At 37.9% G+C, this 229,456-nt stretch overlaps 1 protein-coding gene across 5 annotated transcripts; it reads left to right on the forward strand.

The window, feature by feature from the left end:
* Positions 1–20,359: 20,359 nt before the first annotated feature.
* ASXL3 (ASXL transcriptional regulator 3) lies at positions 20,360–204,716 on the forward strand. Of its 5 annotated transcripts, XM_004752339.3 has the most exons (14): positions 52,365–52,448; positions 69,493–69,701; positions 72,895–72,927; positions 83,997–83,999; positions 87,199–87,307; positions 88,555–88,663; positions 104,018–104,139; positions 117,866–117,983; positions 118,955–119,074; positions 136,760–136,923; positions 185,427–185,523; positions 187,824–187,929; positions 192,124–194,074; positions 196,869–204,716. In XM_004752339.3, the coding sequence occupies exons 5-14, from the start codon at positions 87,230–87,232 to the stop codon at positions 200,589–200,591; spliced, it is 6,588 nt and encodes a 2,195-aa protein (XP_004752396.2). In that variant the 5' UTR covers positions 52,365–52,448; positions 69,493–69,701; positions 72,895–72,927; positions 83,997–83,999; positions 87,199–87,229; the 3' UTR covers positions 200,592–204,716. The 5 variants fall into 5 exon arrangements, with proteins under 5 accessions (XP_044921428.1, XP_012911452.2, XP_004752396.2 ...); XM_045065493.1 differs by lacking the exons at positions 69,493–69,701; positions 72,895–72,927; positions 83,997–83,999 and adding exons at positions 20,360–20,563; positions 63,023–63,025 and having other exon boundaries at positions 52,366–52,448; XM_013055998.2 differs by lacking the exons at positions 69,493–69,701; positions 72,895–72,927; positions 83,997–83,999 and adding exons at positions 50,197–50,322; positions 63,023–63,025 and having other exon boundaries at positions 52,366–52,448.
* Positions 204,717–229,456: the final 24,740 nt, after the last annotated feature.

Consider the following 229,456-nt stretch of genomic DNA (forward strand, 5'->3'; position numbering starts at 1 on the left):
TTTTCTTTCTTTCTTTGTATTTATTTAGAGAGTGAGAACAGGGAAGGGGCAGAAGGAGAGGAGAGAAAGAATCTTAACCTGGACATGGAATCCAACACAGGGCGCTCAATGCCAGGACCTTGAGATCAAGACCTGAGCAGAAATCAGGAGTTGGACATTAAACCAACTGATCACCCAACTTTAATTTAACTTTAAATTAAAGTTATTATATATGTATTTTTTTATTTTTATTTTCCAGTATTTTTGTGAAATATAGGATTCCAGTTTAAGTATTCTTTTCCTCCAGCACTTTAAAAATGTGTCCCTTCCATCCAGCCTCCACCATTCTTGATGAGAAATTTGTTGTTCCTGCAACGTGGTGTTCCCTTATAAGTAAAACATCAGTTCCCTGGCTGCTTTCAAGATTTGTTTTTCTTTTGTCCTTAATTTTCAGAAGTTTGACTAGGATGGGCTTTAGAATTTTTTTTTCTTTGGGTTTGGTGTTCACACAGCTTGAATCTATAGATTTTTTCTTTTGCCAAGGTCTGGGAAGTTTTCAGCGATCATTTCTTTGAGGTTTGCTCCCTCCCTTCCTTCCTCCCTTCTTCCTCCCTCTCTTCCTTCTTTTCTTTTCCCAGCTCTACCGTATTTCTTCTCTCCTGGAACACTGAATACTAAATGTTAGATCTTTTATCAAAATATCACAGATCCTTAGTCTCTGTCCATCTCATTTTAGCAGACTTTCTCTCTGTTCTTTTGATTGTGTGATTTCTTTGGTTCAACCCTCAAGGTCACTGTTTCTTCTCTCCTTTCATTCTGCTGTTGAGCCCATCCCCTAATTTTTTCCCTTAATTTTTAAATTAAAGTTATTATATATGTATTTTTTAATTTTATTATTTTTTTAAAGATTTTATTTATTTATTTGACAGAGAGAAATTACAAGTACACTGAGAGGCAGGCAGAGAGAGAGAGAGAGAGAGAGAGAAGGAAGCAGGCTCCCTGCTGAGCAGAGAGCCCGATGCGGGACTCGATCCCAGGACCCTGAGATCATGACCTGAGCCGAAGGCAGCGGCTTAACCCACTGAGCCACCCAGGCACCCCTATATATTTTTTATCTAACATTTCCATTTTGTTCTGATTTTAATTTCTTCTTTCTTGTTGACACTGTTTTTTCATTTGTTCGTGTGTTTTTAATTGCTCATTGAAGTATTTTTGTGATGACTGATTTAAATTCTTGACCAAAAAATCCTGACATCTCCGCCACCTCAGCATTGGTATCTATTGATAATGTTTTCTTATTCATGTTGAGATATCTTGAGTCTGAATATGAATGATTTTTGTTGCATGCCTGAACATTTTGGGTATTATAAGACTCAAAAATTATTTGAATTTTGTGTTTTATCAGGTCTCCTCTGACACTCCTCCCATCAGGGAAAGGAAGATTTAGCCTCTTCCTCCCAAATGATAGTGGAAGGTCTAGATTTTTCACTCAACCTTCTTTAACACCTGAGTTGGAGGGAAGTGGTTTCTTGTTACTGTTGGACAGGGTGAGAGTTCAGGCTCACTATATAGTCTCTGCATTGAGGGTGTGGCTATTAACTCTGAGCTCTGGTGAAAGTCCTTAGGTCTTCTCTGACACTACGCCAACAGGGAAGGAAGCCATTAATTTGTTACCACCAGTGCAGGATAAAGATCTGGGCTCATTATGTGTTTTTTTTTTACTGATATTGCAGAAGTAAGGATACTCTTTAATATCTGGAATGGATGAAAATCCCAGAGTCCCACTCATCTTTCTGACACAAACATGTCTTGAGGCAGGGGAGATAGACAAGGGGGTTTGGGACACTTTATTATAATTAGCCAAGAATAAGTATAGAGTCCCCATGTGGCCTTTGCTAGCATGGGTGGAGATGCAGCCAGAGTTTTTTCCTTGGGGTATTTGGCTGGAATAGCATAGTAATTCTCTTAAAGTATTCTGTCTTACTAGATTGTCCCTTTCCTGACCTAGATTGGCCCTCTCTTGGTCTTGATGGTTTTGTTTTGTTTTGTTTTTTGTTTCTCTTTTCCCTGTGCCTTTTGGTATTTCTGGGTGGTTTACTTCTCCAACACCCTTTTTAGGATATATGAGGCAAAAACAAAAGTGAGGGAATTCATTGCTTTGGAATTTGGATACCAAAGTTTCTAACAAATCTTGCTCCTTCTCTCTACCTTTCAGTCTTTTTATGTTTGTTTATATGTAATGACCAGGGTTTTTAGGTTTAGTTAGCAGGAGAAATTGGAAAAAGTATATTTTATCTATCTTCCCTGAATCTGCAGTCCCCAGAGCTACTCTTTTTATTTTGTAAATCAGTTTTAGTGTAAACCTAGTTTTAAAAATATGAACATTCGAAATTAGACATACTTGTTCTTTTATTTATCAAACACTGCAATCTTAAAAGTAATAATAATGATAGTTACCAGTTAATGTTTTTAAAGTTCTTAACACAGTGTTCAGAAGAAACCTATGAGATAGGGATTAAGGTAATTGATACTCACAATAGCTATACAACGTCCTTAGTTCACACAGGTTAATATGGTAGGGTTTGGTTTCAAGCCCAGGTCAGATCTGAAGTCCTTTTTATTTAATAGACCCTGTGACAACCTATAAGAAGTCATCTTCCAATAGATAAAGATAAGCATAAAAAGTAACTTGACAATTACATTGAATGTGAAGCTTGACTGTCACCATAGTGCTTTCAATAGCCTCACAAATATTTTAAATAGTATCTTATGACATATTAGTGAATTTATCTTCCATGTTGTAATCAGTCTCTTTCTTGGCTCTTTCTCTAAAGTGCTGGAGGCATAATCTCCTTCAAATTTAGATCCAGTCCTGACTGAGGAAAAAAGTAAATAGCATAGCCTTTATTACAACACCCGATTTGTTTTGGAATAGTCAAACTCACATGTGGGATCTAATGGCGCACCACGGCTGCTGTATTCTTTCATTCCTTCCCACTCCTCTTCCAACAGACTTCCATTATGATCTAAAGAATTTTAGGAATATATTTTTAACCAGTTTGCTAAAATGATTAAAATTCAAATCTTCCAATTAGTTCCCTAAAGCAACTAATTGGCACTGAAGAAAATGGAAATATATTAGGTGAATTTCAGCAAAAACCTTTTCATTATTAACGAATGCAGTTGAAAAATGTATCATCGTTTAGTAAGTGCAGCCAAAGAAATCTTTCTTTTGTTAGTTTTTTTTTTTTCTAAATTTATTTCTTTGACAGACAGAGATCACAAGCAGGCAGAGAGGCAGGCGCGGGGGTGGGGGGGAAGCAGGCTCCCTGCTGAGCAGAGAGCCCAACTTGGGGCTCGATCCCAAGACCCTGGGATCATGACCTGAGCCAAAGGCAGAGGCTTAACCCACTGAGCCACCCAGGCGCCCCTCTTTCGTTAGTTTTACGCACTTTTGTAAAGTACATTTTTCAGTTTTATGGCCATTAGAAACAGGACTTGAAGTTAACCTAATTTAGAACTCAACTAGTTTTATTTCTATTTCAATTAGTTAACTAATAGTTTAGGATTAACCTGTCTTGTAAAAACAATAAAATATTTAAAATTATGCTCTCACTAAAAACTAATATTGATTATTTGACATTTCAGGGACAACAAAAATATTTAATATCATTAATAAGTGAAATGAAAAACGTCTTATTTTATCTTTAGAATATTCTTTAAATTTTATAATTTATGTATGTTTAATGATATATAAACTTGCTACTGTACTAACATTAGATACAGTTTATATAGTGGCGCATATAGTGGATTTTGATTTTTTTTAACTCTAAGGGTGTATGGGTTAGCAAAATATATTGCAAGACCACTGCATTTGACCCTATTAAGTGTCCTGTAGGACTTTCCTGAGGCTAACTGTGCTCTAGGAAACCAAACCAATGTGAACAGGGGACAAAAAGGAGTTCTTCATCACAAACTCACAAATTCATACTTAAAGTTATTTGCACATAAAGACACAAACACATACACACAAGAGTGCAAAAATAACAATATATTTTAATTATTAAATCTACATGGACAATTTTATGTGTATTCATTCTTTTAACTTTTAGCTTTGTTTATACATTTTAAGTTTAAAAATGTGAAGACTAAAGCTCTTTTAAAAAAATTTTTTTTAAGATTTCATTTATTTATTTGACAGAGAGAGAGATCACAAGTAGGCAGAGAGGCAGGCAGAGAGAGCGGGGGAAGCAGGCTCCCTGTTGAGCAGAGAGCCCAATGCGGGGCTTGATCCCAGGACCCAGAGATCAGTAGCAGAGGCTTAACCTACTGAGCCACCCAGGCACCCCAACTAAAGCTCTTTATGTGTAGATCTAGTATGAAAAGATTAATTTTTTAATATTAATTTATCTCCTAAATATCACTTCTACTCTGTAAGTACTTACCAGACTCCTGCTACATGAAGACATGTATTTGAAAGGAAATTTCTCCAACAATTGCCTTAATTTCCCATTTTAATCTGTATTACTCTCTATACATAGATAATCCTAAATTGCAACTACAGCTAGAATGGATTCTTCACTAAGAAATGTCATAAAAATTATTTTTCCCCATAAAACAGTCCTAATACATTAGCAATTCTAACACAGGATTTATTCTTGGCAGGATACATTTTACAGCTGCTATTTATATTCATTCCATTTTAATATTTTCTTTATCAATTTGTAAACAAGAAGCCAGATAAAAAAAGATGAAAAACTCAAGAGGCTTGATGTTGCCTGAAAAAGGTGCTGAATACCCTTCGCCATGGGAACCATCCAGAAGACAAAAATGTACACAGATTTCCAGAACAGGCTTCCAAATCTTCAATAGCATATAGCATTAAAGTTGAGTTTTATAGGTTTTCTCACTTCTGCATATGTATAAACTGAGAATAGAAACTATTCCCTGTAAGGAGGCTTCTATACATATATCAAAGGGTTTTGATGGCATTATAATAACCAATAGAGTGGAGCTGGGGCAGTTTGTGATGATTCTGGAATCTCAAGACATTTACTTTCTGTTATAAAATATTAATGAAACAGCTGACAAGCCAACAAAATTCTAAAGGAGCACATCTCACAGGAGAGAAATTTGTTGACATTGACTTGGACTCGGAAGTGGGTTTTATAAACTCACAGTTATGGATGTACCTATTACCTTTGTGTTAATTGTGTATTCAAGGAAGAGATGCAGCACTTTCAGAGATAGGACATCATCATAACCTCTTTTATTATTCAATGTATTTCAAAGCTATGGGGCAGGACAGAGCTCGAGCTTGTGCTATTTTTATGTGCTTTTAAATAGAAGTGACTTATCTTGCAAAATGAATGTGGATAGATTTTTTTGTTGTTTTGTTTAGGCGTTTGTGGTTCAAATTTTTTTTTTTTTTTTTTTAATTGCTGAAAGAATTCCAAGGCATGGTGTTTTTTATTAGGAGGAAAAAACATACCTGATGATGATCAGAAACATTTTCATCCATGGGACGGGGGGGGCAAGAGTATAAGTTGCTATAGCCATGAAGTTTAGGGCAAGAGGCTAACTCCTAACTCCTGGGAGCTGAAAAGCACTGGGGTAATAGTATGGAGCAGCAGAATATATGAATATTTTCCCTACGGTTCTTCCTGGTACCCTTCTCCCAAGCTTCAGGAACCAGGATGATGAAATGCAGTATCAAAAGTAGCCTGCAATTCTACTGAATACCGGGAAAGAACAACCGACTGCCAAAGTATTCAACATTTATTTGGCTACTAACCCAACACATGCTTTACGTATCCCCTGGGTATTTTTGTTTTGTTTTGTTTTGATTTATTCCAACCAGGCAATAAAAATCCACAACTTTCACAATATATGCTTTGTGGTGGGTTTTACCTGAGTAAACGATTTACAATATTTTCTCTAAAAGCAAGAACGTACATCTGCAAATCAGCAGGCACAGTTAGGAGACCAGAAAACTCACAGCATACAGAGGCACATGTATTCAAAACATTTGTTTGTATGAATCTAAATTGCTTATCTAAGGCTTAACTTCAAATTTGACCTCACTAGCACCATCTTTTAAACAACCAAGTTAATTCCAACACATATTAAATAACTGGGTCTCAAATGATCTTCGACAAAGTTTCCAAGATATTTCAATGGAAAAGAGTCTTTTCAACAAATGATGCTAGAACAATGAATCGTGGAACACTACACCAAAAACTAATGATGTGTTGTATGGTGACTAACATATCATAATAAAAAAAATGAAGATCAACAAGGAAAGGAAAAACAAACAAACCAACAAAAAAACAAAACAAATGATCCTAGAATAACTGAACAGCCATGTGCAAAAAAGAATGAACCTAGCCATAGACTTTATACATTTTGAACAGGATCATACATCTAAATGTAAAATGTAATACTATAAAACTTAAGAAAAAAATATATGTGATCTTAGGTTTGGTGGTATGAATTTTTAGCTACAATGCACACAAAAATACACAACCTATGAAAGAAAAAGAAATTGATTTATAAGACTTAATTGAAAATTTAAACTTCTGCCCTGAGAAAGACTCTTACAGGAATGAAGAAACAAGCCGCAGACTAGGAAAATCTATCTGAGAAATCATATCTGATAAAGGATTGCTATTTAAAACATGCAAAGAACTCTTAAAACATAACAGTAAAAACATCAACAAAAATTAGGCAAAAGGTATGTATAGACAGTTAACCAAAGGAGGCATACAAGTGGCAAATAAGCATATGAAAAAATGCTCCATATCATCTGTCCTTAGAGGAATGCATATTTAAAACAACAATGAGATAGCACTACCCACCTATTAGAATGCCTAAAACCCAGCAAAATAATTGGTGAGGATTTAGAGCAACAAGGAACTTTTATTTCTGTCTGGAGGGAATGTAAAGTTTTACAGCCACTTTGGAAGACAGTTTGGCAGTTTCTTACAAAGTCAAATAATAGTCTCACTGTTTGATTTATCAATTGCACTTCTGGTATTTACCCAAATGTGTTGAGAACTCATGTCCACACAAAAACCAAGTGCTTATAACAGCATTATTCATAATTACCCCAAACTAGAAGCAACCAAGTTATCCTCTGATTGATGACCAAATAAATAAACTGTACTACATCTATATAATGGAATATTATTCAGCAATAAAAAGGATGGGTTCTCAAGTTAATTAAAGTTATGGATGAAGCATAAATGTATATTGTCACTGGAAAGAAACCAGTCTAAATAGGCTATATACTGTATGATTCCCATTACATGACATTCTAGAAAAGGCAAAACTATAGAGATAATAAACTGATCAGTGTTTGCTGGAGATTCAGGGGATAGGTGGGTGGTTTGAATACATGAGGCACAGAGAATTCTTTCAAGGATTTCATGGTATGATGTAGTAATGGTTGATATATGACATTATAGAATGACCAAGTGGAATGCAGAATATGACAAAGGAATCTAGCTTTACTACAAATGTATGAAACAGTGTCATTGAAGGGGTGGACATCTGCCTTCTCATCATTTGTCGAAAAGACTCTTTTCCATTGAAATATCTTGAAACAATGTCATTGGGGTCATGGAAGAGTTCTTAAACATTATTAAGTTTTGTTGAAGTTTTTTCGGCAATGGTAGTTCTGGGTAATTGTTCTAATGTAGCTATGCATGTATAGTGGAATTGAACAATTAGATAAATAGATGGCAGATGGTGGGAACCAGATTTCTTACTGTTGTAGTGGAAAGTTATAACTAACCAAGGAGAGGATCCTAGAATGATCCATGTGGTAATGAACTTGTTGAAGAGTGATTATATGAACTCATGTTTAGCTTAATATACATACAGATGGCTATATTTGGAAATACAGATGGCTATATTCACATAGGCTAGTACTCACACATATATTTCCTTGCTCTCTCAGCTGAGAAGGGCTAGAAAAACACCTCAGGAGCAACAAGCATACTTAGTGCTCAAATCTTGGTTTCTAAAACCATTCTCCAATAAAAGAATGAGGGCTTCCTGGACCAAATGGCTGATTCTATAACCAGGATAGGAAATATACAAGATGAGCCCGGAGCATCTTGTAGTGCCTGAAGGTAGGGATGTGATTTAAAACAAGAATAACAACAACAACAATAAAAAGCAAAAATACAATAATAGGGGTGTATCAAAAGGATATAGGGCCACCTGAAAGAGCCCCTAATGGCCAAATTGGAACAATTTGAGTAAAGACATAAATAATGCTGTATTAGTTTATAACCCATCGTGCTATTAATAATGGTCAAATAAATAAAATGCAGAGAATATACAAATTTGTCATGCAGAAAAATCCAGTAATATACCCACCCGTCCTTAAGTGTGAGTTGTACATAGTAACAGCCTTCCAAAAAGTATAGTATCTGACAAAAACTATCTCAGCTAGATGATCAAGGCCAACATCAACTGTGATAAGTCATGTTGATAGTACATACTATTAGAACAATGTGATGAAAATAGCAGTTTACCTGTGTGGTCTTCCTCACAAAAACCTGTAACTCCAGTCTAATCATAAGAAAAATAGCAAACAAAGTCCAATAAAGGGACATCCTACAATATACCTAAAAAATATATCTGACCAGAAGTCCTCAGAACTGTCAAGCTTAAAAAAACAAGTCTGAAAAACTGTCACAGCCCAAAGGGGTCAAAGGAAACTTGATGGCTATATGGACAATGATATCTTGATGAGATCCTAGAACAGAAAAAGAGTATTATGTAAAAACTATGGAAATATGAAAAAAGTATGGACTTTAGTTACTAACAATGTATCAATATTAATTCATCAATTGTGACAAATGTACATTATAATATAATAATATGGGAAACTGGATGTGGGGTATGGGGAAACTTTATCTTTGCAAATTTTCTATAAATCTAAAACTAAACTAAAATACAAAGTTTATTTAAAAAGTAATTATCACCATAAGAGACTCTTAATCTCACAAAACAAACTGAGGATTGCTGGGGGTCAGGGGGTCGGGAGAGGGTTGTAGGGTTATGGACATTGGGGAGGGTATGTGCTATGGTGAGTGCTGTGAAATGTGTAAACCTGGCGATTCACAGACCTGTACCCCTGGGGATAAAAATACATTATATGTTTATTAAAAAAATTTAAAAATTAATAAAAAAAAGTAATTGTCTCACTGGTGGGGGGTAGAGAGAAGGTGGTTGGGTATGGACATTGGGGAAGGTATGTGTTATGGTGAGTGCTTGACAGTGTGTAAACTGGTGATTCACAGACCTGTACCCCTGAGGCTAATAATACATTTTTTGTTAATAAAAAATAAAAAATTAAAAAAAAAGTAATTGTGTCAAAGGTCCTAAGGAAGTTAAGTACCTGTTTGGTATTTTTAAAAATTTTATGTAGTTTTATGTATTTATTTTTGCCTTGAATACATTTTTACTGTGGATGATTATTAATTAAAACAGTTATTAAATTCCTGAGGAAAGTATTGTGTTTTCCAGTTTTCAAAGTTCTTTCACATATTACCTTCTCTAGTCCTTTATTACAAGTAACAAACTGTTAGTCTCATTTTATATCCAATGAAATTGATACTCAGAAAGGGGAGGAGAGTTACCTGAGATCACACAGCGAGTAGTGGCAGAGCTGGTAATTTTCCATGCCAGTGCAGCAAAGCCCGTGTATATAATAGAAATTTTACATGTGCAAACATTTATATAATTCAGACTTAATAAGAATTGTACTCTTTTCAGCAATTAACCTAATTTTACTTATTAGTATCTATTTATATCTTGTTGCGATCCTGGAAAGTTAGACTACTATAATTTCCTTACATTATGGAATGCATGCTTTTCATTAAGTTACCCATATATATTTTTTAAAAATTTTATTTACTTATTTGACAGTGAGAGAGAGACAGCGAGAGCAGGAACAGGAGCAGGGGGAGTGCGAGAGGGAAAGCAGGATCCCATGGAGAACGGAGCCCGATGCGGGGCTCAATCCCAGGACCCTGGGATCATGACCTGAGCCGAAGGCAGATGCTTAAAAACTGAGCCACCCAGGCACCCCTGCCCTTGTTTTTTTTTTTTTTTTTTTTAATAAACATACATCATAAACACACAAACATGTAGAAAACAGGAAAGCACATGCTTCTTTTACAGATATATGTGGATAAAGTATATAAATAATTTAACTGATTCAGTATCTTTCTTCGTGGCATGTATTGCAGCAAAATCCTAGATATAATAAACTTTGTAGCCTGACTTGCACTTGTTGACAAAAGAGCAAAATATTTTATAGTAGAAAAAATGCACACTATCATGTTGTGGTGTGCTTAATTGGAGGAGGTGACTCATTGCATAAAGTTTCATCTCAGCTCTGTCACTTGCAAGTTGTATGAACTTTTGCAGAATTTACTTAATCTCTCTGAACCTAACTTCCCCATTTGTGAAAGAGGTATAATAATTGTATATTACTCCTAATGTTCTTGCAAATAACAAGACCTTATAATAGCTGTTACAGCATAAGTATTCAATAAGTGGGAGCTATTGTTATAATTGGCATAACCCTAAGGGCCAATCATCTCCACATTCATATTGTTTGACTATATTGATCCCTAAAAATAAGTCAGTAAAAGTCCTCTAAATGTAGCTTTGTAAATATGAAGATCAGAAAATTTCTCATCAGTCATTAAGGCATTGCAAAGGAGAGTCTAAATTCATCTCCTTTCTTCTCTTCCCTGTTCACTCTTTTCTCTCTCACTTTTTCTTTTTCTTTTATTTTCCCCTTGCTTTTTTCAAGTATGAGAATGATAGCACTTACCCCTCTCCCGCCCCTGGCCAAAAAAAAAAAAAAATGACAAGGGGAAATGAAGAGGTCATATTAGAGTGTCCTGGCTGATGTTTGGCCTTAATTGTGCAACCCTAGATGCAACCCCCTCTCTCTCTCTGCCTACTTGTGATCTCTCTCTCTGTGTCAAATAAATAAAATCTTAAAAAAAAATGTGGGAATGTTCAGAGACATACTACTTAATCAAAATAAGTGAGTAGAACAAATGCTGTCCTTGTTGCTTCGCAGCTCAGGCATTAGTTCTTTCAGGTATTGCTTAACAACTGCTATGTACTGGGGCGCCTGGGTGGCTCAGTGGGTTAAGCCGCTGCCTTCGGCTCAGGTCATGATCTCAGGGTCCTGGGATCAAGTCCCGCATCAGGCTCTCTGCTCAGCAGGGAGCCTGCTTCCTCCTCTCTCTCTCTGCCTGCCTCTCTGCCTACTTGTGATCTCTGTCTGTCAAATAAATAAATAAAATCTTTAAAAAAAAAAAAAAAAAAAAAAAAAACAACTGCTATGTACTAAATCCTGGGCTCATCATAGTGCTACAGTGCTGTCAATAAAGACATCATTCCTTTCTTTAGAAAGCACCCAGTTGGTGGGGAGGGTGGTGGAGGTTAAATACTAAATAGAAAAACTATTTGAAGATATAATGGCTAAAACATTTCCAAATTTAGCAAAAATTATGAATTCAGATGCACTCAGGGAACCTCACACAAGAAACAAGAAGCAAACTGCACCAAAAAACTTCTAATAAAATTGCTCAAAGCCACTAATATTTTTAAAACTATTTTTAAATTTTAAAGCAGCCAAAGGGAAAAAAGGACTCATTATGAACAGAGGAACAAAGATGATGCCTACTGCAAATTTCTCACCAAAAATAGTGCAAGGGAGAAAACAGTGGAGGGTTTTGATAGGGACTCCATATCAGCAGCCACCTTCCACCCCTGTTTTGGCAGAAACTGACAAGCTGTTTTTAACATTTAAGTGAAATGTGAGGAATTTTAAATAAGTTAAACAACTTCAAAAAAGGGGAAGAAAGTTGAAGATTTTCACAAGCTGATTTCAAAATTTATAATGCTACAAAAATCAAAATGGTGTGATATTGGTATTTGAAAACATATATTATTTTAAATATATATAAAATATCTAGATCTATCTATAGAAAGATATATATAGATAATGTATATATATACATAAATAAAAAATATATATGTACAACACATGTGTACATACATATATATATAGGCAACCTAATGGGCAGCCCAGAAAATTATCTATATAATTATGGTCATTTGACTTTCAACAAATGTGCCAAGACACTTTAATGAAGGAAAGGATTTTTTTTTTCAACAAATGGTACTGAAATAATTGGATAACCATATGCCACAATGAATAAACTGGTATCTTTACTTCACACCATACACAAAATCCACAATATAACTCATAATCAATCATATACAAATATTTACAAGCTGAAATTAGAAAACTTCTAGAAGAACACATATGAAAAATATTTGTGATCTTAAGTTAGGCAAAGATATGACGCCATAGGCTACATAGATTAGATATGATGCCATAGGCTACTACATACAAGAAAAAACTGATTAACTGAGTTTCATAAAGATCAAAATCCTTTGTTCTTCAAAAGATACAATTAAGCAAATAAGAAAAATCATAGACTGGAATAAAAATATCTGTAAATCACGTAGTTGGTAAAGGAATCACGTGATGAATACATGAAGAACTCTTAAAACTAAACTCAGTAATAACGTAAGTGACAATAAAAAATGGGGAACATATTTGAATGTGTGTTAAACAATATAATGCCACTTTGGAAAGCAGTTCGACAGTTTCTTAAAAATGTAAACATATTTAAAATAAGATACAGCAATTTAAAAGCTTATCTACTTAAGATACAGTAATCCCATTGTTGGTGTTTATAAAGAAAAATGAAAATTTATGTACACACATAAAGATGTGTATACAAATATTCATAGGAGTATTATTTATAATAGTCAAAAATGGAAACTTTGCAGATGTCCTTTCACTGGTGAATGGATATGTTGTATATTCATGCAGTGGAATACTATGTAGAAATAAAAGGAAACAAAATATGATACGTGCAACAAAATGAACACATGTAAAGTAGATTATGCTAGGTGAAAGAAGCCAGACATAAAACACTACACATTGTGTGATTATATGTCCTGGAGGTAGGAGCAGAGTTTGAGTTCGTCTGGGCATAAGGGCACCTTTTGAGGGTGATCAAAAGTTTCTAAAATTAAGACTCTGGATGAATAAACATATACATTTACAAAAATAAAAATATCAATCTGTATAATTATATTTGAACATATTTGTGGTATATAAATTATACCTCAATAAAATTGATAAAACTTAAACAAAATAGAATTCAGAGAAACAGTAGAGTGAATTAATAGCTTTGCTTATATTACAGAAAGCAAGGAAAAGAAATAAAATGCATTAAATCAGAAAAGCAGTGTAACTTCTATTATTTGTAAACAACGTAATTATAGACATAGAAAATTTCCTTGAATTTATGGTAACACCAGTAAGTGAATTTAGCAATGTGACAGTATGTGAGGCCAATATTTAAAAGCCAGTTTTATTTCTATAAATCATCAACAAAAACCCCTTAAATAAAATTAAAATACTATTTCCTAAAGTATAGAAAGTATAAAAAACCTGGGAAAGAAAATAGAAGAATATTTAAAGTTGTAGTAGGCAAAGATTTCTTTGACAACATTCAAAAGCCCTAATCATAGAAGAAAAATCAGGAATTGGACTTCATTAAATACCAAACCCATTACAAAAATGCATAGACAAGCTACAGTGAGTGGAAAATATTAACAGTCCATTCACAGGCCAAACTCATCTATGGTGATTGAAGTCAGAAAGTGGTTATTTCTCTGAGGTATGGGGAATGATTGGAAATAGCATAAGGAAACATTCTGGAGGTAATGAAAATGTTCTGCATTTGCTGTGAATGATAGTTCCTGAGGTGTATACAATTATCAAAAGTCATTGAACAAAACACTTAAGAGCTATGCATTTTATTATAAGTTTATTATACCTCAAGTTAAAAAAAAAAAGAAGAAGAAGAAGAAGAACAGGAATAAAAAGACTAAAAAAAAAAAAAAAAATTACCAGAGCCAAAACATTATTCCTTGTCTGCTTAAAAAACTCAGCAATGAACCCACAAATAGAAGGGAGGAAGAAATTGATTTTATGAAATGGGAATTAAGTAAATGAGTATGGGTTAGGCAGAAGAGTTGTGATCTAGACTTTTTGGATCTTTACTACAGAGCTAATCACCTCTTGGTCTAAAAAGAAAGAGTCTCCAGAGAAAAGAATTTTCTGCTAAAAAATGCGCATTGATCAAAGTTCTTACCAGCAACTCAACCCAGATATTGTTCAAATGCATGATTCATTATTTTGACATCTAAATGTCATAACTATCTTTGATCCTTTTCCTTGGGGATAACTTGCTAAATGTGATAGAGTGGTAGAAAGTCAGGGGGAGTGGGTGAACAAGAATCTCTTTTTCTGGATCTCTCTATTCTCACACAAAAGGCAAATATGTTTAGCTCCACCCCCAGCCAAGCCTTACTGGGACAATGAAAATCCTGGACAGATTTCAGACACTGCAGGGTCATTGTTGTCTCTTCTGAAATACCTTCCTGCTGCCTTTCCTCACTGCTAGGTGACACTGTGAGGTGGACATGGCAATTTCTGCACACACACCCCCAACTTCTTGTCTCTCATCACATAAACCAGTAGACAATCGGATGGTATTTCCTTGGCTACAATGGACTCCTAAGAGATCTTCCAGTTATTCCTGCTATTTAGCTAATCAATCATGTCACCCCATGGTTACTGGAAGTGTGTTGGCTAAGATGACCAGCCATGTCCTCTGCAATAAAACTCAACAGGAAAGCAATAAGAATTCTTCAGTTACAAAAGGAGCCCTATCTCCTCACCACTTCAATCCATCGTTGTAAAAGTTGTAGAATGGCCTTCTGTCTTCCTTTGAGCTTTGGGTGCTAGGCATGAAACGAAGAGGAAGTTCCACTCCTAGATTAATACCTACAGTGTATACTTTATATATCTTACGGTACAACTTACGATAGCAGGTCGGTGAAAAATTACTGGAACAAATTCCTTGTGAGTGATTCCTCCCAAGCCCTTTTTTGGGGGTCTTAACCACAGACATTACCCTTGGGTAAACATGGAAACTGAGGCAAGCAGAGTATCAGTTAGCATGGCCAAGATTTCCTTTGAATTACAGAGCCTGAGACAACAGTTGTCATCAGAATTCTAGTCTTTTCCTTTGTGAACTAAGAACATTCTTTCCACACAAAGATGAATTTAGCAGCATGTAATTTTCCTTCTTATCTACTAAATGTGGGATTGAATTAGAGTTTACCTAGAGAGATCTAATTTGTAGTTTTGAAAATAAGCAAAAAGCTGTTAGACCGTAATGTTGATATTCTGATCACGTTACATATGCATAAGAAGAGTATCAAGCAAAGCTTTATTTACATTTCCTAAGTGTTTTTTTCATTTTGTATAAACTAATGAGTGGTGCTGTTAGGGAATATGTGTATCCCTCTTTGTGTAATGGATTAAGCGTGAGTCCTGTTAAACACTAGGCCATAAATCAGGCTGTGTTCTCTATGCCTAATTAAGGGTTTAAAGGGGGAAAGGTAAATTCTTGAATGAAGGGCTCTACTCAGAAGCAGAGTGTGTTATTTCACAAAGGAAGTAGATAAAGCAGAAAAAACGAGAACAATTTAAGAAAATAAAAAGGAGGAAAACTATGAAAGTATTTTAGCCGCTTTATGCTGTTTCTCCTCAGCTTTGAGAATGCCTAAGTGTCCAGATATAATGTGAAAATTATTATTTTTTAATTAGTGCACTGAAATGTAGTAATAATACAGATTGACTGGAGAATTTAAAATGAGCGTCAAAGTAGCTCTAATCAACTAAAAGAGAAAATTATATGCATTGACAATGCAAATAAAATCAGCTACAGAACAGTTTTGAAGAAAATTCACAAGTTTTTTTTTTTTTCTTTTTAGCTACACATATTACAGTGCACTAAAACCTCAGCATATTAAAACTGTTATAGATTTGGAGTAAAAACCAAAATAATCACAGTTAATCCACTCATTTCCTAGTGGAAGAATTGTCATGAGTTTTGTTAAAATTAGTTTCAGATAATAGTATTAAAACACTTCTGTATGTTCCTGGAGTTAGGCTAATGTTTATATTCATAGTATAAACTGACTTTAAATGAATATATTGAGTGACTTGAAAAGTGCATTACATAGCATATATAGGATTAGAATAAGGGAGACAAGGTCATAATTCATTAGCCCTTAGGAGCTCCACTCAGTAATATCTGACTATACATAATTAATAATGCTGATATTTGGCTTTATTTCACCTTGCTTTGTATTACTCCTGAACTGCACAGTGAAATATAGGAGAGAGATCTAAAAAGCAAACATTTTACTGTTAGGAGAAAAAGAAATAGATCTTGATTAGACTTTTATTTACAATAAAAGGGACCAATTTACTAAATTTCCAATCATTTATTTTTTATTCAGTAAATATTATTGGGGCCTAAATTATGACAAGTAATTTGCTTTGTGGTAGAAATTCAGTGAATTGGGTAGGGGGCAAAGCAGGCAAGGTGACCCCCTTTATGGAATTTCCAGACAAGTGAGATCCTAATTGGTCATGGACAAAAGATGTTCAGGGAAAATAAGATTGTTCTTATTTGTTCTTATCTGTAGAATTCAGAGTCTCAGCTTATACAGAATAAAGATACTTCAGAAATAAAACTCATGTTACATGGTCCTCAAGACCACTGAAGAAGACCTCTTCCATATTCCTGGCAACTTACCTCCTTCTCTCCTCTCAACTTTTATTATTCCTTCCCCACCCCACCTTCTGCTCTGTGTTTCGGCTGCTGGCAGGCACATGTGGGGGAAGGGTGGAAGAGATTTGCATTAATTCTAGACTTCCACATGCCACGGATATGTGGAATGGCAGGAAAGCATCCCCTTTCCTGTAACTGGAACACCTAAACCTGCATATATTTGGTCAACACTCTGATTGGTATTTCTGTCCCCAAATTCTTAAGTCTCTCTTCTCATAGTATCGGAGCCTCATACCAATGTTAACCCTTGTCCAGCACAGCATCACCTCTATTTCGTGTTATGTAAATCGATATTTATGTTACCATTTGGGTTTGGTTTGTATTGAGTGTTTATCAGTTGTTGAACGTCTTGTAAAATAAAATGAAATAACATTCCTGGAGATGAAAAGGAAAGGTCTGCTGGAATTGACAAAGGCACACATGTGCAACAGCAGTTTGAATTGTTGAATTTTGAACTTAGAAGCAGGAATGGCAATAAAAAAAAAGCAGGGTAAGTCAGAGAAGGTGCTGTTACATGCCAAATGAACTTGGGAGTTACCCCTATTCTGTCTAATTGGATGGGGATCTTGGAAAAGGAAGAATTTATAGGGCAGTTCTAACTGGAACCTCTGCTCTTTGAGTTATTCCTCCTCATTTAAAGGAAAGATTCTTGAAATACAAGTGATTTCATATGTAATTTAAATGAATGCCAACAGCACTTGGTAGATGTCATCTATCCATTTGAGTCTTTTTCTAATTCTAAATTGTCCTGACTTCCACTGCACTTTATTTGGAAAAGCGTCTCTCCATTCTTACAAATTAGAATGTTCAAATCCTTCCCATCCTTCAAATCTCATTTTAAAGGACAGCTCTTTTCTAAAGCCTTCTTTAGCCTTCACAGTAGAGAGTTCTTTTTTTTTTTTAATATTAGTTTTCACATACATAATTTTACTTGTAGATTTGGGACATTCATTATTTTCTGCCTCTATTAAAAAGATACTCATATCACTTACAAAACTATTAAAGAACTATCACCGATTCATATTTTCCTTCCTTCCACTACCTTTATTGAGTTCTAAGGAAAAGTATGGCCGAGCATCCATAGGTGAATGTGGAAGGGAAGAGAGTGCAACAGCAACAACTGCTTCCCTGCAGTGGTGGCCTACTTCTGTTCTGGTGCTCTGTGAAGTATGTTATTTTGGCATAAAACACAAGTCTTTAACTAGACTTACCTATTATGGACTATTTATATTCAAATATCCAAAAGTAGAGGTAGAATCTAAGAAGCTTCAGAATATTGATTATTTATACTCGCCTCACTATCAAAGAACCAGTACATAAATAACTGCGTTTAGTTTTAGGTTTTCTTTTTGTTTTTAATGTACAATCAGTTTACATCCACTTAAGCAGGATGATATATTTTCTCTTCTGTAATAACCAGAATTGCTTATTAAAGAATAATAAGTTACAGCTAAGCAACTGAATAAGTATGTTTTCCTTTCACTGGCTCTAAAACTTATTAAGTACCATTTCACAAAAAAAAAAAAATTATATGTTGTGGTCTGATTGCTTAAAAATAGGTATTTCTGAATAGAAGAGAAAACATTAGAATGAGAATACTTTGAAATAAATCAATTGCTTTAGTTATAAAGAGAGTTGTCGAAAATAAAAGCAGATGTGAACGTGATTCAAATTTAATATATTTGAAATATAAAATAAAAATGTAATACACCTGGATAGAGTTATGCAAATTGCATGGGTAAATTTTTTCCCCTAGGGATAACTTCAGCGTGTTCTCTAAATCTATTAAAAAAAGAAAGTAGGAAACTGGAAATAATTTTTAAATGTTTCCTTAAACTGATGCATAGCTTTTTCTTATTATATTGAATTAATAAAGTAAATATTTTTAAAGAATTAACATAATCAGCTCTTTATGGCTGTGAACTGCCTCTACTTAATTTTAGGTAATCAAACATTTTTATTACTTCCGTCATTTGACACTATTCTCAAAGGAATCACCTTACTAGTATTGTTCTCATTCTTAGGCATATGTCTTTCCATTAGATGTAAATGTTCATTTCTAGTTAGGGAAAAAAATATATATATATATTTATATAAAATTTATTTTAGTATTGTATTTTAGGATAATAGAAACAACATGGGGATAGGGTCAGAACACTTGGGTTAGGTTCCTAAAACTGATTTAGCAAGAGACCTCGCATACAATGTAATGTTTTTAAGTCTCATTTCCTCATTTGTGCAGTAGACATAAAAATCTGTTTGCGTGTCTTGTTTTGAAAGGGTCAAATGAGATAATGTATATGAAAAAACTCCCAAGTACTATTTACATACCATTATTATTACATTTAGGAAGTAACCTTACATAAATAATCCAGTAGGAGTGCCCTTTTTGTTTTTTAGATACTCCAATACACACATAATTAATGTGTAGGTCATAAAGCCACTTCTTTCTTTGCTTAACAATAACTTTCTTGACCTAAACAATTTACCAGTGATCTAAGAAGTTGGAAAGGTTACAATAAACTTTCAAGTCTTAACATATCATTTTGTAGTTCGCTAACAAGGTTAACAATCCAACTTTCCATGCATGCCAAACCTGGCAATTATAAATAATTTAAAAATACGCAAGTGTTAACTGTGCAGTTGTTTACAGATGCGTCACGTTTTACGCTACGGAATGATGAACCTACGATGTTGAAAAATAATTAGTGCTAAGGCACAGCGTGGCACTGATCCACGCCACGGCCACCAATCTTCGGTCTTGCATTGTTTAAGATGATGTAGGTGGCTCAACGTTGGGTCAAGTTGCACGTTCAGTATTAGTTCTGTGAGAAGTTGGTTTTGTACACTTTCAGCAAAGCTCTGGGAATCCGCCCAGCCAAGCAGAAAAGGGTTAAAGGAGTCCAGCAGAGGGAGAGGGAAGTAGTGCTGAGTGAGTGTGTGTGTGTGTGTGAGAGAGAGAGAGAGAGAGAGAGAGCGCGAGAGAGGCAGAGGGAGTGTGTGTAAGAGAGTGTGAGCGCACAGGACAGAAGCATCGAGTTGCGGAGTGGACTCGTACACAAGTTCCAAAGGCCACAGTGTCCGCAGTTTTCGGCCCTAGCGGGCCCGGGGGGCACGGCCTGCACCCAGCGGGCAGCGTCCCGTGGGTTTGGGGGGCTGGGTGGGAGGGAGAGGGGTCTCGCGAGGGTTTCGGGGCGTGGCTGGAGTGGGGGGCGCGCGGCGAGTGTGCGCGGGTGTGCGCGCGCGAGAGAGTGAGTGTGAGCGCGGCGAGTGTGCGGCCGCGTCGCCATTCCCCGTGACGTCAGAGTGTATTGTTGTGAGCGGGGCCGAGCGAGCATCCCCGGAGCTGTCACCGCGGCGGCCGCGGCGGCGGCGCAGCGCGAGCCCCGCACGAGCGAGCCCGGCCGGCGCCGCCCCCGCCCCTGTCCCCAGCCCCGCCGCCGCCGCCGCCCCAGCCCCCGCCCCCGGCCCGCCCGCCGCGCGCCGCCGCCGCCGCCCGCGCGCCCCCACCCACCCCACCCCACCCCCTCGCTCCATCCCTCCCACCCGCCGCCGCCGCCGCCGCCGCCCGCGCGCCTCCCCCCGCGGAGCGAGTGCGGGTCACCGGGTCACTGGGTCATTGTCTCCGCGCCCGAACCCCGAGCACCCCGTGGAATCCCCCACGTCATCATCAGAACCATCAATGAGATGCAAACATGAAAGACAAGAGGAAGAAGAAGGACCGCACCTGGGCCGAGGCTGCCCGCCTGGTACGTACCGCCCCCCGCCCGCCGCCCGCGCGTCCCGCCGGCCCCGCCGCTCGCCCCGCGCCGGCCCGCGGCGGCGGAGACGGCCACTTCCAGCCCCAGCCGCCGCCCGCTCGCCGGGCTCCTGCTCTTTGTTATTCTGCGGGAGTGGGCTCGCCCAGGGGCCCCTGTGTGTGTGCGTGCGCGCGCGGAGGGGCGCAGCGATTATCTCGGGGAGCCCCGCGCCCGCCGCGCCCGGGACCGCCCGGGACACTTCTCCCGGTACTTCGCTGTCGGGGCTCGGCTGTGCCTTCGCCACGGGTGAATCTCCGAGCGCTCGGCCCCGCTCGACTTCCCTCTCTGCCGCTCCGGAGACCTTTGTGTGGCAATTACCACTCCCTCCCGGCCCCTCCACCTCCCGGAATTTCATCAATAACTCTCTGTGCACGGTCTGTGTGTCCGTTCGGCGTTTGTGAGTTCATACATTTTACACGTGCATGCACGGTGTGTGTCCGACACGGACTTGTGGGGCGTGTGCATGTGGGCTAGGTCGTGCGTGTCTGTGTGCCGTGTCGTGTGCATTATGTATGCACACCGATACGTGCATGTTTCGTGTGGATCAAGTTCGTTTGTGTTTTGTAGGTATTGTGTTCTGCTCGATGTTTGATGTTTGTGTGTACATTCTGTGCACGTGTGTGCAATTTTTGAGTGTGTGTGTCGGGGCGTGTGTGTGTTTGGTGAAGTTGGGTCAGTGTCATTTGTAGTGGGAGGTTATTAAGAGTGTACAGCTAGGTGTGTTTTAATGCTGGCTTCCTGGGCGGTGTTATTCGGCTGCTTTTCTTTAACCTTTCGGAGCTTACGTTTTAATCATCGAAAGAATGTCTCTATAGAAATGCTGGTTGGCAAAGGGGCGTCGGCGTCTTTGGTTTGATGCATGTGTATGTGTGGTTTTCTTCTTCTCCTTCTTCTTCTTCTTCTTCTTCTTCTTTTTCTTCTTTTAAAGGACAGCTGTAAACGGATTTTTTTAAAAGGATATTTCTGTACAGTGTGCCTCACGGGAATGCAAGGCATTACATTTGAAGCTCAGCCTTTCAGGGTTTCGGCAGCATAAATTAAATATTTATTTAGCAACTTACTGTCTTTAATAATTGGCCAAAAGAAAGCAGACTGCATGCAGTAGAGGGCGGGGTGCAGGGTGGAAGACCACAGAACATGTTATTGGGTTGACTTTGTAAAGATTGTTTTACTATAACTGTTTTTTTTTTTTTTTTCTTCTTCTTCTTCTTAAAAGCTTTTGAGTAACTACATCATGCTCAAGGAGAACATTTGTCAAAAGTGATTATCTGAGTTTGGTTGAAGGGCCTTGCTGGTATGTTTCTGGATTGGAGCAAAGGGTTTTAAATAATTGACCCTATTGCCCTATGAAGGAGTGACAAAAGTCCCTTTTAATTGCGGTTTAATTATTGGAAGCTGAAGTGGCTAGGCCTCTTTACTTCATCTCTTAATTTGTAGTAGTGTATATTATGATTTCTCCTCTTATCTGTGATTGTGTTAATTGCTAAATCACTCACTGTCTGTGGATGAATGGGCAGGTGATAGTCATTCTCTAATGAACTGCATCTGGGAGAGGAAACTTATCTGTGAGAATATGTGAAAAGTAAGCAGTAAGTGTAAAGTAGATGCCAGGTTGATGTTATCACTGAATTTTTGCTAGAGCATAGTACATTACTTATTGTTTGCTTAGCCATTAATTCAGAATTGTGTGGGGGTGTGCAAGGCTTCTGAAAATGCATTATTCAGGTTCCTTGGAGTGGCAATCAAGTGTTATAAAGCTTCAGTGTATGTGTTTTAAACAAGTGAGTGAGTTGACTTATAAATATTTTAAAATAATGATTCATGAATTACCTGTATCTGCCTACAGAGAATTATTTAACAAATAATATTATTCTGATGGATTTAAAGCTAATCATTTGTATTCAACTAGTATTTGTTACTATTCTTGAAAATACTGTGCTCTCTTTGATCTAATTATAATGGATCTGTATTGATAAATCCTGAAATAGATTTCTGAATCACAGCTTTTTGTTAAAAGTTGCCTTTTTCTCTTACAAAGTTCATTGATGGGAAAAGACACACTAGGAGTCATCAACACAAAAGAATTAATGATAGACCAGATGTCTCTATTTTAACCAGACATATTGAACTAGTAGTTATGGTAATTTTTCAATTTGGTTCAAGTTATTTTTCCCCTGGTAGTTGTACAAATGTGTATGTATTCAAAATGTGACAGTTGAAACAAAATACTGAGCAAAATAACAAGTAATTATACTGGAAATATCTTTCTCAGGAATTTGTGATTTGTAATTGAGACATGATCATTCTTAACTTACTATGTGAATAAAAAAGGATCCATTTGAGTGATATTGATTTTTTTCATGTTTTCTTTATGATTACATGAATACATATAGACTTAAACTCTCTTACAAACTTGTATGAAAAAATTTTTACTTTTATAACTGTATTAATTTACACTCAATTAATAAGGAATGCTGTTTTGGGGGGCATTTCTGTGCTATAAATACTATCATTACATATTTCACACTGTCCCTGATGATCTCACTGTGGTTGTTGCTGTTAAGGACTTTTAGCCTTTTCTCCATCAAATGTTAAACTAAATGTCTGATTTTAAAAGTAAAGACTATGGATGGACAGAAAATATGCATGTGGTTCTTGCCATATATGAACTAAAGAGAGTATCCAAATTAACATTAAGAATAACCTTCCCATCAGACCATGTATACTATATATCTCCTCCTGGAGCATGTGTGTGAGCGAGATTATCTTGGAAGAGAGGGTATCAGGGGAGAGGAAATGCAAAATACATTTTTTGAACTGTGACCAAAAGCTTCTGTTTCCATGTAGCTTTGCATTCATTTTTAAGAAAAATATAGATGGAAGAAGAACAGTTCTTTGTAGAGTAAGAACTTCCAGTCGACAACAGAATTTGTGCTTGCTTTCTTTGTGAGAAAAGTATATGGTCTGTAAATCTACAAACTCTGAGTGCCAACTCTAGGGATTTTGCTTTAGATAGAGATGCAGCTCTCAAGCCCTACCATTTTCTCGTAGAAGTATGTCATGTTTGTATGTGGTGAGCTTGCTTAGCTTAGGCAAGAAGGAACGGTAGTATGATTTTTCTGTATTTTCAGGAATGTCATGATTATTAACAGGCTGCCATTTTAAAACAGTAAGATCACATCTTTTTTTTTTTCTTCCTCTCTCTCTCTCTCTCTCCCTCTCTCTCTCTCTCTCTCTCTCTCTGTCTTTTCTTGTCTTTTTGCCCTGCATCAGTTGGAGAAATTTCAGCCTTCAGCCTCCTCCACTCCCCCTCAGCCTTCTGCAGTTGTGGTTGTCACTTTGCGCATTGCCATTTAATATGGAGGCTTCTCCTAAACCAGATGCATTTTCATCTGTTTTATCTGCTCTTCTAAGGTTATAAAGTCTCAGAGGATCCCACAATCACATGGAAGTGTCTTCTGTCTTAATATTTGTAGAGCACAATAAGAATAAAAATCAAAACCATAACTCATGTCGAGCTGGGGCTTTGACTTTAATCCTTTTGACTTTTATCTGAAGTCTTCACTCTGTTACTATAAATACAGTTTAAACCATTGTGAAAGGATCTTCATGCTTCTTTTGTTAAAAAAAAAAATGGGGATTTGACAGGACTTTGTTTTACTGCACTAAGGGGTTTCTTTGTTACTGGCTTAACACAAAACATACTGTTATTTATATATTTATTCTAGGTTAATTCTTTTTTTTTCTTCCTGACATGCAAAAATGTTGTTGCTTTGAGAAGTGCTTTTTGATAGTTCCATCACTTTGTTCTATAGGGAATGCTGCTGGTAAGATAATGATTCAGTGTATTAATTTGTTCCCTGAGTTTCTTCTGTTTGTTTCATTCCTTACAATCTTTGTTTAGTCTCACTGGCACCTGAAAATAAATCTTAACAATCTTCAATAGCTTTGTGCTTGGTAACATGGCTGATTTATTTGCTTGTAGTTTAGGTACATTCACAAAGGTAATGACTATTAGTAGGGTTTTTGTGGGGGATTTTTTTGTTTTTTTTTTTTTGTTTTGTTTTTTTTGGTAGTTCAAGGTGACCTTTGGGGAAAATTTTTTTAAATGACAAATTTGTCTCATTGTTGGGAGAAAACACATATATATATATATATCTTTATACTATAGCGAGAGTTACTGAAGGTTTTAGTAAATTGAAATTCTGTAAATCATATTCTATTAAAAATTAAGTGGGGTTTTATGAATTAAAAGGAAATCTGTGTGAATCTTTTGCATGGAGAAGATTCTTTTGCATAATGCATTATATGCTGAATAAACTCTTAGGGTTCCTATGAAATAAAGCCGGATGGTATTGGTAGATGTTAAAATAGAATACAATTCATAATTGTTAATTTACTGGTTGCCGTGTCTTTTGTGTTTGTATTTTAGAAATATATACAGCTGTTCAGGAACAGTGAACATGGGGATGGAGTGGGGAGCACTCGTAACTGCTTTTGGCATTTTCTCAGTGGGCTTGGATTTCAGGTTATGAGCAGGCCTTGATAGTTGAGAACATTTTGACTTGTGATTTGGGGTAAGCCCCAAAAGAGCACATGAGCATAATTGTGACAGTGCTTATTGGCGTAGGAGCCTGGCTAACTAACGTATATGGCAAGTGCTTTATTTTCAATCGCTTACATTTCAAGTGGTTTGATTCAGCTCTTTTCTGTGATCTACACGTAACATCATCTTTATGTCTGTGTCTCATCATCTCTTCTTTCAGATGGGGAACCTAAATTTTCATTGCAATTTGAAAGATGGGAAAGAGTTTAGCAATCCCTCTGCCTCTTTTGAATCTCAAGTTAGGAAAAACGTGTTTGAAATAAATGAGAAATGTGAACTTAGGCCTAGTGTTTAGGTTGTTAATTTTTTATTTCCAGCTGACATTAAAGGGAATTTTAAGAGTTGATCCTTTCTTAAGTTTTTCCCTCCTTTGAGAAAGTCTTTGGTAGCAGAAGATTCCTCGGCTGTCAGAAATGGACCCTTGGTGTGCTCTGGCTTTTAGACTTGTAGAGTTGTACCTGTAAAGGAATTTCACCACAGAGAAGTGAACTTATAAAGTAATGAAATTTATTATTTAAGAATATAGTTTCAACCTTCACTGAAATGCACGGGAAATGTGAAGTATGGTCCCTAACCATTTTGAGGGTTCCTACACATACAGCTCAAATGCTGGGGAAGATACAAAGATACATCCTCAAGGAGTGTTGAGTTCAGCAGAGGAGATGAGGAAAACTGGAGGAAGACTGAGCAGACACCATCTGCAGGTGTTCCGTGAATGATCAAGCAGGTGCTAGTTCATGGATTCACAGAAGGGAGAAGCTGTGTGGTATGTGGAGATCACAGAAGGCTTAATGGATTAGGTGAAACTTGGTTTGTCCTTGAAATATGAATAAGATTGAACTGGTGACGAGAGGGGAACATTCTAAGAAGAGAGCCCTGCATGAGCAAAGGTGTCATGTCAGGCACGAGGATGGGTTCAGGAGGCCATGAGTGGACAAGTCCAGAGATACCCAAAGACTTGAGGGGGTTGGCCTAGCAATAAAGTTGAAAATTACATTGTGAGCAGATTAGGGAGCGATTTGCAAGTTATTTCAAGAAAGTTGGGCCTTGTAAATTGTAGCGTGGGGCTGGTGGGATGGATGGTAATAGAAATAGGGTTTCTTTAAAAACACACAAAACAAAATGACTATCTCTCATAGAGAGAGGAGACATCAGTGCTCTGGGGATGTCTCTGAATGCTTTCATTATTGGGTAATAGAGTCCGAAAACAAAATTGATGTTAGAAACATTTTAAAGGATGCAGCTTTATTCTGTCCCATAGCCTTTGCCAAATGAAGTAAAGTTAACATCAGTGAGTAATATACATTACATTTGTGGAAAACATACACAGGGCACTTTGTTACCTAAAATACTCTCTTGAGATCAGTAGGTAGCTAGGGTTATTTCAGGAACTCAGTCGCCAAATGTGCGGTTGAATGATATGCCCAATATCATCACCATGTCTGTAAGGAGCAAAACGGGCACAGGATTTAAAAAAAAAAAAAATCTGTGTCGTGTCTTTCTAATTTTAATGAACACAGGCATTTAAACTGATGTGAATTTAACTGATTTGTTGCATGGGGGCATAGGGAGGATCCAAGCCTACAGCAGACTTATGTCCTGCTTTTCAGATGGCCTGCTTTTCATTTCTCTCTTTTTCATCGAAAGTCTGCATAAAATTATTATGATTATTAATTTATAACTTAAGCCCCCCACCCCCACCTCTCCTGCAAGGCTCATCTGTAGCAGGTTCTGGCTCCTTCCTGATAGGGCCCGGAGGAGGGGCATCAGTGTGGAACCACTTTCAGCTACTTGCTGGCCACTCAGTGGCTTGATTGTTCTGCTTTTGTCCCTGCACAGTTGGTAGCTGTGGAAATCTAGCCGGATTGAAACTTTCCCTGAAGAGCCCTTGGGGAACAAATAGAAACATTATATGATTAGCCACATTGTTTTCATTATTAAACAAATCTACATAAAAGGGTAGCAATTAACAGCTTTATCAGCCTGAATTTAGGCACCTACCTCTCTGCTCCCCTCAATATTCCCACTTGAAGTGGGAACAATTAACTGTTGCTGGTTTTAATGTCAGCAACTGACAACATTAAATTGGGAATAGGCACTTCTCCTGGTTGATTGACATATAGCCCTCTGACACATTCTTAGGTGTTTTAAGGCAAACTGATGCCCTGGGGTTAGAGCCAAAGGGCTTGTCAGAACATTGGCTTTAATAGCTGAAATGTATAACCTAAATGACATCCAAGACCTTAGCCTTTGGTGGAACTTTTAGAATCTGAGGAATCCTCTAACGCAGTGCAATCTACACTTAGTGGACACACTTAGAACATTTTTTTTCCCTAAGTATATATATGTATCTTTTATTTTACAATAGTTGTTTACCATGGACTTATTTGGCATATATTTATCATAAATTAGTCCATGAAAAATTACATAATGATATTTAAAATAATTCCACAATTGCTATTTTTTTGGCAAGTGTTGTCACCAGTTATGCAGTTGTTGATTTCCAAATATATTATTTATGACTTAAAGGGGGGGAATAGGATGGACCCTCTACACCTTATTCAGAAGACAGATGGCATTTCTGAGATTTCATTAACTATAAGGTATTAGAACCCATTTTAAAAATTTCATGGAGTTAGAAATTGAGGTCGGATCTTTGGACTTCTTTTCCAGATCAGTTATAGAGAAAACATGATATAATGAAGATGTTGGCTATTTTTAGTTTTTATTTTTTAATTTTTAATGTCAAAAATAAGTGACTGTATATATAATTTGTACATATATCTGAACCTTGTTGACTGAAGAACTGAGTTGCTGTTTGGACCATCAGGATTCTGTATGATGCTCTTTTAGTGCTCTGAGACTCTGTTTTGGTGTGGAGGAAAGGGTCCCCACACATATAACAGGCAACACCAGTGGTATCCAAGTATTCAACTCAGTTCTGCCACTATCTACCCAGAGATGACATCAGATTCAACAGGTTAAGGGTTCAGTTCTATAGTAGTCACCCTCCACCCCCTTCAGAAGCCAATGGCAAGTCCAGATGGTTATTACTTATGCTTCTGATTGACCTACCAGTTATAGCCTGGAAGTTCCAGTGACATCTCCATGGACTTAAGAGGCCAGTTGCAAGTCCAAGTTTTTACCTGTATTTCTGACTGTAAATCAGAGCTTTCGAAGACTTCTTCCTCAGGCTTAATTAATTTGCTACACAGTTCACAGAACTCTGAGAAATGTACTGCTTGTACTTTTAGTGATTACTCGATCACTTGTTTATTATAAAAGATATGACTCAGGAACAGCCAGAGGGAAAAAAAAGCACAGGGCAAGACATGGCGTTAGGGCATGGAGCTTCCATGCCTCTCCAGGTGAGCCACTCTCCCAAAGTCTCCACGTGTTCATCAACCCAGAATTGATCTGAACTCTGTCCCTTTGGGTTTTCATGGAGGCTTCATTACATAATCATGATTGATCAAATCACTGGCCATTATCCAGCTTCTCTTCCACCCACAAGGTCAGGAAGTAGGAATGAAAGTTCAAACCTAATCATATGGTTGGCTCCTTGTCAACCAGCCCCCATCCTTAGGTACTTTCCAGAAGTCATCTTATTAACATAATGAAAGACACTCTTAATCTTCTCAACACTTAGGAAATTCCAAGGGTTTGGGAGCTCTCTGCCAGAAAAAGGACAAAGAGCAACTACATATCATTATAATTCACAGCATCACCCCTTCCATTCTCCCTTCCCCCCACCATGCACACACAACAGATACTATCTTATCTCCTTCCTTTAAAATATTGTCTTCAAATTCTTGCAACCAAAAGTTGTCTTTCCTAAATCCTTTCTGTTTAATCTCTTTTAAAATAAGCTGAGAAATTAAATTATTTTGCATCAAACTTTTGTGATATTCTTCTTGTTCCCTTTCCATCACTGTCCTTGCTCTTTCCTGCTTGATTGAGGGTCTCCTCCTCTTGGTTTCTCCTTTAGTGTCCGTGTATCTTAGAATGCTGCTTCTCCCTTCCATTTTATTCTCATTTTCCTCCTGTGCCTTGACCTTCCCACCTGCCTCAGTGGCCATTCTCTCATGATAAAGACTCTAGCCTTGATATTTTCCCTAAACTTCAGACTTATATGAATAATTCCTTTTGTATCTCTCTGTACTCTGAGTATTTCAAATGAAATTTATCCAGTTCTGTCAAACATTTATTGGATATCTCCCATAAAAGTGTTGTACATTGGGTACAAAAAGAGAAATGTGACAATATTCTTGTCTGTGTGGGTTTACCTATCTGTGTGTACCTAAACACTGGTATCTGAGGAGAGTGGTAAATTCCATCTTAAATATAGCTCCCATTCAGCTCCTCCTCTTTTCATTAACTGTATTTTGTATAGTCCCGACCTTTCAACTAATTTTGTCTTTAATCTCTTTTTAAAAATCTTACAGAAGCTGTGTTTCTCTTTCTAGAGTAGATCTGATCTTACTGAATCTTTTCTCTGCTTAAAAAGTCTTGCAATTATCTTCAAGTTAAAGTCAAACAGGTCATGGGAAACCCTTTTCTGTATTGGAAACACGTTTTAAAGGGGTATGTCATGATTGTTTTTCCTAATAATATGGAGAATTTTGCAGTTTTTGTTACTTGTCACACCAGTGTCCCATTTTCTACAGCCTTCTACAGATTTATTTTATATTCTTTTAAAACACAGTGAAGATAGTTAAAAGTGGGTAGTTACACTTATCAATATTTTACCATCTTCTATGCTCAAATATATTTCTTGTATCATACTCTCCCTTCTTTGTAAATTACTTCCTTTAACAGGTTTTGTTTTGTTTTATTTTGTTTTTAATGAGGGGGCTCTGGGTTCAGGAACAGTCTTCAAATATCTAAAATGTTTTTATATTGCCCACCCTTAAATCTTTTTTTAATCAAACTTCAATATTTTGAAAGAATTATAAACTCATATGAAGTTCTGAGAATTAAAAAAGAGAACTGTGGGCAAATGACAACATGATCCACCTGTTATCCACACTCTTTCCCTAAGTGCTTCCTATCCTCATAAATTGAATCTGAACACATTCCACAAAAGTGGCCAAGAGAAGATTTAGGAAGATTATCCCCCAAATATGTAGATTATAATTCAAATAAGAGCTGTCGTCACAAAGTATCACATCTTTCATTTAAAAAAAAAAAAAAGTGGAGAGACTTGATAGGGGAAAACTGAAAGATCAATGTTGTTCTCACCTTTGAGTGATAATTTAGCTAGTTATAAAAGTTTTAATTGACAATTTTTTACTCTTTATACTTTGGAAATATTTCTTCATTATGTTCTTATACGGGTGGTTGCAACACTGCGACACTGTGTCTGAGCTGAGTTTATTACCTTTTAAGAGGTAATATGCTTTTGTATTTGAGAGTTGTTATGTGTTCTGTTTACCCTTGAGATTCTGCACTTTTAATACTCTGTCTTAAGTGTTTATGGGTGGATTTGTCTTTATTCTGCTTGGTATCGTGTGTGTGTGTGTGTGTGTGTGTGTGTGTGTGTGTATTTTAGAGTATACTTTATTGTTGTCTCCTTTATGCCTTATACTTTTAGTCACATTGCAGTGTAGAACTTACCTTTGGCATTGTATCCCCACCTGACCATGAATTCTTTGAAATCTTCTAAGAGGTCCCTCAATGTATAGTACTTTAATATATTCAGCTTATGGTTTAGAAATGATTTAAGAGCAATGCAGAAAGAACCCCACTCATACTGAACAAGATACTGCCATGAATGTGTTAGCTTTGTCAGTCAGAATTATGGGTTGCAAGCAACAGAAAGCAAGTCTTGATAACTTAAGTAGAAAAGGATATTTTGGAGTCTATAAAGTAAATCATATAATTATCAGGAAGGATCCAAAAAAACCCCACAAAAACAGGCTGGAAAAATAGACAAGGATCAATAGAGCCTGGGCAGTAGACACACACAAAGTCATGCTATAAGAATAGTTGGGATATTGCTATGGGCACCACTAATGGTCACCACTGTGACTTAGTGTTGATGTAGGACACTGCCCTTGCTGCCAGTGTAGCATATGAGTGTATCACCATCTGTTTTGTCTTTGCATCCCAGTTTTAAGATTCAAACTCACAGACCGATGCATTTAATTGTCAGACTTTAGTGCCCATATCTATATCTTAGTTGTTAGGGACTGATGAAAAGGTGTATATGGCTCTTCAGTATCACAGTGGAAATCTCTGCATCTGCATTTTCATAGCACCGATAAAGTAAAAAAGATTAAAACCAAATGCCTCATTTCTTCCCCACCTCCTGCTCCCAGCAAGTCTTCTCTTCCTCTCTTTCATCTCTTGGTGAAAGCCACCACCGTCTTCACAGTTGTTTAAGCCAGAAACCTTTTTGTCATCATTAACGTCTTTTTGTATTTTTCCCCTTTTATCCAGTAATCACTGAGTTCCACTAGTTTTATCTCCTTTGCTTCAAATCTTCAAATCATTATCCTTACATCCTACACTTATATCCATTTCCACTGTAATTTACTTTGACACAGGCAGTATATAGGTTAGGAAAAGAATAAAGAGTAATGACGGGCCTAAAAGTCAGGCAGATAATGTTTGAGTCTCAATTCTGCCACTTACTGTGTATTTGACCTTGGACAGATTATATAACATTTCTCAATTTTAGTTCATTGTGTATTAGCAGGGAATAACATAAAAGAGTGGTTGGAATATTTAAATAAGGTAATGTGTATAATGTACTTAGCACAGCGTCTCACATTAGAAGATGCCAGTTAATGTTCATGTCTGCTGGTTTTCCTTTTCTCCTTAAGTTCCTGCAACAACCTTGTAATGATTTCACTGACAACAGACTTGCCTCCACTCAGAATTATTCTTCTTATTGCATCCATAATCATGTCTTTAAAGGTGAAACTGGTTTATAATACCCCTTGAGGCTGACTTAGTTTCTGTAGGAGACAGATGGCAATATTGCCATCTTAAAGGGGTGATTAAGTGAAGTTAGGACACCAGTTAAAGAACAAGGGTTAGTGAGGCAAATCAGGGATGTAACCAGTAAGAGGCTGTCACTCCCCTTAGACTTGAGGGGCCAAGAAGAGTAGGGAATGGTTACTGCAGTGATGTGGTCTTATAGGAGGAGGGTGCCTGACACAAACTGTCACCACAGACAGTGGGATACAGCCACTGCTGGCCCTCCCCCACTCCTGGAGGTGGACAGGGAGACACATCACCTCAATACACTGATGCCTTTGCCTTCTATTCACTCATCTTTCCTTGGCTTCCTGTTAGCTGAACCCATCCAGAAGCTAGAGGATGAGGGGGTCTCTGTTGAGAAAATTCACAGATGTCAGCCTCCTGGGTCGGAGAGCTGTGTGAAGGACAGAGAGTGAACCTGGAGCTGCTGATGAGGAATATACAAAATGCCTGTTATTAGCTTTGTGTTATTCTAAAAGTATAGTCCTCGGGGTGCCTGGGTGGCCCAGTAGGTTAAAGCCTCTGCCTTTGGCTCAGATCATGATTCCAGGGTCCTGGAATCGAGCCCCACATTGGGCTCTCTGCTCTGTGGGGAGCCTGCTTCCCACTCACCTCCCTCCCTGCCCCTCCTGCCTCTCTGCCTACTTGTGATCTCTGTCAAATAAATAAATAAAATCTTAAAAAAAAAAATGTTTAGAAGTATAGTCCACTTGTTGCAAAATCTTTTAGGCTTATCTTATTTGTACTTCTCCAGTTTCATTGTTTGAGTCCCTTCTCCAGTCATATAAAAGTTGTGTGAGATCTCCGAATTTATCATACTTTCCCTTAACTTTGTACACATTGTTTCTTCACTTTGTGATGTCCTACCTCTCCCCCTCCTTTTTATCTGGCAGATTCCTATGCTTTCTTCAGATTTCAGTCTCCCTTGGGAAGCTTTTATATGTTCTCAAAGCACTATGTAGTTGTGACAATATGCTTTCTTGTTTATAATTGTTTCCTGAGTGCCTAATGCCCCACCTCATTTTAAGTTGTTGCTGATTACAGTCGTGTAAAGTGAAGAAGTCAAAAAGAGTTTTTCAGGGGAGCTGTTAGAGCTAAGTCTAAAAGTTTTCAGCATATTTGTAGAACTATAAAACGTATGTCTCCTTGATTTATTTCTGTGCCATGCTGAGTTGTCACTGTACAGTCTAGAGAAGGGATCAGATTTCTCAAGAATCAACTGGACAACTGACGATTTTGAAAGCCTGTGTCTACTTCCAGCTCACTAGCACCTTTTATTACTTTGGGATAATAATTTGATAGTCATCATGCTTAATGGCACTGGAAAATATTCAGTTCCTGCCATTAATATGTTAGGTGACTTGGGAATGTAATAAGATATGGACCTTGGCCTTTGGGAAATTAACTTAAAAAAAAAAAAAAAACTTCTTAGGACCCAAGAGATACTTTGCTGTAAATTTGAAATTATGTACAGTAGTGGGAATTCAATAGCCTAAAAGTAATCTCCTTCTTTATTTGGTTTTAATAAGACACAATGATGATTTATAAAGGTTTGCTATGACTTTCAGAGCAAGCGAATTATCTAGTACATTGACTACAATGCAGATTGGAACTGTTTGCCGAGTAAATAATCTCCTTTTTATAAATAAGTAAAATATTTATAAGCTTGGTGTCGTAGCCATAGAGTATAGGAATCTTATATAACAACAGAATAATCTTCTTGTGTCACTTATCATAACATATTACTATTACTAAAGTAACACTAATTAATAATAATGGACTCTAAGAACTAATATTATTGGGTACTTACATGCCTGACACTGCATTAACTTGTTATATGTGTTATATTGTTTAATCCTGAGAGCAAACCTAGAAGAGATATTGTAATATTATCCACATTTTTTAAAAGATTATTTATTTATTTATTTATTTGATGGGGAGAGTGGGCACACAAGCAGGGCGAGAAGCAGGCTCCCTGCTAAGCAGGGAGCCTGATGTAGGGCTCCATCCCAGGGCCCTGGGATCATGACCTGAGCAAAGAGCAGAAGCTTAACTGAGTGAGCCACGCAGGCACTCCCTATCCATTTTTTTTTTAATGAAGAAATTTAGGTTTAGAATGTCTTTTAGTTGAATTTCTTTCAGTTGAAAGTGAAATAAATTTAACTCAAACTGGTTTAAGTCAAAGGGCTCACATAGCTGAGAAACCCAAGGGTAGACTTTAGTTCTAAATAGATGTTGAGATTTAGAGAATGCCGTCAAGGTATTTGCTTTTTTTTATACTTGTCTTTGACTTTGCTTGCCTTCAGGCAGGGTTCAAGCAGAGCTTTGGACAGAGAAGGTGGTCACTGGCACCCCATACCTGCATCCTCTAAACTTAGCACACCAATATAAAAGGAATCAATCTTTTAAAATTATTATTTATTGTTATTAATTATTACTTTAATACTAATCCCAGGGAAGTCTTCATTCTGCCCTACTTGGCTGATATACTCATCCCTCACAGCAATGGCTAGGATCAGATAACATGATTGATTGCCACAGAAGGATCACATAGAGCAGAGGGAAATTACACTGAAGCACCAATAGAAAGCAGATGGAAGGCATGTTGGGAAAACAAATTATGAATGCCCTCGCCTTTACTATGCTGAGGGTGAATTAACTTGCTGTGCTAGTGAGTAGTGGAACAATGATTCAAATCCATGTCTGTCCAACTTTTGGGCTCTAGTCTTTGAGTATATTAATGTAGACACTTCCTCATACATTCTTTCTGGTTTTTTTTATGATATTCATTTTACATTTAAAAAGTGTTAAAGCAAAGGCAGCTATTGCAAAGGTTCTAAAGATTTATTTGGTCTGTTTTCTCTGAAATTTACTTTCTTGATTTAGAGACTAAAAGTTACAATGGATGGTTTCTGTTCTATTTTCCTTCACAGACCAGTTTCTGAGTTCTGTATGAACAGTCTATATATAACATTTACAACATAGTCTAACACAATTTAGGATCTGAATTTACAAAATCTGTAATTCTGGATGAAGCTTCCAGGTACTTTCTGAATACAAGTAAATATTTTTATTGACCAACTAAATGCCAAGTTTTCTTTACGGGGTTGACCATGATCCTTAGAGGATCTGAACTTAGCAAAAGAGAGCAAACATTTCTGTAGTGTAAATCTTCATTTATTCCTCTAAGTATTGAGATAAGATCAGCATAATGACTCCTTGTTTCATTATAGAATCGTATGGACAGTCTTATTGCTGTTACTTTTTGTTTATTCATCTAATAGTATTTCTCTTCTCCTAGAGATTAAATGAAACAAAGATAGTACTTCAGGAAATTTCTTCTTCTCCATTGCCTCCACACACACACCCCCCCCAGTCTTATGGAAATTTGACCATACTTTCTCAGTTTGGATAAAGGTATGAGATACTAAAAGTTGATGTTTATGTGTGGTCTGCTCTAGGCAGAGATGCTACTTGTAGCAAGAGAAGAACTCCTTTAATCCACCAGGATCTTTGATGAGGGAATGAGAAAAAGATACTCTTAACCGTACATAAAGATGTTCTCATCATTTCTCCAAGTTTTTATGTCTATCTTATCACTTTGTGACTAATGCTATCTTTACAGGCCAACTTCCAGTAACTAAATAAGAAAGACTGTCAGCAGGGAGAAAAAACAAAAAACAAAACAAAACAAAACAAAAAAACCCAAAACCAATAACAGCAAATACAGATATTTCATTTTTAAAAATATTTTAATGACTCTGCCCACCCTTTTTTCCAGAACTATTTACTCACTTCATAGTGGGAAATGCAAGATGCTTGAAAGTTAAACATTTTTTCTATTGTTAAAAGCTGCAGTGAAGAATGAGTTTTGTCTTTAATTAGTCCAGTCTTCCCACTCCATCTTTTCATGACATTTTGTCTCATTCTCTTGGTGTTAGGTGATAGTGCGAGGCAGCTTTAGGGAAAAAAGGCAACTTTAAGCACATGAAAGATGTCATCTAGAAAAATGATGTAGAAACAAACAGTAGGACCTTAATAAACTTTAGCATTTTGTTATAGTCTTTTCCCTATGTGTTTGTTCATATATCTTTGTTTTGGATAGAGTCAACAGGGAAAAAAAGAGATTGTCTTCTGAGTTATTTAAAAAAATCTTTCTCTGTCTTTAACGAATGGTTGACTGGATATTTTGTTAGTCAGTAGGCTGGTGCACAGTTCTTTCATTTTCCCTCCTTAGGGACAAATGGTGGGGCTGTACTTCTCTGCCCCCTTGAAGTTAGGCATTAACCCTGTGAGTTGTTTTGTCCCCTCTAGCCAGCGTTTGATGCTCCTTATTTCTTTCTCAGTTGTGTTGATCACAGAAGCTGGTGACAAGATGGAATTTCAGTCATCCTACTTCTAGAGATGTGGACATAGAGATGTGAGTGAGAAATAAGCATTTGTTTTAAGCCACTGAGATTTCAGGGTTTTTTGTGTGTTTTTTTTTTTTTTACTATTTTCTATCCCTCCCCATCCTGTCAGATGCAGCCCTTGCAGCAAAACAGGTGTTTTTGTTCTAGGACGCCTTCTGCCTTCTACCTTTGTTTATGAGACACTAAATGCATAATTACATGCTTAAGAGGTAAGGAAGGCAAACAAGGTTAGGTCCCTCTTTTTTCTTCTCCATTACATTAAATTGCTCCGTAAAATCAGCCTGTCTCATATTTATTCTTTGATATTTTCAAACCAGTAAACAATAGGGAATTTTCATTGCCAGGAAAATTCTCTCATATTCCATCTTAAGATAATTCTGTTTATATTTTGGCTTTTTAAAATACTTGCTTTTCATTCAGCCTACCGAGGAGGAAAGCTTTCTCACCAGAAGGAGTAGAACAATTATGGCTCATAGGGAATTGAATTCCAAGATAGCTGGAGAGATAGAAAAAGGGCACCTGGACATTTTCAATGAGTTCAAGTTCCCTCGTGCAGACAAATTGTGCTTCATTGAAAAGGTATGACCAGATTTCCACACCATTGAGAGGAGGAAAGCAGACACTGTAATAACACCTCTTTCTTTCTCTCTTTCTCTCTCTTTTGGCCTAGGGGAATGTGCGTAGAGGAAGCACCCCCGCTAAGGGATTGGGTTTCCCAGTCTGTCTCAGAGATTCCTGTCTCCATTTCCCTTCCATTGAGGGCTCAGTCACCCTCCGGCTGTTTCCCACCAGTGTCCACTCTCCTCTAGATAGAGCCTACAGAAACTCCTGACAGCTGACAGACTCCCCTTTGAGGCCTACTCCTTCGTGGAGCAAAAGGGATAAAAAGGGGGAAGAAAACTTGTCTTGAAAGCCTGCAGACTTTCACACCACAAGGAATGTGTTGACCATATGCATCTTAAAACCAGATGAACCATGTTTGTCCAGCCCTTCAGCTCAGCCGTGTGCAGCCCTATTTGTCTCATGCTCCAAAACTCAAAACTCAAAACCAGATTTCTTACCAATTTCCTACCAATCTTTCGCTCAAATAAGGACGGAGTCGTTAATACATACTCAGGTACATGTTAAATTATATTGTTCATCATGACATAATTTATCTGCAGGGGACGTTGATTTTCTCAGTGAATTCCTTAAAAAAATTTTTTTTTGCCTTTATATGGGGGCATGTTAGTTATAATTATCATAGGCAAGGCCACCTCTGAGATGTTAGGGTCACAAAACAGACTTTCATTTTCCTGTTTTAATTTCCAGTAATATGGAGATAATGTGTTTCATGTTTATTTCCCCTTTGCACCAGGATACCTATGGAGTATCCCAGCGTTTATCCCAGGTAAAAAGTGTTCTTTATACCTGATGGCAGACATAGTTACCTCTTAAAACCTGAACATCAGAAGAGTTAACAGAACTCTCAAAGCTTTTCCTAGAGATAGCTTCTGCAGAGAGGATCTGATTCCTGTGGGCCTACTGCCTACTGCCTGCATTTCAGTGAATCTAAGAGAAAAACATCTGGCCTAATTTATCTTCAGGCATAATTTAATAATGCTGAATGGCAACCTCTGGGAAAAATCTAAGTAAGACTTTATGTAACCACTAATTTAGAGTTGGTTAATAGGTAATTCTTACTTGTATTTCTTTTGAAGGAATAGATATTTTGATCACATCAGAGCTAATCATTTTTCTTCATCCTGACATCTAAATGTGGTATTATAGTATAATGAGCTCCCAGCCTGGTTGTAGGCAGAACTCAACTGGTAGAATCGGGACTGAAGAAGGCTCGAAAGCAGTAGGGACTATCTGATTTCATAAAGAGTCTTTTGTTGGCAAAGGTAAGTTTTAATGCTCCATTGCCTCCTTAAAGAGACTCAGCCCATATTTCATATCAACAAATATCGGCTGATTGAAACCAGTTCTGTTTGTTTTGTGCCCTGATAAATATAGCCTTTATTCCTCCACATAGTCTAAGAAATGGGATAGAAAGGGGGATAGACTGGGGAGGGTTGGAAAACTTGGCTAATATTAAGGTGGGTAGTACATCAAGCAGAAAAAAGTCCTTGCCCCAGAATGTATTTAGCATAAATCTATATGCCAATACTTAAATTATATCTTAATTCCTTGAGTATAATAAATCTGGTGGGACATGTTTGACTTGGTTTTTAGTATAAACACTTATGCTAGATTCTTACCTTATGACTCCAATTAGAAACAAGGATGACATAACACATAAGCCTTTTGGCTTTCAGAAGGCCTCTAGGACATATTATGAAAATATTGAGGTACCTGCTTCGTATTTTTAAAATGTTGGCCTTCTTTCTGAAGCCTGGAATTCAGAAATTCTTTTAGCTGGTGCTCATCAAAGTTGTGTTCTAGGTAAAGACCTCTTACTGCTAAAATTATTTATAGTTTTGCCTGGTGAGTTCCCAATTTTATACAGTTTTTGAAATTTTTTAATTATCTGTCTGGATGGATCAAAGTGTATATTTGACAAAGGACTAACACTCTGCGTTCCCAAGTTTTATCTTATTAAGAATTTGAGTTGCCAGTGATGAAGTAAGTGTTAGCAATAGCTACTCTTTTATTTACTTCTAAAGGAGTAAAACATTAACATAAGGCTTAGAAACATGTCTTTTGTATTTTTTAAAAATAGCCTGTGGAAAGAACCAACTAAGGGCTTAGTAATTAGTCTAATGCACACATTGGTCATGAACATTTGGTCATGGACAGTGACTAAAATCGAACTCTAACCAATTAAGCGAGAAGTTGAATTTACTGGACGACTTGTATAAGCCTAAAGCAGCATAGGAGAACACAGGTCCTTAGCAACACCTGGAAAGAAGGAGTGAATGTGTCCAGGCCTCCTCCATCTCTGCTTCTGTCCATACAGAAGACTTATTTTCTGGATCGGGCTACTTCCACATGGCTGAAGACTCAGCTTTTAGCTAATTTCAGGCTCTCATCACGTGGGGTTATTTTCAGAAAGCAACTGAGATTTATTTTCTTGAGATTTAGGCCAATGTGTGCTGGGGAAGATCGATGATTGGCCCTCCTGTGTACCCAACAGGGACCATCCCACCACCTGTCGTTTGTAGAGAACCCTTACGTATCTACAGGAATATGCTAGCTCCCATTCACATCCAAGCAGGGAGGGATTTTTCAGAAGAGAATAGGGACTTGTGTACACAAGACAGTAAATTCAGCACATCAGTTCTTCCTTGTCTTCATTCCTCTTGTTTTCATTCATTAGCCAGGTTTCTATTCAGTGCCTACCTTGTGCCAGGTACTAGCAATAAAGGAATGGCCAAATAAAATAACATAAAATAATACCACAATGATTATCACTACTTGCCTAGAATCTGAATTATAAGAAAACTGTCAGAAATGGGGTAAGCAAAGGTTATTTCTATACAGCCCAATTAGCATTTTGAATGAATATGAACAAGGCATATGGCCTGGTCTTCTTTCTTTTATTTTAAATCCATTTCTAAGTAAATTAGCTGTTTGCCACCTTCCCCTCCCTGACTATAGTAAACCAGGGGATAAGTGTCTCTAGAGATGGTGATGACATGTTTTATTGCATTTCATTTTGGTGTGTGTGTGTGCTTGGTAAATATTTGTTAAATCAATGAATTATTGAGGAGGTGATGTTGTTGTCTAACTATAGTCCAGAGAAAAGGGTGACTATTAACTGTGACAAAGCAAGCATCATTGTCTTTGTCATTCTTCAACATTTAAGTGGTCAGGATCAAATAATTCCATATAACAAAGTCATTTTCCACAATTATCTCAAGATATATTTTGCAACTAATTCCTTCTGGCAGCTACAGCTGGATGCTGTGTCATTTCAGACGAGTCTGGGAGAATAACACTGAAGAATTTTCTTGACTCAGATTGAATGATGAGTAATCCTTGCTTTGGAAAAAATTCAATATATCTCTATTTTGTTTTCTCCACTGTGCTGTACAGTATGAGGTATATAACTGCTTCTGTTGCTGCTTGAGTATTCATTTTTATTTTGTTTGAAACGGATTTTTAAATTATTTATTAAATACTATGTAATTTAAATAATGCAGGCATAAATTATATAAATGGCATAATGTAGAGATTAATATACAATTTAAAGAGGATGAAAGTAATTTGTGCTTCTAAATATGCAAATATTTAAAAAGTATAACATTTCCTTTTTCAACTTTTGCTTTTCTATCCCTCTCCAGGGTAACAATTGGTAATTGTTGCAATATTTTTATGTGGGTATGGACAACACATACATTTGAATACATGCTTTTCCTATACATACTGTTCTTTAGCCTGCTTATTTTTACTTGTCACTTTATGGACATCTTCCTCTGTCAGTGCATATTTTCTTTGAGATGGTGGTGTATTTTATGATATGTGTGTGTCTTCATTTATTTAACTATCCCCCTCTTAGATTAGCTTTTTTTAAAAAAAAAATTTTCAAATAATACTTCATTGAACCTGTGGGATAAGCTGTAGATTTCTGTAAGAAAAATTCCTAAAGGTGAACAAATGGGACCTCCTACTTTTTACATTTTAATAGTACTGCCAAATTACCCTCCAAGTAAGTTGGCACCATTTACTACAAGATGGTATATTGGGACAGTGAAGCAGTTGGAGACTGAAGGCATGGGTTTGGGTCCCAGGTTGGCTTCTTACTTAGGGATCGCCTAGTAGAGGGGAAGTAATGTGTCTGTGTCTCAGTCCTCTCTATAACATTAGTACCTACCTTGACAGGTGGTTGTAAGAATTAAATATGTCAGCATAATTCAAGTTCTTGCAAAATGAACTAGCATGTTTCTATTACAGAGTGCTTTCTAGTGTTATGCACATACTACCTTCTATTATTAACACAAGCACCTTGTAAAAATTCCCAAGATACAGAAATTTGGGTTCTCAACCGATTGCTGCTTCAGAATGTTATCTTGAGGAGAATGCTGGCTTTGTCCATAGGTCTCCATGTAGACAGGTTTTTAGTTTCCCATGTGTGGACAAAAATACACATGAAGATCTTTAATTTTCATAATACTGTATTTTGCCATCTACAAGCCTGGTTTTTAGAATTACTATATCCGTAATAATATAATATAAATAAACTTTAAGTTGTTAGAGTATATAATCCTAATTTAATTATATTGGAACTTGGGAAGACTATCTACTTGGATTATTTTACATAATTATTCTCAGTTTTTATGTTTATATTTTTATGAGAGGTTCCATGACAAAATTTTATAACTGTCCTTTGCTTGCTTTTGTGACACTGTCATTGAAGATCTTGTTCATAACCCCAATGCCACTGTATGAATTTCCATAGGAGAAAATTCTCTTACTTAAGAAATACGAAAATCTTTATCAGCTCTGATAAGCTACTATTTCCTTCATTCAGTCCAAAGGAGTTTTCCCCTGCATTTTAGCTGCCATGAAATTAGTGTGATATAATAGATCAGCGTGGTAGCACCTTTATTACTGGGCATGATTTTTCAGTTTTCTCAGTTTTGAAATATTTCATTACATTTTTCTCCTTTAAAATACAGAAAGGGGCACCTGGGTGGCTAAGTGGGTTAAAGCCTCTGCCTTCTACTCAGGTCATGATCTCAGGGTCCTGGCATCGAGTCCCTCATCGGGCTCTCTGCTCAGCAGGGAGCCTGCTTCCCCCTCTCTCTCTGCCTACTTGTGATCTCTGTCTGTCAAGTAAATAAATAACATCTTTTAAAAAAATAGTACAGAAAAAAAAGTGCAGATTTTCTTAAGAAGGTGTGATAAAATAACACAGAAGTTATCTCCACTGTATTTTAAATGGAACATGAAATGATGAGATGTGACTTTGATGACAAGACACTGAAAGAACCTGCAGATATGAGGAGAAGGGCTGCTGATAATCGTGTGGAAGATCACAGGGACAGGGGAGTAATTGTCTAAGGATCTGACTACCGAGGTTCTAATCTTGGCTTTACTACTTTGTAGCTGTGTGACTTTGGGAGAATTAAATAAACCCCTTTGCACCTTAGTTACCTCATCTTGTCATAAAATGAGGGTGACAATAGTCCCTAAATGATAAGGAGGTTGCTGTGAGGATTAAGTGAGTTTATATACATGTTAGAATAATGCCTGATGCAGAGTCACTGCTGTGTGTTGGCTGTTGTTATTATAGAAAGAGATAGAAGAAAGTGTTTGAAATCACAGATTATTGAGCTTTATCTCCACTCTCAGGGAAATTCTAGAGCGTACTATTAAGCAGATGACTCTAAGCATTTAGATATGGAAGTAGTGATCCCTAGAAGGCATTATGGATTCTCTAAGTTAATTCCTGTCAAACTAAATTAATTTATTTTTGATAGGATTATTAGAGTTACATATCAGGAGGATGCTCCTGTTGGAGCTAAATTTCAGCCAGTCATTTGAAGTATAATTAAATGAATTTTTAGAAGATTGAAGATCTATAGCTGAGCGCATTGATTGGCTAATCGGGATGCATCTGAAGGAAGACTCTAGCAGCAGTCACACTGTTGGGGCTTTGTTTTCCATGGCTTTGTTCAGCTCTGTCCTGAGTAACTTGAAGGAAACATCAAATGTCAAATGTGCGGGTATCACAAAGTACAAAGGGAAACTGGACAGTCGAACAAGAGAATGATGATTCCAAAAGAACTTTATAAAGTAGGACAAACAACCTTCATTGAAAAAGGTGAAATTTGACTGAGATAAGTATTTTTCATATTTGCGGATACCACAAAGTTTACCTGGTACCTGGAATAAAAAGATACTTGGAAATGATAAGATTTCAGAGCCCATAAAAATGGACTGAAACAAACCCTAGTTGCATTGAACAAACATCCATTTACATCCAGTAAGTTTGGAAATCTATACCACAGAACTATGCATGTGATTTCAGAAATAAACGTTGAAAGTTCTGGAAGTTTTAGTTGGTTGACGGCCTGAGGACTGCTAAGAAAGAACGAGTGTCATACTAGTTTGTATTAACATAATTATATGAGTTAGAAAAGGGAGGTAATAGTTTTACTATATTATGTTTCATTCAAATTACGTTTAGAGTAATTATTAATGGTATTTAGCTAAATTCATTCAATTATCATAATCCTGAAAGCATGTATTTTACAAGTGATGTTGGCAAACTCAAGAATGTTCAAGGGGTGTTTTGTGAGACAGTGTCTGCAAACCATTTTATGTGAGGATTGATGGAAGCAACTGAGGATCCGTTAGCCTCGAGATGAAAGAAGACTAAGACCTTAATGGTGTATTCAAACAAGTGGCAGCATATCATGTGAATAAATGATTGGTCCCCATTTTGTAAATTCATATAACACAATCACTTTACCTTAAGCTTTCATGTTAGGAAAGTGCTTGTAATTTAATATTAAATAATTGTCACATTCAAAGGCAAAAACTAGGACTACATAGTAGAAATCATAGGAAAGCAAAATTTTTACTTGATGCACAGAGAAAGCTTTTTAATAATTAGTGGGTTTTAAATATAGTACACTGCCTGCAGATTTCTGTGGGAGAAGTATTTTTTCATTAAAGATATGTTTTACTTTCTAAAACAGTTTCATCTGTATCATCGTTTAAGTAGGTATTAATATTTTTCTTTTACCCTTTTTAGAATGTTGTAGAAATTCTGGATTTCTCTCACATTGTTTTTGCTTTCTGTTTTATATGTAATGACAAACTGTTTCAAAAGATTAGAAACTTAATGAGGTAGAACAAAATCCACAGGAAATTAGCAGTCACCTCTCAGTCCCATAGAACTTTATCTACAAATTCAGGTAATGATCACTCTGAACTGTTCTAGGCCTCACAAAGCCATTTTTCTATTCTCAGCTGTGCTCTGTTTTATGAGGCTGTGCAATTAAATTAATCTTATGGACAGATTTTTTTTGATGGGTATTCAATAATCCTCTATTATAATTGTTTGAAAGTTTGTCTTGAAGTGTATGTGGCTGGAAACAAGTTGTTACTGTTAATATTCTATATTTTTACTTGAATTGTAACACAAGTATAGCAGGATAATTTGTCCCTGTACTGTGCTTTTCTTTCTTGGTAACACAGCAGTGTCTAGAATAGTGCCATATGGTCTAACCCTCCTTGTTAAACACAGATAAAAAGACTGTTGGATGCTGAAACTAGGCACAGTGTGTGCGGGTTTACCTGTGAACCCTGAGTAGAAGTCTGGCCATGCTCAGGTGATGAGGGGTGGCAGGAGGAGACTCGCCGTATTCATACAAGCTGGAGTGCAGTTTACACAGGAAATTTCAGAGAGAGACTACATCTAATGCCCATCTTTCTTTCTTTCTTTCTTCTTTCTTTCTTTTTTTTTTTTTTTTTAAATAGCTCTCCTCATTTTCTAGGATGTGCTCAGAGGGGTCCCCGCCCCCAAGCCAACAGTGTTAACTAATGTTTATTAGCACATACTGCTCCAGGCAGTCATTTGGCGAATTGGAATAATAAGCACTTCACATTCATTATCTCATTTTGTCCTCACAGCATTTTTATAAACGAGGAAATGAGGAAACTGAGATCCAGGGAGGTTAAATATCTGAGCTAAGACAGCTAGTGAGTAGGGGCTCTTGGTTCATCTGATTGCAGCTCCCATAACCTCAGAGAGTGACTGGACACATCTCTTCAAATTAACTTGGCCTCTGTATTAGTCTGCTTGGTCATGCTGCAGCCTGGGGATGTGGACATGAATGGGGACCAAAGCCTTCAGTGTAGCAAGAATAGCATTAAGCAGATACTGCTAATTATCTATTTGACAGGTGCTACCAAGGGAAGGTACAGTTTAAACCATTATCTGAGAGTTCAAAGAAATATTTGATTGTTCTTAAGTGATAGATTGCTGAAGTGGGGATTATGAGGTAGATACTGTGTATAATATCTTGATTATAGACCTTTCATTTCTGCACAACCCCTGTGCTCAGGAGGAGAAGCAATTTAAAGCTAAATAGAAGAAGCAGAGTTCAGTGTCAGAAGGGCCAGACCCCCTCACTTACTGGCTGCTGGACCTCAGGGGCACTTGATCTTCCTGGAGGCTGCTGTTTCGGGGTGAAATAGTTTGATACCCTGATTCTCAAGGGTATCAAAACAAAATCCACATCTTTTAAGTCACACATTCATAAATACTATGGCAAAATATAATTTCCCCCATAAAATACATGCAGGTAGAATAGAAAAATTGTATTATGTTTAGACCCTTAACTAGCAGCCACATATTTTAGGAGCAGAGAACAGCCTAACTGAGCTGTAGATACCGGGCAGTCAGCAAAGTGCTGTCACTTTCTATGTGGTTGATTTCCTCGTCTGAATCCTGTCAGTGATCCCAATTCATGTTCCATCAGAATGACATGGACATTTGAGGTTTCTCAAGAATAGTGGAAGTAGTGAATGTTTAATATATGAATCCCTGAGTCTACTGTAATATGTGGAAAGCTCCTACAGACTTAGCACAGAATTGCCTAGCAAGTAGGAGCTATTCTTATTACATTTAAATTATCATCACCTATATTATCATGTATACAAGTCCTGTCCTTCCACATACTAGCTTTTGATCTTGAAACAATTACTTCAACTTTGTGCATCGCTGAGAAAGTTAATCCTGCCTCCTCAGTGCATCTCACCACATTGTTGTAAGGGTCAAATAAAATAATACATGTTGTATGAGAGCAAATAAACTGTGTTATGTGAAAGCACCCTTTAACCGTCCATAGCTATGTGATGGTTTATTGTTATAACCCTTAAGCCATTTGCCTAAGGCCTGAGACCTTAAAGAGGTAAGTATTTCAACAAACTGCCAGCCAGGACTAAGGGAAGACAAGCTGGTGTTAGAAAAAGGGAGGGAGCTGGGTGCTCACTTAGGATTCCACAAATGTAATCATATACCAGAGACGCGTTTTCAAATTGTGGAAATCTCTTCCTTTTGCATTCTAAGAAGTAAGCTCAGAAAATTTTGTTTAGGACCTGAAGGACCAAGATTTTACCCATTAGGTGAACATTGGTCCAGTATGTTTATCTTAGGGATACTGGAGATGACTTTTGTGTTTGAGAGACACCAGGGAAATCTGGAATGAGCCTTAAGGTGTTCGGAACCTTTTATTTATTAGATTAAAATGTTTGAACCTAAAACATAGAGGAATACATTCTTAGCTTGGCCGGTGCCCTAAATGATATGGCAAACCATCTCTGTTCTTAACTACATTACCATCCTTTCTTTGAAAGGCTTTTTGTTTTGTTTTGTTTTGTTATGTTATGTTTTTTTCCCCCGCCTTCTATTGGGACTTGTAGAAGTCTGGAGGAGGAGGTTTCTGGAATGAGTCTGTCTTGTCTCAAAGTAGCATAGTATGAGTCTAGATGTTTTTGAGATTGGTTCTGCGATAGTCTTATAAGTAGAGAAGGTGAAAGAAATCCAGTGGTGTATTTGGCAATTCTATACACGTGTTGAGGTCTTGTGAAAAATACAGGGGGCTCCATTGCTTAGGAAGGTGGCTGATTGTACACAAACGTTGTATCCCTTGCCATGGAAATCCCCCTTTTTGGAGAGCCACGTTAAATCTGAAACCTCCTGGGGAGTAGCACTGCAGAAGAAAGGAGGGAAAGGAAGATTGAAGGGACTTTAGTGCATCAGGCGGAAGCATGAAAGGTGCAAAACACAGCTCTTAGAGAGTGAGAGTAAAGTGGACTCACAAATAGGGCTTGAACACAGGAGGGTGATTTGTTTTTACAAAGAAAGGAAGGGCATTTTATGTAAAGATTAAGCACTGTGACAGACCGATTTGTGTAGAAGAGACATTGATATCTGGCCAGTGGTTCTAATTATAGTCTTCCCTTGGCAAGGCAGTGCTGATCCTTGTAGCTGTGGATACTCTTGGCGAAACTCGGCAGTTTTGGGGACTTGTTTTTGAGGAAATAAGTGACAAAGCAGCTTAATTTTTGGCAAATGATTTTTTTGAAAGGTACTAGATCAGTTTTTATCCAAAGTAAATAATATAGGAACGAGAAAGCACAGAAGTGTGGGAAAGGAGACCCAATTCACATTATTTGTAGAAAATATGATTCTGCATTTCTATACTGTTAGAACTATTAAGAATTCAATTAGCTGTTCATATAGAGAGTAATTATCACAATTCAATGCCTGTGTATGTCTTAGCAATAAAATGTGAAAATATTATATGAGAAAGTGTATTCATAGTTGCAACTGAAAATATAAACAACAAAATGCTTATTACTGTTTATGAAACAAAACTTAAACACATGGAACACTGTGTAAATTGCTTAAAAATTTAATTAGATGTCTCATTTAATTCCAATCTAAATTTCATCTGGAAATATAAAGTAGTGAACAATTAAAAATTTAAGAAGGAATAATGAGAGCAGTGGTCGATCCAGATAGTGAAGTGTATTATAATATTAGAGCAATTTAAAACAGTGTGGTGCCATTTCAGCAGTTGAATGAAAGATCAGGGGATCTTTCAGGACCCTGGATGAGCCCCAGGGACAGTGGTTTACAGTTCAATTTTTAGACACCCTGAAAATTCCCAGAAGTGCCTTTGGCGATTAGAGGGAAGAAGTATGGAGGCTCTACGCAGTCTCCTCTCCACCTTAACAAGGATAGCACTGTTTTTGTGCATTTTATATATTGGTTCCCACATTTATTTGGTTTCACATCCCAAAGAGTTTTCATTGCCCTAATATTAATATAGGGTAGAGAATGACTCACTAACCGTGACTGGCTTGTGAAACGAATTATAGTGGGGAATCTGGACTTATTTATAGGTGGTGAGGCTTAAGTCAGTGTTTCACCTTGCTACAGAATGATGAGTTATAGATGAATTAAGAAGTAAAACCATAAAAAATACTTGAAAAATATTTCTACAAATATTTTACTTTTATTATATTTTATTGTTTTATTTTATTATTAATTTTATTATAATCAAATAATTATTTGCCTGATAAAAGGAATCTCTAAACCTAGCACAGAAGTCAGAATGGAAAAAACTGATGGAGTTGTTCATGTGAAAATAGAAAACTTTACCTAAAATACCACCAAAAGAGCAACAAAAAATAAATAAATATCTACTGTTTATTTACAAAATAATAAATATTGTTTTACTATATGCAGAGATTTTTATACATTAATAAGGAAAACAGAAATATCCTGTGATAGCCCATTTGATATTCACTTGGAAAAAAAAACCAAACTTTGTCCTCATTAGTATTTACAGAAGTATGATTAGAATAACAAATGAGCCATTACTTTCAGACCTAATAAGGTGGCAAATACTACTAAAAGATAAGCTGAATCTTGACAAAATTGTGGTAAGAGAGGCAGGTGGATATAAATTGTTAAAATGGTTTTGGAAGCAGTTGGCAAGAGACGTGACAGAGTTCATATCCTCTGAGTAAATAACACTCTAAGAAAGTTAACGTTCAATATATTCTTTGTTCAATTTTAAAAACAATATAATGTCTATCTTCAGTGAAGTGTCAATCAGATGTCCATTTTGAAGAATTCATATTGCATAGAGAAAATTAAGATAGCTAACAATATATGCATATACTTTATATAATTATATTAACTGATATGTATGGATAGGAAAAACTAGAGGCAAAACACAAAGATTAGCAGTGGTTAATATTCTTGTTTTTAGGTTTATGGGTACATTTTGTTTTCTATGACATAGGTATGAGTTTGTGTTTTTCCAATTTTTACTCTCCAAAAATAAAGTCATTTTAAATGGTTATTATCCATGGAAAACTTTAGAATTTCATTTTTCATTTTGTTGCAATTAACATCATAATTGCCCAAGCCTGTTTCAACATGTTTTGATTTTCTGAAATATTTATTGGACCTATAAAATCTTACTGTGATAAAGAGTCTTAAAAATTGGGAGTTATCTTACTCTCTTCTGTGCTCTAATGCATCCTTGACCCCAGTTTCTAAAGAGGTAGGTACAAGATGGGAAACAAATCAGAGGAATGTGTTAAGATCAAAACAGGTATTACCTAACCATGAAAACATATCCGAATATTATTTGCATTGAAAATGTCAAGAAGGACCATTCGGAAAGTTTAATTTTGCAGGGCGTGTGGAACCGGTAACACCTCCTAGCCAAGAGAGTGTTGGGGCAAAGGGCAGTTCCTCAGTCCGGGGTTTGGGCCTGGTAGCATAGTGTGCTGTCTCACTCTGACTGTGGTTCGTGCCCGCTGTGGTGCTTGAGTATGGCTGCCCGTGCGTCTGATTCATGTCTACGCCATGTGTCGCATTATTTTGACGGTAATCAATGTTTTGTTCTGTGAAGGTAATCTCTCTCTCTTTTGTTCTGTTCATGTTCACACAGCTAGTTCAGTGAAGCTTGTTCACAACCAGGAACCTCTCCTTCTCTGTCTCCTTTCTCTGTCTTGCAGGAACTGAGGGTGGCTTCTGGTGTTTTGTGTGGCTTCATTTCCTTCCTGCCTCTCATCCACTTCATGATGTAATTCTTGGCACTTTTACTTCCTTTGTAGAGTAGGATGTGATGTCATAGAGAAGGGGACAGGGCTATCCAAATTCTCTCAATTGCTGGGAGGAGCTGCCCAGGTGTGCTGAGGGGCCTGTACTCAGGAAGAGAAACAGGGAATCCTCCACAGTGAGTAACCCCACTTTTGAGTGCACCCAAATTTCCGTTAAAACGTTGCCCAGTACGCTGGAGTTTCCTCTTCGGCCCTTTCTAGATTTAATCAGTTTGCCTTTTGGACATTCCCAGTTCAGCTCAATTTTCTTCCTTTCTCTCCCTTGCCCCCGCTCCCCCTCATTCTGCCATCCTGTGCCTCTCCCTGCCAGATTCCCTCTTCCTTGCTTGCTTACTTGTGTCTGTCTGTGTCTTTTGACCTTCTGCCCATATCTCTTATGAGAGACCATGAGTGTCCCCAGCATTGCCTGTCATTTGGGGTGATGCCCACCCTTTATATGGTCCATGCGCCCACAGCATCTCCTTTCAGTAATTCATAAGTACGCACCGTTCTACTTACAGTTCTCGCCTTTTTGTTTTCATGTCTATATCTTTCCCGCCTTTCTCTGTGATCTAATCTTCCCCCTTTTCAGCTCTAAGATGCAGTTTCCTTCTTGCCTTTTTTTTTTTTAGCCAATATTTTTACACATTAGTCCTCTTCCCTATACAGCTGTGCCTATGTTTCTTTCTCCCCCTTCCCAGTTTTCAGGTGAGCTCTCCAGTGGCCTCCTCTGTGAGGACCGCTTTCCTTCTTTCCTGTGGGCATACTTGTGCCATACCCTCTTTCTAGCGTAGCTCATATTGCTGGATGCTTTAAAGAACTTACCAACTATGGCTAAGGGACTGATCTGGACTGGGAAGAATGGGAACATTTTCTGGGAACTAGAGAGAGGGGAGAACAGGAAATGGGCCCCGATGGTGAAGGCTGGAATGGGGCAGGCTGTAAGTCACTGGAGAACCTTGACAAATAGAACCTTTGCCAGTGCTGGCTGCGATTTGACCATGAAAGTTAGGTGGGATCGCAGAACTATTTTGAACAGATTCAGAATCCTTTTCAATTTCTAGTTTTTTAAAATGACCCTGTTAATAATTATGATTGTTCTAGTAAATAATCATAAGTTAGAACTCTATAATGTGCAGAAGCTCTGTACAGCATCTTCAAGTAGGTGTTGTCTACCCTTGGAGGAAGTCATTGTAAGGATGCGTGTAGACTTGGGTCTCATACCTGGAGGTAGCCCCTGTCTATAGTCCGTGATGGTGAGCAGAGTGGACACTGTTGTTGATTGCCTTCCCTACATCCAATGAAATTCCTGGATAAATAAAGGAACTTGATTTCCAGGTCTGATGGTCTCATGCCTGTGGAAATAATGAGCCACGTCCCTTGCATTCCCCACACTTTGTTTAAAACAACTCCCTTGCACTCAAAAATAAGCAGGCCAGAAGGGGAGATAAAGAAAAATGGGACTCAGTTCATAAAACTGAGATGGGCTGAATGGGAAGAGGAAGGGGTTTACTTGAAATTAATTGAAAAAGGCAGAAGAAAGGAAACTGAGCTGAACTGGAACACACACTGTAATAACTTACTTGGGTTTTTGTATGCTTTTTTCTCCATTTTGGCCATGAAGGAATTTTTTCCCTCTCTCTCTCTCTCTCTCTCTCTCTCTCTCTTTTTTTTTTTTTTTTTAATACAAAAGAGGTTGATCAAATGTGAATCCAATGAAGGTATTTCTAACCAGCACTTTGTTCCCTGCTGTTGGTAGTGTCCAGGCTCAATGTTTCCAAGGTCCTGGAGATTTAGGAAACATTTTAATAGCCTGAAAATCTGTCTTTAACCATAAAATATTCACAATTTTTAATAAAGGAAATTACAAACATTTATTAACTTTGTTTTCAGGTTTGACATTTTTTCTTTTTTTCTTTTGTTTTTTTTTGTTTTGGTGTGTATGCCTTTGTGACCTTTTTTTGAAGAATGACCCCATGTTGCAGAAATTGCCATAAATGTCCAGAAAAGAATTGCATTCTCACTTTGGAAACCCAAACTGTGTGATGAAACCTTGTTTTGATATAACAGCCCCTTCCCCTTAAAAATTTTAAGGAAGCCTTGCATGATTCACACACATTTTTATTTTGTATGCTTCCATACAATAATCTAGGAATTTTATGTTTATTTTTATTTTTTAGGCACTAGAAAAACACCCCAATTCACCAATGACAGCGAAGCAGATATTGGAAGTCATTCAGAAAGAAGGGTTAAAAGAAACAAGGTCAGTATTCATATTTACATTTTCTGTTTTCATTGCCACTAATTGCAAAGCAGTAGATGTATCTAGATTTTGATATTGTAGTTGATTGTGGATTCAGTAATTACCTGCAAATTCTTCTGTGATTGCCAAATATTTGGATGACCCAAGATTTCCTTGTAACTGCTGTTGGCTTAATAAAATATATTAGACAGGTTAATATAGAATGTACTTTGTTAACAAAGAGCCTTGCTGCATGAATTAGCCCTTCATTGGAGTTACTCCTCTTTCTCTGTGTCTTGTAAGAGGAGCTTTTGTTTCTGAAAGTAAAGAGGAACACTTTTACAGGCTTAATAGATAGATCCCAGGTTATAAAGATTAGGTCACTCTGATAAAACTCAAAGTGCTAATAAACGTGGTTGAAAATTTAGTCGTCTTACATTTAGAAGTCCTCTGCTTGGAGTGTCATTACTCAGCTATTGAGCCTTTAAAAAATAACAATTTTATTGAGATATAATTCATATACCATAAAAGTCAAGCCTTTAAAAGGTATAATTCAGTGGTTTTTAGTATATTCACAGAGTTGTGCAGTCAACACCACTATCTAATTTCAGAACATTTTCATCACCCTGAACGAAAGTCCATCCCCCTTAAGCTGTCATTCCCCTTTCCCAACTCCTTCTACCCCCTGGTAACCATGATTCGACTTTTTGTGTCTGTGGATTTGACTGTTCTGGACATTTCATATAAGTGGAATTATACAATATGTAGCCTTTTGTGTCTAGCTTCTTTCACTTAGCAAAATGTTTTCAAGGTCCATCCTTGTTGTAGCATGAATCAGTATTTCATTCTTTTTTTTTTTTTGTTGTTGTTGCCAAATAATATTCCATTTTATGGATATGTACCCCATTTTGTTTATCTATGATGAGCCTTTATTTAGTAATTAATTTTACAGTTTTGGCTTAAGCCACCAGTTGAGTGCCATATTGATATTACACAGGGAGAAAAAAGTTTGTTACGAAATAAAATACATAGAGCTGTCACATGAGTGTGTAATCATCCATGTTACATAGAGCGAATTACTTTTGTAAGAAGTTATCTACCTGTAAGCCATTTGAACATACAGTAGTTGCAGCTTTGTGAAAATCAGAGCTGCAGAGCTATCTTTTGGGTGTTTTTACTGAGATAGAACTGCTGAGAGAAAGGAAAATCCTCCTGAGGCCAACTTGTCCTAAAAAAATCAGTATCATCTGTAACCCCTCTTACTGTAAAGGGTAGATAACATCAGCTTCTCGCTGTTTAAAATGCATCCTTTGTAAGTCTCATCCACAAACATCACGATTTAGAGGGGTGTAAGACATCTGGCTCAAATTTTCATCTATGTGTTGGAGGCTTTTTCTCCCTGTTCTGAAGACACAGCTTAAGATAATGTAGCTACACCATTTGGAAGAGTCGTGTCCCCAGCAAACTGGAGGCCACAATGGGGAGAGAAGCCACTGACAGAGCCTAACAGCTCTGGTAAGGGTGATCTTGTTCTCTGAAGCTAGATGTCAGCATGAAAAGTTAGGGAGCAAAATGGGAACCCCTGAAATTAATTTTCTCCTTGCTGCCTGTCGAAAACCCTGAAAATATTTATGCCATTTAGAAAGCACTGGAAATGTTTGTGCAGCAGCCAAAAGAAAAGAGGAGGTAAAAAAAAAAAAACAAAATCTAAGGATATCAACTCCTGTTGAATGTGGGCTCTGTGCCAGTGGAATCTGCCAATGTAGACATAAAAAGCATCTCCTGGAAGCAGACATTTGAAATTTGTTCATTACGATATTCTTCTCAACAAGAGTGACTGTGCTGCCATCACTTATGTACTCTGAGATATAAAATTCCTGTACCATGCCTCTGAACAGCATTTTAATTACACTTATTATTGTAACAGCATTATTTCCTATTTTTCAAAATGCTGGTCTTCCCGGAACGGTATATTAAAGGGCTTTACGCATATGTAGTTAACAAAACAAAACAAAACATGAAACAGCTTCTTTAAAGAATACTGAAGTGGAAAGAATTAACCTGCTATTTCTTGAATATAACCCTCTCTCTCTACCCCCTCCACCCAATTATTGTGTCCTTCCATAAGGAAAAAAACATGTTTGTTGTTACAAATACCGATGAGCCAGTATGGTAATATTGGATGTACCTGTGAGGAATTCACAAGTGGGATAAGAAAGGGAGCAGGCAAAGAAAGAGACCCTGGTTCTCCCTAAGTTCTATTCGGTAAAATCAGCTCTGCATCGAAGGACCTCAGACTACACATTTTCGTTTGTATTTCTTTCTGCTTTCTTTGAGTCCTCTCTCTCTTGCCAGTTGTGATCTGTTATTTATGGCCAGTGTGTCTGTGACCACTCTTCCCTTGCTTCCTGGTTTGCTTATGAGAATCATCTCTAAAACAGGAGTACACGCTTTGAGTGAGTTTTGGGCTTTGCTACCTGTCATGTAGGGTGTTACATTTTGCCACTTAATGTACTCTTTTGCTACCTTCCAAGTTCCTAAATGTTTTCCAAATATTTATGGTAGCAGAGTAAATGAAGTGTAACTGTATCCATTTTTCTTAAGTTACATTTAGAAATTCCACCATCATAAAGTCACACATGGCTGCTTAATTTCTAGGTATTTATTAATGATGTGTTTTCTAAGAAATTTGGGTTTTATGATATGCCTGATTGAATGGAGGGGGAGGGGAGTGCTTGTGAAAGCTGCTAAGGTGGCTGTCACCTGCTGGTGGTCTTGGTGGATGAGAGGTTATGGTAGTGGTCATCCCCCAAACAGTCCACCACTGTACCTAGCATTTCTAGAAAAGAGAAGATTGGGTCTTAATCCATCATCATTCTGAACCTGGATTTGAAGTTATACCATTTGTTTCAAGTTTCATTGGTGGAGGGTGGTCCTTCATTCTGTGTGGTGCTGACCTCACTGTCCTGTAATTTTGTCCTTGTTTGTCTACCTGCATCCGCCTGTGGGCTCTTTAAGAGCAGGGTATCTAAGACTCCTGGCACTCAGCAGATAGTTAATCAATATTTGTTGAGTAAATAATCTTCTTTCTCAAGATGTTAATTTTCTGGTGCTTAGTATTCTATTTGATGTTGGAATTTTCTTTTTAACATTATATGTTGTATTTTTCCATCCTATTTAATATTTTGTATGTTTTAAGCAAAAAGAACCTAACAGTTTTGTAGGAATCCCATTAAATATATGCAAGCTGATAATCTCTGGCAGATACCATGTGAGAAATTAAGGCTATTGTGCTATTGCCTGTTTTCAAACGCTCTAAGTGCCTCTGGTTTAAACTTGTAATTTGTAATAGAAAGCACACCAATAATTTTGGCAAAGCTGATACGAGTATTTGAAAGAGTTCAGTATATGTGATATTAATTTATTTGACTTTGATGAAATTCTTGACATTTTATGCTTTTTCTCTTTTCAAGTGACACTTTAAATTGCATACTTTTTATGTAGACATGATAAAAAGAGGACAGCTTTTCTATATCATGTTCTTTGTATCTTTTTCATGTTATCAATAAAAATGTGTAGTGTGTGATTAATTTCTATTTGGAAAAGATAGACTGAAAAAAGTACTTTCCATATGGTTTTTAAAAAGGTCAGAAGGACGTATGATTTTTGTTGAAAAAATAGTATCATGGCATGATTTCCTAGAGTTTTTAATGAAAACCTATTGGGCAGGTTTTTATTCCCTTCTGTATAATAACATAGAAGATTTTTATCAATATAATCTAAGTATTTGCTTTTCTGATTCTGAGTATTCGCAGGATTCGGTTACTTAGTGTTGATGAGTTGTGAACAATCGGTAAGACATAGCTGTTTGGGATGCTTTTCATATGATCAGGATCTTATCGTTCATCAAATAGCCATGCTGCTCGTATAGAGGGGATAAAAATATGTGTATTCCAGTCTGCTGCTTTTGTGGATGGATATTTGATATGCCTGTTTGGACTGCTTGACTAAATATTCCCCCTTCCTCAGGGAGTTAGGGTGCCACTGCAGAATATGGTCTTGTCCGCAGTAATTTCAGTACATGTACTGCCAAAGTGAGCACTTGTCTCCAGTAATTAGAAAGATGTTCATAGACAAAGAGAAGTAACTCCAGTTACCATGTTGGTTTGGATAACATTTGGGGTTGTCCTAATTCTGCCTTTCTGTTTTTGGTTTGCTTATTCAGAAGTTCTAATTCCTTTACAAAGAGAGGGATTTTTGATGCCCAAGGATACGTTTTTCTCTGCTCATGTAATTTTTAAAGAGATGCTTCCAAAGAAGTATGTGCTCTCACATAGGGACACCTCCAGGGGCAGCAAGGGCAAGCAAGCAGGCTTGCAGCACTTCCCGAGTGAGAGCAGAGCAGTCATTCCTCAGCGAGGGTAAAGTCTTTTGTGCTGGGCGTTATCATTACAAGATACCTGTCATTAAGGTAACATGAACCTTGATTTAGTTTTCACATTATTTGCTAATAGGCAAATAGTTCTATAGTAGAGATAAGGCAGTGGCAACCCCCCCCCCAACACCCCCCATACACAAAGCAATTTAAAAAACCTCTGTTGGCTTGGGGGCAGGGCAATATTTATGAGGTACATTTTTACAAGATTATAGATGTCTTACTTTACAAAAAATCTGTTAGATTTCATCAACTGTTTGCAGAGCAACAGCCTATAATTACGTATCACAGTAGGGACATTTGAAAAGATTTATAAACAGTCTCTGGCATGTTCAGTGTTACTCAGAATATGGATGTATTTTTGATTTTGCAGTGTGGTACATGCAATTGACAGCCCAAGATTTTGTAATTATTCTGGTATCAATGAGAACTTTTTTTTTTTTACCCCCACTGATAATTCTTAGAATAAATTTGTTTTTAGCTACTTGCCTTAAGGTTCTGCATGTTTTCTGTTTTGCAGTCCATGTTATGATATGCTGAAATTAGGATCTCTGCTTCTTACTGTGGTTTGTTAAAGATGTTGCATTTTTCTAGGGGGATAAATGTCAGAAAATTCTATTACCATGTATAGTGACAAACAATAAAATTTCTTGGCATTTCTCTTGGTGAGATTTACGTTTCTAATTAGTACTCTAGGAGATGATTCTTTCTCGCTGCTGAAATGTTTTGTCTAGAGATAAGAAAGAAACACAAATAATCTCTACTGCAAAATCAATTCTTATCTCCAGACTCCATGTTGGCATCCCTCCTTTCACACTGAAATGGTGGTCTCGTTTGTGCTGAGGCATTTTAGAATTACAGTGTGAACTTGCACTGCCACCCCTGCCATTGGCTAACATCTAATCCTCTCATTGTGTAAATGGTGGGCATGGTCAGCTACTTAGAAGGGGCAGATGAGGCAGTGGGGTTATTAAACAGAAAGACAGGACAATCTGCATTTATTTAGGCATGTGTGTAGCTGTGTGAATGTGAGTGTGTAAGCGAGCCTTGAGAATAATTTACCTCTTTGTTGATATAAAATTTTACTTGTCGTCATTACTTAGGTTAGAAGTCATTCCCAACTCCCCCCTCTGATGTCCCTGTGGCCAGTTGGTTCTTGGGTCGTGTTAGTTCTACTTCTTAATTACATCTTTCTTTGTATTCCTACTTCTTGCCATTCAGTCTTTGCATTTACAATTTTTTAACTAGATTACTGTAGTGTCTTCTTATCTGTTCTCTTTAAACCCAGTCTCCCCCATTTTAAATAAAGTTCTTTTCCCCCAAACAAACACTACCAGCTGTAGTAGGATTTCTTAACTGATAATCCACAATATTCCAGGGAATATATTGCACCTAGCGAACTATGAATCAATAGGTATTGTCCATTGTCTGTCTGGTGATAATTAGTTGAAACTGGGTGTGGAACTTTTTTCCTAGTCACATGATAACTTAAATAAATGCGTGCTATTCTGATAATGTAGGGTTTATGATGTAAATGATGAATGCATACATTATATCTTAAAGTTAGAAGGGATTTTGAATTTGCAGTCTGGTCATTTATGCATATATTTTGTTCTTCCCCAAAATCATCACTTAAAATGTCATTCATTGGCATTGTACATAATTAACTTGCTTTAAATTAAATGGTATAAAACTGGTTAAATAAGAATTCAGAAGTTATACGTGGATATCTCTAATTGTTTAAAAGTAACTTTGCAGTCTGTCACAAATCAAACTTTTTAAGCTGTATTTATTTATTTATTTATTTATTTTAGTTTCAGGTGTACAGCGTAGTGATTTGACAGTTCTGTACATTACTCATTGCTCACCATAAATGTAGTCACCATCTGTCACCATATGTTATTACAGTAATATTGACTGGATTCTCTATGCTGTACTTGTAATCTCCATGACTTATTTAGTTTAAAATGGCAAGTTTGTAACTCTAAATCCCATTCTCCCATTTCATCTGTACTTTTATTTTCCTAATTATGGTTATTTTTCTTTTTGTGAAAAAGTAATTCAGGATAATAAGATTATATATTCCTTTGGCAGCATTTCCTCAGTTAAAAAGTAATCATGTGAAACATTGCCCTACAAGGTAGGGTCCCAACTGCTGGCACCTCCTGATGAAACCGGATGTGGGCAGATTTGAAGCCTTAGTAGCCAAGCATCTGCTGTTGTAGTCACAGGTAGCTACTTGCCTTCTACTGTGACTTTTCCTGAGTTATCTTTTCATGATTTAGGAAAGTAGAAGTGGAGCCCCATGAGGCATTCATGAACTGTGTCATGGGTGTGCATGCAAACTCACACACGCAGCGTGTAATTACTACAGTGTTCCATAAGAGGCTAGAAGATTGGGTTGCCAGAAGAAGTAGCACTTGTCTGCTGGAATGCCTCATAACGATGTCATAATCTGGACTGGGACTTTTCCTAGTTCGCTGAGTGAACTCGTATTAATAGTGATTGGCTTAGTCTGCTCAGGCTGTCATAACCAACATAACCAAACACTGTAGACTGGGTGGCTTAGACAATAGAAATTTACTGTTGACCATTCTGTAGGCTAGTAGAAGTCCTAGGTCAAGGTCCAGCACAGTAGGTTTCTGGTGACAGCTCTCTGACTGCTTTGCAGATGGCCCCCTTTGCACTGTCTTCACATGTCCTCTCCTGGGTGTGTGCGTGCAGAGAGACAGAGGGTGGACTCTTTGCCATTTCTTCTTATAAGGACACTACTCCTATCAGATGGGGCCCCATCCTTATTAGACCTCATTCAACATTAATCACTTCCTTAGAGTCCCCATCTTCAAATACAGCCACGCTGGGGCCTATGCTTCATCATAGGAATTTGGGGGGCACAAAAATTCAGTTCATCATAGTGATTCAGAGTTTGGAACTTTAGATTGCCAGAGCTCATGGCATAACATTAGAATATTTCTAGGATGTGGGATATTTGATTAATCTTGGAGGGTGTTCACAACACTATGCTTAACCTTGTACTGTGCTTCTGTTTTTACATACTCTTAATGTGTATTTTCGTATGTTATTCTTAACATGTAAACCAGCAGAACACTCAGCTTAAGTTTTGTGTTCAAGTACAGTGTGTATATTCATATAACATAAATTGATTTGGATTTTATTTGAAGCCTTTGGTAAAAGTACCTGTGCTGACTGCGTGTAACCCTCAAAGCATCAATATTCACTAAAGAATGCAATTATAGCTAAGAAATGGCCATTTCTTAAAACATCTCTTTATTCTGTCAAGCTTTCTTTCTCCATTCTTCCAAATAATTGAACAAAAAAAGGTAATTTAGGTGATTTCAGCTTTATCAAGATCTAGGTATAATTTACTCCAGAAATACTGAGCACTCTATAAATATTTCAGTGCAGAAATAGAAGCAGAAATGGATATAAAATTACATTGTATGTGAGTCTAAGTATCCTATGCAGATGAAAACCTTTGGGAAGGAATAGGAATTAAACTGGGGTGATTTTATTTAATCTTTTTCTAAGTAGTATTTTTCTCTTTATCTCTTAATTTCATTGCTTGTGGTCTTAATTGCCACATGCCTGTGATTTTAGTTTTGCTCCATTGTTTTGAACTTGACAACATAATTCAAATGCAAAACAGTTGATATGCTGACATGGGGACTTCTTTTTATAGTTGATTTGTTTTCAGAAGAATGAAAATTATGACGTTTTGTTAAGCCAGGTTTTCTAAAAGCTATAGCATGTAATTCCTAAGAACAAGTCTTCGTTCCTTCAGGACAATTAAGGACTATTTATCTGGCAACTCCAGATATGCTTAGATGCAGAATCAAATTGATACTGTGGATTGGGATCCTGCCTGAAATTCGGGTGATTTCTATCAATATATTTTTTTTTAAAAAAAGAAGTTAAGATCTGTTGTTGTAGGTGCTGCGCAAGGCTTGGGCTCAGGCTCAGCCCTGTCTTCAGTCTGACCAGGTCTGTAGGTGAAAGGCCCTGTCTGGTCCCTGCTGATCAAGTTAGGGGAATCAGAGAAAAGACAAGAAAATTGTGGAGATGTCAGTATCATAACATGACGGTAATCAATTAGATACTTACTAAGTGCACTCAGTGTGCTTACTGTGTTAGATCCTGAGGTTTTGTGGAAGCTTTAAGGCATGTGTTCATTACATTAACATTTATGAAGCACATACTATGTTACTGAGAGGGTAGAGATCGCTGGAATAATGAATGAATAAAATGTAGTCCTTGCTTTTAAAGAATTTAACAACATGGTTCCAGACCATTTTTCTGTGTCATTTAATTAGGTCTTTTAATCTCTTCTCTCTGAAGCATGTCTTCTGCCTAGTGCATAATGATGAAAACATATATGTATAGCTAGTTTTATATAAATATAAATATACACACACACTTAGTTTTTAAATTTAGGGATTTCTAATTCTCTCTTGAATTCTTGATAAAATATGTGATATTCCAACATGTCAAACAGTATTGTCTTTCCACCACAAATATAAGACCATTACAGTAAAGAATTCACATCTTCAGATCCATTAATCTGTTTGACATAGGGCTGAGATACCATGCTTTATACAAATTAATGAGTAGGGGCTTGATGGTTAAAAGGATTCCTAATTTTTAAAAAATCATTTGCTTATATTAGACCCAATGCTGAAGACTTTACATGAATTACCTTTTTAAAAACTTTGTGGTGGGTCGATGATATTTTATAACCCATTTCTTAGTTAGGGTGATTGAAGCAGGTGCAGTTAGGTAACTTGAGACCATTCACCCAGCTAGCAAGTGGCAAATCTTGGATTTGATGTCTGATTCAGAACCAACTGCATTTAACCTTTTTAAAATATTTGTAGCCTGAGCCTAATAAAATTTTGATTAAGGGAAGTGTTGGTTATGTGATTCTATTAAGTAAATTATCTCCACCCCAAACATATCCCCTTTAGCAGCTTTTCAGGCTAATTGTTGAGTGTCTTATATATTACTTAGTGAGGTTAAAGTTGAGCCTATGGATAGGTGCGTTCATACTCTTTAAGTTTTTAGCCTAATTACAAATGGGATTGAAAGGTGAAAAAGACATTCATAATCTATTTAAATTTGGGGAATGCAAAGCCTCAGGTGAGTTTTTAACTCTTATGCTTGTCCAACAAGAAGGTGACTTCTTGTGAACATTTGGGCTTACAGACAGCAGCAAAGCATATTTGAATGCACCTTCATACTGTTTGTTTTAGAAGGTAATGCTGTGAGGACAGGAAGCACGCCTCAGGTAATGGGAGGATCAAAGGCTTCATAGGATTCTCACCATATCGTTGTTGGTATTGGATTTACAGATTGAAACTTGTTTCTGGGAAGCTTGCAAACTGTGACCAGTCAAAGCATAATTGCTAACAAAATGTAGATAATCCAAACAGTGATTTTAGAGGGGGGTAGTGCCTCCATTTGTGAAACAACCAAATGAAAATAGATGGGCCTGACTAAACCATGCTTAGATGGGGGAAGGGAAGGCTAAGTTACTAACATTGTTCTTTTAAGAGGTGCATCTAGGGGAAGAAAAGGAGGCCTGAATGAGAGAGTGAGTATGGTTTCAGAAGCAGCATTACTACCTTTTTGGGGGGAAATTATGGTAAGCAAAGAATGAGCAGATGTACTTTCCTGTCACTGGTAATCTGTATCCTGAGCAGTTACCCATCCTTCCTCATCTCATCCATCCATTGTATTTCCACTGGGAGGTATAAAAACACGACTCTTTACTTTTTTATTTTTATTTTTCATTTTTCAAAAGACAGATGTAAAATTTCCAAGCAGAGCACGTTCTCCTTTAGGCCACTATAGCTAACCTGAATTCATTACTTAGTTCTTTTCCAGCGTGTCCGCACGAAATACAACAATTTGTACGATGGTTATTTTTCAATTTGTTGCTTAATTTGTGTTTCTTGAAGGTGACCTGCTGGTTCTAGATACAGAAAAATGGCATTCATGAAGATTTGTTGGAAAAAGTTGTCGATGGTAGTAAAGTCTAAATGGCTCTAATCTTAAATTCTGAAGTATTAAGTTGAGCAGAGGTCACTTTGGAATTCCCCTAAACCTTCACCCTAAGAAGAAAAGTGCTAAAGCAGGAATATAGAAAGTATTATTTGGAATTACTCAGAACAGTTTTCACTGCTCACTTATCTTATCCAGCCCCAATATTAAAATGGCTAACTTGATTTTTCAAGTTAGAATTTATATAGTTTACTATTTTTAGTTCCCACCCTTTGGCTGCCACCTATAACTTAATTTTCAAAGTTTTATAAATTAGTTTGGATATGAGATACAATGGTATATTCTTCTTTTCTCACAAAAGAGTGATCAGGATTGTATAATGGTATCTGTAGAAATTTGAGTCGGAGCAGATAATTATCTAAATTTTAAATGTAGTCTCCTCCTCACTCAATTTTCAACCACCTGGTCACCTAAGCAATTTCCAGTCTTTTTAAGAAGAGTTTCTTGGGATAAAAGAATGGTGGGCTGAATGATTCCTAACAGCTAAAGAAGTAGACTTTGGAAAGTCAGGACTATTTTACACAAGGGGCCATTTTCTATTACTGTTACTATCCGACTCTAAGCAATGTTTTTGAGAATTTATTTGAAAGCAAGCTTCCTTTGGAACAATTATTTATTACATTGGGTTGCAATCTGAGATGGAGTTTAACTCAGTACTAGAACATTCTGTTTCTGGTAAGGACTTTGCAGATCATATAGTCCTCAACTTTTATTTTACGGATCAATAAGCCAATGCTTAGAGAAGATGAGTGGTCTGCGTAATAGAACTAGTAAATATCTGACTCATCTTCAAACTTAGATGAGGCTGATCAGTTCTGAATTTAAGAATGTGCAAAAGCCTAGTAGTAAGGGAAGGCAAGACCACATTAAAAAAAGAAGATAAATCTACTCTAAGGTACTGTTAGAAGGGACATGTCTTTCAATTGATTTTCCTGAAGTGATGGGTTTTCATTGATCCAGTCCCCCTCTGTTACCTGATTTTATGTGCCTCCAGTAGTACATATTTGTAACACCGTTGGCAGGAGTTAGGGGTGCGGGAGAGATTGTACTGTAATTTATACGTCAACTAGTGATCCAATGTTCTCGAATATGGCCTCAGTAGCCCCCTTGTTGCCATCAGGACCTTGCTCAAGGGACTTTGGGGAAAATGGGGGAAGAAGTTGCAACCACCCGTGTCCCTTCCTCTGTGGGCTGATGTAGCTAGCCAGTGAGCTCAGTAAAGCACAATGCCTTAGATCATTTTATTGACTATTCTTATTCCAGTTATTCTTTGGAATGCCTGCAATATGAGGTAACATGGGAAGGGAGGGTGAACAGATTTGCGTGCAGACAAGCTGATGCACACGGGTCATCCGGCAGCCGTTCTCCTCTGTTCATATTTCTGCCTGTGCTCTTGTAGCCTGCTTGCTTTCTTCATTCACACTCTGATCACGTATTTTTGTTGACTTATTAAATTTTCCTCTATTCACTATAAAAAATGGATAGCAATTAAATATTTAAATGTAATCACAATAAAACTGAGTGGACTGAGAAGTCCAATATGTAAATTGTCAACTTACAGCAGAAATCTGCTTTTCACTTATCGATTCTTTTTTCTGGCACGGATAACTCATTTCACTTTTCTCATAAATGGATCTTTAGTATATCAGTGTGGTATGGAATATATGTCATTATTTTATGGATTAAGTGAGGTTAAACAATATAATTTGGAGCTATCAAATTCTTATGAATTCATGATATGTTGTCTTATTCCTCACTTACAATATGATAGTATTGATTTCTGACCTTTCCTCTGCCTAGGGTGGTTATATAGATTAAAATTTAAAAATAGATTTGAAAGCCTTTTATAATTATATGTTGCTGACTATATTAAACCCTTTGCAATTAATTTAAATATGTTCAGGTTATTTTCATTAGGTTCTGAGAATTGAGATCCAAGAAATTACTTTGATTTTGCATTTACTTTATAGCATATCCTATTTATATAAGCTAGTGTATAATTTTGCATGCATATCATGAAGTGCCAGAATAAGTGACGAAACAAAATAAAAGTTAATTTCTCACATTATGTTTGGAAGGTAGGTAGTCCCAGGAATGAGGAGATAACTTTGCTACATCAGGCTATCCAGGGAGTCAGGGTCCTTCTGTCTTATCATTCCCATTATCCTTAGGATTCTGTCCTCATCCTGATGGTCTAACATGGCTTGCCACCAAATCCATGTTCCAAGAAGCAGCTGGAAGAAAGGACACGTGCCATCCCTTCATTGATACCTTCTGAAGGTGGAGTGTAATCGTTTTCCTCTTGTCCATTGGCCAGATATAGAGTTGCACTTAGCTAAACGGGCAGCTGGAGAATATAGTCTTTGTAGGGGGCATGTTCCCAGCTAGAAGAAAAGTCTTCACTATAGGGAAAGGTAGCTATTGAAGAGCAACTACCAGCCTCAGCTCTATCTGTTTTTAAATTAAATTTCATTCCTGGGCTTGGTATAGGTTAAATATGTATTATCATATTTGACATTTGAAAACATAATTACTTATTTACTTGACTTCATGAAAACCTTCCATATATTTTCAAGTCTCTCTAACTCTGCTCAGCCTGTAATGACCTTCACATTTCTTGTCCTCCACCCCCTACCTCCAAAGCCCAGTGCCAATGTCCTATACCATTTCCTCAGTAAAGAATTCTTTAATTCTAGCTCTAATTCATTATTTTATCCTTCCTATTCCATTATAACATAATATGTGTGTTCCTTTGTTGTAGCATCTAATAAACTCTCTCCGATTTTCTCTTGTTATAATAGGACTGCAATTTCCTTAATGGTAGAGTTCATGTCTCATTGATTTGTCTCTTCCCCATGGTGCCCTTCATGTAATAGGCTCATGATATTTTCTGATTGAGTGAATGGAAATTTTAATCCTCTATTTCTGCTTCTAGCATAATGTGTTATCCTGGATAAGTCACTCAGTCTTTTTTTTTTTTTTCTTTTAATCTTTCCAGTAAAATGGGGAGAAATTGCAACTCTTTATCTGCATCATAAGATTGTTATGAAAACAATATAATTTGGAAAATGTACTATCAATTGTAAGATATTTGATTAATGACATTTTTTTTTTGCTGCCTTATCAGGAATTTGGGGAAATTAATCAAGATTAAATAGATTTCAAGTCAAATTTATATTCTAAGATATTCCACAGTAGTGTTTTTTGCACATTGATGCCAAAAGGTTGTTTTAATAAGTATGCAATGTTATTTAATACCTAAGTTTTTATCTAAGATTTCTTAAATTAGAAAAGGGATTTTAGTTTTTGTTCTTAGCTCAGATGCAGTGATAAGATTGAAAACCATTGTAACTTGATTGAGCAGATCCTGAATTTTTTTTTTTAGACTGCTTTGTTAATTTTTAGAGAGAGAGAGCATACAGGCATGTGAGCAGGGGGAGGAGGAGGGGAAAAGGGAAAGAATGCCAAGCAGACTCCCTGCTTAGTGCAGAGCCAGATGCCAGGCTTGATCTCAAGAGCCTGAGATCGTGACCTGAACCAAAGTCAAGAACTGGACGCTTAACTAAGTAAGCCACCCACGTGCTCCGATCCTGAGTTGTTTTTAATACATCTGTCAATGTCAGTGTTGGAACGCTAGGATCAGGGATTTTCCCAATTTATAATATACCAACAAATAAATAATTTTCTAGTAAATGAGATGGTTTTGGGGGTGTCCTTTTTGTAACTGAGAAACTTTTTCTAGCTAGCTTTCATATTTGGGCCACTTCAGCCTTTAAAAAAATTTTTAAGATTTGTTTGTTTGAGAGACAACATAAATGTGCACAGTGGGGAGGGACAGAGGTGGAGGGAGAGAGAGTGTCAAGGAGACGGTGCTGAGTGCTGAGCCCCACAACAAGATTCGATCTCAAGACCCTGAGATCATGACCTGAGCTGAAATCAAGAGTTGAATGCTGAACTGACAGAGCTATCCAAGTGCCCCTGGGCCACTTTAGCCTTTTGAATGAATGATGTTGATGAGGTGTTTCCTCCTTTCCCCACCCTCCGGCCTTCTGTGTATTGACATGGAGTATCCTGACAGAACCTCCTGCTAATTACCTGACTGGTGTGTGTGGGGCTGGGGACGGGGGAATGTGTCTCAGAGTCCTGTGTATTTGTCCTATCATCCATATTCTGTTTGATATTTGATCATGAAGCTTCAAATATACAAAATGAAATTTTGGAGTATAGACTTCAATAATAATAATAAAAAAACCTTTGCTATCTCTGAGGAGGTCTCCATTTAATTATTTGGAAAATCTGTGTCATTATTTGTGTGCTTCTGTCATTAAGGTTCTCACCGTTTTGGCTTGTATAATACGTATTAAACATATTTAATATGTATTAAACAAGATTCGATCTCAAGACCCTGAGATCATGACCTGAGCTGAAATCAAGAGTTGAAATGTTCATAGTATACTGGGAGTTTTCCATTATACTGAAATGGAAATGCTTTCTATTACACTAAATATAGGACAGAATATATTTTACTTTCGAGTAGCGATCTGATTTCCAAGATTCTACTAAATTACATGCATGCTAATGCTTAGCTTCTGTTGATTACTACCATTACTCCTACCCTGCTACCTGTTTATCATTTAAGATGCAAATTGTCGCCTCCCCTGGGCAATGTTCCCTATGATTCCCAGGCAGAAAGACGGTTCCTTCTTCTATATTTCAAGGGATGTTTTAAATGTATTTTATCACAGGTGTTTTTGTTTATATGTCTTTCTTTCATTTAAACTATAAATTGCAAGATAGCTAGTGGCCTACCTTACTGATGTTTGTATATCCTGTATTCATAGATCATAGAAGATGTCTCAGCAAATGTTTGACTGAACATATATCATTTATAGACATCTTCAGCTGACATATATATATATGTGTATATATATATGTATATATATATATATATATGTTGTTCTGAGAAGACTCATACTCACTCTAGTTGGTCAGACAACAGAGGGTTAATATATCAAACAAGAGGACTTAAAATTTTAGGAGGAAGAGCATTGTGTATTGCTAAGCACCAAGTGGACTGTAAGTTTGAGCTATCAACCAAGTGGTCTATCCCTTTCAGTGTAGTATTTTCTAGGTCCTTTGCCTAGGTGATCCATTTAGTTTCTGCATTTTCCTTATGAGAGCTATGTCACTTTTTATGAGATGCAGTGGAGTTAGTGGAGAGTGTCCAGAAAGAAATGTATATATAGTGAGTATTGTGTTTGATATAAATCTCAGGTCCAAACCAGTCTAGTAAATTTCTGGGTATTTGGTATCAGTGGAATAGTTGACTTGGGAACCAACATATATGGAGTGGTAAAGGAGGCAGTGCACTGGGTGAACTTTCCTGAGATTTTTCATTTTAGTACAGCCTGGATGTAGCTGACAAGGATGGGATAAGTCTGGCCGGTAGAGCAAGTGATATGGAGATTAGAACACAGATTCTATTTTAAATGGAATTATATATGACAGGTTGTCAGATAGCCATTTGCTTAATGCAAATAATAATTTAGGGTAAGTACATAGGAAATAATGCTACAGAGATTTAACCTACTTAATTTTATTTTAGGCACATTCTAGAAATAGAGAAACAGTAAAATTTTGTGCTGAGGTTGAAAGTTTTCGTTTTTAGTATTAGTTTAGGAGAAAGGGGAAGCAAAAAGGAAATATATAGCCTTTAACATTGTAATAAAAGTCTCAAGATGATAAAAATAGTGCATTCTCTGGTTTAACTTTGAAAACTCTATATAATGTCTATTTGTTTCTTAAAAGCCTATTCATTAAGCAGTGAGAGGAAAAATTGATATTTTAAATGTTGATTTGTTCTGGTTATTTAACATATAATAGCTCTTGGGGCTTCATTGATCATTTCCTTTTTTTTTTTTTCTTCCCGTTTTTTATTCCTACCATTTGAAGTTGATAATCATTTAAAGGTTTCTGGTCCTGTCTGCATGAGGAGCAAGTAGAGAGTTCCTTGCTCAGTAGAGATTCTGATAATACAGTCAAGGCTAGGGTAGCTAGGATTATGAAAGTGGTGTCCACATAGCAGGGTTCAGGAGGAAGAAGGCACACATTTGATAACATGAAACAGAGCTTTGAGAGTTAATCTGGCATTGCTTTCTCATCTCCCAAAAAAGCCAAGGTTATTTGTTTTGTTTTTGGTTTTTTTTTTTTTTTTTGAAACACAAACATAGTTTGATCCATATACCAAGTTTAGAAGATTAGCCTTGGAAACCAATATTGTGTTTTCTCTCTTCCCTTCAGGACAGAGTATATTCCATTTGGGACCACCTCAACTACCTTCCCAGGCAGCTCCAGGTCTTCATACGCTGTCAGTTTACTTTCTGCTATGAAAAGGATCTTTCCTTGAATGTTCATATTCTACCTTGAGAAGGCGATCTATATATATATATACATAAACATAGGATGGATTAAGCAGCTGTAAATAAATATGACATAGTAGAAGAGTGGTTTGTGGGAGTTTTACTATATATACACATATATAATATTTTCCAGTCTGGTTTCAGACCCCGGCATGGCTTGGAGACAGCGTTGGTGTGTATGAAGGATCTTCCTCGAATGAAGGATTTGGGACAACTTTCCATGATGATTATATTAGAGCCTCAGCTGCTTTCGTGTTGGTCATGAGGTGATGCTGAACCGAATGCTTGAACTAGCAGCAGTGGCTGGGATTGCATTGGAGTGGTTCCGTTCATTCCTTCCGGGTAGGTACCAGCTAGTGACGGGTGAAAATGGACATTGAGGGTCTTCCTGTGTGGAACCGCGTGGTCGTCACTCACTCCCCCGTTCATGTTTCGTGGGTTTGAGAAGACAACTAGACACCTGAAGGCCAGGCAGTGTGATTTGAATGACTGTGTCGAAGGTTATGAGGGTGATTCCCAGATGGATGTCGCTCACATACGTGATTTCTGTTTTGTCAGTGTGACAGTGCAGACTAGCCTTGAAACCGAGAAGTGTGACTTGTTGGAAAGGGAAAATTCAGGCGGCCCTGGTGTGCTTTCTAATTCCTCTGTCTGAGTTACAGTTTGTGTAAACTGTGGCCATATTTTGACTACCAATTTATCTATACATGCAAATCCTATTGCCATGTCAGATAGAAATGTTTTATTTTCCTTTTCGTTATGTATCTGAGCCTTCTTCCCTGTGAACATTGACTGCATCTCCATGATCTTTCTTGCTGAAGTTGTAGTCTGCTTGTTCACCCTTTTGCTCCGGGCTCTTTTAAGAGGAGTAGCCTGACTACATCAATAATTATTCTCAAGGATGATGGCTGATTTTTCCCAGTAAATGTTTTGCTTTATCTTCACTGAGAGAACTTCATTATTCTAACCCTGTTTTACTAAGAATCAAATTGAGTTGTACTTTTAAGGAGTTTTGCAGCATAACTTCTGTCTTTCTTTCTTTAAACTACTTAGGTATTTTAAGTTTTTACAGAGAATATGCTAGACTTTCTTTAATTTTGAACATGTTCTTTAGAAACTTGGTGCCTTTTCTTCGCTATTATTTATTTATGAAATGTTATTTCAGTCATTTTCCTTTAGGGTAATGAAAAGCTTGCTGAGTGTTGAACATGGAGGAAGTTTATTAGGCCTAATAGTAGAATACAGGTAAAGAACTGAAAAGAAACACAGATGTATGTGTCTGTAAATATCATTAGAACTGTCTGTTGAATGTCGTTTTGGCAAAAGGGCAGGAAGCTAACATTTATGTGGTAACTGATCACTGTCAGGCACCGAGCCAAGAAGTTTCTATTTTTTAGTTCATTTAATCCGCACAGTAACATTGAGAAGTAGGTGCTGTTTCTTCATTTTACAGGTGAGGAAATTGGTGCTGAGAGAAGTTAGGTGTTTTGCCCAACTTCACACAGGCATAAGTGCAAGATCTGGTATTTGAGTTGGGGTCTTGCAGATTCCGAAGCTCAGTCTTCCCATCACAGTCAGAACTTAAGCCACAGGCAAATGTCAGACTTGAAGTGGGGGTCCCAAAGGGAAGGAAAAGAGAAGAAGAAGGAGGAAAAGGATGCCTGTCAGAAGGCATGAGCAAACCAAGGAGGAAATGAAAGACAGAAATGTATTAGCATCGTGATTGTTTTAAAAATTTCTAGAGTTTTCTTAAAACTCGGTTTAATGAGCCAGGTGATGAACAATTTTAGGATTCTCAAAGTTTTGCCACCTAACGGGATAAAATAGGTTGAGAATTTTGGATTTTATCTTTTTGAGCATTTGTCCATTCTCTGTTTTGAAAATGAAGTGGTGGTACCCCACATTGGATCCTTGAAAACTCTAAAGCTCTGTGCAGGGTCAATCAGGTAGCAATTATATGAGAAAAGAGCGACTGAAGACCCATTCTAGGTGTTCAGTGTTTATAAAAGCTTTTTTTTTTGTTTATTTGTTTATCCTTTTATTGTGTCTATAAAACTTTGCTATATGGAACCTCAGCTTACCATTACCTGTAATGTAGAAGAACATGGTGCTTAAGGCTGAAGATGTGAATTTTTGTTGTCTGCTTACTAGTAATATATATGGATTTCAGTAAATACTTGTTTTCATCTCTAAATGAAATTTAAATCAATATGATCAGTTTTTCTTTTCGTATTGACAGGCAGCTTGCTCCCACCCTCACACAATAGACTTATTTCAGGCCTAGCCAGAGAGAACGTTGTTTCTGTGTGTATAAACTGACGTTTGGCAATAGAAAAGTACTGTACCATATATTAAAGCTGTTATTGTTATCCTAATGTGATATACTGTTATTAATTATGTTAATGGTACCTTATGAAACACCCCCCAAAGGAGGTAAAGCTCTTTAACTGTAATGATTTTCAATTTCAATGATATGTTTTGTCTACTAGCAGCTCATGAAGTAACAGTCATAATTGAATTCAGCACCTTAAGATTTCCTGACTTAGCTTAAGTGAAATATTGATTTCATGGAATTAGGTGGCAGGTGCATCGAGGAACTATTTCCTGAAAGCTTTAAGTGGCTATATAAAACCTCAAGAATATTAATTCAGGTTAAATGAGTGGGTTGGAATCGTGCTTACTTCAGATGTTTGCCAAATGGCCAGAAGCCATGATATGTCAAGTTTTGTTTTTTGAAGTATTGAGAAATGAAGGAAGCCACAAAAATATTTCCTTTATTGTTGCATCAACATAGAGATAGTTCTCTGTAGTTCTGACAACTGCTTAATCAGTTACCCTTTAGTTAGTCGATTAAATAGGGGTTTAGTTGAAAATAATTTTTCTTGAATTATTATCATGGCTCACCAGTTCTCTTCCTTTCCACTCTGATTCCATTTACATAATTTTCTCCCTTTTCGTTACTGGAGTTGTTGTCTGGAGGGTCTCTGTGTGCCTGGCTGGAACACTGATATTGATGTAAAATAATGTACAGGAAACCTTTTGTCTAAAGATACATTTCTCCCCATGGGTCATCAAAATGCGCATTTTGTCCTAAGGAAGATGTTTCTTTCTATAAAACAGAGGTAACACATATATAACGTATTACTAGCATTACTTTTTGAATTTATTAATATATGTGTGTGTATAATTTTATAGTTTTCCAAAACCATTAGCCTGAAACAAGTGTTTATTCTCTTTACATTTGCATTGATCTTAGGCATTCTTATCTTTATCTTACCGGTTTTTTTCCTGTATGGAAGAGTATTAATGTGGCTTGTAGGAGACATAACCATTCCACAATCCCCGCTCCTAACCTATCCCTCTCATGAATTATATTTTCCTGAGGGTGAAATTAAAACAAGAACTAGGTGTATTAAATTTCTTGTTGGCCTACTGCCAGACTCTTAGATGTAATTTTAAGTGTCAAATACTAAGTTTGGAGAAGGGAAGGATGCTTTAGATTCACCAGGCTTTGTATTTATTCTTCCTTTCTCAGGGCATATTGTTTCCATGAGACCTTGCCTAGAAGGTAGGCCCTTTGTAAAACTTGTTTTTACTTTATAATTTAATCTGAATTTTGTGGATGTATTTCATGCCCTTCCAAGTAACTGTGATGTTTGAATTTCACAAAAAATTCTGTTCTATAGCAGAAAGCTATGCTGACTAAATATCTTTCAATGGTAATACTTCTAATTAAAGCCGATAACTATCCCTGAACATATTGCCTTAAGAGTACATGTGGACAGAGAAAGAGGAAGAGGAGGAAGGAGGAGAAAACACAACTCCGTTAAACTGACATTTAACTGTGGCTTGAATGCCGGTCTTAACAGTAGTGGTTGGTGTAGTTAATTTTAGACATTTCCTTTATCAAACATTTAAAGGTAAAAATTTCCCCATAGCCAGCAAAACTCTGAGCTGAATTCCTTTGACATTCTGCTGATCAAGGAATTTCCAATGAGTAGTACCAGATTGTTCTGCAGAGAAGTAGGAGCATGAATCAGAAATGGACAAGGAAACTGTTCTTATTCTTTCTGAACCATAAAAAGCCATTGAAAATGATAAATGTTTATTGCACATGTAATGTGTTCGTTGCATTTTATATTGAGGAAGATATGTACATGATTGAAAACTTACATATGAAAAGTCTTACCATTGGGAAGAAAATTAGAAAAATTCAGATCCAACATTTGAATTCAGATCCAACATTTCACAGTTCAAAGAGTGCAAAGGAAAAAATTGACATAATTGACAACAGAGATTTTTGTGCCTGCATATCAAAATATATTAAATGACAATAGAGAAAATATTTTTAGTTAATATGCTAGAGGTGTTAGTTATATAAAGAGATCATTAAAACAGTTAAGAAAATAAATGATGACCTTAGAGTATGATGCTCAAAGGACATGAGCAAAGGAGCTCCAATGTATAAAACTAAGGATTAAGCAAGTAGCATGTGATCCTACTAATAATCATAAAAGTGCAAAGTAAAGTAACCATTGGAGATTTTTCTTAGTTTACCTAATAAATTAATCATTTCATGCACTTGACCCTGACTCCAAATGATGCTTCCTGTTATATATTACCAATGAGAATGTAAACCAAAATAACTCATTTGGAAAGCCAACTGGCATTATTTGCAAAAGGTCATATGTCCTGAATTAATAATGCCACTTTTGCAAGCCTATCTTAAAATATTCCAGAATATAAGAAGAAAATATATGTGCTAAGATATTCATATTAATGCTATTTCTGTTATAAAGTGCATAATGTAAATGTTCACCAGTGGTATCAGTGCTTTTCAAACTTGGCCACAGATCCGAATCATTTGGAAAGATGCAAGAAAATGCATGATGTCTGGACCCCACCCAGAGATTTTTACTTAATAAGTTTGGAGTTTCCTAAAGATTTACATTTTAAAAATCCTAATGTATAGATCGATTGAAAATCATGGACTTGAAACAAGTTGATAGGCTATTTTTAACTATTTGATATATTTCTGATGGCTTTAGGTATAACATTAAAAATATAATTCAACACTTAGGTAAATTATAACTTTTTGAAGCACACCAAAAAAATAGGCTAGAAGAAAATTTATAAAATGCTCAGAGTTGTTTTAAGGAGTTCAAGATTCTGAATGGTTTTCCCCATCTTTTCATCCATTGACAGAGAGTGATGTTCTTGTATTACCTTTTAAAAGAAAACTGTGTTTAAAAGAAAGATTCCTACTGGCAAGATCCTATAGGTAATTTCCTATTTATAGATTATTTCTACCTATGAATACAGGGATTTATTCTGACTTCTAAAATAATCATATCCTGAGGTTAGAGTTACACCTCATTATTATAATGAAATCCTTCGCAGGATTCCCTTTTCCTTTTTGTCATCTCAGAAATATTTTCTCGTGTACTTTTCTGCCTGTTGGAATTTAATAAGCTCAAGTCAGTCATTTTTTCTCTTCTTTTACTGCTCTACATCTGTGCCTATCAGTTTTCACCTTTCTAAATACCATTCTCCATGCTGATGGTTCCCCAGTGTTTATCTCTAACCCCAGCATTAACTCTGTGATGCGTGTATGTATCTGCATTTTGGATGCATACCTTTAAATTAGTAAGTCCAGAACTACATTCATCCTATTTTTTTCCAAACCGATCTCTTCTATATTAACTGTCTTAACTAATTATACCACTATATGCCCCCAGCCACCAAAGCAAATTCCTTCTCTTCCCTTATCTCACACATCTAGTTAGTTTTTATGTCTTACTGATCCCCCCAACACACCATATTTCTTCTCATGCAGTTCTTGACTCTTTCTTCATGTCTGTAGCCTTCCATCCTTGCTCTGTTGAGGTTCTTGTCATCTTCCCTGCTGTCCAGTACTGCAGGCCCTAATCCATCTGTCTTCTAGGCCTGTCTCATTCCAGATCTATACCCATGCTAACAGAGGGACAAGGACATCTTTGTCTTTATAATTTTCTGGCGCTCTTTTTCATCTCTTGCATGAAGACTAAGCTCCTGGCCATGGGATGTAGACATGTGCATGGCATGGTGCATATTTTCCTTCTGGAAAGCGATCCCACCCCTACCTTCCCTCCCCCTCACTCTCTGAAAATACCTCATAAATAATCATGTTTCTGTGCACCACATTCAGTTCTGTCCATCTGTGCCTTGTTCATGCTGTTCCCTCTACCTGGAATGACCTCTTCACTTCCATTGTGGATAGATTAACAAAAATTTAGAGATTAATGCTATCCACCATTGTCTGGGGTGGGGAAAATAGTTACTCTCGAGGGAAGGTAATTTGGAAGAAACCATCAACATTTTTTAAAAATCACCCTTCTGATCTAAAAATTCTTTCAGGACTCTGTTCTGGAGAAATAGGCATACACATTTTCTTCATCTGTTTGGGAATCTATAACAGAATACCACAGATTGGCTGGCTTATAAACAACAGAAATTTGATTCTCAGTGTTCTGGAAGCTGCAGAGTCTAAGATCTAGGTGCCTACAGATTTGGAGTCAGGTGAGGGCTTGCTTTCTGGGGTGCTCTACCCTCTAGTGTAGATGTCCCACTACACATTGAGTCCTTATGTGGGACAGGGATGGAGAACTCTGGGGTCTCTTTTATAAGGGCACAAATCCCATTCATGAGGGCACCCTATTCATGACCTAATCACCTCCTAGAGGCCCCCACCTCCATTTACCATTACATTGGCAACTAGGTTTCAATATATGACTTTTGGGGTCGGGGACACAAACATTCAATCTATAGCTCATATATAGAGAGAAGTATATATCATATTATTTATTGCAGCATGATTTTAATGGGAAAAATTAGATACAACCTAAATGTTAATAAGGAAATACTTCAAAAATTATGACATATCTACTCTATAGGATATTAAAAGTACTACATGAATATTAAGAATATCCAATAATCTGTACAATAGTAAGAGCAAAAAATATTCTGTGGGAAAATGACCTGGTTGTGTCATTAAGCAAAAAAGCATGTACCGACTAGTGTGCACAAACTGGTGTCATTTGTGTTGAAAATAAATTAAAAACACCAAACCATAGATTCAGATGCAGGCATATTTGATTGCAAATAAGAAAAGCTCTGGAAGAGAACATGGCAGATCCTTGGTAGTCATTACTTCTGAAGTAGTAGGTACAGTTAGAGGAAGTTGAGAGGGACTCATGACTTTCAGTTCTGTGTAATGATGGACCTTTATACTTTCCATATAAATTCCGTGTATTTATTTGCTTGCCTAAAACTCTTCAAACAATAACATAAATGGACAAAGGGGAAGACTCTGATAGAATTAGAGAGAAGCCAAATTGTGGGTAAAAGAACAAAAGCAAGAGTGGTTTTCTGTTTTGAAAAGTAAAATACAATAAAATGCCATAGACCAATAACCCACGCCTGGACTTCACAGTTGTGGACATGTTGTTGCTTTGGATTGTTTTCAGATGAAATCTAGCAGGAAAAGCCGGAGTTTCATTGATTTCGTTCTTTCCTCAGAGGTAGTCTGTGTCGTAGATTTGCTATATACTATTGTAGCTCAGAATTAATATAGTTTTACTATAAATATATAGGTGAAAATATATATGTGTCTATTGCTATAATCTATTGGCGAATATTTAGTTTATGGACATTTTTCTTCTTAAGTAATGTCCCTTGGTGAATGTGCATGAGTTTTTCTAGGGTTTATCCCAAAAAGTGGAACTGCTGATCTGTAGCACATGCATACTTCTGTTTTGTTTTGTTTATCACTCGATATTGCCAGATGTCTTTCCAAATCGGCTGTGTCAATTTTTATTCTCACTCGAGTATTTTGTAGTTTCTATTTCTGGACATTGCCAGTACTTGGTATTGCCAAGCTTCAAATTTCGTTCTATTCTGTAAATTGTGAAATGTTACTTTATCAAGAGCCTCTGAATGTTTCATGAGTGTCCAAGCCTGGCAGGCCCCTGAGGGGACCACAAAGAACCCTAAGGAAGTTGGAGTCCTAAGTTGCTAGATGCCATCAAGCAATGTGGTGTCAGATGCACAGAATGAAATTCTGCCCTCATGGCACTGGCTGTAAAGCCTCAGGAATTTCAGAGGTGATCATGGACTGGAGAGGTCATGGGGAGTTTTTAGGAGGTGAAGGTGAGGGGACCTTGACAGATGAATAGGAAGAGAGGCGAACAGAAGGCATTGGAGATGAAGGAGGGGTAGGTAGACAGGCAGCATGGCTGGAATTAACAGGAAACCAAGAGTCAAGCCATTATTAGTTGTCCTTAAAACCATAGCCAGAAAGGGATTAGTAGAGCTTTAAAGCACACCTATTTTAAGCTCATCATTTTACAGATGAGAAGATTGAGGCCTAGAAAAAGGAGGTCATCTTGTATAAATCATTGAACCTATTTGACAAGTGTCAAAAGAAAACAAAAAAAACCCAAAAAAACAAAAAAAAAACAACAACAACCCCAAAACAGGGGATATTTTTGCTTATTTAACTTGGACCTCTGATGGATTGAACTTCAACTTGACTGGATAATGCAGGAGTTCAAATGATGGCATGTCCCCTTCCCCTTTTCTTTCCATGTTTTGCTCCTCTTTCCTCTGGTTAGCCTTATTCTTGGCAGGCTCTCCTTGTGGAGGCAGCCATAGACACCAGCTAATCATTTTTGTACCTTTACAACTTCTGTTTCTACTGAAAATAAGGTAGGCTATTTCTCTTTATTTCCATATCAGTTCCCCAAACTCCCGCCCTTTGACCATTTTGTTTAATCTGGCTAGCCTTCCTGGTGGGGAAATAGGACCGTTTCACTGATAACTAACCTGGAATCATATGACTGAAGAGGGAAAAGTCCCTAAGAGACAGGAATGCGTGGCAGGTGTCCGTAAGATGGCCAGTCTGGCCTGAGTGGTGTGTCGGATGTTTGACACACATGATTGGAGTCATCAGTTCAAATAGAATATAGCTGATGGTCATTGCAGGTGCCTTATGGCCACAAATGCCAGATTGCAACAACTGCCATAGCAGCGACCTAGTTCATCTCAACAAATGTGTTTTGAGCGCTTTGGGATTGCTTGCCGGATAATACAAAAATAAATAAATATGTGACTGTCCCCTAAAGAGTTCCCAAAATTGCAAGTGGTATGGGGCAGGAAAGTAAGAAGTATAAAATTTCTTAACTTTATTTTATTTTTCAGTGTAGAAGTATAAAAATATTTTATGAAACCATGAGGGATATGCAAAGTGTTGAGGTTATAATACAAAAGTGTCCTGGGCTCACAAAAGGTGTCACCATACAGGCCGGAGTTAAAAAGTTTTATTCTGAGCGGTGAATGGAGCAAGGAGCAGGATGGGTTTCCAGGCAGAAGGTTTCTTATGGACCGAACAGAGAGATGGGAAACCACGGAGGCATGTGATTTCCTGGGCTGGATCAGATTCTAGGAGAAGGGTCTGAGAGTGAGGCGTAATCTGAGTGTTGGAGAAGATGAGGAGGGAAACTTACACTGTAGGGGACTGTAATTTCAGCCTCAAAGTTTATGCTTCTGGAACCACTGATTTTAAAAAGTAAATAAATAAATAAAATCCAGCGTATGGCATGGTCTGGGGCATCAAAGCGGTGTTTTTGTTTGTGTTTTAAATAAGAACATTGCTTTGGCACCATTGGGTGGGCTGCATTGTAGCAGGGAGGTGTTGAAGGCAGGGTTGGGGCTCTAGGACTGTTCTCCTGTGAGGCAAATAATGTTTGAATTGGGATGTGAGGAAGGAAAAAGGTAAATTGAAAAATGAACTTTGTTGAGGCACCATGATTTGAAGAGTCTGAGAAATCCTTCAGTCCTGGGTGATGAGGGGGAGGATGGTTCCCATCACTGAGTGAGAGAAAAAGAGAAACAGGAGGAGATTCACCACTGGGAGGATGAGTAAGATGACCTTTATTTGGGGGAATATTACAGATATAGTATTTTCAATCACATGTGGATACTATTTGTGAATATGTCAATGCTATTCAAAGTGCCTGGATATGTTTTTCAATTTTATCAATTTACACAGGGAAAATTACTCACCACAGTGCATTATTTTTTCCACAGAGGAATAGATGTTTTGTAGACCTTTAAAATAATATTTTAAGCATTTGGCTAATAAAATTAAACATTTCTGAGAGTATAACTGCTAGGTACTTTTTTCTTATGATCCTAGTGATAAATACAGTATAGCATTTCCTCAAGTCTATTTCTTGGCATGCTTTAATAGGGATGTTGCTAAATGTTGCGGTGGGGAGGATTTTTTTTTTTAATTGTTTATGCTTAGGAAACTGAGTTAAGGAGGTTTCCTAAGTAGGAGTTTTTCAGACTTTTTAGTGTATATAGTTACTGTATTTAGTGATTTTGCAAAGAATGCAGCATGCGGCTTTTCCGAAACTCATTTGGACAGTTCTTTTGCAGCCTCACATGGGACTAGGATTCCATAGAACACATTTGGAAATGCTGTAGTATTAGCCATTGCTAACAAGTTGGGGGAGGTGGAGTACAAGTAAAATGTAGAAATTCACATTTTTATATGAAACTAATCAATCATATCAAATATAATTGTTTCTTAATATATGAACTCCACCATAGTTGAGAATATTCTCTTTGCGATTGCTGTGATAGGGAAAATAGTATAAAGGCCTGAAGAGCCTCCAGTGGCCCTGGGTTAGTTGCCTCTGCATTGGCGTTGATGACATAAGAAATTGGCACTTGATTCCATCTCAGTCATCTTCCTTGGAATAAACTAAGGACACCATTTAAATTTGAAATGATTTTCCTCCTGTTGTGCCACATGCCTCAAGGCTCCTTTCTCCTAGATTCCTTGTCATTTTGTATGTATTCAGAGAATTCACTTGAGTTCAGCCTGCATTTCTGTTATGTGCAAAGCACTGTCAGAGTACATATTTATTTCAAGATTAACTGGATATAGATAATGTGCTTAATAGATGTTTATTCAATTAATGGATTGTGTTATTCTTTAGTGATCCAGTTCTATAAAGAGACATCTCAGTTGTGGACCTGAATCCTCTACCACATTCTCTCATTGTTCTTTCTTTTCAGTTTGAATAGGTAGCATTATCTGAAGGAGACGAACAGCAATGTCCTCTTCAGCAGCCTAGTTCTTAGAATAATGAAATCCACCCAGAGGGGCGTCATTGCTATAGGTGGCACTGAGCGAAGAGGGAGCCAACCACGTTTACCACTTGCCAGCATCTGGCCTTCCTTTGTGTGTTTGTATCGAGTGCTAAATATTCTTTTTTGGCATCCAAGGTTAATTAAGTGGAGGAGGCAACTGTGGGGAGAAGAATGTGGGGGGATTGGAAAAAGCATGGGCTTTGGAATCAGAATAGAATTTGGATTTCAGCTGTATCACCTAGTTGTTCTTTGACTGCCGTAAGACTTCATCTCAGCCTCAGTCCCATCCGCGACGTCGGGCATCACGTGTCCATTTCGTGGTGGCCGTAAGGAATAGAGAGAATAGGGAGGAGAGCCCAATCCCGTTACAGATGCTTGGCAAATGGCAACCATAATAACAGATATTTATTATTATTCTTTTCCTTCTGCCTTTACTGGATAATACGTTATTTTCAATATTATTTACCTGTGAAAGGCTTTGGGGTTGGAGTGGAAGCTCATTCACGTCTTCTCTTATTTTTGCTCATGAAACGAAAGTGGAATTAGACAAAATCTTACCTGAACCAATTCTTTAGACAAGTTAGGAAATACTTAAATTCTTGTCATTTGCCATCTTTTGTCCTTCTAGATGTTGGTTGCATTGAGGAGGAGGCGTATTCCTAATAATAACTCACAATTTCCAAACACTTACGGTATGCCAGACGCATTTCTAAATGTTTTCCATGTTTTAACTCATTAATTCCTCAGAAGAATCCCTTATGAAATAGTGACTTTTTTGTTATCCACATTCTGTACTCCAGAGAGGTCAAGTCTCGAGTCACACAGCTAGTAAATGGTGTAGCCTCTGTTGAACTCAGGCTGATGAGCGCCAGAAGCCACAGCCTTAGCCATTGTGCTCCACAGCCTTTCCTGAAACAGCGGTGGTAACGGGCATGCAGAGAAACAGTGGCCGACGTCCAGCTAGACGTGCGGTGTGTTGTTTGCTCGGTGTCTAGTAAAGCAAAGATTTATAGACGCCTCACCTCAGGTTTTAGCTAGAGGTCTTTAAAAATTATAATTTGGGTTATAGGCTTTAGTTTATATTTTTATAGGCCCATTTCTCAGTTTCCTTATACTGTTTTAAAAGAATGCTTAAGCAAGCCCTTGTCCCTGTTGTAATGTTTTGAGAGCCTTGTCACCTAAAAGAAAAGGTCAATTTAATGAATATGGTTCATTAAATGGAGTCCATAATATGGAGTCTATCTGGTGGTAATGTCTTGGTAATGTCTCCAGAGAGAATGAGAGGTCTAAGTTCAAATCTCTGTTTATGTTCTGAGAAGACTATCTCTTGATATTGTTCAAGCCCATCAGAGCCATATGTTTAGGTTTGGAGTCTGAAATTGTTTCTCTAAATTTAAGAATTAACTTGCACACACAGCATATGTCATGTGACAATTATTTCATGCCTCAGTCTGTCCACTTCATAAGAGCGCTGGGCCTTCATTTCTAATTTTGCCTTAGAGACATGTTGAATATTGAATATTCGTATGATTATATGGATATTCTTCACATGGAAATACATAAGTATCTTTCTGTTATGACCCATGTCTTGAGTTAATTGGTTCTTCCCTATTTATTTATATTTTTAAAATTCTAATATTTGTTATTTCTTATATGTCTGGGCTCATGAAAAATGTTCATTAGTGATCCTGGAGGCACTACAAAGTTTGGGACACTGTTTGTGTCTTCAAAATCAAACTTCAGGGTTGCCGTAAGTCATTTTTTGGTTAATGTTCTATGTGCTGGGATTATTTATGTAACGTTTGAAGCTTTTTAAGTTGTTGGTTTTTTTTTTTTTTCAGTCCTTCTCAAGAGTTCCAGACTAGTGATAATTTTTCTCCTAGAAAATAGTTTAGCCTTGCCTTTCTAGAAGGTTTTTTAATCATCTAGGTTCCTGATTGATCCATGGATGTCCACTGTACCTTTGTGAGCTAAGGACTCATCAACACTCAATGGGTAGAAATAGTTTGTTCTCCTCCACTTGTCATGACCAGCCCTATTAAAGATGTAAATAAATAGACAAACCGAAGAGTGCATTGCTCATTTTTTAAGATGTTAAAAACATTTTGGCGAAGTGTAACATATACAAGAGTTAGAAGCACAAATCCTAAGTGAACACTTTAGATTTTCCATTAATGAACGCAAGGATCCTCCCTTGAGAACTAAAATATCATCTGCACAACAGAGGCCCACATAATTTCCTCTCAAAAATATGTCCTCTAAACGATTAAAAAAAATCCCTTAAAGTTAAGGTATTCTCTATAAGCCATCAACACTGGAAGTACTTGAAGGAAGCTATTATGAATTTTTTTTTTTTTTTTTGGAAAGAGAGTGAACGTATATTTGTTTCTGTTAATTTGTATTAATGACAATTAGCACAATAACTGTTAATAACCCAATAAATGCTGCTTAACAGTTGCTTCTTGCATTTGTTGAGTTATTAAATTCACGTTGTTCGGGATTAATTGTTTGATGTTCCCATGTTTGAAAAATGAGATTAAAATGTTTTTAGGAAAAGCTTTCATCTGACATTTTTAAGAGATACTTAGTAAAGTAGTTAAAAATTTTGGTTACTTAAAAATATTGTACAGCATTATTATTTTATACCTAAAGGAATGAGGACCACAATTATGATATTTTCTTTGTCATGTCTATAAATATTCTTCCAATTGCATTCCCTGGCTATTTTTTTTTGTGGTTTTAAAAATTATTAAAATAGATAAGCCATCCATTCCCTTCACGAAGTGTGCAATATTAGTAAAATTTTATGTGTTCTGTCAGCAATTTGATGTGATAAAGCAATGGTTTTCCTGTAGTTCACACAGCACCAGGGCTCTGCAAAGCATCTCTGGGGGTTCTTTGATGTCTAGACAGTTTAAATTATGCCTGCTCCCCTGCCTCCAAATTCCACCCCTGTTCTGCTTCAGGGGTTGTGGGAAATGAAAACAAACCAGAAGGGTTCCACAACCCTACAGTCTAGGGAGAAAAACAAACAAGTAGAATAAGCTGTATATCTACCCTGGCAGGTGTATAGGGAAGGGCCCAATTGCAGGAATGGTAGAAAAAAAAGAATTAGGGACAAATATTGTCCTTTTTGCTTATTTCTAATTATATTCCTAATATAGAAATACATGTGCATTGCAGACAAAGTCAAAATGTGGTCGAGGCATTAGAGAAGGAGGTTCGAGTTGCCTTTTACCCCAGCTCCCCAGTTTTTCCTCCCCAGTGGCAGCCAAATCTACAAGATTGGTGTGTTTCTTATGTAGTGTCCTGTTTATTGAAATGGTAAGATGCAGAATTGCATTCTAAGTTGAAAAACTAACTTTTTTTTCTTCCTTTTTTCCTTGGTTTTCATTTTAAAATTCGGGACACCATGATTCTTCCAACCCATCTTTTTAGAAAGTAAGTAACTTTTGAAAGTTCAGAGTTTTGTTGTTGTGAAAATGTTGATGCTTTATTAGTTCAGGTATACATATACACATACACATATTTTATTACAGAATTTTTAACTTTTAAATTTCAACTGAATCAATTAAACCCTTGCCTCAACTATAAGTGAAATGTTTTTAATTCATTAAAAATATGAATTGTTACATAGGTGCTCATGCTATCTAAGAATACACTTTTTACATATATTTACCTCACCTTCCTTCACACGCACAGTAAATCATTGTAATATATATATATTCATATATATTCATATATAAACATATTTAAGTATGTATGAATATAAATATGTTTTGCTTAAAGTGGGCTAAGGCATACTTTCTGGCTTTTTAAAATATGAAAATAATAAAAATATATAAATAAGACTTTTATTTATTAATGTTTAATGACAAGTTCATTAAGACATTCATTTCTTCAGGAATAGCAATCCAAATTTTCTAGACTGTGTGGAGTTGTTGAGAATAACCACAATAAGCAAATGGTATGAAAAACTTCTAAAAAATTCATTTTCCTATGCGTATTCTGCTAGGATGAAAGTTACCTTTTATTAAGCATTTAACTCTATTGATGCTATCGTTTTATTGTTTTTAAATAAAATGGATCATATAATTAATTTTTTTTCTGTTCAGAAATGCAGATGGTATGCTTACAATTAAATGACTAATCAGCCAGTGATTTGAGATGTAAAATTTGCATTTTATTGCAGATTATTTTCTTATTCTTCTAAAATGCAAATGTTGTTTAGTTTTGAAATAAAACAAATTTCAGATATTTGTTTCCGGAAAGATTTGAGAGAATTATAGTGATCATTGAGACTTGGAGATATAATGTCATGTGATTGTAAAGTACATATTTTTAAATATTTCCATAGTAAATCTTGAGTTTATGGAATTAATAAACAGTATAATTTAATAATATATTCATGCTCAACAGAGCTTATTATTTATATGAAACTGGGTGCTTATCACTTACATTTGCAGCAAGCATAGCATTAAACTGCTACTTAATATTCAATTTATCTTCCAAAATTATCTTTCATTTACTGTACCTTAGAAAGAAAATGTAAATTATAGTGATGGTAAATTATATTTGTTCAGCATTGTTTAGTTGTCTCGAAATCTGTATTATTCTTTCACGTTCATCTTTAGGACTTTAGGAAAAAACAGGAAGAATGTGTGTGAGGTTCGATGTTAGGTGGACAATTTTATTGTTATATTTTTAAAAGTCTACATTCTTTCATTTTTATGTATTGGATTCTTTTTTACTTGTAGTGTTAACATCTTCTTGCCAAGTCCCTACAGAAAGTCTGTGTTTCTGACAGTTTCACTAAATTAAAACTCCACAAATCTGGCATAATAATTTCCTAGCTTCAAATTGTCTGTGCTTTTATCTAAAGAGAAAATGACAAAAATAGGCATTTCAGAGTGCTCAGCATAACATGTACAACATTATTTATCTGGAATTTGTTCATGGACAGAGATATTTCTGGGGGAGATGAATTTACTTTACTGTATAAGGTATGCCTGGCCCACTTGAAATATGAGCAGAAAGTCTTTTGCGAGGAAAAATAATGAAACGAGGTCTGTAAACTTGAAGAAGCTTCACGAAGAAAGATATTACATAAGCACATACATTGCAATTACCATGTATACTTTAGTGTTATTACTACATTGTTCTCTGAGCACATTCAGATTAGGGCACTCGCTTCCTATCAGATCCATTGGGATCATACTGACATGTTGGCACAGAGAAGCTACTTCCTAAAATAATACTATGTTCTTCTTATTATAATACTCATAAACATTTATAACTTGATGGGTTTATATGTCGTATATATGGGTTTATATGCCATACACACACACATTTATATATACACACATATATGTATATGTACACACATATATGTATACATATACATATATGTGTGTATATAAGTGTGTGTGTGTGTATACACATACATACAAAGGAGATATATATATATAGATTTCACTTTTTTTCATTTTATTGGTGGGTTTTCATAGTAGGTAAGAGATTTCCTAATTTTCGTTTTTAGAAACTCTTAATTTAGAAACATAAAATATTGTTTCTTTCATGGAAATTCAAACCTTCCTATCCTAGAGCTCCATAATCTTATCTGAGAATATTTTGGGTTAAATACCCAGAACCCCTAAGTCACAAATGGGGTGGAGTAGGGCTTCTCCTCAATAGTGGTTCAACCAAATATTGATCTTTCAGCATATTAGGAAGTGAAATGTACATGGAAGCGTAAGTAAGTGAAAGTAATAATTCTCACTCTAAATTCTAGTTTATGCAAACAAAACCCAAAAGAGATTCTAAAGTCTACACCAGAAAATACTTAACACGTGCATTTTACATTTTACAAACATCTTTCTTAGGTATAATGAATACATTTCAATAATGTTTGTACAAATGTGCTTTGAAATTTTTAATCATTAGTTTAATGCCAGTTGATATCTTTAAAAAATCTGTTTTCATAATTCCGTCACTTGCATCTTTACTACAGAACATAAAGCTGGGCAGAATTCCCAAACACTTATTTTTTTTATTGACAACTCTGAGAAAAGGATGTCATTGTAGAAGCTGTATCAGGTATAAACACAGATATAGATTTTTTATTTGGCCATGTGAGAAATGTAATCCTGTGGGTAACTTAAACACTTGTAATTTCAAATCAGTTCTTCCCTGGTTTCTCATTATTCTTTTGTTGCTTTTCAACCTATAGGATGGAGCTGTCCTTGAACTTGGTTTATTTGATCACTCAAGTGCAACCATCAAGTTGTCTGTAATATTTAAAAACTGAGGCTTCATGGTATTATTTGTAAAATAACAGCACATAAACATTTGGGCTTTGGTTTCTTTGATATAGAGTGTTGGTTGCTTTATGAATAAAAGCATAATTTCAATTCAGGAGACTTTTTGCCTGAAGCCTATAAGACAGATGCATCTGATTAACTTTGGCAAAACTGGACTGGCCTGTTATTGTAATGTAGATGTTTTCGGGGTTGGGAGGATAGGCATGTGAGAAGGTTTTTTTTTTTTTTTTTTTTTTTTTGAGAGAGAGAGACAGAGAGCACATTTTGCTACAGAAATTGCATCTCAGATTGCTTCACTTTTGCACACTTTTATTTTCTAGTGGAACTTCTCCATTAGCCTGTCTGAATGCAATGCTTCACACTAACACTCGAATAGGGGATGGAACATTCTTCAAAATCCCTGGAAAGTCAGGCCTTTATGCTCTCAAAGTAAGTCGGATTATTCTGCATATTATGTCTGTTATTACTGTGTATCATGCATTTTTTCAGACATGTGAAGGTAAACAAAATTAGATTTGGGTGAAGGGTAGAAAAATGACCCCTGTGCCTTTTAAATGTTTTCAGATGTCTTAAAAAATGATTTCATATTAAGAATAAACAATGACATTTTTCTTCAAGGAAAGCATATCTGTGGTTTCTCTCTAACATATGGTAACGGAAAATAGTTGTGGCTTCCTTAAAATTCTTGATTCTTAAAAATTTACATGGAGGAGTGCCATGAATCTTCAGCCAAGGGTTTAAGATGATCACAGTTGCTGTAAACTATTTGACTTAATGACCATAAGCTGATATACAGACTTCACACCTGTATGCCTTTCTGTCTTTTATAAAAATAAATTTATCCATTCATCTCAAAAAGATGCTGGTTTAAATTAATTATTCAATTTTAAAACAGCAGTAACTTCAAGGGAATTTTAAATAATTCATACGTGTGTGAGAAAAATAGAGAAATGAAATAAAAAACTTCAGATAATGGAATCTTAATTATTTTAGTATAACTTCCAACTAGAATGGGAAATGCTGTCTAAGATGAAAAATTCCAGAGGATAAAAGCTGATGATCTACACATGGTTGTGTAACTTGGAACAAATAAAATCAGTGTATTATTTCTTATAAGTTAAAAATAATTCACTGCTTTAATATATGATGGATTACATTTAATGTTCATTAATGTCCTTTGAGAAGGGCATTTTTAATGCTGAAAGTTATACCTGGCAAAGAAGCAGGGGTTCTTTCTCTGCTACTAAGCATTAAACCCTTCTCATTGTGTGTTTCAGAAAATTACACAGGTTAATTAAAAAGACTTGTATTATTTCAGTTGCTTTTTGTAGCTACTTGGGTATTTAATTTACTGGTAAAATTCTCACTTATGAAACCATTTCCTAATATAAGGAAGACAGTAGAATTGAAAAAAAAAAAAAAAAGGTAACCATGTATGCCAAAAGGAAACTTTTATATAGATTTTAAAAGACCTAAAAAATCATCTTGTGGCAGTGTGCTTTTCCCAGTGGTTTGCTTTGATTTTGGAGTGATTTTACATTAAGATATAAATCTGTTGAAATTCCAAATCACAAGTAATAGTGGCAATACGTTAGGATCCTGAAAATATTTTAAATGTTTTCAGTTGCCAGTACATCTCCATCATAAGTCTTCATTTTTTTTTTTTAATAATATAGAAAGAGGAGTCGTCATGCCCAGCTGACGGAACATTGGATTTAGGCTGTGAATCTGAACTGGATGGCGCGGAAATGGCGGAGGCCAATGCCAGCGGAGAAGGAGATGGAGGTATGTGTGAGGAATGTCAAGATATAAACCTTATTCTCTTACAAGTTATACAGAATTCCAGGAATTCACTGATTGAATTCCCAACCGTTAGAGATACAATTCCTTCTCTAAGTGTTTACCTCCTGCATAGATTCATCATCAAATAATTTTGATTCAAAAGGTTGGCATGAAAGGAAAGTATGCATTCTTTGCCTTTTTTTTTTTTAACAATAGGCTTTTCTGGATAATATTCTTGAGTGTTATCAGTATGTTTCTCCTGTAAGGTGAGAGTGTTGCTGGAGTTATCTAGTGGTTTTATTCTTCTGTGAGGCAGAGAATGCTAATATTTTCTCTCTGATTATGTTTCTTTTTCCTGTGATCACGAGTAGTTTTGTGACAGCTTTGTTCTTAGGTTTGTCCTTTGTAAATGAAGCCTAGGATTAATATTCCTCCCAAGGAAACATGGGCCAAATAAGTTATATTCTTTCAAAACTCTTTTGAAAAGTGAGTGACCCTTCCAGAATTCTAAGGGGGCATTTTCTGCCTCTGAATTCTATCCATGTTAATTCATTTTTATCTTTCTTGAGACATTTACATTATGATTCCATTGGTGTGTATAATTTCCGTACTGCAGTTTTAACAAATCTTTGTTCCACCAACGCTGCTGGACTTTTTCCTACCCTACCCACTAGTCCCACAGCGTGGACCCAGAGCATGATTTGGGAGGAAGACTGTGTCATTAAAGCCTCGGTTGGTGGACTCATAGAAATCAGTAAATTATCTTTAAACAAACAAACCTTAAAGGATCCTTGCAGAAATATCGCATTTCAGTAATAGCCCAAAGCCATTCATTTTATTAACAGCCATAGGAGTCTCTTTGTATTCTGACTGGACACTTCTGCCCTTTAAGCTGGTCTGCTTTCTGATAGTCCCCATGAGACTTATTTTGCTTTGGTGCCTATCTGATCTGCAATAGAGGTTGTGAATTAAGGTAGGAAACAACAGATTCTTTGTAAAAAAGGCTGATGTTGACTCTGTAGACTTCTTCTTTTTTTTTTTTTTTTTAAAGCCAACTTTCACTGAATTTGTTGTCCTGATCCTTATACCTTTTAAAAAACTCAGCTCCACACCATAGTAGTACTGTGAACTTCGACAGGTCCTTGTGGTTACAGAGGGAACAAGGAAGATGCATAGCAATTTCTGCCTTTCTGGAAGGGCTGGTAAATGGGGCAGCCATTTACCTTTAGGAGGATGAAGGGGAATCATTGGGTCCTTCCTCTTGTTGCCCTGCCTGCTTTAGTGACCACTTGTGTACTTTGTCTCTCTCTCTCAACCTGTATATTGAGCTTCTATTATGTGCTGCATACTGTTTTCAGCACTGCAGTTTATGCAGTAAAAAGCAAGAACAAAAAGAGACCTCTCACAGATCTTAGGTTGGTAGAGAGACAGGTAATAAGCAAAATAAATGTGTAAAATGTGTAGCTTATTCAGTGCCAAAAAGTGATATGGGGCAAATTGAATGAGATAAGAGAGAGAGGAGTACATAGGAGAAAAGATCTGAAAGGAGCTAAGGGAGCAGGTATTTAAGAGGAAAGAGTTCTAGGTGAAGATGCAGCTATTACAAAGGCCTTGAAGCTGGAGAGTGCCTGGAATGTTCCAGGAATATCAAGAGACCATTGTGGTTGAAGGCCAGAGTGAACAAAGGAGAGGATGGTAAGATATGAAGTCCCAGAAGTTATAGGGCCAGATACTCTAGTGCCTTGATCTTGCCTTTTGCTTTGAGCAAGATGTTCACCTCTTACAGGATTTTGAGCTAGAGACACAAGGATCTCACTTAGATTTTAGCAGGAGCAAAGTATAGTGGAAGCACTAATTACAGAAATATATATGAGGGTGGGGATAAAGGTCAAAAACAGAGGGAGGGGCCAGTTAGAAAGCTATTTCCATAATCTAGATAAGAAGTGATGGTGGATTGAAAAAAGGAGTAGCAGAGGATATACTGAAAAGTGATTGGCTTCTGGATATGTCTGAAGCTAGATCCAGCAGGAGCTGCTAGAATTAGCATGGTTATGCAATAAAGAAAGAAGTTGGAGATAACCCCAAATTATAAGTGTTAGCAAATAGAATTAGCACTCTCTTTAACTAAGATGGAAAAATCTGGAAGTGAATTAGTTTCAGGGACAGGGGTTGTTGATCAGGAGCTCAGTTTTGAACATATTAAGTATGGCATTCATTTTTACCACCAGAGTGGACGTGTTAAATAATTGGACTTATCTGTTCTGAATTTACGGGGAAGACTTTGCTGGAGATATACATTTGGAAGTGGTTGGTTTATAGACAATATTTAAACACGAGAAACTGGATGAGATCACAAGGGAACTGAAGGGAAATAGAAAAGAGAAGAAGCTCAAAAACTGAGCTCAGGGGTGTTTGAATTTTAAGAGCTTGGAGAAGGTATGGAAAATAATTACAATAAATGAGACTGAGGATAAATGGAGAGGAGAGCATGTTGTCTGTTCTGGAAGCCAAGTAAAGAGAGTGTTTCTGGAGTGAAAGCACTTCAGATGTGTCAGCTACTTTTAGATATATCAACTCATAATGAAGACTGAGCATAACCATTGGATTTAGCTTTTTGAGGTTGTTGATGAACTTGACAATGACAATTTCTAGTGGTGAGACCACAGCCTGAATGGAGTGGGCTCAAAGGGTGGGAGACAGAAAATAGAGACCCCAAATGTAGCTGATGCTTTCAACGATTTTTGAGGTAAAGGGAAGAAGTGAAATGGGAAAATGGCAAAAAGGAAAAGTAGAAACCAAAAAAAGTAATTTTTTGATATGAGAGAGAAACAGGAGAATAATTCTAGACTGATGCGTAAAATCCAGTTGAGGAGGAAAATTTGATAATGAGGAAGTTGTCCTGTGGCCATGTGCTTGATTAGAGCAGAGGAAATGGGCTCTAGTAAATGGATGAAGAGACTGGCCTTTTTTAGGGATATAGACAGGTGCTCTAAGGAAGCAGAGGGGAAGAGTCAGGGTATTTGGATAGAAATGAAGGTAGGAGAGTATATGTGGGAGGGGCTTATGTTGCTTTTTATTGCTTCGTTTTTCTCAGTGAAATAGGAAACAAACTCTTCAGCTCAGGATGAGGACCAGGGAGGTAGTTTTGCAGATTCAGGGAGACTATATAAAATGTTTGTCTACAGTCAGGCAGCATTAAGTACACTTTCAAGGTTGCTAATTCTGAATTTGATACAAGACTAGACAACATGGCTGTACTTTTTCCAGTCATGTTCATGACCACAAGTGCAGAGTCGGTACAGAGTCGGACTTGACCAGAGTTGGGATTTTGCCAGGTGTGAATGAAGAAGTGAGAGAGAGATGAAGGGGTTAAGGGTGCATGAAATGGAGTAGTTAAGATCAGCCTCCACGGTAGCTGAGGTGGTTGTGGAGGTAAGGACACGATTATGCGAGGGATGGTGTGAAGGGGGAGGTCTTCTTGGTGTGGAAGGATTGTTTGATCTGGTGTTCCACAGAAAATGAGTTAGAAGGACAAGTGACTTGAGAGATGAATACACGAAATTGAGGTTAGGAAAATATTATGGAATGTGTGTCGGAGATGAGAGGAAAGGAAGAAGGAACCCCAGTGTAAGGCTGTCATGAACAGTTGGAGCGTTCACGCTCTTCCGCAGTGGCCTGACTGAAGGGACCATCAGCCACAGCTGAAATTCAGCAGCCCTCGGTTTGCCCAGCCTCGTGTTATGGGATGGAGCTGAGTCTGGAATAGAGGTCACCCATCCCATTTCCAGGCCCAGTAGTACAAGATGTGTGGAAAAGAAAGGGGCTTCCACCTGAGAGGGTTCTAGGGGAAGTAGTGATCATTGGAGAGAGCCAGGTTTTTTGTAACTCAAGATGTGAAGAGAAGTTTTCAGAGAAAAGATGGAGGCTAATAGATTTTGGTAATTGACCTCTACTGAATTTCGGAGGAGACAGTGGGAGGGTTTTAGTGGCTAAAAAGGGGCGGAGGACCAGGCAGGAGCACTTAGCCAATAGCTAAAACAAAGTAGGGAAAGAAAACTCCCCTGATTTGAAATGTGAATAGGAACTTCACAAAATAACACATACCTGCACATCTCCAGCTAATGTGACCAAGACTAAATTTTCTGGTCTCTCCTTTGAAGTTGCATTAGAGAAATTGTTTGGGGGAATCACTGAACGGATAGTAAATAGCTAGTTTCCATGAGTATTCCTTGACTTTCCCACTTTTGTTTGCATCTTATGGCAAACCATGATTGCTTCTTTTTAGGACAAGGATATTTCCTATTCACATAAATACCATATACTTCTGTGTATAACCCATCAAACTTGCCACACTTAGATATTGAAAAGGACTGCCTCCACTGTCCAGACTTTGTAAGCCGTATCTGGTTTAATCCTCATAATGTTCCTATGAGATAAATAATCTTTCTAGGCTCTGTTATTTTTTTTAAATTTCCTATATTTATTTATTTATTTATTTTTGCCTGTGAGAAATATCTCATCCAAGTGGCAAGCATAAAACCCAGGCTCTAACCGCCGTGATTCTCCCTTGGAATCCCAGGGAACACTGTTAGCCAGGAGTCATTGATACAGTTTTGCTTTTCCCACATTTGTACAAATCTGTTCTGATTATAGACTTGAGAATTTGACAAAAGGGAACCCCTGGCTTATCTGAATTAAGGAGTGGGATACCACATGACTTCTTACAAATCAATAATACAGTTCATGAAACTGAAGCAGTTCAGGTGATTTCCTTTCTGATTTTGTTTCTAATACATATTTGAACCAGAAGTTAGAATGGATACAGTTTCTCTACTTCTAGCAGCTGTACAAATATACTTTGAAAATATAATCAGAGAGAGAGAAGGTGGGGGAATGTGTGGGGTTGGGAGCCAGGGCAGGGAGAGAATGACAGGGGAAGGAAATGGGGAGGGTCCCACCATCTGTTTTTTTTTTTCCCCTTCTCCTCTCCCATTCCTCCTTTGGGATTAAAGAGTGGGAAGTGCTGGGGTGAATAATAACCTTCAATTGGTAACATACCCTTGTGGCAATCCAAAGAATAAGCCTCTGCTACCATAGAGTTCTTTCACATTAATAAATATCAACTGCCATTCACTGTACCATTAAACAGGGTAAGCACAGAAATACTTCTTTTTTTAAAAAGACTCTTAAAAAAAAAACTGGTAATAGAAAATCTTAGTAGCTTGATTCCAATCAATAACAGTTGAAATTTTAGATCTGAGATGATAATAGGAATGCTTGAATCCTCTTCTTGCAATCAGTTGGCCAGAGAAATATTCTCATTAAATGGGTGATCTTTTGCCAAGATACTTTGTTTTAAAGCTTTTTGAAAAGTTTTACAGTGTGGGGGAAGTGACATATTATTGATTATAGGATTTGCAAGACACACAGAGCTATAGTTTTGTGTATGTTTCTTTGACTCCTACCAAAGAGTTTCTCAAGTTAATAAGAATTAGACATACAAACTCCAGAAAGTAAACTCTTTAGATGTCACAGATTTTAGCTCTGGAGACTGAAGAGTGATTTAGGTGAATCACTTGATATATCTCTGTTGACAACCCATAACCATTTATGCCAATATAAGTATAGATCTCTGTCACCCAAAGAAAATATTTTGAATTTTATGGGCTATTTTAGTCAGAGATCTATGGGTATATTTGTGTCGGAGTTGTTTTCCGAGCATAATACATTGGTATATCATGAGTTTGCTCACACATATTAAGTTGACTTACAGTGCATTCCTGGCTGCAAAACCCATACATATTTTATATGAAATGATGGCATCACTAGATAGTCTTCACCCTCTTCACCTTCTATTTATAAATTGTTATTAACAAGAAAAAAAATGAATTTCTCTTTCCATGGCCCTGATTTATATTACAAGTTTAAAATCAAAAGCGACCATCCTACTTATTAAAATAAGGAAACTAGAGAATGTACAATTTTCATCCACAGAGATCAAAAAAGGTTCTGCTTGTTATTAACCCTAATGGCTTTCAGGGAGGAAGCAGTATTCTAGCAGGGGAATTAGTATTTTAAAAGTCTCTATTTAGGGAAAAAAATTATAGAGAACATATATCCTATATTTTAGTCCTTAGATCCCAGGGTAAATAATGATTCTAACATTTGAAGAATTTTATATGGTCCTTTTTCATTATTCTTTATGGCCAGCTTTATAAGTGGGTTTCTGATCCTATGATTCTTGGCAGGGTTGTGTTAACTTAATGAAACATTATTCAGCTCACTCTTTGTTTTCATTGGCTCGGAGGCCGCAGTTTAAGGGGTCTTTTTTCAGAAGTGAAAAGTGCTTTAAGATGGCCTAAAGTGTGTGGATAGGATCTCTGTTGAGACATCAATTACATGCAGATGAGGAGCCTCCTGGAGGAAGTGAGAAGTGTACTAATGAAGGTTTACGTGCCCTCAGGGAGTAGTCACACTGACAGTTTATCAGTGGCAATTTTATAGAAGGGATCAGGGAAAAGAATACGAGGGGACTGTGGAGTTGTGAGGACAGCGTTTCGAGTAACTTTGGAGGATGTTGGTAACCTCTTTGGTGTTTCTTTTCTTGTGGTGGTATCTGTCTTGTTGGGCTGGGGTTTTTTCAGTTGCTAGTCTGTGGTTGCCCCCACGTGATGGTACTTAGGATGGAATCTGTGCCTTCATCTGGCTGTTCGGAATGAACTTCTACCTGCCAGCCACTCCTTAGAATCTTGCCCATGAGGGAAGGGGATTATTTCAGCGATTGGACCGGTCCCCTGATTTTCTTAGGTTAAGCTAATTTGTCTTTGCTTTAACATTTCTTTTTCCTTAACAGCTTTGTTAGCTCATGGAGACACCTGTTCTACATTGGTGGCCTAGAGAAACTTAAGTATGTGAAAATTATATTGTTTTAGTTACACATGGAAGAAAATATGGAGGAAAGAGAATACTCTTCATAGTCAGAAATGACCATTAGCAGGATATCAGACCTCCTCTGCCCACTCTTTCCTTTTTCTCCCTTCTTTCAACCCAGCCCACAGCATTCATGAGAAGTACGAGGGACTTCAAGTTCATGTGGGCTGGACCCCAAGCCAGCATTTGACTTAAGCCAGTCAATTTAGCTAGATAATATTCTAATAGTAAATGTCCAGAGAGATAGGAATCTCAGGCTCCTTTATATTTGTCTCTGTGTTTTGATAACCTTTATAGTCAAGAATGTTTTCCTTATGCTGAAATCTTTACGTGCATTTAATTAAACTAATTTTCTCCCCCCCCCCCCCCCGTCTGATGATGAGGAACAGCTGGGCATCATCTAGATACCACCCCTTCATCTTAACTTCTTCAAATGACTTATCCCAGCTCTTTCATAAATTTTCCGTTTACTATTTTCCGTTTCTTTTACCCATTAGGGACCTCTTTTTCTTACATACTTCCCCTTGAACTGTGAACTTTGTTCTTGTATAAATGGATTTTGGTCAGTTTTAATAGCCTAGGTCACGGAAGAAAAGAAAGTTTCAAAATGAAGATAAAGTGACCCATTTGAGTGTACTTTTCCCTTTTTTTCTTGAGCTCTGAAACATTTCATAATATCGAGATAAAGATTGCAAAGAGTGTGATTTCATAATAAAAGAAAACTTCCTCTCAAATAAACCAGAATTAAAGATTTCCCTCAGTTAACTCATCTTAACTAGCCAGCTTTCTGTTTGATTTATTAGTTTATAATCAGAATATATGAACAAATCACCCATTCTTCAAAAAGTAAAGTACTTTTTTCATTGGTGCCAGATAACCTGTTCTCTCCTTTTAAAAGCGACAGCATATAGCCATTTCTCAGTTAACCAACCACCTCAGTACCTTATCTAACTCCCTTTTATTATATACTAGAGTTGTCTTTTATGTGTCAGAGGATAAAGTACTTAGTGGTGATGCCCACAAGTGGAGGAAGCGTTCACCCTTGACCTTGTACCAACCTTTTAATGATACTCTTCTTGCTTGCTTCTTGCTGTTTCTGGTTTTCTGAGTGGATTGCTGTATTTCTGTGTAGATGTTTCAGGAATGTAATGCGGTGTAGAAGATCATAGGTATTGTGCAGCATAACAGAAATAGCTTCCACTGTTCTGCCCCGTGCAAGCAGTTCATCATGTCACTGCTGTCCATAATTCTGACAGAGGAATCTGTTCCGACACATCTGTAGGCTGTAGATGGACCTACAGATCTGGTACCTGTAGGGTATGCTTTTCCTATTAAATACTGATATTTCTGGCTTGAGTTTCTCTTTTCTGAGTTTGAAGGGATATTTTTTATGGATACCCAGAGATATTAGTGTAACTCAATGGCTCCGGCGATAATTTGAGTGCCTGTAGGAGGGATTCCTACAGCTGTACCCTCGGTGTACAAATGTTCTTCCTAGTTAACGTGGGAGCTTCTATGTCCTGTCCAGGGAAAACCAAAGTGTCTGCGAACCATTGGGTCTCCTGCAATAAAACTTCAGTCCATTCACTTCTGTGATACTGGATGAGCATCACTTGTAGCCTCTGATATCAGCCTGATTACATCTTGTTTAGGATCATGTTCTTATTGATAGAAATTGCTAGTATAATTATCATCTGATTAGCCATTCCTCTTATTTTATTTGCTCCCTTTTCTGCAAACCTCTTCTGCCTAAGAAGAGGGCTTTATTGGGCTAATAAAGCTGGATATAACATACAATAAAATTTTAAGTTATTTTAGCTATATATTATTAGCAGATGATATTCTAAATATTATCGAATATCAATAGGTAAAATGTTTAGACAGTTTCTCCTTTGAAAGTTTCTTAGGGGATAATTGCTATTTACATTATTTTAATTCCAGTGTTTCTCTGGCCTTTCTTGGAATCTCATATGCTTTGAATGTTGTCTGTTGGAATGAGGGAAGTTGTTTAAATTCCAGTATCTGTACCTATCTTGGAATAAGGAATGCTTTTAGAGAAGGTAGTTCTCCTTAGTCTGGATCCAAAAAGGATTAAGGAACTACCTTTCCTCTAAGAGAAATGGAGTCCAGGAAAGATTTTTGGGGTCAGATGGGGTTTGCCTGGTCCTCATTAAGTCATTTTTAACAGTTTTTGGCATGTATTTTGTTACTATGTATATCCAGAACATCTGATATGAGCAATTTCAATGTAAGTATGATACATAAAGTGGACACAATCCAAATATAAGCTTCTTTGATTATTTGCCATCATATTTTGAATTATGCGCTTGTTGATCTTTCAGAACAAATTTTAATTATCATTTGTAGGTTTTCACACACTTGGTTTTCCTCAGATAGAATTAATAGTTCTATACCACAGTTCCTAGAAAAAAATACATTAAAAAAAGCTTTATAGGTCTTGGGTTTTATTCGCTGTTGTCCTCCAGCATTCGATACAGTGTTTGGCACAGAGGTGCTCAGCAAAAGTTTTGCAACTAAATGAATGATTCATAAATAAATAAGCTTCCTCTAAGACTCGTTTCTCTTTTAAAATGTGATTGAACTCTAACTGTGCACAGCGTTATCCCTAATACACTCTGTGTTCTTCAATTTATATCTGTTGTTTATAAAAACTATATTAAGCCTATAGCGAATGTCAGGATTATTTCTACAGAGAACTATTTTGATAGCATCTAGTTTGATCAGAAAATTGAAAGGGAGTAATTGGAGGGAGAACTGATAGAAATGAAATGGATCAAAGGCTGTTCTGCCTGCCTGGATTAGACCTGGGAACATCAGTTACCTCTGATAGCCTGTTACTTAGATCATGTGGTTTAGTGGGACATACAGCAATTAATATCGTTGTTGCAGGGACTCTGTTGTGTGCAGATCCTGGTCTGCGGTGTGGTTCTGCCCTCACATAGCTCCTGCCATTTCAAATAAGCATTGTGATTTCTCATTTTGGCTTTCAAATTATTTTTATTTTACTATGGAAAAGCCCCAAACTGTGACTTTCCTCTTAAAATAAGGCAACAAGTCAGGATGGCAGAAGGAAGTTTATTTGCAGTGCATGGCAGGTCATGTGACTTTCCACCGATATGCGTAGGATGTGTTGTTATTTGGTTTTCATATTTTCCCTAATTGATTTTAGGATGATTTTTAAAAAGTTTCATAAGATAGAAAAGAAATTCACTTTTTATGTATGCTTTTCCATAATAACTGAACTCTGCTTTGCTGTCTTCCCCTTCCATGAATTCTTTTTTTTTTTTTAAGATTTTATTTATTTATTTGACAGAGAGAGAGAGAGAGAGAGCACAAGCAGACAGAGCAGCAGGCAGAGAGGGAGGGGGAAGCAGGCTCCCCACTGAGCAGAGAGCCCGATGCATGCAGGGCTCGATCCCAGGACCCTGAGACCATGACCTGAGCCAATGGCAGAGGCTTAATCCACTGAGCCACCCAGGTGCCCCCCCTTCCATGAATTCTTAACTAAAAATCAGTAATTGAATATTGACATTAAAAATAGACACTTTAGATAAATTTCATTAAAATCAAATTTGACAGTTTTGCTTAATAAACATTTATAGATCAACTGCTCTGCAACTATCTTTGCAACAATGTGTAAGTCCCTGAGTGGCTGGACTTTTGGGTAGTGAGAGGCAGAGAAGCATCATTTGTAGAGAGTGCCCCGAATACATTACTAGGTTCCAAGGAAACTAGGCAAGGGGAGGAGTGAGTCTACCTCAGAGCTGGGCATAGTCAGGAAGGCTTTGGGGGAAGCTGTTCCAGGTTGCTATACCAAGATGAATTCTCCAGGCAAAGAAATGGAGAAGGGTATTTGGATGAGGGACAGTCGGAGCGAGTACAATAAATACAGCAAGTCACTGTGTTCAGGAAACACAGCAGGTTCTTGGTTGGTTGGATCAGAGACGATGGGAGTTGAGGAGGCAAACAAGACTTAAGATGAGGGAGAGACAAAGTCAAGGCTGCGTTCTAATTTCTCCCTTCTTTGTGTCTTGGTTTAAAGGTCAAAGCCCTCTTGTACACTTGTTAATGGATTAGTAATTACATTGGGGGGAGTAGTGCCCAAAGCTTCTGTCATTCAACTTTAAAAAATATGAGCTCTAACCCATATTTTCTAGTTTGACCTTTGAAGCTGAAGGGTGAATGAATGAGGGGAAGAGGGGAGAGCATGGAGACTCTGCGAGTCAGAAATCCAGTCTTGCCGGCAGTCACCAGGTTCTCTAGCCTTCAGGACTATCTCATGATGACGAGGAATCTTCCATCTCTCTCTGCTCCTGAGGCTTCCAAATAGAATATTTGGGCTGGGAGGTTTGGGAGTCTGAGTGTGAGTGAGCGTGGAGGTAGTTGAGCAGCAAATACTAAGAACCTCATTACCTATCTGAATTTACAACAAGCAGATTAGCCTTTAACTGTGTCTTTGGCTTTGCCTAGTTTTGGCAGCCAAGCAAAATGTAGGCAGAAATAACATTTCTGTACCTTTTTTAAAAAAAACCTTTCCTTGTCTTCATTTTGTCCACCTACAGAAAGGGCAGGCAGTCTTGTGGGGTTTTGAGGTATAAATCCTGGCATTCGTTTTGTAATCGTGCCAGTGAAGTTAGAAAAACAACAACAACAACAACAACAAAAACCATTCTTGTTTGAATGCCAAAAAGATATCATTTTCTAAGCTGCCTGTCAGTGTATGATATTTATTGGATAAAACATCTGTCCTAATTCTTCAGTTTCCTCGTTTCTGTTGTAATTTTACATACGGGGGATTTCCCTTGGTCCTTTCCTTAACATTGATTTTTCTTTGGCTTGTATTTCAGAGGCCAAACCCAGTCCCTTCTGTAAATATTCAGGCAAGTGTTTAAAATGAGCTCTGCATTATTTATTTATCACATCTGTTATTAAGAAAGCTGCAAGAACAAAGTAAAAGTGAAAAACGTGTGTTTTGTCAGAATATGAAGCTGCATGAACCTCCACAGTCCAGCTACTTGATGTTCTTCTGTTCAGCTGCCCTCATCATATACATGGCAAAAGAATGAATAAAATCATTCATACACCCGTGTTAAGGGTCCATTTTTGTCAGCACAGGTACACACACACACATGCCATGTGCATGTACACGTCACACGCAGGTGCACTGTTTGGAGCCTATGGATTGTGCATTTAATTATCTCTTGACTTTTTCCTTAAAAATAAGATATTTGGGTTTTTTTTAACCCAAAGGAGCACTCATTTATAGATTTCATTTTCTATTACATTTACTTTTTGTAAAAGTTCCATAAATATTTGATCAGAAATAAATAATTTGGGAGGTGCCTGGGTGTCTCAGTGAGTTAAGCCTCTCCCTTCGGCTCAGGTCATGGTCTCAGTGTCCTGGGATAGAACCCTCCATTGGGCTCTCTGCTCAGTGGGGAGCCTGCTTCCCCCCCCTCTGCCTGCCTCTCTGCCTGCTTATGATCTCCATCAAATAAATAAATAAAATCTTAAAAAAAAAAAAGAAGAAAGAAAGAATGTGGGAAAAATGGTTTGATTCAGGGAAATAGGACCAAGCTCCAAAGAGGGAATCAGGAAGGCAATTGACTATGGAGGAAGGAATTCTCATGATGCTTCACTTGAGCATTGGATGGAATGTAAGATACAGCAAAATAGAGGTTTAATTTAAAGAAAAATGAATCATCTTCAGAAGACAACTTCATAGGACTGCTGGATGCTGTTTGATTTTATTGTCCTCCCCTCCACCTGAAGTTCTGGGCTTAAATAGAACCAAATCTTCCTTTTGGAAACACTAAATGCATATGAATCACTATTAACTTGGTGGAATGGTGAATTTAAATGAAGTATGCATTATATCCTCTGATAGCTAAACAGGTATCGTGATGCCACGTGGCTTCCTAAATCAGAGGGAAGTAGAGCAAGTTCTAAGATATCTCTTGTGCTCTGGAAGGAGGGCTGACTGTACCATTTATTGTCGCAGTCAGATGAGTGCAGGGGGATGAGGCTTTCATTATATACAGACCAATTCAGCATCTGTTGTTTTTGGATCCTGCTTCACCGGAGTTTACCTTTGCAAGACTTATGAATAAAAGCACTTCCTAAGCAAATCGGTAAATCTGTTTAGATGTCCAGTGTGCAGAACTATTCTGCTATTTTCCCCAGGTTCCCTAAAATCCACGGGTGGCGTTTGGCTCTCCTTTTTAACTAACCAGTAAGTTTCCATATTCGAGGTGGAAATACTACTCCAAGAATGTGAAGTAATAAAATAACTTTGCTTCTGGCTGGGCTTCTGTTGCCACATATAGGTCCATCCAACTGGAATCAGTTGTCCCCTCTGTGACCTTCCTCTCAGTTCCTTAGTTTGTCTCACTTCATAGACTTCAGAACATTAAAAAGGCCATCGATGTAATCATGTAAAAGTAAATTTATCTTTGAACTATAAACTGATAGTTAATTTCTGCTATTTCTTGATGAGTAAGACTTGGCCGAGTATTATAATTTACTGTAGTGATCATTGCAAGGAGAAAAGCCTAGGAGCCATAGTCCATGAGAGCAGTGTGACAATTTCTTAACGACAACGTTTAGACTGTTTTCAGGAAAAGTATCATATGGTATCAAATAGAAACAAGTCACCTGGTCATTAATGCAGGGACTTCTCTGAGTCTGTCCATGGGCAAACCCTTTGGCTTCTTCAACCGAAGTATTTCCTGGGCCAATCACTGTCACCGATAGTTCTTAATTTTTTCATGTCTGTGGTTAAATGACTTGGTCTCTCTGCCCTTATCAACTTCCCATTTCAGTACTTTCGGGATGCAACCAAATTGAACTTCTTTAGACACTGAATTTTCTGCATCAGTTCTGGGCTTTGAGGACAAATATTTTAAGTGCAAAATTATGGGTCTGGCCCTGACTCCCAGCTCTGCTATTTTGTTGACTTTGTTGCGGTTGGCAAGCCGTTGAGCCTTTCTGAGCTCTAGTTTTCTCTCTCCAAAACAGAGACAGTACCATAATGTCTTGCAAGGAAGCAGCAACGATGTGGCAGGGATGAAATGAAATCACATATGTAAAGCGCTTGGCATTAATAACTAACAATTACTGTCTGAAACATGTTCCTTTTGTTTGGTCCTCAGTAACTTGATTACTTTGTCTTAAAACAAAACTTGACTCTTTTCCCCCAACATTCTCCTTCATGAGCTGCATTTTTATTTCTAGGCAACATGTGCTTGAGTCTATCTAAAGCAGCTTGAATGTTCGCAACACTGTGCACGTGCATGTGCTTCCATTTCTGACTAGAATAATTTTTACTCCTCCACCTGCCTCTAAAGCTCAGGTCAGAATCTTCTCAAGTTACTGTTCCTTCAAAAATTTTCTTGGATTAGTGTTAACCCTGGTACCCTTAAAAAGTCATATTTTGAGCTTTTCCAATATGTTCTCAAGTTATTTTTTTCCATCTAACTTCCGCTTGCCTCCTGCCTTTGACATCTGCCTCCATTCTGCCCCCAATCACAGTACTTCCTGACTTTGATTTTCCAAATAACACCTTCCCCTCTGGTGTGCACAGAAGAGGGCCTGCATCTCTCTGTGGCCAGAGTCCAGCCTCTTCTCTCTGGTGGACAGTTTGAGGGCAAAAGATGAGTGCTGGCCATAACCCAGGTTCCACAGAGCCATGGGTGAATGTGGGCCCTTGTCACCCATGCCAGTGAGACATTGGTTCGTCTAAAAAACAGCTTTTTGTAGAAAATGTCCTCTGTAGGATAGGCAACAGGAAAATTTGATTCTGGTAAAAGTAGGCAGATTATATGATTCTCTGCAGAAAGCATGATGTTCTTGAAAATAATTACCTTAAATTGACTCACAGCATCTTGGCTTTTATTTTTCCTTCTCCGTGATAGATGACTTGGCCCATAGGACAAGACAAACATGTCCCAGTAGGCAAGGCAGTCTATAGAAGGAGGGCTGTTAAATGGAAGAGCACCAGGGCCGTTGGTAGATTTGAAACACAATTTCATGAATTTACATTGTTTCTTCAAAAGACTGTGCGTTGCTTAATCTGCATATTCAGATTTGGAAAGTATCTACTGACTCCCAAGTCTTAAGGCAGATATTATGCTCTTTTTTATGTCCACACAATAGCCCTATGGGATAGGAATTAACATCAATTAGTGGGTAAGGACACAGGGTGTAGAGAGGTTAGGTGTAACTGTGACCACACAGTTATTAAGTGATCTGTTCTCTCAAATGTAGATATTCTTCTTGTCACTGTGGTATTTGGCTTTATTTTAGGTATCCATTTTCAATTGGAGAGAAGCTCCAAGTGAGTTAATTACAGTGGATATAAAAAAAGGAATTCAAATTAGTAAAATCATCATCTCTCTCTGTTTCTAGTTTGTGTGAAGCAGGTAAACGATGAAGCATCTTCCACTCGAGATTCAAGCCTCACGAGCACAGCGGTGCAAAGCAAGTTAGCGTCTTCCTTTCAGCAACACACCAAAAAGGCTCTGAAACAGGTAAGAGAGCTGCCATTCGTTCTTCGTTCGACCTCCTTCAGGTAATGGGCGTGAGGTGGAGAAGGTAAAATCTGCAGGAACATAGCAGCCAGAGAGCAACAGAGATGTCCTGAATTCAACTACTTGCATTCTATTCATACACTAATTTTACTCCAGGCGCAAAACTAGGAGAGGCTTGGCTGAGAACTTTGATGTAAAATAGAAGAGGGAAAATGTCCTTAGAGCCATGAAAACTTATATTACGATTTTCTTGTGTGAGGTTTATAGTAAACATTTTGGGTTCGTAAATGCATTGCATCTCTTGAAAATACTGTCTCTGTGGTCTCATGCTTAACTAATAGTTGATATAAAAAATAAACCCATAATTTCTTCCTTGTGACTGAGACGCATCAAGTTATGACTAGGAAAGAGAGTAGTTGTGGCTTACTTTTATCAAGAATGTCTACCATTGAGCGTTTGGTGCTGAACGGAGGTTAATCATGCAATATCATCTTGATACAACCTACGTGGTCTTGATCTCTGTGTCCTTGCGCCAAGGTGATGATGGGAGGGAATGGTTGCAAGATTGGCTTCTAGGTTCTGAAACACCCAGGTTCGAATTCCTGCAACTCTGGGCAAGACACTTCTCTCCTCTGAATCTCCAATTTCATGTCTAGAGAATGTGGGAGATAATAGCACCTTTCACATGGGAACAATCCAAGAGAAGTCTGTGAGGTGAGACGTCGAAAGCACATGGTAGAATGAGCAACCCTGACCCCTGATAGCCACTCAGTAGACGTTAGCTATTGCTGCTGCACCAGCACATTCCGAACTGGGCGTGGATGAGGAGGAGACGATGCTGTGCTTAGATGGGGACACTGTGTGATGGTAATGTGCTCCATAAGTGGAAAGCTTATGTATGTGACCGTTCATGTGAAAATTCATGATTTTCCCCTGTTTAACTGCCTTCCGCTCCCATATTTATTTTGTTCTTTCTATGACAGACCCCTCCCTCACATCTCCTGCAGACCTTGACCAAGTCTAGGAATAGAAGTACCATTCTCATGCTGTATTTATAACAAGGAAGAGGAGAAATGTTTTTAAAAAAATTAATTTTTTTTAAGTCTCACTAACCTGTAAAGCTTCTTAATATCCTATCCAGTTTCCTAGACAGTCCCTACCTTCTCCCCTACTTCAAACAAGGAAACTTAGGAAAGAAACTCAACATTTTTGTACTGAATTACATTACTTTTCTATTCTGTATTAATTATTGAAATTGCAGTATTTCCTTTCATTGGTATTATGTATAAGGTAATTATTGTTACATCAAATAATCTTTGATGAGCTTGCCATTATATCTTGTATGATGTTTTAGACCGAAGAACAAAATTGAATTCAGTGTTGAGATCCCTTTTTAATTGACGAAATAAAGGATGGATGACAGTAGGGAAGTCCAGGAAAAGGCTTATTCAGGTGGCAAATGGAATGCAGTTAATAAAATACGACCCAGGAGAGAACGAAGGATATAAAGCTGGATACCGGTACTCGTAGCATTTAAAAAACATAGATGCAGTCATAAATGAAAGTCATACTTCTGAAGGGCAGTGATTTAGAAAATGTCTACATCATGAAATATTCCTGTATGTAAACATAAAGATAAAAATTCAGATCTAGGTCTTGTCATGTCTCACTATTTTTTACTTTCTCCATTTTGGTTTCATATCATTTGAACATTTTTCATAATGACTAACTTATTTCACAACTTTGAGTTAGTATTTTTGTGCTGTTGCAGAGCATGTGTTCATGGAAAGTGCCACTTGCTTGCTTAGGGTCTAAGCCTCTTTGTAAGAAACCTGTCCTATAAGCTTCTTAATGTCCCGGAAGAGCTGTGTAGTAATTTCTTAAAACTTCATATTGTATAACCAAATAGCAAATTAGCTACTGTGGGAAGATGGCACAATATGTAGCAGATATGCTAATGTTTGATTAATAATCAAATTTGTATTGGAAATTCATTAGAAAAAAAAGCTGCTCTTGCAGAATTTTGCCTAGCTTCCCTGTAATTGCTGAGTTTCTTAAGACAGCATTTCAAAAATTGACTGAACATGAGGCATTTTAAATTGTAGCAGCCTCAGCAAATCTGCAGCTTTCTTTTCTTTTGCGTAGTTGAATGGCTATGACCATGTAGAATTCTATGTAAGTGTATATATATATATATATATACATACGTGTACACACATATGTATGTGTACTCTATTCGTAAATATAAGTTTTGTGTGTATGTATGCACGTATAAATCATCTTATGAATGTAGGGCCAGCCAAATGAGCCTAATGACAATTACATTAGCTGACATTTACTTTTCGGAACTCTACACATTATGCTCTGTATTTTATATATACTGTGTCATTTGATCCGCATAGAAATCCTTTAATGTATGTACGAGTATTCCCATTTTTCAAGTGAGGGAAAGAAGGCCCAGAGAATTTAGATGACTTGCCCACAGTTGTTCAGCGAGTACATTTTGGAGATGATGCTTGAACCCAGAATCATAGTTTCAGGTTCTTCCCTCTTAACTGATACTGCCTTTTAGCATATGGTCTATAATATGATAGATGAATTGTTTACATTATCTCTAGAAATTTACATTCTTCAGCATTTGTATAACGTAAGAAAAGCAATACATCATCATCATTAAGAATATTATTTTTGAACACAGACTTGTGTATGTTCAGTTTCAGCACACATTACTGGCAGACACTCAAAAATATATCAATTATGCAGCTCTTATCGTTTTGCTGGAAGTGTATTCAGGGTCAGTCGGCCTTTAGTAGTTTGGCTGTCCATAGGCCAGTATACATTCTTAGAAAGAAGTAGGTGGAGCTATGGTGAGAAAAAAAAGTAGGTGGAGCTATGGTGAGAAAAAAAAGTAGGTGGAGTTATGGTGAGAAAAAAAAAAGAAAGAGGTAGGTGGGAAAAAAGAGAAACAAACCCAGTAGCTTTATAAGCATAAATGTAGTAAAAAAAAAAAAAAGTAAATAAAATAATAATAATAATAATAATAATAATAAAAAAATAAACCCTCAGGCAAAATAAGCCAGACATAATTTCTCAGATCTGAGGCCTCCATAACCCCCAAATTATGTTGCATAGAGAGTGGGTCCTTTTACTCGGCAATACTGCTGATTGCAGTGTAACTACAGTCTAGGCAACATGGAGGCTAGAATGTCCCTTGACTACTGACATAGAATATTTTCATTGCTTCTGATCATCAAAACGTTAGTTAACATCCTATGTTAGTTAACATCCTATGTATCCTATTTTACCTTCTGATCATCAAAATGTTAGTTAACATCCTATGTTAGACATAGTTGCATGAATAATATATTGTTATTGTGGTAGATTTTTTTTTTCTGAATATGCGTATTCCAAATAAACACATTCTGAGGCCTCTGGAGAGTAGCAGCTTGCTGATTATTACCTTGTTCCCTGACTTCTTTCCGCCTTGTTATTTTAGTTATAATGATCCTAAAAAATACGGAATGATTAGATTTTGAATTTTAAAGAGGAAGGATTAAGAAATATTAAATTTTGGAAGTTTTGAAACAGCAGAATCAAATGAAAGATTAGGGACGGATGAGTTCTGTGACGATGGGATGTAACATGGTGTAGAACAGAACCTTTCTATGTTGTTGCTGTTGTTTCATTCGACTTCGTTATTTATTTAGGGTGGTAGAATTTATTCATAAAGTTGCAGGTATTTTGCCTTCTCCTCTTATCACAAAGCAGATATGGTGTTGGTATTTTGCTTTAGCTTTATATATTTGACCAATACCATGAAATTCCAAAGGTTATGTTGCACAATAGCAGTTTCTTGAACATGGGTGTTGACATTTAGCCTGAGAGCAACAGTGCAAGTTGGTAGTGCCTGACTCAGCCAACTGTTTTCTATGTGTGTATTTCTATTTTAGCATTCACAGCATGCGATATTCTCAGATTTTTCAGTGAAGGGCATATTGCATTCAGTGCATTCTTAAGTTACATTGTTAGTGTTGTTTTCCTATTACAATAAAACAGGCATTACTTGTTTATGCAAATTCCAAGTTAACACAAATGGCCTGTGATTTTAGGTTTTATTTTATTTTTCATTAGAGTAGAAATGAGAAACCATTCCAATTTTTTTAGAGTTATCTGACAAGCTTTCTGTTGAAAAAATAAAAATGCATATCTAAAGGGTTGACTTTTTTTGTTATTGTTTCTTTCTTTTTATAAGAGACTATCACAATACATGTCTAGAGAAAAGCATGCTCAGCCCTCATCTTTTGATTTCTTTATTTTTGCTTAAAGCCAGAATTATAACTGATGCATGATAGGATCTTTACTTTTCCCTGACTGGTTTAGCTCTGTTTTATATTTCCTTTAAAAAATAAGTTTATTTCCAAGTTTAAGCCTATAAATTTCTTTCATACTGAATAACACCTGGAAGTATTAAGCTTGGTTAGTACCATGTTCTCTGTGGGGTTTGGTCGTGTTGGACATTACAGACGTGAGCAGCTTAAAGGTACATTCCTTCACAGTAGACTGCATTTACACTTGCCTTCTTCTTGTTTAAGTTGTTTTGTTTTTAAAGATTTTATTTGTTTATCTGAGAGAGAGAGAACTGGCACTCGCATAAGGTGGGGAGGGGCAGGGGGAGAGGGAGAAACAGATTTCCTGCTGAGAAGGGAGCCCAATATAGGCTGGATCCCAGGACCCTGACATCATGACCTGAGCAAGTCAGAGGTTCAACCCACTGAACCATCCAGACACCCTGATTTAAGTTTTGGTGGTATTTCTTTCTGGATTTGAAATTATAGGATTTATTATTTTTCTTTAAATTTATTTATTTTCAGCATAACAGTATTCATTATTTTTTCACCACATCCAGTGCTCCATGCAATCCGTGTCCTCTATAATACCCACCACATGGTACCCCAACCTCCCACCCCCCCGCCACTTCAAACCCCTCAGGTTGTTTTTCAGAGTCCATAGTCTCTCATGATTCACCTCCCCTTCCAATTTACCCCAACTCCCTTCTCCTCTCTAACACCCCTTGTCCTCCATGATATTTGTTATGCTCCACAAATAAGTGAAACCATATGATAATTGACTTTCTCTGCTTGACTTATTTCACTCAGCATAATCTTTTCCAGTCCCATCCATGTTGCTACAAAAGTTGGGTATTCATCCTTTCTGATGGAGGCATAATACTCCATAGTGTATATGGACCACATTTTCCTTATCCATTCGTCCATTGAAGGACATCTTGGTTCTTTCCATAGTTTGGCGACCGTGGCCATTGCTGCTATAAACCTTGGGGTACAGATGGCCCTTCTTTTCACAACATCTGTATCTTTGGGATAAATACCCAGTAGTGCAATTGCAGGGTCATAGGGAAGTTCTATTTTTAATTTCTTGAGGAATCTCCACACTGCTCTCCAAAGAGGCTGCACCAACTTGCATTCCCACCAACAGTGTAAGAGGTTCCCCTTTCTCCACATCCCCTCCAACACATGTTGTTTCCTGTCTTGTTAATTTTGGCCATTCTAACTGGTCTCAATGTGGTTTTAATTTGAATCTCCCTGATGGCTAGTGATGATGAACATTTTTTCATGTGTCTGGTAGCCATTTGTATGTCTTGATTGGAGAAGTGTCTGTTCATATCTTCTGCCCATTTTTTGATATGATTGCCTGTTTTGTGTATGTTGAGTTTGAGGAGTTCATTATAGATCCTGGATATCAACCTTTTGTCTGTACTGTCATTTGCAAATATCTTCTCCCATTCCGTGGGTTGCCTTTTTGTTTTTTTGACTGTTTCCTTTGCTGTGCAGATGCTTTTGATTTTGATAAAGTCCCAAAAGTTTATTTTCACTTTTGTTTCCTTTGCCTTTGGAGACATATCTTGAAAGAAGTTGCTGTGGCTGATATCGAAGAGATTACTGCCCATGTTCTCCTCTAGGATTCTGATGGATTCCTGTCTCACGTTGAGGTCTTTTATCCATTTTGAGTTTATCTTTGTGTACGGTGTAAGATAAACTTACTTATAGTCGAGTTTCATTCTTCTACATATAGCTGCCCAGTTTTCCCAGCACCATTTATTGAAGAGACTGTCTTTTTTCCACTGTATATTTTTTCCTGTTTTGTCAAAGATTAATTGACCATAGAGTTGAGGGTCCATATCTGGGCTCTGTACTCTGTTCCACTGGTCTATGTGTCTGTTTTTATGCCAGTACCATGCTGTCTTGGTGATCACAGCTTTGTAATAAAGCTTGAAATCAGGTAATGTGATGCCCCCAGTTTTATTTTTGTTTTTCAACATTTCCTTAGCGATTTGGGGTCTCTTCTGATTCCATACAAATTTTTGGATTATTTGCTTCAGCTCTTTGAAGAATACCAGTGGAATTTTGATCGGAATGGCATTAAAAGTATAGATTGCTCTGGGCAGTATAGACATTTTAACAATGTTTATTCTTCCAATCCAAGAGCATGGAATGGTCTTCCATCTTTTTGCGTCTTCTTCAATTTCTTTCATGAGTGTTCTGTAGTTCCTCAAGTACAGATCCTTTACCTCTTTGGTTAGGTTTATTCCCAGGTATCTTATGGTTCTTGGTGCTATAGTAAATGGAATTGATTCTCTAATTTCCCTTTCTGTATTTTCATTGTTAGTGTATAAGAAAGCCACTGATTTCTGCAGATTGACTTTGTATCCTGCCACGTTGCTGAATTGCTGTATGAGTTCTAGTAGTTTGGGGGTGGAGTCTTTTGGGTTTTCTATATAAAGAATCATGTCATCTGCGAATAGAGAGAGTTTGACTTCTTCATTGCCAATTTGGATATCTTTTTGAAATTATAGGATCTAAAGTTGTTCAATAAGATATTCCATTAACATTCCAAACTAGAGCTAAGTCTTGAATAGTTGGAAAGTACTTCAGTGACATCATCCCCCTCAAATGAATCTAGACGAATACAGTAAGTCTTATTGATGTAATGTCAGTGTCAGAATAAAACCATGTTACAGATTGAGCAAAGGGCCACCTCTAGCTAATTGAGACTTTTGGTGTGTAATAGAAAAAACCACCTCTCATAATTTGTCACAACACAATAAAATATCCTCTTTCAGGGTAGCCTTATGCAGAGCAAACCTCCCACAACCAGCTAAAGTGACACTTCTAGGGATGCTTTGGTGGCTCAGTTGGTTAAGCGTCTGCCTTTGGTTTGGGTCATGATCCCAGGGTCCTGGGATTGAGCCCCGCATCGAGCTCCTTGCTCATCAGGGAGCCTGCTTCTCCCTCTGCCTACCACTGCCCCTGCTTGTGCTCTCTCTCTAGCTCAAATAATAAATAAAATCTTAAAAAAAATTAAAGTGACCCTCCTAGTCTTATTTTCTTAATCTAATCATGGCTTTATATTTTCCAGGCTGTGGGATATCCAAATTTAAATAATGTTAACTTGCATTTAACTTCTATTATTTGTAATATATAATGTTAAACAGGAATTTTCTTGTTCTTCTGGAATTTTAGCTAAAGCTCCAAGCTGAGGACAGTGGGGTAGAAGTATACCTATTGTAAAGAGAGTGCTAGACACAATATCAGAGGATTTAGTGAGAGACGCCAGATGGCCCTGGACCGTCCCCCAACAGCTAATATAGAAAATAGCTCAAGTCATTTGAAGGAGCATTAATTAAATGGATTTTATAAAACTGGATAGAGCTCTGCTACATCTTCTCTATCTTAGTGAAGGGAAGTACAGTCTCAGTGAGAGGAAGACTAGAGAGAAACACTAGAGAAGGGTGGAATTTTTCCCAGGAAGGAAACCTGTTGTCTCACACACTGTTAGGAGGCATACACACGCACACACACACACACACACACACACAAACATATACATGATATATACTCTCTAAATAGTTATAACTAGATAATAACTATATATAAAGTTGTAAGTAGATAATAGATATATGGTTAACATCATTGTATAACTAGATAACATACACCATACAAAACTAGCAGCTGGCCTTCTGCCTCCCAAAGATTGTGATGTTGTGACTATGATAGTAATAGGTGAGACAACTTTGACCTCTTTTTCTCCTTGTCTTAACTTGCATTTAACTTTGATCCTGGGGCACCTAGAAAAAGAAGAAGGAAATGGAGGATGAGTAAAATCAGGAATCTCTTTGCTAATGAAGTTTTTTGAGCGGAGACTTATGTGTAGCCTGGGGAGAGCAGGCTACATTAGACCTCATATCTTTAAGCCTGAAAATGAGACTGTATAAATACTTGGAGGTGACCCAAGAAGCTATGTGTTCTAGTAAAATATTGTCCAGAAATGAGAAAGGGAAATTGGTCAGAAATGTGTAAGGCAATATTAGGAGAATAAAGTTATTTCTTGATTGTTTCATGCTGATTTCTGCCTTTTGAGTAAACCACTTACCTATTTTAAAGAGAGAAGAGGGCTTTTCTATTTTTATTAAAATTATTTCTAAGAATTTTTATTTATCTTTATAAATTTTTATTTATCTTTTATTTATTGGACACCTGGTGTAGCCTAGGTAATCTTCTGGGCACTTGGGGATATGTTAGTGAACATAAAAAACATTAAAATGATGACAATCCCTGCCTTTCAGAGTCTATATTCTGGGTTGGGGAAGGGAAGAGAAAATGACATTACACAGTATAATATATTTTCCATAGGGGGAAATAAATTAGAGTGGGTGGTGGGAATAGAGAATATGGTGGGAAAAGCAGTAAAGAGTGTGTTATTTGAAGGTTTATGTCCCCTCAAATTCATATATTGGAATCCTAAGGTTCAGTGTAGTGGTATTGGGAGATGGGCTCTTTGGGAGGTGCCTAAGTTACAGCATTGGAGCCTCATAGATGGAATCCGTGTCCTTACAAAGACACCCCACTGGAGCTCCCTGGCCCCTGCCTGCCGTGTGAGGGTGCAGCGAGAGAGAAGCCCGCAATCCAGAGGGGGCCTGTCACGATCACACTGGCACTGTAATCGAGGCCTCTACTCTCCAGACTGTGGAGAATGAATTTCTGTGCTTTACAGGTTACCCAGCCTGGGGTATTTTGATAGAGCAGCCCAAATGGGCTAAGGCCATGAGTCAAGTGTCAAGTGTATGAGGAGGTGAGCCATGCGGTTGTCTGAGGGAAGAGCGCTGCAGGCACGGAAGAGAATTCAGGCAGAGGCTCTGAGGCAGAGGGCTTGCCAGAGTGTTTCAGGACCCCGTTCCTTAAATTGCTCCAAATGCTCAGAACTATTAAGAAACCTGTCCAGGGTGTGAGATGCAACATACTTCATGCAGTGGAGCCTGAAAATGAAGGCGAAGGACGCTCTTTTGGTGGAAGACACACTGTGCTTTCTCTTTGCTGGGCCTCTGTGGCGTCTTGGGGGCACAAGTGCTAGAGTGTGCCCGGGGGGAAGACCGGGCTTGTAGAGCTGCCTTTGCTTTGAACATAAATCTCCTGTTCCTAATAAACCCATGGCAGTCATTTCAGGGAATTCTTTTCCATTTCTGTAATCTTCCTAGTCCTCCTTCCGAGCTACCCCAGCTATTTATTCCTTGAACCACCAAAGACCTTTCCTGATAGAGGTCTGAGTACTGTCTCTTTCCCTGACTGGAGATTCTACTGTTGTCACGTGGCCAGTTCTTTGTCATTTGGGTTTTGTCTCCACTGTTACCTCTTGAGAGATTTTTCTTCTCACCCCAGTTACTCTACCTCCTCGTCTTGGCATAATTTTCTTAGTGCTTGTATGTGTGTAAAATTGTTGTGCTTATTTTATGTGGTTCCTTGTCAGTCTTTTGCTAAAATGTAAAATAAAACAATTTTTTTTTTTTTGGTCTTGTTCGTTGCCATGGATCTGCAGTGTACTACTACAGAGTAAGTCCTCAAAAAAACGCACTCATTGCAGAATGGATCATTTATATAAGAAGTAACGTTTATTGTATATTTCCTATATGCTACAAATAGTATTAAGTACTCTTCTATGGATCTCCTATTTAAAATATCTTACCAACACTATTGTATTTGTTTCATAGGGAGATTTTAGCCAAGTAATTTACCCAGCATGCTCAGCTGCTTAGTTCCTTCTTTCTCTGACTCTGCAACCTTGCCCTTACCCATCACCTCACACAGTTATTAAGATGCCTCTGCACCGGTCCCCAATCTTCTGCAGATCAGCACATTAGAAGAGGGGGGGTTTTAACACTTGTTGGGCAGTGGTCAGACCCATTTATTTGGGGAGGTGAGGAGCATTGGGAATGGTGTGTAGAAGATCTCAGAGATTGGTGCCCTCAGGCTGAATTTAGCTCAGAGTCATCTTTGTTTTGCTTGGTACTTTGTTTAAAAACAGGAAAAATCACCTTAAAATCCGATTGTGTTGCATCTCTTGAGTACTTACTGCCTCCCCTCATGGGGTGTGTGCTTTTCTCACTTACTTCAGCCTCCCCCCTTTTCACTGTCTCACCCCAGTGTCCAGAAAAACATTGCCCATTTCTCAGGGGATCTTGAGGAGACCTGCAGCATATGTTCAAGCGACTGATGTGCACCTCGTTGCAGAAATCGAGTTAGACAACCCAAAACCCCATGGACAGTTAGCTTCTTTACTTGCAGGAGGAACACCCTCCAGCAAGAGAACAGGAATCACTATAATTCATGGGCCGCTGTACTGCCCGCCTCACGCACACGGCAGGTGCCAGAGTTTTGTGCAGAGCCCACTCTGCCCCAGACAGCTGAGCTCCTGCGCATTGTTTTCTCCACCTCCACCCACATTCTGATCTGCTTGGAAGCTGTCCCTTGTCTCCAGAGTCAGATAAATCCTGCTTTCTGGGAAGTGAACTGGAATCCGCAGGTTAGCCTGGAGTGACTGTGGATCAGTAACTGGAATCGAGATGCCGCTTTTGATAACTGGCCTGGGATGCTCCCCAGGTTTGCCGAGCAGCTCTCTATTTGAACTGCTCTGACTAGCCTCACAGGGAAAAAAACAACCTCCCAGCTTTTGCTGTATGCCCCTAGAAATGTTATTCAGGATCAAATAGAATGCATGTTTTTTTCAGAAGTAAAACAGAAAGGTATGCATATTTTAAATACACTTAAGACAATTATTTTATATGGTGGACATTTAGTTTTGGTCACCTATGGATACATTGCTTCATTTCAGCATTTAAAAAAATACTGTATTTAGGGGCGCCTGGGTGGCTCAGTGGGTTAAAGCCTCCGCCTTCGGCTCAGATCATGATCCCAGGGTTCTGGGATCAAGCCCCACATGGGGCTCTCTGCTCAGCGGGTAGCCTGCTTCCTCTTCTCTCTCTCTCTCTGCCTGCCTCTGCCTACTTTTGATCTCTCTCTGTCAAATAAATAAATAAAATCTTTAAATAAATAAATAAATACTGTATTTTAGAACTTGTCCAAGTTTCTGAGCAGGAAATACATATTTAGAAAACTATCATTGAATGGTCTCTATATTGATTAGTATTCCTCTACCACTACCTTGGCTCCATTTTGATGCTATGGGTTGTTGTTGCCATTATTAATATTATTATTATTATTATTTTAAAGATTTTATTTATTTATTTGACAGAGATCACAAGTAGGCAGAGGCAGGCAGAGAGAGAGAGGGTAAGGCAGGCTCCCTGTTGAGGAGAGAGCCCTATGCAGGACTCAATCCCAGGACCCTGAGTCATGACCTGAGCCAAAGGGGGAGGCCTGAACCCACTGAGCCACCCAGATGCCTCGTATTATTATTATTATTATTATTATTATTATTATCTCATCTCTGTCATGGTTTCTTTCTGTCCAACTACTAATTTGTCTATAGGACAGTCCTTTCAGCTATAAAAGTTGAGGACAGAATTTTTATCACTTTAATAATTATTTACCACAAGTACTATAAAAAGACTTGTCATCTTTATGATTCCAGGTTCTAGGTAGGCCCTTTGTTATTTTACCACTTTTTTTCTTAACCAGTATTTTCAAATATGTACCTACCCACCCTAACATAAAATGAATGCTTTTAAAATACCCACTTGGATTGCCAAGGGAAGAGGTTGATGAGCATGACGCATAGACTCCTAAAAGTTAATCATTCTTTGTGCAAGTTTTATTGTCTTACAGAGTGGGCAAAAATGGACTTAATTGTAATATAAGGCACCGTGTTGCCTCGTTGTGTTTTATTGTTGGACTGATGGGTTAATGTCTATAAAGTGCTCTGAGCTCTTCACCGGGCTGTGGAGATTTAATGCAGTTGTGTACACCTGGAGGAAAGAAAGGGTAAATGTCTTAAATATTTGATAGCACACATGTGCTCATCAAATACATTATTGACAGCAAGCTGAAGGCGAGGAGGAGGGCATTTTGCTCATTTTTGTAACCCTTGTCCCCCACCCAGTGCCTGCTACTTTATAAAAGCTCAGCAGATGTCAGAACTGAAGGGAAGTCGCTTGTGTTATCCTTAGCTAACAGTATCATTTGTAATGGATTTCCCAAGCCATCCGCTTTTCCATCCAATTCTAAATCTCATCTGAATAGGCCTTCTCGCATCTAAATGGCATTTAATTTTTTACTTCTATAATTATTTGATTGCTAAATCTTAGGATCTACAAGTTGGACATTCAACTAATACCCTTTGCAAATAAAATGACAGTGTTTCTGACAGCAGGGGATAAACGGGCAAGGCAGTATTTTAGGCGGTTATGACAACTTCTAGTCGAAGAACATTAATCAGCTAACTGAGTTGTTATAAAATTGGTCGAAATGACACAGAAGCCAGGAATAAAAATGTCTGATGCTGTCTGTGGTCAGCCTTTTAACCTTCCGAGGAGTTTTAGCATCCCTGTAACTGTGAATTTAATGTCTCTTCAGTTTCACGTGCTGAAGACCCTTTTTATTACAGGTAATTTTCTGTGTAAAGCGATCCACCGGATAAGCTGTATTTCAGAACTTTTAAATGTCTTTTATTACATTATCATCACCGTGGTTGTTTCATTTATGAAACACAAAGCACTCCCATTTGCAGAGATTTATTCTCGTCTCCATTTTTTTTTTTCTTCCTTCCTGGATTTGCCAGAACACCGTCATGTTCGTGTTCTGAAGGTTAATGCCCAAAGTCAAGCAGACAGAAGCCAAGTGCTGCAAGGTTTCCAAGATTAGGACTGATTCCCTTCACAGAAATAAATGATTCCTGCCATGTTCAGTGATTCTTTGCAGCGCTCCCCACGGCTGAGCGAGTGCGTCAATACCGTAGTCCTTACCTGCCGTACATACTGACGACACTCGGTGTTAACTTGATTGACCGAGCAGTGCACTGGAGAGGACGCACCTGCAAGAGAAGTGCAGACACATCTATTTTTATCCCGGTCTCGAAACATTTATTTTACATTTCTTTCACTTGGGAGTCATGGTTTCAAGTTGCATGGGCTCCCAGGCCACAGGGCTAAGGTAGAACAGACCTGTAAGCGCTGCTTTGTTTTCAGAATTAGACTCAAAATGGGCTCAGGTAGCTGCCCTTTGCCAAAGCCCGACCATCTGCTTTTGAGGGAAAATGACATGAAGATGACTATTGAGAATCAGGACAAATTAGTGACTCTGTGGAATTTAAGTCTCTTAAGAGGTTGTATCTAATGATGGGCGAATGGATCATTTAATTCAATTAGGAGAAATCATGTTGGCTATATTTTTACGTTACATTTTATTATCATGTTTTGTAGGCTTTGAGGCAGCAGCAGAAGAGAAGAAATGGAGTCTCAATGATGGTAAACAAGACTGTTCCTCGTGTTGTTTTGACACCATTAAAGGTGTCTGATGAGCAGTCGGATTCGCCTTCAGGTAAAGAGCTAAAATACTGTATGCTTGGCCAGTTTCTTCCCGGAGGAGACTTCTTCACTGAGAGAGATGTCACGACTTTTCTCTGCAACCGAATAATATTTCTACTTGAGGTTTCAGTTTAAATTTTTTTTTATATACTTTTGACTCTTTCAGTGAGTCCAAACTAATAGGGCATTTCGCTCTCAAGAGAATAAAAGGCACCGGTGCGCTCATCATCAAAGGACTTCATTTGCTAATGTCAATAGGTGTAAGGAAATGTGTGGTACTGCTCCGTGGATTTTTTTGTTGTTGTTGCTTTGGCTTTTGTTTGAATGTTGAACTTTAATGGTGGACCACATGCTGATGTGTAGTGCCATCAAAAGCAGTTCTTCCGTGAGTGTGAATTTGTTTTTCAGTCTTCTGCTGCAAAAATCAGCCATCCTTTATTAGTTTCTGTGTTCTGGGAACATTCTTCTCACCTCAGTGCAACCCTGACCTTTTCTTCTAATTTACCTTCTGTCACTTTATCAGCTGTGTACCATTCTATTTATTACAGATTGATGTTTGCATTTTCTGGTCCTATTTCAATGTTAAGTTATTTAGAAAGGTATGATCTCTCCTGGTCTTCAAGCTTCTCCTCTTCCTTCATGTTTCTGTCTCCATCTTGCATCATCTCTAAATGGTGTAGAATTGTCGAAGCTTATCCGTGTGTTTTTACAAAGGATCTGAGTGTTTCTTTTAAAAGCTATCAGATCAGTGAAAGTGTTTTTGACTTCACTATTAGGCCATCTGTTCTTGCTTTTTGTTCTGTTTGATTGATTTATTGGGCTTTTCTCTTTATATCCAGCAGAGGAATCAGATTGTGGCCAAAGGTAGTGAATTAACTTATAGAAAAGAAGATTATATCTATGGTTTTTGAAATAATTTTAGATTTTTTCTTTTCAAGGACAGCAAGAGGAAGATAATGACATAATAACTATTTCCTTTTTTAGGATCCGAATCTAAAAATGGTGAAGCAGACAGTTCAGATAAAGAAATGAAACATGGGCAGAAATCTCCCACTGGAAAACAAACAAGTCAGCACTTAAAGCGATTAAAAAAGTCTGGTTTGGGTGAGTGTTCAATAGACTATGTCATTTCACATTTTAGAGATTTATATCTTTTTCAATGAAATGATGGAAAATTCTTAGAACATTTTTTTAATGGTTAAACAGGGAAACTTAACAGTCTTTCCAGTTTATCCAAACCAAAAAAGATACCAAATAAGAAAATACAGTTCCAACAGATTGGGCTTAAGCATACTGCTGAATTTATAAGTGATATTATTGGGTACAGATAGGAGATTTAAAGTGATCAGTGTAGTCAAGAAATGATCTGCCAAGTCATGGTTTTATCTACTGTGCCATATTTTGTTGCTGCAACTGGGCTTCAGTTTATCAGAATATACTGTATTGGAGGAAAAAAAATGCAACTTTTGGGAAAGAGTTCATTCAGCCATCAAGGACATTGTCACTGGGGTCTGTTGCCGTAAAGCTGCTCTGCTTTGCTTTTTATCTGTGCTGCTTGAAATATTCAGTAGTGCTTGTCGGAAGAATAGTGTAAAATTGCCGAGAAGTATAGGAGGCACAGTCCCCGGGTCCTGCAAGTCAGCACCAGGTTTTCTTCTGCCGATTTCCTTCCTGGTCATTTGCCTCAGTAACTCAACAGCAGCATTCAGGGAAAGCGTAACATGAGAATTAGAGACAAAAATAAACCTGTCCAGAGCTGAACATTGTAGTTCTCTCCCGAACCTGCCTTCCTGGATGTCTGGACCTAATGGCTTCACATCTCTCTCTCATCTGGTCCACCTCCAAGGAAGGGTCATGATAATGACTGGATCATTGTAACGTTTTGTAAAATGGTTGATAGAAACTCAAAATCACTGACCTGAACTTTATTATTGGTTCTGCCACTTACTTTCTTGGCAACTGAGGGTAATTCTTATATGCAGTTCATCTGTTTATAAAATTCAAGTGAGAGTTTTACTTAATTTCTCCCTCTCTATCTCTCTTTCTCTCTCCCTCTGTCTCTCTCTATGTATATAGTAAAGGTTTACTATATACTAGATATAAAAGTTTACTGATTGCCTATTGTATACCAGGAATTTTGCTAAACCCTGGGAGCATGCTTTCAATAAAAAGTCTTTGAATAGGATTTATATATCCTTAGATAAGATCTCTTTAGGAAAGCAGAATTTATATTTGTTTTATATTCTTAGTGGGTAGCATAATTACCTCTTTTGCATTATTTCCAAAGCTAAATAATTTTATAATATTTTGTGTAGCCCAAAATGCATGAATGTGTGTTTTATATAACCTCACTTATATATATGTTGTTATGTTTTTTCCTAGTCTTTTGGGGGTTGAAAAGTAAGTACTTTAATAGGAGTAGCTTCTAAAATAGAAAACTATAATGGGAAAGTGATATGTAAAGAATGTACTAAAAAATGCCATGTTATGATACCCTAAGTAATTTAAAAGTCAGTGACCTTCAGTTAAAAATGACCTACTACCAACGTCAGTAAAATCAATGCCATATCATGAGTTTAAAAAAAAATTCAAGGCACAGGGGCCTCCTTATGTAATTACTAGGCTAACTTCAGGATTGGGAGTCAAGAAGAGTGTGTATTATTCCTCCGGATCCTGCCAGGTATTCAGGTCTTTAGGCAAGAGCTCTTGTCTTCTAACCACCGTAACCTAGAAGCCCTGCGTGGCAATAACTATCTAACATGTTAAAAATTGTATTGTCAGATTATTTCAGCTGACTTGTTAGCAAATTAAAAAGTCGATAAAGGAGACCACTGTGTTCATTTTAACCTAAACTTTTAAGAGAAAAAAGAGACTGCAAAGTAAAGGAATAATGAAGCTACTTTAATGAAGGGATGTAGAAGTGATATCATATTTACTGCCCATATTTAATGCAGTGGTCTATGCCTTTTGAGATAAATTATCTCATTTAGTCCTGCTACAATTATGTACAGTAGAGTTACTTTCATTTTTCAGCTGAAGAAATTGAAGCCCAGAGGGTGTCAGGGAAGTTTTCTGTAACTGACATGGCGAAGACACTAGTCAGGGTATAGCTAGCCCTGAAGTGTAGACGATTACCTTGGGGTTCTGAATGTCACGTCATCCAGCCCTCAGTATGGACCTGCAGACATCACAGAGGAGCAGTAGACCCTCTGTCACGTGACGAGTCCACCACATTCGTTAAAATGCAGGTTCTCTAGTTACATGGAGAAGGGCGAGCTAGCAACTCTAAGATTTCCTGTCTATCCTGTAAAATCAGGCAGATGGAGGAAGATGTGACTTAAAATAAGTCCATTAAGTTTAAAAAAAAAAAAAAAACTGCCAAGAGAAGCTGAAGGTGATTACCGGGAAGCAATGGGACTGATGCCCAAGTAGCAAGCAACGGGGGGAGTGACTTATTCTGCACCGAGGAAGTCCGTGGTGCTTAGGTAGCGTTCAGTAGAGGCCCAGCACTGTAAAATAAAAAGCGAAAAAAATGGAAAAATGAAATGAAAAAAAGAGTCTTAAATGTAACCATTTCTAGACAACACCCCATATATCTTTTAGAAAGTACGGTATTTGATGTTCTGTGACCTTATGAATCTTAGAGTAAAAGAATCTCAATACTGTGAAGCATTTTCAAATCAGAATGGTATTTAAGATTCCTTGAGGCATATTTATTTACATTTTGCTCTCCCCTCTTTGCCATTAAGTTGGTAATTCCTTGGGTACAGTGACCTTCCTGTCTGTCTTTGAGGTCCTACCTGCACCCATTATGTCCCTCTCGTTTAGTAAGAGCTGAATGAGTTGTGAATGCATTGTGTTTAGGTAGCTGAGGGGGTAAGTTTGGATGAATGAGACATCCTGTAGGTTTCAGCATGCTTACACATCCTTGAATAAAAATGGTCCTGTGCTTCTAGGAAGGGTCATTCTTGTATAGCAGCAGACACAGCAAAGAAAGATGAACCAGCTAACACCCAGTAGCCAGCCAGACAGGGAGGGCTGTTTCTCCCTGGCATTCATCCCATCAGGGTCAGATATTTTAATTCATACAGTTTTAGAAATGTGCTCTGAGCCATCATTGCCTTCTCTAGGTAGAGGTCCCTGTATAGAACTCCTAACCTGTTGAAATCATTCTGAAACAAAACAAATGGTGGAATCTTTTCTAACTGACATTGGTAACACTGAAACTAAATGCAGTAAAAATCAGAGGTTAGGGTGTAAGTCTAAATTGTCATCCTTACTGTGAGATTTCCCTAACAGGATATAAAATACTTCTCGTTGTCCTCCAAGTGCTTCCTTTTGGTCTATGGCAATTCTCAGTCAAATTGCAGGCTACTCACTTTATTCAGGTAGAGATTTCACTTGGGTCTGGAACCTCATGCATTGTAGCCAAGGGCCTGGGGTGCTTCCCTGGGGAAACTGCTGGAAGAATGCACTACAAACCTCCTTCAGGTCCCTTCACATGCCAGCTTCCCTGGAGAGGGTGAGGAACACACAGTAAAAAATTACTGGGGGCGCCTGGGTGGCTTAGCTGGGTAAGCGTCCAACTCTTGGTTTCAGCTCAGGTCATGATCTCAGGGCCATGCACTCAGCGGGAAGTCAGCTTGAAGAGTCTCTCCCTCTGGCCTCTCCTCACTTGCTCTCTCTTTCTCTCTCTCTGTAAAATAAATAAATAATTCTTTCTTAAAAATTTATTGAAGATTTGTTTCCCTCAATCATTCTAGTCCTTCTGATGGTGATCTTGAAACTTTTACGAGAAATCTATCACTAAGCATGGGAACCCGTTACTTCTAACATAGGTTTTTGTTTTGTTTATTTTCTTTGGTTTGGTTGTTTTTGTCCAGGCTTACGTATGAAAATTATGAGCCTATTTTTCTGAGTGGCTCTCTGATTGAATAGACATGGTAACAGAGTGAGTGGGTGCCATTGAATAAAATAATGGGTCTAAAGACTGTTTCTCTAATGATATTAAAATAAAAATAGGTCTGTCACCCATTTTTACATCATACATAGTAGAAACACTGTTCTGATAAGCTTACAAACAAATGCTAACAATATCTACTGGGCTCTTTTATTGTCAGAGGGCTTGCAAATTAGTATCATAGTAAATATTAGATCACCAAGTAATCAGGCAGTAGAAACCCCAGCTGGTGAGATGAAAGGTTGGTGACAGCTGAAAATTGGGTTTGAAGTACGGGTTTTCTTGCCTCATCAGTTGTTTCATAGCCTCTCTCCTGGCCTGAGCAAAAGATGGAACTCATTTAAAACTTCCCCTATGGAGCTTTCTGTGCTAACCCTGGCTATATTATCATCCCACGGTCTTAGGGCACTTAGAGGATGGGTTGTAAACATTGAAAAAAAAAAAAAGCTTAATTATATTCTCTCCTTCTACTTGTTTTGTATTAATTTCTCACATTTTCCCCTAACTGAAATACAAGTTCCTTCAACTGGGGGTCATTGACCTAAACCAGTTTTTAATTATGCTTCTTCCTACATGATCACACAGTAGGAGTTTAAAAAGTACTTGTTAAACAAATCTAGTCTTCTAATGGATTATCTCTGAGAGGTTTTTGATAAAAGTCTTTACTGAGCCCAACTCCTAGGATTCATTCCAGTGTATTTTATTGGTTTAATCTTTTTGTAGTGAAGACTTACAATTTTGCTGGTTTCATAAAATGTTACAGACTTTTAAAATAAATCAATGAAGGAAAATTAAAATAAAATTCGAATAATGTCCCTAAATCCTATCATCCAAAATAATTTGCACAGTGTTATATAAACATGATTTGACATCTTTTTTTATAATCATGTGCATCTAACTCTCAGTGCTCATCACAAGAAGGGCCCTTCTTAATACCCTCACCCATCTAGCCCATCCCCTGCCTACCTGCCCTCCAGGAACCATCAGTTTGTTCTCCGTAGGTAAGAGTCTCTTGTGGTTTGCCCCCCCACACACTTTTTTCTTTTCCTTATGTTCATCCTTTTTGTTTCTGAAATTCGACATATGAATCAAATCATATGGTATTTGTATTTCACTGACTAAATTATTTTGCTTAACATAATGACTCTGCTCCATCTGTGTCATGGCAAATGGCAAAATTTCATTCTTTTAGATAACTGAGTAATAGTCCATTATGTATCCGTACCACTTCTTTATCCATTCATCATTTGATTGACATTTGGGCTCTTCCCATTTTTTGACTGTTGATAATGCTGCTGTAAACATCGGATTCACATGCCCCTTTGAATCAGTATTTTTGTATCCTTTGGGTAAATTCCTATCGGTGCAATTGCTGGGTCATAGGGTAGTTCTATTTTTAACTTTTGAGGAACCTCCATACTGCTTTCCATAGTGGCTGTACCAGTTTGCTTTTCCACAAACAGTGTGAAGAGGGTACCCCATCAGCTACAGCTGCTGTCAAAGAGGTTGCTGCCTGTGTTCTTCTCTATGATGTTGATGGTTTCCTGTCTTACAGTTAAGTCTTCATCCACTTTGAATTTATTTTTGTATGTGGTGTAAGAAAGTGGTCCACTTTCATTCTTCTGCCTTTGGCTGTTCAGTTTTCCCAACACCATTTGTTGAAGGGACTTTTTTCCCATTGGATCGTCTTTCCTGTTTTGTCAAACATTAGTTGACATTATACTTGTGAGTCCATTTCTGGGATTTCTATTCTGTTCCATTGATCTATGAATATGTTTTTGTGCCAGTACTGTACTGTCATGATGGCTACAGCTTAGTAATAGAGCTTGATGTCTGGAATATTGATGCTTCCAGCTTTGCTTTTCTTTTTCAAGATGGTTTTGGCTATTCAGGGTCTTTCGTGATTCCATTCAAATTTTAGGATGGATTGTTCTGTTAAAAATGCTGGTGGTATTTTCATAGGGATTACATTTAGTGTATAGTATAACATTAGTGTAGCATAGTATAGCATTAAATGTCTATACTGCTTTGGGTAATATAGACATTTTAATGATATTTTTTCTTCTAATCCATGAGCATGGAATGTTTTTCCATTTATTTGTGTCATCTTCAATTTCTTTCATAAGTGTTATAGAACACTTAGTTTCTATTGAACACTTATATAGCATTAGACTTTTTAAAATAGTTTATTTATTTGATAGACAGAGATTACAAGAGAGGCAGGCAGGGAGAGAGGAGGAAGCAGGCTCCCCGCTGAGCAGAGAGCCCAATGTAGGGCTCGATCCCAGAACCCTGAGACCATGACCTGAGCCGAAGGCAAAGGCTTTAACCCACTGAGCCCCTAGACTTTTTAAGTACAAATCTTTTACCTCTTTGTTTAGATTTATTCCTCAGTATCTTTTTGTTTTGTGCACAATTGTAAATGGGATCAATTCCTCAATTTCACTTTCTGCTGCTTCATTATTGGTGTATAGAGATTCTACAGATTTTTGTATGTTGATTTTATAACCTGTGAATTGACTGAAATAATGTATCAGTTCTAGCAATTTTGGGGGTGGTCTTTTTTTTCGAAGATTTTATTATTTGAAAGAGAGAGTGCGAGAGGGGAGAGGGGCAGAAGGACAAGCAGACTCCCCCACTGAGGAGGGAGCCCAGTGTGAGGCTGGATCACAGGACCTGAGCCAAAGGCAGACACTTAACCAACTGAGCCACCCAGGTACACCTTGATGGAGTCTTTTGGGTTTTCTACATAGAGTATCATGTCATCTGTGAAAAGTGAAAGTTTGACTTCTTCCTTGCCAATTTGTATGACTTTTATTTCTTTGTGTTGTCTGAGTACTGAGGCTAGGACTTCCAGTACTATGTTAAATAACAATGATGAGAGTTACCCAGTATAATTCTCAGGAACATCCCTCTGTTATTCCTGACCATAGTAGAAAGCATTTAGTTTTTTCCCATTGAAGGTGATTTTTAGCTGTGGGTCTTTCTTATATGGTTTTTATAATGTTGAGGCATATTCTATTGGTTTCTACTTTGGTGAGAGTTTTTTATCAAGAATAAAGAGGTGCTTCATGTCAGATTCTTTTTCTGCATCTATTTAGAGGATCATATGGTTATTATCCTTTCTTTTATTAATGTGGTGTATCATGCTGATGGATTTGCAGATATTGAACCACCCGTGGAGCCCAGGAATAAATCCCACTTGATCTTGGTGAATAGTTCTTTTAATGTACTATTGAATTTGATTTGCTGGTATCTTATTGAGAATATTTTCGTTCATGTTCATCAAGGATATTGGCCTGTAATTCTTTTTAGTGGGATCTCTTCTGGTTTTGAAATGAAGGTAATGCTGGCTTTGTAGAATGAGTTTGAAAGTTTTCCTTCCATTTCTGTTTTTTTGGAATAGTTTGAGAAGAATAGGTATTAATTTTTCTTTAAATGTCTGGTAGAATTCCTCTGGGAAGCCATCTGGTCCTGGTCATGGACTTTGTTTGTTGGGAGATTTTTTATTACTGATTCATTTCTTTTCTGGTTACTGTTCAAATTTCCTATTTCTTCCTGTTTCAGTTTTTGTAGTTGATATGTTTCTAAGGATTTATTCATTTATTCCAGATTGCCCAATTTGTTGGCATATAATTTTTCATAATATTCTTTAATACTTGTTTGTATTTCTGTGGTGTTGGTTGTAATCTCTCCTCTTCAATTTGTAATTTTATTTATTTGGGTCCTTTCTCTTCTTATAAATCTGCTAGGAATTTATCTATTTTATTAATTGAAAAACCAGCTTCTAGTTTCATTGATCTGTTCTACTGTTTCAGTTTTGTTGTTGTTGTTGTTTCTATCACTTATTTCTGTTCCAATCTTTATTATTTCCCTTCTGCTGGCTTTAGGTTTCATTTGCTGTTTGTTTTCTAGCTCCATTAGGTGTAAGGTTAGTGTGTGTATTTGAGACTTTTCTTCCTTCTTGAGGTAGGCCTGTATTGCTGTATACTTCCCTCTTAGGACCACTTTTCTTGCATTCTAAAGGTTTGGGGCCATTTTTGCTTTCATTTTCAATTGTTTCCATGTATTTTTTTTTTATTTCTTCTTTAACTTCCTGTTTAACCCATTCATTGCTTAGTAGGATGTTCTTTAGCCTCTATGTATTTGTGGTCTTTCCAATTTTTTTCTTGTGTTTGACTTCAAGTTTCATAGCATTATGGTCAGAAAATATGTATGGTATGATCTCAGTCTTTTTGTATTTGTTGAGGCCTGATTTGTGACTCAGTATGTAATCTCTTCTGGAGACTGTCCCATGTGCACTCGAAAAGAATGTATTCTGCTTTTTTAGGATGAAATGTTCTGAATATAGCTTTGAAGTCCATCTGGTCCAGCATGTCATTCAAAGGCATTGTTTCCTAGTTGATTTTCTACTTAGATGATCTGTCCATTGCTGTAAGCAGGGTATTAAATTGTATTAATATTAATGAGTTTTTTATGTTTGTTATTAATTGACTTATATATTCAGGTGCTTCCACATTGGGGACATAAATATGTACAATTCCTAGATCATCTTGTTGGCGAGACTCCTTTATTATGATATAGTGCCCTTCTCATCGTTTGTTACAATCTTTAGTTTAAAATCTAGTTTGTTTGATGTAAGTGTGGCTGCTGTGGCTTTCTTTTGATGGCCATCAGCATGATAGATGGTTCTCTATCCTATCACTTTCTATCTGCAGGTGTCTTTAGGTCAAAAATGAGCCCCTTGTAGGAAGCATATGGAAGAGTCCTTTTTTTTTTTTTTTTTTTTTTTAAATCCATTCTGATACCCTTCATCTTTTGCTTGGAACATTTAGTCCATTTACAATCAAAGTAATTATTGATACATGTGAACCTAGTGCCATTGTATTATCTGCTAAGTCATTGTTTCTGGAGATTTTCTCTGTGATTTTCTAGTCTTTGTTGCTTTTGATCTTTCTTTTCCTCTCTAAATCCCCTTTAATATTTCTTGGAGGACTGGTTTAGTGGTCACGAACTCCTTTAGGTTTTGTTTGTCTGGGAAGCTCTTTATCTCTCTTTCTATTCTGAATGACAGCCTTGCTGGATGAAGTATTCTTGGTGGCATATTTTCCCCATTCAGCACATTGATTATATCACGCCACTCTCTTCTGGCCTGCCATGTTTCTGTGGAGAGATCTGCTGCTAACCTTATTTGTCTTCCTTTGGAATACAGTTAGGGATTTCTTATTGTTTTTTAGCATTTTTTCCTTATCTTTATATTTAGCAAATTTTACTGTGATATATCTTGATGTTTTCCTGCTTTTGTTGATTTTGATGGGAATTCTCTGTGCTTCCTGGAATTGGATGTCTGTTTCCTTCCCCAGTTTAGGGAAGTTTTTAACTATAATTTTCTCCAATAAACTTCCTGCCCCCTTTGCTCATCTTTTCTTCTTCTGGGACTCCTATGATGTGAGTGTTATGCTTTATGGAGTCACTGAGTGCCCTAAGTCTATATTCATGACCCATTATTTTTCTTTCTCTATTCTTTTCAGCTTCATTATTTTCCATAATTTTTTCTTCTATATTACTTATTTGTTCTTCTGTTTCTTCCATCCTTGTAGTCATTATATCCAATCAGTTTCACATTTCAGTTATAGCATTTTTATTTTTATTTTTTGGACTGACTAGTTTTTAATCTCTGTAGTGAAGGACTTCCTGGTGTCTTCTGTTTTTCTCAAGCCCAATTAGTGTCCTTGTGATTTTTTTTTTTTTAAATTCTGGTTCAGACATATTACTTATGTCTGTTTCAATAAGATTCCTGGTCATGACCTTTTCCTTTGTTTAGGATGAATTCCTCTATCTTGGCATTTTGTCTAGGTCTCTTGTCTTCTTCTCTGTGTAAGGAAAGCCTGTTATATTTCCTGCTCCTGAGAACAATAACTTTATTAAGAAGAGGTCATACACTGTCCAGAGTCTGGTACTTCAGGAAGTGTTTCTGGTGGATACTGTGTGCATTCTGCTGCTGTGTTTTGGTTACTCTTTCCCTCAGGTCAGTTCTCTGCAGAATTTCTACTTGCCTGCAGTGAGAAGTGTTTAGATCTTATCCAGGGTATGGCAAGTTTTACCCCACTGTTCGCTGGGCCTGCTTGTTAAAAGAGGCCTGATCCTATTTCCACTGGAGCTGAAGCTCTCCTGTGGTCAGTAGCCTTGGTGCTTTGGCAGGGGTGGGGTGTGTGCTGGTCTTGTGGGGGAGGTGCCTGTTGCTCTGGCTCTCAGACTCACCCTAGTAAAGTAGCACCTGCAGAGTGCAGTGAGGTTAGGCTTGGTGTAAGTGGCTCAAGCTTCCACTGTGGGTGCTGTGGTGCTCAGTGAAGTCTGTCCCATGTTGATTGGTTAAAATGGCATCAGCCTTCTCCTTTGTCCCCACGGAGGGACACCTACTGCTGTCCAAGAAGCCCTCACAGAAGAGCAACAAGTCTCTCCTCATGTGTCCGAGGCATCTCTCAGATTCCTGCCTTTGCTTCTTTTAGGTCTGGGCCATCTGCTTGCCCGGCACCACTGTGTATGTGTGTTTGATCTCAGGCATACTGGCTGTTTTAAAACTCCAAACTTTCGGAACCCAGTGCAGTGTGGACCCATGCGGTCCTCTCGGGAGGGTCTAGCTGCACTGGGGCTTGTGCCATGTTGTCCCAGAAGGGCGGTCACTCCAGTGCACAGGAGCTTACAGTGTAAAGGGCAGCATGAGTTCAAGTTAGATGCCCCCAGAACCCCATTGGGCTTCTGGTAATGGATAGGACAGTGCAGTGGCACCTGCTGGCTCTTTTGTCCCAAAAGGCAAAGCCACTTCTCCTAGATGCACTATAAGAAGGGAGAAAATTTCTCCCAGTATATTCTCAGACTGTACCATCTGTTCCCAGGCCTCTACCCCCCTCCTCCACAGGATCACCTTTACACCCACCAGGCTCTACAGCCATAGCCTACAACTCAAAAACTCCAGGGTTTAAGCTGTATGGGTTGTAAACACTCAACACAATCAGTCCCCTAGTTTCTCCAGTCAGTGGATTTGGGGATGAGTTTTCCTTGTGTGAGGCCCTGTGCTTTGCTCGCTGTCTCAGAAGTCTCTCTCTCTCTCCCTCCTCTCTCTCTGCAATCAAGGCTTCCTCCCCTCTGCAGCAGACACAGTCCTTTTCTTCCCTAGATCATATGTCCATACCTGCTACGCTCCACACTTTGGCCTCTTCTCTCCTTCCAGTTGTGCAGCTTGTTCTGTTGGTCCTCAGATTGATTTCTTGGGTGTTCAGAATGATCCAATATTTCTTTAGCTGTGTTGGAGGAACGAGGCAAGCATAGGGTTCTACTACTCTGCCACCTTAACTCCATTTCTGGAGGCTGAAGGTCTGAGATCAGGGTGCCAGCAGAGTCAGGTGAAGGCCCTCTTCTGAGTCAGACTTTGCTTATTGTCACCTGGTGGAAAAAAGTGATTCGACATCTCTTATTGCATATCTATAGCCAGAGATCATCTTAGAAAAACTGTGTTCACCATTTTCATTGAAAGTACTAAGTTTAATTTTAGCTGAATAATAAAAAAGTAAAACCAAAAAAATAAAATTTCTGTACATTGCCACAAAATATATCCATATCTAAAATCCTCTCTAAAGGTATTAAAATATGCAAAACTGAAATAGTGATATTTTTGATACTCATTACAACATTGGACAATCTATTAGAAAGGATGTATGAATAAACACAATTACAGACACTCCTACCCCCATGTTTTTCTTAGCTTTATTATTTTTAAACATCAGGGTTGCTAACACTTATGTTCTGTTTTGTAACCATTATCTCCATAGTTCTTTAACCTCAGTGCTGTTTTTTAATGCATTCAATGCTACCCAATAGACTCATTATAGACTCATTCACTTCATTTGTGAAGTCTATGTTGAATCACATGTAGATGATTCGCTTTTGTCCTATGATTATTTTTTTCCCCTTAGACTGAATCTTTAAAGTCTGTTTTTCTCTGAGCTCTTTTAGAATCATTCCTCTCTAATTTCTTTGAGACAATGAAGAATTCTTTCATTTTGAACTCTTTTTGTATTTCTTTGGGTAGTTCCTCTTGTAACAAAAGACCCTGGTCTGCCTCTTGCATGGGCTTCTTCCTTCCAGGTGAGTATTATGTCTGTGTCTCTGTGTTTGTGTATTTTATGCATAAATCCTCTGTGGGTTCCCTTCTGGGAAATAGGAGCTTTTATTTTATTTCATTTAAGATTTTTATCCATTTATTTGACAGAGAGAGAACACAAGTGGGGGCAGTGGGAGAGGGAGAAGCAGACTCCCCCTGAGCAGGGAGCCCCATGCGGGCCATCCGATCCCAGGATGCTAGGATCATGACCTGAGCCTGAGGCAGATGCTTAACGACTGAGCCACCCAGGTGCCTGAAATAGGAGTCTTTAAGCTTACAGACTACCTACCCATTGGTCAACAAGTACACCAAAGTCTGCAGCCTTCTCAGATGGGTGGTCTTTAAGTCCCTTGGGTCAAAATAATAGAGAATTTCCCTGACCTTGATTGGAAATATTCCCCATGATTTTTATCATGATTTTTATCATGAGGTCAGCCTAGTATCTTCTTGCATGGCATAGATTCTCACTGTGGTAATTTGGCAAGTGATCCTTCTCTGGACTTCAGCTACTTTATTCTCTCTGGTATCCAGGAATTAGATACTAAAATGACATCTTTTTCTTCCTCTGAATGCTGTAGGGAGATGAGGTACCAGCTCTAATGAGATAAGACAATCAGATATAATTGGATTGTTCTTAAGCCAATTAAGAGTAAGTGTGTAAGGATAATTAAAATGGGATTAAACACCCTGTGTGGCTACAAATTTAGCAATAAGTTCATCTGCTCTGTCTTTGTTCCAAAATTATGGAACATGTTATTGTTTAGTTGGACATCTTTGAAACAGATTTTCTTTTGGGTTTGTCATTAAAAATTATATGCCTCTCTGAATCTTCTTTTATCAATGATATTCTTAAAGATTTTGAACCATACTAAATAGTAATCTACAGCATAAGTACTGCTTTTCACATTGCTTACAATATATTTTTCAAAGTCTTACAATTTTCTTATTTCCCTAGCACTCCTCCTCAGTCAGAATAACTCTTGGTAAATGACCTCAGCTCCTTTATTTGAGATTATTTAGGCCATAAAGGAGAATTAAACAAATTTCTTTCCTATATTTCTCAACATTTCTGTCTCTAGGTTTTGCCTTTGCCTCCACTGCTGAGAAAAGAAGCTTCTCCCTAATTCTTCTCCCCTTATTTTTTTTTTTTTTTTTTTTAGTTAGGAAATACTTTAAACATATAGAAAAATACAGATACTAATAAAGCAAGACACCTGTGTTCCTATCTCCTTGACCAAACAAATGTTAGAGTTTGTCAGATTTGCTTTAGATTTTTTTTTTAATGATACGAGTTTTGTACTTTTTTTGTCATATTGGTTGGTGATTTTTTTTCTATTTTTTCTTTTTCTTTCTTTGTTTTTTGTTATGTTCCGTTAACCAAGGTATAGAGTACTTCATTAAGTTTTGATGTAGTGTTGAGTGATTCATTAGTTCACCCAGTGCTCATCACCACACATGCCCTCCTCAATTCCTATCACCCATTTACACCGTCCCCCACTTACTTTCAAAAAAACCCTGTTTGTTTCCTGGAATCCAGAGTCACTCGTGGTTTGTCTCCCTCTCTGATTTCTTCCCATTCAGTTTTCCCTCCCTTCCCCTGTGGTCTTCTGCACTGTTCCATATATGAGTGAAAAGATATAATAATTCTTTCTCTGCTTGACTTCTTTCACTTAGCACAATCCTCTCCAGTTCCATCCATGCGGATGTAAATGCTGGGTATTCATCCTTTCTAATGGCTGAGTAACCCTATTCCATTGTGTGTATGGACCACGTCTTTATCCATTCATCTGTTGAAGGACATCTTGGCTCCTTCCAGTTTGGCTGTTGTGGACATTGCTTCTATGAACATTGGGGTGGATCTGCCCCTTCTTTTCACTGTGTCTGTGTCTTTGGGATAAATACCTAGTAGTGCAATTGCTAGGTTGTAAGGTAGCTTTATTTTTAATGTCTTGAGAAGTCTACAAAACTAAGAAGCAACCCATGGAATGGGAGAAGATAATTTTTTTTCCTCTTATACTGTTCTTGTTTGTCCTTATTTTGAGATAAAGGTATATTAACTTGAAAAAGTGAATCGGAAATATTTCTTTATAAACCTATTCTCTAGAATATGTACAAAATGGGAGAGTTCCTTAACAAACTGGTAAAACTCATTGTTAGGGCAACTTATATATTCTGTATGTATGTGAAGTGGGGAAGATTCCTGTTTATCCATTTTTTTAAGTTTCTGCAAATTTATTCAGGTTTCCTATTTTAAATTAAATTTGAATATTTATAAACCTGAAAATAGTTGGTCTTCAAAGATATGGATAAAATCATAGTATTTTATTATGCCACTTAAAATCCATTTTTCATTATGTGCCATGTATACTATATCTAGAATTATGTCCCTACCTTTCATTCCTCTATATTTATACCAAGTCTTACCAGAGGTATATCTATTTCATTAGTCTAATACAAAAAAAACAAACAAACAAAAACCCCTTTTTTTGGTGTTGATGGTCTTCATTGTCCTTTTCTATTTCATGAATGTATGCTCTTATTTTTATAATCCTTCCTCCTTTCCCAAATTTTTCTTATTTATTAACTTCTTGATTCATACACTAATCCTTGAATTTTCAGTATTTTTTCCTACTGTGTAATGGATATACTTTATCTTTTATACTGAGTTGCATTTCACAAATTTTGGCATTGTCATTTAGAATCCAAATATTTTCTAATTTCTATTAAATTTTCTTCTCTTTAGCTTATGAAATACTTAGAAATGTGCTTTTGAGTGTCTAAATATACAACAGATGTGGGAGGATTGGAGAGTTGCTGTGTTTGTGTTATTGCTACCTAATTAGATGAAATTTAATACTGTTCATCATTATTTGTAGAGACTTGCTGGTCAGTTCTTGTGTGTTTTACTGTTCCTTGAGTGATGACAAACATTGCTTTTTAACAGCTCAGTGCAGTCCCTTATGTTTAATTCATTGGTTCAACAATGATTATTGAGTTGTTAAAATTCTCTTATTAAGACAAGTTTTTTGTCTGGTGTCTCAGTTTCTGGTAGAAGATGTTAAGACTTACCACTAGCATCATGTAATGGCACTTTCCCTTTTAAGTTCTCTCAGTTTCAAGTTTTTGAATGATATGCTGCTTAAAGGATTGCAGATTTAAGGTCATTTTATCTTCTTAGTGAATTCATCCTTTTATGATCTTTATCATCCCCAACAAGGTTTTCTACCTTTGTTTATGTTGTCTGATGTTAATATTGTTATATTATTTTGTTGTTTTGAGTCTCAGCCTACTACATGTTTATTTCATTTTCATCCATTCCTTATGATTTTTAAGTTTATTTCTTGTAAGCAGCATGTGGCTGGATTGTATTCCTTTTTAAATCTAGTATGAAAACCCATTTATTTTTATTTTTTTGACTTAATTTTTAATTTTTCCCCCTGCTTTTATTCCTTCCATTTGATGCATTGAGATTTCCATCCATGCACTTATTTGGAAATATCACTCTTTCTTGTTGCTTCTAATGGTCACCTGTAGAGCTTTAACCAAGCAAAGAACTAGTCTAAATCTCTCCTTCCCAAATGAGACCGGGCTTTGTGTAGCACTCTCCTTTCAGTCAGCTGTCCCATCTTACATGCATTATTTTCCATTTTATTTCCTCTTTATTTCTTTTATTTAACTTTCACTAGTCTTAGTATTATCCTTCAAAGCTAATATTTACTTGGACACGCTCTGATCTATTAGTCTCTTAGTTGACCATGGCTTCTGTAATCCATTTATTTCTTCTTTGATTTAATTTCTTCATTTGTTGTGAACAGCCACTAATGATTATTTTAGCAAGATTCTCTATTGAGTTTCCTTTTTTTTTTTTTTTTTAAGATTCTTTATTCATTTGAGAGAGAGACAGAGGACAAGCAGAGGGGAGAGAGAGAATCTCAAGCAGACTCCCTATTGATTGTGGAGCCTGACTAGGGCTCATTCTCAAGACCCTGAGATCATGACCAGAGCTGAAATCAAGCTTGACTGAGCCACCTCGGTTCCCCAATCCTGAAAATGTTCCTATATCATTGCCATCATCTAGATTGATGCTTATATTCTCTTGATCCTTTGAAGATATTCTACTGCTATCTATCATTCATTGATAAAATTTCTGTGTCTTATTATCATCCCTCTGGATATAATCTGTTTTTCTAAAAAGTTGTTGTAAGATACTCTTTTTGTTTTTGATGCTTTATAATTTCAACACATCCGTTGAAAGTGGGTATTTGTCCTTCTTGAGATTTGGTATATTGTGTTATCCAAGAACTCATAATTTTTTCAGTTCTAAAAATATGAGCCATTAGCTCTTCAAATACTGCTTGCCCTCCATTTGCTGTTTTGAATCTCCCATCGATGTTCATTCTGACTGCTTATGCCATTCCCCATATTTCTTCACTATCCTATTTGGACCTATCATTTTTTATGCTGCATTCTAGATATTTTCATCAACTCTGTGTTTTAGTTAATAATTCTTTTCTCTTCTGTGTCCATTACTTTTTTTTGGTTTAAAAACTAAATTTTCATTTCTAGGTGTTCTGTCTGGTTCTGTTTCAGAGCTGCTCATTCTTTCATCATAGTTCCCTGTTTACTAATAATGACTTTTATTCTGTCTTTTGTCACTAATTATTTAGAACAAGAGTTGGCAATTTTTTTTTTTTTTTTTTTTTTTTTTTTTTTTTGCCAAGGGCTGAATAGTAAATATAGGTCATGCAATTTCTGGCATAACTATTCAACCCTGTATTGTAGTGCAGAGGCACACCTAGGCAGTTGCTAAACAACTGGGCATTTACTATGTTCCAGTAAAACTTTATTTACCAGAACAGAATTTGGATTGGATATAGCTCATGGGCCATTATTTGCTAACCCTTGATTTAAAATATACTCTATTAAAACAGCTCACATTCAAGGTGTTCTCTTAACTCAAGTAACTGAAAGTAATTCTTCTCTTTGATGCCTCAATTGGCTGTTTGTTAGAGTGGATTATCTTCTTGTATGTCTTAATTTTGAGTTGTCAGAGCCTTCTGTTGAAGCTCAGTGTACCTTGAGTTGTAGAATTATTCTTCGAAGTTTGTTGGTATTTTAGACCTTGAAACTAATATTTTTATAAAGGACTGCTTTTTAAATTATTACTCTCAAAATACCCCGAGTAGGAATCTTTTGAACTAATCCAGTGCGTAGTGGTCAGCCTGATATATGGGAAATCACACAACTCTGAGCTAGCTATCAATGCCTCTGTTAAAATTAACAGAACTCTTAGTATTATTATTATTGATCTATGGTCTTATAGAGTCCATAAAAAATTGTAGTTGTTAGCATTTATGCTCCCAAAGTTTTTAAAATTCTGCTTAATTGGAAGACCATAATTAAAATACTTCTTTGTCTTGACATGATGCTACTTTGACTAAAATATATAGATGGTATTGAGTGAAGTATACATTATGAAAATAAAATACAAGTAAGACAGGATAAAACCGCAAAGGAGCTTTGGAGAGTTCTTTCTGAAATGTCACTTTTAAAAGTGACCGCATTAGATGTATTATTGAATATGTTCAATATGTAGATATATGTGTACGTACATGTGCATGTTTTCCCCAATCTGCAGTGAATTAATGCTCTTGCTTGTTTATCACAGGACACTTGAAATGGACCAAAGCTGAGGACATTGACATAGAAACCCCAGGATCTATTCTTGTCAACACTAACTTGAGGGCATTAATAAATAAACATACATTTGCTTCCTTACCTCAGCATTTTCAACAATACCTCCTGCTTTTGCTCCCAGAAGTGGATAGGCAGGTAAGTGGGAGTTTTAAGACATTTGATATTAGTCACAAGGTATATTATCATGAAGTGGCAGTTCCGTTATCAAAGATGACAGATACATATGTGGACCATTTCTATAACAGTATAGTCTATTTATAATATATAGACTGTGGTGTGTTTAATTTGCCAAAACAGAACCATTTTTATTATCAGTAGAGAGCCAATTCAAATTTTAAAAAATAGCACACTGCTGCGGAGTGAAAACAACAGACCTTTCCACATTGGAAAGGGAAAACAAAGAAATCAAACATTCCATTATCAAATAAATCTTTGAAGTAGCTGCTCCTTTGCCTGGAGGGAATATTGAAGTGCAGCAATAAAAAGCCAGGGTTTCTAAGAAATTATGTAAATGTTTTTATTCTCAACTCTTTCCAAAAAGCATTTAAAATTTATGTTTGCAGTTGCCTTCCGAGACTCTATCATCGTGAATATGATTGCCTATAAATAATCACCTTTTATCTTTTTTTTTCAGTATAACTGGAAATGCTTTAAGTTTATTTTTGTATTTTGAAAAGCCTCTAAAATAAGGAAATACAAATATAGACTCATAATAGCAGGCATCAATCATCCTCTAAAGCTGTTTCCTTAGAAAAGGAAAAAATATTTCATCACATAAACTTTTATTAAATTTCACAAAAGTTATTAAACGGCAACTAGGAAAAATTTCCTTGTGATTCTTATTTCAATAAATTTTGACCCTGTATATAGTTTCCAGTTGATGGACATAATGTGTATGTGTTTATGTATTTGCATTTCAAAGTGAGAGGTACATCCGTATACTGAAATGAGCGAGATTGATTCAATATTTCCATATGACTTTGAATAAATTTTCTTAGCTTTTTATTTGATTCCATTTTCTACTAACTTAGCTGCCTTCTTTCGTATATATTTAAAGTGTGATGAGCTGTGGTTTTCTACCACTCATATGTATCTCTTTGGTGGGGATTATTGTTCACATTTAGGAAAAGATTATTTTGATTTGGGGCACATTTCTGCTTGCGAGTTTGCCTTCATTCCATGAAAATTTGCTTAATGTTTACTATGAATATGCTATGTTTTAGGTACTTTGGAGTAATGGAAAGACAGTAAGTGCCTTTTAAGTATTTATTGATGATTAAGTATGCTTTAGTTGGATACATAAGTTATATTCATGAATAATCAAAATGTGAGGTAGAAGCAGTTAAGACTAGAGGGAAAAGCACAAGGTATACTGAGCTTTCATATGCAGAAGGGAAAAATCGGAGACAAATTAAGGTCCTTGCATTGGGCCTTGAGATGTAGGCAGGATTTGAATAAAATAGATGGAAATCTATCAAGTGAAAAGTTCAAAGATACAAAATCAAGAGCTATTTTCGTGGGAGTCTGGATTGTAGGAAGAGCAGTGCAAAAGAATCTGGACAGACAAATTGGAATTCAATTTTGGAAGTTTCCTTGTATGAGGCTAAGGAGTCTGAACAGTGTTCTCCCTGTGTTTGCAAAGCCACTGAGGGCTTTTGAGCACAGCTGTAATAGAGTAAGATTGTTGCTTTTTAAGAAAATTATTCTGGCAGTATTGAAAGGGAATGTAGAGATGGGAAGCATAAAAGTGGGAAGGGTTCTTAGGAAGCAATTTTAGTTGTTCCAAAAAGGCAAAATGAGGGCTCGAATTTGGAGAATAGTGTTGAAATTAAAGAGGAGGAAGATAATGTGATCATCACCATCATTATCGAGTGGTAGCACTTTTACATTTTGTCAAATAGTACTTGAACAAGGTGTAGGGAGAAGCCACTCATCTCTCAGGTTTTACATTTGTGTAGCAGAGAACTGAGTTTGGAAGTTAAGAAAAACTTTTTTTAGGGGGGATTGGTCAAAGAGACTGATTTATTAGCTCTAGAACCATTTCCTTCATCTCCGCACACGAGTGGTTCCTCTTGTTTACAGGTCTGTCCGCAGCTCCTGGAATAAGGTTTGGCACACCGAATAAATCTTTTGGAATGAAGAAATGACAGACTGCCCTAGGTTTAGCCAGATATTTCGGTAAGGCCAGGCGAGAAGGCCAGAAGGCCAGGCGAAGCCTAGTGTTTTTTTCAACCTGTAGCAATTTCTGTTCATTCCTTCCAGTCAGCATGAGAAGTGTAAATGAATAAGGCACAGTAGCTGTCCTCATAACAAGCAGTCCACCAGCAGATTACTCAGGCAGTAGTTAGGGAGCGTGCGCTGTGTACTCTATACACTTTGCTAAATACAGAAAATGAAAGGGGAGAAAGACCACCTCACGCTGATCTACAGTACACTACGCTCATTACTAGGTTAAGAAGTCTAATAACTGGGCAAACCAAATTAGTGTAAGACCAGGAAGAGCAACACAAATGTCAAAGTAGACTTGTAAAGAAAGTCTTCTGTAGGTACAGAGGATGAAGATATTTTAATCAGAAACTAGTATTGGAGAAGATTTTATAGGTGGAAAGGATACCTCAGTTGAGCCTTGAAGGACTAGTAAGGGTTTTGCAAGTAGAGCCAGTGGAAAATGAATTCTGTAGAGGGAGAGCATGTCATTTATAAAGATCTGCTGCTTGTGTGTTCCAGAAAATTTAGTAGTTCTGTATGACTGGCTCCTCCTATGGGGGGAAAGCGGGGAGCTCCTCTGCTGACAGGGAGTGGGTTTACAACTTTGGTGACCTGCTTGCAGGTTAAGCTCTTTGAACTTTTTCTGAAACCAGTGGATGCCATCATAGAGTTTTTCAAATGAGAAATGACCTGCTTACAATAATGTAAACAGATATTTTTATGCCTGGACATAGGGGAAGGAAAAAGGATAAATGAAGTGCACTCCATATTTTCTCCTAGGAGCTAGTAACCCTGTGAATGATGGATTGGACAGGCAGAAAGATAAGACACAGGGAAACTGGGTAAGAGACAATTGCAGTAGTTGAGATATGAGATAACATACGACCTTGGGCATTGGCCTTGGAAATGAGAAGAAAGGACTGAATTCCAGACATAGTTTTCAACCTACTTGAGTAGGAATAAATGACAGATTGCCTGTGGGATAGGGTTGTAAAGGGTCTAGAAGGCAACTGGATATTTTATCTAGGGTGACTTGGGAGAACTGAAGGGCTCTATGGGCCTGTCAACCATTTGATACCAGGAAACGTAGAGCTCGGCCTCTGCATGCTTTGCTGGAGGTGAGCTGACGCACCCTCTCTCCTGTCAGGAAGGGGCAGGAGACTTGATGCAGCAAGCTCCTCAAACTGCTGCTGTTTCAGTACAGCTTAGAAATATCCATGGGGTTGAATACCACCACTTTCTGGGCCAGAATGACTGGAAAAGGCATGCAAATGTGAAGCTAGTTACATGGATTTATTTGAACAGTGGAAAGTACTATAATTCTAAGAGATACCTCAGAATTTCACTTGTGAAAGCTTATCTTTATGTATCGGTACAGAATGTGAAAGTCCCGGGTTTCTTGTTTCCTTCCTTTGACTCCCCCGGTTGCTGCCAGATTCCCCCCCTGAAGCAGTCCCTACCAGCCTCTGTCTGACTCTAGACCATTGAAAGCTGGGGATCATTCAGTAGTTACATCTTCAAATATGGAAGCTAGGTTTCCCTTTTATCTTATCAGTGCCAGTTGTCATTCTGCCAACCTGTCTGGTGTTTTGTTTTTCTATATTTCTACTTTTCTGTCTTTCATAAAGGCCTGCTTATCTTACATTTCATATACATTATCTTTTGGTTGTTTTATGACATTTTCACAACTAGCTTTATATGTATTTTTACTCTCCTTTACACATTATACTGCAAATAGCAGAAATAAAACTCAAACTGCTTTAAATATAAAGGGATTTATTGGCTTAGGTAATTGGAAGATAGAAGTTAGAGTGGGCCCTGGTTGGTCCTGAGATTTACTTATTGTCAGGAACCCCTTCCATTATTATTTATGAATTAATTTTAAAAATTGCCTTTCTTCTTGTTGGCACTATTCTAATCCCCCCCTTTTTTGTTGTTTTTTGTTTTTTGTTTTTTTTTTCTAATTCCCTTTTGTGATAGGATGGCTACCTGAATCAAAAAATGGGTACTTGCTTCTTGGTTCACATTCATGGGGAAAATGCTTCTATCCTAGTATTTCAAGGAAAAGGTCTCAATTCACACTACTGGTACTACTAAGATCACACAACCACTTCTTAAAAAATGCCTCTAGCTAAGGAAATGGAATATGCAAATTGTTTAGAGCCACTAGCCCTACCCTTGAACCTCAGTGTGCTCACCATCTCAAGTAAAAGGGCGCACTGTGATAGAGGTCAGGGCTACTTTAGAAATCTGGTTTTTAGGAAGTTACATTAGAGGATACACAACTGGGGTGGGGGAGAACCTTGGCAGTCCACTAACAGTGCCCACTCCAGGGGGTAGGTATTGAGTTTGGCTTTAGCAGGTTGGATTGAGATGCTTCTACTGTATAAAATGTTGAGAAGTAATTATACAGGTTTCAAAACTGAAGGAGATGGAGTTAGTTTATAAAATCTACATAGATAATGGTGTCAGCTATGGGTTTTGGTGAGGCTACCAGATACAGTCATCCCAGAGGAATACGTGTATTTATGAAAGGGTGTGGATGAGCAAGAGTATGGGAAGGAGCCAGGGAATAGACAGGAAGTAGCAAATACTTCAGAGATCGTCAAGTGCAGGTTGTAGACTGCCAGCAGTGCCAGATGGACGGTAGGAGGTCAGTGGGGAGTAGGTGGGATATCTTTCCTTTGCCTTTCTAGATCTACCTTTCAGCCTTCTTCACTCTGCTTTGCTGTGGGAGGCTAAACCACGTATGGACTAATGCACCAGGGGGACATATGCCTTCTGTATTTTTTTTTTTAATTTTTAAATAACCAGACGCTTTTAGAAATTTGAAGATACATTAGAGAATTAGTTTCCAGCCTGGTAATCCTTCCAGGACCCCCCTTCCTCCAATATATTATGACTCTAATATATTTGCACCTGGCACCTATTCATTGGCACATAATTTTTATTTGTCCCAATACTGCTGATGTTTACTTGATCATTTTGATTAAAATGTTCTGCAGTACAAAGTTACTTCTTCCCTCATCTTTAAATAGTATTTGGTGAGGAGTTTCTTTTAAATGATATAAATATCCTTCGTCTTCAGACCTTCAGTTTATTCATTTATTTGTATCTGTACAGGTTCATTGTTTTTCATGTCTTCACTAGATTACTATGCTCGAATTGCCCCACAGTTGAGAGCCTGTCCAAGCTGGCTTCTGTATCTTCTGAGGTCTCCATTGCCTTCAGATCACTTCATTATTTTGAAGCACACCACATTGTCCCAGTTTCTTCTTATACTTTTCTTGCCCAGGCTCTGGAACTAACCCTTTCTTCAAGGAGCCATGTTTCCCTTGAGTGGAGGATGGTACTTAGGAATCAGGAGCTCACAGCACGTGTACTCTGTAATGTGTGTGTGTGTGTGTGTGTGTGTGTGTGAGAGAGAGAGAGAGAGAAAGAGACTACCTCCTAACCTCTGTGTCAGGGAGACAAGGAACATGTTACAGAAGAAAGAGTGTAAGTCTTTCAAAATGTATAAACACAAATAATTTATATTGGCATTTATTTCTATATCTATGTCTCTATCTTGTAAACTAGGAATTTACCTCTAGTCCTAATCTAATACCCCATGATTTATTCTAGTTTTCTCTCTTTCCATAGCTGACACTGACAGAGAGAAACCCTGTTTTTTATTACACTTAACATGTCCAAATATTTGGTTAATCCCCTTATAGGTAGCCGCTCTTTCATACTGCCCCATGGATGGTCATCTTTACTACACTCAGGCCTGGACTCCGTGGCAAGCTACTTACCCACCCATCCTGCTCAGGCACTTTTCCCTTCCGGCTTGACCTCTGACACTACATATCAGGCCGCTCCTCTGGGTAGGCGGTGTTCTTCACCGTGCAATGGCTCTGCAGCTTCTCTCCGGGCTTCCCTCCGTGTGGATACTATCTCAGCCCGCTAGGCTCTGTGATTGCACTTTGGGCCGTCGTGCGTCCCTCTGCTCCTTTTCTGGCATAGGGGCCTATATTGTTTGGAAGCAGGAAGAGAAGGCCGGATGAGTTTTAATTGGGTTCGGCTCTAAGGAAGCCCCAACAGAGCTTTGGGCTAAAGAAGAGTGAGATTGAGAACCTCACCAGCCCTGTGGCTCAGCACGTGATGCATCCATCCACCAGCTCCTATCAGAAGGTCTTCTCCCTGTAGCTCTCTTCCTGTCCAAGTTCTGACAAACCCTTTCTCCTGGTGCCCTTCAGGTTCAATACTACTTCCCATTATTAGCTTTAGTTTCCTGAACTATCTTTGGTGGTTTGCTGCACCCTGACCATCCCTTTCTTTGTAAGTAGTCCCTTTAATCCACCCTCTTTAAATGCTGCTAACTTGAATGAGCCGTCTGTGCCTGCTGGGACTCCTGACTGACAGACTTTGTGAAGATGCAGAATAATACGGATGCAGGCGAATTCTAGTGGTGCAGGGAAGTGCTGGGTATATATTTCACTCATTCATCCAACCAGTGTTTCCTTAACACCTATTATGTGCCAGATAAGCACTGATAATACAAACACTGAGAGAGTAACAGTTCCAACCCAGAGAGAGGTGATGGTTCTTGAGGGGAGACAGAGATGTAAAAGCCTATCGTTACAGAACTAGGCCATGGCGGTGGTATACACGTTGTGCTATAGGAGCAATGAGGAGATAATCATATTTTGTAGGTAGGAGTTAGAGAATGCTTTGAAGAGAATGTGTCATCTAAACTTCATCTGTAAATATGGAGGAAGTTTACCAGGAAAAGGAGTGTGGTGGGCATTTCGAGTAGAGGAAACCGTATGTGCCAGTAATAACAGTGATGATATATAGTGCTAAGCCTCCTACATCAATTATCACTAATTCTTGCTGTAACTCTCTAAAGAGTTCATATTATTAACCCCTCTGTATATCTATGTGGATAAGGATCGGGGAGAAAGAAAGGATTTACCCAACTTCTTCCAAGTAAAAATGTAGGAGCCAAAATTTGAACACAGATTTGTCCGTCTCCAAGTTCATGCTCTTTGTTCTGCATGGCATCCCTTGCCCTCCAAACATGGGCAGAGAAGGACCTGCTCCCCATCAACATAAAAATTGAGATGGATGGCTACAGAGGAAGTAAACTGAGTTTAGAAGGGGGAGGTTGGTGCAAAGCTTTAAAAAAAAAAAAAGGCCTTTTGTGTCTGAGCAATGTAGAATCTATGAAGATTATGTTTGCAGTGTGACATTGTTAGATTTATATGTTAGAAAAGGATTCTTTTGAAGGAGTGAAGCGTGAAGTAGAGGAGAGAGATTCTCCCACTTGCCACCTTGCTTTGCTTTAGTCATTCTGTCTTCCTTCCTGCCCCTCAGACCTACACCTAACCTTCTATTCCTCATCCCTGTGCTTGCCGAGAGCGCTGCTAGAAAAGCTTCAGGGCGTCTTGCGGCAAGGTCCGCGTCTTCTCATCCCCGTGAGTGTCACCTCCTCACAAAGGCTTTTCTTGTTCTCCCTCCCACGTCCAGTAGCCTCTGCAGTTGTTCTCGGACTTACTTTTCTGTTTATTTCCCTCCCAGCACTCAATCATTGTCAATAATTACTTGCTTTTGGATTTGTTCATTTGTTTTCCCTCATGAGAACCCAGGACAGTGGCTTTGTGGCTTTCTTCTAGACCCTGTGCCTGGCATGTAGTAAGGGTTCAGTAAATGTTTTTTGAACGAATCAATGAATATAGGGTAGGAATCCACTTAGAAGCTAGTGTAACATGTCGGATAAACCCAAGAACATAGCCAAAACCATTAAAGAATGAAAAAGGCCTATTTTAGGGAACTCTGAGGTGCTTGTTGGAATGGTTCATTATGGGGTCCAGGCTTTAGGGAGAGAAGTTAGGGTTGGGGGCTGGAGTGAGTGGAGGTCTCAGGGAGAGGAAAACATGGCACCAAGGGAAGAAGGATATGTCGTTGAGTGAAACAGTATAGGGCCTCAAAATAACACACTTCAGGTGTAATCAGGTTTTGGTAAACACATAGGTCAAAGCTATCTTTTTGGCCACCACATGTTGGTTCAGAGATCAAACCCAAAGAAACTAAAGGGTGAGAGCAGCGTTAGTCAACACTAGGGAACAGGGAGAATTGTAGCTAGTTCTTCCTTCAGTTCCCAGGTACGAATATTGCCTGAATAAATTCAGTGCTTATGTTTGTAGCTGGACATGCCCTTGTGCGTAACTCTCTGCAAAATATGCCTGGATAATTTTTAGAAGTTCCTTGCATATATACATAGCAGATCCCTCCTTTCTTTAAGAATTTGTACTTCATAAACTGTATCTACATGGAACAATGCTGTGACCTTTTAAAATATACGTAGCAGTTGGCGGAATAAATGTCAACTAAAGTGGAGTCATATTTAAGTTTTTATTACACTTCCCAGTTGAACATCACTGATGAATAAGTTGTTGTCATTTCTGTCATCTGTATCATTTTAAGTAATATTCATTTCTGCCTCCATGTGGTGGTACTGGGACTATTAGGGCTGTTTCTCCAAACACTGGCAAGACCATCCCCCAACTGCTTCTAAATAAATTATGCCTATTATTTTTGTCCAAATGGTAATTGCAGCATTTCAATCCATTCTTACTAATCTCCCAATTTTGTTCTGCATTCATATCTGTGTCTCTATGGTCTGTTAAATGACTAGCCACGGAAGGATATGTACTGTGTAGGCTCTTTAAAATCCTATCTAGCTTTGTGCTCTTCAGGTTTTTGCACTCACTGGCAATAATGCACATAATTTCAACTGTGGAGAATGTCATTAAACTAAAATGGAACATTTACACAGTTCCTTTTGCAGAGAATTTTGGACTAGGAAAATGAATGTGTGTGTCAGACATTTTACAGCACATGAGAATGTGATTTATTGATTTCTGATGGCTCTGTTGGCATCAGTGTATATATTTAAAGAAGTCACGCAGCCTTTATAAATGCAAATGGGAAAGGGCTTTCCATCTTTTTCCTCCATGGAAATAGCTCATGCATTTGCAATAACTCAGGCTCCTCTTAGAGATTGCTCTATGTACTGTATATATTGATTTAAAAATTATACCGTTATTTTATTCAGCAAATAATGTTTATAATGAAATGTCAATTTACCTAACAGATTATAGAAATTCAAAAGTATTAAAGATATGAAAAAATACTGGTATCTTAAGCCTTTAGGTAAAAAGTAAGTGTGTACTTGAGATGTAATTATTTTAATGGAACTGACACTAGCTTTTTTTTTTCCCCTGCTCCTGAAAGCATATCTTAAAGTACTTAGAAAATCCAATATTCCTTCTAGCCTAAGTCACTTACTGGCGATAGTAAATCATACGTGGCCAAAGATATCCTTGCAGACCAGACCACGCCTGATATTTCCATGCTCATCATTTGAGCTGTATGCTTATGGAGGGCAGTAATACTATCTGGATATGATCCATGTCTTAGCTACCTGGATAGTTAACATCAAATCCTGTTTATCAGTATCTGCTTCAAAGTAGGTCAAATAATGTGTAAGACTGGATTGAAGTACATATGTGCAAGTAATTGCATGTCATAAGGCAATCTGACAAATGGAGCGGATTTCAATCCTGTGCATAAGGAAGTTAATTGAGGAACCTGCATTCATTTAGTCTGGAGAACATCCCATTCTGTGCATGAAACCACTTTCTTCCTCCTTTATAGGCTTTACTGCGAGGCAACCTCATGGCCTGAGAGGCCATCTTTGGGCATGTGTGATCAACTACGTACAATCAGGCATACTGGATGATTAACTGTTTGGTACTGTCATTTAGTATTTACATAATCACCTTTGTTTTCATTTTATGTAGGATTTAAGATAATATGTTTATGTGTGATACTTAACTCCGTTTAATGAGAATGGAGAGCAAGGAACTTTAACTTTGTTTTATCACACAAATGAATAGAGCTTGAGAAAGGGAGTCATGCAGATGGCAGATTACACGTTAGTGCCTGTGCCTGTCATTTTTAATAAGGGACATTCTAATGTCCAGGTCACGACGGACCATTATGAACAGGTGTCATACAGTGACTCACCCCTAAATTAGGCTCAAGGGTAGAAGGAAGAAAATGAAATTTCACTCATTAAATCACCTTTAGAACTTGCAGTAATTAAACCCCATTCAAAAAATATAGTTGCCTAAGAAAACACTTTGGTTCCATTTGCTAAATTTATTAAAGATGGTTGTAAAGAAATAAAGAATCAATTATAAGCAGGGAGTGAACAGTGTAGTAGTGTTGGAAACTCTAGATTAAAGTGACAGCATTATTTAATTCCCTTCCCTGCTTCTAAATTCCTTTAAAAAGACACTGGCTTTTCCGTTATGTTTCTTTATCAGTCCTAAAACCTAGGGGAAGAATGCCATCCAGACGCCAGAAACCTTGCGGACTTTCTGCAGGAGATAATGCCGGTGAGGCTAGATTGAGCTAAGATTACTAAAATGAAAGGGGCTGCCTGGAAAGGAACCCTCTTTGTGGGGTCTGTCTGAAAGGGACTGCAGATTTCTCTTAGACACAACCAGCTAGGAGTGGTCCGGCTGGAGGAAAGGGTGGAGCATTGCAGAGATCTCTGTACTGACTCTTACTTTTCCTTGGGAAGGCTCATTAGCACTTAGTCTCTGAACAGCAGGGGGCCACTGCGGAAGGTGGGGGGCACGTTTGCAGGCTGTGCTTGCTGATGGGTTGCCTTGTGTTCTCTGTCCAAAAGCTTGCTGTTTTGCTAGTTAAGAGGAGGCCTAGTCTCGTTGATGTGTGTCCTTAAATATATGATTAAGGCATTCTTTATTAGGGAACCAATCCCTTTCCTCACAAGGGCCAACCCTCTACTTGAGCAAGTATCAGTGGGATACACGTGTACTTTTTGCTGATCCCTTTTCTGAGCCAGGAGATCTATACCAAGTCCAACAAAGTTTCTGACAGAAGCCATCTCAGTAGCTAATACTGATCCAATGCCTACTGACCTCTCACTCGGGATGAAAAGAGAGAGAGCAGTAATGCGGCATAGGAAAGATTTAGCAGTTCAAAAAAGAGCCCCAGTGTGACAATTCAAAGAACAAGACTACTACAACAGGATACCAATGGTTTTGAGAACAGTTGTTAATAAACTGGAGATTTGTGAGAATTCAGTCATTTTTACAAGTATTAACTCAAGTTTTACAGTGGGCCATGCAGTGTGCTGGCCAGTAGGGACATCATGTCACACAAGACTCTGTGCATCTGCCTTCACGGAGCTTCCGGTCCAGCTCTGGAAGTAGTACACGTTCACAGAGCAGCATAGGCATATCATTTGGGAGACATGAGGAGAAGCTTTCGAGGGGCATCTAAGTGAGCCTGATCCAGTTAAGTTACATGAAAGCACTTTGACGCTTTGAAATCTTAAGATATCTTTGGCAGAACCGGAGCCGTGCTCAGTCTCTGCAAATTCCTTTCATCACTGAGGCATGTGTTTTTCTAGTCTGACAGGTGGGAATGGACTCTGTGAACACTGGGTTCTGTTACCTTTATTCATTTCAAGTAGTCCTTACGTGGCTTCTGGTAAGTTTGCTCACATATATACACTGATAAAGACTCAGTGGAAGAACTCCAGAATGTTCTCTCTGTGGTGCTAAGGTACACTTCCTTCGAACAATAATTGCCTTCTTTTCTTCTGACTCTCAGCTTCAGGGTCTGGTTAGCCCAGTAGTTGGATGGTGGTGCCATTTACTGAGGTGGGTAAGATTCCAAGATCTTATTTTCTGTTTTGGACATGTTGTCTTGGAGGTGCATTTGAATAATCTTGAATAATGCAGAAATTTTGAATAAGAAGTAGGCTCTATAAGCATGAAGGTTAAAGCAGAGTTCAAAGCTGGAGTTTGAAGAAAAGAATTGGCAGCCGCCAACATCTAGATGTTAGTTAAAACCATGGATATAAATGATAATGTAGTATAGACCAGAATGAGAAGCGGGCCCAGGACCAAGGTTTGGGCCCAAAGCCCAAGATTTCCAAATCTTAACGGCTGAATAAAAGAGCTTTAGCTGGCAAAGGAGAAGAGAAAGTAATAGCCAGTGATGTGAGGGACAGGAAGACCATGCGTGTATCACCGAAGTCAAAGGAGTGAGTATTTACGGAGGAGGGTGTGATTTATTTAATATTTAAGTATTGCATAAGGTGAGGATTGAGAGTTAACTATTGTATTTTGTATATGCTATTTACTGGTGATCTTGACAGGAGCACTTTTGGAGGCATGGTAGAGAGGATATACCAGTTTGGAGGATCTTCAAAAGAAAATGGAAAGAGAGAATTTGGGCAGAGCGCCATCTTCCCCTTATATGTGAAGTGAATAGAGAAACAGAGCAGTAGGTCCTAGAACTACTTGTTGACTGCATTGAGGTCAAATTGCTTTTATAAGATCACTGTCATAAATGAGGTCTTTTCTGCCATAATAGAGTTGTAGGGTTTGGTGTATTAGAAAGTTATTTTTTTCTTAGCCTTCTTACTCAGTGTTTGATAATTTTGAATTGCTTTTCATTTTAGGCTCTTGAGTTTCCCAGATAATCGTTCCACTTACTAAGGATGGTGATTTTATTTCCTTTCTAATTAGTATACTTTTTAGAACCGTTTCATTTATTTGATAGGTAAGAAGACCAGATTAGAGTTTGATGAGGCTTGAGCTAAAGAAGGAAAGAATATAGACAGATTTGTCTTTTAAAAATTTTGGTTATGAAGTGAGACAGCCATAAGGAAAATAGAAACAGCATAATTTAAGGATAAAAGTAGGATTTTGTTTATTTGACTTATTTGTACAGTTGGGAGAGGAGTTTGCGTGTTTGGTGATCAAAGAGATAGAGGTCCCTTGAGAGGGAGCAGTTAAATAAGACAAAAATGGCAAGTTGGTTGCTTATTATAATGACCCCTTAAAAGGCAGGGGTGGAGAAGGTAGCAATCAAAGCCTCAGTGGAGAAATTTTCCGTAGAAAGTAGTCAGGGCACCATTTCCAGGAATACTGGAAGAAAGGGAGGAAGTAGGTGAAGGAGATGGGTGTGAAGTTTGGTATTGTAAAACCTAGGGATTTCCTATATGATTAGTACAGTTTCTTTTTTTCCCATATAGGAGTAAGAATCAAAAGCATGGACAGGTAGTGATGGGTAGGATGAGGATAAGGAAGAAGGTAAAAAGCTTGAGGAGAATGTAGTTTGGAAAAGTCATTGAGGAAGGTCAAAGTGAAAAACCACCGTAGGCTAGCAGGAGAATGATAAGTGACTCAGAGTTGAAGACTTAATTATCAAACCTGTTTGCTGAGAAGAGCAGATGTTTACCGAAAGTACTGGATATAGAATGGTCAGGTCCATCATGGACCAGGCCTTTGTCATATGAGTGTGCCCAAATGATGAGAAGAGCAAGAACTTTAAGAATGTAATAGATCAGAAAATCTCACCTGGAAATGGAACGAAATGATGCAAGAAGAGGAAAAATGGACTGGGTGGAAGCAAAGTGGTGAGCAGACTGCAGGTCTTAGTCAAGAATGCGTAGAGTAGAGCTGTGTGAACACGCAAGCCAGAAGGAGTGAGGTAGGTCAGCATAATAGCATAGGACTAAATGTTACTGTGATGGAGCTGTTTGGATGGTTTTCCCATTTCCCCCCAAACATCTATAGTCTTCTGTTTATTTATTTTAGTTTTTAGTAGCTCTACAAAAAAATTTAGTTTTTATTTGTGACATGGAGTTTGGTGTTTAGCTTATTATACTCTTCATCAGTATAATACAGATATTTTCCAATGTATTTTAATCTTTTTTTCTTATGCTTTTCTCTTTGGATTTTTAGAATTATGAGTCCTGCAATTGTGTTTCTCTTTCAAGGTTGTTTTCTTTATTGTGGGACCCCGAATTTCCATGTAAATTTTAGGATGACTTGTCAATTTCTGTAAAGAAACCAACTAGAATTTTGATAGGAATTGTCTTAAATCTGTAGATCACTTTGGAATGTATCAGCGTCTTAATATGGAGTCTTCTGATTCATCAGCAAAGGCTGTCTTTCCGTTTACTTGGAACTTAAATTTCTTTCAACTTTTTGTTTTGTTTTAAGAGTGTAACTTTTGTATTTCTTTGGTTAAGTTTATCCTTTCCTATTTTTTTTCTTTTTAATGTTATTGTAAATGGTTTTTTTCTTCATTTTTTTTGTTTGATGAGAAGCCAGCTGATAATGTTGCTGTAGTCCTTTTGGACATAAATCATTTTTCTCTTTCATTTTCAAAATTTTCTCTCTGGCTTTCAGCATTTTTACTCTAAGTGTCTGGGCATGAATAGTTCTGTATTTATCCTAATTAAAGTATATGTGGTGTCTTTGATTTGTAGATTTATGGTTTTCATAATCATCATTTCTTTGAATATTTTTTCTGCTCCCTTCTCCCTTGCTTCTCTTGATGTTACTTCTGTTACTCATTTGTTGGTCCATTTAATTGGAGCCCACATTTCTTTGAGACTCTGAGTTTCTTTGTTTTGTTTTTTATAATTCTTTTTTCACTTAGTTATTTAGAATATGTAATCTTTACTGCTCTGTCTTCAAGTTTGGTGATTTTTCTGCCTGTTCAAATTTACTATTGAGCCTCTCTAGTGAAATTTTTGTTTTAATTGTCTTACTTTTCAATCCAGAATTTCTAAGTGGTTCTGTTTCATAATCATTATCTCTTACGGATATTTTCTATTTAATGAGACATTGTTATCATACTTTCCTCAATTTATTTAAGCCAGGTCATTTAGTTATCTAAAGGTATTTGGGATGGCTGCTTTGAAGCCTTTTTTTAACATCCAAAGTCAGGGCCTCTCACCAGAAATTTCCTTCTCTGTCTGTTTTCTGATTGTTTCTTATGCCAGACTCCTTTACCTGTTTTCATTGCGTCTCTCTCCCTCCTCTTCTCTCTCTCCGGACATTTCAAGCTATATTTGTACAATCCGTACAGTGATCCCTCCGCCCCTTCTCCAAGGATTTTTCTGTTGTTCTTTTATAATTAATTTGGCTAGAGACGTGGCTGGGTTATTTTATCTAAATTGATTTTCCCTGTTGTGTGAACCCTCTAATACTGCTCCTCAAAGAGCACCGCCTGGGCCAAAATTAGTCGTGGTGGATTTCCCTTTGTCCCTTTCCCTCCTCTCTCTGTCAAACCACTGTAAATACTACATTAAGGTATTTTTTTCCCTTAAGGAGGGAGAGTATTTCAAGTATCTCTTTTGTTTATACCTTTATATTATCATAGTAATAGTTTTGAGGAGTTTGTATTTGCTTTGGGGAATGAGGTAATTATTTCATATTAGGTTTCCAGTGGTCACAATGAAATTACATTTGCGATTCATAAACATTGTGAGCCGGTTCCTTAAGTGTTCTGTTTCCCTGGTAAACAATGGGGATACGATTAATGAGTAAATACAGAGGATGCTCAAAAATTTTACAGTTCCATTTGGTATCACACCCAAACCCTGGGCTCCAATAATTGCTGCCTAACTGCTATATTGTTTTCAGCAATGCCCTGGGACATAAATTTCTCCAGAAATTTCTGATCCAATTAAATTAGAGCCCCTTTGCAGGGTTAGTTTTGAGACCAGTGTTTGAGGTTTCTTTGGCCCCCAGCAGGGGTCTTTAGCTAATGCTTTCCCTGGTTCTCTCATAAATTAGTTAGCCTAGGTTTATTTAGCTTGTTGCCCTTAGAGAGCTTCCAGTGTCCTTTAATCACTCACCAGCAAAATCTCCATTGGTTTCAAGATCCCCTTTTGGCTTGAACTTCTCTCCATTCTGTTTTAAATAAAATTGGTTCCTTTTGGGGGACCCTGGACGTTTACTTTGTATCCTGACACATTACTGAATTGCTGTGTGAGTTCTAGTAGTTTGGGGATGGAGTCTTTTGAAAGTTTTCCATATAAAGTATCATGTCATCTGCGAAGAGAGAGAGTTTGACTTCTTCATTGTCATTCTGAATGCCTTTTATTTCTTTTTGTTGTCTTATTGCTGTTGCTAGGACTTTTAGTACTATGTTGAGCAAGAGTGGCGAGAATGGGCATCCTTGTCGTGTTCCTGATCTCAAAGGGATGGCTGTCAGCTTTTCCCCATTGAGGATGATATTCACTGTGGGTTTTTCATAGATAGATTTTATGAAGTTGAGCAGTGTTCCCTCTGTCCCTATACTTTGAATCGTTTTAATCAGGAACAGATGCCCTATCTTGTCAAATGTTTTTTTCTGCATCAATTGAGACAACAATGTGGCTCTTCTCTCCTTTTACTGATTTGTTCTATCACATTGATTGATTTGTGAATGTTGAACCGCCCTTGCATCCCATGGATAAATCCCACCTGGGGTCATGGTGGATGATATTTTTAATGTACTGTTGGATCCTATTAGCTAGGATCTTGTTGAGAATCTTGGGATCCATATTCATCAGGGATATTTGTCTGAAATTCTCTTTTTTGGTGGGGTCTTTGTCTGGTTTGGGGATCAGGATAATGCTGGCTTCATAGAAAGAGTCTGGAAGTTTTCCTTTTGTTTCTATTTTTTGAAACAGCTTCAAGAGAATAGTTATTATTTCTACTTTGAATGTTTGGTAGAATTCTCCAGGGAATCCATCAGGTCCTGGGCTCTTGTTTTTGGGGGAGGATTTTGATCACTGCTTCAATCTCGTTACTAGATATTGGTCTATTCAGGTTGTCAATTTCTTCCTGATTCAGTTTTGGAAGTTTATAGATTTCCAGGAGTACATCCATTTTGTCTAGGTTGCTTAACTTATTGGCATGTAACTGTTGATAATAATTTCTGATGATTGTTTCTATTTCCTGGTGTTAGTAATTATCTCTCCCTTTTCATTCATAATCTTGTTAATTTGGGTCCTCTCTCTTTTCTTTTCTATTAGTTTGGCCAATGAACCTGGAAATACTCTGTTCTTATGAAGTTTCTCTCTGTCTGGGCAAAATCTAGAGCCAGTGTTCCAGAGGTGGGAACAGGTGTGACTCTTCTGCTTCCAGAGCAGAACATTGGGTATGGCTGGTAGCACCTGGTCTTTCTCATCTTGCCACTGCTGGGACAGAACCTCTGCCCTGTAAGTGGACTAAAATTAGGGCTAATATTGGCCTGCCATACCAGGGATAGAGCCTCCACCTGAGTGGTCACTGGGCAGGAAATAAGACCTGCAACTTCTTGGCTATACTTGCCAGGAATTTAGCCTCTGTAACTTAGGGCTGGAGGGAATAAAAGATAAAATTGTCCTGCCTCTTTCACTGAGTGACTGACTGTATACCTTGACTGGGCTGAGAAGAGAGGCAGTCTCTCTCTTTTTCAGCCACAAACACCTGCAAAGGAGTTACCTCACAGAAACCTGTTGAGTAGAGGGAGTGGGCTGGGGCCTAAGTGGCATGGACTTTTGCTGTCGTTACAAAGGTTTAGTAGATTTTTTTGAATAACTCTTTCCTCATTCGCTATCTCTTAGAACAAATTCCAGAAACTTCAATTTTTTTTAAAATAGTTTTCACCATTATGATTGTTTCACAAGGGAACAGGTTCACACATTCACAACACCATTCAGGAAATGGAACTCTACTACCTATAGATTTTTACTGTGACACTTATATATGCTAATAAATACTGATTCAAATTGTTTTCTCTGCTGGTTTACCAAGTATGCCAAAGTCATTTATTCAATAAACCACACTTTTCCAAAATGACATGTAAATAATAGATGGATATTTTGATATATGCTATAATACAGTAGGTACTCAACAAATATTTTTCAGTGAAATTCATATTAACATCTTATTTCTGTGAGTAAAAGTGCCTCAAAAAAACCTGCTTTATATTCTTCCTATCATCTTTGATTACATCTCACATTTATTCTTCAGTCAGAAGTTGCAGTTTTGCTAAGCTTTTTTATATTACAGAAACTTGTAAAGAGAGAGTTGTATTAAAGCACAGATTATCTGCAAACAATGTAGACAGCTTGACAGTTACCATTATCAATACCTATATTAACTACCTGTAGTAATTTTTAAAGTACTTTTTTCTCAATAGGAGACTATTTCTATTTCTTTTGATTGTACCTTTAACCTATCATTATTTTTCATGATTTTTGAGGTGTTTGTTTGTATTTGCTTTGGGGAATGGTAAAATAGATATTCAGTGGTCACAATAAAATTGCATTTTGGAACTCATAAACATTGGCCCTATTTCTAAGTATCCTGCTTTTGTGGTAGGCAATGGGAATAAACTTATTGAATAGATGCTTGTACAGGATTTACAGTCTTTGAAAATAACATGATAAGCTGTAAAACAGAAGTATGCCATTGAACTGTAGGAGCTCAAAGTTCCTACATCATCATCATTGTGATGCTCAGAATGATGCTTAGAATATATGTTTCATTTATTTTTCTTCTTAGAATAATTTTGCATCAAGTCTTAATAGAATGTTTTTATTAATTGGTGTTTTAGTGCCAGGATATTTGTTACTTAAATCTGGTGTTTTGCACATAGAGATATCATTAAATAAATGGTGAGTGAAGGGAAAAAGGAAAGAATGCATTAATGGATGGTTTGAGGAAATGCTTGATGTGGTTTGATTTCCCCATTTTCTTTAATCTTCTCTTGGGATAGTTTCCAAAATGTTACTTTTTGTACTCTGTGTTCTCATTTAAATTATTCATCTCATTATCTATTCAGACATTCCGTTGAAAGGAAAGGAAGGAAACTAGGAAAAAAAACTTTGTAAAACAAGATTGAATAAACTCTTCCTAATGTTCAGATGTTATATGTTTGATAGCTTATATTAACGTATTTCAATATAGTTTATATTTTAATATATTAATATACATTTGATTCTCAAAAAATAAGGAATATTTTTGTTTTCTGGATGTCTTACAATACACATGCATACATTTTTATATTACAAAGTGAAATAACTTTAGAGTAATATGAAGCTACAATTTATTGTTTTTTTTTTAATATCCCTTAAGAGTATATTTCATTGGGGAAAAAAGTATTGGGAGTCCATCCCACCAACAGAGATCCATTTCCAAAGCTTGAAGATAATGCCACAATTTTTTATATAACTGAAAATATTTTTCTTATGCCACATGTGACTGACATCTTTATTTAAATTTAAAAATGTGATCAATTAATGACTACAAGTTTTTACATTTATATAAAAGGAACCACATTGAGCAGAAAAACTGTTTGAACTCTACATTTTTTTGTTTGTTTGTTTAAAAAAGTAAGCCGGGGCGCCTGGGTGGCTCAGTAGGTTAAGCCTCTGCCTTCTGCTCAGGTCATGGTCTCAGGGTCCTCGGATCCAGCGGTATCAGGCTCTCTGCTCAGCAGGGAGCCTGCTTCCCCCTCTCTCCTTGCCTGCTGCTCTGCCTACTTGTCATCTCTCTCTCTGTGTCAAATAAATAAAATATTTTTAAAAAATGTCAAACTATAGATAATTGTAGAAAATGTTAAGCCTCTATTATTCTAAGCAAGCCCCCACTGTGCTTTGGTCCTTTCTCATTTTATCAATGGCAGGTCTTCCACATTTGCCCTCTTTATCTAATCCTAGCTGTTCTATAGATCAGTTTTTTTCTAAAATTGAGGGAGTAATGGAAGGAAAACGTAATTATTCCCCTATTTTTATGTGAACATTTTATTGAAGTGTGATATGCACACAGATAGATGCCCATCTCATAATTGTGTCATTTTATGAAATTTTTTTATTTTATGAATTTTTTTAAAAGATTTATTTATCAGAGAGAGAGAGGGGGAGAGAGCAAGCACAGGCAGACAGAGAGGCAGGCAGAGGCAGAGGGAGAAGCAGGCTCCCCGCTGAGCAAGGAGCCCGATGCGGGACTCGATCCCAGGACGCTGGGATCATGACCTGAGCCGAAGGCAGCTGCTTAACCAACTGAGCCACCCAGGCGTCCCTATTTTATGAATTTTTTTTAAAAATTAACACAGCCCGTTGAATTGGCACACAGATGTGGGTTTTTTTGTTGTTGTTGTTTTGTTTTTTTGTTTGTTTGTTTTTTTAAAGATTTTATTTATTTATTTGACAGAAATCACAAGTAGTCAGAGAGGCAGGCAGAGAGAGAGAGGGAAGCAGGCTCCCCGCTGAGCAGAGAGCACGATGCGGGACTCGATCCCAGGACTCTGAGATCATGACCTGAGCCAAAGGCAGTGGCTTAACCCACTGAGCCACCCAGGTTTTTTTAAAAGAGCAAAATATCCTTGCACTTCAGAACTTTTTTTGCTCTCTTTAATTAACACTCACTCAAAAAAACCCACTACCTTGACTTTTGTCACCATCATTTAGTTTTTTCTATTTTTGTACTGTGTATGTATGAAGTCATTCATACATACTGTTTCATTTATGTAAATATTGTGTTCGTAAAGGTCATACCTTTTGTTTTGTGTAGCAGCAATTAATGTATCCTTGTGGCTGTGTAGTATGCCGTTGGGTGATTATACCATAGTTTCCTTATTGATTCTCTTGATGGCCATTTGGCTTATTCTCAGCTTGAGGCTTTGGGTAGTACTCCTCTGAGTACTTTTTCATCCATGTTTTTTTTTGTTGTTGTTTTGTTTTGTTTTTTGCCTAAGTACAGAAGTCTTTGGGGAAGATGACTGTGCCCTAAGTGCTGGATTACAGAGTTTTCATGTCTTCAGCTTCTTAAAATAGCAATAAACAACTGTGCAAAGTGGTCACCTTAATTCCACCAGGAGTATGTGAGCTATCAGGCAACTTTACCTCTTTGCCATGATGGGATGTTGTCAATCTTTGTAATTTTATTTGTGGTTTTAATTTGCATTTCTCTGATGACTAATGAGGTTGTGTGATGTGTCGTATAGTTTTGGGTATTTGGATATCTCCTTTCATGAATTACCAGTTCAAGTCTTCAGTCCGTTCTCTTTGTTGGGTCATTTTTTTCTTATTGATTTGTGGCAGTTCTTGGTGGTATCTCACGTTTTGGCTTATCTCTCAATGATGATTCTCTAAATGATGTCCTTTGATGGAGAGAAGTTCTTAAATTTAATGTACCCCAATTTGTTGATTTTTGTTAATAAGACTTTTTTGTGTCACGATGAAAAGTGTCCTTATGATACTTCTAGATTTAGATCCATAGACCACCTAGAGTTGAATATGTGTGTGATAATGAGGCACAGATTATTTTGTTTGTTTTATATCATACTCAATTTGCCAAACATGTGTTATCAAAAAGGCCCTCCTTCCTCCCGCTGCAATGTAATGTCACGTTTGTTAAAACAAACCAACCAACCAAAAAACAAGCCACCAGATATATGTGTATCTGCTGTGGACACTTTTCTTTTACATTGGTCTTTTGTCTCTTTTTGCACCAAATCATTTTATTTTGATTATTGGTAGCTTAATATCTGGTAGAGGCAGTCTAACAACTTTGTTTCTTTTTTTCCATTGACTTTCAGTGGCCCTTAGTACTTTCATAGAAATTTTGGAATAATAATATCAAAAGTACATGGATTTTGATCAGGGATGCATCTAAGATATAGAACAGTTTGGGGGAGAATTGAAACCTTTACCATGTTTTGTCTTCTCACCCATGAATATAGTTTGTCCTTTTATTCATTTAGGTTTTCTTTAATTTTTCTCAAAACCATTGATAGTTCCCATAGGAGAGGTCTTGTACACCTTTCAATAGATTTGTTCCCATATGTCTGCTGGGTGTTTTTTTTTTTTTTTTTTTTGGTATTATAAATTGTTTCTGTTTCTTGTTGATAATAGAGAAATAAATTTTTGTGTATTGATTGTTTCCTACTGAATGTGCTTAACTCATTAATTTTAAGGTGTATAATATTTTCTTTTGAATTTTTGAGTATACAATTATGTTGTCTATAGTAATTATAGTTTTATTTATTCTTTTAAAATACTTAGGTCTTTATTACATTGTTGTGCAGTATAATATCTCCAGTATGAAGTGTTGAATAAAAGTGGTGATAGCTTCCATCTGTTTCTTGCTTTCAATTTCAGGGACAAAGATTTAACTATTTCAACTTTATGCAGAAGCTTAAAGCAGATTTTTAAAAGAAGCTTTTTATCATATTAAGAATGTTTCATTCTTTGCCTCATTTTCTGAGTTTTAATAAAGGGTCTATTTTCTGCATCTATTAAGATGATTGTTTTCTCCTTTATTATATTAATGTGGTAAATGACCAATGGTCTTTCTCATAGCAAGCAAACTTTGTATTCCTAGAATAAACAAAATGCACACACACATGTATAAATGCACTTTGCTAATACTTTGTTCAGGACATTTACCTTAATGACCAAGGGAGAATTTGGCCTGTAATTGTTCTTTTGGATCTTGGTCAGGTTTTGCTAGTAAAGGTAATTCTGGCCTCTTAAAATCACTTAGCAAATGTTCTGTTTTATTAACAGTTTGTATATGATTATTACTTCTTTTTAAAATATTTGGAAACTTGGGGTGCCTGGGTGGCTCAGTGGGTTAAAGCCTCTGCCTTCAGTTCAGGTTATGATCTCAGGGTCCTGGGGTTGAGCCCCATATCGGGCTCTCTGCTCAGTGGGGAGCCTGCTTCCTCCTCTCTCTCTGCCTGCCTCTCTGCCTACTTGTGATCTCTGTCTGTCAAATGAATAAATAAAATCTTAAAAAAAAATTTTGGAAACTCAAAGTTATGTAGGTGTGGATATCTCTTTGTGGAAGACTTAATTACAGATTCAGTTTCTTTAGCAGATGTACAACTTCTCAAATTCAGTCAGCTTTTGCAAATTATGATTTTTTGAGAATGAAAAAAATTAAATTCTACTGAGGTATAATTAACATACCATGCACACATTGGCAGTGTGTACGTTGACAATTTGACATTTGATATATACCCACGAAACAATTACCACAGTTAAGAAAATGAGTAAGTGATATTCATTACCCCAAAGAATTTCCTCATACCCTTCTGACATTGGTACAAGAGCAAATCTTCCAATCTATAACCAATGTATATTCCATTCCCGCCATTTACTTAGATCTTTCATTTTTAAAAATTTCTGTAGTTTTCAGTATACCGCAGGGTTTTAAAACCTCAGCACTAAAAATGTTTTGCATGGGATCATCTTTTGTTTGGGGGGCGGGGCGTAGGTTGGGAATAGGCTTCCAGAAGACTGGCTTATGCATTGTAGGATGTTTGTTAACGTATGTGGCCTCTACCCTACTAGATGTCACTAGGGTCCCCTACGTCCAGTTCTAATAATCAGAAATTTTCTCTAGATGTTGCCCAGTGTCCCCTGTGGGGTAAAATTCTCAAGGCTAATATCAGTGAGAACCACTGATATAGAGGCCTCACACTTCCTTCATTTGGATTTATTTATCCCGAAGTCTTTTTCATGCTATTGTATATGCTAGAATCTTTCTAAATTTTTACTTTCTCTTTGGAGCCTAGTGATGACATTGATTTCTATGGATTGTGATCTAAAAATGTCACTAAATTTACTTGTTAATGTTAATAGTTTTTATTAATTTAAGCAAAAAATTTGACCTGGCACTTCAAAAAGTATGTTATTAAAAAAGGCCAATAAACTTTTTAAAAGGTACTCAGCTTCCTTAGTCATCGAATAAACACAAATGAAACCATGATGCAGGACAGCCACATACCCAGGAAAACGGATAGTGTTACCTACAAACAAACATAGAAAACACATGTAGACAGTTACAAACGCAGGTGACGAAGCGAAGCGCACAGAACTGCTGTCACTTTGATGGGAGTACACAGACATTTTGAAAAATATTTATTAATATATTTATTTAAGTTGACTTAAATATTTATTAAAGTTGACTGAACATTTAAATTCCCACTTTTATATCTAAAGGAATCATCTCTATGTTTACCAAAACACATGAGCAAAAACGTTTGTTGTAGCCATCCTGTTCACAAAACTCAAAACCTGGAAATGGCTGAAATACCCACAAAGAGCAGAATGTGTAAACTTCTGTATCCTATTTCAGTGTTTGAATTTATCACAGTGACAGTGAGTGATCTACTGCTACCTGTTACAGAGTGGGTGAACCTCAGAAACAGAAAGCAAGAGTGCTTGACATACCAAAGTATATGTGCTGTCTAATTCCATCACTATGTCAAACGTAAGAAAAAGTCATCTATTATGATATATGACCCTTGAGGATTTGTACAGAGGAGGTGGCACTTCTGAGTCTTGTTATTTTTTGTTTCTTATTCTGGATGCTGGTAACATGACTGTGATGAGTTTATGAAAATGATCAGGCTATATGGTTGTGATTTGTTCACTTTCTATATATGTTACACTTCAATAAGAGGTTGCAAAAATATTTAAAAACCACTATTCTTCTCATAATTTGGCCCTGCATAAGCCCATCTGTTCTATGACACCGGCAGCTACAGTCACCTTGCTTTTCCTTCCCACCCCTACTTCCCAGTCACCTCCATTCCCACTATGCCCCTTGCCCACGATGTCCTGAGGTTGGTAGATCTGACTTAAAAGCCGCATCATGGCTTCTGATCTGGATGAAATGTATTATTTTTCTTTTTGCTGTACCTTGTTTCATTGGTACTTCATTAAGGTCAGCTAGGAAACTGTAATCAGCAATAGTTTAAAAAATTGCATTCACAATGGGAATGTCTTGACTAGAAAGAATTTTTTCAAAATTAGCATTTTTTTAAATTTGTATTTTCTCTTTCATGTGGTCATGGTTCACTTTGAAATGGATGCCTGTGAGCTTCTGAAAATATGTTCAAAGACACAAAAAGTAGATTTTTTCCTCTTTGTCTTATGAGAGGTATATATTTCTGAAGTCTTTTTAAAGTCTTTTTAAAAGAGTATTGATTCTAACCAATGTAAATTTTCCTGAATTTTTGTCCTTGATTTGATGATCTAATTTAGAATTTCCTACTTATTTAAATATGGATCTACTGGTGAAAATTTTAATGAATTTGTCTTTCTCTCTTTTTTTTTCTTTAAACCATAAGATGTTTGTGCATCAAGTTATTGACTTTAACCATATAATGAAATAAATGAAGTTGCAGTTTATCCTGACCGTATTGAATTTTTGATTCTATTTCCTTTACTGAAGAGTTGGAAAGTTTAGTATTTTTTTAATATTTCACCAAACCTTTATTTTAGAAAATGATTTTTAAATTTTATGATAAAGTTATGTATAAAACACTGCCAAATTTTATGTATCTCATTGTATTTTTTCCATAATGTTGTTTTAAAATGGTATACATTTTTCATTTTTTTCAGATTTATTATCATTTAGATTTTCTATTTAGTTTCCTGTACTTTAGCCCAACAGAGCAATTTTGTCATTTGAGAATGAATATGTAGATATCATGGTTTTCTTGAATTGATTTCTAAATTAACTAAATTACATCTTATTTTGTAAACAGATGTTTGAATTTACTTTATTGCCATAATTTCTCTATTCCTTTTGGCAAAATACATCATTTTTTATTTCCAATCTCAGTGGCATTCACATTTGCTCTCTTTTTTTGTCTTTATATACAAATTGGATAAATATTCTTCCTATCTAACTTTTAATTTGATTTTGTGCCATATGCCTTAAACAGGCTTTCAAAATATACATAATTTTCTTCTAAAATTTAGCTTGGCTTCCTTTCCCTAATTGTATTTGATATTTATATAGCTGCATTTTACCCCTGCTTCTGAGGTAGGAACCACATCATGGACTGTCTGAATTCCCAAATGACTAATTGTTAACTTGTCAGTATACGGTTATTATTTAATTAGATGGAAACACTTTTCAGTTATTATGATAATGAATTGTGTCACTGGTAACTGATTTTAAACAGCTTGGAATTTTAAAAGCCATTCCTCCTGTTAATCAGTTGAATAAATCCGGTGGTTGACTTGATTGTTTGCTCATAGGTCATACATGTCCTGTGGGTGAGAGCATATGGCCTGATTGGATCACTCTGTGTCGGGGGTGGGGGACTGGGAGTCCCTTGCACAGACAGTGCTGATTTTTTATGGTATTGCTTCCCTATGAATTCTTCAGGCTCCCACATTCTCACATTTGTGGTCTGGTCACTTGTGTATCATTCAGCAACGCAAAACTTCTGTCAAAAAGATTAAAATTCTAACCATTCCTGCAGTTGCCTAAAAAAGCTGGTGATACGGTCATAGAATGTGCAGTCCTTCTTCTTGTATTTTAGTACGATATGAAATTAATTCATTCGTTCTGCACACGCCCGCAATTTCCAGTTTATGCACAATAGATTTTTCTGTAGATATTATTACTTGCTTACTAAGATGAGATCTAGAAGAAAGATACAGAAAGGGAAAACAGACAATGTTGTTTCGGCAAAAAATTTGAGAACTAATGTTGATTTTACGGTTGCTATTATTTTGCTAAAATTCGTCTCATTCTTTTTAAAGCCTATTTGTTTATAGTGGTTAATCATGAAGTTTGTTTTTTGGCTCTTTGTTTTCTAGTTCATGTATCTATTGCAAGATGTTTGCTTTAGATATTTCACCCTTTATAAATGAGCAAAAAAGACATTTTAGCAATTTCTCTCATTTAAAGAAGAGCTGTATTATAGTTGTAGAATTGAAATGATTATTACTCGGTATGTACATTAACACAGCTAAATATGGTTTGGCATTCATTAAGATTTCTTGCTTGCAGTCCTGAAAATAGAGATAAGGGATTTGACAGAATTTAGGTTATTGGGGAAGGAGCCAACCATTTTATCATACTTTTATATTTCAGAGTGCTCTCCTAGATCACCTATAGATTGCAGCACTGGCTGACAAAATGAGTTTCCTTGTGACTGCTCCAAATCAAAAACTCCTCTGATATTTTTTAGGCTGATTTTCCTACGAGGCTCTTAGCCACCCAACCACTGCAAAATTTTTAGCTCAGAGCACCAAGAAAGTCTGTAGGTTCTCTAATATTCTGGAGCTCTGTGTAGCATTTTGCCATGTGAAAGTGTGTGTGTATGTGTGTGTGTGTGTGTGCATACACACACATGCATGTGCATTTGTCTATTATTTATTTCCAAGATGGAAGGGTGGAAGCTGTGTTGCTGTAACAAAGAGTTCCAGAAAAGGGCAGCTTAACAGTGGCAGCAGTTTTTCTCTTACATCACAGTCTGCAAGCAGACAGTTTAACTGGCCCTTGGTGATTAAGCAGTAGCTCATTCCCAAGGCTGAAGCTGACCCATCCCTGTGCTCACTCCAGGGTTGTGGCAGGCCAATGTACGGAAGTGGTGTGTGCTCACATGCTTATGTTGAGAACTTTCATCCTGTGATCACAACCAACTGCAAGAGAGTCTCAGAAATATTATCTTTTATGCTGCTGAAACTCATGGGAGGCGTCTGTAACTATACCAGTATGAAAGGCGGAAGGGGTCCTGGGAGACAGTTAGCAGCCTGCCACCTAGAGTTTTCATCTGCAATTTTCATCAAGTATACCAAAGTCACTGTAGACCCAAAACATGTAAAACCACTGATAGAGAATCAGAGTTCTGGAAGTAGTGACCCTCTTCCAAATTACATATTTTGTAAAGCCCTTTTACAATCTCTAAAGCCACAGAAAATGTAATTTTCCCTCCCCTGGCTTGTGCTCAATCTCTCTCTCTCTCTCCTTTAAAAAAAAAAAAAAAAATTCCCTCTAGAGCTTGTCCCTGCCTTTTGCTCTTCCAGCCCTTCACACGTACACACTCACATCCTTTGCTCTCAGCAGGATCCATTCCTGGGTTTTAGCGCAGCCATCTTCCAGCGTCCAGATTCCCTTGAGTGCAGGCAGCCACCAGCTCAGGGAATCACACCACTCTTTGTCTTCGTGGGCACCCACTTTCTCCCGAACTCGCTTCACCCTGCTGTTGTTGACTGTCCCATTGTTGAGCTTGATCTTTGGGATCACTGTAATTCTGCTTCCCTTGGCTCTACCTGTGTCATCAAACATTGGATCTGGAAAAGACGTTAGTGATCCCTTATTTTAATCACTTCATTTTACAGACCTTTTATAGAAGTTCCAAATGGTTACAGTAACTTGCCCAAGGACCTATGGTTACTTCTAAAGTAAGGGCCAAGGGTATTTCTTACTGCTTGCGTATTTCTCTTGGGAAGCAAGCATCCTTTTGATCCCGTCCAAGTTTTGCCCAACTTGGCTTCAGACCACACTTGTTTCCTGAGTTAGTAGGTAGATACCAGAAGGACCTGTGTCAGCTCTCCTGTATTTCTGTTTGCTTCAATTTGCCCATTAATGTTGAATCCATTCCTTGGCAGGGACTTTTTCAAGACCCTTGTTCATTTTTGGTTAACTAGTTTAGTTAAGCTTTATAGTTGGCAGAGTTACTCACCTGGGAAGCAGTCGCGTGCACCTCTTTTTTACATTATTCCTGCTTCTCAATGAAGTGCTCCACCGTGGAGCTGAGTGACAGTCTTGTCATGAGTGACAACGTCTCTATGTTTATGTGTAGTTTTAGGAAGGATACTGTAGTTTTTTCATATTTATAAAATATTTACAGAAAAATCAAGAATGTTAAAACCAGCTTCACTTTTAATGAACTCTTTCCATTTAAAAAGTATTGGTATAACACGGAGGACATGGGGAGTTACAGAGAGGAGAAGGGAGTTGGGGGAAATTGGAAGGGGAGGTGACCCATGAGAGACTATGGACTCTGAAAAACAATGTGAGGGGTTTGAAGTGGCGGGGGGTGGGAGGTTTGGGTACCAGGTGGTGGGTATTATAGAGGGCACGGATTGCATGGAGCACTGGATGTGGTGCAAAAATAATGAATACTATTATGCTGAAAATAAATAAAAATAAAATATATATAAAATAAATAAAAATTAAAAATAATTTTAAAAAAAGGTATTGGTATACATAGGATTAAAACGTGAAATGTTTGAGATATAGTTAAAGAGACACATGACAGCTAACAAAGAGGGGATACAACATGGTCATTATAAAGCCCCTTTTGAGCGAAGATCCTGCCTTTGAGCATACAAGTTATTTCAGATATTTCTGAGATCAAATGCAAAAGACAAACACAAAAATCACATAGGCTTCATTTTTTTTGAAAAAGATATCACTGTTTTACATGTAGGAAGTACCAAACAGCACCTGATCAATGTTTCAATGGCAATTTTGTGAGAATGGCAAGGACATAGTACACAAAGGCCATTTCTTATTCTGGCCTTTAACAGTAGATTCGGAGTTCATTAAACTAGCATTTATAAAGATGTGTCCCTTCAGAGGTAGAGTCTAGCTCTTGAATTCTTTAGTGCTCTAACTGTCTTGCTACAGTTGTTGCCTTGTTCCCAGAAGGCAGCCATTCCCATAGTAAAAATAATCAGTAGAACATCAGTTCCTGCAGAATCATCCAACATCCAAATGCTCTGTGTTTTCAGGAGTCAGAGAAATGCTTTATTCATGTGCAAAGTGAAAGGCTCCAAAGTTCCAGAGTGGATAAAATTGTTGAACTTTGTGTCAAGCAGTGTTTCTTGAACTTAACTGGTGATAAAATCTTTTATTTCCCTAGAAACTTCTCATGGATACCTATCACAGAGAGTCTTTTGGGAAATGGAGAAGTAAAGATTGAAGGTTTGGCATGTAGGTCACTAATCTGTGACATAAGCATTTCAAAGATGAGGTGATGGATAGGCATTCTCTATCACTAACAAGTGGAGAGTTATGTGTCTTGGGATTTCATCTAGGTGCCTGGTGTTAGTATGATTTAGGTGGCATGTTTAGGAAAATTTAAAGGTTGATTTAGAGCCTTATCTTTATGAAACTCTACCCTCAGAGTGTGCTATAAGTTGAACTGCTGGCTCGTTATTAATTTGCATTGCAGTCCAACTTTTTTCATGGTCTTTGGCTTTTTTATTTATTTTTTTTTTTTTTGCAAATGGAATTTCCTTCTCCAGTGAACTGTACACTCTCTTCAAAGTGGAAAATGTTTAATAGATTACTCAGTGTAATACTTTCTAGTTATGTTAGTTTGGCCTTGCTCAGGTTGCAAGAAATGGAGATCTGTTGGGGGCAGGGGGAACTTTAAGTAATTGCAGGGGAGGAAGAGGGAGTTAAATATGCATTTGGCCTCTTTTCTTTTGCTATATGATTCTGGGGTATCTTTGTTCTTCTCAAGGGTCTCATCTGGTATTTCAGACCTACTGGTATTTCTTCTTAAACAAGGAGAAGGTGATTATCTTAAGTCATGGTATGTCTTTCTGTGACAGCTTTGTCTCTGGTACTGGTCTCATGGCCAGTCAGCTATGGCCTTGGTAGTACAGCTGATTTTACTCCCAGCTAAGAAGCTGATTTCTCAGGGGAAAGTAGAGGTTAGGTGACGAGCCAGCACTCAGGCAGCCAAGCCTGCTCCATAAACTAGAATCTACAGCTGTGATACCTCATTTCAAAGCAGACAGTCCTCTCCAAAGGTTGCTTCTTGATCTCATGCTATCAGGGCACCTGGGTGGCTAAGTTGGTCAAGCATCTGCCTTTGGCTCAGGTCATGATCCCAGGGTCCTGGGATCGAGACCTGCATTGGGCTCCCTGCTCAGTGGAGAGCCTACTTCTCCCTCCCTCTCTGCCTGCCACTCCCCCTGCCTGTGCTCCCTCTCTCTCTCTCTGTGACAAATCAATCAATCTTAAAAAATAAATAAATAAAATAATAAAAAAAATATATGGTATGTATGTTCAGGTGATATAAACTTAAGAGGATATATATATATATATATATATATATATTTATTTATTTATTTAATTTATTTATTTGACAGAGGTCACAAGTAGGAAGAGAGGCAGGCAGAGAGAGAGAGGAGGAAGCCAGGCTCCCTGCTGAGCAGAGAGCCTGACCCAGGGGCTCAATCCCAGGACCCTGGGATCATGACCTGAGCCAAAGGCAGAGGCTTAACCCACTGAGCCACCCAGGGGCCCCAAGAGGACATATTTGAGAATTTCAAGATTTGGAATATCACAAACTAAGCACTCAATAAACAGTAGTTGGTGTTATTGTAAATTTCAGAATCTTTTAAAATCTCACTCTTCATATGTAGTATCTTAAAATTTCACTCCTTGCTAAGTAGTATACTGGCTTCTTTACACTTACTACTTGTAATTTATCTAATAGCTTTGAAAGTATGTTTGATTTTCTCATTGAGTAATGAGACAAACAGAGACTGAAAGCTGTTACAAAACGGGGACATCTCAGACAGCTATGAAAAAAGCAGAGCTGGGGTCAGCAGCTCCATTTTCTAACTTCACACCCAGCCTGCCCTTTCTCACAGTGACATGCTGTGTTGCTTACCGGAGGAGAGTATCAGGGAAATGTCTTGCATCTATCAGAACGTTTATTTTCCTTTAAATTAGAAATTAAAGACGATATGAGAGGAACTGGGAAATACATACAATTAAATGCCTACCAGAGTATTTCTTCCGTTTTCTGGTTTTCACACAATGGATTGATTTAATTTGAAAAGATAAATTGTTCACACTCTGGAATGTTTTGTTGAGTTAACCTAACTGTGGTGTTGATAACCCCTAGGCAAAAACTGAAATCCATTGTCTGCTTTCTTCCCTCTTTGTTACTTTACAGCAAGGCAGTAACTAAAAGTATCTCCTGCTACCAGCAGGTTTCCTACAAACTCCTTGTTGATATCCCCTAACAAAAGTGTCTTTTAGGTACTGCCTCATCAAAAGACAGGATAGAGTTACCCAGATGGGTCAAATAATGATACAACTAAACTGCAACAACATTGGTTGGTCCATGATATTTACGAAGCACCTCAACTGTCACAGGCATGCCAGTCCTGCTCACATAGAGATTACGGTCTGCTCTTTCCTTATAATCCGTCATTTTTGATAATCCTGTTTGTATTCCTGTGTTCTCTCTTCCTGTCCCCTAGACACAGATACACACACACACACACACACACACACACACACATACAACACACACACACACAAGCACACTTATCGATAGGTAATTTTCTCAACTGATAAAGAAGAAGCAATCAAATAAATTTTGTTCACCTCCCCTGTTTAAGTTCTCTGTGCTATGTAACAAAATACCACAAAGTTAGCAGCTGAAAATAGCACATATGTAGTATGACACAATTTCCATGGGTCAGGAGTCTGGGCACAGTTTAGCCGATTTCTCTGTTCAGGCTGAAACCGAAACCAGGGCTTGGCTAGCTGCACTCTCCTTTGCAGCTTGGAATCCTCTTCCCCCCGCTCAGTTAAGTTGTTGGCAGAATTCGCTTTGGTTGGCTGTAAGGTTGAAGCCTTCCACTCTCAGAGGTCACCTCGCTCCAGAGGCAATTTGCAACATGATGGTTTGCTTCTTCAAGGCCAGCAGGAGTGCGTTTCTGCCTCCGTTGGTTAAGATGGAGTTCTCTGCAACGTAATCAAAAGGGTGGACCACCCATCCTCTTTCCCATTTTCATTTGGCTAAAAGCAAATTACGGGTTCTTCCCACACTCAGGGAAGGGGATTATATAGAGTGTGACTCCGTCAGGGTACCGTAGGGTGTATCTGTCACACCTTCTACCAAATAATACTAATAATTATTACAGCTTCACTCCTTGAGTGCACTTCCCTAAGCCAGCACTGTTCAAAGCATTATACATATATATATATATTTTTTTTTAAAGATTTTATTTATTTATTTGACAGAGAGAGATCACAAGTAGGCAGAGAGGCAGACAGAGAGAGAAGGAAGCGGGCTCCCTGCTGAGCAGAGAGCCCGACATTATACATATATTTATTGATTTAATAATCACAAAATTCTACAAAGTGAAGAGTTTGTTATTCTTAGTTTACACATGATGAAACTAAAACATAGAGAGGTAGACCTTCTCAGCTAATCCTTATCCATCAAACAAAAAGTTAAACAAGCAAAAAAAAATAGCAACACATCTTGGTGTCACATACTCCTCAGCTGCCATCGCTCACTGCGCTGTCCTTTATAACATGGTTCTTTGCCTCCCTTTCCAGAATTTTTATGGCTTCTCTCTTTTTCTCTCTCTTTTATTGAGGTAAAACTGGTGTTTAATATTATACAAGTTTCAGGTGTACAACATTATAATTTGACATTTGTATACTAAAGTCATCACTGTGAAATTTACTTACTATCCATGCCCATGCAGTTGACCCCCAATTTCACCCACTGTGACTCCTTTTCCCTATATATACGAGTTTGGTTTGGTTTTGTTTGTTCATTTGTTTTGTTTTGTTAGATTCCACCCATAAGTGAAATTATTTGGTATTTCTCTTTCTCCACTGGACTTACTTCTTAGTGTAATACCTTTAAGGACCATTCATTATGTTGCAAATTGCAAGATACAACTTTTTTTTAATTGCTGAGTAATATAATATATATAAATATATCATTTATATATATATAGTTAATAAATGTCATATCTTCTTTATCATGCATTGATGGACATTTATGTTGTTTGCATTTCTTGGCTATTGTAAACATTGCTTCAATAAATATAGGGATCTATATATCTTTTCAAATAGTGTTTTTATATTCCTCTGATTGATATGCAGAAGTGGAACATCTGGATCCATGGTGTAGTTCTATTCTTAATTCTTAATTTTTAAAAAATATTTATTTATTTGAAAAATAAAAAATAAAAAATAAATTTAAAAATAAAGATTTGAGAGAGTGCATGCTAGCAGGGGGAGGGGCAGAGAGAGAATCGCAAGCAGATTCCATGCTGAGCACAGAGCCCAGCGCAAGACTCCATCCCAGGACCCTGAGATCATGACCTGAGCTAAAACCAAGAATTGAACATTTAACCAACTACACCATCCAGGTGACCCCCATTCTTAATTTTTTGAGGAACCTCTGTACTGTTTTCCATACTGGCTACACCAATTTAGATTTCTACCAACAGTGCATGAGGGTTCTCTTTTCTCTACATTCTGTGGACATTTGTTATTTCTTCTCTTATTAATAATTGCCATTCTAACAAGTATGAGATGGTATCTCACTGTGGTTTCAATTTGTATTTCCCTTATAATTAGTGCTGTTGAGTACATTTCCATGTGTCTCTTGGTCATTTGTATGTCTTTCTTAGAAAATATATCCATTTAAATCCTCTGCTTATTTTTGAATCAGGTTGTTATTTTGTTGTTGACTTATATGAATTCCTTATATATTTTGGATATTAATTCCTTGTAAAAGATATAATTTGCAAAACTCTGTTCCCATTCAGTAGGTTGCCTTTTTGTTGCAATGATGGTTTTTTTCACCAGGCAGAAACTTTATTTTGATGTAATCCCATTGTTTGTGTTTTATTTTGTTTTGTTTTGTTTTTATTCTCCCTTGCCTTCGGAGTCAGATCCACAAAAGTGTTGATAAGGACCTTATGTTCTATGTTTTCTTCTAGGAATTTTATGGTTTGGGGTCTTACATTCAAGTCTTTAATTCATTTAAATTTAATTTTTGTATATAATATAATGGTCTAGTTTCATTCCTTTGCACATAGCTGTTTGTTTTTCCCAACACCATTTATTGAAGAGACTTTTTCCATTGTATGTTCTTGGATCCTTTATTGTAAATTAATTGTCCATATATGTGTTGGTTTAATTTTGAGTTCTCAGTTTTGTTCCATTGATTCATGTGTCTGTTTTAATGCCCTTACTATTCTGTTTGGATTATTGTAGTTCCGTGGTATAGTTTGAAACCAAGGAGCATGATTACCTCCTGCTTTATTTTTCTTTCTCAAGATTGCTTTGGCTATTTAGGATCTTTTATCATTCCACACAAATTTTGAAATTATTTGTTCTAGTTCTATGAAAAAATGCAGTTGGAATTTTGATAGGGACTGCATTAAATCTGTAGATTGCTTTGGGTAGTATGGACATTTAAATAATATTCTTCCAATTGTGGGCATGGAATATCTTTCCACTTATGTGTGTCGTCTTCACTTTTTTCATCAGTGTTACAGTTTATAGGGTATAGGTCTTTTACTGCCTCAGTTAAATTTATTTCTAGGTATTTTATTCTTTTCAGTGAAATTGTAGATAAGATTGTTTCCTTAATTTTTATCTGATAATTCATTATTAGTGTACAAAAATGCCACAGAGTTCTGTATATTGATTTTGCATCCTGCTACTTTATTGAATTCATTTATTACCTCTGATAGTTTTTTGGTGATTTTTGTTTTGTTTTGTTTTGTTTATGTATAGAATGATGTCATCTGCAGATACTGACAGTTTTACTTCTTTCTTTCCAGTGTGGATGACTTTTATTTCTTTCTTTTCCTTTTGGTTGGTTTGTTTTAGTTTTGCCTAACTGTTTCGGCTAGGACTTCCAATACTGTGTTGAATAAAAATATTGAGAGTGGGTATTCTTGTTCTTGATGTTAGAGGAAAAGCTTTCATCTTTTGACCACTGAATATAATGTTAGCTGTGGGCTTATCATATATGGTGTTTATTAGGTTGCATTATATTCCCCACTCTGTTGAGAGTTTTTATCATAAATGGATGTTGAATTTTGTCACATACGTTTTCTGAATTTATTAAAATTACCATAAAATTTTCCTTCTTTGTTTCATTAATGTACTGCATCATATTGATTGATTTGCAAATATTTGAACCATCCTTGCATCTCCGGAATAAATCCCACTTGATCATGGTCTATGATCCTTTTAATGTATTTTTTAATTCAGTTTGCTAATAGTTTGTTGGACTTCTCCTTTATTCACTTTATAGCTTACACTTTCTCATCTTTCACTTAAGCATCCTTGCTTAAATATTAAGACCTCAGAGAATCCTTCCTGCACAAAATTGCACCCAGAACATTGTGTTAGAGTATTTGTTACTTCTCCTTCAAGGACATTAACACAATTTGTAATCACAACCTTATGAGAAAGGGACTGTATATTTTTTTATCACCGTATTCCCTGCACCTAGCATATAAAGATTTTGAGTGAAAGAATGAATGCCCGCATGTTTATTAAAGGAAGCCATATGGTGTAAAGAGGTATCATTTTAGGGGGTTACATCCTGCTTTACCACTTACCTACCTTCAGGGCTGTTGGAGGTACAAAATTAAATATAGTTATTGATTTTAGTTATATTGAACAATAAGTGGATTGGGGCCATTGTTGAACTATAGAGAGGAGGAAAGAGGTATGTACAGACGTGCATATAAACAGACTACAAAGGGGGAATTAAAAGCATTCGATACCCAGGTGTAGGGGTTCTCAGAGTGTCTTTTTCTTCTCTGGGTACTTATCATACTATCTGTCTTATTCTAGGTGCTAGGTTTTTGTGGCAGCAGACGTTGTCCATTTCATGGTTCCTGGCATGTAGTAGATACTTATGAAATGTTTGTTAAAGAAATGAATGACTAATAGACAGTCACTTAAACACAGCTGTTCAGTGTATTACAAGTAGAAACAGTGATTCATTGCTTCCCACTACATTATGACATAATCTTATTTTATCTACACAAGAACATGAGCTTGATTTTCACTAAATAAAGCATTAGTATTCTGTTTCATGATGGAATACATTGAAAGTTTTCTTTCCCTCCCACAGAGAGAACATTGATGAAAATGCAATTATAAGAGTGATTTTCTTTGAAGATATACACACACACACACATATACACACACACACACATTCTCTTATTTTCTAAAACTTGTTCAAATTTTATTTATCTGTATTTGTATAAAAAATCACTTTGTATCAAAAATCTATCAAAATGTCCCGATTGGTCAGGGATTGTCTGCAAAATTAAATAAAACAAAAGAGATGAACCATAAGCAACAAAATACACTTTACTAGTTTTGAGAAGCTGTGTCTCTTGGTCATTTGTATGTCTTTCTTAGAAAATATATCCATTTAAATCCTCTGCTTATTTTTGAATCAGGTTGTTATTTTGTTGTTGACTTATATGAATTCCTTATATATTTTGGATATTAATTCCTTGTAAAAGATATAATTTGCAAAACTCTGTTCCCATTCAGTAGGTTGCCTTTTTGTTGCAATGATGGTTTTTTTCACCAGGCAGAAACTTTATTTTGATGTAATCCCATTGTTTGTGTTTTAAACAATGCCTTTAGGTGTCTTTATTTCATTTATTCTCACCTATTTCATCACTGGCTATATTTCTTCTGAGCAAACTTCCAAAACACTGAAGATGGACTAGCACTTTAATTTTTTTAAATTTTTTTAAAAATTTTCATAGTATCACTTGCTGCCCTTAATGCCCATCACCCAATTACCCATCCCCTCACCTACCTCCAGCAACCCTCAGTCTGCTTCCTAGAGTTAAGAGTCTCTCATGATTATTCTTCTTCTCTGATGACTTCGCATTCAGTTTCCCTTTCCTTCCCCCATGATCCTCTCTGCTGTTGCTTATATTTCACATATGAGCAAAATCATATGGTATTTGTTTTTTTCTGATTGACTTATTTCATTTACTTCACTTAACATAATACTCTCATTCCATCCACGTCATTGCAAATGGCAAGATTTCATTTTTAGATGACTTCATAATATTCCATTTTTGTGTATGTATATCTATATTTATTTATCTATCACATATTCTTTATCTTTCATCCTCTGATTGTCATCTGGACTCTCTTCATAGTTTGGCTATTGTGGACATTGCTGTTATTAACAATGGGGAGCAGGTGCCCCTTTAGATCATTACATTTATATCTTTGGGGGAAAAACAACTAGTAGTGCAATTTCTGGGTTGTAGGTTAGCTCTATTTTTATCATCTTGAGGAACCTCCATACTATTTTCCGGAATGGCTGTACCAGTTTGTGTTCCCACCAGCAGTGTAAGAGGGTTCCCCTTTTTCCGCATCTTTATCACCGCTTGTTGTTTCCTGTCTAGTTCATTTTAGCCATTCTGGCTGGTGTGAGGTGGAATCTTATTGTGGTTTTGATTTGTATTTCCCTGATGCCAAGTTTTTTCATGTGTCTGTTGGTCATTTGGATTTCTTCTTTGGATAAATGTTCATATCTGTCTTCTGCCCATTTCTTGACTGGATCATTTGGTTTTTTGGTGTTGAGTTGGATAAGTCCTTTATAGACTTTGGATACTAGCCCTTTATCTGATATGTCATTTGTAAATATCTTCTCCCATTCTGTAGGTTGCCTTTTAGTTTTGTTGACTGTTTCCTTTGCTGTGCAGAAGCTTTTGATTTTGATGAAGTCTCATTAGTTCATTTTTGCTTTTGTTTCCCTTGCCTTTGGAGACGTATCTAGCAAGAAGTTGCTCTGGCTAAGGTTGAAGAGGTTGCTGCCTGTTTTCTCTGCTAGAATTATTTTTAAAGATTTATTTTTATTTTTATTTTTATTTTTATTTTTATTTTATTTGACAGATAAAGAGCACAAGTAGGCAGAGAGACAGGGAGAAGGAGAGGGGTAAGCAGGCTCTCTACTGAGGAGGGATCCCGATGCAGAGCTTGATCCCAGAACCCTGGGATCATGACCCAGCCGAAGGGAGCTGCTTAACTGACTGAGCCACCTAGGTGCCCCCCTCTGCTAGGATTTAGATGGAGTCCTATCTCATATTTAGGTCTTTCATCCATTTTGAGTTTATCTTTGTGTATGGTATAAGAAAATGATCCAGTTTCATTTTTCTGCATGTGGCTGTAAAATTTTTCCAGCACAATTTTTTGAAGAGAATGTCCTTTTCCATTGGATAATTTTCCTGCTTTGTCGAAAATTAGTTGAAGTAGAGTTGAAGGTCCATTTCTGGGCTCTCCACTCTGTTCCATTGATCTTTCTGTCTGATATGTGCCAGTACCATATAAGAATAAAGACTCCTTGCTTTAAAATCTGCAAGTGGGATGACTCTTGGAGAAGGTGGCAGAGTGTAGAAACATAGGATAATGTCATTAGAAAATGTTTATTGTTGCTAATAAGATTGTATAGAAGATTGAGAGAAATCTCATGTAAGTATGGTAATTGAAATTCAATAATTGAAAGTTTTTAAGAATCAATATCAAATTTTTTTTCATATATTTCTAATATACACACCCCACAATGTTGTTTTTCTTATTGTATATGCTGAAATTCATAGCAGTAATTATGAGAAAGTTTTTATTTTTCTCTTATTGCTGGGGAATTCCTTTTTCCCAATCCCAGAGAATTTCCAAATTCTCTTAATTGCTTGGGGCCTGAGAAATTGCTTGCCAACATGTCTTACTCTAGAGAATGGCCTCCCTAACCTCTGACTGAACATTTCCTCTGTGGATTTGGGGGCTTGGTCAGGTCATCTGGTGGGAGAGAGAGCAGTTCTCTTAGAATGCACAAGAGATTGCATTTTAAAGAAGACCCTGATCTTAAAGTGGTTGAATTGCTTACAAATTTGTTTCCAGAGGAAGGGGAAAACTTCTTGTGTGTTTGGTGTATGTGTGTGTGTGTATGTGTGTGTATAGACACATACACATAAATGCATGGATACACATAGATAGATACAGATATATAGATTCATACACACGTATGTTTCTATGCATTTTTAAATGAGAAAGCAGTAAGCAGTTCCCATAGGACTAGTTATCATTATGCCATCTTATAATCTTCTTTAGTCTCAAAGCCCTTTGTAATTTACACACACACAAATCTCATTGAATAATTAACTATTGCTATGTACTTCTTGTGCTCATTCCTCTGCTTGAAGAACTTCATTCTCGTTAAGCATTACACTTGGCATCATCCACATTATGGGGGAGCTTCCATATCCCAAACCCTTCCATGCTGAACTTTATACCTTGTGCTTTTCGCCCTAGTGCTCAGCAGTGATCCCCAAAGGAGCAAGTAATAGAAGGAAAAGGCACCAGCTCAGTTCAGGAGAGGGAATTTGTGATAAAAGCCCTATCACAACAGTGATAACACAAAAGCCTCCTCCTATTCCATCTCACTATTGCCATTGGGGGATAATATATTCTCTCTGAGATGTCCCTTTGGTTTACTTTAGCTTATTCCATGCATATTTTTTTTTTTTAAAACTTAGGTGGAAGGAGGATGAGCATGGTATAACGTGTTTGTTTCTTTAACTTCCATGTAATTCCATATAGTCTTAGTTACAATTTTAAATGGCAATCTCTACTTTTTGTTTATTTATTTTCATTTTTAAAATTTATTTGGAAAGAGAGAAAGAGCACAAGAGAGAGACTGAGTGCAGGGGTGGGGGGAGGCAGGGGGAGAAGGAGACAGAGAATCTCAAGCAGACTCCCCGCTGACAATGGAGCCCAAAGTGGGGCTCGGTCTCATGACCCTGAGATGTTGAACTGAGCCAGAATCAAGAGTTGGTGCTTAACTGACTGAGCCACCCAGGGGCCGCTAAAATTAGAGTCTTTACTTTTCAAAACAAATGTTGTTACATTTGCTTATATTTTGATGTATTTTTTTTTTTTAAAAAAAGAGCTATGGCAAATAGTTGTTTTCTAAAGTGGGCTTTGAACTTGAAGTTGTTTAGGCCTGTAGACTAAAGCATATTACATCGCCCTTTACAAGTTTTCACTACTTTTAAAAATCGTTGCTTACCTGCTCATCTTTTTTCTTATTGAAGTGCAGTTGACAAATGGTGCTATATTACTGAAGTATGGTTGACGTACAGTGCTATTTCAGGTCTCTAACATAGTGATTCGACAATTCTATACATTGCTCAATGCTCACCACAATAAGTAAGGGTCGTTACCATACAATGTCATTATAATATTATTGACCACATTCCCTATGCTATGCATTTCATCTCCATGACTGATTTATCTTATAGCTGGAGGTTTGTACCTCTTACTTCCTTTTCCCTATTTCACCCATCCCCCTCCCAACCTGTTCTACGGCCACCGCCAGTTTATATTTAAGACTCTGATTTTTTTTTGTTGTTCTTGTTTGTTTTGTTTTTTAGATTCCACATATGAGGGAAAAGATATAGTATTTGTTTGACTTATTTCACTTAGCATGATATTCCCTAGTTTTATATTCACTATATTTTACTTATTTATTTTGAATGTTTGATTCTTGTGTTGTACTGGAAATGATCCCATGTCCATATCTGAGAGCACTTTTTGTTCCTTTGTTCACCAGGGATTTAGTATCCGGCATGTGCACTTTCATTGTGCTTAGGGTAATTTCATTGCTTCTGACTGATTTACATCCTTTAATGCATCATTCCCCAAATTTATATTCTGGAGAATACTTGTTCCATGAAATATTGGTAATTATTCTATAAGAGGATTACAGGGTTAAAAAATTGGAGAAATACTGCATGATAGATATATTCTTGGGCATTAAAAATAAATTATGGTTTTTAGAAAATACAGTAAAGAAAACTATTTTAACCATATTTAGTAAATACACGCTGTATTTATCGGATGGCAGAATCAGTTTCCTTGTAGGTGGAGTACCCATTAAAATTAAAATTACTTATTTAAATTCCTGTTTTGCAAATTACACTTTGGGAAATACTGTCTTAATGCAGTTTTGGAAATAGCATTCAAAAGTTAGTGGCCCAGTTGTCCTTAGTGTATTGTCAGTCCCGTCTCCCCTACTGGATCCTCCCTCTCTCGAGCCCTCTTTCACTTTTATGCCTAAGTTTGTGCTTCAAGAATTACATCTTCCATTATGGATAAACCTTGAGCATATTTATGGAATCTCCTGAGCTACCTGAATCCTACTAAATGAGATAAAAAATGAAAAATTATCCGTTAGAGAGAATGAGTGCCCTGACTTTAATTCTTACTGGGGCACACGGTACAAGAGCATGGGGTGCTCAGAGTCTAAGAGGCTCAGTGATGACAGTGAATGGTTTATCTGCTCGTTACTCTTTGGCTGTTGCATTCCTTTCCTGATTGGTCTCCCCCTGCCTAGCTTGTCTTTGCTGTAAAGACCCTATGGACTTTTTTTTTTCTTTAAATTGGACACCACAACTTATATAGTGTACTGCACGTACTGTTAACTTAAATCATTCCACACGGTTGGTAGATACCAGCACACACACAACACAGGTCACTTACTTCCCTTGCATCTCTGAGGCTCCGCGCTCTGATTTTCTTCTCTCAGTCAGAGAGCTTTAGCTCAGTCTTCTAGAGGGATCAACATTTGCTGCCTGTTCCTTCTGAATTAGTGTTTCTAAGGCTCTGCTTTAAAGCCGTCTTTTTTTTTTTGGTAAATTCTTCTTTTGTATTCTTACCCATATCCACGTTTTTAACTCTACTTTCTTTGTTGACAATTCCTTCTTTTCTGTTTTGGATCCCTCCCTTGCTGTTGAGCTTCTTGTCCTAAGTCTTGGTTATTGATTAGACATCTTTATGTGGATGTCTTTAAGATATCCTTATGTCAGCACATCCAAAACAAAACCCATCACTTCTTTGTCCAGAATATAGCTCCTCCTCGTACCCTTTTTCTGTCCTGATTTCTGCTCCTGGCAACGACCAAATTATCCTAGCTCTACACTTGATTGAGGCTCATCATTTATGCCTTAGTCTCATTCACCACCCACGACACAAACACTCAGCCCCATCAGTCTGGTTCCTATATCTCTCTTGAAGAGCTCCCTTCTCTTTACTTCCATTGTCTAAATAATTGTAAGACTTTTTGTCATTTTTACTTTGGCCTTCCCCAGATGATTCTGGACAGGAGTCCCTGTCACTGATCTTGCTTATGTCCGGGACACCCTATATGCTATATGCAGAATGATCTATCAGAGGCATCTGCTTGGAATTGTTACCTGCGTCTCAACCTTAACTGGTTTAAAACCAAATCTCCTCTTTCCATTGTCATCTTCATTTTAGAAAATAGAAATTTCATAATCGTTGTTGACAAAGCCAAAAAAAAGGTCTTTGGTGTCATCCTTGCCAGATCTCTTTCTCTCATACCACACATCCAATATGTCAAGTTCTGTTGGTTCAGCCCTTAGAAGAAACTCAAGCATTTCCCACCATTTCTACTACTGTCACCATAGTCCAAACTACTATCACCTTCTTCCTGGATCATCCCTGTAATGACATGCTTGTGTCCTTGTAACTCTTCTTTCCAATAGCTGTGAGCCACCAGTGGCTGCTGGGCAAAAGAAACAGGATTGATCAGAATGAGATATTTAAAAATTTGCACCAGAGATTGAAGAATTAACACACAAAACAATGAAAAATATCTTAATATTCTATATTGATTGTATATTAAAACAGTAACATTTGGGATAGGTTGGATTAAATGGTGTTATTAGAATTTCACATTGTTTCTTTTTACTGTTTCAAAGTGACTCCTAAAAAATTGAAATCACATATGTGGCTGACACTTATCTTACTGTTAGATGGCACTATTCTAAAGTCTTTTTTACACACAGCCATTAGAGCTATCCTTTTGAAATGTCAGAACTTCCCATTCCTCAGATCAGAATCTGCCAAAGGCTTTCCAGCTCCCTTTTTGCAAGGGGGGGGTGGAGGGTGGGCAGGCTATACAGTGGATCTACAGCCCAGCATGTTTCTTTTCCCTCAGCTTCTGTGCGTCTCCTGTCCAGTGTGTCTCCAGGTCCGCAGGTCTCCTGGTGGCACCTTCCCCCAACCTCCGCCAAGAGTCTGTCTCTGGACTGGCATCCCTTCACTTTGCACACTCTTTCCCAGATGGTTTCAAGACTCCTTCCTCATATCTCTGTCTGGTGTCTCCATGAATGAACATCCCTTATCAATAGTGAGGATTCAAGAGAGAGGCCCATCCTGACCACCCTGCCTAAACCAGCATCCTGCTTATCTGCATATGCTCAGTGTGGGGTGGCTTCACTCTGAATGGCTCCCCATTGTCTGTAGAATGAAATCCACATTGTTTAGTATATCTAGGTGTCCCTTTATTGTCGGGCTATTTTCAAACTCTCCGACACATCTCTCACTGTTCCACTTTGCAGCCCACATGTCATGTGTTCTGAATCACTTAGAGGAAACCTAAAATAAGAAAAAAAGTGATAAAGAATATATTAGAGGTTTAAAGGATTATTATTAAACATAGATATATTTGTGTACAGAATTAAAATTCATCGACCTTCAGAAACTGGATAGGGTACAAGCAGAACTGGCATTTCAACCTTTTGAATTCCATGGATATCCATCCCACAAAATGGACGTTATAACCAATACCAAAGGCAAGTGGACAGACTCACCAATAAGGGGTTTAAACCTTTGTGAAAGGACCTTGGCACGAAGGAATTTTCCTTTACTCATATTTATTTTCCTCTGTAACAACTAAAATGTTCAGGGGTTTTCCCTCCTAATTAAAAAGGTAGCATAACTTATCAATAGTTTAGTTAGACACTTCATTATAAGAGAGTTAAGGAAGTTTTTAGAATGAGCATTTCTAGCATGGGCAATCTGAAAAACAAGAATTTATGGCTCAGCAATAAATAAATAAATAAACCCTTCAGAAATGTTTATTGTTCCAGCTCATTAAAATGTTATGTCTTTTGGACAGTATTTCTTAAAGGCCATAAAATTAATAGTGTATTTTAAAAGTTTTATTGGCACGTATTTCCTAAGTCCAATTTAGCTCCAGTGTTTAATTGTGCTGTCTCATACAGGCTGGAAGTCTGGCAGTTAATATTATTTTTTCTGTTTTAAAAGAAAAACACTTTCCTTCAGGGCTAGCTTCCACATTTTTGAATGTGTTTATTTCACACTGCCTTGCATTTTCATGCGCTGAAATCCCGAAACTCTGACAGAGCTAATCTGGATCTGGTATTTCTTTGTGTCTTAAAATTATGCTGAAATTTCAATTAATAACTAATCACACTCTTGGCCTGGGAGAATACAGGAAACGAAAATCCTGCATATCAACTACCGACGTTAAATTTTAAATCTTTCAATTACACAAAGCAAGGGAAGCAATAAGCATTTATTGAGTACCTGCAACGTGTTAGGTGTTGCATGGACTGTGGAAGATTATAAGGCACCATGAAGTCCTCAAATATAGAAAAATCCCAACCTATTCATTGCCTTCTATAAGTGTACTTCATAGCAAACAAATTTCTTTACCTCTTCAGGGAACCTCCCTTCCACCTACTAGTCCTATTTAAAATCTACACAATAAGAATATCTCTTCCCTGTTAGTCTTCCTAAGTGAAGTTGCTTTATCTCAAGGCTCCCAAACCACAGACAGACATGCAGAGTCAACATTTGCAGAAAATTTCAGACTTCTTAGAGGCATAACTTTTAGGGGAACTGTCTTCTCTTCATCCTAATTGCCTTTGCTTAGATCTCTTTCAAAGTGCTTCATGTTAAGTGCCCTCTGTCATTAAGTCTTTAAGGAGTGGCCAGTCATGATATTTTGATGAGAAAACAAAAACAAAAAATGAGACTTATGACGAGGGAGTTAGTGTAGCTACAGACTCTGCTAGTCTCAAGCTGGTCTTAAGTTCATCATTTCCCTTCTCTTTCTCCCATTTCTGAATACCCTCACACTTAGCCAGGAATTCTGCTAGTTTGCCTGGTGGAAGTGGCCCAAACCATCATTCCTGAGGCGTCGGAGCCTTTGAATCCTGTGCTCTTTCTGGCTGTCATTGCTGTAATCTGTGTTCACTGTCACCACCAGACACAGAAGCACCCAGAGAGGTCCTGATAAAGCTCCAGTGCTCCCTATATCCTCCTCTCTGCCTTTGTCCTATAGCAGAAGTTCTCTTTCCTCATGACCATGAGGGCTGATTATCCCACCGGTCCAGTCACCCCCTCTCTCGGCCCACTGATGCACTGGTGTGAGAGACACCTGGGAACCGGGCAAAGCCCGGAGCCCTTACCATGTCCAAGAGTGATGATCGTCAGCTGGGGATGATTTTGCCCCAAAGGGACATTTGGTAATATTTGAAGTGATTTACAATTGTCCCATTTGGGAGAGGGGTGGCTGTGGCTATCTAGTGAGTAGAAGCCAGGGGTACTGTTCAACAACCTACAATATACAGGACAGCTGCCACAATAAAGGACTCTCTGGGGGCACCTGGGTGACTCTGAAGATTAAGCCTCTGCCTTCAGCTCAGGTCATGATCTCAGGGTTCTGGGATCAAGCCCCACATCAGGCTCTCTGCTCAGCAGGGAACCTGCTTCCTCCTCTCTCTCTGCCTGCCTCTCTGCCTACTTGTGACCTCTTTCTGTCAAATAAATAAATAAAATCTAAAAAAAAAAAAAAGGAAAAGGAAAAGAAGAAAAAGAAAAAAAAATAAAGGACTCTGCCTTTGACTTAGGTCATGGTCTAAGGGTCCTAGGATCCAGCTCCTCATTGGGCTCTCTGCTCAGCGGGGAGCCTGGTTCCCCCTCTCTCTCTCCCTGCCTCTCTGCCCACTTGTGATCTGTCAAATAAATAAATAAAATCTTTAAAAAATATTTTAAAAAATGACAGTAGGGCCAAGGCTGAGAATCCCTGACCGAGTAGAAATGATTCTTCCCCAGGGACATGGACTTTTGTTCTCAGAAGGCCTAGAGCTCTGGCCACAGAAAGTATACAGTCTGCCCGTGGTTTACTGGAGAGAGAGTATAAAGATTGACTCACTCCACCCCTTGGGTCTCAGGCACAATCTGTTGGAGACGCAGGACCAGATGACAGCCATTGGTTCACTGCGTGGACTGCATTCCAGAGGACAGAGTCCTAGACTTGTCCAGTCAGAAGATAGGAAGGCTCCAGTCTTAGGGCTGTGGTAGGACACTGAGGTAGGATCCTGGCATGGTGATAGGACTGTGTTATAGTTGTGCGGGTGGAAGAGTTCTACAGGGACCAGAAGCTTCTGCTGTGCATAGAATACATTCAATGTAAGGACAGGGGCTTTTTCTTTAATGCCACTGTATACACGTACCAGGTACATGGGTTCATATGAGTGGCTTAATAAGGGTCTCGAATAAAGATGAAATAGCTCGGGGTGAGTAAACAGTGATCCGATAAATGAACGAAGCCTTGCCTGAAAATTTCCACGTGCACTGAATGTTTTAGTGTGCTATCCGCAGCTTCTTAGATGAAAAAACTTAAGAATGTCAAGTCTGTGGCTTCCCTCTGGATGTCATGATGGCAGCGTTCAGCATACCTCATGTTTATTCACAGCGTCTCTCTCCTGAATCGGATCGAGCATAATTCAGTGTAGGGTTGTTGGTATAATACTGACTTTTAGATTCAGCGTTCTCCTTTGCTCCTGGAGGATGGTTCCGCTGACGCGTTCATGAAGGCGCTGAGTGAGATTTTAAAAGAGGAGGAGGATTTCGGTGGTGAAGATGGACTGTGGAAGAGACCACAAGCACACAGAAGCCTGGGGATGAGAAATCTCTGGGCATGTTTTCAGGGAGCAGCAACAATTAGAGATTAGGACCCATGAAGTGTGTAGATGGGAGTTAAGAGGAAATCTTTGAAAATGTAACTGGAGCTACAGTTTGCCACACCTGTAACCAGCAGGTTAAAGCACCTCACACCATCGAACGCCAGGTGGCTACCTCTACCCTGTGATACCCATCCCCCTCTGCAGGAAAGTTCCTGAGCTCTATGGGGCACTACATGCTTTTTCTCTAGAACCATGCCGTCCAGATCTATCTTGCAGGACCCACCTTTGCCTCTGGCATCCAGTTCTTCCGAACAGCTCGCGTCCACCTAGATAGCATCCCCCAGCTTTTATTACTTTGCACTTCTTAATTCCCATTCACCCCCCGCTTGACACCATTTGATCTTCACTCCTCAGTCCATAAGCAGCCAGTCGAGGAGGAGGCCAGTTCTTTGATCTTCTGTGTCCGCAGGCAGACTATTTGCACATAGGAGGTGCAGTAAATAATTGGAAAGGTAAAAGCACCCGGTTTGATGATGCTTATCTGAATCCCTTCTACATGTGAGTTTTTAAAAGTTAGTATGTTTCAGGCAAAAGGTCGGTAGCTTATGGTTGCGGGCTTGTGCACCTTACTATTTAGCTAGTTTTTTGTGTGCATCCAAATTAGAAGATGAGGGGGTATGTATGACAGTGTGGGGGTATTTGTTTTAATGCTTTAGAACTTCTCCCTGTCTAAACCTCAGCCAGAGAAAGAACCCAAGTGATCAGACTGGATTTCTTTAGCTTTCACAAATCTTAGAAAATTTAATTTCTGAAAGTTAGTCAAAAGGTGTCAACATGGTGATTTTTAACATGGTACCATTTTACAGCATAGTAAAATGGTAAAGATATCACACTGTTTTGATGAAATTCCATGTGTTTGTTTTACTCACCACCAATAATGGAAATGCCTAATAACGATTTCCTTTAAATTGATGTATTTTCGTCACTGTAGTCATCACTGTGTGCTTTTCCTACCAGGAGGTTCCCGTTCTGTAGGTTCCTTTTCTTCCTTTCTCCTACCCCACACTTTCTCTCTCACGCATACACCCTGTGTTCACTTCTTTCCTGTGTACTTTTGCTTTGAATTCTCCTTGATGGATCTTGTTTTTGTCGGCTTATTTCCTAGATGGGAAGCGATGGAATTTTACGCCTCAGTTCTTCAGCACTAAATAATGAATTTTTTGCATATGCAGCTCAAGGATGGAAACAGCGACTGGCAGAAGGTAAATTTCTTTTTTCCATTATTCTTTGGCATATCTGAGTACACACAGTATACTGAGCTTTGCACCTTACTCTGATTTCTGAGTCTTTTTCTCCCCCTGAAGTATACTTTAATTTACTAAAAAACCCATTCTGTTCCAAATGACTTCACTAATTCTTTGTCATACTTGGCATTTTTGAGATACAACATTTTTGAAGGAAGCACGATCTCCAAAACATAATAAAAATTTTTGATTAGCTAGATTTTCTTTGGAGTCATAATTTTAATCACTTGCTTGAAGTATTATGTATTTTCTTAATGTCCTAGAGCCTAAAGAATTTTCTTTAGGCTTTACTTTCTTTTTAGGCTTTACTTTCTTCCCCTAAAGTCACCATTTCACCTGATTTTTCCTTTAGTCACCAAGCTTCTTGAAAGACTAAAAATAACCAATGGTGGGGCGCCTGGGTGGCTCAGTGGATTAAGCTGCTGCCTTCGGCTCAGGTCATGATCTCAGGGTCCTGGGATCGAGTCCCGCATCGGGCTCTCTGCTCAGCAGGGAGCCTGCTTCCCTCTCTCTCTCTGGCTGCCTCTCTGTCTACTTGTGATTTCTCTCTGTCAAATAAATAAATCTTTAAAAAAAAAAAAAAAACAAAAAAAAAAAACCAATGGTACTACGTTTTTACTCTCTTACCCGCTCAAATTGTTATGGTTGGGTGTGACCCCACTATACACAACTAAAATAATGCCTCCTGGAGAGTATTAATGGCTTTCTTTCTTTCTTTATTTTTTTTAAGATTATTTATTTGTTTGACAGAGAGAATGAGAGAGGGAACACAAGCAGGGGGAGTGGGAGAGGTAGAAATAGGCTTCCTGCTGAGCAGGGATGCTGATGTGGGGCTTAATTCCAGGATCCTGGGATCATGACCTGAGCCGAGGGCAGACACTTAAAGGAGCCAACCAGGTGCCCCTGTTAATGACTTTCTAATAGCAAAGCCCAGTTTCCTCTTCTTGGTCCTTACGTTTTATGTTCCTTCTGCAATATCTCTTTTTTCTTTTTTAACCCATCCAATTTGAAATCATGTACCTTAGACATTCACAATATATTTCAAATTGTTTCCTGCGGCCGCATTGTTGATAGCCATTCCTCTGTTTCCATCTGGAGCTTCTGTTCTTCCATCTGATGACACAGGGTGGATGTCTCCACCACTCTCTCTGGTACTTCCTCTTGTCGCTGTGCACATTCACTAAGCAGCCTCTTTCACCGCCTGGTATAGCCCCTATGCCAGATCGTCCACATCTGGTTCTAACTCCTCGTGTTCTGTTCCAAATGCCTGCTGGATCTCCAGAGCTGATACCAAGCACCTGAAAACCATAACGTCAGTATTAACCTCACTGTCTTCCCTTCCCTTCACCTTGCTGTCCCTTCTGCCCCTCTCCATTAATGTCACCTCTGTTCTCACTTTGGAACTTGCTCTCTCTTGTCCTCTCCCATCTCCTGATCCGGTCACGACCTGTCGATTGTGCTCTGACTCTGAATGCCCTGGAACACTCCCACAGCTGCTGGCTCGACTGTACTCTCTGTTTCTCATCTATGCCATTCAGCAGCCTCCTGGCTGGAGTCCTCCCATGTCTACACCTGGTTTTTAAGCCACTTGTTAGGCCATATTCCTCCCCGAGTGGATGCCGTCAGGACCTCCCTCTGTCTCTTATAGAAAAAATGTAGAACTTTCTTTAAACCATGAATTTGCTAATTGGCCTCAGCCTACCTTTCCCATTTCATTTCATGCTACTCCTACATTCTCACAATTGGCCACTCAAAAGAACATAAATATACATATTCATATCTCTGTGCCTTGTGAGTTAATTACTTTATAAGAGCTTGGTCATCCTTCAAAAGCTTACTCAAGTACCATTTCCTGTATGTGGTCTTCCCTAATCCATTCAGGCAGAATGAAGTGCCTTTTCTTCTGTGCCCTCACTACCTTTATTCTTACGGCCTCTTCAGGGCTTTCAACATTATATTATAGGCAATTGTGTGCCTTTTCTCCCGCCAGACTGATTTCATTAGGGACACTGAATATACGCTACTTCATTCACAGCCCCTAGCATACACTTTATTTGCTGAGGGCTTTAAAGTTCACCTACGACTAAATGACTATTTGAGCGATGTTCATAAAGAGAGAAGCTGAAGAAATATTGTCAGTACTCAGCCTTTTCTTTTGCAACATCCATAAAAGTTTACTCAAATTAATTACATTTTCCTTATTAATCGGTAAAAGATAATGATAACTTTTACTCAGTATATAAGCATTTGCTTTCTAGGAGAGTTTACTCCAGAAATGCAGTTGCGGATAAGGCAAGAAATTGAGAAGGAAAAGAAAACAGAACCTTGGAAAGAAAAATTCTTTGAAAGGTTTTATGGAGAAAAGTAAGTACTAGAGCATTTTTTTCTCATTTCTCTCAGAAGGAAATGAAAATGTAATTCTCTGCTTCACATAGCACAGTCATATGCTGTAAAACTTAATAAACCAGTGATAAAAGGCAATAGTCCCTCAGTGTAAGAAATTGCAGGTAAAATTATAGTGGCATATCAGCACTTAAATTTTTAAAAAATGCATTTTCAAGGGTTTATAACTTGTCCATGAAAATTCATTTTGGACTGAAAGTAGCACATGAAATCCTATAGAAGTCAATTATGGCTTTCTTAACTAGATTTTAGTAAAAATCTCCTGGTTTTAATCCAAGTATATTCATTAAGGAATACTTGAGAGCTAAGTAGTTTTAGACACCCTTAATTCTCCTATTTTTCTGAAAATGTTGACTGTGCGTATCTTGTTTAGTCCTTGTTTGGGGGAGAGCCTTGAGTGTGACCAGGTTTTAATTCATTATTTCTCTTCATATGTGTTTCTTTTTAAGATAACACCAGCCACACATAAGCATGGAAGCAACTAAATTACATTGAAAGTAGTTTTACCTTTGCCTTACATTTAGAAGGGGCATATTGTACTTGAGCAGAATTAGAGACTCAGATCCCTAAGGAAGAAGGAAGGATTTCGGAGCTAACAATTGACAGTAACTTTAGTTCCTCCTCACAAAGTAATTTTTCCTGGAACTCCCACATACGTAATTAATGCCTGGAAGTTGTTTTGCGTAAATGACACTGAGGTGGTTGCAGGTAACAATATTTGTACCATTTGACTTAACTTCATAGAATGTCCCTTTGTAAATAGGGAAAACAGTGTCAGGAGTCTCATATAAGAGTTGTTCTTGTTCTCCTTCGTTCTTGTTCTTCTTCTTCTTCTTCTTCTTCTTCTTCTTCTTCTTTTTTTTCTTTTAAGATTTTATTTATTTGTTGGACAGACAGAGATCACAAGTAGGCAGAGAGGCAGGCAGAGAGCGGGGTGGGGGGCAGGGGTGTGTGTGGAAGCAGGCTCCCCGCTGATCAGAGAGCCCATGCAGGGCTGGATCCCAGGACCCTGGGATCATGACCTGAGTGGAAGGCAGAGGATTTAACCCACTGAGCCACCCAGGCAGGAGTTTCATAGGGTGCTCTTCCTGAAAAGGGATCCCGTGATTAACAGCCTGCTTACCCAGAGAAGGCTAGCATTTGGGGGAGTGTTCTAAATAGCAGTACCCTCAAGTAGGAAGGCTTGTTTTTAATTTTTCCTGAGATTGTGGTTGTGTATACATCTTTAAGCAAAACTAGCAGGAGATAATTAATGCGTTTTCTCAAAAATTAAAAATGCAGCAACCTCCTTATATGCCTTCAGATATTGTCACCAGCAGCATTACTCAAGGCTCACTGCATCAGAATCCTTACTGGGGCTTTTAAAAATAGATACAGATTTCCAGGATCCATGCCAGACATACTGATTGGGAATGTCCAGGAGGTGAGCCCAGAAGTATGTGTTTTTAGATGCTCTTTAAGTCAGGCTGATGCCCAGCAGGATTAAGAACCATGGAGAATGACATTGCAGACCACCTTGGAGGTTTCCCCCAACCTTGTGTGTGACAAAGGGAGTGTTGGGAGCACCCTTTCAAAGGCAAAACTGAGCTAGTTACCTCCAATGTATTAGTCCTTAGTTCTTGATTGTTGGGCATATTTTTAAAAATTTTTTATTTTTTTTTAAAGATTCTGTTTATGTATTTGACAAAGAGAGACACAGCCAGAAAGGGAATACAAGCAGGGGGAATGGGAGAGGGAGAAGCAGGGAGCCGGATGCAGCTATAAGAGAGACACCCTTATTTCACTTTTACGTTAAAAAGGGGATTAGGGAACTGAGAGACAGTGAAACTAAGTCATTTATCCAGGTTTACACAGTGTGGTGAAGTGATTTGCTCAGCATCCTAGGGCCACAATTCCTTCTCAGAAAAGGTCACACCTACATAATTTTTTTACATAAAATTTGAGGGCTTCCAGACTCCCATGCATAACAGGTTAAGGGGCCCTGCCTTGGAGGGTAACTGCTACAATACTGTGAGTAAGCATGACCCCCCCTCATCATCCCTGAGCTCTGAATACAAACATGTCTTTTATTTGACCCTTTCCTTGCTGCAGTTTATCCATAGAGTTTCTTTTTCCATCTTCAATTACATATTGGATGATAGCCGTATTTTGGACATTCCAATGTTCTTCTAATTTTGTTACTTCACGATTATTTAAACTACCCCAGTGTGTGAAAGATTGTTTTTCCTAGCGCCAGATAATTTTCAGTCGACATGAAAATTTCACCTCTCTTAACTTTTCCCAAGAATGTTGCAATCCAGACTCCCCCATTGTTAAGATTTGTCTCCTCTAGTCTTCAGGCTGTGTGTTTGAGCTCTCTGTTATGGTTCTAATTGGCTTACTCTGCTTGTAACATAGCACTGTTCTGTATTTGCTTTAGTCACTTAGAGATCACCCATACGTGCACTAACTCAGAATGATAGATTTCTGGACTTACCTGTTTTCCTTTGTGTTGTTATGCGGTGTGCTGTGAAAGCCAACCTTCTTTGCCTTATGCCATCTTAAATCTATTTTGTCATGGAAATAATAAAATGTTGACATAGGCATATTTTATACAGTACTGTTCTCCATATAAACATATATATATATTATAATGTAGACACACATGTATAATATATATATTTTGTATATTCCATACATTTGTGATACTTAATATTAAAAATATTTAATATGAATTAATAAATTTATTATATCCTTATTAACCAACCAGCAGAAATTTGGCTGCCAGTGGATAATTACTGTATATTTTACACCTAACCTAGTATCAGTAGTATCTCTACTTGGCCTAGCCCCAAGGGACCATATTTCTAGTTGATTATTCTGCTTTATCTGTAATGTTGTAATTCTGCTCCTCTCAGTGTAGGATAGTTATAAATTGGAGTTTCGTTTGAACCCATCTTAGAGAGTTGAAAGAAAAGAAGCTAATTATGAGGGCAGTATTTCCTAGCTTCTTTTTAGAGTCTTCTGAATGTTAGCAAAGAAGGCAATGAATACACCCCCAAAAATGTATTCAATGTTATTTCCCTTTCATTTTGGAGAATTTAAGTAAAAGGTTGAAAATTTCACTGAGGTATTTTCCTGCATCGATACTTTTAGCTGTATTTCTTCACTCAAATATGTTTGAGAATATTTCTCTCTTTGTAATTGTCTATACTCGAACTTCTTTTAGAACAGCTTATTTCTCTACCATGGGATGCTGATGGTGTAAGTTAGTATGATAGGAAATAGTGATTTCCAATATCTTTGTAATTCTGATGAACTTTTCCTTATGACATGAATATTAGGTTACATTATTTCTTAATGCTCTTTGTTATCTTTCATGGAATATCCTTACAGGAAGAGATCACATGAAAAAATTTTTAGATCTTACCTTATACAAATATAATCTAGTAGAATCAACTTTGTTGACCCCAAATATGTTTGTTATTCTTTAGTGAAATTTCCGTGTTGTCTTAAGTTACCCTTACAGACTAAAATAAGGTTAGTGATAAACCTCTTACATTGGTTTAAGAGAATTTAATCTTTGGAAGTCATTTCAGTTTTAGGATTTTACAGCATACCCATATCCCATTGATCTTATTTGCTTATACTGCATCCTCTGAAGACTGGGCAATTTTCTATGATAAAGGTAAATTGCTACTTTTTGACTAAAAAGTTTTAGATCTTATCCATTCTTTTGTTTTGTCTGCCCATATATTCTAATCTTTTGTAGGATGTAATTTTTTAATTCCTTTTACATAACATTTGGCAAAGCTCATATTTCCTTGCTTACACAATAAACATCTGTACCAGATAAGTTAATAAAACAAAATTTAAAAAATAAATAAATAAATATAAAAATCTGAATCTTTCTTAACCAGAGTAGAGTTTATTTAGTTATGATTTATAAAAAAAAGTAGAAGAACTAAGTCATCATAAACTAGCTTATATAAATTAAGCACGTTACTTAGTGATTGTAAAATTAATTTGATGCATTTGCTTTTGTTGAATACACAACACATGCGCGCACACACACACACGCACACGCACACAAACGCACAGACACCTATATCTCCAAGTAGTACCTTTCATGTTTTGTGGTTGAACAATAATTCACTATTTCCAATTTCTGTTCAGGTTGGGCATGTCAAGAGAGGAATCAGTAAAGCTCACTTCTGGCCCAAACAGTGACGGAGCTGAAAGTAGTTCGTGCGGAGCCTCTGGCCTTCCGGGTCTTTCTGCACAGACTCCCTTGGAAGAGCAACAGCCAAAAAGCATGAAAAGTCCAACTTCTCCAGAGCCTGGTTTCTGTGCTACACCTTGTCCTATGGTAGATGTAGGTAAAGATGGAATGGCAGAATCAGACTCAGAAGATATCTTGATCCCTGAAGAATCTGTGATTCAGGAGGAAATTGCAGAAGAGGTAGAGACTAGTATCTGTGAATGTCAGGATGAAAATCATAAGACAATAACTGAATTTTCTGAGGAGTCTGAAAGTCCAGCCAACTCTCATGAAGAGCCTCATGTAGCACCTCCTGAAGATAACCCGGAGTCCTGTGTTGTGATGAATGACGTTTTAGAAACTTTGCCTCATATCGAAGTGAAGGTGGAAGAGAAATCCGAAACTCCCCAGGAAGAAATGTCGGTTGTTATCGATCAGCTAGAAGTCTGTGACTCTCTCGTTCCTTCCACTTCCTCTGTGACTCATGTCAGTGACCCAGAACATAAGGAGCCAGAAACTGCAGTAGAGACCAGTCTTTCAAAAATAAAAACAGGGTCCTCTTCTTTAGAAGACCAGTTTCCCAGCGAAGGGATTGCTGTAGATATGGAGCTACAGAGTGATCCTGATGAACAGCTTTCTGAAAATGCTTGTATCTCAGAAACTTCTTTCTCTTCCGAGAGCCCAGAGGGAGCCTGTACCAGCCTGACATCCCCAGGAGGGGAAACTCAGTCCACCTCAGAGGAATCATGTACTCCAGCCTCCCTTGAGACAACGTTTTGTTCTGAGGTGTCCAGCACTGAAAATGCAGACAAATATAACCAGAGAAATCCCCCTGATGAAAACCTTCATGCATCTTTGATGTCAGAAATATCTCCAGTATCCACTTCACCTGAAATATCAGAGGCATCTCTGATGTCCAATTTACCTTTAACCTCTGAAGCATCCCCTGTATCAAATTTACCTTTAACATCAGAAACCTCACCCATGTCTGATCTACCTTTGACATCAGAAACATCTTCAGTGTCTTCCATGCTTCTCACATCTGAGACCACTTTTATATCTAGTTTGCCACTTCCTTCAGAAACATCTCCAATTTCTAGTTCTTCCATGAATGAAAGAATGGTGCATCAGCAAAGAAAGTCCCCTTCCCTATCTGAAGAACCACTCTCCCCACAGAAAGATGAAGGCTCTGCCCCTGCCAAGCCACTGGGGGAGAGCCTTCTCTCTCAACAGAAGACTCTGTCAAATACTCCTGAGCCCATCAAAATGGGTTCCTCCATTGTTCCTGAAGCATTTCCGTCGGAAGACTTGCATGTTAAGACTCTGAATCAGCAGCCTTGTAAATCACATGTTGAAACTGAGAAGGCCTATCCTGCTTCAATTCCAGAACCCCCTTCTATAGAAATGATAAAAGTGAAAAATCATAATGTCCTGCAAAGAACAGAAAAGAAAGGGGCATCTTCACCATTGGAGTTACCTGTCTTTTCTGAAGAGACAGAGAGTAAGGGAAATGAGCTTCCATCAGCTAAATTACAGGACAAGCAGTATGTCTCATCAGTGGATAAGGCTTCATTTTCAGAAGGCTCTAGAAACAAAACACACAAGCAAGGGAGCTCACAGAATCGGTTGGAGACCTCACATTCTTCCAAGTTGTCAGAGCCCTCCAAGTCACCAGATGGGATAAGAAATGAAAGTAGAGAATCTGAGTTATCGAAGAGGAAAACTGCAGAGCAGCACAGCTTTGGAATTTGTAAGGAGAAGAGAGCTCGGATAGAAGATGATCAGTCAACCCGGAACTTACCATCCAGCAGCCCACCTGAGAAAGAACAGCCTCCAAGAGAAGAGCCCAGAGTTCCACCTCTCAAGGTATGGACTAATAACAGCATTAAAGACAATTCCATAGATAGGCTTTTCCTAGTTAGATGCTTAATTTTCAGAATTAAATAAGGTTTTATTCCCTCCAGGTTTTATGTAGCAGTTGATGATCTAATATTCTAAGCACGAGTCTAATATTAAATGATCCTTTTTAAGGATTGCTTAGCTCACAAGATAATCTCAGATGCATTATATGTTTAGATTCAGCATTTAAGGAAAAAGAAGTGGGGAGGGAGTACAGGGCCTGGAGGGGCCTATAGGCCATGAGATGAAGGATCTTTTGGGAATTCCAAGGTATAAGACAGAGAGACATGCACTTGGGAAAAGTTGAGAGAGAATTTAGTCCCCAGTCAAAGTTCAGTAGGACTAGGGAAAGAGTCAAAAGTCAGAAGTGTGCATGAAGGAGGAGAAGGTGCAGGATATCGGTTCATTTATTTTCCAGCAAATATTCACCACCACCATTTCCTAACAGAAAGGACCTGACTTATGGATGAGCCTCATTAAATATTTCTTGAGTAAATCAATAAAATTGCTTTGCACACTCTGAGGGGAAATTCTGTAGCTATACAGATATACAAATCTTTTTTTTTTTTTAATTGTTGAGATAGTAAAGAGGCACTTAACTTCACAGATAATAAAACCTGTAGTGAAACATTCCCATTTATACATTCTCTTTTGACCCCAGGTAGGTTTTAACTCTCAGAAAACAAACCTTTTATATAAATTGGCTCTGCCTAAGTAAACTGAAAATTAAGGCTAATTCAAAAGAAATACTTTGTTTAATTAAAAAAATCCTAACCAATATAATCTATACTTATTTGGTGCTTTCATCTTAGTCCACTTATACTGCCCAACGGTAAAGTGCATTATTCCGCCATAGGTTTGGTCTAGGATTATAAATGTGTTCAAGCTGTGTTTCTCTTAATCTCTTTCTCTTTACTTTTCTCTGCTCTGACATCTATTTTATGTATGTGTCTCATGATATCCATAAGGCTGACTTTTAAGAGTGTAGCTCCAGTTACTCTACTCAATAAAGTAACCCCTATTAAATAAGATTCTAAAGATGTAAAAGATGAACATTAAGCACCAATTAAAGGCCCCCCTATGCATTTTAATTTCTGAAGCAGTGGAAAGAAAAATATAAGTATGCTTTTCATAGGAAATATTTTTGAACATAGCAGTCTGTTTTTCTTGTCAAAAGCTTGTTTTCAACGTAGTATATTCTTCCCGGTAGATGGATAACATAAATAGATTTGGTGTTTATTTGGCCTTGAGCTCTTGCTTAAGTATAGCTAGGTTTAATTTTTTAAATGTTTTTAGTTGTTGTTTTTCTTTTAAGTAAAGAAAATATTTAAAAGGAAAACTGGAATCGCCTTTCTAAATTCATTTTTTTCTTTGAAGCCTTTGGTTTAGAAGAGAAACATCACAGGTTGGAAAAGGAGAAATGATATAGCTCAGAAAGATCATTTCATCTACCGAAGTTTCAAAGCATAATTCCAGATTGATACGATCCTGTAGTATGTGTCAAGCGTTTATAGTATAAATATACATATGTTAAGAAGGGAGATATGTTTTCTAGGAAAAGCTTTTACTAGAGGGAGGAAAACAAAGGAAGTATAGTACTTGTCAGGAGCCCTGAATGGGGAACCATTATGTCACACCCTTGTTATAAGATCCCAGGGCAGCCTACTTTCCCTCCACAGGCTCAGTTTTTTCTACTGTAAATTGAGGGGCTTTAACTAGGTTCCTTGCAACTCTCCAAATCTGTGACCCTAAAAATCTATGACTCTCTAATCTATGACTCATGTTTCTAGTGCCTAGAGCATTGCTATAAGATGGTGGTTGAGTCTTATGCCTCATGAATTTGGGAATGACTGTGAGTCTCTTAATTAGCATGAGTTAGGTAGATGCTGTGGGTCGGGCTGTTTATGAAATTCAGCAAATTGTAGATTACCGATATCCGAAGAAACTGCCCAACCTGTTGTTGCTTTTAGAAGCAGAAAACCAGCATTGCCCTTGCTTTCGTGAAAAGATAATGATACCAAATCCCTTTGGAAAGCAGAGCACTCTCACAAACGTAGTTTCATTTCATCTTTATAACAACCCTGTGAAGGAAATAGACCAGAAATAACTCATCTCATTTTACAAGTGAGTTTACAAACTCTTATTGTGTGCTGATTATACAGGTATGAGCCAGCGTGCCGGGTTGTGTGGGAGTACAGAAAAGCCACAGAGTCTCTGGCTCGTGGAGGTCCCTGGAGAAAGCAAAGTACACCATGATTTGCCCATGATTGCAGAATTTCTTTGAGTAAAGGCAGGATGAGAATTCTAGTCTTCTGACTTATTGGCTAGGGCTTTTTTCTTTGTGGCAAATGAAGAGATAAACTCGTATAGAATGAAGGTCCCAGTTTTCCCTGCCAGGAAGGAAGATAATTTAAAAGCTAACTATCTCGAAGTCTTTTTTAGCTAACCTCATTTTAAGAAGCATGGATTTTGTTTCCATTTATATGAGGCATTAAGAAGATGTTTCATTTCCATACCAAATGAAGTCACCGGTTGATGTTCCTGTGGATGAAAAACAGATTAAAAATTTTAATTTCACATTCGTGCCACATTGATCGTCGCTTTATACCCGAAAGACCTATTTGGGGATTTAGGTGTCGTTCATTCCACATTATGAGAGGACATCACCCATCTTATCTCTTGCGTTGTCACGTTCCACCTGCGTGCGTCCTCTGTGATCATGTACCAAGCGCTTTCTCTTTCCATTCTCCCCTTCTTATAGATCCAGCTTTCCAAAATTGGGCCACCTTTCATTATCAAGAGCCAGCCAGTCTCCAAACCAGAGTCTCGTGCATCCCCCAGCACATCGGTTGGCGGTGGGAGGAACACAGGAGCCAGGACCCTCGCAGACATCAAGGCCAGAGCCCAGCAAGCGAGGGCCCAGCGAGAGGCAGCTGCGGCAGCTGCTGTAGCCGCCGCGGCGAGCATCGTCTCGGGAGCCATGGGGAGCCCAGGAGAGGGTGGAAAGGCGAGAACCCTGGCACATATCAAAGAGCAGACAAAGGCGAAGCTGTTTGCAAAGCATCAAGCCCGAGCCCACCTCTTCCAGAACACTAAAGAGTCCCGGTTGCCTCCACTCGGCTCAAAGGAAGGGCCTCCAAGCTTAGAAGTCTCTTCTACCCCTGATACAAAAATTGAAGGGTCGACTGGTGTGATTATTGTCAATCCAAACTGCAGATCTCCTAGCAACAAGTCTGCGCACCTCCGGGAGACCACCACCGTATTACAGCCATCTCTTAACCCAGCTAAACTTCCAGAAACTGCCACGGACTTATCTGCGCATAGTTCCGACGAAAATATACCCGTGTCGCATTTATCTGAGAAAATTGTTTCATCTACCTCTTCTGAAAATAGCAGTGTGCCCATGCTTTTTAATAAAAATTCCGTCCCTGTGTCTGTCTGCAGCACTGCTATGTCGGGAGCAATTAAAGAACATCCCTTTGTGAGTTCTGTTGACAAATCCTCTGTTCTAATGTCTGTTGACAGTGCAAATACCACAATTTCTGCTTGTAATATAAGCATGTTGAAAACCATCCAGGGAACGGACACTCCGTGCATAGCCATTATACCAAAATGTATCGAAAGCACTCCTGTCCCCGTCCCAGCCGAGGGCTGCGGTGTCTCGAGCCCCATGGACGACAAGCAGTTGCCACTGTCCAACAGCAGCGCTGGTAACCTCGTCTCCAGTCAGTACACCTCCGTGCCAACTCCCTCCATTGGAAATAACTTGCCAAACCATCTCTCCACGAGCTCGGTCTTGATTCCCCCGCCGGGGATGAACAGCAGATTTCCTTCTGAGAAGATAGCCATGCCTGGGGGTGAAGAGCAGGCCCCCGGACCCCTGGGTACCACTGTGAGAGCCGCCCTCAGCTGCAGGGAGTCCGCAGCGGCCACAGACGCTCTGGCCGCGCGGCCGCCTGTCGCCATGTTTACCGGAAGCATGCTGACCATCAACTCGTACGAGGGGCCGCCCAAGTTGAGTGCTGAAAGCTCGGACAAACATCCAGGGCCCCGAAACAGGGCAGACAATTCTGGGAAACCTCAGCCACCCGCGGGGGGCTTCGCACCAGCAGCCATAAACAGATCGATCCCGTGTAAAGTCATCGTGGACCACAGCACCACGCTGACTTCCACTCTGTCTCTGACCGTGTCCATCGAAAGTGCGGAAGCCAGCTTGGACCTCCAGAGCCGGTCCGTGAGGACAGAAGCCTCCGTCCAGCCTGTGGCATGCCCCCAGGTGTCCGTCATCAGCCGGCCAGAGCCGGTGGCCAGCGAAGGCGTGGACCAGGGCTCGAGTTTCATCAGTGTCGCGGCAGCGAAGCAGGAGTGTACCCCGATGCAGGCCGCCTGCCCAAGTCTCCGAGAGGGACCCCTCGTGGGTCCGGACAAACGGAACGAGGTGCCCGCTCCTAGCCACAGCTTCGCCGAGCAGGCACGGGGCCCGACCGCTTTCAAAAGCGAAGCTGATGCAGCCTGTAGCCATCCGTATAACCCCGGCAGCCGGATTTGCTGGAAGGACGAGGGGATGCGGGGCGCAGGACAGCCCCTGCTGAGTCACCCCGCTTCCAGCAAGCAGAAAGAGTATCTGGAGCAGAGCTGTCCGAAGGCCATCAAAACCGAACACGCCAGCTACCCCCACATGGCGGAGCTCCACCCCAGGAATCTCATAACCAGTGTCGCTCTCCCCGTGAAGTCCGAACCTCATGAAGTGGACAAGGGCTTTAGGATGGACACTGAAGACTTCCCCGGCCCCGAGCTGCCGCCTCCGGCCGCGGAGGTCACCCCCAGTGGGCAGCAGACGCAGAACGTGAAGGCTCCCACCTCCGGTCCCATGGAAGAGGCGATTTCCTTGGCCACAGACCCCCTGAAAAGGGTTCCCGGCGCGGGCAGCTCCGGCTGCCGACTGTCCTCTGTGGAGGCCAACAACCCGCTGGTGACCCAGTTACTCCAGGGCAACCTGCCTTTGGAAAAAGTGTTGCCTCAGCCCCGACTGGGAGCCAAGCTCGAAATCAACAGGCTTCCTCTGCCTCTTCAAACTACCTCAGCGGGGAAGACAGCCCCCGGGCGGAACATCGTTGAAATGCCGTCCAGCTCTCCAAACCCCGACGGGAAGGGCTACCTGGCGGGGACCCTCGCGCCGCTACAAATGAGGAAGCGAGAAAACCACCCCAAAAAGAGAGTCGCCAGGACGGTGGGGGAGCACACGCAAGTGAAGTGCGAGCCAGGGAAATTGCTGGTGGAGCCAGATGGGAAAGGGGTGCCTTGTGTCATCAACTCGGGCCTGACTCCGCTAGGAGGGCACAGCCAGCCCTTCAAGCAGGAGTGGCTGAACAAGCACCCCATGCAGAACAGAATCGTGCCCAGCCCCGAGGTCAAACAGCAGAAGCGGCTGCTCCCCTCCTGTAGCTTCCAGCAGAACCTCTTTCATGTCGACAAGAATGGCAGCTTCCACCCTGATGCTGGTACCTCACACAGACAGCAGTTTTACCAAATGCCGATGGCTGCCAGGGCCCCCATGCCAAGCGCAGCCCTGCTACCGGCCTCCGCCAAGACCCCAGTGGGCTGTAATGCGTTTGCCTTCAACAGGCATCTCGAACAGAAGGGACTGGTAGAGGTTGGCCTTTCTCCTGCACCCCACCAGCTAAGGTTAGCCAACATGTTGTCCCCCAACATGCCCCTTAAAGAAGGTGATGACGTGGGAGGGGCTGCACACGCAATGCCAAACAAAGCCCTCGTGCACGCCCCGCCCCCGCCCCCTCCCCCTCCACCCCTTCAGCCCTTGGCCCTGCCCCCGCCTCCCCCGCCACCACCACCTCCTCTACCTCCACCTCTTCCTAATACAGAAGTCCCATCCGATCAAAAGCAGCCACCGGTTACCATGGAAACCACTAAGAGACTTAGTTGGCCACAGTCCACGGGCATATGTAGCAATATAAAATCGGAACCTCTTTCTTTTGAGGAAGGTTTAAGCAGCAGCTGTGAACTGGGCATGAAACAAGTTTCCTATGACCAGAATGAAATGAAAGAACAGTTAAAAGCATTTGCGCTAAAAAATGCAGATTTCTCTTCCTATTTGCTTTCTGAGCCACAAAAGCCTTTTACCCAATTAGCTGCTCAGAAAATGCAGGTGCAGCAACAGCAGCAGCTCTGTGGAAATTATCCAACAATACACTTTGGGAGCACGAGCTTCAAAAGGGCAGCATCTGCAATTGAAAAGTCCATTGGGATTTTGGGAAGTGGCTCCAGTCCCGCCACGGGCTTGCCTGGTCAGAACGCTCAGATGCCCGTTCAGAACTTTGCCGACAGCAGCAACGCGGATGAATTGGAACTGAAATGCTCTTGCCGGCTGAAAGCCATGATTGTGTGCAAAGGCTGTGGGGCCTTCTGCCACGATGACTGCATAGGTCCCTCCAAACTCTGTGTAGCTTGCCTGGTGGTGCGGTAAGAGCTGAGGAAAGATGCAGTATCCCTTTTCAACACGGAAAAGCCAAACGGCGTCCGCAGCGACAAATTGAGTAACTCAGTGGTTTATATCGTGATAATTTATTTTACTCTGGAACAGATTATCTTTTCTCTCTGGGATTCTTTCCTTGCGGTTCCCAGAAAGGGGAGATCGCACCCCAACCGAGTGGCCCAGCGGCATGTCTTTTGCATATTAAGTTACCATTCCCAGCTTTGGAAAATTTCTGTCCCAAGTGTACACAGGTCACTACCCCATTCGTTTTGTTTCGTTTTGTTTCTTTTATCCAGGTGTAGATAGAAGAAGGACATTTTTAATTACTTAATGCTAACCAGAAACGCAGATGTAGAAAGAATGGTAAAAGTGATTTAAGGTGGTTGGTTATTCGTTCTTCTGTAGATTAACCATGACAACAAGAGTTTTCACAGTTGACTCTTCTGGACCTACCCTTACCACAGTGATTAAATCATATTTGGAAAGGGGAATCTGATTTAAATGTATGATTCCTTGTATTTGCTCATATCACAAAAGATACATTAAAGGAGGTATGCCATTAATGAACTCCACTGTCCTCATTCTCTTCCCTCCCTTTTTACTCTTTCCAGAGACTGGCAGAATATTCCATCTGCCTTGGATATTGTGCACACATTGTAGTGAAATGTGTCTTATACCTGAAATTGCAGTGTGGGCCTCAAGGCCAGTAATCTGGTTCGAGCCCTTCGACACCTGATACCTGATACTGTAAGGTCAGTCGACCAAGAGAAGGCCAGAGGCCCACAGGCCCACGGGATTTCAGAACATCATGTGTAGCTTTTAAGAGCAAGTATGAAAAAAAAAGCCCTAAAATTTAAAAAGTCAGCAAGTAAAATGCTGTGTATGCAAACACATAGAAGTGGGTTGATAATGTAAATATTGGTCCATTCTGTTTACTCTAATACAACTACTAGATATTAAAATGGGGGGGGGAGTAATTGTACCCTTTGTTGATGATTCCAGTCCATTCTGGCTTCTGACTCTGCAGAGGTTGGGCCCCTCCCTTTGAAAGCATTGTTGAAGATAAGAGGAACTGCAGAAGGCTGATGTGTGGATCTACTTCTGAGCGGTTTTCCCCTCATGATTCGCAATCTATATAGTTAATTATATTTGACTCTGAAATAGCCCTTATTTTAAAAAATCATTCTAGGTATTGCATGTTTTGTCCCCCTCCCCCCCCTCAGGTGAATTCAGTACATTCTTCCTCATATTTGGGGGAGTAGAACTGCTTTTGAAAATGGGATACTGCATCTTATAGATACTATTGGTGTTTATCCAGTAGAGGCTGAGTGTTGAGGACTTGAGGTACATTCCACATACTTTGGCCACCCTCATGCCTGAGAAAGCTGTAGTTCAGCAGGCTCTGTTCCCTAAAGCAAGTTCCAAAAGCACATGCACACAGTGGGAAGATGAAAGACAGCAGAAACCATGCCCATTTAACTTCAGATTGCAGAGCACAAAAGGTGGAGTGCCATTAACCCATTGATTGATTGTGGCTGTAGAATTTTTTTTAAAAAAAGAAGCAAAACATGGGATGGGGGACAGAAATCCTCTGTATCCAGGGTAAGAGTGACAGACATTCTCACATCAACGTAAACTTTAGACATTCCCTTAAAACATGTCTTAAAAATTAGTGAGCAGAGATTACATTCCTGGAGAAAAAAAAAGAAAAGAAAACTTGTGATTTTTTTGTACTAATCAACCACGGTATATGTTTTTTTCCCTCCATATTTATTATTGTGATGTTGCCAAATTTTATTAGGTGATACAGATGTCACTTTTCTTCATATGTTGGTAATAGTTAAAGATACTTAGGAAGAAAAGCAGAGAAGGGTCTGTCTCTGTGGCTGAGATTTGGTGCCTCGGTGAGGTCACTTCGGTTTTTCGCGGTGAAATTAACACAGTGTTGGAGAAAGTGAGCAGCGCACTTCACCAGCCCCTCCCCAGGAATGCAGCAGAAGTCCCGGCTCACTCAGCACCAGGTTGTGTTGGGGCAGCGTCCTCTCTGTGGTCTGCTTGGCTGCAGTACCATCTTGGTTCAGAAGAGCATGCTCTAGTCTCACAGAAGGGAACCCCTACATGTAGACACTCGCATGCCAGCTCCCTCCAAATCCACCTGCTGCTCGACCAGTGTCAGGCACTGTCCACACCAGCAGATTCAAAATCACTACCACAGTAACTGACACGGGATGTTGAAGAAATGCTGGTTTACCAGACTCTCTACCCTGTTTATGAGGTACAGTTGAGGCTGAAGCGATACTGAGCTCATTATCAGTTCCATCATTATGGAATACTGCCTGCAAAGTACTTACTGGGAATAACAAGTGTCCTTCCATATGTTTTGATTTTTTACAAAATAGGTGATTTTTCACATAATTTTGGAGAACCGATTGTTGATCGTGCATGGATTCCATCACCCAGGTCCAAAGAGGATAATTTTTCTGTGCCCTTTCTCTTTTTGCCCCAATTCAAATTCCTGGTGTTTGCATATGGTTTATATTAGTGAAAAATTAGTATCTTTGGGCTAAAAAAAATAATGGAAAGAAAAATTCAGAAGTAAAATATGGGTCATATGTTTAATAAGTGTCCCCTTTTATATATATATATATATATATATATATATATATATACACACACACACACACATACATATGAAAGACAGTTTATTTGGATTAGGTAAGTAGGGTCTTAATTTCCGGATTTCCACAGGTGTCTGCCTATGTGCAAATGTAGTATGTTATTTACTACATGGTTGTTGTGGTGTAATGTGCAAATGTTAGTGTGTGCATTATCCTGATTATTGGACACTATGATATCCCTATCAGGAATAGAACTTGCACATGTAACATGTAATTTTTTTTTTTTTTTAAATCACAAAGGATGTATTTCCCTAAGTAGCACTTTTGGAGCAGGGGAGGGGAGAAAACTACTATTCCCCCATCCCCCTCCTCTATGATATGCATATGCCTGAAGTGTGTAAAGACATTTAGGTAGTTAATGGGCATGTTAATAAGAACTTTCTGATGCAAATTCATTTTCAAAATGAAAATAGTTTTCCTTCCCCAAAGTGAGAAGAGCAGAGATGTTGGTGAACTGAGCACCATAGTTATATATAATATTTCTCTGGTAAGGTCTAGTTTGAAGAAAAAAACTTGAAAACAAACCTTTGAGGTTGAGCCTGGTTGCTATAAAGACTTCACGGTGGTATGTGTTTCTGGGATGAGCTATCTAGCAGGTTTAGGTGACTTTGAGAACTTGGATGTTCTTAGTCATTCAGAATAAACCTGCAAAACCCAACGGGCTTCTGTGTATGGCACTTCGTCACGCAGCCGAGAGTAAGAATGCATGATGATGTAGCCCCATTTTAAACACTCGCACAATTTCCACAGAGGAAGTTGCTGTGGCTTTGGGTCCCCAGTTCCCTCTGTCTGGTGAGGCTCCAGGTCACAGAGGCGGAAGCCGAGCTTAGAGTTGCCTCCTCTCTCCGGCGTGGGGGCCAGCACCGCGCTAGCTGCCTGCTGGGAATGAGCCCGCTGAGCAAGCGTGGGGAGCCCAGAGTCACTGTCTTTCTGTGTTTCTAGAGAACAATGTGAAGAGTCCTAGAAAAGGAACTCGTCAGACTGTCAGGGGCCAACGTAGCCAAAATGTCACTGAATATAAAAATCTTGTCTTCAGTCCTCATGCTTTGTCACTGTAAAGCGAACAAAAAGCATTTTTACTATAATTTAAAGGAGCTGCTTTTTTATAGCACATACTATTTCGCTTTGTACTATATTTGATAGTTGCAGAATAATTTAGACTGTAGAGAAACTTTGTTGTATTTGTACTGTTCATGAATGTTTCAAAGAAAGTGCTTTACTTGGTTGCCATAACTTTCTTGTACTGCTGTATTTTCCCCCCTGCTTCCTGGAAACCTAATCTGATTCATATTTTCAGTACAGTTTTTTTTTTTTAATGTGTGTGTGTATTTTTTTCTTTTTGGGTCAGTATTCTGAATGTTTACATCTGTTTGACATTAGCCATTTAATGCCTTTAAAAAAAAAAAAAAAAGGCGGTATTACTCCTACAGTGTAACAGCAAAATGTGAAATCAACCCAAACATAACATGCATGATAAACACAGATTGGGGGCGAAGGCCCTGAATGTCCAGACATTTTCTATCAGCATACAGAAAAGTAAAACCCTCCTTCAGTCCTCTACCAAAGAATATATTATTCCCACAGGAAAAACTCAGAAAAGGTGTGTAAAATCCTCAGAAGGGGGAGCAGTTGATTCAGTAAGACTGCTACAATTTAATACTGTTATGCTTGCTTTGATACCTGACTAAATGTGACTGAGTGCAAGGAGCATTTAAACAATTTTTAGACAGTGTTTTGTTTAGAATTCAGGGATCATGCATTCTTTAATGGTGCTGTTTGTTTTTTATTTCTTTTCTACAAAGAAAAAGTGTTGCCTACAAAAGTGCTCACAATACCATAAGTTAAATGAAATGAAATGTTTGTCTCTTCATGTTTCTCTGTTTTTCCCTTTCTCAAAGTAACAATTTGGGTTTCAATATTAAAATATTCTGGAGAAAATAAAGAAATTAAACATTAAATAATTGTCATTTTTAATTTTTTTATGAAATGAGGTAGTTAACACAAAATGTGTTAATAAATACATTGAAAATTTTACTTAAAAAATTATAGGGAGAAAAAACCCCACATACTTTTAAATTACCTACCCTTTCTGGTTTGGTGAATTGCCACACACAGTTATAACTACTGTTAAAACTGTCAAAACTGAAAGCTCTTTGAAATTAATAGTATCTACTGTGTTTATCATTTAAAAAATATTTGGAAATTGATTTCATAAAGATCTTGTTAATCCTCTATACCAAAAGACATTTGGGTCAAATTGTTAAGTATCATATTTAATTTTAACTTTCCAAATGAATTAACTTTTAAAAGAATAGATCTGGTTGATTTTTTTTAAATCTGGCATTAAATATTACAGCTAGAGTTACTTGAGGAAAATTCTGTGAACCATTAGAACAAAATTGTCTCAGTTATATTTACATTGATTAAAAATTACACATATCTTTAAAATGAATCGGAAAGCATTAAACATAACTTAGGGTTAAATCATAATTCAACTGTTTTCATCTAAATGGATAATGCTGTCTTTGGCCACCAGATGGCGAAAGAGGATGTTTACTTTTGGAGGGGGGAGAAAAAACCAAAATAACAGTGCTTCCTCCAAAAACCAAATTAAATGTTTATGGTAATGAAAGTTCAACTTACCCAAGTAACTCAATGGAAAATTGATACTTCTAAGTTTCATTAAGCTATTTTTGCTACAAGGATAGCATTCCCTTTTTGTCTATTTTTCTTATTAAAATATTTACAAAATGATTTAATTTTATTTAACATGGAACTTATTTATTGTTTTCATTGCATTGCTCCACAGGCATCCTTTATTCCAGAATTTATTAGAGGAAGTTGAACAGTCCAGTGTGAAACCGATCTGAATGCTTTATTTTTTAATTCCTATATTCTCATGAAATAGGAACAATTACACAGTTTTTATATAAATATTCAGTTATCCTTACTACATTATTGCGACCTTATTTGAGTGAAAATTGATCTTAGCCTCTGAAGTATTTATTTGTATCCATCATAGGCCTTAACTGAGAACAAGTAGTTAACTCAGTGAAACTTAACGAAGTTAAGTTCAAACTGTAGACACTTCATTGTCATCAAAGGTAAATATTTTATTTTGGAAGAACCTAGCCTGGAGAGCAGTTGACACACCAGTCTGGGCATTTTTTTTCCTACAAAAGACAATTGGACAGAAGTCCTAGAATGTGTCTCTCGCTCCATAAATTTATTTGAAGACTTTAATTATAAGTTGCCTAGTCTTAATGTTTCAACAAATCATTTTCAAGTCATTAGCCTTCATGATCTGAATATGAAAGAGATTTCATAAACTATCTTCATATAAATAAACTTTCAGAGTTTAACTGTATACTAAAGAAATCAGCAATTTCCCGGAGTTGTTCCCAACCGGCAGACTGTATTGTAAAAAAAAAAAGAAGAAGAAGAAGAAGTAGAAAATACTTGTGAAATGTTAGAACTGAGTGCTGCAAAGCATTTCACGGGAATTAACGATCACATTTGTCCTTAGAAAAATCCTGTGAGCCAGGAACTGTTATTATAGCCATGTAATAATTGAGGAGTCCGAGGCTTAAAGGGTTTAAAAGAATACATGGCAAAAATCTGGACTATGAAAGAATGTTTTTCAGAGACCAGTGCCTATCCTCTTGCTGATTGCAATGACTGCTCTGCAGACTATGTACTACGTATTATGTAGACATAGTACTATGTACTATGATTCTGAGAAAGAATCAGAGGATCCCAAACCTTGTAAAAAGTTACAGGTTAGTGGGAAAGGTGATAAAATAATTTTGACATGACAAGAGTATAATCAAGATATGTACAAGATATGTACAAGATGCAGTGGGGAAGAGAGACACCAAGCAGGTGTAACCATTTAGGAATGCTGTCCGGTGAGGCAGAAACCTCCAGAGGTTTCTGACATAGTGGCAAGGAGGGCATGCTTCCCCCTGGCAGCATCCCAGTCATTGCCCTTGAACAGGGCCCATCGCTAAAGACACGGTCCTTCCTGATAATGATCTTGGCAAGGTGCATGATCCCTTAGACATGTAAGATCTCTGTCCCCAGACCCTTCTTAGGTGAACCTAGGAATTTGTTTAGGTATCAGTAATGTTAATAATTGATTTTGTAAAAGTTAACGGCATATTAAGATGATGTTTGTGGTACTAGATGTCTTTGGTGGTCACTGACTTCTTAACACTTTTTAGATCAATGTGATACATGTTTCTAGATATTAAAAAGTCAAATCATATTACAGAGGCTACAGCAAAGAACAGCAGTGTCCTGACAGAGGTTACAGTGTGGGCAATTCTTGAGGGAGAAGACTTTGCTTCTGACTGTTTCTGTTATTCAGTAGAATTCAGATAACACAAAGATCAAGTCTCCCACATACAAGTCACTGATTTGGACTGAAGTTGGGGAATTCACGGTGCCTTGTTCAATACTTCTAAGAAATAAAAGCTTCCCACTTTGCTGGTGATCATAAGAGGGAATTGTTTCGGTCACTGGGGAAAATGAGAAAGCATCGATGGGGCGGGCAGCCAACAGGTAACACAGGATATGTACTGCCAGAGGCCAATTTAACCTGCATCGCCTACACTTTGCCAAGCAAACCTTTCCTGGGTGAGTAAATCCACTGCTTCATTTCTTCTAGCCTGGTAACTGGGAACACAAGTGGGAGAAACACAGAAAAGCTTATTCAGTAGCACCCAGTGGCCCCTGCCCTCCTGTCTCTTTTCATGCTGCTGGGGTACAAGCAGGAATGCGGGTTCTTAGCATTCCTATTCAATGTATGACTCACCACCTTCCCCGGAGGAGAAAATCATCATCTACCAACTCATAACTATTTTTCTGGAAGCCATCTGGCAAGCTAATATTTTAAGTATTTTAAAAGTAATTATCTGATGATATGTCAAAGTAATAATACATTTATAAGATTAGATTGTGTGAGAGATGCCTTAACTTTCTTTTCTACTGAAGGAGAATATGTCATCTCTCTGAATACAAGCAGCGCTCACTCCTTGACCCTCAATACTTATAAGGGACTTCCAAAAACTGGGGCATCTTTGATGCCAAGATTTATCCAACCTTCAATGAGCAAACTGGTTATGTTTGATCACCACATCTATGCTACAGGCTACCTTACAGGGGACAAAAGATTTTGCTGATGACTTGATTCTTCACAAAAAAATAGTTACCAAACATTTCTTTAGTGTGTTGTGCTTTAGAATTGTACCACAAAAACACTGTCATAAAATGAAAGGAATTTTCTCAAAAAATTCCATTTAAAAAAAATCAGCTTTAATTTCAGTAGAAAATGCCATTTAAATGCACCTTTCCAGGAAACATCCTATTTTCCCGAACAGCTTGGCTATGGATGGGGAGAATAATTAAGGGAATGGAACTTCTGGAGAGAAAAATCTCTTTTGAAGATATAATTTAATTTACTTTATCTAGGTTCAGAATCAAGATATTTAGGCAATATAAGAAGCCAAATACTTTCCTGAATCTTTTACTGGAGGAATTATACTTTCTCACTTAAAATAGAAAAAAAGAAAGAAAAGCTCCTTTGTATGAAGAATGGTTTGTCACCAAATACGGCTCATCTGGAGAAAACAGCACAGATGGTCTCATTTGCTTCAGGACTGCGGATTCGTGCCCTGCATGATTCACCAGACAAGGCAAGTCAGCATCTCCTCATTTCAGTCTGGATTCCACTAATACAGTAATAGGCAACAACGTGCACTAACATTGTCTTGTCACTAGACGCTAGCAGGAAAATGAATGCTATTTTGTAGCTAAACTAGAAATTATTTTTCCTATAATTTTACATCCAAATCAATGAGGGGATGTTTAAAAAATACCTTCGCAAGCTTAATAAAATTTTGGATGACTTAGAAAGCTCTCTGGCCAAGACCGAATAAACCATTTCTTTCTTTCTTTTTTTTTTTTTAAGTGAATATCAAACTATCTTATCAGAAAAGAAAACCTGGGCTTTACAATTGGCTATTCTTATACATGGCCATTTATTAAACTATTGTCACGGGTATTTCTGTGTATAATTTGCCTGTGAGAATGGATATTTAAAACATACTTCAGCATATAGATTCGACCATGCTTAAGGTTTATAGTTGACTCATACATTACCTAGAAAGAATGATAACTTTAATAATGGGAAATCTGATTTCCTGACCCGTGGTTCAGCAAATAGATTTATGTAAATCTGAAGATGTTAGCTCTTCAGGAGAAGCAAATGTGTCCCTTGACTGTACACAATACAACTTTATACATTCCTTTTTGATCATTTCCTGAGGTAGACTTTATAGAGAGATGTACTATTTTCTTAGAGCAAACCTTGTCTATGTAACAGGCCCGAGACCTTCTGAAGAGTTGGTGTAGGATCACATCTATTTGGGTGTCTCTAGAAGGTTCCATCATGTGTAACAGAGGATAGTCCGTTCATGTACACGGCAGTATTTACATTGTTGGCTTCCTCAGTGCAGGTTCCATCATGGGTGCCATGATTACCTGAAATGAACAGTCAAAATTCCTGAATTCTCACATCAGGAGACAGGTAACAAGAGATAAGGAGATGACATAGATAGTATTTTGGAAAATGGAAAGTGTTATAAAGGAAAATAAATCATGGTACGGCACAGAGTGTATGGCGGTGTAGAGGTTGTAAACATAGATGGGCTTCCCAGGGAAGGGCTCGCTGAGAAAATGCTGTGGGTTGACCTGGGTCTCCTCCCCAAATTCACAGATTGAAACCCTAACCCCAAATGCAACTGTAATAGAGATAGGTCCTATAAGGAGGTAATTACAGCCAAACGAGGTCATAAAGGCAGGGCTTGGTGCTGTAAGATTAGTGTTCTTGTAAGAAAAGATAAAAGGGTGTTTTTCCTCTTTCCCACCCAACCCCACACCATAAGGAGACACAGTAAGATGGTGACATCTGCAAGTCCGAAGAGGTCTCACCAGAAACCAAATCAGCCAGCACCTTGATCTTGGACTTCTAAGCCTCCAGAACTGTGAGAAAATTAATTTCTATGTTTAAACCATCCAGTTCAGGGTCTTTTTTGGGGGCTGCCCAAGGTGACAAACATGGAAGTTTGCTTTTAAGTTGAGAATCGAAGAAGAAGGTGTGAGGGGACAGGAACATGCCAAGTGGACATCTGATGGAGAGGCCTTTGGGTAACAGGTAAGAGTAAACATAGGGCCCTGGGTCTCAGCATACCATGGGAGATAATTTACATAAAATTATGTCTCTCGGGGGTACCTGGGTGGCTCAGTTGGTTAAGCATCTACCTTCAGCTCAGGTCATAACCCCAGGGTCCTGGAATCGAGACCCCCATCAGATTTCCTGCTTGTTGGGAGTCTACTTCTCCCTCTCCCTCTGCCTGCTGCTCCGCCTGCTTGTGCTCTCTATCTCTGTGCCAAATAAATAAATAAAATCGTTAAAAAAATTATCTCTCATTCTCCAAAAAACCCTCTACATAGGGGAAGTTCATTCAGAAGGCAAAATAATCAACTTCCTAGGCCTTCCACTTACCAAGATTCTTGCATGAGAATTGGATCACCTATTTCCAAAGGCCCAACTTGAGAAGAAAGGGCAACTTCCCTAGTAAATGATTAAAATCGGTTCTTTTTCCTTGGCCCATGTTATTAGGCTTCTGATAAAAAGTTGGATTGTTTATTCACCAAGCAAGGTATTGAAAAGTTTCTTACGTATAATATCACCCAGTGCCTTGCTCAAACTTAAGCCACCTCTGAGAGCAAAGACAATAGTATGATCCCTGTTTTCAGATAAGGAAAGTAAGAGTCAAACCTACTAAGTCACGCAGAAAGGGTCCTCTGTCTCTGCCCTTTTTAAACCATGCAGTTCTAGTTACATGTCGATTTGCATGAACTACTTCAGAATTAGCTTTTCTCCCCACAGCTGCCTTGTCCTTGGGAGTAGCTACACATTTTAAAGAAACTGTCAGCAAGGATATGTTTTTGTCTGCTATTTTATTATACTGTTTCCCAAAACCTCTGAACAACGTATATACACTTTCTGACCTATAGTTAATAATGGCACCATCTAAAATGAAAAAGTTAAATTAAAAGAACAAATAAAGCCTCTCAATGAACTCCCTGATATATCGTAACATCTGCTCAGAAGTATTCTTCCATTTATAAATGGCAAGGGAAAGTGACAGGCCGTGGTGTCATGACTTTTTGTCAACTTATTGAGCCAGGGGGAAACTCCATTTGCTTATATCCATACACCTTTCTGTGTGTAGCCCGACAGGGTCCTAGAGTTGGTGAACATGGGTCATAGCACCTGAAAGACTTAAGTGAATTCCGATCTTGACCAACAGTCACCTGTGCTGATTTACATGAGCCATCCGAACCTCTGAGCTTGTCTATTAAGATGAAATTAGAGCAACCTGGCAAGACTGCGGTTGCGGGATAGCAGTACATGTAAACTGTTCAGCATCAAGTTTGTTGCATATGACAGTCTCAATAAATGATCTCTGGTATCCAAAGAAGCATGTTCTTGCCCACGTGGTCTCCCAAGCCTGAATGTTAAGGTTGAATACACCAGTAGTCCCTTGACATCCCCTCACCTTAGGACGCATCGTCGTTGCCACCGAATAAAGGAAGAAACAGAGACAAGTGAAATAGAAATGTTTCTCCAAGTCTGTGCGTTCCCTGTTCGCATTATTGTTGATGTCCTCTGACTGTAGTTTGATTCCGAGAGTCGATGGTTCTAGAACTTGAGTACGCTTTTAACTAGCTCAGACAGTCTGTTAAATGTAGAAGTCCTCAGACTTGACATTCTGACGTAGGATCAGTCCAAGTAATTCTGATCAGAAGGTTCAGACTCTCTCTCAGAGAAAAGTTCAGGATCTCTCACTATATAAGATATCAGTTTACCACTCAACATTGGAAGGCTGAAAACCATCAGCTACCTTGTCTTCAAAATTAGTTAACAGTTGTCTATAAGAATAAATATTAGAAAAACTGGTAAATAATTGGTAAATGCTTAACCAGAAGGAATTGTTGCTTATATCCATGTGAGGGAATATTATTCTGTTTTCTAAACATAGCACTGTAAATTGATACTTAATGAGATGGGCACATAATTCACACTATATTAAAAAACCCAGCAGTTTAGAGCATTATGTAAAAAAAAAAAAAAGACTTCATTATTGAAAAAAAGTACACATCAAAAATTATATATATCTATAATTATAGGAATTGATTGGATGAATAAATTATTCATATATATATGAAAGTAACTATGGTTAATTTAGGCTTACAGATTTTGAGTAATATTATTCTTTGTCTTTTCTAAAATCCTCAGCATTTCTTCTTTGACTGTGTAAGACCTCTGTTAGCAGATTTTTAAAACTATTAAAAGTAGTGGCAGCTTTTAATTATTAGGAAAATTTATATCCATCTAAAGTCATCCTGAGTTATATTAAAAATGTGTATTACAGTCATAGAACATTGGGTCATAAGGTTTAATGTTTTAAATATTATCCTCATAGTTGAATATGATAGTTTACATTAGATAAGTTAGTGAATATAATCTGTCAAAAGACATTTTGTTGTAAATAAAGTTGACTTATAGTATGCTATAGGATAAAACAAAAAGATGTTCATGCTGTATATTTTTCAAATTTCTGCTGCCACCCAGTGGCTGCCCAGTCTGTTTTACATATATCATTCACCTAGCTAATTGAGCAGCAAAGCTGTTCTTGAAGAACATGTCATTTGTGGAGAAAAATCAGCCAGTCGTGATTTTCTAGCTCTAAGCAGTGACCAGTTAAACCATATGAATTAACAGAGAAAACATTCCAAGAGATCAGCACTAAGATGTTTTGAGTCCACATGAGTAATTTGCCAATATACCTTGCTTGTTCCACAAATTCTAGAATCCCTTTCTTGTTATAGCAGAGTCCCTCTTAGGCCAATGTTCCAGTAGTCCTACACAAGAGACAGTTGCCCCACCGCAGCGATCATTAACACCTGCTCATTGAATTGGATCCCATCACTTTAAACTCTCAGAGAAAAGAAAAGCTGAGGATGAGGCCAAAGCACACTTGGATATCCCAGAGGGCAGACAGCTGCAGTTCAGCAGGATCTTAGCTCCACAGGAAGGCGCTGGCAGGTCAGCTAAAAGCTGAAGCAAAGTCCCCGGGGTGCAATCTCAATGAAAACATGCAAATACATGAAGAAATATAAGAAAAAACAATACTTGAACAAGTTCCAATTCCAGTTGCAAATAAATTCTAGAAAACAAGCCACATCTAGAAAACCACATAATAGTAAAGGTCAAATATATAAATTAGTATGTGCATATGTTGGCTAAAGCCTCGAAGCAAGAATGGAGACATACTAAAATATTGTCATTGGTTACATGATGGGTTGGAAAAAGAGAAAAATTGTCTTTCTTCCCTTCCTATTTTTTAATTGTTATAGTGAATATACATAACAATAATTATGATTTTTTAAAAGCCTAGAAAATAGATATATTGTGAAATGAAGGAAAATATAATAAGCACTGGTCTAGTGGTCTTATATTTCTCTGGGCAGGAGGGAAATCAAACTGGAATTGTTTTCAGGGCTGTAACAGGGTTGTTTTTCCCAAAGAAGACATGAATGCAGGAAAAGATAAAGGTTGAGATGTCTCAACACAAAGCTAGGCAATTTGGGGCCCCAGTAGAACCAGGTCAAACAAACATAAAATGGAAATATCTTTTGATTGAAAGGTAACTCCCACAGTTGAAGCCAATATTAAATCAAGCTTTTGAAAGGGCAATGTCAAAAAGTAATTTAAGAGCTAAAGGGAAATGAATAAAAAAGCACTCATATGGAATAATGGCGCATTTCAAATTCTGATTGAGGCACGGTGACCTACAGTGGTTGCTCCGAACAGGACAGAATGGAAAACCCTTCAGTAACTGTGAAAATCGTACTTATGACTGGTGTCTATGGGTTATTAATTCTAAAGCGGGGAAATGGACTTTGGAGGATTTAGAGGGTAAAGCAAGGATTGGTCAGTGGTAAAGATTTGGGTCTCAAAGTCTTTCACTCCTGAATAAATCTTTTTAGGAGGTCGTCACTTAAGTTTAGAAGGACAGGCATGATTCTCAGTCAATTTGTGTGTGTCTGTCCTAGGATTCTTGTTTCTACAGCACCCGTTTTGTTTGACTTGTTCCTGACAGACATTGATTTTGAAAGGCTCTCATGTCAAAGATATATGGAGATCCGTTTTTTTTTTTTAATTTCTTTCTTCTTGAATAATTAGCTCCTTACAAATTGGAAAGAGTAAACTCTTGATTGCCTACTACTGACCACCATAGAAACATGTGATTTATATTTTAAAATTAAGAACATGTAAAATGACAGCACATATTTGTTTAAATTATGTTTCTGAACTACTTGAAAATCAATTCATCAAAATGTACTAGTTTCAGAATGGTAACAGTTGATATACATTTATAACACTGATAAAACTCCTAGTGCTGAGTAAACAACACAGGAAATCCCTTAAGACCAATTAAAGGATTTATTTCTATGCATTTATAGGATTAAATACTTGCTGACCACCTGTATAAAATAGATTTCTCCACTCACTTCTTTCTCTACCCCATACCATGCCTTATTTTCCTCTGAATAATTATCATTACCAAAGACAAAGCTTGAAGATAAGAATAAAAGGAATAAGAATAAAAGGAAAGGATAAGAATAAAAGGAAAGCAATCAGTTGTTGCTGCTTTTTAAAAATATTTTATTTATTTACTTGACAGAGATCACAAGTAGGCAGAGAGGCAGGCAGAGAGAGAGGGGGGAAGCAGGCTCCCCACGGAGCAGAGAGCCCGATGTGGGGCTCAATCCCAGGACCCTGAGATCATAACCTGACCTGAAGGCAGAGGCTTTAACCCACTGAGCCACCCAGGTGCCCCAACAATCAGTTATTTAATATAGATATGGTGCTTTTACATTTTTCTGATCTCAATGCCAGTTCAAATATGAAACCATTTTGCTTTTTTTTTTTAAGGAAAATAAAAGAAAGAAGAAACAAAGAAGGATATTTTCAAATGCAGGCTATCTTCAACCAGTAGGAAAACATTTGGGATTTGATCCATATCATTATTATTTAACATTAATGTTAGTTTAGGTAATATTAGTAATATTAGTGTCAGGTATACAATATGGTGATTCAGCTATCTTATACTACCATCAATTGTACTAGCTTGAAGCAGTACAATTCTTAGTGTGCCAAGAATCAACTTGAATGCTCATTGATAAGGTAGATTCTGGGTCTCTGCCATCAGAATTGGTATATCAAGAATGGAACTCAAGAATGCATACATGCAATAAGGAACCCAGGTGATTCTGATATACATAGTCGAGAGATTTAAGGTATGTGATTGTCATCTGCTTTTTTTATAGCCTGACATGTAGTGTAACTCTAATAATTCCTTCTAGAAGTTAATAATTCCTGGAGAAAAATGGACAGTGAAAACCATAATATGAGTACCTTTGACAGGTAAACTTACACTGAGGAAGATAATTTGTTGAATTTGTGGGAAAAGTATATGGGCTGGTACATTCCAAATATACGAAATGGGTTCATTTCACAGTGGTACCCATTGGCAAATGATATTTTTTCTTTTCCCTGATTATTTAAATTTAGTTTCAGCTCTTGGGCTTTTGTGTCTCCATTTTACCTTTGTAACTTATTTGACTGTTCATCCCATAATCTATTTGAGTAGGGGGATACAAGTAAGTTTTTGACAAATTAAAACCACTGAATGAATTTTCATAGGTTTAATATTATTTTCTATTATCAGCCCTTATACTAAATCAGCTAGACTTATGTAATTATTTATCCATTTTCATAAAAACCAGGAATGTGTATTTAATAAAAAGAAATTTCCATCATTGAATAAGTATTATTCTGATTATCTTTACTATTTTTATTTACATATATGTGGAACCATATACTACAAGTTTAATATCGAGTTAACTTTATTGCACTTCATTCATAGTGTTAATATTATTGTATTCATAGTATCCTCCAGCTAACTTGAATTTGCACAGCTACTCACTAACCATGGTTTTGGCTAATTGTATAACTCTTGCTTTGTAAATACTAATTGGCAATTTAACAATTTTAAATTTTGTCTTCTCTACTTTTTCTATTCATACCCTGAAATAAATAGTGACAGAATTTGAAAGAAAGAGGATATTTCACATACTAGATAATTAACTGCCACAGTGTTAAAAATTTACTATTGTAAAGCCAACTAATTACACTTTTCTTAGCCTTTAGATTATAAAATAGTAACAAGCCATAACAATTTAAATTATAGGTGAGACCTTTAAGCTTTTGATCCACAGTGACCAGAAGACCCTGGACAAAGCTCATAAAAGACACAGCAATAAAGATTCTCTTGATGTGAATAATTGAGTTCACATTGTTCTCATTTCATTCCTGCATATAGTTCTTTGAACCATTACAGAAATGAAATTGACTCACTGTCTTCATTATATATCTTGCATGTCCTGTGTCCACACTGTGGTTCTCTGTACCATCCTCCTGAAATGTATCACCTGGCTTTCTCAGGCTATCAGAAATTTACTATTTTACATATTCAAGAGGATTTGTCATAAGCATGAGGTAGCTTGCTTGGAAGAAGAGTGTGTTTTATCTTTGGCTAAAATGTATGTTAAAATGTTTATGTTCTAGCTGAAGACAACATGAGGAGAATTCAGAAATTAACTTTAGTAAAATATTATATCTTAGTCTGATATAGTTATTTAAAATTTCTTTTTAGTAATTGATTTAATTTTTTAGAAGATATTTATTTATTTATTTACTTACTTACTTATTCATTAAGTGATCTCTACACCCCAGTGTGGGGCTCAAACTCATGACCCCAAGATCAAGAGTTGCATGCTCTGCTGACTGAGCCAGCCAGGCACCCCAGTAATTGATTTTAATTTTTAGAAAGTTTTCATAGTTGCATAAAAATTGAATAGACAACAGAAAAAGTTAGCATATGCCTTGTGTTCAGTTTTCCCTACTATTAACATTTTACTTTACTACGTTACAGTCATTATAATTAAACAATATGTATTATTATTAACTAAAGTCACTAGTTTATTCTCATTTCTTTGGTTTTACCTAATGTCTTTTCTGTTCCAGGACTCTATCTAGGCTATCCCAAAACATTTAGTCATCATGTCTTCTTAGGCTCCTGTTGGCTGTGACAGTTTTCCTGGACTTTTCTAGTTTTGATGACATAGTAGTATTGAGGAGAATTGGCAATGTATTTTATAGGATTCCCCATTGCAGGAATTTGTCTTGGGTCTTTTTCATGTTTAGACTAGTGACATGAGTTTTGGGGAGAAAGAACAGAGGTAAAATGCCATTCTCACTACACAATATCAAGAGTTTACCCTACCAACATGATTTATCATTGTTGATGCTGACCTTGATCATGTGGCTAAGGTAGTGTCTGTCTGGTTTCTTTCCTGCAAAGTTACTCAGTTGCTTGCCCTTTCCCTGCTATACTCTGAAAAGTGGTCACTATGCACATGCAACATGAAAGGAGCCTCCATCTATGTTAGTTTCCAATGTTGGTTTCTTGCTACAACAAATTATGATTGGGTTGGTGGCTTAAAACAATAGAAATTTCTCATAATTCTAGAGGCCAGCAGTCTGAAATCAAGGTGTCAGCAGTGTCATATTCCCTCAGAAAACTCTAGGGAAGAATTTTTTTTTTTCTGTTTTTTACATCTTGAAGCTCTAGGTATTCCTTGGCTCATAGCAGCATAATACCAGTCTTTGCTGTAGTCTCCATAGGGCTTTCTCTATCTTCTCCTCTTATTATGAGGATTTTTGTTTTTGCATTTAGGGCCCACCTGGATAATCTAGGATGATACCATCTTAACTTCTTTACTGTAATCACATCTGCAATTACTTTTTTTTTTCAAAATTAGATGTCCTTATGTGGAGTTCCTCTTGTCTTTAATATAACCACTCATTTCCAAAGTTACTTAGATTAGTAGCTTTTCCTATAACCCTTATCAGTGAAGTGGTTTCACACATTTGTAATATCTTACAAAAGTTATATGTAAATTTATATAAATATAAATTAATATAAATATATTAATTACATAGACACACATATCCTGTTTCTTACATTATAATATCCTGAAATTCCCTCATAAATTATTATTTTGTAATTTGCTTACATTAATGTCAGTCTTTGTTCTGTGACTTTTTACAAATGCCTGTTATGTATCTGCCATTATGATATCATACAGAATAATTATACTCCTCTAAAAATATTCTATACTTTACCTATTCAACTTTTTCTCCTTCCCCAAACCCTTAGCAACCACTGATGTTTTTACTGCCTCTATAGTTATGCCTTTTCTAGAATGTCATATAATTGGAATCATATATAATATAGTCTTTTCAAAATATCTTTTCACCTAGCAAGATGAATTTATGTTTCATCCATGTCTTTTCTTGGCTTGATAGCTCATACGTTTTTGCCACCAAATAATATTGTGCTGTATGGATGTACCACAGTCAGTTTATCCATTCATCCACTAAAGAATATCTTGGTTGCTTCCAGTTTGGGTGGTTAGAAATAAAGTTGCCACAAACATTTGGAATGCCTGGATGGCTCAGTTGGTTAAGCATCTGCCTTCAGCTCAGGTCATAATCCCAGGGTTTGGGGATTGAGTCCTGTATCAGCCTCCTTCCTCAGCAGGGAGCCTGCTTCTCCCGCTCCCTCTCCCTACCAGTCCCCGTGCTTGTGCTCTCTCTCTCTCTCTCTCTAATAAATAAATAAAATCTTAAAAAAAAAAAAAAAAAAAACCTGTAGGCTCCTGGGTGCTCAATTGTTTAAGTGTCTGCCTTCAGCTCAGGTCATGATCCTGGAATCTCAGGATCGAGTCCTGTTTCAGGCTCTGCAGGAGTCTGCTTCTCTCTCTGACCCTCTCCCCTCTCATGCTCTCTCTTACTCTCTCTCTCAAGTAAATAAATAAAATCTTAAAAAAAAATTGTAGGCAGTTTTTTTGTGTGAAACTGAATTTTAAATATCAGTTGGGTAGTAAGTAAGAGCATAATTGTTAGATTATATGGTCAGACTAGTATAGCTTCATAAGAAACTGCCAAACTATCTTCCAAAATCTGGTACCACCTTGCATTCCCACCAATAATACGGGAGAATTGCTCTTGCTCTGAATTCTCATCAGTATTTGGTGTTGTCAGGTTTGAAGTTTAACCATTCTAATATGGTGTATAGAGGTATCTTGTCGTTTTAATTCACAATGCCCTAATGTCATTTGATGTTCATATTTTCAAATGGTTATTTCCCATCTCCATATTGTCTTTGTTGAGTCCTCGGTTCTTATCTTTTGTCCATTTTTTAACTGAAGTGTTTGTTTATTATTGAGGTTTAAGAGTTGTTTCTATATTTTTCAATGCATGTACATTGTCAAATTTGTGTTTGGAAATATTTTCTCCAAAACCACGGCTTGTATTTTAATTCTCCTATAATGTCTTTTGCAGAGAAGGCATTTTTACTTTGAATAAATCCAACTTTTTTTCTTCTATTAATTGTGCTTCAGGATTGTACATGAAAACTCATCTGCAAACCAAAGAATTCTTTTCTTCTTCCCCTGCTCTTTTCTAAGACAGCTTCTGGACATCTTCGTGAAGAAGTATATGTGATCCTGTGGAGGAGGGGTAGAACGGAGTCCTTATATATGTTCCCAGCTTTTTGTTTTGCTTTGTGTCTTACAAAGTCATTCCAGAGGGGTCACCTGCAAACCTGGTTACTATGTGCTTGGCAAGTGTCAGCAGTTAGGTCTGTGCCTGGTGAGTCCTTGACCTTCCCTCTTCTGGCTCTGATAGCCCTCTCTGCTGACTGAGCCCCATGTTAGCCTTGCTAGAACTGCAGACCTGCACAGCCTATGGAGCCTGGATCTGGCCATCCTTTATGTAGCTCCATATCAAGACAGAGGCTCATCCAAGAGACAAGTCTTTTTCAGAGTCTCAAATAGTCAATAGGCCAAAAGCCTCTCCACCCCAGAGTTTTCTCTCAACAATATCTCACATTTTTTTTCTTGTGGGATTTTAGTTCAAAAGGAGAGATGCCATGACAACCTGGTCTCTTTGTCAACTTCTGCACTGTATCTCCTCCTTCATCCCAGGAACTGCCCACATTCAGGAAGGATGGGCTCTTCTCTTGTTCAGTCATTTTTGCCATGGCTTCACTCCACAGCATGGCCTCTTTCTTCCCAGTGGGTCATCCAATCTTTTTTCTTTCTCAGAAATTATAATGGCATAACACTATGTAGAAATATGACTAAAAGGAGGGAATAAAGTACATTGGCCTAATATCCTCAATAGATTCTCATCTTTACAGTTATCAAGTAGGTATATTAATATCTATTTAAGGACTCTGATAAAGATCGAGGTAATGTATTTGCAAACCATTTATAAAATTCTAATCATTATACAAATTGAGGTTTTATTATAAGACTAAATCACTAATCACTGCCATGTAAAATGATACTAATACTAAAATTCAGGACTATATATTGTGTGTCTGGGGCATTGAATGGGAAACTTTTGGCAAAAAAGTAGTTACCATCTGGATGTCTAGAGATTCTTCTTTTTTGAAATATTTTATTTATTTATGAGAGAGAGGGAGCTCAAGAAGGGAGAGTGGCAGGCAGAGGGAGAAGTAGGCTTGCCGCTGAGCAAGGAGCCTGATCCTGGACTCAATCCCAGGACCCTGGGCTCATGACCTGAGCTGAAAGCAGATGCTTAATGAACTAAGCACTCAGGCATCCCTGGATTTCTAGAGATTCTTAAATTCTCTACCTTAATTATGAAGTAAAAGGATAGTAGCAAATATTAGAGAGCTTTTCCAATAATGTTTTAACCTATTACTCACTATAAAGGTCTTTTTTTCCTCAAAGCATTAATGGATAAAATTCTGTGGTTGTATGTGTGTGTTTTTATTTTCCCCTTGGAGAAGTATATCATCAGCATCTTTGGGGACATCATAAAATAATCCTAAGGAGGAGAGATAATAGAGATTCCAAATAGGAAACTCATAGCAAACCAGCTATGATGTTTTTGATTATCCAAAAATAATCAAAGGAACAGTATGTTGTTTTGGGAATGTTGTGAATCTTCCGTCTGGTTCAGTTAGACTGCAGAACTAGACTCATTTCTAACAACAAAAACACAGAAGAGCAAATTTCTCGGGTCCGAAGCTACAATGGACATTTCAGTGAAGCTTTAATGGATATTTCGGCACAGAGAGCCTATTACAGACAAGCCCTTGTGGTAGGCTGCAAAAATAAGTAATTAATTAAAAATAGTCAATGTACTCAGATCTTTTAGCTTAGACAGAAAGATGACAATTCAACAGAAAATTTAAAATAATGTGATAGACACCATGTTAGAGGTGGCTATTGAAGCACAGAGAATTATCACTTAGGTCAGATTTGGGGTTGAAAAATGGCTTTTGGAAGAATCTGAATCTTGAATATTGAGTAGGGCTTATCCAGGCAAAGAAAATGGAGATAAATATTCCAAGTAAAGGAAGAGTATAAAGATAGATGAGAGTGTGGCATAGGCAGGAAATTTTAAGTAATTTATTGTTGCTGGAGTGTAAAGTGTAAGTCAGGATAGTGGTGGGGTGGAGGTGGGAGAGGGATAAGGGGGAGGGGCATGGAGGGCCTCCTGTGCCTCATGTAGGAGTTTGGGCTTTATTTAGGTGGGAGGAAGCTGGTGAGGGATTTTCAGCAGTGCTGAGACATGGTTGGTTTTATGTTTTGGATAAACCACTCTCTTGTCACTGCAGAGAACTAAGGACAGAGGGTTCATGAAGAGACTTGTGGTAGTTCAGGAAAGACGTGATCGATCACAGAACTAAAAGGAGATTGACTGGGAATATGTTTGAGAACTAGAATAGACAGGATTTGGGAACCCCCTTAGAGGATGAGTGTAATGGAGGGGGGTAGATAAAGGACAAGGAGGGATGAGACCACAATAGCCCAAGCCTTTCAATGATGAGTCCAGAGCCACATGGGCACTGAATTAATCAAACAAAGAGAAGGAGCCTATGTAGAGAGATGGTATAAAATTCAACTTGATGCATATTGACTTTGATGAGCTTATGAGACATGAAAATTGTCATTGTAGTGGGCAATTGAACAAATAATTCTGAAGCTTGGTAAAAGCTAAGTATTGGAGTGTCATCAATTTATAATTATTCATACCACCAGAATAAATGAGAATGTTCAAGGATAGTATATAGAGAGAAGATACCAATGGCTTGAGGACCAAACTCAGGGAAGCCCTACGCAAATGGGGCAGGACACATAGACCTTCTGAAATATGATGACAAAGTTATGGTCTGAGTAAAAAGGGAGCAAAAGGACATATCATAGAAGCAAGCATCAGTAGGATCATATGCAGCAAAAAGCACCAGTAAAAGTTAGGAGCTAAAGATATCTTGTACATTTGAAATCATGGACTTGAGACTTTGCAAAGCATTTTGTGATACTTTATATACATATACATAAAGAGTAGATGAGTAAATAAATGAGTAAAAACAACAAAGTTCAACCATGATTCAGAGGGCTCTTTTTTTTTTTTTTTTTAAGGGCTAGAGGCAACAACACAAGTAGGTGAGGAGTGAATTAAAAGTGAGAAACTGAACACAGGATATGCAGGTAAAGCATCCCAGAATGAGGAAAAAAAAAAAAAGGAAAATAAACAATAGAAAAGGGGTGATAGAAAGATAAAGAGGGTTTTGTTCTGTTTCTGTTTTTCTGTCTTTTTTATTTTTATTTATTTTTTAAATATTTTTTATTGTGTTATGTTAGTCACCATACAATACATCATTAGTTTTTGATGTAGTGTTCCAAGATTTGTTGTTTATTTTTTAAATATTTTTTATTGTGTTATGTTAGTCACCATACAATACATCATTAGTTTTTGATGTAGTGTTCCAAGATTTGTTGTTTATGTAATATGTACCCTCCTTAATACCCACCATCAGGCTCACCCAGCCCCCCACACCTCTCCCCTCTAAAACCCTCAGTTTTTTTTTCAGAGTCCACGGTCTCTGGTATTTCATCTCCCCGTCGGATTTTCCCCCTTCACTTTTTCTTTCCTTCTCCTAATATCTTCCATGTTATTCCTTATGTTCCACAAGTAAGTGAAACCATATGACAGTTGACTTTCTGTGCTTGACATGTTTCACTCAGCATAATCTTTTCCAGTCCCATGCATGTTGACAGAAAAGTTGGGTATTCATCCTTTCTGATGGCTGCGTAGTATTCCATTGTGTATATGGACCACATCTCCTCTATCCACTCATCTGTTGAAGGGTGTCTCAGCTCTTTCCACAGTTTGGCTATTGTGGACATTGCTGCTATGAACATTGGGGTACATCTGGCCCTTCTTTTCAGTACATCTTTTTTATTTTTAAATGGAAGATACTTTGGTATGTTTAGGGACCGAATTTCCTGCAGCTGGCCAGAAAAGGCAGGGAGACGTGTTGAAGATGCAGGGAAGTGAGGAGACACTGGAGGAACAAAGAACTGTTCCTCCAGTGGAGAAAAGTGGAGTAGAAATGGGATGGAAATGTTGGCCTTTGAAGGGACTCGGTGAGGAGCAAGGAAGCGAGGAGAGCACAAACAAGGAAGGCCCGCCTGCTGGGGAGAACCGTCCCCTCGCTCTTGGAAAAGACAGGATCTGCTGGGAGTGAGGGATTGGGACATTGATGGCATATGTAAATTTTTCATGAGTCTTACTAGGTAAGGATTGCCTATTAAACCATTTAATTAGAAGTGCTTATTGAATCAATGCTTCAGAGCTCCAAGGCTTTGTGTTCTCAAAGATACTCAGAATTAAAGCCTTTTATCTGCAATGTCAGACAGAAATATAAAAACAAGCAGTCATACTGACTCACTTTTTGATCAACCCGCCTATACCATTTTAGAGGGAAGAAGACAAAATGCATCACGCTACAGAACACTTTCTCTCCATCTCCCCCTGGGCTGCACCATGCGGTGTGTCAGCCTTCCTGTCTCCCACTAGAGGCTGTGTGACAGAGTGGGAAGAGCGTGCCCCGGAGACACAGAGACTGGGTTGCATCTTACCCTTTCCAGTTAGTAGCTGAATGTCCCCAGGTAAATGGCGTCATGTCTCTGAGCCACACTGTCCTCACTTGTAAAATACAGTTCAGAAACCTTCTGCATACATTTGTTGTAAGACACAATCTCTGAATATTGACAGGGCTTGGAACTCACGAGGGTTGTCCACTGGGGTTCCTTTCCCAGACTGTGAACCGCAAAAGGCAAGGAGTGTCCTATCTGAATTCCTAGCTCTCAGCATAGTGCTGGGTGTGTGCACGCGCACACACACACATGCACGCACTCACATACTGCATAAATGTTGGTTGATTGGTTGAATGAACAAATAAATGAATTAAGGATGTTCTACGACTCTTATTATTTTATAATTAAAAAGAAAATCTTAATGAGAACAATACACACCAATTTTTTTTTAACAAAAACAGAGGCTTTTCAGATTCGTAACCTTCCCTCTCTGTCTAATGCAATGGTGTAAAGTCACTTTTTCTCAATATGGTAACTTTGTGCTGAGGACACCTTGGACAGCTAATGAAATATAACGCTGTCCATTTCATTTCTTTTTAAATTATAGTATATTCGCGGGCACCTGGGTGGCTCAGTGGGTTAAGCCACTGCCTTCGGCTCAGGTCATGATCTCAGGGTCCTGGGATGGAGTCCAGCATCGGGCTCTCTGCTCAGCAGGGAGCTTGCTTCCCTCTCTCTCTCTCTGCCTGCCTTTCTGCCTACTTGTGATCTCTCTCTGTCAAATAAATAAAAAAAATCTTAAAAAAAATAAATTATAGTATATTCTCTGGTAGAGTAGCTAGTGCATAGTATACAATGAAGAAGAAAAGCACAACACATACATTGTGCACTGTATCCCTGAATAACAAAGAAATGACAGTTGACTATATGTATGTCTATCTGTTTCCTGTGTAATTTTTATCATTACAGGGTTTTTTTCCTTATCTTGCTGATTAGACCTAAAACAACACAAACGGAGATAATGTGACATTCCCTGCTTTATTTTAAAAGTTTACAAACACTGTAGGAGCACCTGGGTGGTTCAGTCAGTTAATCCTCAGACTTTGAATTTCTGCTCAGGTCTTGATCTCAGGGTAGTGAGATCTATCCTTGCCTCAGGCATCACACCGGGCATGGAATCAGCTTGAGATTCTGTCCCTCCCTCTTCTTCTGACTTTCCCACACACCTCTCTCTCTCTCTCTCTTTCCCCATCTCTTAAAAAAAACAAAACAAAACAACACAAAAACCTTTCTCAAACACTGTAAGACAGGGCTCCAAAGGAAATTGGAATAAAATCTAGCTTGGTTAAAAGCTTCTGTTCCTGGGCTATCAAAACCGGTGGAGCCAGCCAGTGTGATACAAAGAGGGACCATGCATGCTAACCCTTGCAGAAAAAAGACTTTTTTTTAAGGTATCAGGCCATATTTCCATGGTTACAGCTAATTTATTATTTATTCTTCATGTACAGAGAAATTCAGTAACAGCACGGTCACTGGGTGGTGGTTGCTGTGTTTGTCGCGCAGAGAAAGAGGCTGAGTGGGAGGGGTCATGGCATTTGCCTGCAGTGGCTGCGTCTGCACTATCCGCTCGTTAGTGGGTCCTTGCCACACTCCCCGTTCTGCATCGTTGTATCTGGGTGTGCAAGGGAGAGCTGGTCAAAGTAGAAAGCCAGATTCTGATACCCTTCTCCTGTCCCCATTAAAGGGAACTGGGCAGAGTTGCTACCTCTATATTCTTTGCGGCATAGCTCCATTTGTCATCTCCATTTGCAACTAATTCGTCTGTTGGTGAAATGAGAATCATAGCTCAGCCTCATAGCGGACAGCAGAGTGCAGGGCAGGGAGGAGGGTTGCTGGATGTCCTTGGACGTCCTTGATTCCTTCCTCAGCTTTGGTGGGAGAAGTTGAGCAAGGGCTCCAGTGGGCAGAAGCAGAGAGCTGGAAATCAGAGGTATTTTTCTTACCTAAAAGAGGATGGCCAGTAGGTGAGATGTCTTCCCTTCTCTCCCTGTCTTCTGTATCCCAACGGAGTGTCCCCACGCGGCCTTAGTTAGGAAGTTCCTGTTCTCAAGCCATTGTGATTCTACTCTCTACAGGAAGACTGAGCACTACCAATTTTGGCAGAAAATTACTCTGAATTGGATTTAAATGTGGATCGATTCTATGTCATAAAAAGGAAGAAGAATGCAATTTGTTTGTTTGGCTTGGTTTTCTGTAGCTTAGTTGACCAGAATAGAATGAAACTGAGGTTGGTCTTTTGTTTGCTTTGGTATATAGTGTACGAAACTATCCCTGTATGTTAGGACATTATTGCTTCTTAAATTGTCCACTGTTTTGCCAGCCATCAGCTTTCTCTGAGACCAAAAGCTTTATTCTCCCCTTTGGAAAGTGTATTTTTTCCCCAAAACTCCTTTTCTTTATCTAAGTCTTTTAAAAATTGTCTTCTCTATCCAGAAGGGAATGGATTACTCATTATTCCAAACCAGTTTCTTTGGTATTGATTTTAACCACTTCAGAAATGTTTAAGTAAAACTGGCATTTCATTATCTTGATGTATCCTTCTTATGTATTATGACACTGATTTTTATTTAAAGATTTTATTTATTTCTTTATTTGACAGAGAGAGTGAATAAGTGCAAGCAGGGGGAGCAGCAGGCAGAGGGAGAAGCAGGTCTCTGCTGAGCAAGGAGCCCAATGTAGGACTGGATCCCAGGATGCTAGGATCCCAGGACGCTGGGATCATGACCTGAGCTGAAGGCAGATGCTTAACTGACTGAGCCACCCGGGTACCCCTATGTCACTGAGTTTTATCTCTAGTCATATGTTAGATGTTAATCATTAATTTTTCAATTTAATTTTTTTCGGGTCTTCACCCTCTTTCCATTGGGATCAGCATTTCCAGAAAGATGATAGTTGCTACAAATTACCAAGTATATACCTTTGTATATAGGTATAAGTCTAAGTACGTATAAGTCTATGTATATAGGGCATAAGGTCTAAGTACCTTACGAACATTCTCCTTTTATCCTCACAACACTTGTGAAGCCCAGAGTTGTCACTATGTCCACTTCACATGCTCAGAGAAGTTACACATAGCTGGTGCATGACCGGCCCAGGATTCAAGGCCACAAACACTTCATAATGGCCTTGTTCTTTCTCCTGCACTTGATCGTAACATTTCAAGTATTTTTGGATAATGTTTTAAATATTTCAGAAACTAAAAATTTTGGTTAAACAGAAAGCTTAACGGCAGGCATATAAACAATGATTAAGGCATTTATATGAATAACTACTAGGTAGAAAACATGAAAGCTAGAACATTATCAAATGCAACAGTTTCATCTTTTTCCTTGAACTTACAAACCAGCCCTTTTATCTGTTAAAACCTATATTTTACATCTTAGAAATACTTCTTTTAAGAATGTTTAAAAATAAAAGAATATTAAATGCAATGAAAAACGGAAGCAATATAAATGGTTTTCAGTAAAGGACTATTATAAATTATGGCTTGCCAGGGCAATGGCATTCTCTGCAACAATTAAGAAAAAAAAATATTTATATTTTGATTTGGAAGGGTGATAGTGAGCAGAGCTAGTTGAAGAGCTATATGTGTTATATTATTCTTTTTTTTTTATAAAAATAGAGATGTAATTATATGTATGTATGGCTATGTCCATATAAGAAGTAGCAAAAACAAAATCCAGTGGAGCAATATCTTAAGTTACAGTCACCAAAATGTCAATAATGTTTACCTTTGGGTTTTCAAATCAGTGATAGTTTTACCTCTCAGTAAAAATACTTAAAAAGGAAGTAGGGAGATTAATGGTGATGTTTATAGCCTTTAATTTTTAAAAATTAACTTTTACTAATTTCAGCATCTGACCTTTACCTTAATAAAGGTATTTCTCTATGCTTAGGTATAGACACTCCATATCTATGGGCCAGATATAGTCTTTTTGGATAATCCTCACTCTCTTGGAAACCATAAATCTCCAAGCAACAAAACAAAAAGATCAAAATTTCTTTAAAACTAGTGAAGATCTTAGGATACCAAGAAGTCTAACAGAACTAGAGTCCAAAGAAGCAACTCCTTTCTAAACAAGAAAGGGACAGCTCCTATTTTTATACTTAGAAGAGTTGCTGATGGTTGCAGCAAGGCTGGTAGAGAACCAAGCCTGCAGCTTGTTTGGTTGGAAAAAGAAGAAACCAGATACCTTTTAATAAGCCCAAGAATTGGCATGCTGGATTTGAAACTACTGGAGCCTCAAAAGCAGAGACTATTCTTTTTGGCAAGTAATGATGTTACACAGCAATTCTGGGTCAGGAGAAGCTGGGTGGTTGGGAGTGGGTAGGGAGGATGGTAGCCAGAAGGTGGAAAATCTCCATAGCCTTATGATCTGTTTTCCTACTGTCTTGAAGTCCCATGGTCTTACAGTCTCACAAATATGTAGTCTTCATGGTCCTACGGTCTTATGATGTGTGTGTCCTTACTGTAGGGAGAGAACTAACTCAACATCAAGCTGGTGGAAGCCGGAGATGAAGGAAGTCTAACCAAAGTCATAGCCAACTACTACGCAAGTCAAATTCTGATGACAATGAAAGTGTCAGTGTTTTCACAGTACATGCATGGGGCTGACAAAAAGAGAGATCTATTAAACTACTGGTGTTCTAATTCCAAAGCTCTGCTAGAGGAATTAAAGTTACCTTAATTAAGCTTTTGACCAAATCAAGTTCAACAGGTTCTTACCCCATTTCACCTTAGCTACCTAACTTTAACAGAAGAAAGTCATGTTCTTTATGTTAAAAAAGGAACAAATAAAATACACACATGGTCTTTAGATACAATGTCCAATGTATAATAAAAAATAATAAAAATGTAAACAAGAAAGCCAGACAACTCACAGTTAAAGGCAACCATGTATCATAAAATACAAACATATAGATAATGAAGATGTA

Source organism: Mustela putorius, unplaced genomic scaffold (assembly GCF_011764305.1).
Source record: "Mustela putorius furo isolate JIRA1106 unplaced genomic scaffold, ASM1176430v1.1 tig00003858_pilon_pilon_pilon, whole genome shotgun sequence".
NCBI classification, from domain to species: domain Eukaryota; kingdom Metazoa; phylum Chordata; class Mammalia; order Carnivora; family Mustelidae; genus Mustela; species Mustela putorius.

Excerpts from the sequence above, each read along its gene's own strand:
- ASXL3 (XM_045065493.1), top strand. The coding sequence starts at position 20,510 with ATGAAAGACAAGAGGAAGAAGAAGGACCGCACCTGGGCCGAGGCTGCC. Across the intron at positions 119,075-136,759 it reads ATTAAAAAAGTCTGGTTTGG|GACACTTGAAATGGACCAAA; the intron begins GTGAGTGTTCAA and ends TGTTTATCACAG. Across the intron at positions 185,524-187,823 it reads GAAACAGCGACTGGCAGAAG|GAGAGTTTACTCCAGAAATG; the intron begins GTAAATTTCTTT and ends TTTGCTTTCTAG.